Raw genomic sequence first — 288,358 nt, 5'->3', positions numbered from 1 at the left:
GAGCACAGGCCTCCTTTTTGACATTCCAGCAAGTAGTGGGCAGCTGCAACGTTTAGGCCCGTTTTTGCGCACTCCACTGTTGCTGCATGCGCAGCCAGCCCTGACATTGTGGACAAAGGGCGTTTGAGCCCCTGAGAGGCCAAGTTGGCCTGGGGACAGTCTTTCTGTGTTGTGCCCTCACCTAGGGTACATGGTTATTTTTACGTGGATACTTTTGCGCAATGTGCATTGCCTTTATGCTTATTTTTTCCTAACTGTGTCTCTGCATAGGAGACTGTTTTCCTAGTATAGGTTATGCTAGTGAGTTCATGGTTCCCTGCGTGATATAGGCCTAAGGTGTTTAGGATTGCGTAGGATGTACTTACCTTTTACCAGTGGTTACTGGTTGTGCGCTACATTTATTTTTTGTTCTACATGTCTACATTTACAATTGGTGATTTGTGCTAATTCTGACAGTGGTCCATTTGGCCCTGTCTTGTATAAATAGTCCCCTGTAAAGTCCGCCCAGTGCCAGTTGGCACAGTGTAAATTGTGTGAATATTATCTAATGTGTTTTGGTAAAATACAAAGGCTATTTTTATATATAACCTTGTGTGGAGTTTCTTTTGTGGTGGGCCTTGGGTGTTGTTGCTGAGTGTGCGCGCAAACGCTTTACACATTGCCTCCGGAATAAGCCTGACTGCTCGTGCCAAGCTACCAAGAGGGTGAGCAGGGGTTATCTTTGGCGTGTAACTCCCCAGCCCTGACTTAGAGTGGTGGTTTCTGCCTGGCTTTGGCGCAAGCCCTAGCCAACCAGAAATTCCATTTCTAACAATAGGTAAGAGAATATTGTGAAAATGTACATTCTCCATAACATTATGGTATGTGTGAGGATATTCCACACTTTGGCAGTCCACTGGTGTATGTTTTGGAAACACCGGTAGGCCATAGAAAATCTACAAACTTTTACTGCAGTACACCTGGATTTTTCATGAATATGGAAACACTTGTGAATCTACCACATTTATTTCCAAGCGCTCAAGAAACACTGGATCCCTCTGCAACCCCTTACACAAATTGTTTGCCAGTCCTCTGACTCATATATCTCTTCCTAATCCATCTGGCCCAAACAAGCACCACCTCCTTTGGCGTGTAACTCCCCAGCCCTGACTTAGAGTGGTGGTTTCTGCCTAGCCAACCAGAAATCCCATTTCTAACATTGGTGATCAGCGGTGGGATTAGGACTTGCGTTTGCGCAGTACCACAGCGACGACTGGCTACACTACAAAACTCTGCATTTTAGATAATCACGTGTTTGGGGATTATTGTTCTGAGGTTTAGTTTTTTAATTCTTCTCCTAAAAAGTGTCATTTTTGAATTGCGTACTCTTGCTTCAGCTCAGACACCTAGGTCCCTTGTGTTACACGTGTCCCTGAGCGTCCTGCCAAAATGGAGTCTGCTTTTAATTTCTGTGGTCTGTTTAGATACAGTATGTATGAGTTGGTTGACATTTGTGAGGAGAGAGACATAGCAGTGAGTATGTCAGACTCCCAGTCAAAACTTAGGGAGAACCTGATCCAATGGCAAAAGGATGAATGGGAACGTGAGCGCAGTGAGGAGGAGAGGGCCCGGGCCACACGCCAAGAGGGTGGTGGGTCTGAGGGGAGCCCTGAGGAGTCTGTAGAGGAGGAAGAAAGTGACAGGACAGGGACGCCGGTAGATAGTGAAGACCCCATAGATAGGGAGTCCCTTGCTGGGTCCAGTGTCAGGGGCAGCACCCCCTCCCTTTTCCTGTCCCCAGAGGAGTGGGTAGATAGGAGGGAAGAAAGGGAGCATCAGCTGGCTGTGGAGAAGCTCAGGTTAGAGCATGCCAAGGAGATGGCGCAGCTGGGCGTGGAGGAGAAAAAGTTTGAGACCGAGAGGGTCTTAGTGCAGGAGAGGATGGCGGAGGCTGAGAGGACCTTCGCCAGGGGGAAATTAGCTCTGGAGGGTAGATTATCCCCTGAGTGCCATTGTAGTTTTCTGGATTCCCCAGTGAGGGTGGGATCCAGTGGTGGTAGCAATATGGAGTCCAGTGCAGAAAGTCCCATTCCCAGTTCCCAGGGTATGATGCCTTGTTCCCAAGAGGAGGAGTACAGGTTGAATTTCAGGGGCAGTAGGAAGCTGTCTCACCAGGATTGGGGGGATTTTGTGGATAAATGTCATGATGCACTGGCTGATTGGGTGACGGTTAACACGGTAGAAGATTTGGACGGAATGTTCAATCTGGTTATCAAAGAGCAGATGTTCAGTTGTTGTTTTCCCGGGTTGTGCCAACACCTGTTGGAGTGTGGGTTCGCTAGTCCATGGAGACTTGCAGAAGAAGAAGACCGCTGGGAAAGTGCCCAAGGTTCTGATGAGGTATGGGAGAGTACTTCCAACAGTAGTGGCTCAGGTATCTTCCCGTCCAGTATTGGGGAAGAGGCTCAGAGTATCCCAGCTAGGTCCCAGAGTAGTGAGGGGGGTGTAGGGGTTCACAACCTATCTCAGTGGAGTAGGAGTGAGTGTGTGACTTCGAGTCCCCAGATGCCCGAAACCCAGCCTCAGAGCCTGGATGGTTTCTTCAGGGAACACCAGGCTGGGGGCCTAGGCTGTCCTGTTAGTCCATTTGAGGAGGATCACCTAGTGTATGGAGAACCTGGAGCATCTGTAAGTAGAGCTCCAGTGGTTCTGGTGTCTGGCAGTGCCGCTCCAGTAGGGAGGGTACAGAAGTCCAGCGAGAGGGGTGGCATGGGGCTGTGTTCCCCAGTGGAGGAGCCAGTGGGTCAGAGACCAGCCGGGAGGGCTGAGTCTCCTAAAGGTGACCATGGTGACCACACGTCTGTCCTGGGGGATCTTCGCGCACTGTCAGAGGGACAGGGGACGGGAGATCTGCGCCAGGCAGACTGTCAAGCAAGGGAGCTCTCTTGTGCCGGTCGTACTGCCCAGAGGAGTCCTGTGTGCCTGGAGCCTCGAAGGCTCCCCCAGAGAAGCGGGGAACTTCAAGAGAAGGCGGAGGGGGCACGAGGCACCTTGTCGGTGCTGCCCCCGCCGCATACCAGCCCCGTGCCGGCCGTCACCAGGGAGCGAGACACCACCGCGGGAGACCGGCGAGAGCACCCTGGAGCCCAGGTGAGGCGGCCTTTTGTACACAAAGTCCCCGTGTGGCTGGGGGCATTTCTTGGTGCCCTCAGTCTGTTGAGTGCCAGTGAAGGCACAGTGCTCGAGCGGCCCCGCCTGCCAGAGGGCCGCTCCATCGTTGGGGGCATTATTCTTTTAGAGCCCAGAGGGGCTCCACCGAAGGGGGCATTCTTAGTCTAGAGCCCAGAGAGGCTCCAACGTTGGGGGGACACATTATTTCCAGCGCCTAGGTGGCTCCAGTGCTGCGCAGTACTTTTTTCAGAGCCCCGTGTGGCTCCAACGCTGGGCATATTTGTTGAAAGGGCCATTGAGAGCCCAGGCCTCCTTTTTGAGATTCCAGCCTGCACAGCTGTCCAGAAAGTAGTGGGCAGCTGCAACGTTTAGGCCCGTTTTTGTGCACTCCACTGTTGCTGCATGCGCAGCCAGCCCTGACATTGTGGACAAAGGGCGTTTGAGCCCCTGAGAGGCTAAGTTGGCCTGGGGACAGTCTTTCTGTGTTGTGCCCTCACCTAGGGTACATGGTTATTTTTACGTGGGTACTTTTGCGCAATGTGCATTGCCTTCATGCTTATTTTTTCCTAACTGTGTCTCTGCGTAGGAGACTGTTTTCCTAGTATAGGTTATGCTAGTGAGTTCATGGTTCCCTGCGTGATATAGGCCTAAGGTGTTTAGGATTGCGTAGGGTGTACTTACATTTTACCAGTGGTTACTGGTTGTGCGCTACATTTATTATTTGTTCTACATGTCTACATTTACAATTGGTAATTTGTGCTAATTCTGACAGTGGTCCATGTGTCCCTGTCTTGTATAAATAGTCCCCTGTAAAGTCCGCCCAGTGCCAGTTGGCACAGTGTAAATTGTGTGAATATTATCTAATGTGTTTTGGTAAAATACAAAGGCTATTTTTATATATAACCTTGTGTGGAGTTTCTTTTATGGTGGGCCTTGGGTTTTGTTGCTGAGTGTGCGCGCAAACACTTTACACATTGCCTCCGGGATAAGCCTGACTGCTCGTGCCAAGCTACCAAGAGGGTGAGCAGGGGTTATCTTTGGCGTGTAACTCCCCAGCCCTGACTTAGAGTGGTGGTTTCTGCCTGGCTTTGGCGCAAGCCCTAGCCAACCAGAAATTCCATTTCTAACAATAGGTAAGAGAATATTGTGAAAATGTACATTCTCCATAACATTATGGTATGTGTGAGGATATTCCACACTTTGGCAGTCCACTGGTGTATGTTTTGGAAACACCGGTAGGCCATAGAAAATCTACAAACTTTTACTGCAGTACACCTGGATTTTTCATGAATATGGAAACACTTGTGAATCTACCACATTTATTTCCAAGCGCTCAAGAAACACTGGATCCCTCTGCAACCCCTTACACAAATTGTTTGCCAGTCCTCTGACTCATATATCTCTTCCTAATCCATCTGGCCCAAACAAGCACCACCTCTACTTTCCCTATGTATCCCCAGTTACACCTGTAGCCTTCTAGTTACCCACTCAGTAGATCAGCCACAATCGCTGGGCAGAGCATGTTGAGAGGCCATGCTTCAATGAGAATCCTTCTTCTGCTGCTCACTCCCAGGTGGGCTTGTCTAGAGCCCCCACACAAACTGGCACCCATTATCACGGCCTTTCAGGTGTTGTATGAGGGAAAAACGGTCAGCAAGGGGTCTCCTCTCACAATAATCCTGCGCAGTTAGGCAGTCGGGTCAGCCAGCTATTGTTGATTGCCACAGACGCTATTACCAGGGGATAATTGAGGACTGCCGTCCAAATTGCAGCAAGAATGAAGTCAAGAATTTCATCCATTCTCTAGGACTTTTGTTTAATTTGACCAACAGTGCCTGCAACTTTTGAATACAGTGAAGAACAAGCTGCACAAAACAGTGATGTAGCAACCCTCCTGAGCTCACTTACCCATATTGAAGGAAATCCTTTGAAGAATGGATGACAACACTTGTGGCAATACACGACCCACTGCATGCAGGCACCACTGCCTAACACGCCAGGCACTGTGGTCAACTCAGCTGCAGCCGCTTTGCAGGACATTGGTTCAAGAAAATGAAAAATATGCCACTGAGTGTAAAATTGCCAATTTATCTTTAATATCTTTCTGGAATATCCCCAGGGATTGGTGATGACTGGACTCCATTCTCTACCATATATTTGCATACGTGGCCTTTATCATATAACTTCACACAATTATAAGCATTACAATTTTTGTAATCGACAATTCACATAAAAAACTTTCTAATGTATATTGATTGTAGATCTTCATTATATTTCTAAGGGATAATATTAGTTTGCTCTAGAGTTTTGGTCCAATGATTAGTTTTCTATCCCTGTTAGCGTTGAAGTTTGATCAATTGTATCTTATCATCCATTTTAATGTCATGTTTTGCTAAAGTTATGTGACAAGTTGTGCTGACAATTCGCCAGAGAGTGTCTCTGCACATACTGAGAAGGAATACTGGACAGAGCCAAACTCGGGAGTGGAAAGGGAATGGGTTTCAGAGAGAAAAAGAGAGAGACACAGTATGCCCAGGTCTTCTTAACATGTCTCTCTTTGATGTTGCATCTCTGGTTGTAGCATAGGTTTGACGGAGACACTCCATTATTAGGAAAGACTACTAACTTCGAATCAGGAAATGTGCATGCAATGTTTTAGTACTAATAAAAAGTGCATAGTGATGACAATAATCCATAATACGCATGTATACTCAGCGGTTTCTGAAAGGTGGGCCACAGTGTACCTAGGCCAAGCAAGAGCCAAGCCAGTAAGCCCGATAAGTCCTAAACTGAGGAAACTCATTAAGACTCTTCTAAGCAGGGAAGGAGAATGGAAAAATACAGTAATACAACAAAGACACAACCAAATTCAGAGAGGAAGGGCGGCATAACAGGCAACAAGGTCAAAGTCCAAGTAACCATAGGAGAAAATACACCAAAGCCAAAATAAAATCCAGAGAGCAAGGTCAGAATGTCAGGCAAAGGAATCAGAATACAGAGGAGCTGTAAGGGGGAAAAGTAACAATGGGGCATATTAACAAGCCAGGCGATACAATTATCGCCGCTTTAGCAGCAGAAAACTGCCGCTAAAACGGCGATAATGGGCTTGATAATATGCTCTATGGAATTCCAATTGAAGCCCATGTTAGATGTCCGTCACATCTAACATGGGCAGAAAACTGCTGCTAAAACGGCGATAATGGGCTTGATAATATGCTCTTTGGAATTCCAATTGAAGCCCATGTTAGATGTCCTTCACATTTAACATGGGCTTCAATTGGAATTCCATAGAGCATATTATCAAGCCCATTATCGCCGTTTTAGCGGCAGAAAACTGCCGCTAAAGCGGCGATAATTCTATCGCCTGGCTTGTTAATATGCCCCTAAGTGTGTGGGGGGGGCAAGACATGGTCAACAATCTAGTGATAAATGGAGAGACACTGATATGTAATAGTTGCAAGGCATCTTTCTAAGGCCTTCATCCTGTTTGAATTATACTGCTTGCCTGTCGTGACCAAGGAGCCCTGCCCTTGACCTAAACTGAATTGCTATTCACTGTGTCCAAGACACCTACCACCCAAAATACACATCGCTCTTGTTCTTGTAGCTTTCCTTAATCCCCTAAAGCTTTATTGACATTTAATAGCGCTTGCAATAGTGTTTCAGAGTGGGAATCTGTAGGAAGCTTATTGAGTATATAATACTGTTTTCCAACTGACTTTGCAATCTCTCTAGATAGAGATGACTGAAGTGGTAGTGATTGACCACAAGGAATGCTCCTGACATTATAAAATTCTTTGATTTTAACCAGTAGTCCCACTTCTTCAGATTATGCTCAGGTTTACGTGCCAATTAAAAGTGCGTGATTTTCATTAAGGTTCTCTAACTTCTTAAAGTCCCGTCCTCCGAAATTGTTGCTTTGTTGTCAAGTACCTACATTCACCTAACGTGCATGACAAAGACAAAAATATATGAGTTCAATGGAAAATAGTTCTGACAATAAACAGTAAAAAAATTAAAAAAAATTGTGTTTCTGACAAGTAGTTTCCTCCTTCTCCCTTACCCGTCCCTCCTGGAAGAAATGTGAATTTCTATCTACAGTCTTGTAAAGAACTTTCCATTTGTGCACTTGTAGATAGTGTAAAGTTGCATATGCTGGTAGCCCTATGAGTTAGTGCAACTGCACTCTTTAGTTTTCTTCCCACCAAGGGGGAACTATGTTTCCATGTGAAAGAAAAACTTCCCCTCCATCCAACCAAATGTTGAGGGTTTTCCAAGTCTATTTTCACTCTGAAAAGGAATTTACTCAAGCCCTTGTCAGGGTTGTACTACAAAAACATTATAGATACAAAATCAACTACCAAAACAGTGTGACAGTAAGTATGTCCAGGGAGCTGTTAACTTGATGTGCTTAAACCCACATCAGTGTAACTCGGGAATTTATAGATCTTCAAACAGCATTGAATCATGCAACCTGGTGTGACGCAACATGTCAGCCATCTAGTAAGTATAGAAAATAATGCTTTCATACTTTCAAAAGCGATGCCACATTTCAAGGTGGCTGCTGCATTGTTTGATGCAAGGTGATGTGATGCAATGTAGTGACCATTTTGAAAGGATGTAATTCATACTTTCAAGATGGGCGCTACCTTGTGCCAAACCATGTTTCCTCACTCAATGGGAGGCCATAGTGAAATTATAAAAAAATAGATTTTAAAATAGCCAATCAACGCTATTGGGTTTGCTAATCTTGTTGCATTTTAAAAGCATCTGACATTGACAAAGCCAACTGCAGAGACAACAGGCTTAGCTAAGCGAGATGTATTTGCTTTACAAATTCTTGTTTTTAATGTTCTGTAATTGGATTCAGCGAGATTTTCTTTCTTCTAATATAGCAACACTGTTGTCTGGTTTGTTTATTTAAGCAATTATTTTCATTCTCATTATTTAGATGAATAACCCTTTGATGATAAATTTAGTAAATAAACCGTTTAATGAAAATGCAATAAATCTGAAGTAGTATGAAAGATGCATGCCTGAAATAAGATAACAAAGTAAGTTGGAACTTTTGCAGTGAGGCACTACTTATCATGTGAATTGGTTACACGTAGCATATATTTCTATTTCCACTTAACATATACATGAATAACGCTGCCCCTGAAAATCATTAGAAATCAATAGTTTTCGCAAAAAGTGACTTCCACCTATTTGTGCAACTGAAAAACTGCTCAACTTACAGACTGCATACTTTATCCATGGGTAGGTTAACATAATCCGGAGGCACTACCATTTATTTTTCATTGTTTTCTCGTTTTTTTAAGAATACACAAGGAGATTATGAACGGAGCGCTGAAACTTTGCAAATCAGTCTTGACCCTTTGCCTTATGGGAAAAAGTCCAGCCCGAACTGCCAAGCCAGGTCTTCCCTGAGCCGGAAACAAGCATCCTGGGACCGGTTTCTGGGTAACACCCTTCTTCAGCCAGGCTAGCTTGAAATCAGTGGCAAAGTGAGCAAGGGACCCACGTCTGGGCATACCCTGCCAACTCAGGGCGAACAAAGCAAACAAAAGGAGATGATGGATGGAGCACTGAAACTTTTCAGACACTCACCCCAGTCACAGATCTGGTTTGAATCTATCATCATTCTTTAGCTCCCTTCGTCATAGCTCACTTCGTCACCTCCATTCAGACCGAGCTATATGCAAATCAGTCTTGACCCTGTGCCTCATGGGAACAGTTCAGCCCGAACTGCCAAGCCAACACTGGGTCACGCCCTCACACTCCTTGCGATAGCTCAAATGCGACAGTTGACCCATGCACATGTCCACCGTTGTGTTTCAGTCTGTTGGTAAACAGTATGGTGCTTCTCATCCCACAGCCAGGAAGGGTTTTCCTGGCACACCTTGGAATGTAACCTCACTAAAGGTGTTTGTTTGTACTATTGTGTCCCTAAATCATGTTGTGACAAACAATTTTCTCCATGTTGTTTCCAGCCCTGAGGAAGTCAAGGGTTAACACCCCACTGACGAAACACGTGTTGGCTGGCTCATTACGATATACATCCTTAAAGGTTAACACCTCAAAGAAAGGACTTCTGTGTCATCATCCTTGACCAACGAATACTGTTTTATACTATCATTTACACTATTGCGTGTGCATAGGAACTGTTATATGTATTGAACCGGACCCTAGGGTCCCTCATAGAGGGTTTTGGGGTAATTTTACCTTACCTATAGCACTGCATATTACTGTGTTCTTCTGTGTTATTCCGCGCTACACGGCAAGTGCCAATTTTTCTTGTGATAAATAACACCCCCCTCTTGCAAGTCTCCCACTGGTATCTCAAGAAACACATTTATTCAAGGTGCGAGCGCCAGTAAATAAAATTCCGTGAGGGCTCGTGGTGCAAAATTTCAAGAAATGTTATACATTTCACAAAAAGCAAAATCCTGATTTTTTTTAATTTTGTCAGTTTAATTGAAAGTATGCTCAGTTCTATAATCTTAAAAGGATTTGTATGCTATTCACAGACAATTAAGCCACATTTGTTTCTTAATTGGTAGCCACTGGAGTTAAGAAAGGTGATGAGAGAAATATACTTTCCTGCTAAGATCCAAAATAAGCCATGCCACCATGTTCTGCAGAATTTGCAGTCTGTTAAGTAGGTATTGTAAAGTCTGACTTAGAGTGAGATCTGTGGTCCAGGTGGGATGTTATAGTTACCTGTAGTAATGCTTTAGGTCAAGGAATAGGAACCCCTTAATCCACCACAGTTAATGGAAAGGAAACCACAAGTACACTGAGAGGGTGATCTGTGTTGTGAGTAGGACCTTTTACCAATTGCTGTAGACCAAGCACCACTCATTCATATAAACATTTCATTGCTTCATTTGAGTCCTTGTCCTCAATCAAAGGTAGTTGCTTGCATAATGTAGAGAAAACGATTCTGTTAATGAGGAGGTAAACGAGTGTCTGTAACTACTGCCCCATTAGGTAGGTGGAGTGCAGCAAGCACAGGATGTGCCCCCTGGAAACTACAAGTGTGTAGTCTTGAATCTGACAGGATCGGAGATGAAAGAACCTGGGGGAGCAAAGTAATTTTTAATTAGTCATTGGAATAAAGGCTAATTTCCTTCAGGACGTTCTGAAAGATAAACCTGTGCTTACTTTTGAGGCTGAAGGCAATTATTTGCATCACACATGTTTTTTTACGCAAAGCCCTATTACTAACAATCTACTAACAATGTTAGATAGGACTTTGTTGCAAAAAATACCAACTCTTTTAGAAAGGCATTAAAACAAAGAAATGTTTTTATTTCTCCAAGCATTTCTGACTTTTGCAATGTACAACACATATCCAAATTGGGAAACATTTTAAAGTTTGTCATAGAATTTTGTACTGGAAGTGTATCCTACTAGTTCAATACCTATGCCAGACATCATGAAGACACCCTTCCACTATGATGCAAAGGTGTGTGCGTGGCGATATGGCAGCCTGATTGTGCTCCATTGCTATGGAAGAAAGCAGGAGCACCATATCTTAGTAGATAATGCACTGTGCTGCCCTTTCATGCAGCCCAAAAACTTTGATGGCGTTGCGTTGAGTGACAAGTTAGTAAGCTTACCCCTCGGTCCAAAATGTCAATATAAACTACTGCAGCTTAAGTGTCAGCAGTCTTGGATTAGTGTTGAACATAATTTGCTGTCATACTAGCTTTGTAAATGAATTAGGGGTGGGCGGAATTTGCGAAATTCACTTTCGCAAATTATCGCGAAAATGTTAAAAATCTCCACAAACACGTCGAAATATCGCGAAGATGCAGAAGTTTTTTTCCTGCCCGTTCACGGTATTTTCTGCTTGGTCGCGGCTCGCCAACCTACCCATGCGGTTGCTCACGGGCGCGGCCATCTTGTTTTCACTTGTCTCGCGGTGCATGATCGCGAGAAGAAAGACGTGATCGCGCGACGCATGACGTTACTGCGGGCGCGAACTGTCTCGAGACAGTGCAAATGGCTACCAACAATCCAACATCTCGTGGAGAACGCGACCGGATCGGGAAAACTTGTCGGCGAACGCGGGGATTCAGGTAAGGCGATCGCGCGCACGCGAGAATGTATTATTTTACAGCGCGAGCAATAAACAAATTATCGCTAAGCTGCAGAATACGGAAATTTTGACATTTTCGCGCTTTCCGCAGAACGTGAAAATTTCCACAAACGGAACGGAATTTTGCCCCGGGCCTAAAATAAATTCCTGAATGAGAAGAAGGAGGATATAGTTTGCAGTATAAAAAGCAATATTAGTTGTTGTAACAGAAGCTGTGGATGGTATTAAGAGCACCAACCTTGATGCTGGCTCTAAACTAAGAGGATCCAAGTTCAATAATTTTGCACACCTAAGTAATTTTAGGTGCCCCATAGGTTTTATTTGTACCTGTACTTGACAGATCACTCTTGTAAGGATTATGATCTGAACTATTTTGGGGGTGTAAATGCATCTTTCTACAACGAAAATCTCAAGATGAGCAAATGTTATTGGAAGTGTGGATCGATCATGAGAGGTGACAAAGGTTTTCCCAGCTCAGTGCCTTTGGAGGCCCATTGCAAGTGTAGGCAGCACGGACAAAGTTGTTGTCGAATACTTCCAATGCAGCTCACCCTTACTGCACATGTAATTAAAGTCACAGGATGAAGGCATGATTAGATTAGTTAGGGTGGGAAAGGACATGAACGCCTCCGCATTTTGCCGAATACAGAGAACAAGACATGTTTTTACATTTAGATTGAACAGGAGAAATAAAATAAAATGTGTACTTGTATTGTCAGTTTTTCACATTACGGGCAATGCACAGTATGAGGCTACTTCTTACAATGAAAATCGAGGAAATTGCAGAAAATGTGGTTTCAGGATACAAAATCCTGTCAGTTTTGTATATTCCGACAGAAAATACCAATAAGCACGTTTTGTGGTATTCCTCGAAATCTGCAGTAAAAATAGTTTACATGAAGAAGGTTAGAGGTGCCTCCAAGTTACTGCAAAGCCTTCAGTTACATTTACTGGGGCATATTCTCAAGGACACATCGGCGATTTAGCGGCACTTTTCCGCAACAAAAGTGGCGATAGATTTATCGCCCTAATCACAAGTCTGCGCTAACAGCTGACATCGTCAGTTTACCTGCCACAGCTGCCGCTAAAAACATCACCAAGGCTGACAGCGACAACTAACGCTAATCATATGCAGAGTAGGCGTTCCCGTCCAAAAACTCACGATAACACCACTTCGCGATATTCTTAACGACCAGCCAGATCGGCGATGCGAGCCAAAAACAGAGATTTAAGACCTCCTTTTTTCTGGTCTTAAGTAGGACGAAAACCTGCAGTAGAAAAGGAGTCCAGCCCAGAGCCACATGTGAAGACCAACAGGTGCCATGGAGCTACTTATCATGCAGCTTGGAGACTCAAGAGGGCCAAAACACCCACAGCCACAACCCCCAGGACCACCCCCGGATTACCACCGAGGCAGCTCAGAACAACACAGCAGACCTTTTACGTATTTCTCTGTGTCCGCCATATCCTGACCATAGGCCTACACACACGTGGCCGTCCACCTTCAACGGGCAAATTTACACCAGCGACGAGGTGGCTATGTCACACGCCACCCAAAGCACATCTCGTCATCGCCTGCAGGGGCGTGCCTGCTGGGGAGGCGCCCCTCACCCTGCCACGAGGCTGCCACCGTGACCGGTGGTGCATGCGCAATCCTGTGCACCTGCTGCACCCCAGCCCGCTGGTCCCCAGACCTGTCCGGCACCCAGCGGAGATTGCCCTCCCTTGTACACCCAGGCCTCACTGCTCATCTGCCACCACCAGCGTGTCTCCAAGAGGGCCCACTATGTGCCGGTACAATCTTCAAGCCCGAGGCCCGCGAGCAAGGCAGCCTCCTCAGCCGATCACTGGCTTCCACGAAACAGGCCCCCAGCGCACCCAGCTGCACCGCACCGCGTAGTTTTGTGTGTGCTGACTGCTCCCTTCGGCCTACACTGCTGTCCAGCAGGTCTCACACAAATCAAATCCAGTCCCGATCTCCAGGCCTACTGCATCATTGCAGGCTGCACACCCACCCAGCTCTTCAAGTGGGACTAACTCAGTGAACCACAAGTCACCGTTCAGCCTCCAGGCCACTGCATCATTGCAGGCAGCACACTCACTCAGCACTTCAAGTGGGACTAACTCAGTGCACCACAAGTCATCGTCAAGTAAGGCTACCCCACAAGTCCGCCTCCAGCAGCCAACAGCATGTCCTCGATAACGCCACTGGAACGTCTGGAGGCGTACTCCGCCGCAGCGGTGGCACACGTGTAGGCATGTGAGGAGTGTGAAGAAATGTCCTGGGGCTCTGGGCGTAGTTCAGCTCTGGGCTCTGGGCGTGGTTCAGTTCTGGGCTGGCCACAAAAGTAACTATGGTGTGTGTCTCTGTTGTAGTGTCAGCACCACCTGGACCTTAATCGACAATGTTGCAATGTAGCATGCACCCTGAGGGCGGGCTCGCCCAAATGGATAAATGAAGGAGCGCAAGACCGCTCTGGGTCTTGGCTTATACATGCCAACTGTTGTGTGTGTATCTTCATTACCGCAGCATAAACCAAAGGCCTAGCCTCAATCGCATACTTGCTTGATCACAGACATGATACATCTGTGTGAATTAGAATGTTTTAATCACATTTGGTGGCGTGTTGAAGCTGGACCAGTACATAGCCATGCAAACCTCACTTTACATTGTTGCCCCATGGCGGGCCAGCCAGAGTTCTTTTGGGATTGACAAGTTCATGGAAGAGGAAGAGTTTAGTCCACAGTCTGATTGCTGTGTCATTGGTAACCAAACCAAATATGGCAGTCCATGTCGAGGGCCAATGTGAGTATCACAGAGTGTATCGGGGGACAGTGGAAGGTGTTATTCAAGGGCATGGTGCAGAGGGCTGAACTAAGCTGAAACAGGCCATATGGCGGAGATGAATGCTACCTCTTCCTTCCTACCACAACGGCAGAATCATGCATCTCATCATCCTCTGATGTGTGATGTGCCTCACATGTGGGTGGTGGTGTTTCATCTGCAGCACTGTGTGGCACTGACACATCAGGGGGTGGAGGTGGAATGTCTGCTGCACTGTGTGGCATTGCCACATCAGGGGACGGAGGTGGATTCTCTGCCGCACTGGGAGGCACTGACACATGAGGGGGCGGAGATGTGGATGGAGAGGTAGCAGCAGTATTCATCGGCACCAGGCCTTGTGGCAGCAATGCCATGATGAGGATCTGCAGGGCATGGAAGATCCCAGCTACATGTCACTGGTGTGGAGCCGTGGCCGCCATTCTTTCCGCCTGCATCCGCTCCATGTACTCCATGATCCTCCGCATGTGTCCCAACTCCCGGGTGACATCGCTGGAGCCACTCTGACTAGACAGTTGTTCTTTTCTCAGAGTCATGACTCCAGCGATGTCAGCCATGGATTGTTGGAGAGCATGGAGCAGACTGTGGGTGTCTGTTATGGACTGTAAGTGGTCCCTGATGGGACCATGTATGGCATCTAGTTTGGCTGCCATGAGGTCAAATCCCACCCGCACCTGATCAGCCATCTCCTTCTGGCCATCTAACACACGGTGTTGGAATGCCATTTGTTGGTCGTGGGGGTCCTGGGAGACAGCCATGGTGGTGGGTGCTTCCTGCTGTGTGGTCTGTGCAGGGGGTGGGGTCTCCTCAATGCAGCTCGGCTGCCCTGCTCCTGGGGTTGGGGTGCTGAGGCTGTCCATGAGCTGTTGGAGGGCATCGGTGTCAATGGTGTGGAGGGTCTCTTCATCATCAGTGAAGAGATGTACGGTCTGCTCTGCAGGAGGTGTTGATTCTCCCTCTGCAATGTAAAAGGGAGGTGCAGTTTAACAGTGTGTTCCATGTATGTTTACGCATTGGACAAGTTTACAGACAGACTGCATGACAATGTACATTGTGACTGTTTGGGATGAGATGCCTATTTGATGCGGGACAGTAGACATTTCTACACCATCAGGGATGTGAGGTTGTACTTGTACATTATCATCTCAGTTTCCTGCTATGCCAAATGTGATTGGCCAATTTCTACACACAAGTGGCAGCAGTTGTGTCCTCTGTTCTGTTGTGAGAGTGTTGCAGTTTGTACCACATTGTTGTCAATGTTGGTGTGCTCTGATTCTTATGTGAGTGTGCTGCATTGTGAGAGAGTCGGCCCTGCAGCCCTGATTTTGCTGGCCCTTATCCCTTTTAGGCGGTGTGCCTTTCACTTTTGTGCTTATACAGTGCTGAGATGTTGCAGACTTGGGTAAATTGGGCTCTTGGTGGGAGTTGGGACTCTTGGGCATGGTTTGTCCGCAGATGTCTTGTTGACGTCAGTGGTTGTTTATATTCGTGGATGTGTTAGAATGTGACCTGCTCCTTTACGGATGTGGTCCACACTCAGCCACCTCAGTGGCGTGGTGTGCACCATGTCATGATAATTGGACTGCAGCCATGCTAATCGTCATGCAGTGTCACTTGTATTGTCAGTGTGGGTGATGGACCCGCAGCTTTGCTGGGTTCAGCACATATGCATGGGTTTGTTGTGAGATTAGTGATGTGTGGGGAGGGCCCCCTCTGGGCACATTGTCGACCGGGGCCTACTTGCTGTTTCTATATGTGCTGCAGAATGCCAAGGAGATCAGGGACATGATCCAGAGTCATTGTGGGTGTGCACAGTGCTATACTTAATTGTGCATGTGTGCCATTGTGTCCATCTCCCCCCGTCCGCCCAGTCCCTGGTCTTTACTCACCCTTTTGCTGTTGGGTCAGGTCATGTTGAGTAGTGTCCAGTCCCCCAACTCCTGCCACTGTCTCCCCACTGATCAATGTGGACACCATTTCCTCCATCTCATCCAGCTCCTGCTGTGGCGCTGGACTCCCACCTTCAGTCTGCATCGTGGCTTTCCGGTTGTTAGTGAGTTTCAGCTTGGTTTTGCGCTTCACATTATTCCAGCGCTTCTTGAGTCATCCACTTTCCTTCTCTTCACTCCGACTGCATTCACCTTGGCCAAGATGGACTGCCATATTGCATTTTTAGTTGCCATTGACACAGTGTAGGTGATGAACAGTTGTTGGTGGTGTTCTATCACCTCCGTATTCAGGATCTTGTTTTCCTGCGGACTGAATCGCAGGTTCCTCTTCTTCTTCTCCTTGCCCTTCTCCTTCCCCCGAGGTCCCTGGCTGGTCTTCCGGGGGGTTTGTGGGGTTCTGGTTGACCTCTGTAGTTGCTCCAGCTTCCTCCATCGTGCTTCTCAGTTCTTTGGGTTTTGTTTTGTTGGGGGGTTTTTGGCAGCTTTTATGGTAAATGTTTCCTCATGAAGTGGGAATAGCCAAGCCTGTCGCTAATTATCACTGATATTTTTACAGCTGTTGGACCCATCGCAACTTTTTTCACGTTTTGGTTACCTTTTTATTGGCGTCCCGGTAATTTTAACGCAGACATTTGACGCCTTATCGGAGAACTATCGCCTGTTGTTGGCGTGTTGAGAATACGCCGTTAACACGGCGTTAGTTTCCCGCGATGGACGGCATTATGTAAAATTGCGTTAGGCTAGGTTGGCGATGATTATCGCACGTTCTTGAGAATATCCCCACTGAGTCTTATGTATCCAAGAAATGGCTGCATTCAAGGTTACCACTTTGCTCTGTGTCATCAAGTTACTATGTTAACAGTGTTGGGATTTTAGGAAAGCTTCATGTATTGTGGGCTGCTTAGTTTTGGTAAAGTTTTATTTCAAATAATTGTTCTAAAACACCTTTCGGCACTGATTTGCAAAAGTGTAGCCCAGGACTGGGAACTTGGGGGTTTATTGCCTCTTGCACCGCCATTACCTCACATTTTCCCATATTAAAAGTGACGCACCTGCGCCCAATGGGCTTGTGTAAATATCTCTTTCGAAAATGACAATGCACTAGAGTTAACATTTAGACAACATAGCTGCTTGGTGGCTTGTTTCATTCAAAAAGATGTGCACATAATGTTTGATGATGAAGACTCTAGAATAAACCAGGGATTTTCAGTCCAGATAAAAATATTTTTTTAATTTTTTTATGTGATATGGCATAACCACTAGGTTGCGCCCTCTGACTGCTGCCTGCACTTGCATTATGGAGTCCATGTAGCTCTTGGGAAACATTACAAAGGAAATAGCGGCATCGGTTACATGGTATCACAGCTGATGGCTTTTGTCAAAAGCCGTGCTTTCTCTGGGGATGTTAATTTACAGTACTATGGAAGCGCATTCTTCTGTGTCTCCGGCCGTACATCCAATTAAAATGCAATAGGATGTAAAAAGGTTTCATCTGGTTCTGCCAGAAGCACAAAGTTCAACCTACAATTGTAGAAAGATGTACATGCTTCCTTAGAACTATCAATTATTTGATTATTCGATTAAACTAAAATGCAGAGCAGTCCTAAACATGCTCATAAAAAATCTCTTTCACTTGCTTTATAAACGTAAAGACAATTTTACATGAGAGCGCATTGTTTTCAAAGTGAGAGCAACTCATCCTAAAACAAGTAAGACCGTTCTTTGTATACAAACTCAAAGTTCATGTATATTGAGCAAAGTGGCACCAGGCACTGCATATTCAGGACTAGGAACAAAACCATCCACGAAAATATGGCCATTCCAAGTTTGGCGTCATGGTCAGGGATTCGGTTCTAGTACCTATCTGCTTTCTTGTATTTCTAGTTTTTAAAAATTGCAGATAAACCTTTTGGGGGGGTTACATTTTACAAAAGTGAAAATTGTTGGGTCTGCTATTGTGTTTGATCCTGCTGGTTTCACTATTTCGGTCCTATTCATTTTGTAAAATGCCCTACACACAAGACTGGGGCCTCATGCGGTCCCTGGTGCTTACCCGTTCATTATCTGCCCCCCACTCACCTTCACTCCCTGGTTAAAGGTGACTGTAGGAAAACATTTGGGGGTCGTGTTCACAGGGATTACAAGTGGAACTTTGAGCGTCAATTTAGAAGTGTGGAATTAACCACAGAATCAGTAATTTGGTGTCAAATTCTCTGGTAATCCTAAATTCCTCATTCCCCTCTATAATGTAAGTAAGAGATTTTGGCTGCTTTCAGCAGCTGGAGCCCCCAATTCAAATATACCAGGATTACAGTCTCACACTGGACCATGTAATTCCTAATGTGTAAAAAAAGTCTTTTTCAAGCCTCACTGGGAATTCCTACCTTGTAATCAGCCCCTCAAAGGAACATCATGATAGGTGCTGCATTAGGCTGCTTTACCGTACAAGCAAAATAAGCCAGAAGAGGATGCCAGATTTCACCAAATGCCTACCACAAAAAGGGCTGACCTCGATTCACAAGGAACCTGGTGTAACTGCATATGTACAAAATATATTGGTTCTTATGAAACAATTTACATTTACATTATCCTTTTTGTACGTTTCAGGCTAGTAAAAGTGGTGATCAGTAAACGACATACACACAGGAAAGAAATCAATTATATTGTTTGTTATAGGATATGGGACCACAGCATAAAACATTCAGTTAAATTGTGTTATTTACAAAGATTAGCAGCGCTATGAAAAAATTGTGACAGTACGGAGCTTTAGTAATCAGGAACGAAAGGGGTGTATCAGAAAATATAGTTCAGCACGCATGAAAGCTAAAAAATAGTCTGCTTGTTTAAAAAAATCTTTACGTCAAAGTGAAACCCCCATCTCACAAGTACATTACTTTTGAGGTCAGTTGGAGAGCCACAACATACAGTGCTTAATTTGTAAAATATGAAGTGCCAGGGCTCTAACCAGGAGGCCACTGCAGCTTGCACCACCCATGACCCCTGTCATCGCTGCCAAAACAACCACTAACCATCTCTCGACCATGTAAATGCGACAGTTCAGATTATTGTAGGTCCCCAAAGCTAAAGGAATGGCTGGGGAGGCAGGTATAAGTAATTTTTTTATGTATATTGTTTTCCTAAACAACTGTTAATCTGCGGCTCTGTAAATTCCATGAGCAGTGCCACTTTGTGGCAGACTGCCCTAAGTGTGGTGTTGACAATTAGGTCTCGGTGCCGAGCACCGGAAACCAATTAAGTGCTGGTGCTCAGCACCGGAAAGCTCCGGCTCAAATTAAGCACTGACAACATATAGACAGTCCAAATACAATAGTAGTCAGTCGATTAGATTCGATTAATAGCTTTATTCAGCACATTAAAAACAGCCATAAAAGTACAAACATACTATCATCAATTAAAAATATACAGACATGAACATACACAAATATGTGAAAACATTGGTTAATACAACCTCAACTCAAACCATCCTTCACCTAAGTTAATTTTGCCTTTTTAATAAGTGCATACAGATATAAAAATAAAAAAAATTACAGATAAAAAACACTTTAGTCTAAACAACCACATCTCAAACCATTCTTTCCCTGAGTTGTCTTGCCTTCGTGATGAAAAGTGCAGCATTTACGAACTGATTACAAGTTTGGCGGTCCATCGGACTGCCGAACCCATGGTGGAGGTGCGGTGGCATTTCGAGACTGCTGCACTAATGGTCCGACTGCCTTATCATAAGCAGGGCAGTCGGACCATTTTTAGAACGCCACAACCGCCATGGAACTTCGTTCCCTGGAGGTGGCACAGTAGTCTGGGGCGGCAATAAGCTTGGCAGTGCTGTGGTGGCACCGGCAAGCATATTCTGAGTTTCCCCACTGCCAGCCTTCTCATGGCAGTGAGCCGCTACAAAAAGGTTGGTGGTGGGGAAAAACATTGGAATGCATGCAGGGGGCATATGGTGTGCCCCCCTGTGTGCCTGCACACCACGTTCCGATTGGCATGGACTAAACAGTCTAGGCCATGCAGGAACTTGCTTTGGTGTTCCCATTGTGGTGCTTTTTTCAAAGGCACCGACGATGGAACGCCAAAGGACTGCCCACTAGACCAGGAGAAAACTAATCTGGCTGACTGCCGGTGATTGACTTTGGCCATGTGGAAGCGGGGCGGTGTTGTGCCGCCCCACACAGGCAAAGTCAAATCACGCCCTTAGACACATGGATGGGTTGTCAAGTGTATACAGGTAGCAAAGCGGAGAATTATAGTCTCTAATATTCTGTGCCAGGAAGATTGGATTAAGGCAGCATCTCCTCAAATGCATGTAGAAACCACAGAAAAGCATAAAGTGCTGAGTGCTTTGCTTAGTGCTCCCACTACAAAGGAAAGGCCTCATATCCAGAGGGTGTACCTTCATTACTGGGAATGCAACTAAATATTGTGCTGTGTCAGTACAAACTCTAGTCAATACCACACAATGCTGGATATTAGTCACAGAAGATATGTATTATTACAAGGACCTGTAGGGCGGATTACATATAATAAACAACAGTCTTCCTTAACTCAGCGTACATTCTATGATCCTGCCTATAATTAAGAAAGCACGTCTTGATAGAGCTTTTATCAAGGGTCAAGGATTTAAAGGGATCTTAAGAAACAAATATATTAAAAAACCCACTAAAGGATATGCCAATGTAAGAGAGCCACTGACTATTTAAAACATGGTCCAGAACGAGACAGTCAGAATTGACTCGTTTGCGGAAAAAGTTTCTGCTTTGGACCAGATAGAGTACCACCATTATAAGGGTTTTACAAGGAGCAGATCATCCAAAGATTGTAGACAAGATTCCCTGTATATGATCACTGATGAGCCTGAGTCAGACAGGCATAACAGCTGCTTAAAAAAGGATTCGCTTCTAGCTGGAGGGGGCAGATCGACGTATAGCCCCACAGACCTCCTTCATATGAAGTGGTGGACAATCGTCTAGCTTTAAATATGTCTGCCAACTTTTTACCAGGTAGGCAGCCCAACTTGTGTGAAAACCTAAAAATTCCCTAGGAATTCCTGGCCATCTTGGACCTAGCATTAGTGACCTGTTGAATCCATGCGCCATTCCATGCAAAAAGAATCCCTTAATAACAAAAGGAGTTAACTCTGACAATAGGTGAATCCCCAATAAAGAAAGATCTACATTTCTGCGGCTTCTTCCTGAAGAGCATGGTAAATGTGTATAGTTTATTAATGACCATTTTCTTGGAAGCCGTAAAATCCGCAAATGCCTCCATTAGTTTCTGGAGTTCATTTGGTGGCCTAGAGAGAAAAACAGCATCATCAGCATATAAAAACACAGGGACGTGCCTGCCAGCGACATTTGGTACATCAGCCTTCAGAGCTTTGAGAGCACCATCCACACCCTTAATCAAAAGCGAAACAGCAAGGGTGACAGAACACATCCCTGTCTAATTTCTCACTTCACTCCGAACAGGGTGAGAAGTCCCCATTCGTGCCAGACCCGATCTTTGAAGAAAGATCCTGTAGAGATGGGCCATAAAACAAATGATCTTCCCGGGGCACAGAGGGAGATCAAAGTGAACCAAAGGATAGAATAGTCAGTCTTTCAATCTCTGGTGTACATAATATGTGGGATCTTTATCTTTACCAGGATTGGGATAGTGGGTAGATACCATTCAGTTAGCACCCCTAGCTCTGCAAATAAATTACTTGGCGTAGATTCCATCCTAGAGTAAATCATCATTACTAAACCTTTTGGTAGTTTTCTTCACTCATAATTTTCATAGTGTGGCTAAAAGTGCCCTCTACTCAACTGGTTGTATGTCAGAATATCATGTACTGAAATGTCATCTGACATAACATTTGCCCTAAATATCTTTTACAAAAATATTGAATATTGGATGCAGATTTTTTTAATGTTACCTCCAATAAGATGATATTTTTGTAGGGAGTATTTATTTTATGCAGGTGTAATCTAGCGTAATCGCTGTCATTATACATTTCATATATGACGAGTAATGCCAGACATTATGCCAAGCCACGTAACTGAAAATTTGCTTGAGTAAAAATCCTATAACTTCTACTATAGGGACATGAAAGCAACAATAGAAGGCTTTATCAAACGCAAGCAGCTGCTGATTTCAATGTGGGGCACATACATTCATTTCAAATTTAATTTTTACTAATGGGGACCACTCAGGAAATATTTATTTAACTTGAAATGCTTTCTTTTTCCAGGAGAGGTGCCATGGAGAGGCTACAGTGCATACAGTATCCACTTCCTGCCCTTCCTTTTTGGTCATTTTGAATTTGAATTCAGGAGGGAAAGCAGAACCTATTGTTTGCGTGCAAGCTATACTGCATCATCCACCCTTGGAATTTGTACATTTTTTGGGGAAAAATCAAGAACGTTCAGTGAAGTACTTTGCAAAATGTTTGACGTTTGAGGGAGGGAAGTCACTACTATTGTTGTTCCTTTTTTGAATTTTTTTAAAGGTTTAGTTTGTTTGCAATCTAGCCTGGAGTTGGGACAAGCGGTGCAAGAAGGCGAATGTCAGTGTGGGATTAATGGATTAGCATCTACATTTCGTTGTAATTTTTGGATGGTGGAAGCTTGGGGTTATATATATTTCTTCCTTATTTTACATTTACTGTGACAGTGCAATGTTTGGAACCTCGTCCTCTGCAGGCTATTAATGTATTTTTTTTTTTCACATTCTCACTGATACTCTGATAGACATATATTTTGTAATTATTTTAGGGGCTTCTGAATGGCCTTGCATTCATATAAATTTAATTCTTGCACTTGCAAAAGGGTGGTCAATTGATGTAATGCTGAGGCCCAATAGTATAATATAAGATTTAGGACTGTCAAGCCACCTCGATCTCTCGTAAGGGTCATACATTTTAACTCCCTCCTTGATTTAGCATATACCCATTGATTTAGCATAGCATATACAATAGAAATTGTGCTAGCATTACATCTAGTTCCTTGACCTGTAATCAATCAATTGTTACTAGTGCTTTTCACCATTGACCGCAACGTTATCATTTTTTTGTAGTGAATTCCGCTGATTTGTTTTTACTTCTAAAATCCATAACTCTGGTTATACTCACCTGATTGTGTTCAGTTTGATGTCTAAATTTATATAAAAATCTGCTTTATTTTTATGAATTGGCGTTAGATTTCTTTTGATTAGTGTCAATTACTTATCGTCCATGTTGGTACTCTAAAATGTTTAACCTATGTTCCTCTAGCAAAGCCTGACTGCCCCGTGCTAACCCATTACAACAAACAATTGATGGACAGAATGCTGACAATGCAGACATTCTCCCCCAGTCAACAGATCTGGGTTAAATCCATCGTTTTTTTGCCCACTCCGCCACCCCAGTTTAGACATGGCCATATGCAAATCAGTCTTGACCCTGTGCCTCATGGGAACAGTCCAGCCCGAACTGCCAAGCCATGTCTTCCCTGGACCGGAATCAAGCATCCTAGGACCGGTTTCTGGCTATCAGCCGTCATCAGCCAGGATAGCTTGACTCCAGTGGCGTAGTGAGCACGGGTCCCACGTCTGGGAATACCCATCCCACTTAGGGCGAAAAGCGTTACAACAAACAATTGATGGACGGAATGCTGACAATGCAGACATTCTCCCCCAGTCAACAGATCTGGGTTAAATCCATCGTTCATTTGCCCACTACGCCACCCCAGTTTAGACATGGCCATATGCAAATCAGTCTTGACCCTGTGCCTCATGGGAACAGTCCAGCCCGAACTGCCAAGCCATGTCTTCCCTGGACCGGAATCAAGCATCCTAGGACCGGTTTCTGGCTATCAGCCGTCATCAGCCAGGATAGCTTGACTCCAGTGGCGTAGTGAGCACGGGTCCCACGTCTGGGAATACCCATCCCACTTAGGGCGAAAAGCGTTACAACAAACAATTGATGGACGGAATGCTGACAATGCAGACATTCTCCCCCAGTCAACAGATCTGGGTTAAATCCATCGTTCTTTTGCCCACTACGCCACCCCAGTTTAGACATGGCCATATGCAAATCAGTCTTGACCCTGTGCCTCATGGGAACAGTCCAGCCCGAACTGCCAAGCCATGTCTTCCCTGGACCGGAATCAAGCATCCTAGGACCGGTTTCTGGCTATCAGCCGTCATCAGCCAGGATAGCTTGACTCCAGTGGCGTAGTGAGCACGGGTCCCACGTCTGGGAATACCCATCCCACTTAGGGCGAAAAGCGTTACAACAAACAATTGATGGACGGAATGCTGACAATGCAGACATTCTCCCCCAGTCAACAGATCTGGGTTAAATCCATCGTTCTTTTGCCCACTACGCCACCCCAGTTTAGACATGGCCATATGCAAATCAGTCTTGACCCTGTGCCTCATGGGAACAGTCCAGCCCGAACTGCCAAGCCATGTCTTCCCTGGACCGGAATCAAGCATCCTAGGACCGGTTTCTGGCTATCAGCCGTCATCAGCCAGGATAGCTTGACTCCAGTGGCGTAGTGAGCACGGGTCCCACGTCTGGGAATACCCATCCCACTTAGGGCGAAAAGCGTTACAACAAACAATTGATGGACGGAATGCTGACAATGCAGACATTCTCCCCCAGTCAACAGATCTGGGTTAAATCCATCGTTCTTTTGCCCACTACGCCACCCCAGTTTAGCCATGGCCATATGCAAATCAGTCTTGACCCTGTGCCTCATGGGAACAGTCCAGCCCGAACTGCCAAGCCATGTCTTCCCTGGACCGGAATCAAGCATCCTAGGACCGGTTTCTGGCTATCAGCCGTCATCAGCCAGGATAGCTTGACTCCAGTGGCGTAGTGAGCACGGGTCCCACGTCTGGGAATACCCATCCCACTTAGGGCGAAAAGCGTTACAACACACAATTGATGGACGGAATGCTGACAATGCAGACATTCTCCCCCAGTCAACAGATCTGGGTTAAATCCATCGTTCTTTTGCCCACTACGCCACCCCAGTTTAGACATGGCCATATGCAAATCAGTCTTGACCCTGTGCCTCATGGGAACAGTCCAGCCCGAACTGCCAAGCCATGTCTTCCCTGGACCGGAATCAAGCATCCTAGGACCGGTTTCTGGCTATCAGCCGTCATCAGCCAGGATAGCTTGACTCCAGTGGCGTAGTGAGCACGGGTCCCACGTCTGGGAATACCCATCCCACTTAGGGCAAAAAGCGTTACAACAAACAATTGATGGACGGAATGCTGACAATGCAGACATTCTCCCCCAGTCAACAGATCTGGGTTAAATCCATCGTTCTTTTGCCCACTACGCCACCCCAGTTTAGACATATGCAAATCAGTCTTGACCCTGTGCCTCATAGCACTCATGTGATTAAGAACAAGTGTGTATGTGTTCTGTTGAATATCACCAGTATGATCCTCGTGGAGTCACCTGATCGGAGCATTGTCCAGTCCTGGTGGACCCCGCATAATACCAGACACATCCACGGTATCTCTCCAAAGGGAACAACACTGTGATGGTTTTACGGCAACAGTATGCCACCTTCTATTTTACAGCACAATACTACAACTTGTACCATGTGTCTACTTCTTGTCTCCTTGTTTCTATAGGTAATTCCTCTTAGGAACCAGCGGCACATATTAGACTTGTACTAACAAGACTATTAAATGTGCCATATGCAAATTGCGTACCTATAGTGCACTCACATCTTTGGGGGAAGTGACCTCATCGCATCCCACCCTGACAAAAGCCCAGGACCACTTTCAAGGCCACTATAGAGGCTGAAACATGTTGGTGTCTAGTTTTTATCTCCCATCCCACTCTACCAATAAAGGATACTTTAGGAGAGGGTGAGAAATTTTATCTTTAAAGTTACGCCCCATTACACCTTTTCATAATTGTTCCTTGAAATACGGATCAGCCCACCCCGACCTTTAGGAGTTGGGGTGTCCTTTGACATCACACACCAGGATGATTAATCTGGGCCTCAAGTCCCGATGAGAACAGAGAGCATACAAAAACTGTAATAGTGTGAACGTTGTGTATATGATCAGCTGTCCATGCGGCTTAAACTATGTAGGGATGACTCCTAGGAAAATAAAGATCTGCATCAGCGAACACAGGGGTATCATTTGATGCAAGAGGGCTATGACCAAACGTACGGCCCATTTTCTAGAAACCCATCACACAGACACTGACATGCAGTAGACAATCACAGAAAAAATTCACTTCACAATACAAGGCCCATAAAAACCTTCTTTTGAAAGAACAAAGCTGGGTGTACCGATTACAGACACATATCAGAGGTTTAAACAATGACATCCCTTGGAATCAGCTAAACCATCTCAACAGAAAATAATCAGGGGGCAAAAAGTAGTTATGATCAAAGCAGGCACACATTATGAATACGCTTAATTTATGGTGAGTTTTCCGGTATAATTTTTTCATTACCAGGGTGTCAAAGAAATCCTTTAAAGTAAACACATACCACCCACTAAGACTGCACGACAGCCAAGAATGATGATGTGTATCCTATGTGAATGGAGACACAATACCCACAACAATGACACGCACATGAGAGAAGCTTTCGTCTGTGATAGCTAGCCCCATGTTCTTTATTATAACATACACTTTTTCATTTTCCTGCAAGAAATACCCAAAAATCGTTTCTGCAGTCAAATATTAGTTTCAACACGACTAAACAGTCTGGACCATATAAATCAGTACACAGTACTTTGCTTTGCGCAGATAAACCGGCTATAGCTGAGCGAGGCATCTCCTGACGTTCAGAATCCCACACTTACGGTAGCTTCACTCGATACAAGCACGAACCTGAGATACAGCACGTGGCCCAACCTGGAGATACGTGGCTGGCCCAATGACGTGGAAGGTATAGTACCATGCCTACATGCCTCCCTGCGCATCTGCTTGACCAAACAAGAACCGGGAAGCTACACAGATGGATGAAAAAAGTGACGCACCTTCCGACATGTGAGCTGAACCCCCTACCGCATCTAATACAGGTGTGGCATTCATTGGGAGACGCAACCGTTTTCCAGCATCCGGAGTGTCGTGCGCATGAGATGGAAGAGTATTTACCTTCCATGGCCTCACTCACAGACAGGACAAGCAGGGGAGCAGAACACTAAGGGGTCCATTATGATGTAGGGCAGATCGCCAGCGCCCGCATGGCAGTGGTGATCTGCCCTACATCATACCCCGCTCGCTTCCCATTTCCCCCCTGCCATATTATGATGGCGGAGGGGACCGCGGCGGATGGCAAGACTGTCCGCCGCTTTTCCGTCCGGTCGACAGGTCGACCGGGCAGAAAAGGGTTGCATATGGTGGCGGTGTCTGCTAGACACTGCCACACATATTAGGATGCCAGCGGGAAGCAGCCTTTCCATGGCGGCAGAAAGGCATGCGGAATCCTGAGTTGGGGGCCCGTTGCAGGCCCCCTGGATGTTGGGGGGGGCACATGGGGGGTACCTATGGTACCGCCCTGCATTTGCATGGACGACGTGGCTGGCACCGCGCGGTGCCTGCCACGTTGTGCATGAAAATGCACGCAGTGCAGCCACAGCATTGGCCCCTTGGTAGGGTGTAGCAGGAATGGACCTTTGATGAAGTAAGTGGCATATCCTTTTTAACTGAGGCGGCTGTCACAAGAGCACACCTGATGTTAACTCTTAACTTTTTAACTCAAAAGCCCCCCTTTTTTCAAGAAAATCGGGCAATTTGTTTTCTTTACCTATAGTCTACCCTAGGGATCTGACGCCCAGTTAACGTGGGGTGAGTGCCTTTTACCACCCATGTTATTTTGCATTATAAGGGCTATCTGTATATGTATGATAAAGTATAACAATGCAAAATATGTAAGACAAGTGTGAATTAATCAATGCATGTGTGTTCAACCCATAGCACTTACGTGATTCAGAACAAGCGTGTATGTGTTCTGTTAAATGTCACTGGTATGATCCTTGTGGGGTCACCTGATCGGAGAACGGTCCAGTCCGGCTGGACCCCGTTTATAACCAGACACATTCACAGTATCTCTCCAAAGGGAACAACACTGTGATGGTTTTACAGCAACAGTATGCCGCTTCAATTTTACAGCAGAATACTACAACTTGCACCATGTGTCTGCTTCTTGCCTCCTTGTTTCTATAGGAAATTCCTCTTAGGAAACAGCAGCAAGTATTAGACTTGTACTAACAAGACTATTAAATGTGCCATATGCAAATCGCATACATAGAGTGCACTCACGTCTTTGGGGGTAGTGACCAGATCGCATCTCACCTTGACAAAGCCCAGGACCACTTTATAGGCCACTAGAGAGGGCTGAAACATGTTGGTGTCTGCTTTAGGGTCATTGGACCATCACATCCTAAATACCTTTCTATGGTGTGTTTTCCTTCCCTCTCACTCCACCAATAAAGGATACTTTAGCAGTGCCCCCATACACCTTTTAATAAGTGCTCCCTGAAACATGGTTGAGCTTACCCCGACCTTTCGGAGTTGGGGTGAGCCCAATAATGAAGCATGTCACTATTGGAGTGAGTGAGGGCTATATTAAGAGAATATTGTTTTCCCTTCCCACCCAAAATGATGGGTTGGTTATACATTGGACATAGGAACTTGCTGTGTCAGTTTCACTGAGGAGAGAACCACCATATACAAAATCAAATCCCCCCTTGTTCCCTTTACCTTTTGGCAAAAAAACGCTCTGTGTGTTTTTTTCAGACAGGACACCTATTTACTTGTGGATGTACATAATAGGGAGGATGTGTCCCTTCCTATCTCTGTTGTGAGGACCTCTCTACCCTTCCAGGGCCCTTGTGGGTCTTTAACTGTGTAATATAGAGCATTTGCCTTATCTCCAGCTTGTACTGATGAGGGCCTGCCTCGGTGATCATTTCGATTCTGGGTATGGTGCAGTTACTCCAACCCCAAAGCACAGGTCAGTGCGAATGTGGTGATGTCCCAACCCTTTACTATAGCATGTGGCACCAGACAGGGCTGTCCTTTGTCCCCCTCTTTTGGCCTTTACATTGAACCACTAGCTGAGTGAATATGCATTAACCCTCTGATATCAGGCAAAACCATGGGGGCAGGTAACATAAATTAGCCTTTTGACACTGGGTCACACAACCACACATAAAACTGCATGCCAGCCGATCTATCACACCCTTCAAGAAATGGCTCTTCACCCATAACAGATATAAGGATCTCCTCTCTGACATATACACCTTCCTTAATGCATCATCAGATACTACTAAATCCCCTGCTCAGTGGATATGGGAGCTTGAGTGCAAGTGCTCCTTCCAGTTGAAGGAATAGATGGACATACTACACCAAGCATGTTTGTCTCCCTGTTTGCGTCCTGTAAAGAAACATTCTTGAAAATTGGACAGTAGTGGTACTACACACCTGCAATCAATCAATCAGGACATTTGTAAAGCGCACTACTTACCCGTGAGGGTCTCAAGGTGCTGGGGGGGGTGCTGCTACTGCTCGAATAGCCAGGTCGTGAGGAGTCTTCTGAAGGATAGCAGGTCCTGGGTCTGCCGTAGGAGGATGGGGAAGGTGTTCCAGGTCTTGGCGGCGAGGTGGGAGAATGATCTGCTGCCGGAAGTCACTCTTCAGATGCGGGGGACTGTGGCGAGGGTGAGGTTGGCAGAGCGGAGCTGGCGGTTGGGGGTGTAGAAGCTGAGTCGTCTGTTGAGGTATGCTGGTCCGGTGTTGTGGAATGCCTTGTGTGCATGGGTGAGGAGCTTGAAGGTGATCCTCTTGATGACGGGGAGCCAGAGCAGGTCTCTCGGGGGGGGGGGGGGGGATGTGGCTGTGGCGAGGGATGTTGAGGATCAGGTGAGCAGAGGCATTTTGAATGCGCTGGAGTCGTTTCAGGAGTTTGTCCGAGGCTCCTGCGTAGAGAGCGTTTCCGTAGTCCAGCCTGCTGCTGACGAGGGCCTGGGTGACCGTTCTTCCTGTTACGGTGGGGATCCACCTGTAGATCTTGCGGAGCATGCGGAGGGTGTTGAAGCAGGAGGACGAGATGGCTTTGACCTGCTTTGTCATGGAGAGAGTAGAGTCGAGGATGAACCCCAGGTTGTGTGCATGGTCAGTGGGTGTTGGAGCTGTTCTCAGTGCGGTCGGCCACCAGGAGTCGTCCCAGGCCGAGGATGAGGACTTACGTCTTGTCCGAGTTTAGCTTCAGTTGGCTGTTCTTCATCCTTTCAGCGACGGCTTTCATTCCATAGTGGAGGTTGGTTTTGGTGGTGAGGGGGTCCTTGGTAAGGGAGAGGATCAGCTGCGTAGGAGATGATGTTGAGGTCATGCAGTCGGGCGACATGGGCGAGTGGTGCCATGTAGATGTTGAACAATGTTGGGCTGAGGGATGAGCCCTGGGGTACGCCGCAGATAATCTCGGTGACTACGGAGCAGAAGGGGGGTAGGCGGACGATCTGGGTTCTGCCGGAGAGGAAGGAGGTGGTCCAGTCCAGAGCCTTGTCTTGGATCCCAGCATCATGGAGGCGTGTGCATAGGGTGCGGTGGCAGACAGTGTTGAAGGCAGCTGACAGGTCCAGGAGGATGAGGGCCGTGGTTTCTCCATTGTCCAGTAGGGCCCTGATGTCATTGGTGGCGGCGATGAGGGCAGTTTCGGTGCTGTGGTTGCTGCAGAACCCGGACTGGGATGGGTCCAGGATGCTGTTCTCCTCGAGGCAGCGGGTCAGTTGTCTGTTGACGGTCTTCTCGATGACCTTCACCAGAAACAGGAGCAGGGAGATGGGCCAGAAGTTCGTGAGGTCCTTGGGGTCAGCCTTGGGTTTCTTGAGTAAGGCGTTGATTTCAGCATACTTCCAGCTCCCCGGGAAGGTCGCTGTCTCGAAGGAGATGTTGATTGCTTTCCGGAGATGGGGTGCGATGGTGGTACTGGCTTTGTTGAAGAAGTTGTGTGAGCATGGGTCTGACGGAGATCCGGAGTGGATGGAGTTCATGATTTTGATGGTGTCGTCGTCATTTATGTTGGTCCAGGCGAGCAGGGGGTCGGTGCAGATGGTGGCCGTGAGGACGGAGGTCTCGGTGGTTGTCGGCGGTCGTGACGTTGAAGCTGTCGTGGATGTCAGCGATCTTGCGATGGGAGAAGTTGGCTAGGGAGTCACACAGGTCTTGCGAAGGTGGGATGTCTTTGGTGTTGGAGCTGGGGTTGGAGAGTTCCTTCACGATGTTGAAGAGCTCTTTGCTGTTGTGTGCATTGTTGTCTAGGTGGTCTTTGAAGGAGGAACTTTTGGCGGATCTGATGAGGTGGTGGAGTCTGCGGGTGGCGTTCTTGTGGGCTGCGTAGCTGTCCGGTGTCTGTTCACGGTGCCATTTCTTCTCTAGCTTTCCGAAGGTTTGCTTGGAGGCCTGGAGGTCTTCAGTGAACCAGCTGCCTTTCTTGCTGGTGTGTCTGTTGGAGGGTTTCTTGAACGGGGTGAGGGTGTTGGCGCAGTCGTCGATCCATTGTCTGAGGTTGCGGGCGGCGGTGTCGGGGTTGGTGAGGTTGGCGGGTGGGCTCCGGGTGAGGGTGGTGGTTAGCTGGTCTTCGGTGACTTTGCTCCAGCAGCGGCGGGGGATCTGTTGGGTGCGGTGGTGTGTGGTAGGTTTCCGGAAGGTGAAGTGGATGCAGCGATGATCGGTTCAGTGGAGTTCGGTGGTGTGGTTGAAGGAGACACTGGTGGAGTAGATGGGGTCAAGCTTGTGACCGGCGGAGTGGGTGGTCGTTGTGACGATTTGCCTGAGTCCGAGGTTGGCGAGGTTGGCGATCAGGGTGGTGAAGTTGCGGTTGTTGTTGTTCTCGAGGTGGAAGTTCAGGTCCCCGAGAAGCATGTAGTCAGTGGAGGTGAGGGTGTGTGTACTGACAAAGTCGGCGATGGAGTCGCTGGACTGTGGTCAGGGTCCGGGGGTTCTGTAGACGAGGGTTCCTCTGAGGGTGGTGTTGGGATCGGTGTGGATCTGGAAGTGCAGGTGTTTGGAGGTGCTGAGGGTGTCGTCGGTGTTGGTCGAGACTCTGCGAGTGTTCATGTGGACGATGGCGATTCCTCCTCCTACTCCGTTGGAGCAGTCCCAGCGGATGATCTTGTAGCCATCCGGGATGGCTATGGCGATGTCGGGTGCCGAGGAGGCGTTCAGTCAGGTCTCCATCAGGAAGGTGACGGAGGGGTAGGTTGAGTCGAGTAGGTCCCAGAGTTCAACAGCGTGTTTGTGGGTGGAACGGGTGTTGAGAAGGATGCATCTGAGGTGGTTGGGTACTTTCCCGGTGGGTGGATTTGCCTATCAGATGCTGGTGAAGCTGCAGTTCCGGCAGGTGAAGGGTCCTTGCGTGCGTTTTGGGGCGGCCAGGAAGCAGGTGTGTGATCATCCAATGTTGAGTGCGTGAAGGGTGCTGTCATTGTAGCGGCGTCAGGTATCGTGGCATCACGGGGGCCAGGGGTTCTGGCACTAGGTATGGTCCAGGCGCGGACGGACGCAGACGGACTTGCCTTAGGTGCGCCAGCAGCACACCCCCTGCAAGCATCCGCTGCGCGGCCACGCAGTGGCCGCCATATAAGGGGAGGTGGGAGGGAGGAGCAGCTGGGAGGTGGGAGCGGGGTGGCAAATAGATGAGCAGGGGGGCGGGGCCGCAGGAGAGGCAGTGGCGGGAAAAACGAGCTGGCGAAAAACGGAGGCAAGGCAAAGTACAAAACAGAATTAAGGGGAACAGTTAAAGCACAGAATAGAATTAATGGGAACAGTTGGACAATAAACAGATACAGTAACAGTAAGAAAACAGATAACAGTTACCAGAAGTGCAAAAGTTACAGGAGAGGCATACGATGAGGGGGGGGCAGCGGCGAACTTACAGCAGCAGCGGACTGAGGCACGAGCACACAGGTGGCGCTGTGCGGCGTGGGGAGCAGCCTAACCTGTGAACAGGGTCATGGGTCGCTCCCCTCACCGCGCAGCGGCCGCCATATAAGGGGAGGTGGAAGGGAAGAGCAACTGGGAGGCGGAAGCGGGGCGACGAATGGACGAGCAGGGGGACGGGGCTGCAGGGGAGGCAGCGGTGGGAAAAACGAGCGGGCGAAAATCAGAGGCAAGGCAAGTACAGAACAGAATTAAGGGGAACAGTTAAAGTACAGAACTGAATTAAGGGGAACAGTTGGAAAATAAACAGATACAGTAACAGTAAGCAAAGCAGATAAGTTACCAGAAGAGCAAAAGTTAAAGGAGAGGCATAAGATGAGGGGGGGCAGTGGCGAACTTACAGCAGCAGCGGGCTGACACACAAGCACACGGGTGGCGCTGTGCGGCATGGGGAGCGGCCTAACCTGTGAACAGGGTCAAGGGTCGCTCCCCTCACCGCATAGCGGCCGCCCTATAAGGGGAGGTGGGAGGGAGGAGCAGCTGTGAGGCGGGAGTGGGCGGTGAATGGACAAGCAGGGGGGCGGGGCTGCAGGGGAGGCAGCAGCCGGGAAAAAATGATCATGCTACTTTTTTATAGTTACAACTTTCATCCTCAACTTTTGTTATTCATTCAGTATGAAATTCTTTTAAAATAGCATGGTTTTATAAGCTAAATTATAATTTATGCTTTTACATATATATATATATTTTGTTCTTCATTCTTATTTCGTGCCATTATCTTTTTTCTAATCTGGATTGACTCACAGTGTGCTTCAAAATATGTCATTAAGTGGGTTTGTAAATAGGGTTTTCTAAGTGGAGTCACACGTTCATCACTGTTAAATTTCCACTATCATGGGCACCCACCAGCCCTCTTCACCTGCAAAACTGGCAATAAGGCAACATCCAATTTCTGATTGCACAACATGGCTGACCCTCTTTGACTGCGCACAACTCTGTATGTGAGCTTCTTAGAAAAGAACAATACAGGGATTAATCTTTTGGACCCATGATAGAATCATCTGTCTTTTGCAGGAGATGCCCAGGACACAAACACTCAAATGCGATCTACCATTTTCCTAAATACTCTTATCCGAATACATGAAAACTTGCTGTGGACTACAGTTACCATAACAGATATCATAACAATCCTGGTACCAAGATCATATCTTGTAACCACAGGATCCTATTGGTAAAATGTGCTCAATTTAAATTATATCCTGCCTGTCATTTACCTTCCTTTGCTCCTAGAAACTCCAAGTAAATAAAATATATTGTTAGATGAGAAATTAAAGAGACACGGACTAATGAAAAAGGATGAGAAAATAATATTACCTTAGAGCCAGGAAGCTGAAGTCAACGCCAACAGTAGTGGAAAAAACTCTGAAGCTGTGAACAGAACTCCCAGCACTGGCAGTACACATCACCCCCCAAGTCCCTTTGTCCTCGTCCTATTCATTACAACATAAAATAAATATATCTCGCGGACAGAAAATAGAAAAAAAGGAACACCTGATTCCTTACCTCCCCACCCCCACTGGAAGTACAAAGACGTACTAACCCAGAATTCCTTTTGTTCTTTTTTCTGTCTGCTGACAGAATGGAACAAGGATGTGCTGGGTGCTGCTCCTGCTGGGTAGTCGAGGTTTACCCATGTCCTTCTTGGTTTGCCCATGGGTCTACTGGGCTTTCAACTGCAGTGTTAGTGGTTTCTCCTGGCCTGCTGGGCTTGAAGAGAGGCACAATGGTATTCGGACGCCCCTATGCGGCTGGGGAGCTGTAGCCACAGGGCCTTTCCAGGTTACAGGCACACATCTTCCTGGGGGCTAGGCCGGCAGCAAGACGCATTGCGGCAGCAGCTAGGGGATCTAGGATGCATGTCCCCAGTTATGCTGGCTGGATGGGAGACATGCTTTTGGCATTTTTTGCGGCCTGCTGCTATGGTGTGAACAGTCCTGAGAGCGCATGGTGATGGGTGCTTCTGGTTTGCTCTGCCTTGCTTCCAGCTGAAAACTTCAGGCGTGCAGGGAGGAATACAAGGGGAGCCCTTCACAGAGACTAGCACTTGCCACTTTACTTCCGGGGATTTTATTCCCCAGCTGTCTGCGCCCCAGGAGGCGCCCATCTTCTCTGTGCCAGGAGATGCATAAAGGTGGCTCCGGGCTCCCGCAGCATGGGAGCTCTTTACAGACACCAGCACTCATCACTTTACTTCCGGGGACTTCATCCACCAGCTGTACGGGTGCCAGGACGTGCTCATGCATCTTCTCTGCACCAGGAGGTGCATAAAGGCGGCTCCGGTGTCCCGCAGCATAATTTTTTTCTTTTCCGGGGAAGGTCTCCAATGTTGACTTTGACATTCTTTTGACTATTATTGTAAACCCATGTACTCTTTAGTGACACTTTAAATGTAGTATTGGGACCATAAGACTCTGTATGTATGTGGGATTTGAGAGGGCAGTTGTGTATTCACCTCTAAAACATTCCTACTAGGGTCCCGGGGTTGAATAGAGGTACTTAGGGGAACTCTGAGTGATGGGCAAAAGAAAAGGCCAGGACAGGGCTCAGGGTTTGGATTACTCTAAAAAAGGTCCTCTGGTGCCATTTGTCATGAAACAATGGACAGGATAGAGTCAAATTTGACTGAATGTCAGGAACTAGCTCACTCTAGCTTACCCAGCCCCTCTTCCCTACCAGGTAGTCCCACAAACACTGACACCAATACTGTAGCCTCGATGACCATCTCCCCCAAACCGCCACCAGCAAAAAAAACTGCAAAGCTAATACCACAGATGTTCAAAAAACATACTAAAGGGCGGAACAAGGGCCTGGTCAAAAGGCCTCTTGACTTGGAGCCTGTTCGAGCCCAGCCACCCCTCTATCATGTAACGAGACAAGGGATCCTCTCATTGCACCATGTCTCACAAGTTGAGTGTCATAATAGGTTTGATGTTCTTGCACATGGGGAAGCTGGGACGCATGGGGTTGGGTTAGACGATCCTGAGGAGATTTGTAAAATTCCTGCTAGTGAGATACATGCATTGAAAATATGAATTGAGTCACTGAGAGAAGAGGTTGGCGCTCTTAGAATGGATGTTGTTAGTTTAACTGAGAGAAGGTGGTCCAACAAGAGATTTTGTCAGCCCTCCAGTCTACGTCTATATTGGGAACAGAAGATGGGTGCACTGGACCCCGTAGCTTTGGAAATGTCAGACCACCACACAAAGCAGCCACTAGCAAGCTTTTACACCGACCCCCCAACCACACTAGAAACCACTGCCCAAATGAAACATCTAATTTAACAACAGGAAATCTACTAGTTGTTGGCCAAGCTAGGGTTGGGAGCAGGAGTATAGATAGAGGAGAGGTGACACTGGATGAAGGGTACGCTCCTAAGCTAGATCGTGGGGGGACATTGGAGAAGGGGGCATTGAGGGATGGTGTCTATACCAGATCCAGTGAACAGGGTAATCAAGCTGTGGTTTACCAAACAGAGGTTCCTAAAATCCCTTCGGCTGGGCATGAACATCAGGACTCATTAAAAAACAAGGTCATTCACTGGTTTAGGTCCACCCATCACTGTTATTCAATCATTTGAGATGATATCAAATCTGTAGAAAGGTTGTCACTTCCTGGGTTGCCACGGGATACGTTCAAAGTTAGATTCTTTGATAAGGACATGGTCACTGGATTACAGTTGATTGATTCCCGCACTATCCCTCCTGCGAACATGCTTATTTCCATTAGGTATAGACTCCCAGCAGGACTAGATTCTATGTTCCCCAGATCTGCCTTAGCAGGATCCTCTACATGTACCATGGGTAAATGGAGAGGGCAGAGATGACTACAGCCTGATGAACGGATGACCCTTGACGATAATATAGGGCCTCCAGGGCCGTTACCATAGTAGCCCTCACTAGATGCCCCACCCACTGCTGGTCTGGCACCCAGAATTGAGGCCTCCTGTTTGCCAACCACTGGAGCTAGCCAAATACCCCACTAATGATGTTGTGGAGATCCTGGGATCCCGTCATGAGCTGCTCTTCAATGAGATTAGGGACATGCTAAGCCATTCGTGCAAAGCTCAAAAAAAGGGGAGAATACGCACACACTTGAGGTCAGATTCCCGGGGTGCTTGGTATAACCAGGAGTGCAGGAACGTGAAGGGGGTGCTTGTACATACAGTAAAACTAAAACACAGCCTGAGGTAGCGGCTTGTAGAGATAAGTATAGGCAGGCCATGGCGACAGCAAAGAGGAAGTGGGAGGGTTCCTTGTGGTCCTCTTTACATAAGGCATTGTTAGACAAAGACTCCAAGATTTTTTGGAGCAAAGCAGCGTACTGGCTCAAGGGTAACAAGGTGGTCCTGGAATTTACAGTTCAGCCTGATGAGTGGGTAGCCCACTTTGGCTCCCTTTATGAATTAGGCACCATGGCAAGAGAGGATGTTAGCGAGAGGTGGGAGGATGTCCCTGGTGTGGTGGGTGATACTTTGATTTTATCTATAGAGGAAACACAAGCAGCAATTTCATCTGTGTCCCAGCCAATGCACCGGGCCCCGACAGAATTTCTAATGGTTTATATAGAGAGGACATAACTCTTTGTGGTTCCTATATAAACTGGGTGACTAACTCAATCACGTCTGATGCTGCCACACCCCCTTCATGGAAGATAGCAGAAATAGTGCCTATCTATAAAAACGGGACAGAGTCAAGCTGGCCAGCTATCGACCTATAAGCCTCATTGACTCTCTTCAGAAAAGTTTTTGCAACCAGATTTTAGGAAGATGCTGGAGTCCCGATTCTTGAGTGATTACCAAGCAGGCTTCCCTGCAAAAGTTAGTAAACTGGATCAGGCTTTTCGCCTTCTCTGCATTTATTGGAAGGAAGTAGTTGTCAAGGGAGGGAAGCTCTATGTGGCCTTCGTTGATTTACGGTCAGCGCTTGACCTTGTCCCCCGAGCTAGCCTTTGGAGAGTCTTCAAAGAGATGGGCTTGCCGGGAAATCTCTTAGATGTTTTAATTAGATTACACTCATTCAACACTGCAAAGGTCAGGTGGGAGGAGAACAACCAAGTTATGGAAAGTTTCCCAGTCCAACATGGAGTGAGACAGGAATGTGTGTTAGCTCCCACACGTTTTAATCTTTTTATTAACGGGGTGGTAGACTTTTTAGATAGAGATGGGTGTGATGCCCCTACAATCGGCATAGCAAGAGCACCAGCACTACTTTTCGCTGATGATACCCTCCTAAGTTCTAAATCCCTGCAGGGTTTACAACAACTTTTGAATGATTTTATAAGGTTCTGCGATGAGCAGGGCTTGGTGTTAAATGAGGCCAAAACTAAACATATGATTTTCAATAGAGGAATGACCAAATAGTCCAAAAGACCTGTGGTTGTTGATAGTAGTAAATTGGAGCAACTTGAAGTTTTTGACTACCTAGGCATTCATCTGGCTCCATCAATACATTGGGTTGCCCACATTGAGAAGATGAAAAAACAACTAATTCAACTGTCCCCTCATATTAGTAAGATTCATAGGAAAACGGTCTCCCGGCAAATTTCTCCAGCACTGCAAATCTATAATAGCAAGGTCCTAGGAGGGGAGCTCTATGGAGCAGAACTTTAGAGCACGGGCAAAATAACTTGTCTGTCTAGCATCGAAAATCGCTTTCTTAGATTGCTGGTAGACCGCCCCTGTAGTTCCCCTCTGACACTTCTTTATTTGGATCTTGCCCACAGACAGCTGGCCCACAAGCTGAACTTCAAACTACTTATGTTTTGGTACAGGCTGTTGAGCGTGGAAGAGCTTATATCCTATCGAGAGGCTTTGTCTGACCTTTTGATATTTACACAGGCAACCTCGATCTTGTGGTTTATTTCTCTGAGGGAATTACTGGGGAGGCTTGGGATGGAGACATTTTGGTTCAGCCAGGAAATTATGGCCTTAACCCCGAGAGCATAGCTAAAAGAGATGTTTTGTGAACTATCATCTGAAAAGGACTTGACAAAACCTGTGGGTAGTCTGACTCTTGATTTTCTTAAATTCAAAATTGTCCCCTGTTTTGAGGCTACCATTGACGAAATTGATCACCGCTTGGCATGCAAACTATTTTTAAAGTGACATCTTTCTTGCATGGTATGCTCCCACTTTTTGCTGAATTGCTGAATGTACTTTGACTGAGTGTGCCCTGGACTCCTGCCAATCAGGTGCCCAGGGTCTATGTTCCTTCCCTAAAACCTAAAACCCAAATTGGCAAACCCTGGCCACATGTCAGCTTCTGGTAAATGGTACCCTAAGTACCCAGGGCCTTATGACCAGGGAAGGCCTCTAAGGGCTGCAGCATTTATTGTGCCACCCTTAGAAGCCCTGTACCCTAACACAAACACACTGCCCTTGCAGGCTGAGTGTCTGGGTACAAGACAAAACAAAGAGTCGACATGGCAAACATCCCTGTGTGACATGCCCACAACCTACACTGCCCTGGCATACATAAGCCACCCCTCTAGCTGGGTGTCCTATGCCAGTGGTGTGGGCACAGGAGCCTGAGCCCTGTGCCCCTACAGTACCCAGGTCCATTCCTGGGCACAGTCAGTGCAGTGCTGCCATTTAAGAGTATATGGTGCTGGGAGCTCGTCAAACAGGAACTCCACAGCACCATAATGGCAACACTGAAGACTGAGAAGTTTGGTATCAAACTTCTCAGCACATTAAACCCGCACTGATGCCAGTGTGAGATTTAATGTACAAAGCACTACAGAGGGCATCTTAGAGATGCCCCCTGAAACCTAACCTACAATCCACGTCTTGTCTGAGAGGCTACCTAGGCTGCCACACAGCAGACATGTTGCTGGACCCCTGGGTGGAGAGCTCCCCGCTCTCCTGGGCCTTCAACAATGCACATCCTGGGCGAGGTGCTAGGTCTCCTCCCCCAGGATGGGCAGGGGAAGCTTCAAAGGCATGCCCCCTTTGTGAGCTTCTCCAGGCCACTTGCTGTACTCAGCAACTGGCACCCACCGGTTCTGACCCCCACTCTGGCGGGAAGACTGGCCGGAAACTCCAAGTAAGGACAGGGGATGTGCTAGCCCTGCCAACCCCACCCCTCAGGTGGGGGAGGCGAGGTGAAGCACATCTCTGGGCCGTCACCATCTTGAAAATGGGGAGCCCTACCCAATCAGCACTGGGCCACTGCCCCCCTCCCACAGGAGAGTGGCAGGATAGGGGGTGTGCCCACTTCAGGACAGGGACCCAGTGGTCCCTGCCCTTTACCTACCAGTAACGCCCCTAAATTTAGTATTTAGGGTCACCCTGAACCTTCCTTCCTCAGATTCCAGATTCTAAACTAGAGAAGAAGAACAAGAAGAAAGAAGACCTGCCGTACAGCTGCTAAGAAGAGGAAGACACCAACTGCTTTGGCCCCAGCCCTACTGGCCTGTTGACCCTCGAACCTGCTCCTGCTAAATCCTGGCACCTCCTGTGGCCAGCAACCTCACAAACCCCGGAGGATCTGGCTACCTTGTGACTCTGAGCACCTGGGACTCCCACAAGCAGTGGCTCTGTTCAAAGCAAGTTTCTAACCTCTGGCATCAGCCCGGAACCGCGAACCCTGCAAACTCTGCACCCGCCAAGCCCGGCCGGCGACTGTGACCCCGAATCCGGCACCCAAGGACCCACCTCAACGCTCCTGACGACGCACCACGATCAACAGATGGTAAGATTTCCCGCCATCAAAAGGCACCCCTGCACCCGGTGCCCTGTGGCCCCCTGTGCCTGACTCCTGGGTACCTACCTATCCTCCAACTACCCAACTTACCTCTCAAAGTGGTGGTGGCAACTGAAGAATCTTCGTCCCCGAGCTTGCAGCCTTTGTTCGTCCTTGAGCTTTCCCTTTGAAATCCCTTGAGCGCCCAAAGGCTCAAAAGCACCCTGCACCCAGCCGAGGTCGGCAGTGGGAGTAGCTGCCGGGCGGTGATGTGGGGAGGGGGAGGGGCAGGGTGGGGGTGTAGTAAACTATGGATTATGGAGGTTTTCAGGTAAGTAAACATATAAATTAATAAAACGAATTTCCCCTAATGCGATGCAGTGCACGCAACGAAATTCATTTTTATTCATTTATATGTTTACTTACCTGAAAACCTCCGTATACCATAGTTTACTACCCCCCACCCTGACCCTCCCCCTCCCCACGTCACCGCCCGGCAGCAACTCCCACTATCGAACGCGGCTGCCTGCACCCAGTCGCCCGAGTGGGCCTGGCACTGCAACCTCTACTCCTACCTACTTCCCCATTTTCCCTGAGCAAGTGACCAGGAGCCCAGCTCCCACAGCCGCATGGCCTGCTAGTCAGCAGCCACCAATCAAGGCCCCCCTGCCTCCCATAGGATAACATTGGGCCTAACTCACTCTGCACCCGGCTGCCCCTGTGCCGCTGAGGGTGTAACACTGAACTTACCTGACCCTGGGAGACCCCTGAGTCTGTGCCCAGGACCTTAACTCTGCCAGTCGAGTACTTACCCAAAAGCCGATAACTCACTTTTCTTCCATAGGGTAACATTGACTGGCTTTTTCTGAAATTTCTTCTAAGTGTGGAGTTTCTAAACTTTAAAATATTCACCTAAATCAACTGAGTAACAAAAACGGAAATACTCACCTGCTATTAGGAGAGATCCCAGTGCTGGATCTTGGTGCCCAGCACTGATTTTGCAAACTGCAAATATTCTTTAAAAATCGTTCCAACTGTGAAAACGCAATTACTTACCTGTTTTAGATAGATGCCCCAGTACAGAGCCTAGGAGCCCAGCACTGGATTACAAAAGTAACGAGAACATACTTTACCTGTAACTTGAATTTTCTCCCATAGGAAACCATTGGCTGTTTTTCTGTGAAATTTCTTCTGTCGATTTTGCAAAGTTATAAATATTCCCTAAAAATCGCCAGTGTAACTTAAATGCAGTTTCTCAACTGCTTACAGGTGGTACATTAGTGCTGGATCTAGGATCCAACACTGACCTAGAAAAAGCAACCATAACCCCACTTATCTGCTAAGTGAATTTCCTTCCATAGGATAACATTGGTAATTTGATTAGAAAAAGTTTCTAAATGTCAACTTTTAAAATAGCAAATCGTAACTACAACAAATTTACTCTCTTGTTTCCAAGAACTGTCCCAGGACTGAAACTAGTATCTAGTCCTGGAGTTAGAAAAGTAATCCTGAAAGTAATCAATTGCACATAAGTTAAAATTCCCATTGAGCTCAATGTATTATTGTGTTTGAAATTGTGTTGCCTATTGCAAAAAACTGTAACTATTATCTGCAAAAGTCAATTGCCTATTTCAAAGTATTTAACTAAAGCATCTCATTCTGAGAAAGTATATTTTGATACCTATTGTTGGTTCTAAAATAAAACAAACATATATTTTTTATATAAACCATTGGACTAGAGTTCAGTTCTTGAGTGTGTGAGACCATTTGCTGACTGAGTACAACAAATGCTTTACACTGTCCTCTGATACTGCCTTACTGCTCGACCAAGCTACCACTTTAGAGAGTAAGGTTATATCTAACTTTAACCTCTGCCAAACCTCCGGGGACTGTGGACTCTGTACACACTGTACCTATTTGGGAACAGTATATACAGAGCCACTTTCTCACAACTTACTTTTCTTTTGCCCACATTATAGATCCTTGAGAAAAAAAATTATACTTTTCGTTATGTAGACTGGCTGGCCCTGGCCCCTACCTTGAGGTGCTAAGAATCTTGTGCACTGATACATGTAGAGTAATGGTTTTTGGCCTTTCAAGATTCTGGTATGCACTGTGGATTAAGCGTGCCAAATGTATAGTATGAAGCACTGCACTTTCCTCCTTTTATATGTTGTTGTTCATCCTGCTTTTTAAATAATTTTATGGCTTTTAAGTCTTTTAAAATATTTATGTGGAAATGTCCTTTATTTACTTTTGATTTTACTCGGCCTGTGCTGTGTACTTTTTTAGATCTTTGTGATTGAAATAAAGTTATATGATGACAATGATGAATACGAAGCTGGAGCAGTGTGAGTCGCATGGGATCGTGGGGGTGGATTCCTGACACCTTCTTATGTTGGCACGGGGTGAGTACGGCATAGTGGTGGTGTGGCTACCCCTTGCTGTTGTGGGTTAGTTGTGGCTGTTCTTCTGGGGCAAGTGAAACCTGTGCAGTTCCTGGGCAGCACTATTCTGGATCATGGCGAAACATGCCAGGAAGAGGAGACATGTTGGCGAGTCTTCTTCGTCGGACATGGTTTCCTCTCCTTCTTCTCCTTCCCCATCCTGCTTGAATGTAGGAGGGATGGTGATGATGCCAGGCTGAAGTGTCTGATCAGGGAGACCTTGCTGGAGATGGGCAGTGGGAAGCCCAATGACTTGGTCCCTGTTTCGCTTTTCCCATTCCTCTAATTCAGAGGAGGAAGGGCTGGGTGTGGAGGAGCACAAAGGGAAATATGTTGACAGAGACATATTGCCAGATCTGTTGAAACATGTCAAGTCCAATATGGGCTTCCTGGTAGGAGGAGGTCCCGGGCACTTCGTTTCAGACACTGCTGCACCAGTTTCAATGTGCAGCCACTGTGGATTTTCCAGTGCACCCCTTCATCCATGAGGTGTTGAATAGGGAATGGAGGGACACTGATGAGATTATGCTTCCCAGGTTTATGGTCAAGTTGTTCCCTCTTCAAGACATGCCTAAAGATTTGCTCGATTGTATTCCAATCGATTCTTTTGTAGACAGTCTCGTTGGACAGAGTTCTCTAACTGAGAAAGCAGTGATTAAGGATGCAGTGGACAAAATGGTGGATGCTGCTCTGAGGAAAGTGTAATCAGGTTCTCATTTGACCTTATGTGCTGGCATTTATGAGACTTATGTAGCCCAATCCCTGATATAATGATGTCAAAGCCTTTTATAGATCACTGGATCACACTTCTGACTGTTCTGGTCTGCTGGAACATATCGAGCGCCAGGTTGAATTTCTGTTGGATGTCTCTTTTGATGTGGTAAGGGCCTCTGCTTTGTCCGGTGGGGCCTGTGTGCTGGCTCGCCATAATTTGGTCTTGGCAAAAGGTGTCACACTTGAGATTGCCCTTTCAGGGGAATGTGCTGTTTGGTGAAGTTGGAGGTTAAGCTGCAGAAGCTTTTTAGGGAGAAGAAACACTCCTCTTCTCTGAAGCAGGCCAATTTGGATAAGCGCTTTTCAAAGCCCAAGTCTCCCTTCCATCAGCCCTCTCTAAGGCAGTATCCCCATGGTCAGGGCAGATTTCCTTCTGTTAGAGGTCCGGACAAGAAGGACAAGTCTCCTCCGCTGAAGCCTTGCTCCTGACTATATGGGGGGGACAGGAATTTGTGGTTGGCAGACAAATTCAGCACTTTCTTCTGACTTGGGGAAAATCATCTTCAAATGCTTGGGTGCTGGACATTGTATGGCAAGACTACTTGATGGAGTTTGCTATGACCCCCTTCGGATTATGGGGTTCATCCGACTCTTTGGCCCTCCTCTCATGTGAAGAGGACTGCGTTGTCAGAGGGAATTTGCTCTCTGCTGCAGAAGGGTGCCATTCAGGAAGTCCCACTTCGGGAGAGGGCCAGGAGCTTTTACACAATAATATTCCTAGTGGCCAAGTCAATTAGCGGCTTTTGAATGCTGTTGGACTTGAAGGGACTGAAAATGTTTGTTGTCCCCCTTCCCTTCAAGATGGAGACTCTTGAGAGAGTGATCCCATTGGTGCTAAGGAATCATTTGATGTGTACTTTAGATCTGCAAGATGCATACTATCACATTCTAATCCATCCCCTCTGTCAGCAGTAGCTCAGATTCAGCGTTCACGGCACTCATTATCAGTTTTGTGTCCTGCCCTTTGGCCTTCCATCTGCCCCAAGGATTTTCACCAAGGTGGTGGCATCTTCAGGGAATCCACATCTATCCTTATCTGAATGACTGGCTGCTCCATGCTACAGCTTGGGAGCAGCTTCTTCTTAATCTGCAGATCATGGGTTCCTGCTGAACCTTTTGAAATGTCAGCTGATTCCTTCTCTGGGCATGACATTTATCAGGGTCAGATTTTGTACCAACCAGAACCAGGTGTTCCTGCCGGGTCCCCAGGGCTCTGTTCTTGAAGTGTCTGGTTGTGAGGGGGATGAGGGGTGTTTCTTTTCAGGCTCAGCTGTGGTTTCACCTTCTGGCTCTCATGGCAGCGGCAGTGCTCACTGTACCCTGGGCCTTCTTACATCTCCGGATTCTGTGGATATATCTGCTTGAGCATTGGAATCCAGTCTCTCGGGACCTCGACCAGCTGGTTAAGGTGACTCCAGCCATCATTCCAGATCTGCGCTGGTGGACTATCCTGAACAATCTTTCCAAGGAGGTGCCTTTACAGCCCAATCCTCCTGTGGTCCTTACCATAGATGCCAGTGCTTTAAGTTTGGGTGCGACAGTGGGGGACAGTTCTTTACAGGCTCACTGTCCCCTACAGGAGAGGAGGAGGTCCTCTAATTAGAGGGAGCTGATGGCCTTCTTCTGGGCAATCATGGGATTCCGTCTGCTTCTGTTGGGGCAGAATATTGTTGTCCGGGCGGACAACATGGTGACTGTATTGTATCTGAACCATCAGGGGGAATTTGTTCCCAGTCCTTGAATATTGTCGCTGTTCCACTGTACTGCTGGGGAGCGGGACATCTTCAGTCTCTAGTTGCTGTTCACATCTGGAGTGTGGACAATGCGTCAGTGAATGCTCTCAGTCAGCTCTTTACACCCTTGCAGGAGGTATCTCTCACTCGGTGGTATTTCGATAAGTGTGCAGAAAGTTTGGTGTCCCTCTACGGACCTTTCTGTGCTTTGGAAAAATGCTCAGCTGCCCTGATTTTGTGCTAGCTCTCATCAGGAGGGGGTAGAGAGCGAGGATGCTTCGACCCTTCCTTGGCCACCCTGCCTGTTGTATGTCATCCCATCTCTTGCTCTGTTTTCCACATTCCTTGCATGTCTGGTGGGGGAATCCAGGGAGGTGGTGGTGGTGGTTCCCTTGTGCTCTCAGAGGTCTTTGTTCCCCACTCTCAAGCTCCTGGGTGTTCAGTGTCCTTGGTTGATTCTCTGCTTTCCCTCTCCCCTGAAGTCAGCTCTTGTGTTGCCTCTCCCGAGGCTGCGGCTGTCGGTGTGGAAGTTGAGAGGGGGTGCAACGCATGGGTCTCCCCTGGCATTTAGCATTGACCATTCAGCAGTCCCGTAGGTCTTGTACTCTGAAATCCTATGGGTGGCACCGGGGTAATTTCCAACATTGGTGTGAGGCTCTCTTTTTGTCCCCTTTGTAGTGTTCCCTGACTTCTGTATTGTAGTTTCTTTGGGAAGATTTCGAAAAGAGGGTGGCTGTGTCTACCTCATTGGCCCAGTGGGCTGTGATTAAGGTATTTAGGTTGCCATGGGGTAATCTGTCTGATGTGGATGATTTGGTGTCCCATTTGCTTTGTCTCGCCCTTTGGTGGAGCCTCTGTTCCCTTTATGGGATTGGCCTGTGGTCTTGAAGGCGTTGATCGCGGTTCCTTTTGAGCCTTTTGAGTTGGTTGACATTAAAATTGTCACTTTGAAGGTTGTGTTTTTGGTGGCCATTACTTCTGCCAAGCGCCTTGGTGAATTGGGGGACTGCTTTGATGGTGCAGGAACCTTTTTTGTACGTCTCTGAGGATGGGGCTGTTTTGGAACTGTTGTAAGGATGCACTTTGAGTTCAAAATACTATGCTGATACTCACTTTAAACCTTTTCCCACCTTGCATGTGTGCTGTACAGTGCAGCACACATGCAAAGTCGAAAAAAACGAAAGACGAAATGAAAGCATTTCTCCATGATAGCGCCTGGTTGAAGTGGGCACTATTTTCTGACGCTAAAACTTGTCTACTTTCTTAAGTATATAAGGCTTAGCATCAGAAACCTTGGGTGGTTGCATGGGAATGCCCATGCACCACCCTTGGTTCGCCCCTCCGCGATTAGTAATGCAAAGCAGGGCTATGTACTTCTTTGCAGTATTTTAGAATGTTTTCCAACACTAAACAAGTTCAGCGCTGGAAAGTAAATTAGTAAAAAAAGATCTTTCGTCGCACTAAAACTTCGTAAATATACCCCTCTGTGTGCAAAATCTGCCTGCAGGGTCCTCCTAGCAGGCAGGTGTAATGCGCAAGCTATCCTGCTGAAAAGGTTTCTTTGAAGAGCATTGTCAGGGTCCTGCATTTGTAATTAACTTAATATAATTACCATTAAGTTAATTACGATGGCCGGTCCCAGGCTGTGCCGGGTGACAGAATAATTCTTCTTTCCTTGCATTCTTTAATTTAGAAATACTTTAAAGTAAGCAGGATGGATGAAACCATGTTGCATTACCATTTGTCTTAAAACCAGTCACCAAGATAATTATGTTTTTCTTTTATTGCTTGTAGTTTTCAAGATATTTGCCTGTTTAAGACTAGTTGGTATTTTCTCTAGGCTTTCCTTGAATGCCTTGCTGTAGGAAAATGCCTCCTTTGCTGCAAGATCACCTCCATATGTGGGACCTAGGTTGCGGGTTGGTTGACTGTGCACTGGGACTCTGCAAACTAGGCTATAGTTTATGTGCTTTGACCCTTAACACATGTTGAAACTGGCTATTCTTCTCAGTGACATAGTTAATGTACCTGTACATCCTAGGTATATGGTACAAAATGTGCTCAGGACCTGCAAGAGCAATAAAAACGATGGATCTAGCCCAGATCTTTGACTGGGGGTGAATGTTTGACAATGTTCAGCATTCCGTTCATCATATTTTTGCGTGACTGTAGATTACTATTGCCAAGATCTTACTTCCTGCTCCTGATATGAGCAGCTCACATGTACTAATCACATGACAAATGCTTCTGGCTCATTTAAGAAAAGGCTACATGAATTTAATGGCGATTTCATCTGATCTGGGAACATGGACTTGATGATTACCTTAATAATGTGGAAACCAGGAAGCATGGCAGTTCATGAATGTGTGCTTAACTAAGAAGCAATGAGCAACACAAGATGCCCGGGGGAGACATCAAAGGTCAAGCTGTCACCAATAGTGCTTGGCTTGCCAGGCCTTAAAGTGGTAGATTGTTTGATTGAGGTAGCCACAGGTTAAACGTGATTTTCTATATTGCAATGAATTAGAAGTGTCATGGAGTGTTACAAATGTAGGCATGTTGTGTCATTTGAAAGTAATAAAAGCAAAGGAATAGAAAAGCAACTAAATGCAGCTGTTACCACTGATATTAAATTACACCAAATGTTCTCTCACAAAAGCACTCCACATACATTTCTGTGCTTTTTATAAACCTTTATTTAGGTTTGCAAACATATTACAAGCACTATTTGAACACGTTAGTTTCATATTAGATGGATTCATAATGTGAATGCAAGATGTAAAATAATCTAGTTGATTTTGTTAGATTATCTCAGGAATAAACTGTACCCCCAGAACACTCAGTGCCATCCATTCATTAATCCACCTGCCACATTCCTTAATTAGGTAGCCTATTGGCACCCAGGATATCACAAACTCCACTAGAGTCCCATCAATCTGGGATTAGGTGAGACCCCCTCTAAACCACAAGATTCTCTTTGTAGTGAGGTAAGTACTGAGTTATCTTTGTAATTGCTTTCGAATGGAATGATGGAAAGTTTTTTTGTCAGTTGGAGGGCTGCTGTTAGAATTGATGGCTGCAGAGAGGAGCTTCTTAAAGCCCGCTGGGGTTTGGAAAATAAACAGCCGTTGTTCTGTGTTTGACGGAGTGAGTAATAACAACAGAGAAGAATGCATACTGAGGGAGAAACGTGCTCATCTATGAAATGAATACCATTCGCAACCACTTCACTCTTCTTTTGCATATGATAGTATACCCTCAAGTCTTGTGGCTCTCCAAATTATGCAGTAATACATGTCCTTTTTCTCTCCGAGGATAACCCCACCCCCCCCCTTCATCCTGAATAGTATCAATGTAGTTTAAAAAATATTCCTTCCATTCACGCCATCACATAAGGGGAGTGCCCAATACCGAAAAAGAAACCTTAGGAGAATTTAGATTGATATGATGAACAGTCAGTATATCTTTGAAGGTGGTAGGTGGACGTATAGAGTGTATATTAAAACGACTATTTTATAATGCAGTGTGAGGACAAATATATGCCAATGCACAGCACATTCAAATGTACACATGGGATGAATCAGTGATTACTTGCACTCTCTCAGCACAAAAAAGTGCTCTTTGGTCAGTACCTTTAAGGTTCTAATTATCATTTTTAAAGCCTGTTGAAGAGCTGTAGCACTTTGGAATGCTGACTCTTGCTGGGTAGTGAAGACCAACAGTAGCATGCGGTTACTTCATAGGCTCAAGTCCGTCATGTGTACTATGCACATCAATATGCTGGCTCTGATAGTGACGTGTGGATTGAAGGTCGGCGGTGGAGGAAGGGTGACTGAAGTGTTGGTCCAAAGTGTCACATGGAGTGCGAATGCCAACGCTCAAGTGCTGAGTGACTGTGGACAGCAGCAAGATCTCAGTAGAAAACAGATTAAAGTAAGGGCCTGATGTAGGCTTTTGCGGATGGAGTAAAGCCTGTGAGAGTCGCAGAGGTCTTTACGCAGGGCCGGCTTTAGGGCGTGCGAGCGGTGCCACTGCACCGGGTGCTGGCTTCCTGGGGGCGCCGCGTTTGAAAGTTTATTAAGCTTTTGAAGCACCTGCTGCAGCGTTTCTTTCCCCAGCAATTACCAGGTCTCACATAAATGTCAAGAAAACTCGTGTGATTAATTATCTTCCTGGACAGAGATCAGTGTTTTGTATAGTTGAGGTTTTGACTTCGGCGAAGTTAGTGCAGAGGATTAATGTGCCTTCTGCAAAGAACTTGTATCAAGTAGATTACAGAGTGAGTATGATGTAAACAGATCAGCAGGTTACTGCTTTCAAAAGAGACATCCTTTCGTTACTTGCAATTTATAACTTAAAGTCCTAATATACAACAGTGAGCTATTAACTTTCATCCCAGAACTGCATACACACTGCAAAGTATACATTATTCGAACATTGATTAATGTTGCTAAAAGGGTTAATTTGGCTAGAAATCGATTCTTATTATTAAAGAAAACTCCCAACTATGCTGTTTCTTTTTCGACTCTGCGTTTGTGCTTCTCCACACCAAGCACTCTTAAACTATACTGCCTACCAGTATGGGTGACATGTGACTCCTACACTTTCAGTCCTTTGGCTTAAGTAACATTTCCTATACACTGATTTACACTTGTATGATTGATTGTCTCTGTGTAATGTGTGTGTGATGGAAAGTGCTCGGACACCCTACACTGGTATGAGTGGCGCTATATAACTAATTCAATGCATCTGAGAGAGTGTGGTTATGGTGACTTGGTCACTGTTAAAGGGTGCTAGTGAGAGAATCCATGGTGGATGTGGTCATTGGGGGGGGGCGCCAACAAACATTGTCGCACAGGGCGCCACCAGCACTAAAGCCGGCCCTGTCTTTACGTCCACCACCCTGGCTTACTCCCCCAACCAAATTGAGAGTTTTCCGCTGACCCAGCGGTGAACTCTATGGATGTTTTAACAAACATCACATTGGTTCATATAACATCATTGAAAATGTGGTGTGCGTTCTTCATTGGCGATGGATGCTTGTGCCAACCTTTTGAAAGTTTGACATTTTCCCAAAAAGAAAAACTCTCCAAGTGTGAGTTTGTTGTTGAAAAATGTAATACCAATGGCCCCCTCACCACACAGAGTTTTATACCATGGTGTGGGGGTAACTTTTGTTCTTTTTACTGCCCTTTACTGCCATGTTTTACCTGGCAGTGATGGACAGCAAAGAATAGTAATCGACCACCCAGTCTAAACTGGGTCAATAGTCAGACAACTTACCTCCAACAACCCTTACTCGGTCAGGCCATTGAAGGAGTATGTCGGTGACAGCACTACAGCAATCTCCGTTGTCGACAGACTGTTGGCTCATCCAGGTCTATATTGGGGATGTGTAGAGAGATTTTTGTAGAGAAAAAACTCTGTTGCTGTTGCAAAGGTGTGTCCTCCTTGCCAAACTCTAAATCAGGCCCGAGGTCTAAAAACATAATAACACTACTCCTAAGCTTGTGTGCAATGCATGCACATTCCCAGGTGATCCTTTCTGCAATGCTTAAGAAAATGTTGATGTGACAATCTTGTAGCTAATTTCTTTATTCTGGCAGCTTTCTTGTCTAGGTTTGTCGGCTGTTTGCGAGAAGCTCCCCTCAACAACCACCCACTCTAACAGAAGTCCTCTGCCTGACTAAAATAACTTCCAACATTACACTATAGGAAAGCTTTATGTGGCCAAATTTGGACAATATAAATCAGCCAATCATATCTTCAAGGGTTTGAAGGTGCCACTAAAGCCCATGGACTCTACTGAGTGTAAGGATTACATTTATTAACCTCGTGAATATATATGTTTCTTTCTTTTAAAACTGCTCACTATAGAGCAACTATCCTAAGGAACGCTGGAATTAAGTGTGGCAATTAAACAGAGTTTAAAATAATATGGAGATGGAAATTTATGTAAATTATTTCTTGACAGTAATCAAAAAAAGAAGTGGAAGAATATATCTAGAAGGTGCCCCATTGGCACCTGTGCCCAGCTCTATTTGTCCTGGCCCCACACGCCCCAGCCATTGTGCCTCACCACCAAAGCTTTTAAGTGTGCACTAGCAACACAGAAAAACACAATTCTATACCTTGCCAAGAACAATAATTTGCCCATCTACCTTTCACTGCAAATCAGTTTTTGTTTGAGGCAATAGATAAGCCTACATTTTGGTTAAAATGCATAAATCCATACAAGTCAAATTTAATCCTTTTGACCAAACATGCTTATCAAACATGCATATCAAACACTTGTCCATGCACACACTCTTCAAACTTGCACTTTGCAGGTGGCCCCACGTCTAGAGATGCCACTGAACAGAAGCACTACAAAGCACACATTTATACAAGAAACTCCACAAAATATGAAAGCATATTTATGAGTCTAAAAATTAAAAAGTGTGTATATATTAGAAGAAGTTTGTTGAGAAAAACAATGACAAAACCATAGGTAGATGTGTGAGTAGCTGTGTGGGTGAGTTAGATGCTGTGTGAGTGGCTTTATTGGTAAGTGAGTGGGTGTGTCAGTGGCTATATGGGTAAGTACTGGGTGTGTGACTGGTTGTATGAGTGAGTGACTCAGTGTGTAAGTGGCTTTATGGGTGAGTGAGCCACTGTTTGAGTGGATGTTTGGTTAAGTGAGTTGGTGTGTTAGTGGCTATACTGGAGAGAAAGTGTCTGTGTGAAGGGCTTAATCAGAGAGTGAGCTGATGTGTGAGTGCCTGTATGGATGTGTGAATAGATATGTAAGTAGTGGTGTGGGTGTGTGAGTGAGTGTGTGAGTGTTTGTATTATTATTATTAATTAGCATTTGTTAAGCGCATGGCTACCCTTAGGCATCCCCCGCTATGTATGGGTGAGTGAGTTGCTGTGATGAAAGGCTGTATCGGTGAGTGAGTGGGTATGTGAGTGACTGTGTAGGAAAATAAGAGGGTGTGTGAGTATCTCTATGGTTGAGTGTGTGGCTATGTGAGTGGCTGTACGGGTGAGTGACTGGTTTTATGAGTGGTTGTATAGGTGAGGGAATGGTTATGTGAGTGGCTTTATAAGTGAGTGAGTGGTACGTGAGTGCCTCTGTAGAGGAGTGTGTGGCATGTGAGTACTGGTATCAGTCTGTGAATGGGTATGTGAGTGGTTATATGGGTGTGTGAGTGGGTTTTATGCGAGTGGAATCTGAGCCTAACTATAATGTCCCTGTAACCTTCTTTTTTTCATTGAATTTTTTAAGTTTTTAAAATTCTGTTTTCTAGCTTTAACATCCCTGTGACCTTTGTTTTTATCAGTGAATTTCAAAGGTTTTTCAAAACTTATTTGGTAGCTATAATGTCCTTGTAACCTTTGTTTTTTTTGAGTGAATTTCTATGTTTTTTTTAACTGGTAGTTGTGTTTGCAGAATGGCGGAGAAAGGGGATTAGCCTCTGATCTGCTCTCTAGAATCCAGCTGTAGGAACTTATTGGAGGTAACAGTAGGGCTTCTTGGCCCCCAATATCAGTCAGCATCCAAGACGACTTCATCTCCCAAACCGTATCATACTAGAAGGCACATTTGCTTTGAGTGATGGATAAAGGAGGCGTGGCTTTGAAGTCCTCACAGCAATCACCCTCTGTGGAACTTACAGGAGGTAAAAGGAGCGGTCGTTGGCCCCCAAGGACCTTTAGAAGCCAACGGGTCTTCATTCCATTTGCAGAGTGTTCGGGAAAGGGGCAGACCCTCAGCAACTTGCTAGTCATTTTTTTTAAATAATTTTTTCTTGTTTAGGAAGAGAAGTCATGTAGCCCCCCTTTCACTACGCTGTCTTGGCCCAAGGGACCCCATCCGCAAGTCCCAACCCTTTTTCAGTCAGTGAAACCACTGATGACATCTCAAATGACATCATCAACAGAACCAGTCAGACATCCACTCACTCCTCATAGAACCTTTCATACACCAACTCCCACTACTACACAACCACTCACACACCTATCCACAGACCCATACCAGTACTCACACAAGCAATCACTCATCCACCCTGCCAAGAGTCCTAGGGGGTCAAGATATTCCTACCCTGCCCCTTCTCTTCCTTTTAACATTTTTTATGAGAGTCAACAGAAGCCGAGTTCTTAAATGGCTTCCACCAATTCTGGTTGAAGTGTTGGCAGCCAATCAGAATTCAGCACAGGGGCTACAGGATCCTCAAAGTACCTGCGTCCCTATACGTACACATCTGAATTTCTATTAATAATTCCAAAACTACTGAACACATTTTTCATCAATAGGCTGTCTGGACCAACAGCTACCTTTCTGCCAAATTTGGTGTAATTCCATTCAGCAGTTCGGGCTGTAGTCGTGTCAAAAATTCCTGTGGGAATTAACATTGGAAATACACATTTGTTGACCTCTCCTTTTTCTCAGCCCCCACTTAACGAATCACCCAGAAACTTTCCATGCACATCAAAAATCACGGTGAGCTTTTTGGGGAAGATTTTATGAAGATTCATCAAATGTCATTAAAGAGATAGGCAAATCAAAACATGCTTTTCCTGTGGAAACATGGTCCTAACTATAACTTCCTACAGGCGACCACCAGTAGGTAATATAAATACACACACACATACATATATATGTATTTTATATACATACATATGGAGTTTATATTTACCTATACAAAATGTACCAGGCATATGCCTTTACCATGCATCATTTTACCATGAAAATGTAAGTATTTTACAGGTAACTATAAACCCTATATATATGAGGCTATACACTTTGTTTGTTGTTTCTTTGTAAAGTCATGCATAGTAAAGGCATATGTGTGCTAAAAGTTTTCGTGGCAAAGACATGCGTTGTAATGAACACATTGTAAATGCATGCATGGTAATGGCATGCTTGGATCCGTTGTATAACCAGAAAACTCTACCCCTTTTCCATGATTATGGTCATAAAGCTTTTTGAAGAACAAAAAAAATGTGAATAATGTAGACTGTGATTTTCTGCAGTTGTCCAAAGATATTGCAAAGCATGCAGTGAGATCATCTTTGCACAAAACAGTGCACTGTGGCAAGTTCTTTACTCTACTCATGTTGTGCCTCTGTGTGTGTGTGTGTGTGTGTGTGTGTGTGCGTGTGTGCATATATATATATATATATATATATTTATATTTATATAGATATATATATATATATATATATATATATATATATATATATATTATCTACTGGCGGTCGCCAGTAGATAGTTATAGTTAGGACCCTGTTTCCATAGGAAATCCGCAACATTCTATTTGGAATAACTTTGGCGCCGGTCGATGAATCCTCGCGAAATTTTCAAAATAGGTGGGGCGCTCCGCTCCGCTCCTACCCTGAAAGTCTCGGGGGGATTCGTCAAGCGGGGGCTGAGAAAAAAGGGGGGTCCCAAAACGCGTTTTTCCCATGCATTTTTCCATAGGACCTTTAGACACAGCTACAGCCCGAACGGCTGAACAGAGTTACTTGAAATTTGGCAGAGAGGTAGTCCTCAGGTCAAGGAAGTGCCTTTTGTAGGTCTGGTGTAAATCTGTTCAGTAGTTCCTGAGAAAATAGCATTTAAATCAATATATATATGTGGGCGGAGCCTAACCACACATCTCATCCTGAGATCTGATTGGCTGTAAGCACTTCATCCAAGAAGTGTTGGCAGCCATCTTGGGACCAATATACATGATAGCACCTCATTAAAAAGCATTGCAGTTAATAGAAGGTTTTAAGACTTTAGTTACATTATAAATCATTTGTTGATGGTACCATACTCATTTTAGGAATTGTGGTATGTTCTAAGGTGATTTCACCATGTGAAAAAGCCTTCTGCTGGGATATCATGATTGAGAGAAAAATATTTTCTCATGCTTTTACCACAGAGGTTTGGAAGGTGATCTATAAGCTAAACTGAGAGCTTATTTTCTGTAAATTCACATTATCTTTCTCAGTCATGTGAGAATGAAGTCTGACATTCTCAGTAAAACATGTACATCCAACAAGGGCAGAGACTGTCAGTTGATTCCTTTGTGTTCTACTGCAGCTTTCCAGAGTGTTCCAAAGAACTACTAGAGCGCTAACCGTCCTACTTATGATAAATGTATGGCACACCTGAAGCCATCTTGCTTGGATTAAAGTGGTAACTCTTAAAACATTTAATTTAAAAAGGAACAAAATGAGGGGGTTCATTTTTCCATAAAAAGTATGATTAGTGCTGCAGAAAGAAAAATTAGGGCACATTTTGAGTGACTTCTCAAATCCTCTTCTATTTCATTAAAAAATTCTGACATGCAGACTGAAACATGCACTTTCAATACCAGCAGCAGTTTTCCCTGGTGAGCAGTAGCTTTACTACAGTGATCTAATGAGCAAAAAGAGTGCTAACATTCTGATTTTATGGCAAATGTGTGACACATTTGAATGCCTTCTTGATGGAATCAAAGTAAAAAACTGAAAGTATTTCCTACTGAGGAGACTGCAGTAAATGAGGAAATTAGGAAACTTCATAACAAATAAGTCTCCCAAGATGGCCACCAGAGACAAAAGAGCCCAAATGTAGCCCAAATATCACCCAGATGTAGCCCAAGTATAGCCCAATGACAGAATGTCCAAGAATGTTCTTAAAAACAACTAGAGCACTTACTGTCTTCATTATGACAAAAGTATGGCACACCTGAAACCATCTTGATTGGAATAAACTGGTAACACTTAAAACATTTAATTTAAAAAGGAACACAATGAGGGGGTTCATTTTGCCATAGAAATTATGATTAATGCTGAAGAAAGAAAATGAGGGCACATTTTGAGTGACTTCTCAAATCCTCTTCTATTTCATTAAAAAATTCTGACATGCAGATTGAAACATGCACTTTTAATACCAGGAGCAGACTTCCATGGTGAACAGTAGTTTTACTACAGTGATCTAATGAGCAACTAGAGTGCTAACATTCAGAATTTATGGCAAATGTGTGACATATCTGAATACCTTCATGATGGAATCAAAGTAAAAAACTGAAAGCATTTCCGACTGAGGAGACTGCAGTACATGAGGAAATTAGGAAACTTCATAACAAATAAATCTCCCAAGATGGCCACCGGAGACAAAAGAGCCCAAATGTAGCCCAAAATCACCCAGATATAGCCCAAATATAGCCCAATGACAGAAGTGTGCAAAACACTTATTATTTTGTGTTTTTGCAGTGTTATATAGTGCAGACTTGTCAGGTATTGGAGTGCTTTACATGAGCATTGGTTACATCACACAAGAACAAATTCATTTTGGTTGTAGACATGGGGAGACTAAGTGATTTGACCAGAATCACAGAATGTCGAGCTGAAGCAGAAACTTCAACCTGGTTCCCCAGTTGCAAAGTCTGCAGTTCTGGAAGTAACACCACATCCTCTCCCCTAAGTGCAACATTTAATCAAGTTGTCAACTAGATAAAAAAACATAAAGATAACAAATAATTTAAAAGTGCTTTGTCGCTATTTGAAAACTCAGAAAATATGTCCTTATTTTAGTCTTTTAGAGCACTAACCATAATTTTGATGCCAATAAGACCCTCTCATATATGTAATTTCTAAAGGAATGCTCTAGGTATTACAGTTTTGATTACATCAAGATGATGTCAGGCGTTCCACACTTTTGTAATAAATATAGAATGTTAGCAATCTAGTTGTTCATTAGGATACTGTTGAGAGGCAGAGGCCAGGGGCACGGACTCTGAAAATTGAAGCCAGGTAGGAGGGTGCAAAGGCAACAATTTAACCACAGTGAGCAGGCAGGAAGGGCCGTGGAAGCACAACAGACTATGGAGGGCAGTGGAAAGGGGGGCAGGGGCAACAAACCAACAATACAGGACTTGCAAGAGAGGCTGTTGGAGGGAAGATCTATTACGGGTCAAGGAAGCTAGGGGCGGTCCCCCGAGCCCCGGGAGCCACCACAGAACTGAGCAGGAGAGTGAGTCAGGGACAAAAGGGGCACCTTAATTTGAGCCGGGGTGCCTAGGAACGCTTGCTCCAAAAATGAAGAAAACAGACATATGAGACATGGAATTGGAGGCAGAATACAATGGCAGTTTAATGAGAAGATGCAACTTCAAAGAAACCGCAGAATAGAGACATAAAGTACAAAATACAGAATCCAGATAATCACACAGCTGTCATGATATTCTCTGTATCTCAATTAATGGACTGACAGAGAGAGAGAGAAAACACATCTATAAATGCATCATGAGAAACAAGTTACACCAAGGAAAATGTTACCTAGGAACACTCACATTTACTCTTAGAGCAAGCATTCCTGCAATTACAATACAACATCTTTTAAATGCAAAAGTAAAGAGAACAATGGTTAAACATAACATGACATTTCATATAGGTAAAATAGAATAAGATACTTCAAGCAAAGCAGAGCAAGACATTTTAAGCAAAGGAAGACAAGAGCTCCCAGTTCTTGGGGAAAACCTGCACAGCCTGTTAACCTACATACAGACGGCGAGGTTGTCCGTTGATATCTGTGGGTGCTCCCTTTTTATATCATTTTGTGGGCTCCTTTGCACGCTACATCTACCTACGTATGCTACCCAAAAGCTTCGTCTGCAGATTTTACCAGACATTTCGTCATTTACCCACTTAATGCTGACAATGGACTGGGTGAAAAGGTCAGTCTCTCAGGCCAATCGCTTATCGTAAGTTCCATAGAGCAAGCAGAAAATAATGGGTATTGTACAGGAATTCAATATATTCATGTATAAAATCTCCTCAGTTCTCCTAACTTGATGCTCTGCGGTTGCCACTTCCTTAAAAGCGGGCAACCTGCCCAGGAAGCAAGTACCAGTCCAGGATGCAGCCTACTGTATGTCGACAGCTTCAGGGGGATGTTGAACTTTGATACCGAGCACGGAGCACTCGGGTAGGGTGGGGGCTACTAGTTTGGAGCAGAAGGCCTCGCAGACCTGCCTTCAGACTGCTATACACTAAAATTGCAGAGCTATGGTCAATTTAACAAAGAGGCCTACATATTGAACAGAAGGGCCTACACAGGGGTTTTATGCTGGCTGAGTGGTAAGGATGTCTCAGGATAATTATATAGCAACACAGGACCCGCTGGTCAATTTAATACGGCCTACAAATGCGGCTGGCAGGGCAAGGACAAGGGTCTCATACTTCAGGTGTGGACAGAACGGGCCAGGGGCCCCCTGTGATACAAAATCTACCCTCCTTCAAGGCTGTGGCAATGTAATAGACCATTGTGGGCAGAAGGAAGAGGCAATGGTAGTACAACCATACATGCCAACAGACCCGATTCAGCCAGGAAACGTCCAATGTTTTTAAGCTCAAATGGGCTTTATTTGATCTGTCTCCTGTCTACAATATCCTCTTTTTCAATGTAACTCAAAGGGGAAAATCAATACCCCAGTTTTTTTTCAAAATCTCCCTCTTACCAAGTTCAAAATGAGAGACATGGAGAGGTGCACCAAACTGACCCTGCAGGGCAGGCATCAGGGTTTGCAGCAGCACAATACACCACACAGGGCATGCAGGACGGGAGTGCAGCACAACAATCCATAGAAAGCAAGAGGGAGGGGACAGGACCATGCACATGGACAACAGAGAACAGAGGGGCAAGAGGCAATGGTAGCTAGCTGACCATAATGGACAGACAGGAGAGAAGGCTGCAGCATAACAGACCATAAAGGGCAGGAGGGACGGATCAGGGGCATTACAATGGAACAGACAAGCCAGGAGGGAGGGAGTAGGGGTCTGCACATGTAAACAGAGGGCTGGGGGCAAGGGGGCAGGGCAGGAGCAGCAAGATAGCCATGGAGGTCAGGCAGGATGGGCACTAGAAGCAAGACACAAGATGAAGAGCAACAGTGAGACTGTGATGGCATACACACAGACCATGGAGGGAAGGTGGGAGGGGGTCAGGGGCAGCTAACTGACCACACAGGGAAGGTGGGAGGGGCCATGGCAGCACAGAAGACCATGCATGGCAAGTGGGAGGGTTAGTGGCAGCACAATGGCTATGATGGGCAAGGAGGAAGGTGCAGGGGCATGCACAAAGGACGATGGAGGATAGAAGGGAGGGTTAGGACCTGTGCACAGACAAGAAAGTTCAGGGGAAGGGGCCTCACAACAGACCACATGGGGCAGGCAGGAGGAGCAGTTGCAGCACAACAGACCAGGGAGGGCAGAAGGGTGTGGCAGTACAATGGACCATGTAGGACAGGAGGAAGAGGATAGAGGCATGGCATGTGGACAGGCAGGGTGGAGGTGGCAGGGACAGGTTACAGTCATCTGACAATGCTAGGCAGGTGGGAGGGGAGTGGCAGCTCAACAGAACACTCAGAGTAGATAGGAGTGGCAGGTCCATGGGACATGGTGCGCAAAAAGGATGGAGCAGGGGCATGCACAAAGACATCGGAGGGCAGGGGGAAGGAGAATAGGGGCAGCAAGCTAAGCACAGAGTTTAAGCAGGAGGTCAATGATGGGGCATAGAATTGGGCAATGGAGGGCAGGAGGAGTGGACTGGTACATCATACTAAATTGAGGGCAGTGGCAGCACATCAGACCATGCATGGCAGGAGGGAGGAGGCTAGTCCATGGATTCACACAACAGAGGATAGGGAGGAGGGGGATGGGGCAGCAAGCTAACTGTTCAGAGAAGGCGGGTATTAGAAACGTTATTATTTTTAAAACATTTTGTCTGTGCAAACTACTTAAAATATGAACAAGTAGGCAGCATAATCTCACTTTTATTCAGGAAGAAGAAGACGTTAGTGACTGTGACTCCGGGCTCACTTGGCAAAAACACCCCCTGACCCTCCACCCCCTATCGCAAAATGTAATGCCCGTGAAAAGGGTAGGTGAACACAGTGTTATATAGAACATAGTCCTGAGAGCACGATTGAAAATGAAAACTAGATATAGTGTATGGTATAAACTATGCACCAAAAAGTGTGATATAAGATGAACCAGGCGTGAAATATAATATGCAATACATTGTGCGCAATGACAGATTCATTGGAGAGCGCGAGATAGCACAGGCACTAGCGCGTGCTATGCGATATGCGCCTTGGAGTGTAATATGCACAGGGCAGTGTTGTGTAACCTAACTAGTCTCTAAAGTTGTAATATAAAATATGTGCTGGGGAGTGTAACGTTGCACATGCACTGTGACAAAGATATGGATCCCAAATTGTAATATGTATGGCATAGCACTGTGCGTTATAACATAGGCATCGAGGAAGGCACGTTTGATGGGGCAATATAACCCGTGCGAAGACAAGTGTGGCATGACATATTCACGGGGTGGTGTTACAGTGCACATGGGCTAGAGAGTGTCATAGCATATGCACTAGCTAGTGGAATACAACACAGAGGTGTGTGGCACTCGGCAGGCAATGGTGGGTGTAACACAGCATTGGGCTCTGTCAGGAGCGCGCTGTGACTCGCAAGTGATGTTCGTCCCCTTTCCAGAGAGTAAAATAAAAAGTATTACACATCCGGCAGTGGATGTGTGTTTTATTAACCGTGAGGGGGGTTTCTTGCATAGTTTTGGTCGAATTTTTGTCGAATCCCCTTTGAATGGCTTGGTGTGCATGTGTATTAAATGTGCCCGTCAATAGCTACCCATGTTTGTATAAATAAACGACAAGGGTGTCTACCGGGATTAGGCACGGTAGAGCATCAGACATGTCAGAGCTTCACTAGTGGTGTAAATACATTCCACGTGGATTAATTGCATGCATAGTCGCCTTTTAATGAATATCACGCAAATCGTCATGGTGATAGGTACGTACGGTTTGTCCAGCATGTCCTAGGTGTGTCTATAAATATATATTTTTTTAAAATAATAAAAAACAGTGGCCGGCCCTGGGGATTGGGGTCAAAAAAATATAATTAGGAGACAGGCCCTGGGGGATGGGGTCATCAGGGCCAATAAATTAGAATAAGAAGGGGAAGCACACAGCCCCCCTTCTTAAAAAAATGCCTTTTGTAGGTCTGGTGTAAATCTGTTCAGTAGTTCCTGAGAAAATAGCATTTAAATCAATATATATATGTGGGCGGAGCCTAACCACACATCTCATCCTGAGATCTGATTGGCTGTAAGCACTTCATCCAAGAAGTGTTGGCAGCCATCTTGGGACCAATATACATGATAGCACCTCATTAAAAAGCATTGCAGTTAATAGAAGGTTTTAAGACTTTAGTTACATTATAAATCATTTGTTGATGGTACCATACTCATTTTAGGAATTGTGGTATGTTCTAAGGTGATTTCACCATGTGAAAAAGCCTTCTGCTGGGATATCATGATTGAGAGAAAAATATTTTCTCATGCTTTTACCACAGAGGTTTGGAAGGTGATCTATAAGCTAAACTGAGAGCTTATTTTCTGTAAATTCACATTATCTTTCTCAGTCATGTGAGAATGAAGTCTGACATTCTCAGTAAAACATGTACATCCAACAAGGGCAGAGACTGTCAGTTGATTCCTTTGTGTTCTACTGCAGCTTTCCAGAGTGTTCCAAAGAACTACTAGAGCGCTAACCGTCCTACTTATGATAAATGTATGGCACACCTGAAGCCATCTTGCTTGGATTAAAGTGGTAACTCTTAAAACATTTAATTTAAAAAGGAACAAAATGAGGGGGTTCATTTTTCCATAAAAAGTATGATTAGTGCTGCAGAAAGAAAAATTAGGGCACATTTTGAGTGACTTCTCAAATCCTCTTCTATTTCATTAAAAAATTCTGACATGCAGACTGAAACATGCACTTTCAATACCAGCAGCAGTTTTCCCTGGTGAGCAGTAGCTTTACTACAGTGATCTAATGAGCAAAAAGAGTGCTAACATTCTGATTTTATGGCAAATGTGTGACACATTTGAATGCCTTCTTGATGGAATCAAAGTAAAAAACTGAAAGTATTTCCTACTGAGGAGACTGCAGTAAATGAGGAAATTAGGAAACTTCATAACAAATAAGTCTCCCAAGATGGCCACCAGAGACAAAAGAGCCCAAATGTAGCCCAAATATCACCCAGATGTAGCCCAAGTATAGCCCAATGACAGAATGTCCAAGAATGTTCTTAAAAACAACTAGAGCACTTACTGTCTTCATTATGACAAAAGTATGGCACACCTGAAACCATCTTGATTGGAATAAACTGGTAACACTTAAAACATTTAATTTAAAAAGGAACACAATGAGGGGGTTCATTTTGCCATAGAAATTATGATTAATGCTGAAGAAAGAAAATGAGGGCACATTTTGAGTGACTTCTCAAATCCTCTTCTATTTCATTAAAAAATTCTGACATGCAGATTGAAACATGCACTTTTAATACCAGGAGCAGACTTCCATGGTGAACAGTAGTTTTACTACAGTGATCTAATGAGCAACTAGAGTGCTAACATTCAGAATTTATGGCAAATGTGTGACATATCTGAATACCTTCATGATGGAATCAAAGTAAAAAACTGAAAGCATTTCCGACTGAGGAGACTGCAGTACATGAGGAAATTAGGAAACTTCATAACAAATAAATCTCCCAAGATGGCCACCGGAGACAAAAGAGCCCAAATGTAGCCCAAAATCACCCAGATATAGCCCAAATATAGCCCAATGACAGAAGTGTGCAAAACACTTATTATTTTGTGTTTTTGCAGTGTTATATAGTGCAGACTTGTCAGGTATTGGAGTGCTTTACATGAGCATTGGTTACATCACACAAGAACAAATTCATTTTGGTTGTAGACATGGGGAGACTAAGTGATTTGACCAGAATCACAGAATGTCGAGCTGAAGCAGAAACTTCAACCTGGTTCCCCAGTTGCAAAGTCTGCAGTTCTGGAAGTAACACCACATCCTCTCCCCTAAGTGCAACATTTAATCAAGTTGTCAACTAGATAAAAAAACATAAAGATAACAAATAATTTAAAAGTGCTTTGTCGCTATTTGAAAACTCAGAAAATATGTCCTTATTTTAGTCTTTTAGAGCACTAACCATAATTTTGATGCCAATAAGACCCTCTCATATATGTAATTTCTAAAGGAATGCTCTAGGTATTACAGTTTTGATTACATCAAGATGATGTCAGGCGTTCCACACTTTTGTAATAAATATAGAATGTTAGCAATCTAGTTGTTCATTAGGATACTGTTGAGAGGCAGAGGCCAGGGGCACGGACTCTGAAAATTGAAGCCAGGTAGGAGGGTGCAAAGGCAACAATTTAACCACAGTGAGCAGGCAGGAAGGGCCGTGGAAGCACAACAGACTATGGAGGGCAGTGGAAAGGGGGGCAGGGGCAACAAACCAACAATACAGGACTTGCAAGAGAGGCTGTTGGAGGGAATATCTATTACGGGTCAAGGAAGCTAGGGGCGGTCCCCCGAGCCCCGGGAGCCACCACAGAACTGAGCAGGAGAGTGAGTCAGGGACAAAAGGGGCACCTTAATTTGAGCCGGGGTGCCTAGGAACGCTTGCTCCAAAAATGAAGAAAACAGACATATGAGACATGGAATTGGAGGCAGAATACAATGGCAGTTTAATGAGAAGATGCAACTTCAAAGAAACCGCAGAATAGAGACATAAAGTACAAAATACAGAATCCAGATAATCACACAGCTGTCATGATATTCTCTGTATCTCAATTAATGGACTGACAGAGAGAGAGAGAAAACACATCTATAAATGCATCATGAGAAACAAGTTACACCAAGGAAAATGTTACCTAGGAACACTCACATTTACTCTTAGAGCAAGCATTCCTGCAATTACAATACAACATCTTTTAAATGCAAAAGTAAAGAGAACAATGGTTAAACATAACATGACATTTCATATAGGTAAAATAGAATAAGATACTTCAAGCAAAGCAGAGCAAGACATTTTAAGCAAAGGAAGACAAGAGCTCCCAGTTCTTGGGGAAAACCTGCACAGCCTGTTAACCTACATACAGACGGCGAGGTTGTCCGTTGATATCTGTGGGTGCTCCCTTTTTATATCATTTTGTGGGCTCCTTTGCACGCTACATCTACCTACGTATGCTACCCAAAAGCTTCGTCTGCAGATTTTACCAGACATTTCGTCATTTACCCACTTAATGCTGACAATGGACTGGGTGAAAAGGTCAGTCTCTCAGGCCAATCGCTTATCGTAAGTTCCATAGAGCAAGCAGAAAATAATGGGTATTGTACAGGAATTCAATATATTCATGTATAAAATCTCCTCAGTTCTCCTAACTTGATGCTCTGCGGTTGCCACTTCCTTAAAAGCGGGCAACCTGCCCAGGAAGCAAGTACCAGTCCAGGATGCAGCCTACTGTATGTCGACAGCTTCAGGGGGATGTTGAACTTTGATACCGAGCACGGAGCACTCGGGTAGGGTGGGGGCTACTAGTTTGGAGCAGAAGGCCTCGCAGACCTGCCTTCAGACTGCTATACACTAAAATTGCAGAGCTATGGTCAATTTAACAAAGAGGCCTACATATTGAACAGAAGGGCCTACACAGGGGTTTTATGCTGGCTGAGTGGTAAGGATGTCTCAGGATAATTATATAGCAACACAGGACCCGCTGGTCAATTTAATACGGCCTACAAATGCGGCTGGCAGGGCAAGGACAAGGGTCTCATACTTCAGGTGTGGACAGAACGGGCCAGGGGCCCCCTGTGATACAAAATCTACCCTCCTTCAAGGCTGTGGCAATGTAATAGACCATTGTGGGCAGAAGGAAGAGGCAATGGTAGTACAACCATACATGCCAACAGACCCGATTCAGCCAGGAAACGTCCAATGTTTTTAAGCTCAAATGGGCTTTATTTGATCTGTCTCCTGTCTACAATATCCTCTTTTTCAATGTAACTCAAAGGGGAAAATCAATACCCCAGTTTTTTTTCAAAATCTCCCTCTTACCAAGTTCAAAATGAGAGACATGGAGAGGTGCACCAAACTGACCCTGCAGGGCAGGCATCAGGGTTTGCAGCAGCACAATACACCACACAGGGCATGCAGGACGGGAGTGCAGCACAACAATCCATAGAAAGCAAGAGGGAGGGGACAGGACCATGCACATGGACAACAGAGAACAGAGGGGCAAGAGGCAATGGTAGCTAGCTGACCATAATGGACAGACAGGAGAGAAGGCTGCAGCATAACAGACCATAAAGGGCAGGAGGGACGGATCAGGGGCATTACAATGGAACAGACAAGCCAGGAGGGAGGGAGTAGGGGTCTGCACATGTAAACAGAGGGCTGGGGGCAAGGGGGCAGGGCAGGAGCAGCAAGATAGCCATGGAGGTCAGGCAGGATGGGCACTAGAAGCAAGACACAAGATGAAGAGCAACAGTGAGACTGTGATGGCATACACACAGACCATGGAGGGAAGGTGGGAGGGGGTCAGGGGCAGCTAACTGACCACACAGGGAAGGTGGGAGGGGCCATGGCAGCACAGAAGACCATGCATGGCAAGTGGGAGGGTTAGTGGCAGCACAATGGCTATGATGGGCAAGGAGGAAGGTGCAGGGGCATGCACAAAGGACGATGGAGGATAGAAGGGAGGGTTAGGACCTGTGCACAGACAAGAAAGTTCAGGGGAAGGGGCCTCACAACAGACCACACGGGGCAGGCAGGAGGAGCAGTTGCAGCACAACAGACCAGGGAGGGCAGAAGGGTGTGGCAGTACAATGGACCATGTAGGACAGGAGGAAGAGGATAGAGGCATGGCATGTGGACAGGCAGGGTGGAGGTGGCAGGGACAGGTTACAGTCATCTGACAATGCTAGGCAGGTGGGAGGGGAGTGGCAGCTCAACAGAACACTCAGAGTAGATAGGAGTGGCAGGTCCATGGGACATGGTGCGCAAAAAGGATGGAGCAGGGGCATGCACAAAGACATCGGAGGGCAGGGGGAAGGAGAATAGGGGCAGCAAGCTAAGCACAGAGTTTAAGCAGGAGGTCAATGATGGGGCATAGAATTGGGCAATGGAGGGCAGGAGGAGTGGACTGGTACATCATACTAAATTGAGGGCAGTGGCAGCACATCAGACCATGCATGGCAGGAGGGAGGAGGCTAGTCCATGGATTCACACAACAGAGGATAGGGAGGAGGGGGATGGGGCAGCAAGCTAACTGTTCAGAGAAGGCGGGTATTAGAAACGTTATTATTTTTAAAACATTTTGTCTGTGCAAACTACTTAAAATATGAACAAGTAGGCAGCATAATCTCACTTTTATTCAGGAAGAAGAAGACGTTAGTGACTGTGACTCCGGGCTCACTTGGCAAAAACACCCCCTGACCCTCCACCCCCTATCGCAAAATGTAATGCCCGTGAAAAGGGTAGGTGAACACAGTGTTATATAGAACATAGTCCTGAGAGCACGATTGAAAATGAAAACTAGATATAGTGTATGGTATAAACTATGCACCAAAAAGTGTGATATAAGATGAACCAGGCGTGAAATATAATATGCAATACATTGTGCGCAATGACAGATTCATTGGAGAGCGCGAGATAGCACAGGCACTAGCGCGTGCTATGCGATATGCGCCTTGGAGTGTAATATGCACAGGGCAGTGTTGTGTAACCTAACTAGTCTCTAAAGTTGTAATATAAAATATGTGCTGGGGAGTGTAACGTTGCACATGCACTGTGACAAAGATATGGATCCCAAATTGTAATATGTATGGCATAGCACTGTGCGTTATAACATAGGCATCGAGGAAGGCACGTTTGATGGGGCAATATAACCCGTGCGAAGACAAGTGTGGCATGACATATTCACGGGGTGGTGTTACAGTGCACATGGGCTAGAGAGTGTCATAGCATATGCACTAGCTAGTGGAATACAACACAGAGGTGTGTGGCACTCGGCAGGCAATGGTGGGTGTAACACAGCATTGGGCTCTGTCAGGAGCGCGCTGTGACTCGCAAGTGATGTTCGTCCCCTTTCCAGAGAGTAAAATAAAAAGTATTACACATCCGGCAGTGGATGTGTGTTTTATTAACCGTGAGGGGGGTTTCTTGCATAGTTTTGGTCGAATTTTTGTCGAATCCCCTTTGAATGGCTTGGTGTGCATGTGTATTAAATGTGCCCGTCAATAGCTACCCATGTTTATATAAATAAACGACAAGGGTGTCTACCGGGATTAGGCACGGTAGAGCATCAGACATGTCAGAGCTTCACTAGTGGTGTAAATACATTCCACGTGGATTAATTGCATGCATAGTCGCCTTTTAATGAATATCACGCAAATCGTCATGGTGATAGGTACGTACGGTTTGTCCAGCATGTCCTAGGTGTGTCTATAAATATATATTTTTTTAAAATAATAAAAAACAGTGGCCGGCCCTGGGGATTGGGGTCAAAAAAATATAATTAGGAGACAGGCCCTGGGGGATGGGGTCATCAGGGCCAATAAATTAGAATAAGAAGGGGAAGCACACAGCCCCCCTTCTTAAAAAAATAAAATAAATAAAAGACTGGCATCGTGCCGGAGGCCATGCCCCCTCCGTGCAGCACTCTGCAAACGCGCCCCCAACAGGCATCTCCAGTATGCGCCAGGGAGCTGCGCTGCAGACAGGTGTTCTGAGGCCAAGCCCCTTTTTACACCTCTCTGCAACGCAGCTCTGTGGCGCTTACTGGAGGTACCTAGTGGTCTAGTGTGACCCTAGGGACCCTTAGGATTCAAGGGGACTTAATCTCTCAACTTAGAACAGCCACAGGGCGCATTTACACAGTGGTGAAGGGAGGGGACGGGGCCTGAGGTGACGTGTGCAAACACGCACCATGGCACGTTTTAAATTGGGGATATAATTTCCCTTCAATACTGAGGGCCCCTGGGGGCTAACTAGCCCACCAAGTGCTTCCAGTAAGCGCCACTGAGCTGCATTGCAGAGAGGTGGTCCAGGCTGTGCCACTTTTTACACCTCTCTGCAACGCAGCTCTGTGGCACTTACTGGAGGTACCTAGTGGGCTAGTTGGACCCTAGGGACCCTCAGGATTCAAATGAACTTAATCTCCCAACTAAAAACGGACACAGGGCGTGTTTACACAATGGTGAAAGGAGGGGACGGGGCCTGAGTTAACGTGTGCAAAAACACCCCGTGGCCTGTTTTAAGAGGTAGTTTTAATCCCCATGCCCTATTATATACTAGGGGCTTATAGAGGAGGTAAGGCTAATCACAGGGGGACCCCAACGCATAATGTTCCCTAGTGTATGTAGGTGTTTTCGCTGTATTCTAAGTGTCTTTTAACAGAGCACTGGCTCTAGGACTGGTTAGTCAGACTCAGTTACCACCAGTATCCGTCTGAAAAAGTTGAGGGTACAGGATGATTTTGCAACAAGGCTTCTTTCTGCTCTTCTTTTTGTTCTTTCTGCACGTTATCCTTCTTCCTGCACTTATCTTCGTATTTGAGGACTTCTGTTGCTTCTTTCTGCACTTCTTTTGTTTCTTTCTGTGCATTTTTTCTTCTTTCTTCACATGTCCTATCTCTGTAGGCATAGTTAGAAATTAGCATTTAAAAAACCTTTGAAATTAACAGAAAAAACCATAGGTTTCAGGCACGTTATAGTTAGGAATTAGCATTTAAAAAACCTCAGAAATTCACTGAAAAAACCATAGGTTTCAGGGGTGTTATAGTTAGCTGGACTTTTCACTTGTACAAAACCATTGAAATTCCCCCGTTATAGTTAGTTCAGCTAACTATAACTCGCGCGCCCGCAATGCACTGCTGATGACGTCACATATTACATCACTCATGACATGGTCAGTGACATCACTCATGACATCACTGATGACATCTCAAATGACATCACTGATGACATCACTGATGACATCATCCTTGTGATAGAGTGGCAGACCTCCTCTCACCCTAATATAACCTTTGATACACACATTCAAAAATAGAGACTAAAATTTTCAAAACAATGGACATACCAATACCAGTTACAACAACCTCTTCAGTAATTCTAAGATCCACATACACATCCACTCATTCACCAACAGTCCAATACAGTCACTCATACATGTACTCACTCATCATATGTACTCATACACCTATACATCCTGTTACACAATGCCACTCATCCATAGAGTTACTCACACACATAGTCACTCATGCTAATAAAGAATCAAACATACATTTACTTGCATATACAGTTATACACACACCACCACACTTACTTCTACGGAAACTTACACATACTTAGTCTTTTAAACAATCACTTATAGAAACACATACTTATTCATACAGGAACTCTTTCAATCTCTCACTCTCACATATACTCACATATATACACCAATAGTCACATATACTAGTTTAAAACATATGTAGTTACTCATAAAGACACTATTGAGACAGTCATTCACTCACTAACACACCCATACACACACTCATCCAACCATACAGTCCTGCACACATACTGTGTTCAACACATACAAACAGTGAGTCACTCATTCATGCACCTATGCACTACGTAATACCCCCCACCGAACCATGCAGACACTCAGACTGATACTCAAAAAACCAACTAATAACCTATATAGACACCCATGTAGCTACTCACCAACCCATGCAGCCACTTATACACAAAGTGAGAGACTGATACAGATATTTACATATTTAAACATTACTCACTAAGCCATGTATTCACTATGATACACTTAATCAGTCAGTTACACAATCAATTTTTCAAAAACAAATCATCCATTTAGACACTTATATACCCATTTATTCTTCCATCGACCTTGAGATATACATATATAAAACATATTTAATTTTCAGAATAACACACATTCACTGGATGATGTCATCAGTGATGTCATTTGAGATGTCATCAGTGATGTCATGAGTGATGTCACTGACCATGTCATGAGTGATGTAATATGTGACGTCATCAGCAGTGCATTGCGGGCGCGCGAGTTATAGTTAGCTGAACTAACTATAACGGGGGAATTTCAATGGTTTTGTACAAGTGAAAAGTCCAGCTAACTATAACACCCCTGAAACCTATGGTTTTTTCAGTGAATATATATATATATATATATATATATTAACTAAAAAACAAAAGTTACATGGATGTTATAGTTAGGTTCAGATTTAACACACACAAAACCATAGACAGTTAGCAGTTATAGTTATACGTGTCTGAAGAAACTATATCTCATGCCCAAAGGTAACTATAACTCATGCCCCTGCCATGCACGGTTTTCTCATTAATAATTTTAATGCAAATGTTGCAGAAATATTATCGATGATGTTATAGAAGATGACTGGAGTGATGTAATATGTGAGGTAATTAGCAGTGAATGGCGAGGGTGCGAGTTATAGTTATCTTAGGGCACAAGCTATAGTTTCTTCAGATAAGTATAACTATAACTGCTGAATTTCTATAGTTTTGTTTCTGTATAATCTGAACCTACGTAGAACATCTCATTAACCTTTGTTTTTTAGTGAATTTCTATGTTTAAAAAAAATTATATTTCCTAACTATAAGGTCCCAGTAACATTTGTATTTCAGTGATTTTTTAGGGCTTTTTTAATGTAAAGTATTATTTAACTACATACACCCATATACATAGATACATACATATTCCCACCGCTTCCGTACACAGCCTTTTGCAGGGAGGTTGACCGCAGGGCCTGGTTTGACTGTATGTATCAGTGACCATATGAGTGTGTGAGAGGATATGTGAGGGACTGTATGGGTGCGTGAGGGGGTGTATGGATGTGTGTGGTTAAGTGAGGATTTGAGTGGGTATGTAGGTGGCTGTGTAGGTCTCTGAGTGGTGTTTGAGTGGCTATATGGGTGTGCAAGTGGGTGTGTCAGTGGCTGTCAGGTCTGGGTGTGTGAGTGGTTTTGTGGATGCGTGAGTAGCTGCATGAGTGGCTGTTTGAGTAGCTGTGTGGGTCTGTGAGTGGGTGTGTGTGTGTTTGTGTATGTGAGTGGGTGTGTGAGTGGTTGTGTGGGTCTGTGAGTGGTTGTGTGGGTGTTTGAGTGGGTGTGTGAGTGGCTGTATGGTTCTGTGAATGGGTGTGTTAGGAGTTTTGTGGCTGTGTGAGTGGTTGTGTGGTGTTGTGAGTGGGTGCTTAGGTGTGTGTGTCTCTGAGTGGTGTGTGAGTGGCTGTATCGGTATGCAAGTGGGTGTGTCAGTGGCTGTCTAGTCTGTAAGTGGGTGTGTCAGTCGTTTTGTGGATGTGTGAGTAGCTGTGTGTATGAATGGGTATGTTTTATGTTTTTCCACTTTTTTCTACCCCTTTATCTCACTCATGCAGGCTTATTTTTCATTCCAATCTTACCCCTTTGTCACAGTTTTAATGAATTTCTTTGCTTCCTTCAGTGGTTTTGTGGATGTGTGAGTGGCTATTTGGGCCTGTCTGTGGGTGGGTGTGTGAGTGGTCGTGTGGGTGATTAAGTGGGTTTGTGAGTAGCTGTATGGGTCTGTGAGTGGGTCTGTGAGTGGTATTGTGGATGTGTTAGTGAATGTGTGGGTGTGTGGGTGTATGTGTGGTGGGATGGGTATGTGAGTGGGTGTGTCAGTGGTTGTGTGGGTCTGTGAGTGGGTAAGGAAGTAGCTTTGTGGATGTGTGAGTGGGTGTGTGAGTGGCTGTGTGGGTCTGTGAGAAGGTGTGTCTGGTTGCATGGATGTGTGAGTGAGTGTTTGGGCCTGTGAGTGGCTAAAGGGGGTGTGATGGGTAAGTAAGTGGCTATATGGGTCTTTGAGTGGGTGTATGAGTGGTTTTATGGATGTGTGAGTGGGTGTGTCAGTGGCTTTGTGGGTCTGTGAGTGGGTATCTGAGTGGTTATATGGGTGTGTGTGTCAGTGGTTATGTTGGTCTGTGAGTGGGTGTGTAAGTGGTCGTGTGGGTGTGTGAGTGGGTATGTGAGTGGTTGTGTGGTTCTGTGAGTGGCTTGCATTGAGTAGGCTATAACATTCGCTGCTCTAAAGTTCTTGACCATATTGAAAGGTGGATGTTCCTCCCTTTCTAGTGCTGCTGAAAAGCTGACTCAAGATATGAGGATTGATGAATCACGGGCCAAGAGGGTGTAGACGTGTTAAAAGAGTTCACTTGCCATGGGTTTAGGCGAGTATTTATCTTTGGTGTAGCAGGTGCAGCGGCACCAGATCCCCCAGACAGTGAAAGGTACAATGCAGCTCAGTTGTGGCTGTTTTTCCATTACAATTTGGTTGTAAGAGGCTCCTTACATAAAAGGCTACTGCACTCTTGCTACGACACTGCACGGGTTAAATTTGAAGTGTTTCATATAGGAGTGAGTGGTAACTTGGGGGACTGAACGAGACACAGAATGAATGATACAGCAGGCTTTACTGTTGGCAAATCTCTGTTTTCCACATCTATTTGTATTGTTTTTAACTTTTTAATGAAGGATGGGTAAAAGGCTAATTTGCAGCATGATTATGCATCTCTGCTGTAACATGATTGACTTGAACTGGATCTAATGGAATGGGAAATCTTCAGAAAATCATTATTACACACTTGAGCATTTGCATAGTATTTAAAGTACTCGTTCAGTTAACATATTTATTATCAGTGCCCTCTCGTTGTTTCCATTCATTGGCAACCATGGATTCAACCAGTTTTCTTTCATTCATCAAATAGGAAACGAGTGTAACGGTTTGTAAGCTTCTCCAATAAACACGCCTCTTTTGTCTGGCAGACGATTGGTATACATGTGTCATGGTGTGTGCTCAGCAGGATGAGGGTGCTAAAAAGTGTGTATAGATCACCACACCACAACATCAACTAGGTCTGCTGCTGGGTACTTGGCAGACCCCCTGATCACAGATTATAGGAGCAGGGTATATTTTATGACAACTGGCCACCTGTGCTGCAATTTGCTCATCATGGAACTTTAAACTTACACGTAAACACACCTATTATAGCAACAGGAGCACTTAGCACACTTTTCAGAATAAAATAATGCAGCATATTTATCAACACGCAACCACAACCTGGTAAACCAGTCCTACAAAATGCATGCAACACATACATTAGCCAAATTGAACAAGAAATGTAAAGATGGCCTTCCATGGCAAAGGAAGTCTTGTGGGTTAGTGATCAAGCTTTGGACCTAGAATCTCCACGCTCTAATTCCAGTGTCAGTTTGTGTGATCTTGGGTAAATCAAGTCATCCAACTGACCCCCAGCAGTATGCACTCACTCTGAGTAAAGCAACTGGACAGTTTTTGTGAACACTGAAAACTGGTCACAGTACAGTGGCATACCCCCACTGCTGCACTGTGCCCTGCGTGCCGAGATCTAATAATACATCCCAATAAAAGCAGTGAAGAGCTAGCAAGCACTGTTGCTGCATGCAGAGCAGCCACATTGTTTCCATTCACTGGTACCATTTCACTGGTACGTTCACCCAGAGAGGTACGTGCATTTAACACCAACTATACCTGCATCCCCCTTGATTTTCGGGGACACAACATTATGTACAGTGATGCAGTCTTGCTACACATGCGAGCAATGCCGACCTTGAAACATTGCAGTCTCCTCTGTCAAAATGCAAAGAGTATGGCCAAGTAATGCCCCATACTGCCCCCTCCCCAAATACATAAATTACACCCCCCCCCCCCCCGATCTGGCACTTGCTTTTTTTTGTCTGTTTTGCCATGGATCCGCAGATCCTCTGCCAAATTCCAGCAAAATTGAAAAAGGATTTTTGGCCCCCAGCTGGATCCCTGTGTGTCCCCATCACCAGGCCTAGGAGGTCAGGGTATCCCTACCCTGCCACCTTATATTTTTCAGCTTTTTTTACTTCTAACACTTCTTGGTTGAAATGTTGCCAGCCAATAAGGTCTCAGAATAAGATCTCCCAGAACTGAGGATTATTTGCGTCCCTAGATATACAAATACATTTTTTCTTTACTAATTCCAAAACTACTGAACGGATTTAAACCAAATCTCATAAAGGTCTCTTTATGAACCAAGAGCTACGTTTCTGACAAGTTTGATGTAATTCCTTCTAGCTGTTCGAGCTGTTGTCACGCCTAAAATCCCTATGGGACATTGCTGTGGGACCCCACCTTATTCTCGACCTCTCTTGACAGATCAACCTAAAACTTTCAAGACAGCAGCTGAAGTGATTGGCAAACTAGTTTTGAAAATTTCTTGAAGATTTGTAAAATGACACCAAAGTTATTAGCAAAACAATCGACACTTTTCCTATGGAAACTAGGTCCTAACTATAACTACTTACTGGTGTCAGCCAGTAGGTAATATGTAATTCACTGCATGTCACCTCAAACGCCATAACCTGCTAGGTTTGTGTCTGAATGTCAAGATTCTTTTCTTGTAAAATAAGTGCTTTACACTAATTAAAAATCAAACTCTAGCTAACTCAGCAACTGTAGGCCTCATGTTCCATTTTGTTTGTGACTTTTGCTGCCAATGTTCTGTATCTTGTGGACTAACTCGTAGTTTGGTGTGTCAGCAGAATAAAGATGTAAGTATTTTTACAGACAAGAAACCAACCTTCACAATAATATTAAAATGTTGAACTCTACATGTTCAAGGTTTCACCTAGCTATCTTAGCAGAATCACAGAAAATGTGGCAATGTCTGTTCTAGTACAGGTGGTGTCCACGAGAAACTCCATGTTGTAGAATTATGAGATCATTTCGAAATGTATTTTCCTGCAACTGTTTCACTCTAGTAAATTAGGATTGGCTTACTCTATGGCAACCATTGCCAACTGTATTGAATGTATGAAATACTTTGTTCAGAACCCTATATTGAAAGAATGAAATCCTTTGTTCAGAACCATATGAAAGTGTGCTTTTTTTTATGTGTTCGAGACCCCATTTTTTACTGACCATGCTGGATTGCGCTACCATTTTAAACTCTGTAATTTGCTGACATGAACTATACTCAGTTCTTTTATCCTGTATTCTAAATGATTTTTGCACTCTGATATATTGATGTACTAATTTGAGCAATATTGCCTGATTTCTGAATGGCTTATAGGGCCAGATGTACAACCCTTTCATTTAGCGCTTCTCAATTTGCAACACATTGCGAGTCTTAAATTGCGAGGCGCTAAATGAAATGTACAGCAGTGTGTTTATACTGTTATGCGATTCCCAATGGGGTTGCAAATTGCGAGGCTCATTAATATTAATGAGCCTCTCGCAATTTGTGAGCCTATTGTGAATGCCAGCCCTCCCAGGGATGGTGGTCTTCTGGGCTTAGCTAACCACCATGTCTGGGACTGCTTTGTAATAAAGCAGCTTTTTTTTTAAATGCAGCCCATTTTCCGTAAAGGAAAACGGGCTGGATTTAAAAAAGAAAAATGAAACATTTCAGTTTCATTTTTTTAAGGGCAGGCAGTGGTCTCTGGGACCACTGCCTGCTCTTAAAAAATATTTCCCACATACTCACAAAGGGGAAGTTGTCCCCTGGGGACCCCTTCCCCTTTGCGAGTGGTGTACTACCTACTTGAAGTAGGTGGTAAACTGCAAGTGTTTTGCGACCGCAAAACATTAGTACCTAGCATGTTTACTCATTATTAGGAAGGGATGCCCCTTCCTAATAGCAGGAGTCGCAAATGCTATTTTGCGAATCAGTGACTCGCAAAATAGCATTTGTACCTGCTATTACCCTTTTTTGCGGCCGCAAACGAAAGGATCTCCCGTTTCCGGCCGCAAAAAAGGGTCGTACATCTGGCCCATAATATGCAAATAAACGTTTAAGATTTAAACCTTCCCGGTCTGTCATTGTTGGTAAACCAAATGGGTTTGACATGTTTAAATTGAAATTGTCATTTTCAATATTAATTGAGAACAGGTCCAAAAGGAGCACCAAAATCCATTAAGGAGTTAACACTGCTTCTGGTCCATCAGTCCTGCAATAGACTGAGAGGGAGCTCAAACTCATGACTGAACACCTGCATTGCCTGCACCCATGTGCATATAGAAAGGTTCAAATATGCAAAGATTTAAAGCATCAGTGACATGTTAAGGCCTGGGAATCTGCACCAACACAGGCATGCTCAATATCTCAAAAACAAGCACGTTAGCATTGGTTAGCAGTGGTAGAGTTCTAAAGCCAACAAAAACGGGTTCACCAAATGAAAGCAGAGGAAGGCAGCAGAAAGAAGGTGACCTTTCAGAAAGCGCCAGGGCCAACCCACTCAAATCCATGAGCCTCATTTTTACGCAACTATTTGTGTTGACATTCTGATGTGCAGCACTCAATATATGATTACAATTAGACACAAATCCTGTCTGGTGTTTACACGAGGGTTAGTCCAAAGTTGTATGGCAATAATAATGCAATTTGATAAAAAACAGAATAATCCAGGCTGCCTCTGGTAACAGTATTTTTTTTTATTTTTTTTAATGAAAAGAATATTAAGCAGGACAACCATCTGTTGGGGTTAGCAAATGTTTACGCAGAAATAATATATTTTCATCTTAACTTTAATTTAGATAGTTACATATGTTGCTAATGTATTTCTTGTGAGCCCTTTCGTTTATCTTCCAGTGTTGAATACTGACTTTTCTATGTATCATTTACGAAGAAGGAATTCCTCAGCTTCAATGATAATATTTTCCAGTAAATCTCATGGGCTGGCTGCCTTCCCTGTTGTGGACTTGTGGCCTACTATGCTGGCTGGAAGTGATATGGCTTTAGTTAACTCGCTGTTAATTAAGATAATGGCTCCTTTGGAAGGAATTATTATTACATGTAGTTAATGGTCTACTACGGTGTAACAAATGCTGTTGACTATTGCACCCAAGAGAAATTATGTGAAGCAGTGATCTGATTTTACTTCTGAAAAAGGTGGCTCTGTCTGAGCAGGAAAGCAAAGGACCAACAAGGGAATCATGCAAAGATTTAAGACTCAATGCAAAATGCATTAGCAAAATTGCTTGTTTCCTTAGCCTCTCACTTGGTGGTCTGCAATGCACAGATCACTGGGTAAAGTAATATCCCAAGCCCAGACGAAAGGAAGCAGGTTTACATAAAGTCACTCTCATTTAATTGAAATAATTCTCAGTAGAACGACCGCTGGATTATGAGATTCTATTACCTTTAAATACCTATTATTAAATGAGGATTTTTTACTGACAGAATAAAGGTGGTGAAAACAACGAAATATTGAATTTGACAAATGTAAATAGAACAAACAAGTTAATTTTGTTAGTAACAATATTCCGGCAAAATCCAGTAGCATTTATATATTTAATAAAACACTTACATTGCGCACCTAACTAGAAAACAAACATACAAATTAAAGTGCATGAAAGACTTAAAAAATGAGAACCATAACGACAAGAATCCTAAATAACTAGAGCTTAAAACCTTTAGCATTCAGAGGATTTATCTGGTTTGAGGAGATTTCTGAAGGAGAGAAGGGACGGTAATTTCCTTTCATTCATTCCTTGCAAATTAAGACCAAGCAGCATATTTACAAGCCACTATCGCCACAGGAACATCACTTTTTTTAATGTTCCTGTGGCAATACGGGCCACGCCTTATTTAAAAAGCAAACACAAGGAGATGATGAACAGAGCGCTGAAACCTTTCAGACACTCACCCCCAGTAACAGATCTGGGTTGAATCCATCATCATTCTTTAGCTCACTTTGCCACCCCAGTTCAGACACAGCTATCTGCAAATCAGTCTTGACCCTGTGCCTCGTGGGAACAGTACAGACCGAACTGCAAAGCCATGTCTTCCCTGGACCAGAAACAAGCATCCTGGGACCGGTTCCGGGGTAACACCCCTCGTCAGCCAGGCTAACTTGAATCCAGTGGCAAAATGAGCAAGGGACCCACGTCTGGGCATACCCTGCCATCTTAAGGCGAACAAAGCAAACACAAGGAGATGATGGACGGAGCACTGAAACTTTTCAGACACTCACCCCCAGTCACAAATCTGGGTTGTATCCATCATCATTCTTTAGCTCACTTCACCACCCGAGTTCAGAGACAGCTATGTGCAAATCAGTCTTGACCCTGTGCTTTCTGGGAACAGTCCAGACCGAACTGCCAAGCCATGTCTTCCCTGGACCGGAAACAAGCATCCTGGAACCGGTTTCGGGGTAACACCTCTCATCAGCCAGGCTAGCTTTAATCGAGTGGCAAAGTGAGCAAGGGACCCACGTCTGGGCATACCATGCCAACTTAGGGCAAACAAAGCAAACAGAAGGAGATGGTGGACGGAGCGCTGATACTTTTCAGACACTCACCCCAGTCACAGATCTGGGTTGAATCCATCATCATTCTTCAGCTCACTTCGCCACCTCAGTTCAGACACAGCTATATGCAAATCAGTCTTGACCCTGTGCCTCCTGGGAACTGTCCAGACCGAACTGCCAAGCCATGTCTTCCCTGGACCGGAAACAAGCATCCTAGGACCGGTTTCGGGGTAACACCCCTCATCAGCCAGGCTAGCTTGAATCCAGTGGCAAATTGAGCAAGGGACCCACATCTGGCAGCATCAATCCACTTAACGTGGCTTAATGCCGCCCTGTAAAGAAGGCACCCTTTCACGCTACACTTAGCATGAAAGGGGCAGACAATCAGTTTTGCACTGGGCATTCCACCCCATACCCATTGCTCTTTGACGCTGCCCCATATTTACAAGTTATGAGGCAGGGCCAAAGAGAAGACCATGAAATACCTGGTCTTAAACAGGCAAAACGAGGAGAAATGTTTCATTTTTCCTTCTATTTTGCTCTTCCCATGTGTCCTGAATTCTGCAGCACACTTAAAAATAGCAAATTACCTGTAATGATTGTTTAGGTGCAGGATGGTGTCTCTTCCTGCACATAAACAATCCCCCCTGCAGTGCAGGCACCCTTGCAACATGGCGCAAGGGTGCCTGCGCTGGCACTAGGCTCCTTCTTTAGTGCTAGCGGAAGAGCAGGGGTGCACCGCATTTTCATAAATACAGTGCATCCCTGTATTTCAAAAGTGACAGAGCACGGTGTTAGCCTTCTTGGCTGAACGCCGCACTCCGCCACTTTGCTTTAACATATGCCCCCTCTAGTGCCATACGTACAAACGGTTTCTGCAGTTACAAATCCTCAGATTCAGTTACAAACACGATATGTGAAGCAAAAAACATTTTTTCTATGGACAAAGCCTAGTTTGTGATTCAGGAAAGTTTTGCCAAATTGCAAAATTGGTTTGGAATAATTACTAATTTGCAATTTTGAAGGGGCGTATTTTGAACATTACTTCGAACTGCAAATCAGTCACATATGTGTCAAAGGTTTGAGACCTTTTTGATTAGTTACCTGCTTCTAAGCTGGGATTGGAACTTTTTCATCAGTGGACAGCTTCCCCTTTAGGAATTGGGTTGGCAACACCATGGGGAGTATGCAGTGGTCCAGGGGACCACTTCCAACTCTCACTGATGATTTCAAAATGAAAAACCTTTTTTATTTTAAAACAGCCCATTTCCTTAAAGGAAATTGGAATGCTTTAAAAATGTTTTGCATTTTAAAATGCCATGACAGGGTAGATAGTCTGTTGTCCATTGGAAGTCATCTTCCCTCTCATTACAGTGAATCACAGGGGTCACTGATAGCACCTGCTTAATGAATATTAATCAGGCAGATCATTCTTTGACCCCTTGTGATTCCTTGTTTTACAAAATATTGGTACATAGGTCAGTTCTCAAAAGAGAAAAAGCAGGGGTCTTAAAAAGCTGGTGTGCAATTTATGACCACTTTTTGCAACCAGTATGTTTTTTGTAGATCTGGCAATATATATCTTATTTAGAATTGGGTAAGTGTGGGACATGTGCCAAAAAGTGTAAGATTATCTGACCGCCATATTTAGAGCGCATTGATTAGATTAGAACTCTAGAAACAACACAGTCACCTTTTGACAGATTTCTTTCATCCACCCAAATCTATATCAGGCTGTAAATCTGCCAGGTAAAGGGTATTTTTGGGATTTAAACTTCTTTGGTCAGAGAGCATATTTTACATGAAACCCTTGCTGTGATAGGAAATTAGTGGACGTTTTGCAATGTAGGTTGATGGGATTTATCTTGATCGAAGTGGTGATTAGTCTCACTACTGAGTAAAACACTGCTTTGAGAGATGTAATGGAGGTTTTGGGGATGTCTCTACCACTATTGCATTGCTAAAGTACATTCTGAAGGTAAGCTAGGAAATCATGATGTTGCTATGTGTCTAGGACTGAGGAGTAAGCTTTTCTCTTGTGAGAAGGATTGTCCAACCCCAAGACACCTATTATACTATAGCTGTTCATTAGTGCCATGTCCCCCGAAACATCCACTCTGTTGACTTTTGTTTTAGAGGGCAGTAATGGTCTACAATCTGTGATCCTCTCATTAGGACTTTTGCAAATGCACTCTTTAGGGTCCTCCATACCAAGAAGGTCCCCATGAGGTTGCAGTCTCCAAAAGCACACAATTATGTCCCTCTTAAATATTCAAATATACAGCAAAGTTTGTGCTGTCAGTATCTGCACTAGCACATTGTTCCCTTTGAGTGAGAATCCGTTGGTCGATCATGTGGGTTTTTGTATCAAGGGAATGCATGAACATTGGCCATGGCCTCACACTTCACATCAAATTCTTGCAGAGCATCTGGCCTTCAGTCATTTTTAGTTTTCATTTTTTTTTTATCGAGAGGTGGTCCAGATCATCGCTATGTCAATGTGGACAATGCATGCACAAGCACAAGCTCAAAAGGTGCACTCCTGTGCTCCAGAGACTCCGTCTCGGAATGCTTTATATAAGATGTTGCATGTTGTTCAGGTTCATTGAAACATTATTGTTCGACCTGGCCCTCTCTACAGGGTCACCCCAAACTTTTTCCCTTACCCCTCCTGTTTTGCTGAATTCGATTTTGTTTGATTTAGGACTTTGTGCAGTTTACCAATGCTAGCCAGTCGTAAAACTGACTTACATCCAATTGTTACATTTAATTTACGTATACATTCCGAGTAAAATCTTTCTAGTGCTACTAATGGGCCTGCAGCACTTATTGTGCCACCCACTGAAGTAGCCCCTGAAAACATGTCTCTGGTCTGCCATGGCAGCATGTATGTGCAGTTTTAATAAACCTTTTACTAGTCCTAAAACTTCCTTTTTCATACATATAGGTCACCCTTAGAGCAGACCCTAAACAGCCCAAAGCGCAGGGTGCACTGTATTTAAAAAATTGGACATTTATGTTTAAGTTTTACATGCACTAGTACTGAAACACTCACAAATTAAATTTTTTACCGATATGAAGCTTACCTCTCCCAATGTTGGGGTAACTTACTACATTTAATAAGTGAGCAGCTAAAACTGTCATTTTTGGTGTATGATAAATTGTAACTTAAAATTCTCTTTCATGGTAAAGTCAGATTTTAAGTCACAATTCTGAAAATGCCACTTTCACAAAGTTGGCATTTTCTTCTCCTATCCCTTTGGTGCCTGCAGCCTTTTTCCTGGGTCACATGCCTAGGTGTAGGTGGCAGCTGGCCTCCCAGACAGACACACAAAAGAGGGCCTGGATGATGGCAGAATGGACTGAATAAGGCAGGATGGGGAGGTGGAGTTGTGTACAACCCTACTTGCACTTCAAAGACACTGCCTCAGCTCATGCACAAAGACCTTCACATTAGCCTATTGTGACAGCAGGCAGACTGGGACAAAGACAGAGAAGTAATTAATAATAATACCTCTGTGGGGGAAACTCAAGAAGCTTCTCCCATTTCAAAGCTAGCATCAGGTAAAAATAAGACCCTGTGGCACACTCTGCAGATCACTTTTGGACCTAGGGAAGACTCAAGAAGGACTGCAGCCCTGATGCTGAAAGGACTGCTCTGCTGCAAGAAGAACTGCTCTACTTTCTGAGGAAGGAAGACTGGTCCTGCTTTCTGAACCCAGAATCACCAGAATGGCTCCAAAAGTCAGCTGACTGATCTTCTGTTCTGAGGTACAGGGACATAACAATCTCCAGAGACCTCCCCTGTAACTGTCCAGCTGCTCATACTCAACTGGACCTGCCTGTGCTCTGCTGCTGGCCTCTGCTGGAGTGAGTCCTGATCTCCAACCAGTATCCCCAGCTCCTAAGCCCTTGCTTGGCATCAGAGTGTACTTCTTAAGGCCCAACTGTGGATTTCCTCAGAACCGACACAGACCAATGAAACTTGACATAGGTCCTCACACTGCAGCCCTCACAGCTCCTCTTCAGAACCGACGCAGTGCAATGCAACTCGATGCAGAACCTCATATCACAGCCCTTGCAGCTCCTCGTTGGAACCGGCACAGTGTTATACAATGCTCCACATCCATGACACAAGGTAGAATTCTCTGTAGCATTGACCTGGTCCCTGTATTCGGCCTGCACTCTATCACTGTCAGGCTGAACTTGTGACTTTGTCCTGGTGTGATACGACCAGACAACCACAGTTTGTGCTTTGTGGGTTTAGGCACTACACTTACCGTAAAACTTTGAAATTGCAACTCTCCGATCGTGCTGATTGGATTGTTGACAAATTGGTGACAAAAAAAATATTATATTTCACTTTGTTTTTCTAAATTCTTGTGGGATTTGTTTTGTGTTGTGTTTCAACTTTATTGGTGTTTAAGTACTGCATAAATACTTTAAACATTGCTTGTAAGTTAAGCCTGACTGCTTTTCTGCCAAGCTAACAGAGGGTTAAGCACAAGTTGATATAGTGACTTTTTTGGTTCAACCTGACAAGGATTGTGGCTGTTGCCTGAGAAGAACTCACACTCCCCCTCAACTAACGACTCAATTTCTCATAATTATTATTCCTCAAATGGTGCAGTCACATAAAATACACCTTACACTCCACATAAGAAAACCTAAAATGACTTCTTGATCCTAGACTCATGCCAACATCATGGTTTCTCAGGCTTGATAGTTTGATGCCTAAATATCATTTACAAAAATGTTACCCTCTTGGTTGTAGATTTTCTATTATTGACCCCAATGTGGCAATTCTTTTTTACAGAATACTATGGACACAATATTTTTTTAGATTATGTTTAGGCCACATTGTTTTGGTATCCTACCTTAAATTGAACTAAGAAGAAGTTGAGAGAACTGGATAGCAGACTGGATACCTATACAAAATGTCTGCATTGATGGAAATCAGGAACAGGCAGAGAAGAAAAAGATAATGTGAAAGCAAGCTAACTTGATCACTTGAATGCTTGGCATCACCTTAGCTAAACCAATGGAATTTCAGACAGCTGATAGTTTTAGAACACAACACCTTCCAACTAAAAACAGACCTCGCCTTATCATAGCATGTTTTCCTCAACATCAACACATGAAGACGGTTCTACCCACAGCCAGGAAGAAAAACAGACTGTCAGGAATGGGCAAACCTACTCTTCCAATATATCTCAGTTGGTGTTAAAGAGAGGGAAACAGTTAAATTAAGCTAGTTTCCTTCGGCAAAGATTAGATGATTTTGTCACGGGTGTTAGCTCTGAGTCCAAAGAACAAAAATCACAACATTTTTCCCCATTCTCTCTTGGCGGCAGAATTGACCACACAAGTCATACACGCTATCTCTCCCACAATTCCTTTGGCAACCCCGGAAAGGTTTTGTAGAGATCCCCATAAAGCACAGATTTTCCTTACTCAGTGCTCATTACGTTTTCTCTGTAGACCAATCATATTTAAGTAAGATCAATCCAAGAGGTCCTTTTTACTGTCTTACCTGAGTGGAGATGCCGCCGCTTGGTCCATGCCGTTGGTTAAATACAATGACCCTATTCTCTACGATTTTGGAAAATTAAGGAAGAATTCCTTCGAATATTCGACCAAAGAACCATTTCCCAAACTACAGATAATGAGCTCTTGGATTTGAAGCAAGGAAATCAGGAGTTAGTAGCATACCTTGCTCAGTTTAACAAATTGATTGTGGAGACTCAACGGCCTGAAGAGAAGAGACAGCATTTTTTTTATAAAGGGTTAAAGGAGGAATTAAAAGATAGTTTATCTCAAATTCCTAAAAGACCCACCGACGTTTCAGAATGAACCCTTTCGATGCGCATGACGGAGCGGTTCCATCATGCGCATCGGTCGCGCTGTGCGGATGACGGAACCGCTCCGTCACGGCCCCGCCCACGCAACGAACCTTCAGCACGGCGCGGGGTTAATAGATTTGGTACTCCAGATTCATCAGCGTCAAAATGAACGAAGAAGTGAGCATCGCAAAGAAATTAAGTATACCCCACCTCACCTTGAACAAATCAAGACAGAATCAATAAAACCTGTTGAGTCCGCTGCAGGAGAAGACCCATGCGGATTGGTTCGGTGCGAGATCCTTTGACCAAGGAAGAGAGAGAGCAGAGAAGAAGTGGAAAGTTATGCATGTATTGTGGAAATACAGGGCATTTTGTCAAGGAATGTCCCAAGAAACCAAATACCCATTCATGGGTAAAAGACAGGCCCCACCAGTAGGAGAAGTTGCTCTGGTGGGTGCGTCCAACAAGTCGACTCCAGATTCACAGCTCGTTGCCAATACTCTGCAATCAGCTGCTCCTCATTTAATTATTTACAGTTTGATAAGATTTGGATCCACCGAAGTAGATGAGACCTCTGTCATGATCAATTCTGAGGAAACTGGAAATTTCTGTAATATAAAATTTGCTAAGTCCTTGGGAATTCAGTTCATACGGAAGGACAAACCTGAGCCGGTGCGAGCTGTAGATGGAACCAATCTGTCCTCGGGGCCAATCACCTATGATACAGAAGAAATGACTTTGATGGGCCAGGTCAGCACAGGAGTGTGCTGAAATTCTGTTTAATTGATGCCCCACAATTTCAGCTGATTTGGGGACTGAACACAATCCAAAGATTGATTGGGCCAGGAGATCGGTGGAGTTGAATTCTGAATATTACAAGGAGCATTGCTTTCATTTTAATGAATCTTGCTCACAACCGTCACAACCTTTGCTTTCATTCATCCACTGGTTATTCCCTGTTCTTCCTAAATTCTGGTAGATACCCAAACACTTCTGTGGGTAAAACTGAGAGTGAAGTACCAGCTGTAGAAGAGGTGGTGCAGGAGATGCAGAGAGTTTATCAAATAGCAACCCAAAATTTAGAGAAGGCTAAGGACTCTGATAAGAAACAGGCTGACAAGAAAAGGAGAAAGAATCCAGTATTTGAGTCAGGAGATAAGGTTTGGTTTTCTATTTGGAATATGCGACTAAAAGGGAATAATAAATTCCAGACTCGATTCGTGGGACCGTATATAGTGGACAAGATGGTGAATCCAGTTAGTGTTAAGCTCAAGCTTCATACTAATTTAAGGATTCATCCGGTGTTTCATGTGTCTTTGATCAAACAAAATCCAGTGGGTTTGAGGAAGGATTTGTCACCAGCTCCAATCCAGTGTCAATTAGGTGAAGAGTTTGAGGTAAAATGAATCATTGACTCTAAGTTTAAGAAGGGCAAGATTTTTTATCTAATTGACTGGAAAGGTTTTGCACCAGAAGGTCAATCTTTGGAACCGATTTCTAATGTTCATGCTCCGAGACTGATTCACGAATTTCATAAGACACATCCCAACAAGCCAAAAGGAGGAGGAGGAGGGGCTTTGGTGGGGGGTACTGTCAGGAATGGGCAAGCCTACTCTTCCAACATCTCTCAGTTGGTGTTAAAGAGAAGGAAACAGTTAAATTACCCATGGAATCGGCTTTGCCGATTCTCTTCTTACTGGACAGTGCAGTATTTGAATTCTGTTGAGTAATTACTCGCCCAAGATGGCGGCCACCATCTGATTCCTTTGTTATTGGGCGTTCTACTGTTTGGAAGGGATTAGAATTTTATATCATGTGCACGCGCCTCGCACGCTGCGCACTTCAACAGTCGTTTTCCGTGAGGAGGCAGTGTTTTTTGAACTGCTCTCTTCCGTGACAGGAATTGTCTTTCTGAGTTAAATTTCCCAAGAGTTTCCTGTCAGCATTTCCTAGAACGAGGTATGGAGGAATTGCTGGTTTCAGTTTCCAGTCGGTGAGTGAAGCTTGGAAGTTCGTTTTGTTCAACGCTTTGTGTTGTGCTTCATCCTTTTTTCGCTGACGGCTTCAGTAAGTACTCCAGCTCCAGTTATTTTGCTGAGTAGTGGAGATTATTCCTAGCGCATTCTTATTGCCATTTCTCTTTTTGAAACAAGATTAGCTATCCAGCACTTCAGAGACTACTGGTTGTATAAAGTTTTTGTCCAGTACAATTATTAAAATAGACTGTACAGATTTAAAGGCAGCTAATTCTTGGATATGAACATTGCTACTTCAGTCAGAACTTATTGAACTGTGAATTCTACTAAAGCAGCAGCGCATGGTAAATCTGCAGGAAGCATATCAGTCTGTTAAGATAAAGGTTGTCAGGCAGGCCCCACAAGGTTTGCTCATGCCTTTGCCTGTTGCCCCAGCCCCATGGCATACAGTCTCTATGGATTTCACTGCAGACCTTCCTTCCAGTCAGGGGTTTTCCACTATCTTGGTGATTGTAGATCATTTTACTAAGATGGCTCATTTTGTTCGTTTAAAATCCATCCCCATTTCTACCCAGCTAGCTGCCTTGTTTACCCAACACATCGTAAAATCACATGGAGTTCCCAAGGTGGTAATTTCAGATCAGGGCCCCCAATTTGTTTCACGGTTTTGGAGTGCCTTTTTTGCGGATTGGGAGTAGATTCTCATTTGTCCACCAGTTTCCACCCAGAGACGGATGGGCAAACCGAAAGGGTAAACCAAGAGTTGGAGCAATACTTGCAACTTTATCTGATGAATCCCGAGGGGGATTGGTCAGAGTTAATTTGGACTGCTGAATTTACGTACAATAACGCAGTTCATTCATTCACTGGTTATTCCCTGTTCTTCCTAAATTCTGGTAGACATCCAAACACTTCTGTGGGTAAAACTGAGAGTGAAGTACCAGCTGTAGAAGAGGTGGTGCAGGAGATGCAGAGAGTTTATCAAATAGCAACCCAAAATTTAGAGAAGGCTAAGGACTCTTATAAGAAACAGGCTGACAAGAAAAGGAGAAAGAATCCAGTATTTGAGTCAGGAGATAAGGTTTGGTTTTCTACTCGGAATATGCGACTAAAAGGGAATCAAAAATTCCAGACTTGATTCGTGGGACCGTATATAGTGGACAAGATGGTGAATCCAGTTAGTGTTAAGCTCAAGCTTCCTACTAATTTAAGGATTCATCCGGTGTTTCATGTGTCTTTGATCAAACGAAATCCAGTGGGTTTGAGGAAGGATTTGTCACCAGCTTCAATCCAGTGTCAATTAGGTGAAGAGTTTGAGGTAAAATGAATCATTGACTCTAAGTTTAAGAAGGGCAAGATTTTTAATCTAATTGACTGGAAAGGTTTTGGACCAGAAGGTCAATCTTTGGAACCGATTTCTAATGTTCATGCTCCGAGACTGATTCGCGAATTTCACAAGACACATCCCAACAAGCCAAAAGGAGGAGGAGGAGGGGCTTTGGTGGGGGGTACTGTCAGGAATGGGCAAGCCTACTCTTCCAACATCTCTCAGTTGGTGTTAAAGAGATGGAAACAGTTAAATTACCCATGGAATCGGCTTCGCCGATTCTCTTCTTACTGGACAGTGCAATATTTGAATTCTGTTTAGTAATTACTCGCCCAAGATGGCGGCCACCATCTGATTCCTTTGTTATTGGGTGTTCTAGTGTTTGGAAGGGATTAGAATTTGATATCATGCGCACGCGCCTCGCAAGCAGTGCACTTCAACTGTCGTTTTCCATGAGGAGGCAGTGTTTTTGAACTGCTCTCATCCGTGACAGGAATTGTCTTTCTGAGTTAAATTTCCCAAGAGTTTCCTGTCAGCATTTCCAAGAACGAGGTATGGAGGAATTGCTGGTTTCAGTTTCCAGACGGTGAGTGAAGCTTGGAAGTTGGTTTTGTTCAACGCTTTGTGTTGCGCTTCATCCTTTGTTCGCTGACGGCTTCAGTAAGTACTCCAGCTCCAGTTATTTTGCTGCGCTCAGACAGAGTAGTGGAGATTATCCCTAGCGCATTCTTATTGCCATTTCTCTTTTTGAAACAAGATTAGCTATCCAGCACTTCAGAGACTACTGGTTGTATAAAGTTTTTGTCCAGTACAATTATTAAAATAGACTGTACAGATTTAAAGGCAGCTAATTCTTGGATTTGAACATTGCTACTTCAATCAGAACTTATTGAACTGTGAATTCTACTAAAGCAGCAGCGCATGGTAAATCTGCAGGAAGCATATCAGCAAGCAGAGTCAATTCAATTCAGCTTAACATATTGTACGTAGGATTATATATATATATATATTCACTGAAAAAACCATAGGTTTCACCCATGTTATAGTTAGCTGGACATTTCACTCGTAAAAAACCAATGAAATTCCCCCGTTATAGATAGTTCAGCTAACTATAACTCGCGCACCCGCAATCCACTGCTGATGACGTCACATATTACATCACTCATGACATGGTCAGTGACATCACTCATGACATCTCAAATGACATCACTGATGTCATTTGAGATTGCGCGCATGGCAAGTCATGTGATCAAGAAACAACACTTTTCATTGGTTTATAGTTCCAGAAACTTCCTACACCACACCCACTCCCCTCATTATTACTTCTGATTCCCTGGGAGAAGGAGCTGAGCAGCTTTTCTAGTACTTCAGTACTTCAGAATGGCAGAGCAGCAATCATCTTCTGGGAGTGAGCAGGAGACCCTTGTGCCACAGAGACAGAGGACACAGAAAGACTCTTTCATATGGCAATATTTTACATTTCCACAGGGGCAGAAGAAAGTGAATGCTCCCAAAGTCACCTGCACTCTTTGTGATCGTGTCTTATCAGGAGGAGATCCTAAAAAGAAATACTCTTTTAGTATCTTCACTATGATCAGGCACGTTAGGGATGTACATCCTGTGGCTTATGCTCGAGCTGCTAGAGAAAACCCTCCAGCAGCTCAGCCGAGCACATCCGCAGCAGCTCAGCCGAGTACATCATCAGCAGCTCAGCCGAGCACTTCTTCTGCGGCGGCAGCTTCACCTTCTTCTGCTCCTCTGGATATACACCCTCTGTTTAAGAGGGTGCATATACGGTGCAATACGTGTAATGCTCTTGTTGCTTTGGGGGAGACCAGCATTCCCCTAAAAGAGATCAAGATACAGCAGCACACCTGCGGCACCCTATAATTTTTGCCATTGTTTTCTTCCTCTGTCCCTCAATAAACACAACGGCTCTTTTTAGAGCCACCTAACATCTAAACACTTTATTATATTTTTTTATTCTTTTTTTTTAGTTATTTTCCACGCCGTGCGCGCACCATGCGCGCACTGTACGCGCACTGTACGCGCACCCCGCGATTTTTTTATAAAAAATAAAATGTTTTTTTCACCCTTCATGGTCCTTCAGGGACCTCCTGTCAAAAGGTAGGGGGTCAGGAACTCTGTACCCTGCCCCCTTTTCACGTTCTCCACCTTTTTTTTAAATGGAAACACACATTTCTTTTTTTTGCATATTTTAACCCTTTCCAAATGATTTCTACCCCCAACATGACTTCTGCCTGCTAGCATAGCATTAGATCATGTAACACTTGTGTGTGCAGAGACGTCAAAAGTTCAGCACATAATGTTTCTAATCCAAAGAGCAAGAGTGCTTGACTTTTCAAACCTAACAGCAAATCCAAAATAATGTCCTGTGGGAACACATTTTTCTGAACCAATACAAAACATGCTTTTAAAAATATAAACATACAGCCTAGTTGTTAGTGTTGAATGGTCTGAAACAGCCAATGATTTCTTTTTATTAAAAAAAAGTATATAAGCCTCTCACTTTACAACTACCTTTCTTTTCATTTTCTCATTCTACTGAAAGACACCTTCAGAGTGCATCCAGGTCTCCTCCTCACTCCCTGAAATACACTGCTCTTCTACCATTTTCAATTAAAATTGATTGCTGCTCAGCTCCTTGTCCCAGGTAATAAGAAGAAATAGTGAGGGGAGTGGCTATGGTGTATGAAGATTCTGGAAGAGAAACTACTATGAACCAATGCTTCTGAGTGCATCCAGATGTCCTCCTCACTCCCTGAAGTAGAGTGCTCTTCTGCCAATTACAACTAAAATTGATACCTGTTCTGCTCCTTGTCCCACGAAATTAGAAGAAATAGTGAGGGGATTGGCAAGGCATTTATAGAGTAGACGGTGTACATTTCACAGATGAAGGGAACAGAGTCTTCCTCTTGATCTTTAGACTCTGCATCGATACTTACTTATAGGTACCAAAAAACACTCAATTAACACAATGGCTCTTTTTAGAGCCAACCAACATCCAAACACTTAAACTTTATTTTTAATTCTATTTTTTATACGATTTTTTTGTCGCATCTCTATGCTTCCCCGGCGCAGGCGTACAAACTGCAGCCATGTGCCGGCGCAGGCTCCCTTGCATCATGGTACAAGGATGCCTGCGTGGTGGGGAGATTGTTCTTGTGCAGGAAGGGACACCTTCCTGCACAAAAACAATCACAAAAACAACCACAAGAGGCTTTTTCCTCTTTCAATGCGTGCTGTAGAATGGAGGACGCACTAAAAGAGGAAAAAACGAGGAGAAATAAAAACATTTCTCCTCGCTCCTCAGAGAGAAGGGGAATGAGAAAAGCAGAGTGAGGAGAAGTGAAGAAAAGGGAGCATGAAAGTGAAGGGGTGAGAAATACAGATATTTCAAACTTACCTGACCAACAAAATAACTTAATTATCAATAAATGTTTTTTTTAAATTGCTCTAAAAAAGGATTACATTTCCTAAATTTTCTTTCTCGATCTGAAAAAAAAGAAAAAAAGTAGTAATATTTAACAATACATTTTAGAATACAGAACAATTATTTTCATATTTAACAAAGTAATGTTTTGCCCTCTTTTTGCTGTTTTCAGAATATATTGAATTTCACTGCAAATTGTGAAATCAATTGCATTCATCACTTAACAGCGGGCAAAAAAATTAAAAACCTGAAAGCCCTGAATCTCTCCTCAGTAAAACATACCTTGATAGAAATGTAACATATATATTAAAAATATCATCTAAGAACAATAACTATTTCCAATAAATAACGTCTGTAAATCTTGTTGCTTAAGCTCATACACCAAAATATTATCTGTCAAAGAAGTCCACAATAGAAATTTTTACCTTTCCATGAGGCCAAATTGTAATTTTTAAATTCTTTTTTGGTGAAATATCCAATGTTAATCCTATAAAATCGAAATAATGGTTTCTTCAGATGCTGCAATTTGTATCTAAAATGTTGGTTTTAGAAAAATTAAGTAGGAATTTGGTAATTCTGCAGGCAAAAGTTGCTTGAAAATCAATTGAGAATCATTACACAGTGTCCAGCCTTTTTCACATTTTAGATAAACTGTGTAATGACCAGAAGTGATAGAAAGTCCATCATGGAAAATTATTGCAACTGCAACAAAAGTTTTTCCTGATATTGATAATTGATTTCCTGTAAACTTCTTTATTAAAGTGTCCAATTTTGTTCCATCAGCTCTACAACGTTGCATCATTAAAATTACATACTGTCCATATTTTTTTAAAAATAACGTTGATAACATTTCTGATTTACATTGAGAACATTCCATGTTGTGATTTGCATCTTTAACTAATTTACTAAAAGTCACTGATTTACTCTCTGGTAATGTTAAATATATGAACCTTTCAGAATCAACATTAGAGCTGCATGTATTCAAACAGTTTTCACAACTATGTTCCCATTTATAAGAGAGACCAAACATATTTTCTATTTCTACCCCTTCATCTTCCAGTACCATAAGCATATACATTAAGAATTCCTGTGCATCTTGCTGGACATTTTGAGTAAACTGTGTACATCCTGAACATACATCTAAAAGATTTCTAACATCAGAAGCACTTTCTATTTTAGTTTTATCATTACTCAGCTTCTCGTAAAGAAAACTCAGCAGAGAACAGAATCTTTTTTCATGATTTAGTATTATCTGCTCTTGCAAACTTTCAAGAAAAAATACAACATTCAGTACTACATTAGCGTAGCAGTTGACACCAGAGCTATTTCCAAAATGACAACCAACAACCTATTCAACATTGTCCTTTTTCTTTTTGCTTGGAATCACATCACTCTCCTTTTGTTTTCTCTTCTGTACATCCTCATTACAGATATTCTCAATTCTCCTTTTCCGACAAACAACACGTTTTTCAAACACAGGATACTGACCTAAATGAGGAGCATAGCTTCTTCTTAATCTATTATATTCCTTTACACAGTTTGCATCAGCACTAACTGTTGACTCATCAAAGTCTATCATGAATAAACCAGATATTTTTTTCACGCGTGACAAAGCAACATATGCCATACCTTCTTTAAACACACTAGATCCAATGTTTACAAAAGCACTATCTACAGTTAATCCTTGAGATTTGTGAATAGTTACAGCATATGCTAGAGAAAACGGAAACTGCTTCCTACGTACATATAAGTCTTTCACAAGCAAGAAACGAACTGAACAACGACTAATGTCTTTAACCTCTTCAATCTGATCAAATTTTATTTTTAAAAATTCAATTCCATCTTTTTTCTGGTAATTAACAAAACCCACAACTTTACCCATAGCTCCATTCACTAAACCTTTTTCTACATCCAAATTACGTCTTAAAATTACTCGACAGTTCATACATACATAAAGATTCTTTTCTAAACCAGCTGTTTTTGATATGTTTTTCTCTAGAGAATCCAATTTAGTTGTCAATTTGCTTGTCAATATAATAGTTATTCCTTCATGTTGTAGTTTATCCACAGCTTCCAGTTTTACAATCTCTTCATTTTCCAATTTCAAAAGTTCTTGATTGAATATAGAGCATTCATGTAGTGTTGGCATTAAGCAGATTACAGTATTTTTTCCAGCAATTTTCTTGTATATTTTCTCTGGAACTATTTGTTCTGTTGGAAACAAATTACATAGCAATCGACTCTGTAAAGCTTTTCTTCCATGTTCTGTGAGTAGTCCAATTCTGATATCTTTGAGAATACTTGCATAATCATCATCATTTGCTTGCCACATATTGGTAATGAGTTCTTTGTACTCAAAGTATGTCCAAATATTCACATTACCTATACTTCCTAACGACTTTTTCGTGTCTTCATGTGTAAGAGTATGAAATACTGGTTGTCCTTTAACTGGTGTGAGCTGCAGTAGATCCCCAAAAACTATAACATGTTTTCCTTCAAATAGCACGTCATAGTTTGTCTTTAGAATTTGCTGCATTCTTAAATGCACAAAGGCAAGCATTAAGTTTGATACCATGCTTACCTCATCAATAATGAGAACTTTCATTTTTTTTAATACTCTTGAAACTTCAAAACATGCTTCTCCTGTTAGCTCGTGGTATTGTATTTTGTTCTCATGCTCTACTGGTAACATTAGCAAACGATGGAGGGTAATTCCTTTTATGTTATATGCTGCTAACCCAGTTGGAGCAGTAACAACACAAGACAAAGTTGAATCAGTTTTTTTCTGTAGGTAGCTTCTAATTACTTTAATCAAGAAACTTTTTCCAGTTCCAGCTTGTCCACTCATATACATTCTGATTGGTTCAAATGATGTGCATGAGCACTCTTTATTTTCATGTAGTAATCCATGATCAATTTGTTTTGTGACTTCCTCATAAATTTGTTGTTGTTCATCATTCAGTTGCTGTTCCAAATTTGGTAAGTTTATTAAATCTTCCTGAGCTTGATTCATAGCTGTTTCCACTTCAGTCATGGCTATTGCAGCTTCATTTTCTATGATTGGTTGTCCTAGGGGATCTTGACTGAGTGTCTCAGAACTTTGCCTGTCTTGAGAACTGTCTCTAGCTACTTCAGCTGCAATTGTTGCTTCTTGTTCAATTTCTTCATTTAACATTTGTACATAAGTTGTGAAAGTACTGCATTCTATGGTATCTTTGCATGCATTAAAGGAATCTTCATAGCTTTGAAAATGTCCAAGTAATTCATCCTCTGAGCGCCATGGTTTAAACAACTGTAAAAGTGCTAAGTGGTAAAATTCCTTCTTGTCAGTAGTGTCGCAACTCAGCTTTCTGTGATTAATCAAACTTCCTTTTGTTTGTTTTACCAAACATCCTTCCTCACCAATTACTTTATATTTTCCATTGTTGATGTCTTCTGTGGCATTCCGTTTATAAATGTAGTTCTGCATCACTTCATAGAGACACATGTTCTCAAGATGATGACTTCTCTTTGGGTAATATGTGTCCAAGATTTCCATAGATTTCAGTACCCGATTTCGCATTCCTGCAAGGCCTAAACGTACCCGAATTATTCTTCTGGATTTGGAGTACAGACTTGCAGATGATAACCTATCTGAGCATTCGTATGACCCAATTTCTCGATGCGATAACATCTTTAAACTGAAACTGTATAGCTTTTTACTGACAGTCTTCTTGTGAGAAATCTCTTCCCACATTTCTTTCAATTCCGTTTTCTCAGATTTAGTGATGTAAGATGTGACATACCGAGCAACAGCAATAGAATTGTCAGCTACATACTGAATATCCATGTTAGCATTCCACATGGATAAAATGACTGGGTTGTAGTCATTTATATATTTTGACTCTTCTTTTCTTCTTAGGTTGTAGGTATTCTTAGGCGATTTTCTTGTAATAGTATGTCGCTCAGCTGACATAAAACTGTTTACTCTTCCTTTTGAAAGAACAGGTCGTGGAAATCCAAATCGACATTTTGTGTAGAATTTATCTTTACTCTTGTACTTTTGTCGACAGTATTTTCCACACCGATGACTTTGGAAACGTAAAACTTGCTCTTTTAAATTTTTTTCTTCTGTGCTTTTAGGTATAGCACATGCTGCATATCCTTCAATGAAAGATACAACTGCATCATCAGAATCTGTTCCAAATTTTGGGGCATCCTTGATCCACAACAGCATATGAATATGAGGAGCACCTCTTGCTTGGTACTCTTTTCTCCAAAAGAAATCCACAACTTCTCCAAGAGGTGGATTTTTTTTATTGCAGATGAAGGACATCATAGCCTCAAATGTATGATTGAAATATCTGCAAACATTAACCAGATCCAATGAGCACAATTCTCCTGCTGTCTTGTATTGGATGTTTTCAATATTTGAATTTGCTTCTCGAAGAAAATCCAGTAAATCATCCCAAGCGTACTCTGCACAGCTTAGGGTAAGGAACCATGTAGGAGTTACTAAATTCCGTAACATACATTTCAATTCTCCATGGCGTCGGTACCAATATTCATTAGTCCCACGCTGACAAGCCATTAGATTAATCAATTGAGATTCCAAATGATCATCTCGCTGTTGCACTTTGTTCAGAAAATCCTTTGCAGACACATTATGTAGATGTACTCCAGTTTTCAAAATGTGATTTACTGCATAAGATAGTGCTGATAAGTCACTTTCAAATAAAAGATGGAACAAATAAGGAATACTTTGACGAAATCGTGGATCTTCTGGCTATAATCTTGTAGTCCGATACTCAGAAGCAGGAATCTGTACTGGACGTTCATCATATCGTCCACCTTTTCGTGTAGGAAACAGCTGGGGAAAACAACGAGCTTCCAAGCTCTCCTCCCATACACTCACAGGAGTTCCTTTTGCTTTTTTCATCTGAAAGAGATCAATAGTGTTTCCCATAACTTCTTTAGAATGAAGAGGATGTATGCTGAAATGTTCATAAATTTCTTCTTCTTTTGACTTATCCACTTTTTCAATTTGCCCAGTTGGTATTCCTGTGTCTGCTAGTAAATCTTCTTCATCTTCATCCATATAAATTGATTCATACCATTTATTATTTCTTTTCAAATATAAATTTGCTCTTTGTACTTTTCGTACATCCACCAGCTCCTGCCAAATTTTCTTATTCTTTGTAGGTACACCATTAACCAGAATAACTAATGGTTCACTTTCCAAACTATCTGCATCAATTGTTTCAATATTTTTTTTCAAATCTAATGGCAAATAGACAACTCTTCCTTTTAAACCTCTTTGTAAATCTCAAGGAGGTAATTTGCCTGTTTTGGGCTCCATACGAACTATAGTCTGAAACGGATGGACACATTGAATGAGTATAGACTCATACGTATTTAAATCACTAAGTTCTGCAGGAATATCAACCAATTCTAAATTATTATGTACAGCTCTAGCAGGCATTTTATTTTCTTCTAACTTGTTATAACAGTATTTACAAATACGCTGATCTTCACCCAAATCAAAACAATTTTCCAGAAATAAATATGTAGCAAAATCCTTCCACTTAGAATTATTTTCTTTTTCACTTTTTTTATAGAGATCAACATTCCTTGTTTGAGTTTTATAATGGCTTCTCCGGCAACAAATACAAGTAATATTTGCTCTTTCATTAGAGATGATAGTAAATTTTGTCATTTGATCTTCAAATGTTTTACTAACAGTGGGTTCTACATTCTCTTCCACATTTTCTTCAATAACTGTGTCATTTCCTGCACTTTCTTGCTCTGGACCAAAGTAACAAAACTCAATATCCTCACAAACCTTCTTCACATCTGTTACAGATCCACGGAGCAGAGCACTATTCAACTCATGTAACTTTAGTGCTGGACTTTTAGCAATATGCAATCTTCTCACAAACTTTCTCATTTCAGTATGATGAACTACCAGCATCCTAAAATGGTGAAAAACACTTTGACAAACTTTCCTAGAAAGACAAGCCAGAGAATGTCCTTGCAAACCAGTATTCTCTCTCACTCTGCACGGATCTATTTATTTATTTATTTATTTCGCGATTTTTATTGCGCAAACAAATACCCGAAGGTGTCTCGGCGCATGTGACAAAAAACGAGAGACCAGGCCGCAGGATTACTGATTGAACAGCCATGTCTTTAAGAGCCTACGAAAGCTTCTCAAATTGGGGACAGTTTTTATGGTGAGTGGCAAAAGGTTCTAGAGTTTAGGTGTGGCAACCAGGAAGCGCCTGTCTCCCCAGGTTGCCGTTCTGGTGCGAGGTAACGGAAGCAGGCAGGAGTTGGCGGATCTCAGCTGTCTCTTGGGGCTATACAACTGGAATGCTTCAATCAGAAACTTTGGACCGACGCCATGCACTGCCTTATAGGCAATGCAGAGGGCCTTGAATTTAATGCGGCCCTCTACTCTTAGCCAATGCAGGTGACGAATGGCTGGAGTAGTTGGCTGGCGGCGGGGGATGTCAAGAAGAATTCTTGCAGCAGCGTTTTGTATGGACTGCAACTTAGATAGAACGAGTTTCTGAGTATTAAGGAAGAGGGCGTTCCCATAATCGATTTTAGAAAACACTAGGGTAGAGACCAGGGTCTTCCCAGCTGAGGTGGGAAGGTAAGGCAGTATTTTCCTAATTTTCTTTAAAATAAAGAACGCAGATGACACAACCTTGTTGACATGAAGGTTGAATGATAGCTTGCTGTCAAAAATGACTCCCAGCTTTCTGGCCTTATCAACTGGGACAGGAGGAGAGCCCAGCTGGTCAGGCCACCAGGCAGAAGACCAAACCGGGGAGAGATTACCAAAGGTCATGACCTCGGTTTTGTCCGAGTTAAGCCTCAGACAGTTGGAGGACATCCAGGTACTGACAGCAAGCATGGCGCTTTGGAAATTAGCTGCCACCGCTGGGCCGTCCTTGTGTATTGCCAGAACCAGTTGGGTGTCATCTGCGTAGGATGTAAGTCGCAGCCCATGGGCCTTTATTACCCTCGCTAAGTCTGCTACATAGATATTAAATAGCGTTGGACTTAGCGAGGAGCCCTGTGGGACTCCACAGGGGAGTGCAGAGACAGGAGAATAGAAGTTACCCAACTTCACTGTCTGGGTACGGTAGGCAAGAAAAGATGAAATGAGATTTCTAGCCATACCGTTTATCCCCAGGGCTGTGACACGGTCGACCAGACTATCATGGTCGACCGTGTCAAAGGCTGCGGACAAATCCAGCAGAATCAGGACAGTCGCACCTCCCTGGTCCATAATGGCTCTAATCTCATCTGAAGCTTTTATTAAAGCGGTCTCAGTTCCATGACCTTTCCTAAAGCCAAACTGCGTTTCGTCGAGAAGTTGGTGAGTATCGATGAACTCTGAGAGTTGTTTATTCATCAGAGATTCGCATATTTTGGCAGGAAAGGGGAGACACGCTATTGGTCTATAGCTGGCCAGAGCTGTGGGGTCCAGGGAGGGTTTCTTCAGGAGAGGTTTGATCACGGCCTTCTTCCAAAGATCTGGATAGTGACCAGTTTGAAATGCGGTGTCACAGATTTTCATAAGTGGATAAGAGATCACCTCGCTAAGGTTAGCCATCACTGAAGGAGGGCAGGGGTCTAAGGGGGAGCCAGACTTGGTAGTAAGGATAAGTCTGCTGATTTGATCTTGCGTAATGGGAGCAAAGGAAGAGAAGGGATCATGATCGGTGGCAGGTTCTACACCACTGCAGACTCTGGATCTTGTCTCTGCGTTCCCTGCAAAGGATGAGTATATATCTGCTACCTTAGTGGTGAAAAAGCTGGACAGAGCATTACAGAGGGACTGAGAGGGTTCGACCCCAGGTCCCGTAGAGGGGTGGACAGAGTGGTGACCACTGAAAACAGCTCTCTAGCAGAGTTGCTGGCATTCTCGATTTGAGCCGAGAAAAATGCACTTTTTCGGGCAATGATAGCCTTTTTGTATATTGTCAGGGCGTCTTTGTAGGAATGCTTGGCTATGGGGCAGTAAAATTTCCTCCAGCGCCTTTCTAAGTTCCTGCAATGTTGTCTAAGCTCTTCGGTATACCAAACCGCCGAAGGGGATAATCTGTTAGGTCGCGTAAACTTCTCCGGCGCCACCTGATCAGCAGCATTCCGAATCCAGTCTTGGAAGTCGGAGGCTGAGAAGACAGGATTGGCTATCCTCGTAGGAAAGGATAGTGTCAGGATATCTGCCATCTGATGGATATCCGCATTTTTCCAAGCACGGGTCCCTAACCTAGTTCGTGGCCTGGAATGGGGAGGGTTAGTGTGCCGTGTATGGATCCCAAAGATAATGGCCCTGTGATCTGACCAGGTGAGAGGAAGAATATCCTGTACAAAGATGTCTGAGTTATTGGTAAACAGACCATCTAGTATGTGCCCCGCCTGGTGTGTAGTTCCCTTCACCAATTGTTGAAGTCCTAAGGTTAGGAGATCATTAGTGAGTTGAGTGGTTTCGTGGTTGCCCTGTTCTTCCAGAGGGAAGTTAAAATCTCCTAAGATCATGTATTCCGGCAAACTTATGATAAGATCATTAAAATCAGAGAGTGTGGCAAGGAAAGAATTTCGGGGCCCAGGAGGTCGGTATAGCAAAATCTAGTCTTTGAAGCACCTTAATCTTCTGTTTAACACTTTTTTTACTATATTCTCTTAGAAAGTCACGAAATTTATCAATAGATTCCTGTCGTACAGTACAAATACTACTACAATTCCAAGTGTACACTGGGGCTTTAGGACGTCTCCCCATAACCTCATCAGCTAACACTTCTTCCTCATTTCTTGGAACAATTTTCTCCTTTTCCATTACACAACCATCCTTAACTTCATATGCTCGACCATTGGTGTCAACGGCATGCAGCAAACTATTACTTTGAAGATAACTCTCTTTATTAAAAAATGGTTCAGTACTTGAACTATGCTTCCATTCTCCTAAGAACACTTTACAAAAGTTTTTTTTTCACTTCTCTTTTTCTTTTGCTTTTTGACTTCATTACATTCACTAATTTATCTAATGTACGGATCCTGTTCAAAATTAAAATGAATAGTTTCCTTTTTAATTCCAAAGCCTTTGCAACAATTGATTCAATATGTTTCTTTTCCTTATAAAATTTGGCTTTCTTCCTATATTTTTTCACATTCTTTAGCAAATTGAACATCACTCTTCTCTGAAACATTTTTCTACGAATGTTTTTAAAATCTATTTTTCTTTTTAAGTCATTATTTCTTACTTCTGTTTGTACATTAGCATTTAGTATATTCTGTCGATTGTCTTGTTGTTTTCTACTTGAAACACTATTTCCAGTGGATATATTTTTTACATTTTTTCTTTGCTTGAGGATATTTTAAAAAAAATCCCTAGTCTGCTTACCAGAAGGCTTTTTCTTTTTTCCAACATGAGGTTCTTCAACTAAATTTTGTTGTCCAGTTGTCTTCAAATATAGATGTTGTTGCTGTTCTTTTCTCTTTCTTGATTTTATAGGCATCTTTAATTTATTTCAGTCTTGTTCAGCAATACCTGAAAGAAACTAAAAAAAAAATACCTTTATGTAATTTATATATATTAGTATATTTTTTATGAGCTTTTCAAAACATATCATATGAGCTATCCCTTTCCTACGACTGCAAGTCTTACACAATCAAAGCTACACAAATTAAATCTCTGACAACAATTCTTGTATGCACACAGACTCATGGTGTGATTCTAGGCAGAAAACAATATTTGATTGGCAATTTCAAAGCACATTTACTACTGTGGTTTTGCAAGTGATAATTATTGTAACAGCCTGACACATTTTCCTTATAGTTTAGAGAGGCAGAAAAGAGCACATGTCCTAACAGCTACTTGAGAGCATGAGCATGTGGAACCTGGGTGAGTGATTAGACTAGAGCAAAGGAAATGAGCCTTGGTGATGTTGAATGTGGTAGCGTTACACACTACTATCTAAAATACCACACAGTGCTGAATACTTAGCATGGGAGTGCAGGAGAAGCAGCTGCCTGTGTGCTAAGAGCGTGCTTCTGGGGACTGTGTATTGTCAGGTGCAAGAGAGATCTGCATGGACGCTTGCAGAACTGCATTAAGACTGCAGAGATGTTTGTAAGACTACATGTGGGGTAAGGGTTAATTGGAGTTTTGAACATGTAGGATCTACCTCACCCATTGCAGGAGTGTAAGGAAAATTTACCCTGTTGTTTTCAAATGTGTTAGCATTTGCCTCTCTTTTGTGAAATATTGATTTGTGCTGAATGCTAGCCATCACAGTTCAAGAAAACAAGCTGCCCCTTTCCTACGAATGCAGAACCTGACCAACACAAATTAAATCTGTGACAACAATTCCTGTGTGCACACAGACTCATGGTGTGATTCTAGGCAGAAAACGATTTATTAATTGGCAATTTCAAAGCACGTTTACTTCTGTGGTTTTGCAAATGATAATTACTGTAACGGCCTGACACATTTTCCTTATAGTTTAGAGAGGCAGAAAAGACTCATGGTGTGATTCTAGGCAGAAAACAATATTCCTGGGTGATACCAGTACACCTTTACTTATGGTGAAGACATTCTCCATAATATCTGACAAGTTCAAGGCAGTTAAATATCTTCTAAAACATAAAATGTAAAACACAACTTTAAAACAAGAATCTCGTTTACATTTTTTATATCAAAATGCACCACATACATCCCCTCTCAAATTCATAACTCACCTTTAAAAGTAGTTAGTTGAGAAAGAAAGGTGGCACTCACACAGCAGATTATCAGAGCCAGAATCTCTGAACTGTACACCTCTCAGCAGAAAATCACAGTGCTTCCCACATTTTTTCAAAAGGAAACACACATTTCTATTGGTTGCAAATTTCAACCCTTTCCAAATGATCCCTACCCCCAACATGACTTCTGCCTCCTACCATAGCAACAGGTCATGGAACACTGGTGTGAGCAGAGAGGTCAGAAGTTCAGCACATAATGTTTCTAATCCAAAGAGCAAGAGTGCTTGACTTTTCAAACCTAACAGCATATCCAAAGTAATCTTCTGTGGGAACAGATTTTTCTGAACCAATACAAAACCTGCTTTTAAAAATTTAAACATACCGCCTAGTTTTTAGTGTAGAGTGGTTTGAAACAGCCAATGAGCTCTTTTTATTTAAAATAAGTATGTAAGCCTACATTTTACAACTATCTTTCTTTTCATATTGCCATTCTACTGAAAGACACCTTCTGAGTGCATCCAGATCTCCTTGAAAGATGTTCACAGTGTGGATTGTAGGTCATAGCTATGTCTTCTGGAGTGAAAAGTATGCAGAAAAAAGAGGTATTTTGAAAGACCTTGCTTTGCCAAATGTAGACATTAAATGGATTGGTCAGAGAGGGTTAAAGTGGCACCAATTAATGCCTTTGGTGAAATCTTTTCTACATCTCCCACAGCTTAACCTTATAATTGTGCACTGTGGTGGAAAGTGACCTAGGCACTTTAACTGGGGTAGGTCTGGAAATGCTTGTTAAGGACACCTTTGTGCAATTGATGTCACTTTTTCCACAAACTACCTTTGTATATTCTAATATATGCCAAAGGCAAAAGTGGAACTGCTCCAACCAATATTGTCCGCAGATTGACAAAGCAAGAAAGCACGTCAATAAGTCTGTTTCTGCTTTCCTCAGAGACTATGGTATGGGTTCTATATACCACAACAACTTGCGTTACAACATGCAAGGCATTTATAGAGGAGACGGTGTTCATTTCACAGATGAAGGCAACAGAGTCTTCCTCTTGAACTTTAGACTCTGCATCGGTACTTACTTGTAGGTACCAAAAAACACTCAATGAACACAACGGCTCTTTTTAGAGCCAACCAACATCTAAACACTTAAACGTGATTTTTTAATCTATTTTTTTAATGTTTTTTTTTGCCACCGTGCGCGCACCGTACGCGCACGGTGCGCGCACCCCGCGATATTTTTTTTAATTTTTTTTTTTTGAGACCTAAGAGGTCTTTCAAGGTCCCCCTGAGAAGGCCTGAGAAGGCCTAGGGGGTCAGGGACTCTCTACCCTGCCCCCTTTTCACGTTCTCCACTTGCGTTTTTAGCTCTCTTCTACCTCTAAAACTCAAAATGGCGGCTGGGGGTGCACGCTCCGTGCCCCCTTTTCATGTTCTCCAACTTTCTTTTTCCCTGTCACACACACGACACACAAAATGGCGGCTGACACTTCCTGATTTCGACCGATTCGAATGTTGACTGTCATGAATCCACCAATCAGAATTACGCTCGCGCACGTTAGGGTGCGCGCACCGTGCGCGTAACGTGCGCGGACGGTGCGCGGCTATAGATATGTATGTGCTTTAACTGCAATTTTCTCAGGAACTACTGAACAGATTGACTATATATATGCAAAAGGCACATCCCTGACCTGAGGACTACCTCTTGGCCAAATTTCAAGTAATTCTGTTCAGCCGTTCGGGCTGTACCTTCGTCTAAAGGTCCTATGGGAAAATGCATGGGGAAAACGCGTTTTGGGACCCCCCTTTTGTCTCGGCCCCCGCCTGACGAATCCCCCCGAGACTTTCAGGGTAGGAGCTGAGCGGAGCGCCCCATTAGTATTGAAAATTTCGCGAGGATTCGTCAACTGGCGCCAAAGTTATTCAAAATAGAATTTTGAGATTTCCTATGGAAACACGGTCCTAACTATAACTATCTACTGGCGACAGTAGATAATATATCTATATATCTATCTATCTAGCTATCTATATATATATATATATATATATATTCACTGAAAAAACCATAGGTTTCACACATGTTATAGTTAGCGGAAATTTTACTGATAAAAAACCAATGAAATTCCCCCGTTATAGTTAGTGCAGGCAACTATAACTCACGCGACCGCAATCCTCTGCTGATGCTAATACTGTATTTAGACACTTATTTACCCATGTCTTCTTCCATACATTTTTAGCTATACATATATTACAAATATTTTCTTTTCATAAAGACACATATGTCATCAGCAGAAGATTGCGGTCGCGTGAGTTATAGTTGCCTGCACTAACTATAACGGGGGAATTTCATTGGTTTTTTATCAGTAAAATTTCCGCTAACTATAACATGTGTGAAACCTATGGTTTTTTCAGTGAATTTGCAAGGTTTTTTAAATGCTAATTCCTAACTATAACGTGTGTGAAACCTATGGTTTTTTCAGTGAATTTGTACGGTTTTTTAAATGCTAAGTTACTTTACGCCATTCGTGGCGTGCGCGCCCACTTAACGCAGTTTGTTCCGTGCGCGCACGGTGCGCTTCGCGCACCGTGCGCGCACAGTGAGCACGCGGTGCGCTTTGCGCACCGCGCGCCCACTTTACGCAGTTAGTGCCGTGCACGCACGGTGGGAACGCGGTGCGCTACGCGCACCGCGTGCCCACGTTTCGCTAGATGGGCCATGTACGCACGATGCGCTTCGCGCACCGTGCGCACATGGAGGACATATGATGCACTTCGTTTTTAAAGGTAATATTTTAATTTTTCGCAGTAGTTATAAGCCATGCACAAATGGTGCCCTTCGGGCACCATTTGCACACGGGGTGGAGAGAGTGTGGATAATTTTTTTTTTTAATATTTTTTTTTTTAATCTTTTCGTTTTTTACTTGTGTGATAAGCCATGCACAATTGGTGACCTTCGGTCACCAATTGCACATGGGGTGGGGTTAGTGTGGATATTTTATTTTTTTTGATATTTTTTTAGCATACGCGTACGGTAAGCGTAATCGGCGAAATTAGCGAAAAAATAAAAATTCCGTTTTTGGCCTTGGGGGATCTTTGGGGACTCCCTGTACATGGCTATGTGTGTGGGAGCTGTCAAAACAGCCCCTTTAAATGTTTTTGTGCTTTGTTTGTTAATCATCTCTCTCAGTGCGAGAGAGAAAATGGCGGCCGCCGCTTCCTGGTTTCGGCCGATTCGAATGTTTACTAAGATCTAAGAGCCAATCATAATCGCGCTCGCGCACGCCACCGTACGCGTACGGTAAGCGTACCGTAAGCGCACCGTAAGCTTGCTCAGATATATATATTGATTTAAAGGCTATTTTCTCAGAATCTACTGAACAGATTTACACCAAACCTACAAAAGGCACTTCCTTGACCTGAGGACTACTTCTCTGCCAAATTTCTAGTAATTCTGTTCAGCCGTTCGGGCTGTAGCCCTGTCTAAAGGTCCTATGGAAAAATGCATGGGAAAAATGCGTTTTGGGACCCCCCTTTTATCTCAGCCCCCGCTTGACGAATCCCCCCGAGACTTTCAGGGTAGGAGCGGAGCGTAGCGCCCCACCTATTTTGAAAAATTCGCGAGGATTCGTCGACCGGTGCCAAAGTTATTCAAAATAGAATGTTGCGGATTTCCTATGGAAACGTGGTCCTAACTATAACTACCTACTGGCGACCGCCAGTAGGTAATGTATATATATATATGTATATATATATATATATATATATATATTATACTTACCATCTTATACATCAGTCGCTTGCTTCATCTGAAAGACAAAGAGGATAATAAATAGCAGAAATACTGTACTGTTTTATCTGCGCTTGCAGAGCAGAAAAGAGAGAGGCTAAGTCACTGCAGAAAGACAGGTAAAGGTTAGAAAGAATAGGCACAGTGTTAGCAAAGCTAGAGTTTGGCAGGAGGTAAAGGTTATTAATATGTTTATTTGTGTTTTCAAATGCTAATGCAGACTCTCATAGCCAGCTGTTGGAGGAGGAATTGCAGTGGAGTCTCTCGACTTACCCATTCCCCTTACCCCTCTTCACTGTTGTGAATTTGAATCATTCGCTGAAGTGGAGTTTGGGAGCTGGAAGAAGTTCTTCTGCTCTCGTGGAAGCTTACGAATTACAGGTGCGTGGTACTAGCGTTCTGACACAGACCATTTTTACTAGAAGTCAAACAGACACTTGAGAATTTCCCAGAACCATGTCACTTCTCATCCACAATGTTGCAACATTCACACAATCCTGCTGGAGAAACAAGATGCCAATCCCATGGTGTAGGCTTTATCAAGTTGTTGAAACACTGGTATAAGATAGAGATGAGTCTAGATCCCCTCCTTCAAAGGGGAAGTGTAACACCGATCAAGCATTTGAAACCCATTTGTGACTTTAGCAATTACACCCTGCCTTCCCATGATTTATCCACCCACTTGCCTAGCCAGACTGCTATTAACGATTAGTATACTATTACTGTTGTAAAGTGTCTATTGGGATACTGCTGTGTGACAGATGCTCTGCAAAATAAACCAGTGTTTATCTTCTTATAAGGGAAATATACCTATACCTCTATTATCTGTCACTTATATTGCCTTACTGGAACATCTCTTCCCTTTTGCTGTAATGCTGTTCTCAGATTTACCTGTTTGACCCACAGCCATATGCAACACTTTTATACCTGAAAAATAAATGTCTCCCTGATTTGATAATGCCTCATGTTTATAATTTAGATTCATCTGTGATACCTGGGATATCGGCCCCACCCTTACTGTAACCCTTAATCCTTCACACTCTCCATACCCATTTGCCACTCATTCAACTACCTTATATTAGGCCCCTACCAACCTGTGTCACCACCAGGCATATGTATCACTCTGATGTTTTCCAGTCTATTTTCATATTATATACTAAGAGAATAACTACCTCTATTCCTTCTGTCCCTAAGACACCATGACTTCAATTACACGCACTTGCAAACCCTGAATGTGATAGCATGGAATATGATATGTATGTCTCACTACAAAAAGAAGGAAAAGGTCCCTCATCATCGAAACAGCACGAGAACAGACAAAGTGCTAACACAGGAGACCCCGCTTGTAGAAAACTGAACTGAAAAAACGAAGGCAAGACCAGATGGGCTCAGTGGTTATTAGCAACTGTACTGTCACCGACAAGTAAACCCCTGCTTGCACGAATAAACATTCCAAAAATGTAGCATAACCATTCTTGTATGTAAATCCATGTCACAATGAATCCTTAGGATATGGACAGATTCTGAAGGATGTTGCACGTCCACAAAAGGATGCAGAGAAAGGGAGTATGTGGATAGTGAGAATAATACATGCACCCAACACAAACTAAATTGTCCAGGGATATTCACATAATTTGGCAAGGCTCACTTATTTAGAGTTGGAGATTGGAATCTGGCTCCACACCCTGGGCTGAACAGATCAGGCTTGCTGGAAATAAATGAGTATTCACAATGATAGGGCAACGAGCTGTGACCTTTCAGGAGCTCATGATCTAAACCTGACTGATAAGGATTACACTTTGCTGTTGTGCCCTTTATCACATATAGAGTATATTCTAATCCAGGACCCTCTCTAGTCTCATCTATATTAGAGTGTGCGATAACAGATCACTCATCATCATTTAACCTTATTCGATTTTTTGAAAATCACAAAAGTGTACAAATCAAACACGTTTCTTCTTAAATATTCATATAATTGCCTTCCCATATACAGAAGTTCATAATACAGTGTATAAAATCATCATAAAACTGACTAAAAAATAATCTTGAGAAAAATAACAGCATCATAAACTGTTGCAGGAGGTCCATGCTGGAGGGTGACCCAATGTCTAGAGCTAAAAACACCTGCCAAGAAATATGACATGTAAAAACAGACTTTGGCACACTTAGAAGCTGCAAGGATAAAAATGCAGCTCTAACCTGTCTAAAATCCAAGGGAGACAAAAGAGGCCTTATAAATGTATACCTAAGATAATTGAATCTAGGACAAATAAGAACAATATGTACTGTATCACAGACAGAAACCTTGTCACATGCACAAACCGGAAACAGATCACTCACTAGTGTAGTCATGTCTATGCCTAAGTTAGAAATTGGGATCTATGTTCCGCTGGCATATGCAGGCCACAAAGTACGGAACAAAATTCAGTTCTGGACATCAACTTTGACAAAGCAGCATCTACAAAGTTCAGACCTAAGTCTACCTTTTTACCAACAATGCCCCATGACAATATAGACACATTTCAAGACATTGTTTCTGAACAACCGTTAAAATATAAACAAAAAGCATGGCACAACAGATTGCTACCCATGACACACAATATGACTTTAGCACAGAAAAACACTATCACCAACCTAGCCACTGACGATACCATCATAGTCAGGCCAGCTGACAAGGGGGGGAATGTAGTCATTCTGACTAGAGAAATGTATATAACTGAAGCAGAACGTCAGTTAAACAATCCCCTTTTTTACTCCCTTACTAACAGGAATGAGTACACTAGAAGTGTGATGAATATATGGAACAATCTAACTGAATGAAGGACGGAGGTCTGCTAGAGTGGGAAGAATATTATTTCCTTAAGTAAGATTTCCCCAAATTGCCCGTACTGTATCTCCTTCCCAAGATCCACAAAGATCCTATAAATCCCCCCGGGCGACCCATTGTTTCCTCTAGAGGAAGCGCCCTAAAGAATGTATCAAGATACGTGGACCATTTTTTAAAAGATCAAGTGGTTCTCCTCCCCTCGTATGTGAGAGATACCAAGGACTTTCTCAATAAAATACAAGGAGTAGTCTGGGAGGAGGAGTGTTTACTCATAACAATGGATATTAGTTCACTGTGCACCATTATCAAACACGAAGCAGGGATAACAGCATGCCAGAAATATCTGTACAAACGCCCCATCAAATATCTGGAGCATACTGACATGATTATTGCCATGATCAGATTTTGTCTTAAAAACAATTTCTTCTTCTTCAATGGCAGTATCTATATCCAAACTCTTGGTACTGCCATGGGAACTTGTTTCGCGCCGAGCTTTGCGATCTTGTTTCTGGGCGCATGGGAAGAGGAGCTTAGAAAGGACGACAACTACAAGAAATATTTTGACCAAGTCGTACTATGGCTGAGGTATATCGATGACCTCTTCCTGATCTGGAGAGGCTTGATTGCCTCAGCCAAAGGATTTATCAAAAAACTGAATATAAATGACCGAAATCTAGTTTTGACGAGCAATATCATCCACAAGAGTGTAGATTTCCTTGACACCAAGGTTGAAATCGTCAACAATACCTTACAGACCGGACTATACAGGAAAGCAACTGCTGACAACAGCCTTTTACACGCCCTCAGCAGCCACCCTGACTGGCTCAAATGGAGTATCCCCTATGGGGAACTCCTTAGAGCAAGAAGTAACTGTAGCTCGGAAGAAGCCTTCTCCATGGAACAGAATATCATGCTCACTAGATTCTTGGAAAGAGGTTATCCGAGATGAGTACCGTGAAAAGCCACTAAGAAGGTCAAAAACATCAGCAGGGAGACCGCCCTTGATAATTCTACCAAGGACAATGTAGACAAAGGGGAGAAAACCACCAGGGTGATCATGACTTACAATGGTGAGTCGAAAGAAGTACAACGCATTCTAGCAAAAAATTGGAACATGTTGCGTAAGGATCCCATTATAGGTACCAACATCACACCTAGATCATTGATCACATACAGGAGGGGACGTAGCTTGAGGGACATCCTTGTACACAGCGACATCAAAAGGAAACCAGACAGAGGTATCAATTTTGCAAGGCTTCTTCCCCTGGGGCCACTGCAAGCCCTGCCACGTCAGCCACATGGGAAAGGAGTACCTTAACTCCAACAGCACCAGAATGACTCTAATACGACAGTTCCTCACATGCAGTTCCTCGTATGTGATCCATGCTTTAGAGTGTCCATGCAATCTCCGCTACATAGGCAGCACGACTCATATGGCCAAAAAACGTGTTTTGGAGCCCTTGAGGGCTATAACGAAGAAAGATTCCAATTACCCCCTTGCCAGACACTTTGAGAAATATCATTTCTCAGATAGCAACAAACTACAGTACTTCATCATTGAACAAATAGAAGTCAATAACAGGGGTGGGAACTGGGAACTCTTACTGAGAAAGCAGGAATCTAGATACATAATAGAGTTAGGAACACGTTACCCCAATGGCCACAATATGGAAAATGAAATAGCAGTACATTTGCACCAAGAGTAACGATGTTGTCAATGTACTGTAATGTAACTTCCATTGTATCTCTTGTCAATGTTTTCAGTGTATATTTGCTCAATGTTCTGCTTTTTATGCACACATTTTATCCTCTTTGTGGTATCTGGTTGAGTAGAATATGCTTCACAATTTATAACTAACCAATTCATCTTCATCTTCTTCTTTTAATTTCTCCAGAGGAGGGAAGGAATGGACAGGCTGGATGGAACTGATAGAACAAGTCCCTATCCTTTTCTTTGTGGCATCATTCTCTTTGAATGGCGACTGCCGCAGACAAGACTTTGCTTTATCATATTTCTTTAGTTTACATTGTATTTATTCACCTACACACTGTTACTAGTTTTTATTCCCATGCCTCTACACAAACCATGCAGATTGACCAGAACTCAACTCACCCACTAGGGGATTACCAGGAATTCATGTTATGGACTCAATTCACCCACTAGGGGCACAACAGGATTTGTTTGTTGTACCAGTCATTACTTCTCTTCCATCATGGGAGCAATATGTTGTGATTTGCACATGTTATTTTTTAACTACCACCAAGGATTTCAATGTATATTGCACATTTTAACCACACCATACAACAGTGGCTCCATGACACTTTGCCAATATGTACAGCTGGGCGGATGAAACGCGGATTTATGGACCCGATAACGGGAGGTATGGGTTATCTCCGGTCCTCCTTCAATTGTAGTTTTTTTACGTTCAATGTTAGTGGTTTTTTACCCTGAGCCCATTTGAACTCACTTTCTAAACCAACTACAATTGTACACATTTACTTGTGCCACCGTTGCAGACATTATATTTATCTTGCTCGCATGTTAGATCCGGCACCATTGTCGTTTACGATGTGTTCTGTACGTATCAACATATTTCAAAATGGCGCATACCGTAGCATTGAATTCCTATGTACTTACGAGCAACCATGTCTGTTGTCAGTCTTGTTTGTTTAACATTTAATGAGGCTGTCTGTATCGAGCACTTTGGTGTGATCAAGCCACAAGGCGAAACGTGTCACGATTGATTTGTGAATGGAATAAACCGACTTTTTCTTTCCTAAATCCTTTTCATTTGTCTCTGAGAGCGCGAGTGATTGCTTCTGGAATTTTACTTTGGATTATCGGCTGCTCCGCCGACTCTGGCGCCACCTCTCACGGGACTCCAGCTTCCAGCAGGAGCGGTTTGTGTATATATATGTGTGTGTGTGTGTGTGTGTGTGTGTATCTAATTTATGTATAGTTTACTAATTTTTCATAAGCACTTTATGTCACAGTTTTTCAGCAAAATGTCACTTTCTTTATGTTGTCCGCGTATGTGACAGCCATTTACAAATGTAATCATTATAAATAATACATACATTTTTCAAAAAACTGATCTTTCGTTTGTGGTGCTTTTGTGACTCTTATCTCTGTCTAAAATAATCACTAGATCATTGCTTGACATTTTGTGTCACTTGGGATAGATACATTTTACTATTAATTAAGTCTTGCTAAGCAAATTATTCACCCAACAGAACTTACTGTAGATTATATTGCTCATACCCATGTTCTGAGGGACACAGGGTTTACACCAATTATCTTTAGTGACATTTCAAATATGGCCACCATATTTCTCTTTTCCTAAGGAGAGCAAAGCCCCCTTGATTGCTACAGCTATCACCCCATTTGCATGATTGATGAAGACATTCAAATTTTAATGAATATTCTGACAAACAAGTTACACATATTAGGCTCATGTTTTGTTCTTGTATCACAGAGAAGGTTTGTACCTGGACATTCATCCCAAAACCACATAATGACGCTGCCACATCAAAGACTCCCGTGTCGAAGCCCTATCCCTTTCCACAGATGAGGAAAGTTATTTGACCATGCTATCTGTTTCAGACATTTCAAAGAATTGGCTCTGGCAAGGAATTAATTTCCAGAGTCTGCTGGATATATTCCCCAACTGCTTACATCAACTGTAATGGTTTTGTATACTATTCAATAAACATTAGTGAAGGTACATGCAAGTGATGCTAATATCTTCCCTCTTTTCCTGCTAGCACTAGAACCATTATCAGCGTCTATTCATTGCTCTGAGGACATTCATGGGATCTGCATCACACCTTGTTGGATGTATGACGTTACAACGCATGCTATTACAACGCATACCATTACAACGCATTTTTTACAACGCAAATACTACTACAACGCTTTACTTTACAACGAATACTTTTACAACGCAAAACCTATTAAAATACTTAAAAGTGCTGTTACAACGAAATCTATTACAACGCATACCATTACAACGCGAAAATTTTTTTTTTTTACTTAAAAGTACAATAAAATCTGGCACGGGATGCAGGGAAATTAGGGGTTTTAGGGTGGGGAAGTGTATTAAAATGTGGAGAAAAACTGTACGTAAATCTACTGAAATGCATTACCAAATTAATACTCGAGTATTAAAATTAATACTCGAGTATTAAAATTAATACTCAAAATCCCTCCTAAAATTCCGTTTTCACACATTTCAAACTTTTACACAAAGAACGAAAAAATTAACAACAGTTCATACACATTTTCATCATGATTACTTCTGAAAGTAAGTAAACAGAGTAAAACAGAAGACACATACACATAGGCGCCATTTTATCCATCTCACTTGTAAAACTTGTCCTACAACACTTTCTATGAAAACAATAGCAAAAGACATGTTCCAAAATGGATGCCAAAACGGAGCAAATGAATGAAAACAATACATTTTTAAATGCTTTTTAAATTATCATTTTCCACAGTAAAATAAAGTATAATAAAAAACACAACGAACGCAGTTTTTAAAAAAATTAATAGTGACACTGAAAAAAAATTATAAATACCAGGAAGACGCCATTTTGCAATCAGTTGATTATCAACTACCAGAGAGACCAGACGTCAAAACCTGACCCTCTGTCACCTCCACTGCGACCTCCTCTGAGAGAGCACTGAATTCGTTTGGAAAAGCATTATTAGTTTGCAACTACTAGTAAGTCACTAAAATATTTTAACACCTTGCTTTAGCGTAAAATATGTTTGCTTTCCATACAAAATATGTTTTTAAAATTTTTATATTAACTTTTAAAATGTACTGTTTCTAATTTGTTATCACTAAAAATATATACCAACTTAAAACAACTACTTTCTTTTCCAAAAACAGAAACTTGCTATTTTTCCAAAATCAACAAGTCGTGTACCTAATTTTGCATCACCTCAACGTAATCGACTCACCTTTACTATTGTGAAGGTAAATGTTATTTAATTGTAATTATTTTACTTTAAAAACATATTTTTAGCATTAGCAAAAGTGTTGAATGGTAAAGGGGATTATATTAATTTTTTACACATTCACACTACATCGTAAACGAAATTATGCGATGGTGCAGGGGTAACAATTAATAATATCACTTCAGTTAGGTACTGCATTTGAAAAAGCGTTTCATGTTACTGGGGTAACTATTACTATTGTAAGTCCCAGAATGTTCAGCAGTAGAGTAATTGAGTGATGGTGTAGGGGTATCCATTATTACTCTTATTTAATAATGCATTCAAACTGTATTATGTTTTGCTTTACCAATTGTTACTCATACTCATTTGTCAAATATCAGATTTACAATAAATTGTTTTTTTTGTTTTAACCAACGTTGGCTAAGTAACATTAATTTATAATTTTCTTTTTCATTTCCACAGTAAATCGGTTGCAACTTTGTGGATTAAATCAATTTAAAAAATAACTTAATCCTGCAGCCAGCAGTACCAAAAAGCCACGAAAACAATCAACAACAGAAAAAGGTATTTTAAATTTTCAGTGTTATAATTTCCACAATGTAATAGTCATTCCTTTTGCTATTGTTACTCCAGTAAAGTGCAGAAGTAGGGTAAGTGATGGATAGTGTAGGGGTACAATTTACTATTCTAACTCCAGGAAGGTGCAGCAGTAGGGAAAGTGTTGGATGGTGTAGGGGTATATTTTTCTATTCTAACTCCAGGAAGGTTCAGTAGTTGGGAAAGTGTTATGTACTATTAGTTATATTCAATGTCATAATTTTTAAAAGTTATTCAAAATTTGCATTTGTCAACAACGTTAAGTTATTTTATTTTCTCTTTGATTTTTTCCAGACAATTGTTTGTATCTTTGCTGTACGATTCAGTCCATCACATAAGTGACAACTCCAGCCAACAGGCCAATTCCACTTCAGAAGCCTCACCAAGGAAAGCAATTCCAAAAAAACAAGGTATTTTTATACAGCATTGTATTTAAACCATCAATATGTTAGACAAACCATTTAATTGTTTTTGTTAATATAATCCCAAAATATATAACATAAGAGTTGCAGTTGGAAGAATTTTTTTTTCTAACTCCAGGTTGGTGCAGCAGTAGGGAAAGTGTTGGATGGTGTAGGGGTATAATTTACTATTCTAACTACAGGAAGGTGCACAGTAGGGAAAGTGTTGGATGGTGTAGGGGTATAATTTACTATTCTAACTCCAGGAAGGTGCAGCAGTAGGGAAAGTGTTGGATGGTGTAGGGGTGCAACTTACTATCCTAACTCCAGGAAGGTGGTGCAGTAGGGAAAGTGTTTGATGTTGTAGAGGTGCAATTTACTATTCCAACTCCAGGAAGGTGCAGCAGTAGGGAAAGTGTTGGATGGTGTAGGGGTGCAATTTAATATTCCAACTCCAGGAAGGTGCAGCAGTAGGGAAAGTGTTGGATGGTGTAGGGGGGCAACTTACTATCCTAACTCCAGGAAGGTGGTGTAGTAGGGAAAGTGTTGGATGGTGTAGGGGTATAATTTACTATTCCAACTCCAGGAAGGTGCAGCAGTAGGGAAAGTGTTGGATGGTGTAGGGGTGCAATTTACTATTCCAACTCCAGGAAGGTGCAGCAGTAGGGAAAGTGTTGGATGGTGTTAGGGTGCAATTTACTATTCTTACTCCAGGAAGGTGCTGCAGTAGGGAAAGTGTTGGATGGTGTAGGGGTACCATTTACTATTCCAACTCCAGGAAGGTGCAGCAGTAGGGAAAGTGTTGAATGGTGTAGGGGTGCAATTTACTATTCCAAATCCAGGAAGGTGCAACAGTAGGGAAAGTGTTGGATGGTGTAGGGGTCCAATTTACTATTCTAACTCCAGGAAGGTGCAGCAGTAGGGAAAGTGTTGGATGGTGTAGGGGTCAAATTTTCTATTCTAACTCCAGGAAGGTGCAGCAGTAGGGAAAGTGTCATGTACTATTAGTTATCTTGAATATCATATTTTCAAAAAGTTATTTAAAATTTGCATTTGTCAACAACGTTCAGTTTTCTCATTTTCTCCTTTTTTCCCTTTTCCAGACAATTGTTTTTGTTGTACGATTCCGTCCAACACATAAGTGTCAACTCCAGCCAGCAGGCCAATTCCACTTCAGAAGCCTCACCAAGGAAACCAATTCCAAAAAAACAAGGTATTTTTAAACAGCATTGTATTTAAACCATCAATTTGTTAGACAAACCATTTACTTATTAATGTTAAAATAATCCCAAAATGTAAAACATAAGGGTTTCAGTTGGAAGAAGTTTTTTTTCTAACTTCAGGAAGGTGCAGCAGTAGGGAAATTGTTGGATGGTGTAGAGGTACAATTTACTATTCTAACTCTTGGTAGGTGCAGCAGTAGGGAAAGTGTTGGATGGTGTAGGGGTCAAATTTACTATTCTAACTCCAGGAAGGTGCAGCAGTAGGAAAAGTGTTGGATGGTGTAGGGGTCAAATTTACTATTCTAACTCCAGGAAGGTGCAGCAGTAGGGAAAGTGCTGGATGGTGTAGGGGTACCATTTACTATTCTAACTCCAGGAAGATGCTGCAGTAGGGAAAGTGTTGGATGGTGTAGGGGTACAATTTACTATTCTAACTCCAGGAAGGTGCAGCAGTAGGGAAAGTGTTGGATGGTGTAGGGGTCCAATTTACTATTCTAACTCCAGGAAGGTGCAGCAGTAGGGAAAGTGTTGGATGGTGTAGGGGTGCAATTTACTATTCCAACTCCAGGAAGGTGCAGCAGTAGGGAAAGTGTTGGATGGTGTAGGGGTGCAACTTACTATCCTAACTCCAGGAAGGTGGTGTAGTAGGGAAAGTGTTGGATGGTGTAGGGGTGCAATTTACTATTCCAACTCCAGGAAGGTGCAGCAGTAGGGAAAGTGTTGGATGGTGTAGGGGTGCAATTTACTATTCCAACTCCAGGAAGGTGCAGCATTAGGGAAAGTGTTGGATGGTGTAGGGGTACAATTTACTATTCTAACTCCAGGAAGGTGCAGCAGTAGGGAAAGTGTTGGATGGTGTAGGGGTGCAATTTACTATTCCAAATCCAGGAAGGTGCAGCAGTAGGGAAAGTGTTGGATGGTGTAGGGGTGCAATTTACTATTCCAACTCCAGGAAGGTGCAGCATTAGGGAAAGTGTTGGATGGTGTAGGGGTACAATTTACTATTTTAACTCCAGGAAGGTGCAGCAGTAGGGAAAGTGTTGGATGGTGTTGGGGTATAATTTACTATTCTTACTCCAGGAAGGTGCAATTTGAGGTATAGCATTTACTTTTTCATCCTAATTTGTTTTTCTTCTCTTCTCTTTTCAGATAATGTCTAGTCTTGAAGCTGCGAAGTACATTAAATCCAGGAAGGGAAACAATTTATTAAACCATGGAGGATACATATATAGTAAGGAAAGAATAAGTTTAACTAGAAATCATTGGAGGTGTGTGCAATACTACACTACCCATTGCAGTGGCAGAGCGGTTACTCTTGATAATTTAGTTGTGAAAACAACAGAACATAACCACTCTGCCTCTGCAATGGAGGTAGAAATAAGAGAAACAGTTAACGAAATGAAAGCTATTGCAAGCACCTCCAATGATTCTACAGGATCCATTTTAAGAGAGGTTGCACAGCATGTCCCCAGTCATGTTGCTAGTAACATGCCTATAATTCCTAATTTGAGAAGAATTATTCAAAGACAAAAGCAGGCAAGTAACATTCAATTATCTACACCACATTCTTTCTCTGACATTAGAATTCCACATGATCTTTCTATTTCTTTTTCTGATGAACCTTTCCTTCTGCATGACAACGAAAACCCTCAGAAACGAATTCTCATTTTTAGTACCCCACGTAACCTTGCAAAGTTAGAAAGTAGTGAAATTTGGATGATGGATGGGACGTTTAAAAGTACACCCCATCCTTTCACTCAAATTTACACTATACATGCCAAAATTAACAATAGTGTAATCCCCTTAGTATATAGTTTGCTACCTGATAAGACTTCTGCAACATACACTGAACTTTTATCAGTGATTAAAAGTAAAACATCTCAAAGTCCTAGGAAAATAATTATTGATTTTGAATTGAGCATGATCAATGTGATCAATAAAACGTACACGGATACCCAAATTCAGGGATGTTTTTTTCATTTTTCCCAGGCATTTTGGCGTAAATTACAGAAAACATCCCTAGTTGCAGAATATTCTCGTGATAGCAAACTACAATTTGAACTTAAAAAATTAACAGCACTTTGTTTTGTTGCTCCCGATAGTGTGGACGAGTACTACACTGCAATTATAGAATCTGTTTATTATACAAGTAACGAAGAAAAATTGGCACCCATTCTAAATTATTTCGAGGACACATGGATTGGGCACCTAAGCAGATCGGGTCGCAGGAGGAAGCCACGATTCCATGTGGAGTGGTGGAACTGCTACACGAGTTGTTTAGAGGGAGAAGCAAAAACAAACAATGCCATTGAGGGATGGCATAACTCCTTCAACCACACAATTGGCAAACCTCATCCAAACTTCTACTCTTTCTTGGAAACTTTGAAGAAGGAGCAAAGTTTTCAAGAAATGAGAATAGCCCAAACACTTGCAGGTAGTCTAAACCCACGAGTAACTGTCAAAACAAAGGAAATGTCTGAGAGACTATTGGCTATTGTACAACAATTTTCGTTGTGTGTGGCTATAGACTACCTGGAAAATCTTTCTGACATTCTTTCTTTCTAAAATTAGTTTTGTACTTACTTTCTTGCTTTGCTTCAAATTTAAATATTTTTAAATTACAATTGGCATAAAATGTTTTTTCTAAAAAATTTTTCAAACTTACAAGTCGGGTCCTTTTTTTTTATTTTTTCAAATCTTCATTTATAGCAAAACTACCAATGTGATCAAATCTACTGTTCCATAGTATTGGACCAATTTTTCAACAACCAAACGCCATTAGTTTAATTACAGAAAACTTCTTTATTAATTACCGGCCTAAAAATTCACCAAAAAACAAACTAATCAAAATTGTACATGTCAAGCCATTATCCAAAATGCACATTGCTGCATAAACACCAATTTATATTCAATCATTTTTTTCCAAAATTTACGAATACGCTATTATTTTTCTCTTAGAAATGAAGATCAAAATCTCTATTTTTAGTTCCGAAGTTAAGAAATAAACTTTGTGAACAGTAACTTTAAATAATTTTACAGTTACATACATTTTTGAAATGAACCAATTCCTTTGCGTGACCCGACATAGGCATACATTAATGACATAAATGTGGACATGATTTAAAACATTTACAACATCAATTAGTTTTTCCGCAACCTCTCCTTATTCTTTTCTTACTATATATGTATCACTATTAAAGGTTTAATCTATAATTAAAAGTGAAAATGTTTCCTACCTGGACGCAGAACAGCTTCCTGCTGCTTCCTCCTCCGATGCTCTTCAAAATGGCGAATTACGTCGACGCTCACGCCATTACGTCATCGCGCGCTTCAATGTTTATAACGGACTACTTTATTTAACTAATCTGTAAATAAATGTTTATAAATGTAATTAAATTATTTCTATGTTTTCTAAAAAATGTACATTATGTTCCAAAAATCAATAAAAATTTGGTATATTTTTTAAGTTTGTTTCAATAAAGAAATATTTTATAAACATTATTTGTTTACTGTTTTTATTTTTAAAAATTGTAATTTAATCATGTAAAATGTTATTTTTTAAATGTAAATTTACTAAATGTGTTCCTTACCTCGACTCTATTTTCTTTTTCCTTCCAAACTTGCACATTCTTCTCTTTCTGATCCTTCTTTTCTTGTTCCGCGGGTTGTATATTCTGAAGCTGCCAAAATAAATGAAGGACAAATTAGCTCATAGACTTCAATGCAAAAGCTTGGGAACTTTTTTTAAAGTAAGTTCTATTTTCTTTGCTCTATTTTCTTTTGGTTTAATTATTTTTTAAATACATTTCTAATTAATCTTTTAATATTATAAATATTTTTATTTTTTTATCTTTTTATTTTTTTTAACATTTCTCTAATTTTATATTATAATACTCCAAAAGTACTCTTACTTTTTTTAATTTTTTTTTTACAATCATTACACTTTATATAAGAAGGTTAAAAATACTCAAGTATTAATCTTTCATAATACTAATATTAAAATATTTTTTTATTGATATTAATTTTTAATAAATGCTCTAGTATTAATAATTTATAATGATTCTAATTTTTAGTTTTATAACATATTAAATTAAAATTAAAATTACTCAAGTATTAATTTCTCATAATACAATTCGTTTATTAATAAAATTATATTTATTTAAATTAACTTAAAAATACTCTTTGATTTTTTAAAAATACTCAAGTATGAATCTTTCATAATACTTATTTTTAAATAAATGTTTATATATATTTTTTAATAATGCTCTAGTATAAATAATTTATAATAATTATATTTTTAAATTATTAACATATTATAATAAAATAAAAAATACTCAAGTATTAATTTCTCATAAGACAAATCATTTATTATTAAATTTATATTTATTTAATTTAACTTAAACAATACTCTTTAAAATTAGAAAAATACTCAAGTATTAATCTTATATTTATTTAATTTAACTTAAAAAATACTCTTTGAAATTAGGAAAATACTCAAGTATTAATCGTTTGTTAAACTACTCACATTTTTTAATTTTTCTAAATTAAAAAATAAATTATACTCAATATTTACTCTATCATATTTAACAAATATAGTATTTATTTTAAATTATACAATATTTTTTACATTTTTTACAAAACTCAATATTCTAAAAAAAAAAAGCGTTGTAATAGTATATGCATTGTAAAAGTACTTACCATATAACAGCATGCGTTGTAAATGCATGCGTTGTAAATGCATGCGTTGTAAAGGCTTTTGCAATGTATGCGTTGTAATGGTATATGCGTTGTAAAAGTACTTACCATATAACAGCATGCGTTGTAAATGCATGCGTTGTAAAAGCTTTTGCGTTGTAAAAAATGCGTTGTAATAGCATAGCGTTGTAAAAGTTGCGTTGTAAAGGTTGTTTCCCCACCTTGTTCAATAAAGCTATTTCTCTTTTCTGACATAGTGTTTTTATTAGCCGAGTTAAGATTATCTATAACAGCTCTCTCTTTGAGACACTCATTTTCACAATTTACAGGAAGTTAAATAACCTGGAGAACATGCAAATCTTTGCCCATGTTCCATAACCCAACTAGAGCTTGTATATGTGTGTACAATAGGAAGGGGATGCCCATGGGTCTCAAATACTTAGGTATATACATCAATACAGTATAACTACAATTGAGGAAAACACATTTAACTCTCTGATATTCAGGACTTAGAATGATTTTATACAATGGTCCCATCCCCAATTGTACATATTCGGTAGGGAGCAAAAAGTAACAAAGTGTGGCAATGTCAATCAGTCTTGCTTGTGTGTAAAAGTAAGGAGTGGTTTGGTAAAAAAGTGGTGAAAAAAGCAACGGGTCATCTACAAGACAGATCTATTTAAATTAACAGTCACCTGTGGCTTGACCACTGGCTGTTGGCACTACCATATTACCAAAGTACTCCTTACCTTTACACACATGTGAGACAGATTGGCTTTGCCAGTGTTTGTTTTATAATAGTAACACATTTGTGTTAGGTAGCTTTTACTGGTTGCAGAGAACGTGGATGGAAATACTTTGCTGGTATAGGTAATAAAAACTACCTATGATGAATGTCTTTCACTATTACAATTCTTGCCCATTTCCCATCCTTATTTTGGTGTTCTAGTTAAATATTGGCACACCTTTTGTAAGGATACCAGTCATAAGTGCTGATCACTAGCAAAACAATGTTCATTTTCTTCTACCCAAGACAAGCTAGAACAATTACACATTGGCTGCCAGCCTTTTGAAAATTCTTGCTTTGTTTTGTAATATGTTTTTGCAAACCTTTATTGTTTGAGAAGTCGCCAGGCTGGTTTAAAAAACACACATTGCCATAGTAGTAACTGGCACTAAAGGAAACTAGTTTATGTGTTTATGTACTCTTTTGAAAGGGAAGCAAGCCGTAATTCATAGTGAAGTCACTCAATGGCTGAAGTGGGATGACATATTGCCCCTAGATGCATGCTGGAGTAGGTGGGAGAACATTGTGATGACTAATGGACAACATCTGGTTGACATCCCGATAGGTAAATATTTTATACACATATTTTTGTCAAATAGAAAAAGATTTTGACTAATACAGACTTTAAAAAAACAATTGGTCTGGCATTGGCTGCCAGCCTTTGAGAAAGAAAGAAAGAAAGAAAGAAAGAAAGAAAGAAAGAAAGAAAGAAAGAAAGAAAGAAAGAAAGAAAAAAAGAAAGAAAGAAAAAAAGAAAGAAAGGAAGAAAGAAAGAAAGAAAGAAAGAAAGAAAGAAAGAAAGAAAGAAAGAAAGAAAGAAAGGAAGAAAGGAAGAATGCAAAAAGGAAACATGCATTTAATTTTAAGTAAATCTTATGCTTAGGCCGTATAGTTATAAAATGGAAATAAATGGCTGCATTTTACCTGTGTGCCCTAGATGCTCGGTAGCTGAGGAGGAGTTTTACAAGCAGCACAATCCATTATGTGTACATGCAAAGGGTATAGGAAGTTTGCTCACGCTGTGAAAGACTGGACCTCCCCCTTCTTTTGAAATTCTATACATAGCAAGCTTGACCCAAAGGTATTGGAGCGGTTTATATGAATACCAAATATATTAAGCAAGGTCAGATTCAGCAGACCACAGCAGGTGCTTTACGTTTACTCAATACCATGGTGTGTGTATTTTTTTTTCAGTCACCCTACTTTTTACTCAGAGGTACAGGGTTTAAGATGCAGGGGCAAAGTACATTTGTTAATGCTATTTATGATTAATTTCCACAAATGCAAAGTCCTAATTGTTTGTTAAAAAAACTAGGTAGTCCTGCACCCTTCCAGAACCGTGTTTGCACACAGATGGTCACACATGGGTGCAGAAGTGGTGCACCAACGTTACGCTCCTGTGAGCAGGTGCTTGCTTGTTCTCTGCATGTGTTGCAGAACAGACATAAAAAAGCTGTAGTTTGAATGTTACGCCGTCCTTTTTAATATATTAGAGCATTTTTAAAACTATCCACACAGCACTTTATAAATAAACTCCTAGAGACGTGGTCAATCCTACACGTTGGGATTTAACTGCGTTACACCCGTGCACTTCAAGTGGTGCACTGTAGAACCAGGGAGCAGCAGTTCAAGCACCGCCCGGCTTCCCATCTTTAGGCTTTGCAGTTTTAGGCAAGTCACCATACAAGCACTGTGCATTAGCACATACTTTATAAACGCCAGCGCCCCCGCAGTGTAAGCATGCTCTCCTTAATGCAAGCCTTGTGTCCATCAGTAATGCAATTGGTGCTCAAGTAAAAGCACTATGATACCTTTAGGTCAAGTTTGCGGTAGTCAAAAGTGGAAAAAAAAACTACCTCTAGCACATCCGTTCTTACTCTGTGATGCTACATGCCTTTGGATTCCTGTACTGCTCAACTGCACCCGGCTCCATGGCAGACATGGTTTGTTGCAGGGCAGACACAGAGCATGTAGCCGTTGTCCTGTGGCTGCACCGCGGAGTAACAGTGCAGGGGCAGGAAGGCAGGCAGTCTGTAGGGCTCTGCCATGGCAGTGTAGTCCTCGCTGCAGGCCAGGCACAGGGATTGCTGTTGGCGGGTGGTGGTGAGGAGGTGCCGGTTTTGTGTGCCAGCTAGGAAACACGGATCTTCGTCTGGCAGGGGCCGGCAAAGCGCTGGGGCCCCGCAGCCCTTGTACATGTAGGCCAACCCATCGGCAGGCAGAATGTGGCTGGGGTAGTCCGGTGTCACACTGCAAAAGGGGCTGGATCCACACTTCTCAGAGATGAAGCGCTGCCGTCACTGGGGGAGCCAGACACGGTGCTGCTGGATGACAGGCTGGCAGCAATGGCAGCGGCAGGGGGAGAGCCATGGCACGCTATGGCAATAAATAAAAAATAACAAAGTAATGCACTGTGTTGTTGGGGGAAGCTGGGGAGTGCAAGCAGTGCCGTGTGCTGTAGCAGTGAGACCATTGAAACCATTAACAGTGCAGTGCTCATGACGAGCGCCGTGCTGATTATGTATGCAAGTGGGGCTTTAAAAAGAAAGTTCTCCTTGGACACACATTAACCTCAAGAGCGCACAAAAACTGTAGTTAAGCGGTGCTGCTTCCGGAATAAATGGAAGTGATGCATTGGATCTTCAGCCAATAGTAAGCCCTCAAAAGAAAAGCAATGCCAGTGTTTACGAATGGCAAGCCGCAGGAGAAATTCCCTGGCAATAGGCGGAGTTTCACCCCTGATGCAGATTACTTGATGTCTCGGAGAGACAGCGCATGTGCGCTGCCTAGGTGAGACCTAAAAAGGGAGGAAGGAAATATAGAAGGGAAGGCAAGAAAAAAAAAGAAAGTAAGAAAGAAAAAAGAAAAGAAAAGAAGGAAGAAAGAAGGACAGACAGAAAGAATGACAGACACTGGGTTGCAAAGATAGAGCACCCCCATATGCTTATATTCAGAGTTCATGTGAACTCCTGGTATGGTGTGAAAAAACAACTGTCAAAAAAACAAATGTTACTTCAAAAGGAATTTACAACATCACTGGAGGGAGCCCTGAACTGATAAAATAGGAATGTGCCTAGTGCTCTCATCTGGTAGTAAGTGTCCTGCTATCACATTAGAATTACAAACAAAGGCAATGCTAAAGTAGTAATAAAGTAAAAAGAAAAACACTTTGACACTGAAGGGAACTTTCTTGTGTGTGGATGTGCTCTTTGTGAACAGACAGTCAAAGTGAAGATACCCAGTGGATGAAGTAGGATGACTCATTGCCCCATGCTGTATGCTGTAGTGGGTGGATGTAAAATGTGAATAACAGAAGTACAGACCATTGGATTATGAGAGGTGCCATTCATGTAAGTATGTTATGCATATCATTTTAATAAAATCAAAAGGTCTTGGCTAGCGCAAGACCCATAAATGTACAGATGTACGGAAATAATAGTTTTCTAAATGCTGTTCATCATTACATTTATTTCAAACGTTACTGGAGAAAAGGCAGGAAGGGCAGCAGGGGGCCACAGTGCCTGGTACCATACCTTAAAATAACACTCTAAAAAAATCCTTCCTCCCCCAGATGATGAAAGGACAGAAACGTTCCCTGTGCGAAACCCACCTGCAAGCTGCTGTTTCCATCGCCCCCCCTCCCGCCGCCGCAGTAGTCTACCCAGCGGCCGCCGAGTGGAGGGAGAGGGAGACTACACCTCCCAGCCTGCTCTGCACCACTGTTCCCGCGCCCGGAGGCGCCATAAATAACCGACAGGCTCGGTGGAGCGGGCGCTGTGTTCCCCTGGGCGAAACCCACCTGCAAGCTGCTGTTTCCATCGCCCCCCCTTCCCGCCGCAGCAGTAGTCCACCCAGCGGACGCCGAGTGGAGGGAGAGGGAGACTACACCTCCCAGCCTGCTCTGCACCGCTGTTCCCGCGCCCGGAGGCGCCATAAATAACCGACAAGCTCGGTGGAGCGGGCGCTGTGTTCCCCTGGGCGAAACCCACCTGCAAGCTGCTGTTTCCATCGCCCCCCCTCCCGCCACCGCAGTAGTCCACCCAGGGCCGCCGAGTGGAGGGAGAGGGAGACTACACCTCCGAGCCTGCTCTGCACCGCTGTTCCCGCACCCGGAGGTACCATAAATAACCGACAGGCTCGGTGGAGCGGGCGGTGTGTTCCCCTGGGCGAAACCCACCTGCAAGCTGCTGTTTCCATCGCCCACCCCTCCCGCCGCCGCAGTAGTCCACCCAGCGGCCGCCGAGTGGAGGGAGAGGGAGACTACACCTCCCAGCCTGCTCTGCACCACTGTTCCCGCGCCCGGAGGCGCCATAAATAACCGCCAGGCTCCGCGTCGCGGGATCGCGCGCAGGTCGTGCCGGGCTAAGCCCGGGCAAAGGGCGGGCCGTCTGTGGCCATCAGGGGCCGGAGGTGGCCGGGTCGGGCAACCCCCCTTTCGTCCCACTCATCATTGACCATGTACACGGCCCCCCGTCTAGAGGAGTTTATATGCGTGACCAAAGGTACTTTAATTTTTTTTAGGGACTATCATTGACATTCTACTTTAGCTCTGTGCTTGTAATATTGTTCTTGATTTGACACTTCCCTACTTTTACCCTACCCCCCTCACTAGTATCCTTTGCGATGCGCAAGAGAAAATTACCTGATGTTAATGGAGGGACTACAACTTGCAGTGGTGGGGTAGCCAAAAGGAAAAAGGCTAAAAGGACTTTGAAAAAATCGCCATCTGCCACCACATTGGATCGTATAGACACATCGGTTAATGACTGCGAACTTATCTTAGAAAATGCTTCTCCCCACTTACCTGCAAGTAATATGTCCATGATCAAAAGCCATGCTGGCACTGTTACTATTCCGCAAATGTTTTGCAAAGCTCCCCTCCATCAATCAGCTGTCGAGTTCGAGGACCGGCCGAGCGATATGAGTAACCCATTAGCAATTTTAGACGCACCATCTCTTACTCCTTCTGTTGTGAATCCTGTCCCCCTTGACGCCATTGTTATTGTTTGTAACAACCGCTATGTGGCACTGGTTGATAACCCTGATATGTTTGTACCAACTAACCTACCGACAGGCCCAGAAAAACAAAATAGGGCCTCAAAGGATAAAGAAAGGGAAATTCAAGAGAAATTTGATGGGGGGGCAATTGGTGTGGGGCAAATCGCCGACAGCATTGATTTATTAAAGCAAGAAATCACCGGGTTGAGGAAAGTAGTTTTGGAGTTGATGTCTATTGTTAAACAAAAACATCTTCCCCCTCTGAACGCTTACATTGATAATTCCCTTCCCCACCTAATATCTAAACCGACTCAAATAATTCATTCAAGCCTTGAAAGCAATAAGGCCTCTCCTGCCGCTTTATTTTTTCGCGGCAGGAATGACCTCAATCCTTCGTTTAGAGCTGGGGCTACTCCTGGCAATTTTCCAACGAAGCCTCAAGTGGCTTCCACCTCTCATAATAATCCTAGGCTGACTAATCCATCTCACAGAGCTTCTGTCTCCCCTTTAACCCAATTGCAGCATAAAACACAAACTTTTCAAGCTAATGATAACCCTACGGTTTTTATGGTTCGCGTCCCCAAGGCAAATGGGCGTGAGGACGAGGAATCATTAAAAAACAAGGTTACCCACTGGATTCGCCATACTAGGGGTTGCCGGTCTTTAATAAGAGAAGACATAATTAGAGCCCATAGACGACGATCGGCTGATAACAACACAGATACCATTGAGCTCACCCTGGCCAGCTATCCAGTGGCAGAGGGACTTTTAGCACTTGAATTCAGATCTAGGCCTGGGCGAAAATTTCGTTCCGTTCGCGGAAATTGCGATAATTTGACATTTTCGCGTTCCGCGGAAAGCGCAAAAATGTCAAAATTTCCGCATTCCGCAGCTTAGCGATAATTTGGTTCTTGCTCGCTCTGTAAAATAATACATTCTCGCGCACGCGCAATCGCCTTACCTGAATCCCTGCGTTCGCCGACAAGTTTTCTTGATCCGGTCGCGTTCTCCATGAGATGTTGTATTGTTTTTAGCCATTTGCGCTGTCTCGCGACAGTTCGCGCCCGCAGTGACATCATGCGTCGCGCGATCACGTCTTTCTTCTCGCGATCATGCACCGCGAGACAACTGAAAACAAGATGGCCGTGCCCGCGAGCAACCACATGGGTAAGTTGGCGAGCCGCAACCATGCAGAAATTCTCGCGAACATGCGGGGAAAAAAACGTTCGCATCTTCGCGATATTTCCGCGTGTTTGCGATAATTTTTAACATTTTCGCGATAATTTGCGAAAGTGGATTTCGCAAATTCCGCCCACCCCTATTCAGATCATCCTCCCCAGACTCATCCTCTATACAATTCAGGCGCTTCCCCCTTACCCTTCCAGAAATAACTAGGATAAGGGGTGGGATACCAGATCCAACGAAAGCTGACAAATCCATTCTTGATAACATTGACTGACTAACACCTGTCATTAATTCATCTAAAAAACCGTCTACACCTACCAGTGGCTCTCCTAGTGCTACTGCAGAATCGACTCATTGCCCACCTGTTAACATTGTCCCTCTTAACCATGGTGACTCAGAGATCGAATCCCCACCATTTGACTTGCCTACTCTATTGCTCCATCCACCAAACAACAAATTTAAAATAATTTCATGGAATATTGCTGGTCTTAGAGGTAAACTTTCTCTCCCAGATTGGGACCAATACATTGACCTTCACGACATATGTATCTTCCAAGAGACCTGGAACCTGGTTCCATTGCACAAATCTGGCTATACTTGTTTTTGTGCCCCAGCTATATCCACTGGGCGAGGGCGTCCCTCAGGAGGACTTATAATATGGGTGAATATTGCACTCACTTGTAGGGCTCTCAAGCTTTCTATTATATCACCAGACGTGATTCATCTATCCTTGAGAGGGTCAAAAGGGCACGTTATTGAGCTTTTTAATGTTTACATCCGCGGTACCCATGGCGGCTGCAAGTCGCCGACTATCTCAACTTTGGGGGACGCTCTTTCCTCTTGTCCATCTGATTCACTCATTCTGGTAGCAGGTGACTTGAATTGCACCTACGAACCCCTGGCCTCTGAAGCCTTATTGGAGATAGAGGTTGAGGATGCACAATGGGGCAAAGCCACCTTTGTCAATACCCCCAATCAAGAAATAGACCCAAATGGCAATCCAATTGAATGTGCTGGAGCAGAGTTTTCATTTAGAAAATTCAGGGGCTTTTGAAGCTCTAGTATGTCTATGCGTTTATTAATTATTAATAAATAACAAATTAATTATTTGTCTTGTGCAAGTGTGTTTTTATTAATCAATTCGTTTGTCTTAACATAAGAGAAAGTTACACGAGGGTTAGCATGCATGTGCTGTTTCTGTTTTCTAAAAAATAACGTGCAAGTTTTCATGTTTAAACGTTGCTGTGTGCTGTTTATTTTTAGCACAAAACGCTGTCTGAATTAATGCTTTTTTATGTTGCAAAAGCTAGATAAATGCATACACATAAGGGCATTAGTGGGGTTAACACTGTTTAATCATTATGCTGTAGTAACGTTTATTTTGTCTCTTTAATTAAAGATGGTCTATTGTGACCCATGGAGGCCTGTATTAAGATGGCTGTATTTTGAAGCCTGGCCTTGAGTGAATATGTGAAAGACGTGACGAGGGAGACCCCTGCTGGAAATGGTCTTGAAGTTGACTGACCATGGTCCTTCTATGAAACTTTCCATGAGGACAGCAGCAGTTTTTGGGAGTTCTCCAAGAGAAGTGAAAGTGTCCTTGGCAATCTCGAAAGACAAAGGAGCCTTAGAGGAAAACTCTGAACTGTGGCTCGATGGCCGAGGAGAAGCCGGATTAAATGTGATACATGTTTTATTTTCTTGGTTCCTGTTCCGTAGTCTTCGCTATGTGTATTTTTCCTGAGCGGAGGTTCACAAATGTTGCAATGTTGCATCCTTTCCTTCTCGCTCTGCTCAGTGATTCAGTGTATTTTGCAAACTTAATGTGAGTTTCCATTGTAATTTTTACTATAAAAATTGTTAGCCTAGGGAGGGTTTTGCCACTTGCCATTTTACTTTTGCCGCGTGAGATTGCGTTGCTGAGGATCGATGCTGAGGACTTCGTCTTGAGAGACTTTACCGAGAGACTTGTCCTGACCCGTTCTGACACTTAGTTAGAATAGGTAACTATGAGAAATGATTTATTCTGATTGATTTTACTTTGACTAATTTTAGATAAAGCAATATAATTTTAAACATGGTGTTGAATTTTCTTTCTTGTCAATTATTGGGTTTATATTTCTGATCATTATTGTAAATGTTGTGTAGATTATGTTATTGATTAGGACAGTCACTAAACCAGATCTGATCGACCTGATATTGATGCAGGGTGTTTAGGTGTTTCCTTCCCACAGGTTTATTGCTGGTAGAGTATTTGAGCGTGTGTTAGTGAAATGGGCCCTAGCGTATGATGAATGTATGTGCGTGCAACTGTATGATTACTCTATCCGTGGTAGTGGGCATATTTTAGATACCCTGATCTCTATGAATTTCCTGGTAGCAGAGGATGGTTTCGATTCATCGTCAGCTGGGTTACCAACCCAGCACGCTTCCGCTACGCCACTCTGCTACTAGATGGTTGTCTTGATCTGATAAGATTGCTTGTACATTGGCTTATTGATTATTGATTTTATTTTGTCAATATTGGTATATGTACTAATATTATATGTTAAAGTCGTCACGTTGAGTTATATGTAGTGCTTCTGGAACTTGGAAGCTGTTGTAGCAGTTCCGTATTAGGGCAGAGGGAAGTATATGCTGCTCTCGGGAAAGACGGGATTGTAAGGAATAACGTGTGACAATTGAAGTTGCGCGTTCACATTGTTTGGGTTCGGAATCAGTGACATTGCCGTATGTTACTATTAGAATATATTTCTGGTATATAAGGAGGGTGTATTGTAGTGAAGGTTATCTGTGAAACTCTAGTCTTAAGTCCCAGGGATCCGTAAGGATTTCCGTTAAAGCTTATCGCGGGAGGAGTAATAGGTATTCTCTGAGCTTGTTTGAGGAACTGGGCGAAGTTGCTTAGTTAATGTATGTTATAATTCTGTAGTGGGACAGATTGTGCGCTGCTTCCCGAGAACAGGATTCTGTGTGCATGTACTATATTTCCTTCGTATGAATGTGCGTGAAAGTTTGTACATTTAGTTGATTGTAAGACTCTTTGAACAAGTCCTAGAGGAAACAGTTAATGAATGTATGTTAGTAGGGCAGAGTAGAAGAAGTGCTACTGTGTCAATGAAAGGTTTCCTATGAAAATAAACTCTCTTTTACTATTCTGTGTTTAGCGAAGCAGACAATGGAGATGTTTTTATGTTGTAACTAATAGATTTTGTAGAAATCTTGACACGAAGTCTACTGAGAGATTTTGTAAAGGAGGGGTAGACGAGTGACAGAAGACAGGAGACAAGCGACTGCAGCGACTGTTGACATCAGAAAGACCGCGCTCTGATTGGGTGGTAGATCAGAATAGGGTTCGCGCTAGGATTGGTGCGTTAGTGTGAGTCGCGCAGGGATTGGAAGAGCTGTTTAGTGACGTAGACGCTCCAGGATTGGTGCGTTAGTGTGAGTCGCGCTGCTATTGGTTGAAAAGCTCGTATTGTATATTTATAATACGGAGAGAGTAGAGAGTTTGGTAAGCGCTAAAATGTATTATCAAGAGGAGAAAAAGAAAAAAACATTCTTTGGGAAAGTTAAAAGGTGGTTTACCAAGGATAAAGAGGTTAAAACGAGAGAGGGTGAGTTGCTACCTCCAGCGAAAACACCTGCATCCTTCATGGTTACGAAATATGGATTACATACCTGTATATGGTTGCAGAATTGGGTTAGGTATACTAAAGAAGATGGTGTTTTAGCATTTCCAGAACATGGTTCATTTAATTTGGCCGTGTTGAGAAATTTACGGGAAAAGATGGTACGTCTGGACCCGAAGCCAAGACCTACGCAGTTCGAGGCTTTAGTGGAATGGGAAGAGGAAGTTCATGAGCGAGAAAAACAAAGATCTGGAGGGTATTACAGGAATATGTTTGGGAGGAGACATGATCGTGAAACACATCATGATCGGATGAAAAGATGGCGAGATGTTAATATGTCAGAGGGATTATATCCTATGAGGACAATTGAAGAAGGAGCAGTCGGAGTTAATGAGTATGATGATGAGGTCTTAAATGACATGATTTACAAGAGACCACCTCCATATAGACCAGAACCAGATGAGAGTACACCAGTTGTTTCTCCGATAAGAGATACAGTCTGTATTATTGAGAAAGAAATAGTGACACCTGAATCAAGAAGTAGTAGTTCTTTCAGGGAGAGAGAGAATCGAAGTAGTGAGGAAAATGCCAGAAAGTTAGCAAAAACGACAACAGAACTGACTGAGAAAATTAGGGAGTTAACGAAGAATCTGGAAGCTGTTACGGTGCCTGTAACAATAGGTCCAGTTATGCCTGTGTTTGACAAACAGAGAGCAGGTGAGAATGGACTAGTGATTCCATATGTTGGGAATAATCTGACAAATTCAGTTGGTCCTTCAGGAGATTCAGATAAAAGAGCAGAAAGAAGTGACCTGAGACAAACAAGACATGACACATGTAGTGAACTATTGGATACTAGTGAACCTGGTTGTTCAGGGATGCCAATTTTAGAACCGCAGAAAAGAGTGGTTCCAGTGAGAAAAACTGCTGAAATAACAGTTGATGATTTGAATGATTGGATGAAGGTTCTTCAGAAAAAGGATAAGGATTCACAAGTTATTGATGTGGCTAGGTTACGTATAGAATTAGAAGAGCTTGTGACAGGAACAGTTCCAGTAGAAATCCTGAAGAGTCATCATGATGGTGAGCTGTTGTTTATGTGTAAAAGTGTTACCTGGAGAGCAAGGAATACACATGACAGGCTAAGAGCAATAGCAAATGAACAAGGAGTTGACATTGATAAAGTGAAAGCTTTACAGAGAACTTACAGGATGGATTTTACAGAGAAGGACATTGAAAATTTGAATGCTTCTGGTAGAACAGGACAGATTAAAGAAATGGTGGCATTACTGCGAAGATGGGGTGATGTTGAAAAGTGGAAGGATAGGTGGTATAAGAAAAGAGAGGAATCTGTAGATAGAACAACTTATTCGGCATTTCCAGTGAGAGAAAAGGAGAAACCAGTGGATAATTATCCTATGAGAGAAATACCTGGAGGAGGATATGTACATGTTCCATGGACCAGACAGGATATTTTATCATTTACGAATGATTTCCCTCGATTGAGAGAAAAGCCCGTCGAGTGGTATAGGCAGGTAGATAGGTTTGTGAAATTGTCAAAAGTGCTGTGGGTTGACCTGAATAGTCTGTTTGATATAATAGTTCCAGCAGACTTGTGGACTGAGTGTAAAATAGTTGTGAGTTGGCCTACTGAGGAATATCCAAGAGATCCAAGAACAGGGGCACCAGATCCAGAAGTAATGAGGAAGTATGATCAGGTGATGGTATACCTGAAGAGTAAAGTTCCTCCAAAAGAGACAGACTGGGTTAAGATAGATCGAACACAACAGGAAGCAAAAGAATCAGTTCATGCTTTTTACGAGAGGCTGATACTGGCATTTAAACAATTCAGTGGAGATGAACACCTGGGTGACAAAGATTTGAGTCACTTTGTATACAGATTTGTATATGGTTTAAGACCTGAAATTGGTGAGAGAATTCGTGAGCACACAGTGGATTGGCAGAGTAAAAAAGTAGATGAGATTCTGAGACATGCAAAATACTTCAGTGATGAAATTGAAGCAAAACAAAGAAAGCTGAAAGAGAAAGCAATGTGGGCACAAGTGAAAGTTGCGGAGAGACAGGAAGCACAGTTAGTGGAACAGGCGAATAATTCAGGAAATAATGCAGGAAATAGACCCAGATATGCAGGAAAAGGGAAAGGAAGTCTTGAGGAAGCGAAGAAAAAGTTCCCTTGTCACAACTGTGGCCAGCTGGGACATTGGAGATCTGAATGTCCTAATCCACCATTAGTGAGTAATGAGGGTAAACCTTTAAATCAACAGGTGCAGAACCAGAATGAAGGAAATAACCAACAGCAACAACAGAAAGTTGTGAGACAGCAGAGTCAAGAGCCAAAACCGCCCTTGCCGCAGAATAGAGGGGTACAAAAGTATAATCAGGACTCAGGATTCTACAATGTTGAGCAGGTAAACAAACCAAGACGTTCTAACAAAGTACAGCAGTACTTGTTAAAGAGTGAAGGGAGTGAGTCTGAGGGTGATTATTGACGGTGCCGAAGAGAGGGGGAAGAGTGCATACTTGGTGCAACTCTAGAAATAGACCAGGCAGGACCATTTGTGGATGGGAAAATAAATGAAGAGAGTGTTACTTTTTTAGTAGACACAGGTGCGACAAGATCAACTGTCAGGTCAACAGATGTTAGAAATCTTCCTCTCTCGGATGAAGCAATCCAAGTAGTTGGTGTAGCCAATACACAAATCAGAACACGTCTTACTGAACCAGTAAGAGTACAGATAGGGAAATTTTCAGACATGCACAGATTTATTGTCTGTGATACGAGTCCAGTGAACCTGTTAGGTAGGGACTTATTGTGTAAGATGAACTGCACAATTTTTTGTACACCAGATGGAATAGCTTTTGAGACACCAGATGATGATGTTTTCTACCGAATGACTCTAGAGAATAGAGAAAGTGAGTTAATTGGTGCATTTGCTGTGTTTAATCCGGAGGATTTGCCTCAAGAGCTGAGAGACACAGTGAAAAGAGCAGTTTGGGATTTTACTGGAGAGGATGTGGGATTGATGAATAATGTAGATCCAGTGAAAATTGCAGTGAAAGAGGGAATAACATATCCTAACATTCCTCAGTACAAAATGACACCAGAAATAATTGAAGGGATAACTCCTATAATTGAGAAAATGATTCAGCAAGGAGTTCTAAGAGAACTACTGAGAAGTCCGTGTAATTCACCGATAATGGGACTGAAAAAGCCCAATGGCAAATTTAGGATCGTGCAAGATCTGAGAAAAGTTAATCAAATTGTGGTGGCATGTTGTCCTATTGTGCCAAATCCATCAGTGATTCTGTATCAAATTCCACATGATGCTGAGTGGTATACAGTGATTGATTTGTGTCATGCGTTCTTTTCAATTCCATTGCATCATGACAGCCAGCCGATTTTTGCATTTAGGTTTGGCCAGCGTATCTTAGCATGGTGTCGAATCCCACAGGGGTATACGGAGAGTCCTTCGATATTCAATCAGTTATTGAAGAAATCGTTGGAGAGTTTGATTATGCCTGAAAACTCAGTGTTAGTGCAGTACATTGATGACCTATTGGTGGCATCAAAGACACGTGAAGCTTGTGAAGTGGATACCATAGCTTTACTGAATCATCTGGCAGATGGAGGGTTAAAGGTATCTCCAGCCAAATTGCAATTTTGCAAGAAAGAGGTTCATTATCTTGGACACAATATTGAAAAAGGTCTGAGAAAAGTGACTACTGACAGGATCAGAATAATTAGAGAAATGAAAGCTCCAAAGACCCAGAGAGAAGTGAGAATGTTCCTGGGTATGGTGGGATATTGTCGTCAGTGGATAATTAATTTTTCTCTGATAGCAAAGCCACTGATTAAATTGACAAAAAGTGAAATGACAGATCCATTAGATCTGGATGCAGAACAATTGGCAGCATTTGAAGAGCTTAAAAATAAAATGTGTGAGGCTCCAGCTTTGGGTATGCCTGACTATGAGAAAGAATTTGAGCTGTACTGCAGTGAGAGAAATGGATGTGCACTTTCAGTGTTAATCCAGAAACATGGACAATTGAGAAGGCCTATTGCGTACTTCTCATCAACACTTGACCCTGTAGCTGTGGGTTTACCAGGTTGTCTGAAATCTGTGGCTGCAACATGCAGAAGTCTGGAACAAAGTGAGGGAATCATAATGGGATATCCTGTAAGGGTATTCGTACCTCACAATGTGGCAATTCTTTTGACAAGAAGCAGAACTCAGTACATGTCACATAGTCGGTTGACTAAGTACGAAAAAGTGATACTGGGTGCATCAAATGTGACTCTCGAGAGATGTGTGAATGTGAATCCAGCGACACTCTTGCCGGATATTGAAAATGTGGGTATAAAAATGGAAGATGATCATGACTGTTTGGATGTGCTTGAGTACTGTACGAAACCAAGACCAGACATAAGGGATATTCCCTTACCTGAGAATGACCATGTGTTGTTTGTGGATGGATCTTGTTTGAGGAATGATGATGGTGTGCTATGTGCAGCATATGCGGTGTGCAAAGTTTCAGAGGTCATGGAAGCATCACCATTGAAAGGAGTGAAATCTGCGCAAGTTGCTGAATTAATAGCATTGACAAAAGCTTGTGAGATTGGGAAAGATTTGAGGACGACTGTGTTGACTGATAGTCAGTATGGATTTGGAGTGGTGCATGATTTTGGCCAACTTTGGCTACAAAGAGGTTTCTTGACATCGAGTGGAACTCCAATAAAGAATGCTGAAATGATTGGTAAGTTGCTTGAGGCGATACAGCTGCCTAAGGAGTTAGCAGTTGTAAAGTGTGCTGCCCATGGTCAGGGGGAGGATTTTATAACGATTGGAAACAGGTACGCCAATGATGTTGCGCAGTACTGTGCCAAGACCAATCAGTCCATTAACAGGGAAAGAGAAAGGGAAATGTCTTTTCTTTCTGTGATGTTTCCTAATGTCCTAGAGACCTGGGATGAAGTGAAGCAGTTACAAGATGAGGCAGGAGATGAAGAGAAACAAGATTGGATTAAGGCAGGATGTGCTCCAAGAGAAACAGACCATGTTTGGGTCTACAGAGATGGCAGACCAGTGATGCCTAACTCTATCTTGTCGTCAATGGCAAGGATGTATCATGGCCAGGGACATTTGGGGAGAGACGCGATGATTAGGTCGTTTAAACAAACCTGGTACAATGCAAAGTTCAGGACAATTGCAGAGAGCATCTGTCAGAGGTGTTTAGTTTGTCAGCAATTTAACACTGGGAAAAAGACAGTGGTGAGTCTGGGAACAATAGGCAGAGAAGGAGGTCCTTTTACAAGAATGCAGATTGATTTCATTGAGATGCCCCAAGTGAACAGACTAAGGTATGTTCTAGTGGTAGTCTGTTTGTTTTCAAGGTGGGTGGAAGCTTACCCGACTAGAAGAAATGATGGATTAACAGTGGCAAAATTACTGTTGAGGGAGTTGATTCCTAGGTACGGGTTTCCGGTTACAGTTGAGTCTGATAGAGGTAGACACTTTCAAAATGAGCTCATGGGTTTGATTTGTGAAGCATTGAAAATACAGCAGAAGCTACATTGTGCATACCGACCAGAGGCTTCTGGTGTGGTTGAGCAGATTAATGGCACGATTAAGAATAGGATTGGAAAGATGTGCTTAGCCACTGGCATGAAATGGCCAGATGTTTTGCCTCTAGTTCTGATGACAATGAGATCTACTCCAGATAGAACTACAGGTTTGAGCCCGCATGAGATAATCATGGGACGTGCTATGCGCCATGCATTCGTGCCTGTCAATAAGTTGGTGACAATAACTGATGACATGATTTTGGATTACTGTAAAGGCCTGGCTGACGCAGTTCATTCTGTGTTTCACCAGGTTGGAGAAGAAGCTACCACACTTGAGAAGAAGCAAGCCCATGATCTGAGTCCAGGAGACTGGGTGAGGATTAAGGTACACAGAAGAAGAAATTGCTTGATTCCAAGGTGGGGAAGGCCGAGACAAGTTATTCTGACTACGACGACTGCAGTAAAGTGTGCTGGAGTGAAGCACTGGGTACATGCAAGTCATACTCTGAGAGTTCCAAACCCAAAAGAAGGGACTGGTAAAGAGTATTTTGAAGAGTCAGATTCCAGTGATGATGAAGATACAGAATCAGTGGGGAAAGAAGTAAGAAGAGCTTCGAATGAACCATTGCGAGTATCAGAGAAGAGATCAGATTCTGTAAGAGAGCCTGAGGTTTCAAACAGCAGTGAAGGAAAAAGAAAAGAAAAGAGAAATCACACAGAGACTACTCCTGAATCAGAAGAGGAGGAGATTGAAGAACCACTTGAGATTATACTTGAAGAAGTAGGGTCAGAAGAAGATAGAGAGGGACAGATTGCGGAAGACCCCCGAGGAGGTGTAGGGAACATTCATGAGGAGCTAGGTGAAGGGACAAGTAGACAGCAAGAAGATTGCGTGTCGGAGACCCGAGGAGGGACAGGAGTAGGGAAGTCTCAAACAGTGGTGAAAAAATCTGTGGAGAAGAAGAAAGCTGCTGGAAAACGGAAACAAGAGGCACTTGAAACAGATGATGAGGATGAACAAACAGAGGGTCGAGTTCTGAGAAAGAGAACTTGGATTGGAGAAAGGAGTAATAAAGAAATAAAGCCGAAAAAGGTGTTAAGAGGAGATCGTTGGCCTAACAACAGAGTTAAGAGGCTGAGATACAGAGTAATAAGAGCAAATACATCGAAAGCTGAACAAGTGAATGAAGTTTCGAGTCAAAGTTCAAAAGCTGAAGGAGAAGAATCAAAGGAGTCAAATGAACCAGTGGAAATAAAAAGAGTAAGAAGACCCAACCAAAAGTACAGATCACCGGAATGGTCTTATGTGGCACTGTCTGAAGGAGGAAAAGAAGAAACAGTGACTAAAGATAATCCGGAAGTGGTCTTGAGAGAAGTGGTTGAGGAAGATACTGGTGAAATTCTGAAAGTACTCTTGACTGACATTGGAGAAGAGTCGAGTACTGAGGATCTTGACGTTGGAGATCTGATACAATTTGATGTTGAAGAAATTGAAGTAAAGGATGACAAGTATCCAAACTGAGTGAAAGAAGGATTCACTTGGATCAAGTGAACGAAGAGATCATTTGGATAAACTGAAAGCTGAAGAATTGCTGAAGAATTGAAGAAGTTCAAACAGTAGTGGAGTAATAGAGGCTAAACTAAAATGGCTAACATAGAGGATAATAGAAATAGATGTGCCTTCCTTAAGAGGTGGTGTAGAATGTGCTGCTGTTGTACTGGATTATTAATGCTTCTATGGGGTGTTTTAATTTTATTAGTTACTTTTAGAGTAGAGTTTGGAATGAATATAGAAAATGTGACTAATGTAGAGAAGAATTCACAAAAAGTAGTTCCAATTAGAAGTAGTAGTTACATACACAAAGATAGGTCAATTAATAATTTTTCTAGTAATGTTTTTTCTAAACTGTTATATGAATATGTGAAGAAAATGGAAGTAAGGGATTGCTACGTCTGTATGCAATTACCTGCATCTGTCTCAGAGGGTGTTACTTATCACCATTTACCAGCTACATATGGTATTTCCTGTAGTATTATAAGTAGTGTTTTTTATTTGTTAGGGAAAGTAGATTATAAGATGTCTAACAGAGATAGTATTTTTGGGCACTTGCCAATGAACAAAGAGCTGAATCCAGCTAAAGAAGCTAACACTTTTGGTGAGATTTTTATTGAAGAAAAAGGATTAACATTAGATTACATTTTTAAGAATAATTTAACTTGCAGTTTGAAAGAAGAGGAGAAAGCTTTCCTGGATATGGTAGAAGAAAGGAGAGTGAACATGCATGAGAAAGGGGGGAAATATGAAGTGAGTGAGACAATTTGGGACATTGAGATGGGAAAAGAGTTGAGAAATGGGGCTAGTCCAACTTTAGCTCTAGATGCACCGCAGAAGGGTAAACTTTGCATTACCAGAAGGAAATCCCAATATGATACATATTTTGTGGGAACTAGTGAGTGCCATGATACATACTTCATTGCGACAGGTTGGGGTTTCAGAGGTGGAGAAGATACAATTTTTCCAGGAGTGTACTATGTTTGTGGGAACAAGGCTTATTACAAGTTGCCGGACCATTGGTATGGCACGTGTTATGTGGGCCTGGTTTTTCCTAAGATTTTTCATACAGATAAAATAAGAGATGTAGAAGATATTAACTTATTAACACGTTTTAAGAGAGAAACTTGGTCTGAAATTGTGGGTGATATTTTTGGGGTTTTGATTCCAGCAGTGGGAATTTCTTTAAATGCTTATGGAATTCGGAAACTGTCCACAGTGGTTGATCGCTTATCGACAAATACCGCAGGAGGGTTTCTTTTGGTGAATACGGAATTAAGTGCCGTACGTGCCATGTCTATGCAAAATCGACTTGCCCTTGATATTCTATTGGCCAAGGAGGGTGGAGTCTGTGGAATATTGAAAGTTCAACATTGTTGCACTTACATTCCTGACGAAAGTAAAGACCTAAAGGTCTATATCAGAAATATTACTGATTTGCATGAAGAATTAGTACCACTTGAAGCTGGGAGTTTGTGGACTAAAATAGCTAATAAGATGATAGCTGTTAAGGATTTTATTGCAAAAATAGGTAGTACAATTATAGGTAGAATATTATTTCCCTTGTCTTGTATAATTGTGGCTTTATTAATAATAAGATTGGTGTGTGTGTGTTGTAAAAACAGGGGAGGGAAAAAGAAATTGAAGAAGGAAAAGAAAAATAAGAAGTTGAAAAGAGAACCTCAAGAAATTGAACTGGAAGAATTGAGGGAGAGTGTTTACTTAGAGACAAAGAGAGATGATGAAAGAGTGACTGGTGTTTAATGTTGTGTAAGGGGAAAAGACATTTCTGATTTCTCCTAAAATGGGACTAAATTTTCACTAATTTTTTTTTGGGGTTTATTTGGTGATAAAATCACCAAAGGTGGGATTGCTGGAGCAGAGTTTTCATTTAGAAAATTCAGGGGCTTTTGAAGCTCTAGTATGTCTATGCGTTTATTAATTATTAATAAATAACAAATTAATTATTTGTCTTGTGCAAGTGTGTTTTTATTAATCAATTCGTTTGTCTTAACATAAGAGAAAGTTACACGAGGGTTAGCATGCGTGTGCTGTTTCTGTTTTCTAAAAAATAACGTGCAAGTTTTCATGTTTAAACGTTGCTGTGTGCTGTTTATTTTGAGCACAAAACGCTGTCTGAATTAATGCTTTTTTATGTTGCAAAAGCTAGATAAATGCATACACATAAGGGCATTAGTGGGGTTAACACTGTTTAATCATTATGCTGTAGTAACGTTTATTTTGTCTCTTTAATTAAAGATGGTCTATTGTGGCCTATGGAGGCCTGTATTAAGATGGCTGTATTTTGAAGCCTGGCCTTGAGTGAATATGTGAAAGACGTGACGAGGGAGACCCCTGCTGGAAATGGTCTTGAAGTTGACTGACCATGGTCCTTCTATGAAACTTTCCATGAGGACAGCAGCAGTTTTTGGGAGTTCTCCAAGAGATGTGAAAGTGTCCTTGGCAATCTCGAAAGACAAAGGAGCCTTAGAGGAAAACTCTGAACTGTGGCTCGATGGCCGAGGAGAAGCCGGATTAAATGTGATACATGTTTTATTTTCTTGGTTCCTGTTCCGTAGTCTTCGCTATGTGTATTTTTCCTGAGCGGAGGTTCACAAATGTTGCAATGTTGCATCCTTTCCTTCTCACTCTGCTCAGTGATTCAGTGTATTTTGCAAACTTAATGTGAGTTTCCATTGTAATTTTTACTATAAAAATTGTTAGCCTAGGGAGGGTTTTGCCACTTGCCATTTTACTTTTGCCGCGTGAGATTGCGTTGCTGAGGATCGATGCTGAGGACTTCGTCTTGAGAGACTTTACCGAGAGACTTGTCCTGACCCGTTCTGACACTTAGTTAGAATAGGTAACTATGAGAAATGATTTATTCTGATTGATTTTACTTTGACTAATTTTAGATAAAGCAATATAATTTTAAACATGGTGTTGAATTTTCTTTCTTGTCAATTATTGGGTTTATATTTCTGATCATTATTGTAAATGTTGTGTAGATTATGTTATTGATTAGGACAGTAACTAAACCAGATCTGATCGACCTGATATTGATGCAGGGTGTTTAGGTGTTTCCTTCCCACAGGTTTATTGCTGGTAGAGTATTTGAGCGTGTGTTAGTGAAATGGGCCCTAGCGTATGATGAATGTATGTGCGTGCAACTGTATGATTACTCTATCCGTGGTAGTGGGCATATTTTAGATACCCTGATCTCTATCAAATGCACTAACACTGGAACATGGCTTGAGAGCCGCTAAGGGCCATCTGACATTCAAGGTGCTACTACTTTCAATAGAGTGTCCAGTCCCACTCGAATTGATTATATCCTGATCGACCGCAGACTATGGCCAAATGCAGTGGATTTGGTCATAACCCCCACTGTCGATAGTGATCATAACCCCATTTAGCACTATTTATAATTATGAATAGTGACGTTCTTAATACTATGTACCATTATTTTAATTACAAAAAAGTACAAAATATTCACGTAGGCAGACAGGCTTTTAGATCTACTTTCATTAATTTCAAAGAAACTCAGCATATATGTTGCCATGTGAGAAGAAATGTTATAGTAGTTCAGGAGCGTGTTGATTTGTTACATGAAAAGGGGTCGATGCACTTCTGAATACTGTAAATTGTGTCCTGATTTCGTTCAAGCACATGTTGACATTATGAAATCGCAACCAAGCCATACAGTTAAAAAACATAAAGCTCTGCTCATTTATTTCGGATATTACTTAAGGAAGGCAGGCAAAGAAATTTGATATTTTTCACTACACATAAAAATCGGCACTACATTCTAAATAAGCTTTGGCAATGACAGTTGATCTGGCTTTAAAGGAATGTTCTGTGGTTATGTGAAGTATTTAGAGCAAATATCATGGGAATAGCTATGTATTTGTGGTGAAGCACAAACTGTAGAATAATATTGGTGAATGTTAAAAGTCAGCTGACAATTGCACTGTCAAACCAGACCTAGAAATCCATGTAGGTTAATGACTGCCCTCTTCTAGACTAGTGGCAGAAAAAAACACTATACATTATTTAGTTATCTAAGACATTTTATTAACATTCCAATGACGTGTCCAACCCTGAAAGTTCAAGCTTAGGGAACTGGATAAATAAACAAAATCATCACAGATGCATAGAGGGCAAGCATTTTTTTGTGGAAGCACATAACTTCTGTCCAATCAAAACCTGTACCCTTGGCTCCCAACATGTGGGTTTGGCCAGAGCCCTTCTTTAGTGATGCTCACATAATTGTCTAGCAACAGCTGCACTGTCAAGCCAGACTATGACTATTTAATTCATATCTATAATATTGTCACATATTTTCTTTTTGCTATAAAGCAAACGGTGACCTAACGTAAGGCCTCTGTAACAGTAAACTCGTATTTGTAGGCAAACAGTAAAACAAGAACCCTGTTGAAACAAAATGTACAGCTTTGCCTAAATTCATATTTTTTGTCTTTCATTACTACATTGGTTTCCATTTTTACTGTACTCAATGTAATATTAATATTTATTATATAGCATTTTATAGAGCACATGGTTACTCCAATTCGGAGTGTCCTCTCGCTGAGTCGTGAAAACCGAGAGGGTGACCAAGACTACCCCTATGGTTGGTTTAGACTTCTCCTAAAAAGACACGTTTTTAGGTGTTTTCGAAAGGACACTTCTAAAGGCTCTAGTCAGAGAGGCAAAGGAAGTAGGTTCCACTGTTTGGCTGACTGGAACCTAAAAGAGCTACCACCAAGGCGTTTGCTCTTGAACGCTGGCCAGTCCTGTTCCAGCTGATCTTAAGCAGCACATGGCTTTAAAATATGTCCTCTCCTCTATGGGGAGCCAGTGAAGTATGTCGAGAGCCCGCCCTGTAGGGGCACTTTTAGGAATATTCATCAGCATACATGCTGCTGCCTTTTGCACTCCCTGAAGCATTTGGATGCTCCTGTTAGAGGCCACTAAATAAAGGACGTTACCATAGTCCAGTCTTAATACCACAAGGGCCTGGATTGACGTTCCTTTTGCCGAATCCGAAATGAGCCCTAAGATCTTCCTAATCAAATCAAAATCAAAATCAAAAATAACTTTATTTGGTTATTATGCTGAAGATAACCATAAAAGTACAGTTTAAAACACATTTATAATATATATTAAAAAATGATAAAAAGAAGAGGTCAACCCTCATTAAAATAATTAATAAAATTTCATACATGAATTGATTTCCGTGATTTAAATTTTTTTTTTTTAAAGCGGAAACAGATGCAACAGTAAATATATTGTCTAATTTCTGAATGGCCAGAAATGCCGGGCGACATTGCCTAAGTTCCATACTCTTTAATATTGGTACTATCCATCTTCTCCTCGGTATTGAGTAGAACTTGCAGAAAAACAAAATGTGTATGTCTGATTGACTAGACATATCATCGCATGGACATTTATAAAGTTGTCTTGTCCAGTCATTCCTCTTGGGGAAACTTAGAAATCTAAATAAAATATTTAACCTAACCTTTCAAAGTCCTTCATATATATCTTAACATACGGTTGGGTGTTAAAAGTAGTCATTATTAGATGATGGGCCACCACGGTAGTTTTTGTCATCTCACATATAGTTCTACGATCACTCAGGTATGTCATACAAAGATTTTTAAGCTCTTTCCTTGAGACTTTACACATCAATAGATGATCGCTAAAATACTCCTGGTGGTCAATTTGTATAAGAAACATCTTTACATAGTTCAGCCACTTAATCTTACTAGCATTATTAATATTCATTGCATCCTTCAAAATGGAACGATTAAAAGCACACTCTTCAGTAGTCCATACCCTGTGCCACAGCAGAACCGGTTGTACCTTAATCACATCTTCTAGATACGACTGTCCGAGTTCAGCGTGACATATAAATGTGGAGACACTATCCAGAACTGATAAGAGATATCTCAGGAAACAATTTTCTGCAACCTGTAATGATTTCACATTCGTATATCCCCATATCTCTGCGCCATAGGTCGCAATAGCTACACAGGTGGCTCTATATACACACAGAAGTTCCCCAATCGGTCTTCTGCCCATTTTTCGACTAAAATTAGTCAATGCCATTAAGGATTTACAAAACAGGAATCTTCTTGTTTTTACCGCATTTGTCCAAGTACCAGTCTGGTCGAACAAAATTCCTAAATAGGGAAATGTAGGTGTAAAATCAAGGGGTTTAGAGTTAATAAACATTACCTTTTTCTTTTTATTAGCCCCGGGGCCAGAATTCATGCAAAACGTCTTCGTACAATTGATTCCCAAATCCAGACTTGTCATGAATTGGGAGAAGGATGTTACGATCCTCTGCATGGCAACGGGCGTCAGGGCCATCAATACCGCGTCATCCGCGTATAGGAGTGCAGGAACAGATCTATTAGTTACCTTAGGCATGTCCCTGCAATCCCTCAGCAAGGTTCTTTCTAAATCATTAATATAAATTGTAAACAGGAATGGGGCAAGGACACATCCTTGCCACACTCCTCTTGCAATACCAAAAGCCCTTGTACAATCCCCATTCTTTCCAAATCTGACTTTAGCCCTTTCTCCAGAATAAAGCTCCCTAAGAAAAGAAATTATATTTTCAACCACCCCTAAATTTTCCATAAGTAGCCATAATTTAGTATGGGTAACACAATCGAAAGCTGACGTTAAGTCAACAAAAGTTAAAAATAAGCGACCTCCCTTGGCTCTGGTATATTTTTCTAGGAGAATGTGTAAATTGAGGCCCTGGTCAATAGTACCAAGACCCTTCCGGAAACCGTATTGCAGATCACTAATAATTTGATGTTCGTCCGCCCAAGATTGTAATCTATTTAAAATCACTCGTCCAATGATCTTAATTGTTGAGTCTAATAATGAAATGGGGCGATAGCACGAGCAGTTTGTTCTATCCCCCTTTTTAAATATAGGTACAATAGTAGACTCATACCATGATTCTAACAGTCCACTCGTGCAGCATGCATTAGCCACTTGCGTAAGGAGTGGACCCCATAACACCACATTGTTTTTGAACAGATCAACCGGCACCCCATCCGGGCCCGGTGCCTTTCCACCCATGCTGGTTTTAATGCCCATGTTGATTTCATTCAAGGTGATATCCAAATCCACTCTCTTAAAACTACGTGGAGGCTCGGGATCTGTTACATTCTCTAATGTTAACTGCTCTAGTGCGGGCAAAACACTATATAGATCTGAGTAATGTGATACCCATTCATTCTCCGTTATGGCTATCTCTATTGTTGCTTTTGTTTTATCATTAAGAAAAGGAGCATTAACCGCTTTCCAAAAAGCTGCAGTATCTCTTTTCAGTGAGGTCTCACACAAGGAATTCCATGCCTCTTTTTTCATCTTGTCTCTTCTTTTCTTAAGTGTCTTCTTATAATTTTTTCTCAAATCCCTTATTAAAATCTGGTCTTTTTCAGGGGCATTTAAAGCATGTTTCAGGTTAGAATAAGCCTTAGTGCATGCTGTATCAAACCAGCCAACTGAGTCTTCTCTATGTTTATTAGTTTCTATCCACAAACTTTTCTTGATGTAAGAGGCAATAACTGCAAAAATTTTGATAATTTCAGAATTATTTGAGTTTTCATCCAGGCAAGCCTAGATACTGACTTCACATTTCTTAACTAAACTAAAAAGAAACTCATCTGGTATCACCTTAGTCAATTTTAGGGAATACCCATTTTGTCTATTCAAGGCAATATTATTTATAGACTGCCTACATGTTCTATTTCTGACATGATCATAATTGGGAATTCAAATTTCAACACTTAGAGGGAAATGACCGCTTAAAGCGATATCAAGAGTATTAAAATTCCTAACTTGTTTTGCATATCTAGAAGATATAATTATAAAATCAATTATTGAAGAAGCGCCTCTACCATTAAATGTAGGACAGAAAGAGGTCTCTGGTGGACAGAGTCTATTAGCATAGCCCATATCACAGGAAAACATTATTTCATTCATTAGATCACCATATACAGTGTGCTCAAAATGTGATAAGCTAATCTCACTGTCCAACATTATACCGCATGACCCTAGCTCCCATCTTTTACATAATGAACAATTAAAATCCCCTCCCCAAATAACAAGGACTTCTTTATTTTTCCAGCCTAATAAACTTTTAATATCTGTATTCAATGCTCTTAATATGTCTTCAATTGCCTCAGATGGGACATTATTATAAAAATGTATGATAACCAAACAAAGTACTTTATCTACATGTATCCTGACCGTATGATAGTATCTAGTGTTATGAACTATTTCTATTTTTTCAATTTTGAGGGAATTGGATATATAAGTACAGAGTCCCCCTTTTGCCCTTCCAGATCTGGAGCCTATCGCTGATGTGTGTATAGTCTTAAAACCACAAAAATGGCGAGCCTCTTCCGCCCAAGTTTCTTGTAGACTTAAAATGTCATACCCATTTACAAAAACAGGCCACAATTGATTGGACACCTTCGCTTTTAACCCGGCCACGTTCCAAAACATGATCGTCCATTTACTCTCTTTGATGGCACTATCTACCTGACTATTACATCTAAGGGCGTCACTAGATCTGATATTATTTTCAGTGTGGATATTAGCTGCAAAACTGTTATCCCCCAATTCCCTGCTAGCTGCTGGATCTGATGTCCGGGTTCTGACACAGGGATCAAGCTGAAAACAACTAGGTCCGTCTATAAGTTGGCCATTATGTACAGATGTATTCTGTGAGTTAGAGGTATCATTAACCATAACATTCCCTGTACTCAGTCAATCCACTCCTTCAAGCCCATAGAGCCTGTCGAAGTGATTAAAGGTTGGGATGTTGAATTGATTATTGTGCAACATCATTGAGTCCCCTCGCTGTGCCTCAAAAGAATACAAATTTGATTTACGGGTGGTAGGAGGAGGATAAAAATAACTTAAGTTAAAGGTCTGTATATTACTTGGCCCCCTTCGGTGGTGCCCATCACAAATAAATTCAACTGCCCGTTTTTCTCTAAAATTAATAATAATACAGTCACCAGCTAAATCCTTTGGTCTGTGTCCCACCCAACCTACTCTACAGACAAACAAAATTTCACTATAAGTGTAGGAAGGGAGGGGTCTATTATTATTTACCCAAAAAATAACCTTATTTTTTAATTCGGTATATGTTTCTATACTGCCTTTATCCAATTCGGGAACCCCGACCATCATAACAACATATGGAGAGGAATCCGGGGGTAAATCAATTTGTGTAAAGGAGCTCTTGGTTTTTACATTATTCGTTGTTTCATTTGCCGTACTTAATGATTTTTGGGCCAATCCCGTTTCCCTTGGTTCCTGTTCCTGCCCCCCTCCCGCTTGTTGTCTCCCTCTTCCTTGCGTCACTGCATCACTGTAGGTACATATACCAGCTTGCCTATTCCCACACAATGATACAGAAGGTGTATTGGGTAGAATTGGAATGGGCGCCCGGGGATAATAATTAAGGGATCACATATTATGTTATTATCCCCTGAACTCGGGTTGGGTAGAGGACTTAATGAGTTGTTCCATCTTTTCCATAAATCCCAATTCAAATCCGGGCAGAGAACAGTCTGCAGGCACCGTCGGCAAGTCCCTTAATAAAGGATTATTTGTCGAGGGGAGAGCAGTATTTAATAAAAATGGAAACTCACAATCCACATTTTTAGTTGATCTCGATGTTTTTGTTTTCGTCAGACAATTTCCTTTCTGTGAGCCCCCTCCTCTGTCTATCATGTTTCTCTACTAAACCTCTCTCTCTCACTGCCTACTTTCATCTCTAACTGTTTCTCTACCCTGTGTAATTTTAAGAATGTTTGTAGACCCAAGCATGACATATTTTAACTTTTTTGTCTGACCATGTTAAAGTTTAACATAACATTTAGTATTGTTTGGCATCATACAGGTTTGAATTAGCAGATTAAAGTAATAACATTTACATATGTTCTGTACAGAGGCACCCAAATATGTATTGCCCAGAGCACCCAAAATACTTAAGATGACACTGGTTAATGGCTTTCATAATACAAAAGGAAAAAAAAATCAGGAATGGGAGCAAAGGCACCAAACCAAAGGTGATAGAAAGTGTGAACAGCCAATACATCAAGGAAGAAAGAAACACAATAAATAGAAACAAAAAAAGATGAAGTAGGAGGAAGGCCAACAGAGGAGACGCACTTGCACTAGTTCATCTTTAAACACCATTAAGATGTAAGCCTCAAACCACAGAATAACAAAGCAAAATCAGTTAAGTTTTTCATCTAAGCCAGAGGATGTAAGAAACTGAAATAAATCATAAGTGAACCAGCTTAGCCAGGAACAAATAGAAAAAAGCGAAAAACAAACTTAAACAAGGACACGCGGCCAGGACCGGTTTTAGCACTGGTGGCTCCCAGTGCAACAGTCTTGTTTGGTACCCACCTTGACATACTTTACAATGAATACTCCCACCACCACTCTCCAGCGATGCACCTCATCTCTCCATAGCCTCTTGCTAACATGCATTTCAGTTTTTTTATAGCGCTACTTATCGTTCACTACATTTAGCTCTGTGATCTGCATTGGATAAGTTCTTTGCATAAGGCATAGTAACCCTCCATGCTACTTTATGATAAGTCAAAACTGCCACTAGGCATAATTGCAATCTCTCATGAGTAGGAACATAAATCACCAGAGCTATCTTGACAATTTTATTGTTGCCTGAAAATTGCACAAGTAAGTTCACACACTTTTAAACCAATGGTTATTTTTAAACACAGCACCCCCCCACCAAAGTAAGTACTAGGTGCGGCTGCACCGGTTGCACCACCCTAAAGCTGGCCCTGCTCGCAGTGGCAAGCTACTCATGGAATATAGGCCAGTGTATGAAGGTTGAGCTACCCACCGAGTGCTGAGAGACATCCACCTTGGAGAAAGGGTGCTATGCAGTTTCTTATTTTAGCATCCATACACAGTGTAGGTGTTTGACATATTACTGAAGAAAGTAAGGATGGATTTGTGAAGAACTCTGGATAAACATATAGCATGCAATACCTCTGCATGTGGGTGTTGCATACCAAGAGTCGTTTCAAATTGCATCAAACTTTCTGACGTTTTTTTCAACTGTTCAAAATGGGTTGGCTACATTATATGGACACATGACAGCCACTAAGGGGCGAGGCCTACCACCATTCTGTAAGGGAGGGAGAAAAGGGGCAGAACCTAGAGCTTACAACTGATAATGGCTATAGGAATGAGTGCGAATGAAGAGTGGTGAACGTAGAGGGAAAAAGGGTGGGGTGTAGCACCTGGAATGAAGAGTAGCACACAGCTGTGAGAACGGGGAGAGAACAGGAACGTGGCTTAGCACCAAGCACTGGGAATGAAGAACATCAAATGGCTGTTTAAATAAAACAAAAAGAAAAGGGGATGGGGCCTAGCACCGTCAATGGCCTTTTGAGAAGAGGGGTGGGACAGCAGTGATGGCAGGGAAGAGATAGGGGGTGCCCATCGAGTGCCAAACAACTGGTGACATTATAAAAAAAATACATAGTTCCATGACATCAGCAGTGGAAGACTACACCATAGCCAAGGTACAAAGGCTCAGCATAGGAACTAACACAGAATAGGGGGGAAAGCCAGCAATACAATGCAGAGAACTGAGATTGACAGGAAAGCCATCTAATCATGAGCACGGATTAGCTCTGTGATGTATTGTATACAATACTGTCTGTGACAGACACCTTCATTTTTCTGTATCAAGACGTCAAAATGCACAAATCCTCTAGATATAATGATGTATTTGGAATGTTGCTATGTTGCTATTCTGAGTCTGTAAACACTGTCAACGCAGGCACTGAGTCACATTTGACATTAGACCTATAAACAAATCCCAGATGGATCCTACAACATAGCACATTACATTGCAATTACCTGTATTGCTGGCAACAAAATACATATCGCCGAGGGTACATTTTGAATGAGATATCCTTCAACGTCCAGCATCTGTTTTCCCAGTATTTGTGCATAACGTGACAAATACGTCTATAGTCAAACTATTTTGTACATATGGGAGACAGCATATAGAAAGATTAGAATTCATAAACTTCTGCTTTTGAAAGGGAAACTTAGAGTTTAAGCGCCACTACTTTGGAACACATGGTCAACAAAAATGGACCTCTCTATTAGATTACTTATTACATCACGCCATGCTTAAACATTGTACATGCTACACATTGTCTGCAATGTAGCTATTACAGAGCAATGGCAATACACCCTGTTACCTGAGCGGTTGCCTAGGCCCATCTCCTAGAGCTTTAATGATGTCTCCCAATGTTGCAATAACTAATGGTTTGCGGTAATGATCCAGGGATGCTCTCTGATGTATGTGGTAGGACTGTGGAGGAAAGGCCTTTTTCCAACCCCTCTAAGATTCCCTCCAGACAAGAATATAGCAGATTATCATTAGAATACTTCCCTGAAGAGTGGTCCCCATTACTGTTACACCAAGACAGATATGTCAGGTAGGCTTTTATATTTCAAGATATTACATTACTTGTACTGGTCTCCCCAGAGGCTACATGGAGCAGGTTCACTTGGCCATTCAAAATAAATGTTGGAGGTGCTCTCAAGAGGGCTATAACCTGTTATATACTTTGTGGAATTACCCAAGCTTGCAAAGGTACTGCACACATTTGGAAAGAATTGACTCACGCACAGTAGATGGAACATTTCCGAAGCAGCAGACTCAGCATTTACTACATGACCTGGCTGATATTTTCGGACTGCTTCCATATATCAATATTTTGCCATCAAATGGCGATCAAAAAGGCATTGAAAAGCCTTGCCTTCACCATAGTTTAAGAGAGAATGATACTTGACTCACAGTAAATTTCGCTCTGAGTATTATTCCAGTTCTTATTCTATTCTTGATTTCTACATCACCATACGAATACATTCTGTTTGTTGTCATGGTTCCTGGTCCACACAGGTTCACTGACGCTTACCTCTAAGCTCTCCCTGACCTTACTCAACACTCCATTCTTGGTTTCTCTGTTTCTCATCTAGTGTCTTCTGCTTTCTCCAGTCTTTACCTCTCCAAGTGCCAGTGCAGCCTTCACTCTTGAGGTGGAGCTCTGATACCCAGCAGCGGGCTAGTTCCCTTCACTTGGCTCTCTCCCGGCACCTGTCATCCTCACTTCAGCTATCAGTTATTTTTCTCATATGAACTCAGTGCTCAAAGTTTACACAACCTTTTTAATACTGAAGCTGCTTAATGCACTGCTCCTAATTTCTGTGTGCTCTTCTTGTTCACTGTTTCTTGATTTACTTTATCCTTGATTTATAGTATTGCTTTTCCATCCATGCCCCTATGCTAGTACGTTCTAACTGCCTTGTATTCCAGAATTCCTTCATTGATTTGCATACTTCCAGTCTTGTTGTTTTGTGCCTTGCAGATACTTTGCCCTGTGTTCAACTTGCATATTACCTATGCTTGCTCTTTATATCTTCCCTCCCTTGATTTATATTGTATGTTTGGTTTATCAGTTATTAGTTAATCTTCTCTGTCTGTATTGTGTCCTACTTTCCCCATTCCAGATTACTTAGATTCCAGTCATGTTTTTCCTGAGCCCTGTTTCTGTATTATTCTTTTTTCTCCAGCTTCTGCTTCTCATAACCCAGTCCTTCTTTTTAGGCCCTATTTCTGAATTCTGTTCCTCTTCCTCCATTCCAATAGTCCTCTCTTATGTGTGTGTTCCAATCATATTCATTATTACCAGACGGTGCCAGTGAGTTGTGAGGTTTGGTGCCTCATGCATTTAGATTTAATTATCGCCTTTCTTCTATAACAGTTTTTTTTTTTTTTTAGCTATTTTATTTTTAGAGTTTTCTATAGCGCGAACAAGACCCAGAATAGGGTATCAGATTGCTTTACAAACAGGCAAAGAACGTATCAAAACATATCTTATCAACTGTGTCAAACATTTTTAACAGGTTTAGGCAGATGGAAAAGTAAGAGTAATACTTTTAGAAAACAGAGCAGATAGAGCATCAAAACATTTTTAAACAAGTTTCAGCAGGTAGCAGAAATGGTAATAGAGATGGTTTGTACAGAGCAGTAGGAACACGTTCTAGTACGCATAAGTCCATGAGGCGTAGGTGTCCTTGAGAGGAGTTGTGGAGACAAGTTTGAGGTAGTGGACTGGTACAGTGCCTTGTAGGTCAGTGAAAAGGCTGGTGAGCTAGTAGGGCACAATATTGTCAGGCATGTGCGCAGTTAAGGGAGGAATTTGCTCATCAGGAAAGATTGTGTTTCCCTTTTCAATAGTGGTATAGATAAGATTTGTCTGATGCACGGAGGGAGAGATTCCAAATTCTTGGTGCCGCTCCGGAGAGTGCTTTGTCGGCAGTATATTTCTTACTGAAGCGAGAGGGTTTCAGGAGTAAATTGTCAGAGTGTCTGTTTCCTCCAGATAAAGTGAGTTTCCGGGATAGGGATTGGGGCGTGTTATGGTGGATAGCTTTGTGAGTAATGCAGGCCATCTTTAAGTAGATTCTGGCCTCGTAGGGTAGCCAGTTGAGTGCTTTGAGGTGTGGAGATATATGGTCAAATTTCCTAGATCCTGTTAAGAGTCTTGCTACTGCGTTGGCAGGTGTCTCTCAATACCTTGTGAGAATAACAGTTCTTTACCTTTTTGCCACTGAGCAAGCAAATTATCGTTTACAGTAGTTTATCTATTGTTCTTCTATTTAGTAATTTCCTATTGTTTTCCCAATGCACCAGTATTTGAAGAGTAGTTTACATAACATGTGCAAGTTTGCCACTGTGAATAGATCATATACATGATATACATGATAATGATCAAAAAGTGATCAGATGTATGTGTATGAATGTATCTGGAGTTTGTATCATACAGAACAAACTCATAATTTAAAAGGTTAACACAGACCAGATCCTCTATTTCTACTGGAACCTCATCGTGAGATTAACTATTATTACTGGGTCACAGACATAGCTCATCCATCTATTATTATCCCCCCTCATCTTTAAGTCCCTACTTGCCAAGATCATTGACACATATTCCTTTTTAGATGTTGTATGCTCGCCTCTTCCATGCCAGAACAACAAGAAAATATACCCACTTTATCATCCTGCATGGCTGCCTAGACAGTCCAGATACCCTTTTCTTTTTCTTCAGTGAACATTGCACGGACTACAAAGAATCATTTCTTGTATTGTCGGTTGGATCTACTTCTCTCCACCATATCCAGGAGTTCCTAAATCTTAGCTAATCTCAAACCCTGCTTTGGAAGTCAACGTTGCAGATTTAACTATCAGTGTTTCCTACACAGCTTGGAATACATGAGGAGAGAATAGCTGCTATTATTTTATTTGGTTTAATATTAACAGTTGTGGCATACCCATGAGGTATTATGTCATGTTAAATGTGCTGTACCCTTAAGGCCAGATTTATCAATAGTTCACGCAATGGAGCAAGCAACCTGCTGTGCTTCATGAAAGGGAAAGGTCAGGAATGCATCATATTTAGCCATATGTGGTGTATACCTCTTCTCTGCCTGCAATATCACACAATCTGCTGCCAAGTGCCAATGCAGGCACCCTTGCATCATGATGCAAGAGTGCCTGTGTTGCCGGCAGGATTGTTTTTGAGCAGGAAGGAACACCTTCTTGCACAACAACAAATCTATGAGGAGTTTTCCTGTTTCTAAGTCTGCTGTATAATGCAGCGTACTTAAAAAGAAGAAACAACGAGGAGAAAAAAAGGTATTTCTCCTCCTTGCACCTGACATAGCATTTAGACATATTCCCAGGTTTACTCATGCTTCACTCATGGAAAACAAGAACCCAGGGCAGAGTAACACAAGGCAGTGAATTGCATTAGTCCAGATTTATCAAGCAATGCAGGGTCATGCAGGATGGCTCTGCATTGCTTTGTAGATCTAACTTAGGGATTGTATTGCCCTTGCGACACCCTGCATAATGCAAGGGCAACACAATCGATAAATCTGCTCCCGTTTTTTTTCCTAATTACCAATACAAATGTATTGCAAATGGAAGCAATGAAGATCTGTAGATTTGCAAATCGCTCTTAGGTTTTTCAACTGATCTGTTTCTAGTCCCTTGCTGCCATGTTGTTTGTATAAATTTGTGGAACACCTTTAACCGATAGCCAGATTATGCCAGCCTACCTGCCTGCAGAGGACTCCACAACCCAGGGGGAACCGTGGCCGGAACCGCGTCATCATCGCACCAGCCGGTGCATAAAATCTGCCTTCAGCTCCCGCTGAGCGGGAGCGTTTGACCTGCATTTTTTTTCGACCCCGCCTGCCTGGCTACAGAGAACTCCACAGCCCAGGGGGAACTGCGGCCGGAGCCGTGTCATCATCGTGCCATCCGGTGCATAAAGCTGCCTTCAGCTCCCGCTCCATGGACATGAGAATAATGTTATTAATGCAGACTTGGGAGGAACAGTCATGGCAAGTTTAAATGAGGAAGTTGTAAACCTAACCCACTTAGAGCACTTGGCACCCTGCACGCAAGAGCACAATTACCCAAACATTGAACCTTATGGATCTTCCTATCCCATATCAGACAGCCTAGTCAGACACAATCAGAGAGATTTTAAAATAGTTTCCTGGAATATAGCAGGTTTATCTGCCAAATTCCAAAATGAAGATTGGCTAGTTTATATTAGGAAATTCCAAGTCATCTGTTTACAAGAAACATGGAAAGTAGAGAGTAGCACTTTCCACCTCGAGGGTTACAAAACCTATTTTGTACCAGCATGCAAGGCAGTATCAGGGAGATCAAGGGGAGGATTGATTATATATGTCGATCTTAAATTACAGGGCAGATGGTTTGATTTAGGTTGGAACTCAGACTTCATGTTGGGGCTTAGGTTTTATAACAAGGGCCACAAGTTAATTTTGATTAAATTTTATAATGCAATCTTACCCGGCCAGAGTACTGCAAGAGTGGATAAGCTAGAGAGTAGGCTCGCTCGCATACAGGGGCAAGGGGCGTTGATGCCTCATTTGGTTTTAGCTGGCAATTTCAACAGTCATCTGTGTCCAAATCTGAAAACTGATGGGGGGATTGGTCATTGTGTACTCTCGAAGAGGGCCCGCATTAGGAACATACAAAGGAAGGAAGGGTGCTATGTAAGTTACTAAACACCCATGCCCTCATACACACCATGGATCTGGCCGAAGTTGGGAAGGACAAAATGGTACACCCCACATTTAAAGGCAGAGGAAGTGTTTCTTTTATTGATTTCATCTTTGTTTCCAAAACAAACCTGGGTCACAGGGTTAAAATTATGACTGAGTATCTTCAGTGACCATAATCCCCTAGTGATGTCCCTTGTGCAGTGAAATCCCTGCAAGTACCCACCTAGAGTGGGGGGGTGGCATGTGCCACAGACCAAGGCAGGAGGTTGAGATGGTCACAGGGTAATGGCGAAGCTTTTTATAGAGCTTTAGTGAAAGATGGTGAACAGCTCATCGCGGACTGTTTAGACCCAAATGTGGAGGGGGTTGAACTAGTCAGGGCATTCAAGGGTGTTGCTCATTTAATTGATGGTCTGCTTAGGACCACAACACACAAAGCTAGATCGAATGACCCAAGGTGGCTCGACCAACAGTGCTCCGTGCCCTGAGAGAGCTGAAAGTTGCCCTAAGATCCTCCCCAAGAGATAAGAGCAGGGTGACCCTTTTCAGGATAAATTATAAATTGGCAGTAAAAGGCAGTAAATCCAAATTACAACAGCAGGCTTGGGAGGACCTAAGGGAAGCAATAGAGCTAAAGGACACAACTGCCAATTGGAAAGTTATAAATGATTCTTGCTTCCAAGAGGCAAACAAACCCAGGGTAGCCAATAACATACTGCCGGAGTTATGGCATGAGCATTTTTATGGGCTCTATAATCACTGCTTGGCTGAGGCCCAGTCGGAGGATGACGGGGGGAACAGACCTTGAACCCGATAATTTTTTCTCTGTGCGAGATCAAGGCAGGGATTGAAGGTATGACCCTGACGGGATCCCACCTGATCTTTTTTTGAGCAAAGTAGATCTTTGGGCACCAATCCTGACCAGAGTCATTAACGCTGCAGTAGACATAGGTATGCCCCCTTCCTGGTCCACAGCCACGATAGTTCCTATTTTTAAAAAAGGAAACAAGGATAGCCCACTTTGTTACTGCCCCATTTCCTTAATTGACGTGTCAGCAAAAGTTTTAAGACGGGTTGTCCTCAGCCGGTTAATGGATTAATGGACTGGGCTGAGGATCAGCACATCATAACTGACACCCAATATGGCTTTAGGCCAGGAAGGTCAACCACCGATCAATGTCTTAACTTATATTTACTGGTAGCCAAGTACACTATTGCTAGCCAAGAAACCGTGTACCTGGCATTCATGGACTTAACGGTGGCTTTTGACCGAGCTAATCGTAGGAAATTATGGGCAATCATGGGTGGCCTTGGCGTGGACCCCAGGCTTATTAACATTTTAAAAGCTTTGCACCAGAACACTACCGCCACAGTTAGATACAACCAGGAGGGAAGTACCACCGACCCTTTCCCATGCTTAAGCGTGGCCCCTTTTTTGTTTACTTTGTACATAAATAGTTTGGATCAGGCACTTAGCACTTTAAAGGTTGATACACCGATGATTGGTTCAAGAGGGATCCCTGTCCTACTCTATGCAGATGATGCAGTTCTCCTTGCCCGTACACCCAAAGGGCTTCAGGGTCTGATAGACGGCTTTGTTTTTTTTATGGAGAACTTAGATCTGTCCCCCAATCTATCCAAGTTGTGTATTATGGAAGTGGGCAAAAATCCAAGCAAAAAGTATGATTACATGATTGGTTCTCACCGCTTGGGAAAGTTGCACTCTTTCTCGTACCTGGGGATTTTATTTGATGGACGTCTAAATTTTAAAAATCTTTTAGAAGAGAAATGCCGTACGTTAGCTAGTTGCTCTGGGTTGATTATGAATTTTGCATGAAGACTAGACCGTGGGTCACCGGAGCAAATTCTGAGACTATACAGCTCTATGTATTGTGCCAAAGTTCTCTATGGAAGCGAGGTATGGGGATTCATTGATGCGCAGCATTTACAAATAGAGGAAAATAAGTATCTTTGGCGCTTACTTAAAGTGCCTCAGAGTACTCCTTCCCACATTATCCACAAAGAACCTGGCGCCAGTTATATCAGGGAAAGGCTGGAAGTCAAACCCTTTAGTCTGCTGGGCCAAAATCTGGGCAAATACGGAGGCCACATTTAGCAGACAGATCATAGTAGATTGCCTCGCCCGCGACCGGGGGTTGAACATTCCATGGCTCAAGTATGTGAAGGAAACTGTAGAAGGTATAGGATGTGCAGATTTTTTTAACAATCCTACAAAAATATCTATGGAGGATAAGGCCCTGGTTAAGGACCGGTTCCTCAAGCATGTCATAATACTCAGGGAAGATAGGGAGCTGATTAAGCCGACAGTAAGAGAATATCTTCTGACCAAAACACGCGTGGGTATTGAGCCTTACTTATCTTAATTTCACAATGCCCACAACAGATTTTTAATGACACGGTTTAGGCTTAATCTTTTGCACCATATATTAGTTGATCCGCCAGGATTTACCTCGTCTATAGAGTTAAAGGGTCCGTGTGGCTGCGACCGTCGGTCTCCACAGGACACCCTTCACTTTGTTTTATTATGTCCTTTTTATTCACAACCTAGGAGTCTCTTTTTAAAAAGTATTTTAAAGAATGCTAGATTTAAACATGCAAGGGTGGCCCTGTTATTTTTAATATTGTCCACAGACGCATTAACCCTGTTCTGTACTGTACATTTTTTAAGGGTAGCCATTAGGCTCAGAACAACAAGGGGTATCAGGTGAACATATGAGGCCCGTGATGTTAGTCCTTTAATGGCCCTAAGAATGAATTTGATAAGGGGAGGGGTTCTTAATCGTGGACAAACTGAATATGTACTTTTTTAAGCTGTTGAACCGCCTTGTTTTTATATCATGATGTGTTTTATCTGTACTTTTGTGGTATTTTTTCATACCGAATAAAGTATTATGATTGATTGATTGATTGGGTAAATCAAAGGCTGCAGGGTATGACTGGCAAATTTTTTGTAAATATATACTTTTTGTAATGTTTTATGACTTAACTCTATATTCACTTTTTGTATGCATCAAAATGTTATGGAAGCATTTGAATAACATCTTATGACTGAAACATCTCTACTAGGCATTTGCTACCTGCACAACATTCCCCACTGTGCACACTCACTTAGCGAAGCCAACATATGCCATATAGGGCCTGATTATGGGTTTATGTGTATTTATCTCACCTGGTAAATAACTATATTAAGGGGTTGGAAAGTTATCAGGTGCGATAAATAACACCAACTATGAGTTATTGGGGAATGTCATATGAATGTTGGTGTTTTAGGAACCAAAATGTGCATGATATGGTAAATATAGTATGTTTTTCCCTCATTAAATTAACACATTAAACAGAAGTCCTAATGTATCCGTCCATGTAGACCAACACCACTGCCCACACCGTATGCAAAACATTATACACAAAATAGACAAAACACACAATATTAATCTACTGGTGCACAAGTATACCTTCCTGTCACACAGCTCATAACAGCGCTCGAACGTGAGAAAACACACACACAACTACTCCTGCACACATTAAACAGAAACTCTAATGTGCATTGAACACATTCTTACTGGTCAATAAAGTTACTGTGGCGCTGTGGCACTGTGGCACTCCTAAGTACCCAGATCCCTTATGACTGAGACCAAATGTCAAATGCCAAGCGATGTGCACACCAAACCATCTAGACTGTTTTCTGTAATTGAATCATTGACAGTATGTTTGGCGGGTATCCTAATTTCAAGGCCACTGGAAATGCAGAAAGCATGCTGCTTTAATGTATCTAACTTAACACAACACAACACACATCTTTATTGGTCTCTCTCTGGCCAGTAAGGCTCTATTGAAGTTACTCAGGACCCAAGTCATGCCAAGAAGCAAGATAATACGGAATGCCAAGAATTACTCGCGTTGTAACAGACCTAATAATGCTTGTTTGGTCTGTTCATATTTGACATACCATAGACCTTTATTCCTCTGACTTGTATGAAAAGGGGCTTCTGATCTTCAACACCTGGCTATGAGATGCACAGAGCAGGGAGAAAAAAGAAGATAAAAGGAACAGTGGGCCCGATTTACAGAACTAATTTAAGACAAAATCCTAAACTTACTACCATTTACTCATTGTGGTCAAGTCAAGTCAAGGAAGCTTAATTTGGCTGCTTTTTTAAAACAGGCATAAAAGAACATAAATATAAAAAAAACATTTTCACTCATAATATATTCACAGCGATATAACAATAAAAAAAACTCAATTGATATTATACAAGATACACCAACTACAACTCAGTAATTATACAACATTTCCTGTATTGAAGCACCTTCTTTAAAAACATAGCTATTCTCCACGCTACATGCTCTTTTTCCAGTAGCTGGAGTATAAACATAGCGGGGAGACACTGCCTAAGCCCCTGATTTAGAAAAAAAGGAATAATCCAAACTTTCCTTGGCTCAGCATAATATTGACAAAACAGGACTAAGTGGATGGTAGATTGTTCTGCGATATTGTCGCAAGGACAAGGTAACAGATCATGGGACCAGTCGTTCATTTTCGGTAAAGACACTAAGCTGTGTACAATTCCCAGTCTAAACCTAGTTAAGAGAAATCTGTTGAATGTCCCGGGTACAAAGGATAGGTAAGGATCCATCCCCAAAGTTGTTCGTAACAACTGATGTTGCCTTACACTAATTTTGGAAATTTCTCCTGCCATTCTGATCGAATCCTGTAGGTGGAAACCCCCTTTAAAAAAAAATCTTTCTAGGGATCTCCAACATGGAGATCGGGTTTGAGAAATATTCTGGATGACCCAGGTCATTCATGAGATCATAAACAAAACGAATCCAAGGGATCGTTGGAGCCCCCTCCAATCTCAAAGTATCTTTCAGGATCTCTCTATTTAACTTGGTCTGATCTTTACACCAAACTCTGTGCCACAAGAGTATTGGCTCCAAATTTATAAGATCTATAATGTAATGGAGGCCCAGCTCCTCGTGACAAACATACGAGGAGGTACTCGGGGAACAGAAAGAATGTACCTGAGAAAAGTGTTTCAACCGTTTGTGGTGGGGTATCGTTTGCGAACCCCCAGACCCCTGCCCCATAAGTTGCCATAGTGACACATTTAGCCTTATATATTTGCAGGAGTTCTCTGGGAGGTTTCCTACCTAGCTTTTTTGCAAAGTTTGTCAGGGCTGCTGTTGATCTGGTGAGAGCCATTTTTTTGAAGCAATAGTTTGCGCCGAGAGATAATACTGATTAAATAGTACTCCCAGGTAGGAAGAATTTCTAGTAGTTTCTAACTTTTCACCGTCTACAAACATTTCCCGCGTCCGCTGAGTCCCTTGTCTACATCTCATGACAAACGTCTTTGAGATGTTAGTGTTTAAGCCTAAATCCTTCATAAAGTCCTCAAACTCATCCAAAGCTCTCTGGAGGCTGTTTTGAGTATGTGCCATTAACACAGCATCATCCACGTAAAGAAGTGCGGGTATAAATCGCCCTCCAGCTTGGGGAAAATCTTTACTCATTGTGGTATTCACAGAAGGCACTTACTCATTTTGGTATTCACAGAAGGCACTTACTCATTTATGAGTAAGTGCCTTCTGTGAATACCATAATGGTAGTAAGTTTAGGATTTTGTCTTAAGTTAGTTCTGTGAATCGGGCCCACTGTTACAATGTTACTGACTGACACACATAATACTGTTTGGACAACCAATGTAGAGGTATACCATATTCCCGGGTAAAATGATAGTTATCAGAGGAATTAGTCTGGGAAGGATTTACCTGGATTATATTTGCATAAATTAAGTTACAGTGATGAGACATTGACATATTACAGGAACATGCTTAATTGTGAAATTACCCAAACACTTTAACACAACCCTACATTGCCATCGGTTATTCCTGTACCACAAGTTGATCATGTTCAGGCGATGCAGGAGGAAGGGCTCGGGTTTAAGTGATTCCAAGCCTGACAAGCGCCAGACAGAGTGGTTTCAGCGGTTGCAACTGGGAGCTACTCCTTGCCACAAATGCATTTACCTATGGGCACCTAGGCAGGACATGGAGGAAGCTGCATGCAAATCCTTAATCAGATTAATCACATGAAAATGCACCGATAGCCAAGCTACCGAAAATCAGCTTATCCCAGAGGAACAGCAATTGTGGCAGAAATGTATTACATGTTAAGAAAGCAGACTAGGAGAACACGTTGTACCTTCAGGTCCTTGACAATAAAAAACACCCAAACTCAAGGGTAGCAACTGTCATGGTACCACAGGCCTTTTTCTTTTGCCAGTATATATGATAATAAAAGGTTACTTTTCATGACTTGAATAGGTGCAATTAAGTTTGGTAAGTCTCATTACACATTATACAACAGACTGCTCATTATAAAAGGTCATTTTAAGTCATGAAAAAGAGATATTTAGGAAATAAAATGTATTCTATCTGAATTCCTTTGATAATCTCACTGGGCCAGTCAAAGCAGGATTGGGTGAAGCTAAAACAAGCATTGGCATAGCCAATAGGTGTCACCTATGCAACAGCTATTGTCTTTGCTAATGTGTTTTAGACAAGTTATACACCAGCGTGGCTGCTGTTCAGCATGGCTAAAAGTCTGTGGCATAGAGGAGTGTGGTGAGTGGAGTGGCATAGAGTGATGTGGTGTAGAGTGAATTGGATGGTTTACAGTGGAATGGCATAGGGCGTAGAAGAGTGGAGTGACATAGAGTGGAATGTTGTTGAGTGTTGTAGAGTAGCATAGAGTATTGTAGAGTGGTGTGCCATAGAGTGGAGTGTCACATAGTACAGTGGAGTGTTGTGGACTAGAGTGAAGTGCCGTGGATTAGAGTGGAGTGCTGTGGATTAGAGCAGAGTGTTGTGGATTAGAGCGGAGTGATGTAGAGTGGTGTAGAGTGGAGGGGCATAGAGTGGAGGGGCGGAGGGGTGAAAAATGGTGGGTCATAGAGTGGAGTAGAGTTTCCAAGCATAGAGCGTAGTAAAGTGTCATAGAGTGAAGTGTTGTAGAGTGGGGTAAAGTGTTGTAGAGTGGAGTAGAGTGTCATACAGTGTAGTGACTTAGAGTGGAATTCAGGAGAGTGTGGTAGGGTGGAGTGGCATTGAGTGTAATGTCATATAATGGAGGGCCATAGAGTGAAGGGTAATTGAGTGGAGGGTGGTAGAGTGTCGTGGAGTGAAGTAGAATGGTGTAGAGTGAAGTAGAGTGTTGTAGAGTGGTGCTGAGTAGTGTTGTAGAGTAGAGTAGAGTGTCACAGAATGGAGTGGCATAGTGGAGGAGCACAGAGTGGAGGGGGACAGAGAGTAGAGGCATGGAGTGGAGTGTTGTAGAGTGACATGGAGTATAACGGTGCAAAGTGGCATGGAGTGGAGTGACATTTGTGACATTTGTGAAGGGGCACAAAGTAGCATAGCACAAAGTGCAGTAAAGAGTAACAGAATGGAGTAAAGTGTTGAAGGATGGAGTAAGGTGTCTTAGAGTGAAGTGTAGTGGAGAGCCATAGAGTGGAGTGGAGTGCCACAGTGTGGATGTAGTGGAGTGGTGAAGATTGGAGTAAAGTGGCAAAGGGTGTCCTAGAGGGCCCTAGATGGAGGGTCATAGATTGGAGAAGAGTGTCATAGAGCAGGGTGGAGTAGAGTGGAGGGGCATAGAGTAGAGTGGCATAGAGTGGAGGGGTGTGAAGTGAAGGGTCATAGAGTGGAGTAGAGTGGAGTGGTGTAGTGTAGAGTGGAGTAAAGTGTCATAGAGTAGAGTGGAGTGGTGTAGAGCGGAGTAAAGTGGCATACATCTGAGTGGCATAGAGTATTGTACAGTGAAGTGGCATACAGTGGAGTGTCACAGAGTGGAGTGCTGTAGAGTGAACTGTTATAGAGTGGGGTGTTGTAGAGTGGAGCGGCATAGAGTGGATCGGCATAGAGTGTACCGACATAGAGTGAAGTGTAGAATGCAATAGAGTGAAATGGTATAGTGTGGAGTGGTGTAGAATGAAGTGGTGTAGACTGGAGTGGCATAGAGTGTAGTAGAGTGCTATAGAGTGGAATGGAGTAGAGAATCACAGAATGAAGTGTTGTAGAGTGGAGTGGAATGTCATAGATTGGCCGAGAGTGAAGTGCAACTGAGTGGCGTAGGCTGTCATAGAGTGGTATAGAGTGGAGTACAGTGGGGTGGTGTAGACAGTCGTAGAGTGGAGTGACATAGAGTGGCGTGGCATAGATTAGTGTAGAGTTAGAGTGGTATAGAGCAGCATAGTGGGGAGTAGAGTAGAGTGACATAGAGTAAAGTTGAGTGTTGCAGAATTAAGTGACGTAGAGTGTCATGGAGTGGCATAGAGTGGAGCCGCATAGCGGAGAGGGGAGTAAAGTGTCATAGTGTGTCGTGGATTGTTGTGTTGTAGAGTGGAGTACAGTGTCAAGGAGTGGATTATGCATGGTGTGATGGAACATTACCATTACAGACAACACATTTTCAGTTGAAATGGTCATTACATTCACACAGACACACAGTTGTATTGATAAAACTATACAGCTCACAAATGATAATGTGTGGAAATGGCATCACCACATGTACTTTTTTGCTTTGATCGTATTAAAATATTTGTTTCCAGCACACTTCAAGATTTAAAAAACAATTGCTTCATTTGTGCATTCCTAATTCTGAAATTATCTGACAGTCAATTTACAGATATTTACATTTTGGTGTGTGCTAGAAAAAATCACATTCCACAGCCTAATCTCACATGGCACCCAGCAGAATTATGCAAACACAAGGAGATGATGGACGGCACGCTGAAACTTTTCAGACACTCCCCCCCCAGTCACAGATCTGGGTTGAATCCATCATCATTCTTTAGCTCACTTCACCACCTCAATTCAGACCCAGCTATGCCTTAATCTCCCTTTTTTATACATATGTCACCCCCAAGGTCCGCCTTAGGTAGCCTGTAGGGCAAAGTGCTTCGTAATTAAAAGGTTAGACATTTACTTGTAGTGAAACTCTCCGAAATGTCTTTCTGTGAGGCCTACCCATCCCACTGGATAACGGTGGAGATTCTTTATTATATTTAATATGCTGTAATTCCAAATTGAGAGGAGGTAGATATATATCATGTTTGGTACAGATGAAATTGTAATGATAAACACTCTTTAATGATAAAGTTTGATTTTTCATAACAATTTGAAAAATTGGTCTTTTAGAAAAGTTGTTTTTTTCCTGCCATCAGACCTTTGTGCCTGCATCCTGTCTTTGGTCACATGATGGGTGTAGTTTACAGTTAGACTCCCAGGTAGTCACACAACTATTAGTTTAGCAGAATTGTCACATAAATCCTTTTACTTTGAAGTCAGAGAAAGGAAAGTAAACATCAAGCGTCCTCGGAAGACAGCCTGACATTTGACCTGTGTCTTTGAATGCACAGCAAATGTGACAAGATAAGAACTGAATTTAAAGGTCTGTTTACAGAAAGAGAGCACTCATGTGCACTTTTGTGGAGGAATACCAGGCACCCTGGTAAACGGGCTATGCTCTATGGGATGGACTAAGTCAAGCTGAACAGCCTACAATAAATACAGGCAGCAAGTACAAAGCAAGCAAATGTGACTTATAAACCACAAAGCCAATGATGAGCAATGGGCAGAATGCATTCCCAGGGAAGCTCATCAAATGTCATTGGCTGTCTGGTAGCCTTCAACATAAAAAGTGTCATTTCAAATTGGTCTGTGCTAAATACCTCATTCCAAAGGCAGGGCAACCTATGGGAATATCAGTATCATCGTATAACTTAATATTAAAACAAATGGTCATCGGAATCCATATTTACAAGCACAGACTTACCATATGGGTTTGGGGCAGAGCATATTCTGTTTATTTATTAAGGAATTTGTAGAGCGCACAGCTACCCCCAACGGAGGTGTCCCGGCGCTGAGGTAGACTGAAGCAGAGAGACGAGAAGAGAAAGCTAGGTGCTGGTAAAAAACCAAGTTTTCAGGGCATGTCGAAAAGTGAGTTCTGATGGATGGAGAGTCGCAAGTTATTCCAAAGTTTAGAGGTTCTGACCGCAAAGGCTCTGCCACCCGTCCTGGCCTTGCAAAAATGGAGGATGGCAAGGAGACACTGGTGGTTAGAACGCAGGGTCCGGTTGTGATGGTAGTGTTGGAGTCTAACTCTCAGATAGGCCGGGCCTAGTTCCCAGAATGCTCTAAATGCCAGGGTAAGGGCCTTGAATTCAATGCGCTTGACAACAGGTAACCAGTGCAGGATCCACAGGTGGGGGTGAGGGAGTGGCGGAAAGGTATTTTACAGATTAATCTGGCAGCAGCGTTCTGAATTATCTGCAGACGCCGAGTCAGATAGACTGGAGCACCCAGATAAAGACTGTTCGCGTAGTCCAGGTGGGAAGTGATTAGAGCATGGACAACTGTGCGTCTACATTCCAGGGGAACGAAGTGTAGGAGTTCGCAACGTACAAAGCTTCCCAAAGAAAGAGGTGGGGACTTGCCTGATTTGGGTTTTTCAGGAGAGTTTGTTGTCGAACCTAAAACCGAGATTTCTTGCCACTCAACAGGCTCGGGAAGAGGATTCATCTCCTGTGGCCACCAGAGCACAGGTGGGGGGCAGAAATCTTTGTTTAAATAAAAGTACCTCGGTTTTGTCCGAGTTAAGCTTGAGACAATTCAAAGGCATCCATGCTGAGATGTCACTCAGGCAATTCCTAAAGTTGGAGAAGGCAGCTTCCAAGTGCTCCTCGAAGGAGAACACCAGTTGGGTGTCATCAGTGTAGGAGACCACTCTCACCCCACACGATTCCAAACGCGCCATGAGAGTTGAAAGGTAGGCGTTGAAGAGGAGAGGGCTCAAGGCCTAGCCCTGAGGAACCCCGCAGAGCAAGGGCTTCTCGTCTGAGGTGAAAGGACGGAGAAAGACTTGTTGAGACCGGTTCCCCAGAAAGGACCGGATCCAGTACAAAACCGTGCCCTGAATACCCATGCCTCTTAACATATCCAAAAGAATGGGGTGGGCAACCATGTCAAAGGCCGTAGACAGATCGAGTAGCACAAGCATAGCTGCTTTGCTCAAATCGATGCTCTCGCAAATTCTCTCGGATACTTCAAGGAGGGCAGTCTCAGTGCTGTAGCCAGCCCTAAAACCAGATTGGGGGTCATGAAAATGCTTACTAGATTCCAGATGGTAGAAGAGATGCTCCTGGACTATTTGTTCGAGAACTTTTGCAGATGCTGATAGCAGGGAAATGGGTCCAATTTTTTTTTAAAGCAGCAAGATCAGCATCTGTTTTTTTGAGGATCGGCAGAAGGTAAGACTGTTTCCATACAGCCGGGAAAATCCCTGAGCTCAACGAGGAATTCCAAATCTGATTCAGTGGGGTATTAATACTGGGTGCCAGGAGTTTAAAAAAGTGAGCCGGGCATGGATCGCCGGCTGAACCTGATTTACTAGTTAAGAGTTTTTGCAGTGAAGCATCCAGAGAGAGAGGGCGCAAAGTGCTCATTACATCTAAGTTCTTCCAGCCTCCATGTATATGGATCTACAGGCTTTAAACTCTATCCATCACTGGAATGTGGGCCTGTGGGGAACTGGGGCATTTTTTGGTGGATAGGAATGAAAAACCCTGACAATGACCCAGACCCCAAATAATCATCAATAAACGCAGACGTTCCAGAACTGCCACTGTGCGCTGGAGAAAGAAAGTTTAATATGATCTGCTTTTTCCCCTACAAAATGCCAGAATATTATGAAGTTCATGTTAATCTTGAAATTAATTAAGCTGTGTTCAAACTTCATGCTACAATCTAAACAGCTTTTACAAAGCATCACTGCTTCTCCAGATTAGGGCACCTTTGTGGCACCTTCAAACAAGTTGACTCTCTGATCATCATGCTACCCTCTCCTACATCCTCTTTTACTTTTAGACAATTAATATGGTGAAGACAGATTGACACCACTTTCTTTAATACCAGCTATTGACTGGTTTACCATTTGCTGTTGTGGTTGAGGGGGCTAGGACGAATGGATGTGTTTAGGAGGAGGAACTACACATATTTCCATCTACAAGCCATACGATTAACACTTCATTTTTAAAGATTGCATATGGTAATGTGAAGTAGCGGTATAACAAGACCTATGAATGAGGTTTACTACATATGGAGAGAATGTCTCTTCTGAAATCCTTCACATTCTACCACAACAGCAGCCTGCATAGTAAGTCAATCAGACAAAAGCAGGATCTCTGTGGTTGGTGGTACTCTGAAGAACACTAAACCCCTGTATGTGGATGTGGCGTTTGGCACATGAAAAGTGCTTAAAACCTCGCAAAATGAAATTACTGTAAATGTAGATTTAGCTTCTATACCACTAGTATCATAATTCCTATGGGATTCCCTTTAAAGCATTTTAGAGTAGTGAAGTTTGGCTTGCCTATTCCTGGTCATTTTGATTTACTGAGTTTTTCCACCCTATTGCGCTCTCTCCTGATTGGGGAATTCCTTGTCATGTCATTGACCACTCTCTCTGCATCCAGCTCTTTCACTTTGCGTGGCTGTCCTTTGCCAGGAGCCCAAATCTTATAACAGAGGGTGAGTGGTGATAAGAGACATCACTTAGACTTTGCTCTTGTAATATCACAATGGAGTCTGATTTTTCTAGGTGACAAAACATGGTAATGGTAAATGTACGTGTGGATTAAATATATTTCCCCGGCTGATTTGGAAGCAGATTGTAAAGCTCAATGTGTGAAGTGTTTGGCAAAGGATGGTCATTTGCATGTTTACACTGCTGAGGTTAAAGGCGGATAGGTTGTGGGTGTCTTTCTGAGGTGTCTTCCGGGCCTGAGCCTGTTGACCCTGGAAAGAGTCTAGGGACAGACAGTATGCTCTTCGTGGCTCACATTTCTCTCCTTGGCTCTCCTTTATGGCTAATCAAAATTCATTATTCCACAGATTTCTGAAATCTCACCCTCGCTGGTAGTTGTGCCTTCATCACCTCTGGTTTGTCGTCTAGACTCTCACCTGTGGTGTCAGTGAATTTACTTTTGTTGTGCTGTCACTATTTGTGGTAGCATAGACCACAGACCCTCTACTGATGGATCTCTAAATATCCTTGGATTTCAATTTTACCACTTCTGTGTTGATCCCTTATTCCCTTTCCTGAGGTGTCTGAGGTAATATGTGTACCCTCTTTCCTCTGAGTTCAATTATATTCCACAGACCCACTGATGTGTCATCTATGTGATTCCTTGAAACCAGCATCTATCCCTACCTAATATGATGATATAAGGGTGAAGGTTTTAATGTGAGGTGGGCATTAGCCCATACCCTCCCTGATTTATGACTTGACACATTTGTTTGACTCACGTGTCTAGAATCTGTCTTTGTAATCCTACAAGCCAGCGTGTGACCTTGGACATCTGACTGCCATTCTATTATTTCCAAAGAGCTTTCACTATGGCAACAAACATGCCTGTAGGAAATACTGGATGCTCCTAGGCAGATACTTTTGATCATATTTAATGAATGTCTTTATCCAGCACATGCCCATGTGTTGCCCTCTTGTAATGCATTGGTGGACCCAATGGAGCATTTCCTTTGGCTAGCTTTAAACAGGACACTCCTCAGGGTCGTTCCTCTCTTGTTCCTGAGAGGATCTTAGAGGGCATAATATCTAGCACATGATGTTTATTTATTTGCTGTTTTATTTACAGTTATTTGCAATTTTGCGGTGAGTGAAACCCATACCAATAACAGAGTGCTTTACATATACAGTGATTGACAGTGCCCAGTTTAAGAAACAGATAATAAATGGAACAATGATAAGTAATATAGATTAATAAAAAAATGCGGGAGGAAAATGAGTTCATTGGGAATCTAAGAGTCAACAACTAGTATGTGGGGTTAAAGGAAACATATTTATTAGGAGTCCCATTTATTTGATGTTGAATTTTTGCAGGCTCAGATAGTAGGTCATAAGGCACAGGTCTCCATATTATAAAATCTCCCACGGTAAAATCTCCTTTAGATATTTTTCTCATTCTGACAAACCTGGAGGTGTCTCTGTACCAACAGGACTAAGACTCTTTTGTGAATACACTCCCTGAGAGTGTTGTTTTTCTTAAGCAGAAGGAAAGTACTAACAAACTTTGGGAGCACTAACTGAGAAGGAGTGATTCAGATTAAATTATTTTTTGAAGGGTGGTGTTTCAAGGTGCAGTGAGCTAGTGCTTCGGTGTATCAAGAATCCATCTGAGATGGAAGTTTATGACCTAGGTAGTTTGCTAAATCTCCATACAAGGCCTTGTGTACTATCAAGGCCTACATGAATAAACCTCTGGCTTCTAATAGCATCCAGCTTGAAGGGATCAAAATTAGTGCAACATGATCAAATCTTCTGGAACTAGATAACACACAAGATACATCACTAAGGACTGCTCTTATTGGCCACAATGGTTCTGGGTATGCCAGTCAGTAGATCATTTCCTTTGACTAGTCTTGAAATTACTAATGAGTGTGCTGTTTGTTGAAGTCTTCCATTGGAGTTAGGGGCTTGAATCTGTAGAGAAATGCGATTTAGTGTTGGGCATCATTTGCTAAAGCGTTCTTATTAAGAGTGAAGCTCAGTGATCTTGTGGATCCAATTGCTAGTTTCCAATCTAGTATATTTTACTGCATCAGGTCAGACCTATATAGCCATAAAACTCTGTTGAGGTGAAATGCTAACTAATTCAGTTTTGCTGGGATTTAGTTTGAGATGATATACAGTCATCTAAGAATGGAACTCCCTGAGGGTATTCGAAGGAGCCATAATGATTCTCCAGGGATGATACTATCATGTACAGTTGCTTGATGTCACCGTAAAGTGGAAAAGAGAGTGTCGCTCTAATCAAGGGAGCGGTAAGGGGCTTGATATGGTAAGTTGAAGAATCAGGCCTTATTTTCAAGGCATGGGGCTGTAAAGACTGTTTGACAGATTTATTTTCTCTGAGAGGTTTACAAGATATGTTTCAAACCATGTCAGGACAATACAACCTAGTCCCATCCTTTCTTCTAGAGTGTTGTTTTTAGCAGGGAAGCATGGATGACTGAGTTGATTGCTGCTTACAATTCAAGACACACAAGAAGGCATTATTAACTTGTATCTAAGAGGTACAACACATCATCAATTATGTGTAACATTGCCATTTCTGCGCTGCATCCTTCTGTAAAGCTGGTGGTCACTTAGCAAGTTGATTTCTTCTACGAGGTCTTTTAGCTATTTAATGACACAGTTTTCCATAACTTTTGCCATGAAGGAGAGGTTTGAGATGGGTCAAATTTGCGAATGTCTCCAAGATCCAAGTTGTTTTTTGGAGAAGAGGAGTAACCTGTTAAATATTCAGTTAGTCAGAGACTATCCTTGATTTAGAAAGGAGTAAACATATTTACAGATAGGGAGCGAGAGTGAGACTAATGTCTTTCCCAATGTTTGCTGGAATAGGGTAAGCAAAATGGTTTGAAGGGTTGAACTCACCTATTATGTTTATCAAGTTCCTTTCAGTTAGCTTCTTGAATGATCATTTTAAATTATCAAGATTTCGTTGGGAGAATTCTCTATTGTGGCGATGAGTGAAAGTATTTTTGTGTCTAAGAACTTGGAGAAATGTCTTTTATGTTCAATAAAACAGCTTGATCAGCCAGATGATTACTTAATGTTTTGACAATGTCAATGAATTTTCTGTTGTGTCTGATCTGGGATCAGAAAAAGGTTTCCTTGACTTTGAATTTGTGTTTTTGTACTTTTTGTATTTGCTGTGTATAATTTTAGAGACTACTTGGTGGGGTTTTACCACCATTGTCATTCAGTCATTATAGGGGATTTTTCGATCTTTGAATAGTTCTTTAGAAAACCATTTTTTAGGCTTAGTCTGTTCTTTTTAGCTTTAAAGGTTCATCAACCACCTCTGTCAGTGCTATGTAAAAGTGACCATGTTTGAGTTTGGATCCAGTTTGGCTAGAGTATAGCTTTTTCATATGAGGAGAGCTTGGTTCTAATTTAAAGTTAAGCACATGGGATACTCTGTCTCAAATGTGGGAGATGTCCCCTCCGCTATATTAGCAATGTATTATAGCCCTTTGGCACATGAAATACAGTTCACAGGATATCTGTCGCATTTTGACACAGTATCTAGGAGAGACCCTTTGTCTTTTAAGATGAACCTGTTCATGTTTTTAAAGTCTCTTACCCAGATCTTTTGTTTATGCTCTACTGCATGACAATATATTAGACAACCAGAAGAATTAGCAGTTAGTCCGACCATTCAAATGGAATGGGAGGTTCACACTGGGCTAGACCTTTATAAAGTTTATAAGTTCATGTACTGAACTTTTCTAATGCCTTGGAGTGGAACAAGATTGCTCAAGGTCATTGTTAAGCAGAAAAAGTGTTCCACAAACACAGGATTGTCCCCTCGTGGGTGAGATGGTATAGAAAGTTGTGTCTTATTCTCAAGGTTTTTATTTTTGGAATCACCGGTAGATGGAGGGTTGATTTATTTTTATGTTTAGCGGATATGTGATTATTTTTTGCACCACCACCTAGTGTACTTTCACAGTTTAGGTGAGAGTTCACATAGACCATGTTAGACTTGGCATCTTTGGCGTAGTTTCCCCTGACGTTTTGCCACTACCGCCTGTATTTTTGATGCTGTGCTGGATTTCATTTTTTGCTGGCTTGGATGCTTTGGGCACTTTGCCACTGTTGATCAGTGTCAAAGTGCAAGTGCTCCCTGTGTAAATTGTTTTTAGAATTGGTTTTCCTTTATTGGCATATTTGATTTACTGGTAAACCCCACGAAAGTGTGCCAGGGTCTGTAAATCAAATGCTACTAGAGGGCCACCCACAGGAGTATCCCTAAAAAGGTAGCTTAGACCTACCACTACAGTGTCTGTGTGCAGTTTGTTAACTACCATGTCAACCTGCAATTTGCACCCACTTGCCAAGCCCTAACCTCCCCATTTCTTACATGTAAGGCACCCCATGATAGGCTCAAGGTACCCCCATGGGCAGGGCGCAATGTATATAAAAGGTAGGACATGTACTGGTGTGTGTGACATATCCTGATATTGAATACTGCCAATTTTTTTGTTTTTCACTGTTGAAAGGCTATCTGTCCCATAGGATAGAATGGGAAATACTTTGTAACATCTTACAAGTATTACTTCCCATTGGGACAAGATAGAGAAATAAAGTTTAGGCTCTCTGAAGTCAGAAGTTAATAACACATCTTTTAGTAAAGATAGTTTTTAAATTATGTGTTTGAAAATGCCACTTTTAGGAAGTAGTCATTTTCTTGTTTAACCATTCTCTGGAGGTTGGGAGCTGGAAGAAAGCTAAAGAACTGAAGAAATCCACGCATCGCTCTTCTTCCCAATGCAGCACCGCCATGCGAGAAGAATATCCACACATCGCTGTGCTGCTGCTGAACTGATGCAGCACCTGTTGCAGCTGCAAGAACTGACACATCGTGGGGGTCACGGCTGAGGAAACCGATGCAGCGCCACTTGACGCTGCTGCATCGATCGTTGACGCATCCTGAATTTCCACGCATCGCACCTGTGTGGCAAGTTTTCCCGACGCATCACCCGCAGACCAGAATTGTCCTGGAGTCGATGCATCACTTCCCCCTACAGACCGGATTTGACGTACCACTTCTCCTGCGTGCAGCAGAACTGTTGAATCGCCTCCCCAAGGTCTAAGGAACTAACACATCTCTTTGTTTCTCTCTCCACAGCTGTTTGGCCTTGTGAAGTTTGACGCATCTACTGGTACTTTGTGAAAAATCCCTCATCCATGGTTTTCTATGGACCAAGTTGTTTGAAACGTTTGAAAAGTCATATTCTTATTACATATATGCTGGATTTTTGGCATTTTGGTCTTGTTTAGTTTAGATAAAGATACTTTATTTTTCTAAACTGGTGAGGTGTCCATTTGTGTGTGTGTTTTGAGTGCAAATACTTTACACAATGCCTGTCTGCTCGTGCCAAGCTACCCAGGGGGTGAGCAGGGGTTAGCTAAAGTGTGTATCCCCTTTACCCTGACTAGAAGCCAGGGTCCCTATTTGGACAAAGGTGCCTCCCTCTGCCAACTAGAGACCCTCATTTCTAACAGACCAGAAGAATGAGGAGGACCAGAATAGGTTGAGCAGAACATGTTACCTGATAGGCATTAAAGTCTAGATGTTCATGTCTGTCACATCTGCAATTTCAAATCTTTGGTTGGCCTTTGACCAGCATTTGTGTTGTAAGTGTTTGAAAGATGAATCTTAGAAAATAAAGGTCTCAAGTATTTACTATTATGTGTCTCCTCTCCACAATTACATCTTTCTCTGTTGCCTGCTTGACAGAGTAAAATCTCTATGATATCAAAATTCTAAGGCAGGATGCACAGCTTCACTGAAAGAATACACCAACTGGGAAAGCAGATAGAGGTTACCAGAGGGGAATACCAACTTGGTAAATTATTCATTATATAGTAAACAAGCTGAAATATAATGTACATTAATACACCGGTAAACATTCTAACATTACAATACATCTTCCCCTGATAAATGTAAAAAGGATAGTTCTGAAACCTAAGGTAACTACATGGAACTATTTTTTATGAGATAGTTGGCATGCCATTTTGGTGTACTCCTATGTCATTGGGGTTACTGGTGGATGGGTCATTGTGGGAGCTATGTGAGGTGATAGTATCATTGGAAATGTTGTTGCGCAGTGGAGTGTATTTGGCTAACCTGTCCGTGCTTCAATTCTGGCCATTGTCCACTATCGTTACGCTCTGTTTGATGTCAATGATCTGCATGTGTTCAAACAACTTGGAGTCACTATTGTTTCTACCAGTTGGTTTCTTAATGTATACCCAGTCTCCCACATTTTTGTGGTTTGGTGCCATGTTTGAGGTTGTAGTAGTTTTTGTACTTTGCTTGGTGTGAGGTGATTTTGTTTCTCACATCCAAAAGGGTGTATTTTAGCCTTTCTCCTCCCACTATCAATTTAGGAAATAATTTGGTGCTAGGTTTTCTTCTTTTACGATATGAAAAAGGTGATATCCCGGTGACTTGATTGGGAGTATGCCCAAAGCATTTCTTGTATGGCTATTTCCACCTGGAGGTGATTGGCACAGGCGAGCTGGATACACTATTTGACCATCCTATTTACTCTTTCAACCAGGCCATTGGTCCTCGGACAGTAGAGTGCACTCTTAAGGTGTGTGATGGATAATCTTGTGTAGAAGTCTGTCATAGTTTTAGAGGTGAATTGCACCCCGTTATCCGTGACTATGGTGGATAGAATGTCTTCTGTGAATGTCTCTCAGAACCTTATAAGGGTTTCTTTAGTGATTTAATTCACCATCCTCGTGACTACCTAATAGGATGGTTAATTGACTAAAACAAATGCAAAACATTTCATTACACCTTTCCAGTGTATATAGCCAATGACGTCCAGTGCCAGTTTTTCCCAGGGTTTATCTGGGATGGAAAATGGAGACAAAGCATTGCAGGCTGTTTCAGATTTGTCACTAATTCCACAAATGGTAAAAAAAAATCTTTTGATTCCACCATGAAATGCATGCTGGGAAACCAATAGTGTTCCCTAAGTCTTGATTTGGTCAAACTCGTCCCAAGATGGACTTCATGCACCAGGTCTACTACTTTGGGCCCGATTCCGATCTCGCTCGGAAGGGCTCTGAACGCGATCCACCTGGAAAAAGTCCAAGCCGTACACGTGCTTTCCGAACGACATGTACAGCTGTACGAGCGATCAAGTATGATGCGATAATCGTGTTATCGCTGACAGAATCGTATCCGGGACTGAACCGCTCCGTACGTCTCATCCGTAGCCAAACCGTGCTGTGCAATGGAGCCAATTTCCGACCGAGCAAGTACGAAGCACAATTTGGACAGCTGAATCGAGTCGAAGACTCCGACACGTAAAAAAACTCTGAGAAGTGGACTTCAGGGGTCCGTAGAGCGCCCCCTTCACCCGTAGCCTTACAAGTCGGTCACAGGGAGGGACACATGCATGTATGGTGCTGGTGGCACCAACGCATCCCCTCAACAGGGTGTGCCCTTTTCCACAACGTACCTTTTTCATCAATGGCACCATATGCACACGACGTACAACAGGCTCCCATTGACTTCAATGGGGCTCCGAGCAACCCGAGTTCGTCAGTGCATACTCGCATCATACTCGGGCGCTCGGAGTACCGGAGCACGAGTTGGTCGGAAAGCCCTCCGTATCCGAGCCGTACGGAGGGTTTTCCAAGCGGGATCAGAATCGGGCCCTTTGGTCCTACTGCCTGCAGAGGATATTATTGTATCATTTCTTAATATTAAGTTCTGACTGAAGTTGATCTCATGTTGAACTTCCTAATACTTTTTAATTTCCTCATTCTCTTCACTGCAAGACTCTGGCCAACCCTGCAGCGTATATGTCTTAGGTTGACTCAATGACTCGTCTTTGACAGAACACTCCTCCCACTCCCTGGTAGTTATGGCAGAGGAGTTCATTTCAAGTATGGGATACTTCAGAGTTTCATATTGTTTCATCTTATTTAAAGGGGCCCTAGACAGTAAGGCAGCTGTGGTATTTTGATTGCCTGGTACATATTCCATTTTACAACAAAAGCACTCTAAGACCAATACCCATCTAGCTATGTGTGGGGTACTGTTGAAGGATCCTTTAGAGCTGAACATATATGCGAGTGGTTTATGGTCTGTGCGAATACTAAATTTAAGGTCCCACAAACATCATTTAAAATGCTTTATAGCCCAGAAGCATGGAATGGCTTCTCTTTCCACCACAGAGTACTTCATTTCTGATTTTGTGAGGGTACGCAAGGCTAAAACCACAATCCTCTCCTTGCCAGAAATTATTTGTGATAACGTGGCACCTAGTCCTTTGTTGCTAGCAACTGTATTCAGTATGGTCTTTCAATCCAGGATCGAAACTACACAAGTACGGGGCAGAAAATATGGCCTCTTTTAGTTTTCCAAAAGAGGATTGGTGTTCATCTAACCCTTTGTATTGTATGTGATTCTTTAAAAGATCCCTGAGGTTGCTTGTTAAGTCCGCAAAACTCTTGACATATTTCGCCACACACTCTGAAAGACCTAAGAATAAATTAAGTTCTTCTTTTGTATGAAGAGCTGGGCCTTCCTTAATAGCTTCAAGTAGGCATATATTCAAAGTTTGAACCCATCTTTTGAAAGGGTGTGCCAAAGGTATTCTACTGCACTAACCCGATTTGACATTTGTCTTTCTTCAATGTAAGTCCTGCATCTTTGAGTTTTATGAGTACCCTTCTTAATGTTGTGCTCTTCATCTTTAGCACCATAGTTTATGGCATTGTCCTGAAAATCAAGAGTTTTAAGTACCCGTCAAATATCTGTTGCATCATCTTTTGAAAGACTGAGGGTGTTGATGTCAGTCCAAACAGCATTCTGCGGAACATTACTGTGCCCAAAGGAGTAGTAAATGCTTTTAACCATCTAGATTCAGGTGTATTTTTACCTGGTGGAATGCCATGGAGAGGCCCAAGACACTAAACGCAGGTAGCTTCCCCCATAGTGCCTAGCATCTCAGGTATGCAGGGTAATGGGTGTCTCTGAATCCATATGTTGTTATTGAGATCACATAAATTGGCACATAACCTGAAGCCATCCCCATGTGATTGTGACGACCACCAGGGTTACTGAATCACAGCAGTCTACGGGTTGTGTGATATCCAAATTCTTTAATTTTATGAGTTTCTTCTTTAAAGGTCCCCAAATAAGATGTGGTATTGGTCTAGTTTTATGCACCACAGGTGTGACGTTAGCTTTCATTTGAATGTTTTGCTGGAAATCTCTTATTTTGTCTGTGAAAATCTCACTGAATTCTAATTTGTCTATGAAAATATCAAGGAAGTTATTGCATATTTGCTCACTTGTGAAAGATTGGCATATGGTTAAGTCTTGCTCAGGGTTATTGGGGGTCTAGCTTGATCCCGAACTCATTTTGATCTTGCCATCCAAGGAGGTTGCAACCTTTTTCCACTATGTACACCTTTCCTACAGTAGAACGGTCTTTGAATGTGATGCGAGTTTTGACCATCCCTTTAAGAAAATTGGGATCTTTTGCATTCCTGGTTGATGATATATCAGCTATGAGTACGTTTTCTCCATTACTCTTTTGTATAACTTCAAAATCAGAAAGGTTGCTTAATGTAAATGGGGAGCATGAATCTGCAAACATTTTCATGGGAATTCCATCTAGGTACACATTACATTTAGGGTATTTGACCTGGTTAATGGAGTTAACTACTTTGGGTTTTTCTACTGACATATTATTTTCACTTTCTTTACTACTTTTGGCAATGTTTTTGCATACTCTAGCTAAGCGGCCTCTCTTATTTTCTGTAAGGAGCAGACCTGGCCTGGCAATTAGAGTTATTAGCTAAATGGTTGCTAATACCACAGTGATTACATTTGAGCTTGTTGTTTTCTGAATCAAGATTTTGACAGATACCTTTGGAGTTTTAACTTTACACACTGTATTTTCAGATTCTTGGTTTGTACTTCCCGAAATGTTTTCAGGTACATTAGGTGTCTTTATTTCTGCTCAATGGATTTATATATCTCAATGGCTTCTTGAAGGTCGAGTTGTTTTTGTAATAACTTCTCTTGTATGTTTGTATTATTAGTGCATCACAGTAGCTGGTCTCTTATAAGAGAGTCGGTCAATTCCCCAAATTCTCATCGCTTGCTCAACCCCCTGAGTACAGCTACATTGTTGGTCACAATTTCTTGGTTGCCGTGAACACAGCTGAAGAATTTGTGGCATTCAAGTACTATATTGAGCTTGTCTCCAAAATGAATTACTAGTTTTAATAAAGTGATCTTGTACTCGTCGTCTTCTTCCTCATCATCCTCATGTTCATTAGGTGGTAACTCTGGATCTGATAATGTTTCAAAACATTTCCTGTGCCCAAGTTATGTAGTAATATGTGTTGCTTTCTTATAAGGCTACACTTTTCACCACTGATTGCTATAAGATAGGACTCAAAGATCTTCACCCACTCCATCCAAGGTACACTAGATTTCCCTAATTCATTTATAAACGTTGCAGGCTGTGACATGCTTGCAGCTACCATTGTGGAGCAAAGATAAGTGATAATAACAGAAATAGTCTTGAATTATGACAAAACAACTAAGAGGAGATAGGGGATACATGGTGTACCCCCAGCTATGACAACTACAGTAAAGTGTACTTAAATAACGTTAAAAGTGATCATGGAAACATAACCAGCTTGGTAAAATGCAGTAGTAATATTGTCATATCAACAATAGCAAAAAGCATTAAATGTAGGTGATAACAATACAGTGCCCCATAGGACATGTATTTCACTATAAATACTGAGGTACAGTACTGAGGTGATCCAAAATGCTGAGAAAACGGTGACTGTTACTGTTATGGAAGTTCACGCAATATAGTTGTGACCCCTTCTGAGAAATGTGCCCTATGAGCAAGACATGGTGTAGCCTGTGCCTGTAGGAATCCATTGGAAAGATAGCCCGAGACGTTGGATGTCAAGAAATGTTTGAGGAGAGTGTATCACAGTAGGTTGACACGCCGTTCAGCTACAGGTTTACAGGAAAAATGGGAGTTGTGGTGTGCGTATCACTGAAGAGCAAACACACTTAAAAGAGCTGATCAGCAAAAAGCGAGGATGGTACTAGAATGGTGAATTCAAGAAACTGAGGAGTCTATAATGTGCATATCACCGTAGGGCAAGGAGCCCTTATATTCCACAAGGCAAAACCTCTGTGTTCCTATCACTGTGACAGGACCATCATCATCTGGCAGAAACATAAGTTGTGCGAGTCACCGTTGAGGAAACAATTGCAGATATATGGAGGAGCGAGGTGTGCGTATCACAACAAGGTAAAATGCCTTGATATAGCTGATCCCCGAGGGCTAGGTAATGTGGCTTCAAGAAAAGAAAAGCAGCGGCATGCAGGTAAGCTGCAAACGTAAAATTTGGTGTGCGTGTCTCCAAAAAGGGCACACATTCTCCAGGGAAATGCCAGAGTGGTGTGCATATCACCGAAGATAAACAGGGAAGGCGCACCTAAGACATGCCTCAAGGTGTGCGAATCACCGCTGGAAACTGGATGACATGCCTCCAAGGCATGTACAGGGGTGGACTCCAGATGTGGGCTGTCCAGAAGGAAGAACCCGGCTGACGGAAGATGCCACAGGAGGTTTGTGGCAGCCAAACTGCACAGGAGGCGCTGCACCAGGAGCCACGATTCCAGGGGAGATAAATGCAAAGACCAGGCAAGGCACCACACCAAAGTGAAGTGTTTTTCTAGAAGGTTTCCAAGAAAGATATGGCTGTAATCAGAAGAACAGGATGCAGGCAGAGCACACTTCAGGTCCCTACAGTGCTGGAGGGATGATATACCCAGGTGGAGGGCAATGATTACAGGCAGCGCCAAGCCATGGTGGAAACAGATCTTTCCTGAAGGTATAAGGCTCTGACCAGGAGAACCGGGTGCAGGCAGAGTGCGCTACAGGTCTGACAGGTGCCAGAAAGATCCTTAAAAGCTGGATGGAAACAGAGGTAGTGAAGGATAGCTGACTCCTGGCAATGCGCTGTACAGTAAGTTGTAACGGGGGCTCTGTGCATTGAATGAGGATTTGTGATTAAATGTTTTATTTTTTAAATGAGGCACTCAAAGTAAGTCCCTTAGAGGCTATGAACCTCAGAGTAAGTCTTTGTCCATTTTAGGAGCTCTAAATTAATATACAAATAGATCAGTTCCTCAATTGTTCACTCAGTTAGCATTTGAGGTGATCTTAGGTGGATTTGTTCATAGATGTAGGAGGGACATTCAGTTTGAGTTTAGTAATCTTCCTGTTCAAGCATGAACATGAGATTAAGCAGGATTTCAGTATGGTGATAAGCAATAAGCGGTGGCTCGTCCGCAATGGCGTAGGAGCATCACCCCACTGCCTGGCTTAGTGCCAGCAAATGTTAAATCAAATGATGTTCTTGCATTGTTTTATTTTGCATTTGCTTGCTCTTAGCCAGCGCTGTAGGGAGGGGTGGGTCTAGGCATGGGAGGGGGGAGGAGGAGTGCTCCTTGCACTCCACTCCATAAGTGCACACTTAGGTTTTCTCCATCCCAGCTGCATTGAGAAGCCAGGCTGGAGAAACCCCCACAGACTCCCTAATCCGAGCAGGGAATCTTTTCTGCCTGCTCAGGCCAATCCTCATGCTGCTCTGCAGCACGGGGATTGGAATGGAGTCTGTACCAGGGACTGCTGGTACCCAAGAAGAAGAGGAGAGGTGGCGCAACACTGGAGGTGGCCGGCGGCTGAAGGCAAGTTTTTTTAATTTAAATCTATTCTTTCTAACCACCCCCTCCCACGAAACCCTCCCCTTGCTCCCCCTCTCGCCCACCACCCTTTATATGTGTCGGCCACCACTGAAAACAAGCCTAATTTCCTCCTAGAGATCTAGGCCCTTTTCATTGTCCTTGAATTGCCCAAGGCAACACAAGGACAACACATATGCATCAGTAGGGTTTTCAAAGGCTCTCATGGGGCAATTTGTGCCACCCCATGTGACTGTGTAAAGAGATGTAAAGCAAACACAAGGAGATGATGGATGGAGCACTGAGGCTTTTCAGACACTCACCCACAGTCACAGATCTGGGTTCAATCCATCATCGTTTTTTAGCTCACTTCGCCACCTCAGTTCAGACCCAGCCACATGCAAATCAGAATTGACCCTGATCCTTATGGGAACAGTCCAGCCCGAACTGCCAAGCCAGGTCTTTCCTGGACTGGAAACAAGCATCCTAGGACCGGTTTCGGGGTAACAACCGTCATCAGCCAGGCTAGCTTGAATCCAGTGGCAAAGTGAGCAAGGGACCCACGTCTGGGCATACCCTGCCAACCTAGGGTGAACAAAGCAAACACAAGGAGATGATGGACGGATGTCAGGGTTCTCCACCACGAAGAAACTGCAACACAAAGAAACTGTTCTACTCAAACCACTTAAGGACTCCCAGAGAAGGAAACATTTGTTGAACAATATGTGCCACACGTTGTGGTATTTGACATAGCCAATAGCCTAAATGATACACACTGTCATGCTGTGAAGACAAACAGGCTGTGGTATTGGAATGACACCTTCATGCTACAATAGGTTGAGGACCTTTGCATGCCCGATGTCAAACTGATGCACTGAAAAAGGCATAATGTTCGGTTAAAACAAAGTCACTTTTGTCTCTGACCACGTCCTTTTTTAGTTGTAGGTCATTCCGCAAAAGAAGATGTCGGCCGCCGTGCTGGTATAAAAACGGCCGCGCCCTTCTCTCGAACGCAGATTATTCCTGTCATTGGCTTGGAGCAGAGGTTCCCGTTCCTTTGTTGAGCACGTACGAGTGGTGCATGTTTCCAGTGCATACAATTGCAGTCAGGAGTTGCGAGGCCAGATTGGAAAGAGTTTCCTGCCATTTCAGAGTGGGACTGAACAGGTAGTATTCTTTGTTCATTCCCGTGTTTCCTTACTTCGAGACCGGCGTTGAACAGGTAGGACAGTTATGTCACTAAGGGAAACATGTATTTGGACATAATCTCGGCTGAGTATGGTTTAAAGGCATTGTCAGGACATAAGTAAAGACTGAGGAAAAGAGGAAAAGTAAAGGCATTGCTCTCTTGAATCTTTGATAATTATACGTGAACAGTATCAGTATATAATCATTTGGAGAATTTTAGGAGTTTGGATTATTCAGAACTATCCTGAACAGAAGCTTAGACTATATCATTTTCATTTTGTATTTTGCAGTAATTGCAATTAGTACTTTCCTGAACAATATTGAGAACTCATTGGAGTTTTATTCGAATAAGTCACAGACATAACAATCAAAGACTATTTATTTTTGGATCAGGGAGTTTTTTGTGGCTCAAGCATTTCTTTTACAGGTCTCCTTCCCTGCAGTACCCTCCCTAATTTCCCTTCCCCTCATCTGTCTATTCTGATACTCTGAGTACATTCTATTAGAGTCCGTGTTGCCAGAAGGTAGCCCTCTTGAGGGTACTGCTCCTAAGGAACATTGTGGATCGTGACAGAGAATAATCCGCCCACGAATTGCGTTCCTCCCGGGCAGTACCGCCAAGATGGCTATAATGGATGATCTGTGTAGGATGCTCAGCGACATGCAAAAAGAATTAGCTCCTACCCGCTTAGAAACAGCAGCATTATCTAACAAAGTAGCACAATTACAGAATACTGGAACTACCACAACACCTTCCACACCTGTAGTATCACAAGCAGCAATCCCAACTATTTCAGTAACATTACCCCCAGTTGTACCATCAGCTTCCCCAGAGCGATTTGCAGCTGATCTAGGAAAATTTCAAACATTTCTAACGCAAATACAACTTCATTTCATGGTTAGACCAAATGCCTTCCCGGATGCTCAATCGCCTTTTTAATTTCATATTTGAATGGCGATGCAGCAATGTGGGCAGTTCCCTTTGTAAACGCTGATGATCCTTTATTATATAACTGGAGAAATATCAAAACTGAATTTGAACAAGTATTTGACAGGCGAACTATCACTGGGTCAGCTGATAGAGAGGTACTTGAACTGCGTCAAGGAAACAAAGCCCTAGTTCATTATTTAACACAATTTAATAGACTTATAGCTGAGACAAATTGGCCTGAGGATAAGAGGGCATCAATATTCTACCAGGGATTAAAGGATGATTTAAAAGAGGCCTTAGCCTCTATAGATCCTCAACCACAGGGTTGTGAAGATCTTATAGCCCTCACATTACATTTGCATCATCGTTTGGCTGAGCAGCGTGGTCACAAAAGAAAAACAGAGTTTCGTACTTTTAGTAAAACTCGAGACCGGAATTCCTTTGTAATTCAAGCCCAAACAGAACCTATGGAAATAGGTGGGTTATGAAAACCTCTTACTTCCGAGGATAAAGAAGCAAGACGAAAAAACAATTTATGCCTATACTGTGGCAAAAAGGGCCATTTCGTAAGAGACTGTTTAGCAAAACCAAAAACATTTGGAAATACAAATGCATCTGACTTCATCCCAAAAAAGGGAAACTGAGTGACTCGAGGAATAAGCAGGAGACTTCCTTGAGTATGACTTTTTCAACTCCTGAACAATCAGTAGCCAATACTCTTCAAACAGCTGTTCCTCATTTATCCTTACATGTTCTCTTTCAAGTCGCCAATGCAACTGAACAAGTAGTCGTTCTGGTAGACTCAGGTGCGACTGGTAACTTTATTGATGCCGCTTTTGGTGCTCATCTAAAAATACCAATTAAAGTAAAAGAAAGACCAGAGACAGTCAGAGCTGTAAATGGTACCTTAATAACCTCAGGACCAATAACTCATATAACAAAAACAATCAAAATGACTTATTAAGATCAAGAACAAACACATGTAGAATTAATATGTTTTGACATAATAGCTGCCCCTCACAGAGTTATTTTGGGTACGCCATGGCTAACTACTCATAATCCGACTATCGATTGGGTTAACAGGAGTATTTCTTTTAACTCAGAAAAATGCAAATGCAAGTGTATGGCACAGAATCATGTACATAAAGAAGCATCATCTCATTTTATTGCTAAAGCAAAAGCAGCTTAAGGAACAAGTGATGAGCAATATGTTATTTACCACATAATCGCTACTGCGGCAAAACAAGATACTATTTTACATCAACAATATGAATCATTCCAAGATGTATTCAGTGAAATCAGTGCAGAGCAACTACCACCACATCGCTCATATGATTGTGAAATTGAACTAATCAAGGGAGCAAAAATTCCTTGTGGCAGAATGTATGCCTTGACAGAACAGGAAAATATAATTTTTTGTGATATTTAGACAAATATCTAAAAAATGGTGTTATAAGATCCTCCAAGTCCCCAGCCGCTTCACCACTCTTTTTCATCCCTAAGGCTAATGGTGAATTGCGTTCCTGTATTGATTATGGAGCCTTAAATGCCAACACAGTGAAAGTACTCCTCGATCAGGTCCGTTCAGCTACCATTTATACCAAATTAGACTTGAGAGGTGCCTATCACCTGGTGAGAATCAGTTCAGGAAATGAATGGAAAATTGCTTTTATGACTCGTTATGGAGTATTCGAATATTGAGTAATGCTGTTCGGCCTTTGCAGCACTCCAATTTTTCGTTAAGGATGTTCTACACAAATTTTTAGATAGATTCATCATTGTCTACATTAACAATATTTCAGTATATTACTGATCTGACGTTGAACATGGACAACATGTAAGAGCAGTTTTAGACACTTTACAACATCATGGATTATATTGTAAATTATCAAAGTGCGAATTCCATGTTTTAACAGTGGAATTTTTAGGCTTTTTTCTTTCACCCCAAGGAATAACCATGGCAACTCGCAAAGTACAATCCATTCAAGACTGGCCAACACCAACCTCAGTTAAAGATATTCAGCGTTTCCTGGGATTTGCTAATTTTTATAGACATTTCATTAATCATTTTTCTCTGAAAGCAGCTTCTCTCACTTGTTTATTACAAAAAGGAGTGCAATTTCTTTGGGATAAAACTACTGAACATGCTTTCCAAATAATAAAAGAAGCATTCATGTCAGCACCAGTGTTAAAACATCCAGATGTTACTAAACCCTCTATTGTAGAAGCTGATGCTTCAGAGTAAGCAATTGGTGCAGTTCTATCGCAAAAAGATCCAGATACAAGATTATTACATCCTGTAGCAGATCTGTCCAAAAAGTTATTGCCTGCAGAAATAATTATACTATAGCTGAAAAGGAACTTTTAGCCATTAGTTTAGCCTTTAAAGAATGGCGTCATTATCTATTAAATGCTAAATTTTCAGTAACAGTTTAGAATGACCATAGAAATCTGCAGTTCTTACGATGTGCCAGAGCCTTAACACCTTGCCAATTAAGGTGGACATTATTTTTTGCTGAATTTGATTTCACTATAATGTATCGACCAGGTAGTGATAACATCAAGGCTGACACCTTATCACGATATAAGGAAGAAACTTCTTCTTTAGTCGAAACGTCTCCTCCACCTATAATACCAACATCTCGGATTATAGGAGCTACCATTTCTACTCAATTTTTAGACAACATTAGACAACAAATGCCTATGAATCGATTAGTGGAATGGCAACAATGAGATAAACAACGATCTATACTTGAAGCATTGCCTTTTCAAGGCAACCTATTGTATGTTCCTACTAAGAAGTTACAAAGACAAGCACTGAAATGATGTCATGAACATCCTTTGGCAGGACATCCGGGTCGATTGAAAACTCTGGATTTAGTGAGTAGAAACTTCTGGTGGCCAAGAATGTGAGATATGTGCTAGAACAAAGTCTGACCATTCAAAACAGAAAGGATTACTGATTTCTTTACCAACTCCACTGAAGATTTGGGAAGATATTTCCATTGATTTATCTACCTAAAGATCAAGGGAAGAATACAATTTTAGTTGTTGTAGATCGACTCTCTAAAAAGGGTGTTACCTCGAAACCGGTCCCTGGATGCTTGCTTCCGGTACAGGGAAGACCTGGCTTGGCAGTTCGGGCTGAACTGTTCCCATGAGGCACAGGGTCAAGACTGATTTACATATAGCTGGGTCTGAACTTAGGTGGCGAAGTGAGCTAAAGAATGATGATGGATTTAACCCAGATCTAAGACTGGGGGTGAGTGTCTGAAAAGTTTCAGCACTCCGTCCATCATCTCCTTCTGTTTGCTAAAGAGATGTAAAGCCAGACAGCAGTTTGCAGCCCATTTTATTACATTTCATACTGGTAAGCATTCCATGGGTGGAGCATGGGTGTTCCTGTATATCCATCCATGAAATGTTATGCAATCCCAGATTTACTAAAGGCAGTAAACTTGGGATTGTGCCTAAAACCTGTTCCCACCACATAGAGGCATAAAAAGGAGAATTATATTAATTTCTCCTTGTTACTTCATATTTCAATGCATGAATTATTCTGCAACACACATAGAAAGAGGAAATTGGCTCAAAGGATTATTTTTTGTGCAGAAAGGTATTCCTTTCTGCACAAAAACAATCCTTTGTGTAATACAGACACCCTTGTGCCATGGTGCAACAGCGTCTGCTTTGGCACTAGGCAGCACACAGTGGGCCAATGATAGGACATATTCGAAGTGCGCAGTATCTTAGTAGATATGGCACATTCCTGGCCGCTCTGTTTCATGCAGGGCAGCGCAGCAACTTTGCTTTCTGTCCATTGTTACGTCAAATATTAGTAAATATGACACCAGTATCTGGTGTAACAAGTGTAGCAAATGGGATGGTTGGAGGCACTGCATTCTAGTGTTTGGTGTGCAATCAATTCTTAACCACTCCTCTGTCGCTCCTCGATGGATTCAATCGATCATTTATATTGGCTGCCTGTAACAAGAGACCTTGGTGGGGCACTCCTTAGTAGCCTTAAAGTACTTTGTTATGGCTGCATTTGTGCAATGCGTTCTTCTGGATTTGTCCTCTTGCTCCAGCATAGACTCAGGTAATTTACCAAGGAGAGGTGCCTAAAGTGTGTATCTACGAGTGACTCACATTTCGCTCTGAGGAGTATGGGGCAACATATAGAACATCTGCAATGACTGCCTGTAATCCGTGCATGCTCTGCGGTGTGCCTCCACCATCTCGCAGATGGATTCCCTAGAGACCCAGTCAGTCAGGCACAACAATTAATTAATCTATATTGCATATATTATGTGCCTAACACCTCTCACTCTATCACATCTCGAAGTGCAATGAACTTATACACAGTAAAATCATCACCCAGGTCACTCGCACGAAATCAAACCCTTCTCACACAGGCCACACAGAAATCCACGCCCCCCACCCCCAAACACACAGTGTAGCATGCAATCCGTACTGTTACCCAATTTGGTGCCTCGTCAGAGATGTAAATGCAACTAAAATTCAATACTTTGCCATGTTTGCTACCCTGAAGCCTCTTTCTGGATAAGCAACTACATATATGCAATACAATGCCCACGCATGTCCATACTATGTGCAAATACCATTAAAAGAAATTGTTTGCCTTTTATAATCGCGACAGCAAACCAAATAGCGATTGTTGACGGCGCCTGAAAGAGAGGCCACAGCTTAAGAGTTAAAAAAAACATGAAGCAGGCTAGAAAAGACCTGCATTTCAAAAGATAGGCTCCATTGCCGTGTTCCTTCAGTAGGAAAAAAATCACCAATCATTTCTAAGAAATATTCATTGGATAAAAGGCCATTATCACAACCGATGAAAGATATGACAACTCAATGATAAACAGCCAGATCATAACTGTCACACTGGGTGAAAAATAAAAGGCAATAAAGCCTCCCTCAGGAACTGAACAGAATTGGCGCCTGTGACACGTAGTGTGAGATGTAGGAGGGCAGGAGCTAGATAACAGAGTAAGTCTCCCCGGCCTGCAGCGACAATGTAAAGACAAGCATTGTTCTGGAATCACCGCCCCTGTATATTACTCCACAACGGAGGACTCCATCTCTAAAATGCCAGCACTTTGAATTAATTAGTTGTGTTATCTGTTTTGAAAGACCTAATTTACTTATCACTGCCTTGGAAGGTGGCGCGCATTCCCGGCTCCTAACGATTTTCCCGCCATCACTTGGAATTGATTGGCTGCTTCAGGTGGCTTCCTGCTCTAGGGCAGTAATTACACCTTGGTGTGAATCCCAAAAGGAAGGGGTTTTTAAAGCCAAAAATAGATACTACATTAAGGTGTTTGTAGAAACAATTTGTAAAGTTTAGTGTGCGCGCACTGGGGGTTGCTCTCATGTATAGACAGGAGAAATAGATTTGTTGTGTACAGAGGGACTTTTTTAAACCGTTATAAAGACTCAAAATGTATAGGAACAAAATGTAGCACAGGGTGAGTTTGTGTTTTCATAATTGTTGTTTAAAACGGCCATAAAAGAGTATGCACAGACAAGAGGGAGACGCGCATAGGAAGAAATGACAGAATATGCAATCGCAAAGCCTGTGGGCATCAGTTCCCAAATGCCAAGCTGTCGGCTTTGCAAATGCTTGTTTTCAAACTGCATGATTGCAGGAAAATGGATTTCAAGATGGCCTTTGATGCACGTGCATGCATTATGACATGTGCATCATGACACATGCTCATGATTGCGTTATAATGCAGGCGGCCATTTTTAGCTTCAGATCCAACATGGTGAACAGTCATGTTAGACTGCTAGAGGAAAAGTGACGCTAAATCAATGCAGGCACAGTGCAAAACTGTGTCAGAGTGATCCAGAAGCATTTTCCAAAATCCGGGCCCTGGTAAAAGATTTAGGGCCATATGTAGGAAGCCAAATTGCGATCGCAAATGCTGAAATTCTCCGAATTTCAGCGTTTGCGATCGCAATTTGGGCAGTGTGCTATGTAGCACACAAAAACCCACACGCAACATAAGGAATTGCAAAATTTGTGATTCCTTATTTTGCTAATGCATTTAAGGAATCCCAAATTGCGATTCCTTAAATGCAATGTAGGAAGCACCCAAGTTGTGCGATTTTGGCTTAAGGAGTCGCATATTACCACCAACTTCAGGTTGGTGGTAATTTGCGATTTCTTTGAAAAATGCACTTTTTTGCATTTTTCAAAGTGCCATGTGGCGCACATACATGCCCTTAGCGCATGTATGTGCGCCACATGTGCACACATGTTTATTTCAGGGGTGCAAAAGGGTGTCCTATTGACACCCTTGCAACCTTGAAATTGCATTCTCAATTTGCGATTCTCTAATTGAGAATCGCAAATTGAGAATGTCTTCCTATTCATTCCTATGGGCCTTCTAGCCCATAGGAATGAATGGCAAGGTATTCCTTATTTGCGAATCTCAATTTGGGATTCGCAAATAAGGAATAGGTGGGAATCGCAAAATATTTTGCGAATCCTACCTACATTGCGTTTTGCAATTCTCTAATTGCGATTCCCTAAAAATTGCAATTAGAGAATCGCAAAACACGTTTTACCTACATATGGCTCCAAGTCATTTAAAAAAAAAAAAAAAATGGGGAGGGGCTGGTAGTGAAGAGAGAGATCACGGAGGATAGTGGTGATGGTAAGCGGGAGGGGGGTGGGGGGGCACATGCTCTCGAATGGACTGCTTAAAGCAAAATCGAACTTGAGCCTTCCTAAGCATGCTGTGGAACGATTCAACCTGTCCATTCAGAACACTGTGAGACCTAAATGTCCTTAGACGGAAAAACACAAGAATACAGAGAAAAGCCATTGAATCAAGAGGAAACAACTGAGATAAACCCACTCTATAATTATTTGAAACCAGCTTAGAAAGTGGTAAATGATTGCCTGCCATGAAGCAATAAAGGAATGTACTCTGCTTGGTTGTAAATGTAGCACCATCTGCTGAGAACAATATAGTCTGTGTCACTGGAATTATGCAGTGGGGAAGGGCAACATTATGCAGCAAGAAAAGGAAAATTATGCAGCATAACGCAGCACATTTTGTTATAATATTACTTCATTATTTTGTCACTTTCAGATATGTTAACATTGTCTGGGCATTGGTTGCACCTCATTAGTACCAGTTTAACACACCAACTTAGCAGTAAGCAACAAAAATGCAATGTAACTAGTCATCCTTTGCAAATGGCCTTCCACTGCGAGCCAATGCGTTTCGTTGCATTCTTAGTAACTTCTGAACCGTTTGAGCTAGAAACATTTTTTTGTTGTTAAAATCTGCGGTTATGTGGCAGATGGATTATGTGGCAAATTATGCAAATAAATATTTATGCGAAAATCGCTGTGGCCACACAAAAGCATAATTCCAGTGGCCCTAAATATAGTAAACAACATACTATGTTTAAAGCAACATAACAATAGAAAGCATAATCAACAGAACACTCAAAAACTCAAAACGTGTATGGAACACAACCAAAAAAGTGAAACCTAACATCACTTAGCAATGATGCAATACAGAATTCAACACATCACCACCAGAACAAAATTCCACATAACAAATATGAATATTTTTGTTACACATTACCGCCTCCAAAATCTGATTTTTCAGTTTGCACCATGCAACCACTTACCTCCATGGACATGTAATAATGACATCTAATAATGACAGACAAATATGGTTTACCAACGGTCTCTGCTTCAGTTTTAGGGCTCACTGTTTTCCTAAATCGTTGAAAAGCTGGGTGTTACATTCTTCCCTCATTCCTCATTTCCCTTTTTGTCATATCCTTTCTCCCTTGATTTCCCTGTCTGGAACATGGAACGCTGTACCTGCGTTGTACCATGTTCCAGAGTTGACAGTTACCCTTTTATCCTGATGTACTAAGACGTACTGTGCCTCTGGCTATTGAAGTTTTGAATAAATGCCTGGAACTTACTCGTTTCCTGGAAATCATTACTTTACAAATGGCGACGAGTTACTGAAGACCACATCAGCTACGTTTCCAGACAAGGCACAGGTGCTGTGATGTCTTCTTCCGGACCCAGGTTTGGTTCAGATAATTCAGGATCTTTATGAATGTCCTGTGTATTGCTGACTTTCTGCTGGTGCTGCTTGGCGAAATCCCGAAGAGGTCCGAGTTTCCAGTCATCAATTTTCTACATTATTCGCATTTGGTGAGCCTGACCTGCGCACGAGCGTCATTCGCCCAGTTGCTTAGATACGGGCTTTGACACTGAACACCTGATCGACATGCACCGAAGCAATACGTACCACGTCTAATAACGTATTCTCATTGGTTGCGCCTTTCGTTATCACGCCGGCAGCCGTCCTGGTAAAGGTTTAACACTATAAACCTTCAACGGTAGGATTTTCTAACGGAGACTCACTATTCTGGTTAATGTTACCTCATCAAACCTTCAACGATAAAGAGTTCAGGCGGCGATGTTGTATTTTAAGTAATTTGCAGCCTGTACATACTTCAAGTGGCATTTTGGTAATCTCTTCTTCACTTTCCTGTGATGTACAAGGTAAAACTTCAGTGATCTTCGTGTTTTTAGACAGCAGACTCTCTACTTGTGCTACGCCAGCTGTTACATTCAGTATTATTATTGGATTCAAGTCATATTTATTAATACTGCCTGTTTCAACTATCGGTGCACGCGGTGATGTGCACACCTGACTAAATTATTTCTACTCGACAGATTGAAAAAGCTGGTTTTACTCACTGACAGGCACACCATTAGTTTTACATTTTAATATACCATACTGTGACTTATTAATTTTTTGTGTTTACACAATTGCATGTCTCCAGTTATGTGCTAATAGTCTCTTATATTTCTCTGAGCCAACATTTAACAACATCGTAAACATGCAATTTGACCCACCTTCTAAATTCTTACAATTGAAAGGAGAACCACCTATCCCTTGGACAAGATGGAAGGAGGAGTTTTTCACTTTCCTAAAGGCCATCGATGGAGAACGCATGTCAGCTGAAAGGAAGAAAAATATTTTTCTCCACTCTCTAGGTTCCAAAGGACAATTAGGACAATTAGTTTACAGAACCCTTCCTCCTGTCAGGTCTGGTGGTGATTACAATGTATATGATGAAACTGTTTTGCGTATAGAAGGTAGATTTAAACCTACGACCAGTGTGACACTTAATAGGTTTACATTTTATACTAGGGCTCAGGATGAAAATGAAAGTTTTGACGAATTTCTCACCGCTCTCTGTGCGTTGTCCTTACATTGCAACTTTGGTTTGATGACTGATGAGATTATCAGGGATCATATCATCGTGCATGTTAAAAGTAAAACGGTTCAAGAACAACTATGGATATTAGGTGATCCCAATTTGGAGACGGCAATTAGTACAGCCAAAGCTTTAGAACAATCTGATAAATGGATCAAGTCTCTTGACAAACAAACTAAATCCATTACTCCTGATGAGGTCAATATTTTCAACCCTAGTACTTCAAAAGGGTATTCCAACTACAAAGGAGAGAATAAATCCAAACAGTTCTATTGTTATAGATGCGGTAATCTAGACCACATAGCCTCATTTCCACAATGTCCCGCTATAGGCAAAGAGTGTAACAAATGTGGACGTTCGGGACATTTCTCAAAAAGCGTAAAAATGTGTCTAAGTCTAAACTAGATTCTAAAAAATTCTCATCTTCATCTTCCAATGTAGGAAGAGGAAAAGCTTCTTATGTTTCTTGTGATATTTCTGCTAATGATCACTCTTGTGGAGATTTAGAGTCTGAGGTTGTGGTTTCGATTCGAGATTCCTTTGCTGTATCCGAGGCATACAAAATTTGTTCTCCAAAATGCATTGTACACATCAAGGGAAAAGGATTGGAGCTCATGGCAGACTCAGGATCTCCTTGGACCATTATTACCAAGGAGTATTGTTTACAATGCCTGGGAAAACTTGTTGATATCAATTTGCTGTGTGAACCTGACATTGTTGGTTTCAATTTTGATGGTTCTAAAATTGACTTTATAGGTTTCAAAGAAGTACCTATTGAGTTTAAAGATAATTCCGCCACCATCAAATTATATGTGGCATTCAAAGGTGTCAATGTGTTAGGCTGGCGGGACCAAGCCAGGTTAGGCATTCTGTTGAATCCCAGGAACAAAGAACCCATTTCAATACTTGCTTTATCTCCATCTAGTACAAAGCTTACAGATTTATTCCCTCATGACTTTTCTGATAATTTGGGGAAACCTAGAGGTTTCAGTCACAGAATCAAAGTCAAGGTAGGTTCAGTCCCTGTAAAACAAAAGTTAAGAGGAGTTCCTATTAGCATTAGAGCGGACTTAAAGAACATGTTGGATGCCATGGTTTAGGATGAAATTATTGAGGAAATTGAGTCATCTGAGTGGGTTTCTCCCATTGTTTTAGCCCTTAAACCTGATAAAAGTATTAGGTTATGTGTTGATTTAAGGGCATTGAATACTAATTTGGTTACTGATTGTCAACCTCTCCCTAACATTAATGAAATGGTATGCATGTTAGATGGTGCTTGTATTTTTTCCACTCTTGACCTTCGGTCAGCCTATCATCAGATTGAACATACGGATGATTCGAAACACTACACTGCCTTTATAACACCCCATGGTCTTTTCCAATTTAAAAGGATGCCTTTCGGCCTAGCTTCGGCCGCATCTGTATTTCAAAGGGCTATGTATCACATTTTCAAAGATGTGAGCACATTTGTTAAGTGCTTCCAAGATGATATACTTATCTTTTCTAAAAATGAGGATGAACACACTCATCACCTTAAAGAAGTTTGTTCCAGGTTAGGAGAATGTGGATTAATACTCAAGGCTGGCAAATGCCAATTTTTTGTAAATCTGTAGAGTATATAGGCCATACTCTTTCTGGTGAGGGTGTGGTACCTAAGAAGGCTTTGGTGGATGCTATTGTCAATGCACCAGCTCCTGAAAATAAGGAAACACTTATCTCTTTTGCAGGCTTATGTGAGTACTATAGTAAATTCATACAGAACTTTGCCACCAAGATGGAACCCCTCAGAGAATTGACGAGAAAATCTTCTGAGTTTATCTTGACAGATAAACAAGATGCAGCCTTTAAACAGATCAAAGAGGAGATTATAAATGCTCCTACCCTTAAATCTTTTTGTCTCAATAAGAAGTGTATTATTACAGTGGATGCCAGTCTTTATGGACTTGGAGGAGTTCTTAGCCAATGTTCTGGTAAAGATGAATGGTGTGCGGCCTTTGCATCAAGGACTCTCTCTGAGATTGAAAGGAGATATGCTGTAATTGAAAGGGAGTTGTTGGCATGTATCTGGGCCATCGAACATTTTCGTAACTATGTGTGGGGAAGTAGATTCATACTTAGAACTGATCGTAAGCCCCTAGTTAGTATATTATCTCCAGGGGGAGGTTGGAATTCTACTGCTCGTATAGCTTGACTCACATCTCGTCTACAGGAATATGACTTTGAAGTAGTATACGTCCCAGGCAGGAACAATGTCGCTGCTGACTTTCTTTCAAGGTTGCCCTGCAATGACGTGTCTGTTTCTTCTATTGAACAAGATGTAGATGTGATTGCTACTATAAAAGATTTTGTTTCTCAGTAATTCGTGAATTTATCTGAAAATGACTGGACAATGGAAATGAATAGTGATGCTTTATGTCATCAGATTTCTGAGTGTGTGAAAAATGGATGGCCCAAAGAAAGATATGCTTCTGCCGACCTTGCTCCTTTTTGTCGTGTGTTTACTGAGATAGAAGAAAGTGGAGGTTTGCTTTTCAAGGGAGGTAAGATTATTCCACCTGTCTCCATGCAGAACAAGATTTGTCAATAACTCATCAAGAACATTTAGGTATGTCCTCTATGAAACGGCTTATCAGAGCCAATTTTTGGTGGCCTGGCCTTGACAAGATGGTAGATAGGACTGTTAGAGAGTGTCCAGAATGCATAAGCAGTGATAAAGTGCTTCGTGTTTCCTCTGCCCCTCTTAAAGCTATATCTTGGATTGATTATCCTTGCCAAAAGTGGCTTTTGATGTTTCTGGTCCCTTTAAACATCTGTCCTTGAATGCTCGTTTTGCTTTAGTCATAGTGGACTACCACTCTAAGTGGCCAGAAGTTAAGTTTGTGGCTAATGCTTCGTCTCAAGTAATGATCACTTTTTTCAAAGAAGTTTTTGCACGTGAGGGGTCCCCTGAGACTATTGTAACTGATAATGGGATACAGCTCACGTCCCAAGAAATGGAGGATTTTTTAAATGTGTGCAATATCAAACATTTGACCACATCATTATATGAACCAAGGGAAAATGGCCAAGTGGAACGCTTTAATTGTGTCCTTAAGGATGGCATTCAATCAGCTAGCATGTCCAGTGAACCTTGGATGGATATTGTGAGAAAGAAGTTGTGGATGTATCGCATCCCTCATAACCAAAATGGATGGTATCAGTTCCTTAAATAGAGGGGAAACAATACAGCAGATAGATGAGCTGTAAGTGGTAAGGGATATCTCTGAAGGGTAAGTGAGTGTGCAAAGAGGAGAGAGGGTACTCCTATGTGTGGTACGTGGTGCCCTCACACACCCTTGCAAGTGTATAGCATCATCATTGGGCAAAAAGCTCCTCATGGGGGTGGCGCTGCAGTCCCTCATGGGCCCTATTCAAGGGCTCGCTGGTGGAGATCTTTTTAGGAGTTGCCGCATTTGTGTATGAGGGTATGTGGGTTGAGAGGTGATAGTGAGTGCAAGATAAAATGACCCTGGAGGGCCTAAACAATTTATTGGGAGGTCCCCTGGTTCAGAGTAAAAGAGTCACGGGGATGGAGACGCACATTAGTGCCACATTGAGAGGGGAAACCGAACAAATAAGATCCCGCTACTCTCAACCCGTGTAGTGTGTATCTAAAGTGTATTAAAAGGGGTCGACATGTTTCGCGCTGTGAGGTGGTCCCTAGTGGATCCTAGAGCGCTTCATCAGGACCATACAGAAAACTGAGACTCTGGGAATCAGGGAAAGACACCCTATATTCCCATATATAACCTTCTTGTTGGTTTGGCTTGACAAGTACTGTCTTGGGACACGTTCTTATACATGAGTCCTTTCCATAGCCTAAATGGAGACATAACAGGGGAGGAGGGAAAGAGAAAAAGAGAGAAGGATAGTAACATATCAAAAATATGATACTGTCACAAAAAGTGGGCTAGAATGCGCACATATATGTGCCCAGGTGCCAAGTGCACGTGATATCTTATAGAGAAAACATGCACATACAACTCTGGTCATGCGTCACAATACATGTACTACAGTTGGACACATGAGAATGCTGGAGGGAGCAAGTATATTCATCACTTGTTACAGTGTCACAGTCGGCATGGAAGATATGGGAACCAGGGGGTGTCTAGAAAAGGAAAGTTAGGTGGGTGCTGGTAGTCAGCACTACCTGTATAGTACAACACCCAAGTGCCGAACCGTTGCCGGATGTAAAGATGGCGTGTGCTGTCAAAAGCCTTGTTTATTCCAAACAATTCGAGCGTTAACAAAGATGGAGTATGCTAGGCACAGAGGTGCTGGTGCAACTGTGACTTGCTGCTACAAAAGTAACCTTGCCTTCCCTGGAGGAGGTGGGGTGAAGGGTCCACGTGAAGTGCTAAAAGCGGTGAGGCTGTGTAACGGATGACCATGCGTGTGTACTTTGGTGGGAGGATGCATAAAGGAAAGTGCGGTACACTCTCTACCATACATTACACACATCAATATAAAAAAAATATACTAAATATAAATGTGTATGCCTACCCTCCCCGAAACGAAGATGGGCTCCGTCAGCAGTACCGCGGGGTGAGGCTAAACACATGAAGAGGTAAAAAGAGTAAGCGGTACCGCATAACGATGGATCCAACCTTAAAATTCTAGGCAGCGGCGGGCTCAGTGTACTTACTAGTCGTCCTTCCTCACGAAAACGGGGAAACTACCCGTCCTCCGGTACCGCCGGTGATACTGCGGGAGCCGAGCTAGCGGGATATGTACCGCTGCTGGTCGCATCGCGGGGTGTGGGTGAGTCCGTCATCCTGCTGCGTCGGGGGATAATGCGATAAACCCTGGAGGAACGGGGGCAGCCATCTTACAATGGTGAATAAGAGTAGGAGGGCAATATGAACCTCACTATCGACGACAAAGAATACCTGAGGAAGGGGGGAGGTTATCCACAAATATAGCACCAGGTGGAAGGAAAATAATGTTACTCATGGTGAGTAGGACGTAAAGCCCTGATAATATATGGCGATGAATTAGCGAGGTATCAGCTGAAAATCTACGTTACTATTCAAGGTGAACTATGGGACAAGTTCTAGAGTGGACCCCTATGGTGGTTAAATTCACTGTTCTACTGTGCCAAAAAAGGGGGAATCATGACAGTGATCCCTATCGTCAGAGTAAAAAATTGGTATATCTCCTGAACACAAAAGTGGGACCACTACAATCGCGTAGGTATGTTCCTGGCCGCCAAAATAGGTCTGTAGTGGCAGGGTTCAAGTGTGCCCATAATGGCCCCGGTGACTGTGCAAAGAATAGCTAAAGAATGCCTCACAGTATCACCATAAGACACCCTTCACACAGATATATAGAACCGGACAGGTAGATAACCCTCTTGTTTGTCATGGAGTCAACTGCTGGGCTGTATAGGTAGTTAGATGGTTAACGCTAAACCATATAATAGTCCCATGTGCAGTGTATGACATATGGGAGATGGGTAGAGTCCTAAGAGGCCCTCCATGGTGTTGGTTCAGTGAGAAAGATCGACCCAGGGTATCTCTTCATTGAGTCCCCCTTTGTTACTTCTAAGTTTAAACACCCAACATTGTTCCTGTCTAAACAATGTAGACGCTGTCCAGTGGGGATTGGATTCGATGACAGTCCATCGTAGGCTTTCTGGGGGATGTTTTTTCTCCAGAAAATGGCTTTGCAACCTAGTTGCTGCTCCTCTGCATCGGATAGTGCTCTTATGTTCCCCAATACGAACCTTGACCGATCTAACTGTCATGCCTATGTATTGGGAACCATAGGGACATGTCATCAGATAAACGCAGTTTTTAGTGTTGCAATTAGTGTGGCGTGTTTGCTGCCAGGGTCTGGGTAGTCCCAGGTCAAGTTCCTTTGTGATGCTCGTCTGAGGACATGCTGCACATGAACCACATGGATAGTGGCCTACTACCGGTGGTAGAGTCCATAGAGTAGGTTGTTTCCGGATTATGTTTTTCGGGCGTGTGTGTATCAACATATCTCTCAGATTCTGTGTTCTTTTGAAAGCAAAAAGAGGTATAGGGCCTGGTTGGAAATCCCCTGTCTCGAGGATTCTCCAGTGTTTCTTAATGATTTTCTGAATCCTGTTTGAGTTGGGAGTAAAGGATGTGACACAGGTCAGTATGTCTGTTGCAGTTTTTTCTCTGATTTCTAGTAAAGCTTCTCTATGGTTGTTCCTGGCTCGTTTTCGAGCCTGTCTCACGATTCTTTGGGGATAATCTCTCTTGATCAGATTCTCAGTCAGAGTGTCTGCCTCTTTTTCATATTCTGTGATGGTATTGTAGTTCCGCCGGAGGCGGAGGAACTGGCCCACTGGTAAATTGTTTTTTAAGGACTTAGGATGGTGACTGTGAAACATGAGGAGGCTATTCCTGTCTGTTGCCTTTTTATAGTTCGTGGTCATGAGAGACCCATCTTTTAGAGAAATCAAAAGGTCTAGGGAGGGGATGGACTCAGATGACATAGTGCCTACAAATTTCAGGAATGGGTTTTTGGTGTTGATCCATCTGAAGAAAGAGCGGCATGTCTCTTCATCCCCTTTCCAAAAGATGATGATATCGTTGATGTAACGTCGCCATAGTAAGATATTGTTGGTATATGGATTGGTATCTGATAAGATGTATTCCTCTTCAAAGTTGGCCATATAAAGACAGGCCAGACTCGGCGCAAAGGTACTCCCCATGCTGGTGCCCTGTACTTGGTGGTAGAGCTTATTCTCAAAGGCAAAGTAATTCTCTTTTAGTGCTATCGTTGCGCAGTCACATATGAAAGTGACAGGTGTCGCAGAAGGCCATGGATTCACGTTGCGGAGAGCCTGATCTAAGACTGCAAGGGTGGCATCTTGGGGAATGTTGGTGTAAAGCGCCTACACGTCTAAAGTGACCAAAAGGGTTATGGACTCTGGTTCCCCAAATTGTTCAATGAGGTTCAACACTTCTGTGGTGTCTCTGAGGTACGTTGGGGTCTTAGTAACCAAGGGGCGCAGGAACACATTGCAAAATTTGCTAAGAGGTTCTAGTAAAGATTCAATTCCGGACACGATGGGCCTTCCAGGGGGAGGGATAACACCCTTGTGAATCTTAGGTAAACAGTAAAAGTACGGAGTCCGAGGGTCTCTGTTCGTGAGGAATAAGGCTTCCTCCTTATTAATCCACCCTTCTGCTTCTGCTTCAAAAGCCAAATTCTGTATCATTGTGGAGAGACGTTTGGTAGGGTCTTCTTCTATGGGTTCGTAGTACCTGGTGTTAGATAGTTGTCGTAGGCATTCACCGTCATATGTATTCTTGTCCTGTATGACAATGGCACCGCCCTTGTCTGCGGGTTTAAGAATGATGGTCTCATCTTCTGTCAAGTTTTTCCGAAGTAGTCTTTCATCTTTGGAGAGATTGTTGAAGGGGTGACTGGTGGTGATATTATCCACCTCTTTTAGGATGGCTTGTTCAAATGTCAACACCTCATTAGGAGTCATAGCTGTAGTGGGGGTGAATCTACTTTTGTTCTTCAAGCCAGAACCCACAGACGGTACCTCGGGTTTGTCTTGGAAGAATGCTTTCAGGCGGACTTTCTGGAAAAATTGGTGGAGTTCTTGATGTAGAGTGACATTGTCTTCCGTTGGCGTAGGGACAAATCCAAGGCCTTTTTCCAAAAGTCTGTTCTCACCTTCAGTCAATGGTCTAGAGGATAGGTTAACCACTAAGGTCTTGCTATCTTGCTCCGTAGGACCATTTGTTCCGGGTCCTGCCAGTGGACGTTCTTGGTTCCTCCTCTTCTTTTGCCTCTTCCTCTGCCCCTCCCTCTGTTGAAAAAAGGGGGGTTCTGAAACTGTTGGTAGTTTGGTATCGGGTTTTGTCCCACCGGTCCATTCCACATAGGTTGGGGACCCATCCATGGTCCTTGATACATCGGTGTTTGGAAGGGGTGGGTGGGAAAACCATGAAATAGAGGCGTGGAGGTGGTTGATGCCTATACCCCCCTCTTGGTCTTTGTTGTCTGTTATCATAGTTTGATTCACTGCCCGTAGAGTCTGATCTTCCGGAATTATGACTACTTGCATCAATGTTGGGAAAAACATAATCATCTTTGATATACGGATATATTTTTTCTTTATCAAACCGTCTGACATCTTTTTGTAACTGGTTGATCTTTTGTTTGGTAAGGTATTCTTTATGATCATTCATTTCTAGATTGATTTCTGAAAGTTTTGATTTGAATGCTGTGATAGAAATGCCAGTCTTCAGTCTGTTCTCGGATAGGTTGATTTGAATGAGTAGGTCATCCGATAGACGCTTTGCTGTGTTAATGATGAGCACCAGCCAGTCGCAAGTACATTTCCAGGATATTCTTGACCATTCGTGACGGAACGTCAAATCTTCCAAGAATATCCTGGGGGCCAGGTTTATCAGAAGTCCGTTTGGAGCGATGTTTGCTCTGAGATATTCCGTCATAATGGTTCTGTGTAATGCTGTTTTTATCTGTAATTTCCTCAGTGTTTGGAGCGACCGCCAGTCGTCATTCCCCTTTGCCAGTCGGTATACTGCCATCTTCTGCTAGTAATGAAGGTGCCCTCAAGATCTTGGCTACCATATCATCATCAAAACTCAGACCGGGGTTGTCCATTGTATAAGGATAGTGTGCGGTTGATGATCACTTTTGTGAAGGTGGCCCAGAAGTTGTAGACCAAGTGTACACAGTGACAAAGGGGAAGGGATGGAAACAAAGAAAGAGAATAGAGGATACAGTTGTTCCACGGCAAACAGCCGTACTAAATATCAACTAAAATATGAGAGGGGGGACAAGGAGCTTGTTAGAAATAGGTCCTGAACCAATGCTCCTAAAAGTAGTACATAACCAAAATGGATGGTATCAGTTCCTTAAAGGGAGGTGAAACAATACAGCAGATAAATGAGCTGTACCAGCACCCACCTAACTTTCCTTTTCTAGACACCCCCTGGTTCCCATATCTTCCATGCCGACTGTGACACTGTAACAAGTGATGAATGTACTTGCTCCCTCCAGCATTCTCATGTGTCCAACTGTAGTACATGTATTGTGACGCATGACCAGAGGTGTATTTGCATGTTTTTTCTATGAGATATCACGTGCACTTGGCACCTGGGCACATATATGTGCGCATTCTAGCCCACTTTTTGTGACAGTACCATATTTTTCATATGTTACTATCCTTCTTTCTTTTTCTCTTTCCCTCCTCCCCTGTTATGTCTCTGTTTAGGCTATGGAAAGGACTCACGTATAAGAACTTGTCCCAAGACAGTACTTGTCAAGCCAAACCAACAAGAAGGTTATATATGGGAATATAGGGTGTCTTTCCCTGATTCCCAGAGTCTCAGTTTTCTGTATGGTCCTGATGAAGCACTCTAGGATCCACTAGGGACCACCTCACAGCGCGAAACATGTCGACCCCTTTCAATACACTTTAGATACACACAACACGGGTTGAGAGTAGCGGGATCTTATTTGTTCGGTTTCCCCTCTCAATGTGGCACTAATGTGCGTCTCCATCCCCGTGACTCTTTCACTCTGAACCAGGGGACCTCCCAATAAATTGTTTAGGCCCTCCTGGGTCATTTTATCTTGCACTCACTATCACCTCCCAACCCACATACCCTCATACACAAATGCGGCAACTCCTTAAAAGATCTCCGCCAGAGAGCCCTTGAATAGGGCCTGTGAGGGACTGCAGCGCCACCCCCATGAGGAGCTTTTTGCCCAATGATGACGCTATACACTCGCAAGGGTGTGTGAGGGCACCACGTACCACACATAGGAGTACCCTCTCTCCTCTTTGCACAATCACTTACCCTTCGGAGATATCCCTTGCCACTTACAGCTCATCTATCTGCTGTATTGTTTCCCCTCCCTTTAAGGAACTGATACCATCCATTTTGGTTATGTAATACTTTTAGGAGCATTGGTTCAGGACCTATTTCTAACAAGCTCCTTGTCCCCCCCTCTCATATTTTAGTTGGTATCGCATCACTCCACATTCAGTAACTGGTGTAAGTCCTTTTAGACTATTGAAGGGAAGAGAACCTTCCTCAGATATTTGTACATGGTGGATAAAAAAAGTTAATAAAACCAATGACAATGTTGATATCAATCTTGTTGCCAAATGTGTCGAAAATAAACAAGACAAAATGGAAATGTTGTTCAACTCTAAAATGAAGGTTAAAATTCCTGACTTTGTGGTAGGAGAATGGGTCAGGATCAAGAAGCCTGGTTTTTTGGCTAAGGGTTATTGCAAATTCTACCATCCCATTAAGATTGTGAAAGTTTGCAAGAACAGCCCAGGATGGTAGGGTTTGGAATGGAAGAAGAGTTGCAAAATGTAAAACTTTGCATGATGGTAAACCTCCTCTGTTACATGAACCTACTAATATTTCTGATGATGTTTCTCATTCTACACAGTCAAAATAGCATCTAGAGTTAAGAGTAATATTCAGCCAAAAAAATTACCTGATTACCCGGAAGGTATTTGACTTAATTCTTTTTTTATTTTTGCTTTTTGATAGGGATGAGATGTGTTACATTCTTCCCTCATTCCTCATTTCCCTTTTTGTCATATCCTTTCTCCCTTGATTTCCCTGTCTGGAACATGGAACGCTGTACCTGCGTTGTACAACTTATGTTCCAGAGTTGACAGTTACCTTTTTATCCTGATGTACTAAGACGTACTGTGCCTCTGGCTATTGAAGTTTTTAATAAATGCCTGGAACTTGCTCGTTTCCTGGAAATCATAACTTTACACTGGGGCATCAATAGTTTACTGTATTAGAAAGTGGTAAATATTAAATTGTTGCTTGTGATAGGAAATATAAATCCAGTGCTACTTTTGATTGGAAATCTACAAGCAGTAGTTGATTTATCGAAAGTAAACAGTAGAATGAAATAAAATAAACAAAATAAAATAGAGAAAACAAAATAGCAAGATAATTCAAACATAGCACTGCACGATACACCAAAACAATGAAAACAGAATGCAATACAACAACCACAGTAACCCACAACAACATGTAATAACGCAGCATAAAAAATAGAGGCACAAAATCACATCATCATCACAAAATTTGCCACACAACAACCTTGTCACACAGTACTATTTCCATACTACGATGTTGAAAGGTGTTTGCATTATGCATTGACTTACATTTAAGTACATGGAACATTGCCAGTCAAACATGTCTTCTGTGACCCAGCCTCTAGAGTTTCCTGAACTCTGGTACAAAACTGATTCACCAGAAATCTCAAAATATTTCAAATGTGGAGTGAGGAATAAATCTGAAAAGTTACTAACATGTTTAAGCAATTTGTCAACGAGAAAAAAAGTGATTGCTGAGCAGCTGCCAAACTGTGTGCAGCAGACAGCGCTATTTAATGTTACTCTCAGGGCACAATTAAAGAGAAGGGCTTTTGTGAACAACAATGTCTCAGCTCACATTCTGTGCAATAAGTGTATTCCAACTACCATAATACTGATATCCAAATCTGAATTAACATTATTGATCTGATGTAAGCTGTATTGAGAGGATGGCAACATGGGAGATAGTGGATTCCTATTTATTCTCAGCTCACTCACTGTACAGAAATATTTGTCATTCTTTGACAGGTTGGAAAATGACTGACTGCCAATACAAGATGAGCATTCTCAGCAGCAGCAACAATAACACTGTACTACCAATGATGAATCCCTTCCACACGGAAATAACCACAGCTTCAGCTGCAGAGGATGCATGTCACAGCCTCTGCTATATAGTGCCCCAACTTATAAACACAGAATCCCTCATTACTTGTTGTGCAGTGTAGATTTACAACATTTTTGTTATTTAAACCTCCTCGAAACAACTTAAAGGGAGCAGTATTGTTGTTTTTGAATGACGTCCAGTAGTCCAGGGTAGATTATGTAAGATTTTTTATTTAAGTAGATGTCATGAAGAGCCCTACCAGGAGGACCCTTCCTGCGGCTCAGCCTATTCTCCAACTGACTCTCTCACATCCAATATTCCACAGCATCACCACACCAACATTCCACAACCCCAGTCACACTGGCTGAGGAGCAGGTATAACATATCTCTCTTCTTTGCCAATGCCAGAATAACAATAGCAAGTACTCCATGGATGACCACCAAATAACGAGAGGAGAGGAAAGTAAATGTGCATACGAAAGCTAGAAAAACATTAGAGACTCTTGCATCCATGTTTATGCAATAGCAAGCAAGACAACAAAGGTGTGTGGAAATCTCAGGTGGAAAATATTGCCCCCATGCTGCAGAACTGAGTAAGCAACATCTCACCAAATTACATATAGGGATGGTACACTCAGGGGCGTAACACAGGCCCCCGCAGCCCCCGCGTGCAGGGGTCCCCAAGCTCCAGGGGGCCCCCTCAGCACAGCACTCTTGCTGGAGACCTCTTGATTGAGCTCGGAGGGGGCCCCTTTACGTTTCTTGTAGGGAGGCCCCCTCAATTTCTGTTACGCCAGTGGGTACACACCTGTAAAAACATGCATGTAAAATATTAAATTTAAAACACCATACAGGCTGACCTCAGAAAATACAAGAAATAGAGATGTACAAGTAAAACAAAATACATGCAAGTAACCTTTTGAGTGAAAACATATTACCATGTTAACTGACGGTAAACTAGATGCAATCAACACTCATATGCCAATAAGGATAGAGAAAACAATAAAACAAACATGCCTCACTCATCTTCTCCTTTTCAATCAACAAAAACATACACTCCACCACACCAAAACTCCTCTAACAAATCCCTAATGCCACAAACATGCAAGCTGACCGGGCTGACATAAAAGACAGCACACAGGGAATCAATCACCGGAGGCACAGTAGAGAACCACGCATAGAGAAAGAAAAATGTGGGGAAAGGTGGAACACCTTGGCTTAAGTTCTGCCCTTCACCCTTAACCCCTTAGGCAGGGTGGAACCCCTTGTCTGAAAACTGCCCTTCACCCCTAACCCATAGTAAGGGTGAAACAAAAAAACTACAAACACAATTATTTGGCTTAACCCCTTCCCTTCACCTTACCCTGCAGGAAGCATGGAACACTAAAAAACGTTGATTACACGTCAGTTACTTGAACGCTGCCCTTCCCCTTACCCCGTAGGAAAGGTGGAACACTCAAAAACTTCAATGCTATCCCATTATGCCATAATCATTTAGTGACCAGGAGATGTTTCATTAACATCTTCAATCCAATCATGGCACATCCACTACACTTCTGCTTGTATGTCTTTAGGGAGTGAGACCAAAAGTAGCAATTAGGAGACCTACATGAAGTTCACTTTTTCAGGAGCAAATTAACCGAAAAAGGTGCAGCTACGCTTGGCCAAAGGACATCAACTATCCCTATTCCAACTACAGAAAATTGCAAAGTAATGTCTTGACGAATCAGAAGACCTTGCTGATACATTAGCACTCTAAATTTTAAATTATTCATTGTTGACAGTGGGTCATAATACCTAAATGTTGAGGCATAAATATCAATCGAATAACCTCAATTTTGGAGTAGACATGGCAAAGCAAAGCATTTGCTCACAAAATTGAACAAATTTGAGAACCATGGCCCTCTGTGAAGGTGGGCAATGCATCAAAACTTAATACAGGAAAGGTTTATCCTTCCACACCCTTTGCTGTTGTTTATTTCCAGGCACATTTTTCCTGGAATATCCTGTAAAAACATTGCTTGGACCAATCTTGCAGCAGGGATAAGGTCGGGATTGAATTTTCAGCTCCTGATGAGTGCTGCACCTAGCCCTGCATTAGCATTGTACAAATATTGGCTACTACAGCTACAATTTGGGCTCCCTACTTTTCGAAATCCTGTCATTAAGACTTCAGAAGAAGAGAGAATAGAACTGCTGAGTAATGATTATCCAATTGCTGATGCTCACAGTCACGATCCATAGTTGATCATCAGGAGGACATTTTTTCTGTTAATGTGCTGATCCAATACATCTGCATCCTCTTTATTTTAGTTCACAAGCTTTACAGTTCACAATGATTAAGAAGTACAAAAAAATATGCAAAGGTGTGAGTCAGTTGGCCTTGTAACTTTGCATACTCCTTGATTAGAGATGCATTGAAAAGAGATTAACCAGAAAATTTAAGGCAGTTTTTCAGTGATGGCAGTGTCAAGTTTCTATTATTTCAATCAATGATGTTCATATATGGACAATATTGTATGTATGTAGCTACAGCTGACCATATTTCGCTATGGTGATCTATGATGTGCACTTTAAGAAATTGTGTTATTAGTTGCGAAGTATGTGAGTCATTCACAAGTCATATGTTTGCAATTGTCTTTTTACTGGGAACCAAGTACCCCATTGTAGCACTTTACTCTCTCAGAGTATCGAAGCATAGCAGTCCAAGGACTACTCAGCGTAGGTGGTGTAGGCTAATAACCCCAGCCTGCTGGTAAGCAACAACAACAGTCAATAACTCATTGTCCAGTCAGTTCTTTTTTCTTTATAAAATGAAAAGTACTTTTATGACACAGCCAATACTACAAACTATTCAACAGTTTACAAATATGTACAGCAGATAGGTAGAAATATCTGTGGTGACACCTTCATAGCACTTTAAACCCTATATAGGTCCTGAACCCTACAACTCCACACATATACTAGATGCAGCATCACAATTTTAGAAGGTGTGATTAGAAGTATGGCAGGCCTACTAGCTTTGTCAGTGCGTCACCACATTAGTAAGAGCAGCTGCTTGTTATAGGCAACACTGCATAGCTATTTAAATCAGTGTCAAATGTACCAATATTCATAAGAATTCATTGGAAAACATTGATTTGTCACCAGCAATATTCTCAATATTCTCAATAAAACACTGGTATTCAAAAGAGGGGTCCATGAGTGTTTCTTTAACTTTAATTAGACCACTACTATACTCATGGGACCAACCACTAGGAAGCATTGTCCTACCAAGCCCGTGTGCAAAAGTACAGGCTTATGGTGAGCTTTGAAATAGGTAAAAACCTCTTCTTGAAGCATAACTCTAAAACCCCAGGAGACTTATATTGAGTTTCAAAAAACAACCTGGGGGGATTGCTGCACCTACAGCAGCCCATCAAACACTCTTCATTAATCATTAGTGGTGTCCCTGCCCTTCTTTGGGTATACTACAAGGCAAAGTATGCACATTAGAAGGGCACTTCTAGGTCCATATGGGATGCTTCATTGCCAGAGCTGTGAATACCTAATGAGAGTCTTGCTGGCTCCTTGTATTCTTTGCATGGCCTCACATCACACTTCTTTTTAGTTGACAGGTTATCCACATTGGAGGCCTCCAATGCCCCATGGCCACTGCTGGCTCCTTGTGCACGTGGTCTGACCAGTATGGAATCTGGAAAAAAAATTCTGCTCTACTCTGGCATAGGGAGCATTTGTTATGGCTCCTGCCCAAGACATAGAGGTGCGAATTCCTCTGCTCATGCTGGCAATGGACAGAGAGATAGATGCAGGAGTGTCCTGCACTCATAGACTCGGGCACGGGGGAGACAACTCCTGAAGCCATGCACTCACTTCAATCCCAGGGAATGATGTCCCCAGGACACTATACTTGTGTGCAAGCTACAAGAGAGTTGAGTGCCCTGAAGCATAAATAAGCACAGGGAGGGGGCCGCACTCACACTTCCAACCCTGGAGTATTTGAGAAAATTCAGCAGAGCGCTTATCTCCCCATGAGCCAGCATTGACAGGCCTGTTTCTCCAGTTCAATATGGAGTTTGATGATCTTGGTCTCATTGCACTCCTGCCGACCAGTCCTACCACAAGGGTGCTTTTGCAAGGATATGGGTTTTCCTGCTCACTGTGCATTGGACCTGTCAGCCTTAGGGTGGTCTCCCCTATATTTTTGCCCTTTCTGCCTCCCACTTGACTGCACATTTTTGTTGGACTTAGGACACTGGGCACCTTACCACTGCTAATCAGTGCTAAGGTGCAGGTGCTCTCCCCTAAAAACATGGTGACACTGGCATACCTGCCACAGACCCTGCTACCACAGTGAGGCCTACCCCATCATCGGCTAACATTGGGAACCCCCCTATAGGATAACTTCTGAATGAGACATAGGAAGTATGTAGTGTTTGGTATGGTTGGAATCGTAGCGGGGAACCCTTTCTAGTGATATGTGGAGTTTGGGCACTACTACTTTACAAATCCCACTTTTAGAAAGAGTACATTTTCCTGCCTACACTTAGTTTGTGCACTGCAGACTCCTCCCTCCCATCTGCATGCTGATAACCTTCCTGGGCTGTGAGGAGGAAGTGGTGATTCACACCTTTACACATGAATAGGCTGGGCCCGGCTGCCCCATAATAGACCTAACGACCCTGCCTTTGTCGCGGTAGACAGCTAGGAGCCAGGTCAGGGAAGGCAGGGAACACCCCAGAACCCCCTAGACCCTTCCAAAAGCTTCTGCCCCCTTCTAGTGACTAGACACCCAGGGTATAAAAGGGAGCGTCCTGGCCACACATACTTATTACACTACTGGACCAGGAAGAATCTCTGCGGGAGTGAAGACTGCTGCGCCAGGAGGATTGCCACACTGCAAAGGCTGACTGCTCCTAGGAACTGCTGCCCCAACTTGCTGTGCTGCCCTACTGCCTGCTGATCTTGCCCTGCCAGGGAGACTGCAAATAACATCCCCAGAGTGTCTCCACAATGTTTCTAAGAACTGCCTTTTGGGGACAACAAAGTTTTTAAGGACTTGCTGCTGCAACGCTGTCCCTGCACTCAGCATCGCTGGCCCTGTGATCTTTAACAACTGCCTCTGCAGCGCGCGGTGTGTAAGTCTGATTTATTCGTCACCCATGAAGTCACCGCCGCAGGCCCGAGAGGAGCGCGTAGTTGAGTGTGTTATTCAGAGTGCTTCAAAAATCACCGCCCGGGGGATCGCCTCTGCTTGTGACTGTGTGGGAACTGTGAGGGCACGGCGTGCTATCACAACCGCGGGCCCGAGCGAAAAGCGCATCAAATCACCCCTGAAATCACCGCCACTGGCCCGGGAGCCTTGGGAACCCTGTGCGTGTAAGCGCTGATGTCAGGGAGGAGCCGCACTGGGATTGGCGCCAGTGCAGGGTCCGTCCCGAAGTGAGGCCATGCCGAGAACTGAGAGAGGAACTCCACACCGGTGCCTGATTCGCCCCAACCTCAGGTAGCCACTTAGTGTGTGCGCTAAGCTGCTGGCTGCATGGCTGCCTTGGGCGGGGTGCGGGCTGGAGACCGTGTGGGCTGTGGTGTAAAAATCGGGGACTGCCTTAATTGACTTGGCTAACGGGCCACCGGGGACTGTGCTGAATTACCAACGGACTGCCTCCCTTCATTAGCAGGCCGGCTTGGGACGGTGTCCAGTCAGTCGCAGGCCCGCAGAAGACTGTTGGGGCATTTACTTTATTTGCGGGCTGATCATCATAATACAGCACTGACTGGAACTGTGGGTGCATACCTTCCGTGAACAGGGCTGATTGACTCTGCACATAAGATTGCGGGCCGGGGACTCGTGGGGTTTACTCGGCAATTGGCCCCCGTTCTTGGATCTAAGCATTACCGTGTTGTCGCTAGTGTGAACCCAGACAGTTTTCAGCACTGTTTTGCCTTGAATGTAAAATACTGTTCCTCCAAAGTGACTAGTGCTCCTAATACTGCAACAGTGCAGCAACCTACCGCGACTGAAGTACTGTCTTACCTTAGGGCTTTCCACCTGTAGGAATACCGCCTTCTTCAGGTTACCCTTGCAACAGCCAATCTCAAAAGATATTTCTTCTGAGAATCTTCAAGTGTGTATAATGGACTGTTGACGCTTTCATCTTGCATAATTTTTAGATAAAGATACTTTTATTTTTGTATAAAATCAGTGTAGTGTCCTTTTTGTGGGTGGTTCACTGTGTTACTATAGGTGTGTGTGTGTTGCACGATTAGTTTACACATTGCCTCCTGCATTTAGCCTACTTGCGGTGGTCTCTACTTGGACTAGGGTGCATACCCCAGCCAACTAGAGACCCCGGTTCTAACACTGGTGATCAGTGGTGGAATAAAACTTGTGCTTGTGTAACACCCTACGGTGAATCAGTGTCCGCCACAATCCCACACCTGATGCAACTTAAACTTTTTTTCTTTCTCTGACTGGAGAATTTTTGTCTATCCTCTCCAATTGACATTTTTGGTTTTTCCAAAATTCTCCCTAACTGGTGATTGTGAGCAGCTGTTTTTCAAAGTCCTTTTTACGTAAGTCCCATTGGTTTTCTATGTGAACGTCTGAGGTCCTACCTAGCAAGATGGAATTCGAGCTGGCCAACCTCGAAGCTTACACAGTGGCGCAGCTCAAGGATTTCTGCCAGGAGAAAGGGGTGTTCTTCAAGCGAAGCGCCAAGAAGGCAGAGCTTCAAAAAACCTTGAGAGCATGGGCACTGGCCCACCCAGAAGGAGAAGAGGATGACGAGGGATCAGAGCACGACGCCACAGGAGATCTTGACCCACTGCCCACAGTGGAAAATGGCAATTTGTTACCAGGTACAAGAGTACCTTCCAGGGCAGGCAGTAGTTGTTTTACAGCAAGGATAATCATAACAAAGAAAGAGTGTGCCTTTATTTTTAAGTGGATCAGAACAGTAGAATCCAATAGGTTCTTAATAAAGCCCTCACTCACCAACCTAGTTGGTGACATGCTTCATCATAGGGCCCCACCAGGAGAGGCCGAATGCCACCCTGGTGTAATTCAACACCAGAATTACTGCGGAGCTGGTAGTTTGTGTTCAGTGAATAGTGAAAGTGATTATTAAAAATGTCTTGATTGTGTCAAAAAATAAATGTTATTAGAAGCCAATCAGACATGGATAAAAACAAAGTGTAGGACATTAAAGCTGAATAAATTGTTCAGCAGAGTCCACTAAAATGTGGTCAACATGTTTCTGCCTATGTGTTGTAATTAAACAGGCATTCGTCAGGACCAGAAGGAGCGTGTAAAACTCAGCGGTATGGGCCCACCCTAACCAGAGGTTATGAATGTGAAAAATTAGAAAAAGAAATAGATCTGGTATCCCTCGTGTTGAGAGGAACCGAGTTTATTCTGGATGAAAATGACATACGCAGACAAACATAGAAAGAGAGACAAACATATAATAGTTAGGCATGGTTATATAGGTTTGTCATAGTTGGACGTACAGATACTGGTGCTCTATGCTGTGCACTTAGATGGTAACACTGACCATACGTGCTACTGTGAGGAAATAAGTGCACTCAATACGATAAATTAATCTCTATCAAGTGGGAATGACTAACAAATAAATAAATATATAGTATGCCCATCACAGTCTCTATCAGTAAGCAAGAACCTGTGCGGTAAAACACTATGCGTAAAAACTTGAACACAGTGTTGCTGGGCACGCAATATTCACAATGTAAAGTAAAAATGAAGTATCTCAAATGTGGTGTAATCACTAACTACATCATGGGTCTCGAGAGGGTGGTGGTAGCAACAATGGCCACCCTGGGGATAATAGAGATAGAGAAGGAGAAAGTGATCAGTCAAATCAGTAGGGCAAAAAAAAAAACCCTTATCTCGTTCTGCGGTCAGAAAGGAGCCTGTCCTCAGAGGAATTGGAGGACAGGAGAGAGGAGAGACAGTTTAGTTTAGAGCTCGCCAAGTTGGAGAGAGAGCATGAGAAAGAAAGGATGCACGATTACTTTACACATTGCCTTCTGAGGTTCCGTGGGAATCGTAATGACACTTTTTGGGTGTGTTCAAATATGGACGAGTCTGGTATCTATGAACCGCAAATGACGAGTTTAGTGGGTGTACGCGTTTTCGCTACGCTACTATGTACGGTTCGTCTCATTCCTGGGTATGTCCATCCGAGCCCTCGGGTTCCATTTTAGATGCGGCATCCATTTTGTTTCTTGCCCTCAAGTAGCCAGCGAACGGACCTTGTCCGCTTCGTGACCCTGGGATTCCCAAGCTTTCGTGGAGGACACGTGTTCCTTTGAAGGTGTCTTTATGATGAGGGGGATGACACGGCAAAGGCAGATGGCCCCGCTCGAGGCTCATCTTGCCGTGCTAGTCTATTGTTTCAGTCATGCATGCATTAGGCACGAGTCCCTTGATCCTGCAATCAAGTTTCCGATATTGCTCTCTACACTCTTTTCCAATCTGTTGTGCATCCTTGTTTTTCCTTTGCATCTGTTTCTGTCCCTTCTCCTAATTCGTTTACAGTCGGAATGGAATGTGCTTAATGTGGGGATAATGTGCTTTTACAGTTGGGAACCAGTAATGCTGCTGTAATTCTGTTCCGGGCTTCTGAAACATGATTGCGACCCTTTTTGAAGTTTATTGTGGGAACTGAGTTGTAACCTTTTGTTCGCCATGTTGTGCAATGACAGAAATGTGTATAAAAGGAGCGATCCACTTTTGCAAATCGAAGCAGTCTCTCAGAACCTACACGTTGTGTACTTCTTGCGATTTCTGTATCCCTGCAGTAAATAAACGCTGATCTTTGACGCCGCAGGAAGTGTCCCGTGTCTCTGTGTTTTGTACGCCGGAACAGGTAACCCACGAAGGTTTCAGGTGTTGTCCCCTGGCACCGCTGGGCCTCAGAATAGCCCAGTCCTTCAGTTGGCGCCCAATGTCGGGCGACATCAGTGGTACCGGTCCAAAGCCCGACGATCGTGAGGAACTTCGTGTGAAATCTCCGAGGGAAGGTGCACCCCGCTTCATCGATCCAGTTGTCGAAATAAGTGGCCCGAAGACTTTTCCCGCGAAGATTCCCGCCTCCTGACGGCTGCGACGGACTGATGCCCTGACTGTCGACCTGTTTTGGCGCCTGGCGTAGTCCTTTGTACGGCGAGACGATAGACGGGCCTTCCTGGTGACGCCATTGCTCTTTCAGTTAAGTATATGTGGGTCGCTCCCAGAGTTCATGGTTTTGTAGTTCCTTTTTGGGACGGTTACTTTGTTGTTTGCATGGTTCCATTGTATTTGTGGTTCTTAGTTGTTGGTTCTTAGTTGTTGGGTTTTATTTGACGATTGCAATTGCCAAAAACCGAGGGTCTTGCAATTTTTTTTTTGCAAGTACATCGTAATTCGATAGCCCTTGAAGTTTGTAAACTCGGTTATTGTGCTCGATGCCTGGCCGTAGTACTTTGTTTGGTTTCCTTAAATGTTGCAGCACGGATTCCCGACTGGAGGATTCATGTCCGATAGCTCCAGTTGGAACTCCAATTTATGAGCTCTATAGTCGCCATGGAGTAGGTCCTATTGTATATAATGAATACTGGATTCGTTACACTAAAAATGATGGTGTTCTTAGTTGGCCATCACATGGTAGTTTCGAAACTGCAATATTAGATAATCTTGAAGCTAAATTGTTTAAAAAGAAGGCTAGGCCGGCCATGTTTGATTCCTTTCGGTTATGGCGCAAAGAGGCCAAGCAGAAAGAAATCAAACAGATTAAGAAAAATAAGAGAGAAGGTGTTATTACGGTGATGCGAAATGCAGAACAGTGTCAGCGAGACAAAGACGAGAAGGAGCAGGAAGTTTGTGCTAGACTTCATCATATGGCGGTGGATACATTTTATCCGGTTTTACCGTCTAGTCCTGATAAGACGGGAGAAGAAGTGGTAGAAGATCCCATATTGTCTTATCTATTGAAATCACCACCTCCCTCTGCTCCAGATATTGTGGGTCCTGTGATTCCTCTTGTTCCTCAACCTGCTGTTCTGGCGGCTGCTGGTCAGCCTGTCGTTCCTCCTGTTCTTCCGAATCCTCTTGTGCCGCAAATTGTTCATCCTCCTTTACCCGCTTTTTTTCCTACTGCTCCTTTGCCAGTATCTCATCAGCCCAATCTTACTACTACTCCTGTTACCCCGACTACCGCTACTGTTTCCACGTTAACTCCCAATGTCGTTGCTCCTGTGCTTCCTTCTTCTTCCCCTTCTGTTCGTAGTCGTATATTTAATGCTGTTGCTACTCTCTATTCTCCGTTTTTTGGACCGGTACTCGGGTCAGATCTTTCTGATGTTGCTCAGAGGCGCAGTCAAATTCCTGATGGTAGGGAACGTGAGTCGTTAGTGAAAATGGCGCGTAAATGGATTAGGCATCCTGCGAAGTACGCTTCGCGTATAGTTTTTGAGACATTTTCTCAGTTTAATGAGCCCACACAAAGATTCGTGTTCGAGGAAATGTGTAAATACTTGAGAGAAGAGTGGGATAATGAGGAGGTAGATAATGTACCGCCCGAGATCACTGAGCTTCAGAATCAATTTTCGACTGGTATGATTGTGGGTGGTAATGTCCGACGTGCTTTAGAGCGTCTGTTATCTTTTCGATCTACGGTACAACCTCGAGCATTGTTTAAGGACGAAACTGAGGAGTGGATGGCACAACCTGGTCAGTATCCTATGCGGGAAGTTCCCCCAGTATGGATGCCAGGTGATCCTGCTGCTAATCCTGTTGTTCCACCACATTTTCAGAGAGTTTGGATACACCTCCCGTGGAAGCGATCGGAAGTTTTGCAGGTAAAGCAAACCTTGCCTGACCCCCGCAAAAATCCTGCAGGTTATTATAAGGAGTTGTCCCAATTAGTGGATGCTACTGTCATGAACCTTGCCGATATTGATATGTTGTTTGGTAATGTAGTACCTCAACCGATTTGGGCGAAAATCCGTCAAGAGAATCACGCAGCTGAGTTAGGCGGTGATTGGGCTGCTCTTCGGCGGCTGACGGACGGCAAGTTGGTGGGGCTAAACCTGAACAGCTCATTGAGAATCTGCCCCAGAGGATAATTACACTTATGAAGACACTTATGCCAGCCATACGCGTTAATTGGGACAAATTGTCTGCGTGCAAACAAAAGAAGGGCGAGAGTGTCTCCGATTTCTTTACGAGATTTGAGGAGGCATTTATCGATCATAGTGGTCAGGATATGAGCTCTGAGGGAGGTCAGCGGTTGTTCGTTGATAAATTTGTATCGAATTTGTTGCCTGAACTAAGCAACAAGTTGAAGAATTCTGAAAGTTTGTGGGCCGTTTCTACCACTGCTCAGATATTAGCCACGGCCCAATACTACGAAAATCGGGAGAAAGAAGAAAGCGAACGCGCAGATAAGAAAACGAAGGATCTTAAAACAAAGGTCTTATTGCAGCAAGCGTATCCTCCGCGCTCGAATCAAAATGACTCGCAACAGCCAAATCGATTGCAATCACAGTTTTCTAGATTGCAGTCGCGTACTGACTCCTCTACACCTCGCTTTGTGTTGGGGTATAATCAATGCGCATATTGTAGGGGTGAGGGCCATTTGAAGTTTAATTGTCCAGTTTTGCGTGACCGGAACAATGGTGTTTCGGCTCGAGGAGGTCGTAGTGGTCCTCAACAAGCGTCACGTGGTAGAGGTCGCGGTGTTACTCAGAATCAGAATGAGCATTTTGCCACTTCACCAGACTCGCAAAATTGCTTTGATCGGCGCGATCCATCGTCTGGTAGATCTGCACAGTATCATGTGGACGACTATTATGTCGAGCATGATGTTGATGGGGACGGTAATTACTAGGACAGCCGTAGACAAAGAAAGGGAGTAGTATCAGTTCCGGTTGATCAGAGAGGGCCTTATGTCGCAGTTGCCACATTGGGCGTAGTTGAGCCTTTTCTGTTGGACACTGGTGCAGCGAAAAGTTCCATCATGCATTCGAAACTCCCTGGCGCGCCTTTGTCTGGCTTAACGAATGTTTCCGTTGGATTCTCTGGCGCCCCCGTTAGCAATCCAGTTTCTAGCCCTTTGCCCCTTACAATTGGGTCTCGTGAGTTAGAAGCTCCTTTGATTTTGACTCCTGGTTGTGGTGAGAATCTTTTGGGCTTGGATTTGTTGAAGCGGTTATATGCGACTTTATACTGCTCTCCTGCGGGAGTGGAGCTTACGTTGGGTCAGAGAGTGATCTCTCCTATGTATTTGTCGACTGATAAGCTCCCACCGGATTTGAGTTCTCTTCCTGAGTCTTTGTGGGCGACAGGTCCCAATGATGTGGGCCTGCTGGATATACCACCTTATGTTGTTCAATTGAAATCCAACGTGCTACTGCCCCGCATTCCCCAGTATCGTATCTCTCTTGATGGGGAGCGAGCACTATTAGCGATCATTTACGATTTGATCGATAAAGATGTCATCGAGGAAACACGGGGTAACGTGTGTAATAGTCCTGTGTTACCTATTTTGAAACGAACTGATCCATCCAAGCCTCCTGTGTATCGTTTTGTTATTGATTTAAGGGAGGTGAATAAAATTGTTGTTCCACAGTTTCCCGTGGTGCCTGACATTACGGCTTTGCTGACTCTGATTCCAGCTTCTGCCTCATGGTTCTCGGTAATCGATCTGAAGAATGCGTTCTTTAGCATTCCGATTGCTGAGGAAAGCAGAGATTTATTCGGTTTCTCATTAGGTGGTCGTAGCTTCAGGTTCAAACGCACACCTCAGGGCTACTGTGAGAGTCCATCGATCTACAGCCAAGCTCTTAAGAGTCAACTTGATGCGTTTGTGTTGCCGGCTGGTGCGGCTTTGATTCAGTACGTTGATGATCTGTTGGTAGCTGCTGACACTGAACAGATTTGTAGAACTGCTACAGTGTCACTGTTACAGCATCTATGTGACTTACATCACAAAGTGTCACCTTCTAAACTACAATATTGTTGTCAAGAAGTAACCTATCTAGGTCACTTATTGTCAAAGGCGGGAAGAAGGTTGACCCCTGAAAGAATTGCAGCAATTGCTCGAATGACTGTGCCAACAACTCAGAGAGATGTGCGTGCCTTTCTAGGTATCACGTCATACTGCAGGCAGTGGATTCCGAACTTTTCACTGTTAGCGAAGCCATTGATAGCTCTCACGTGCAAAGATGTTTCGACTCCTTTGCCATGGACGGAAGAATGTCAGAAAAGTTTTTCTGAACTACGTGATGCGTTGTGTTCGGCTCCTGTGTTAGGTACTCCTGATTACAGTAAGCCATTTACACTATACGTTCACGAGAGAGAAGGTTGTGCATTGAGTGTTTGAACGCAACAATTCGGTGGTAAGCAGCGTCCATGTGCGTATTTTTCCTCGACTTTAGACCCGGTAGCTAGAGCGTTGCCAAGTTGCTTGAGGGCGACAGCGGCAGCTGCGGTGTCTATTCGACAATCCGCAGGTCTGGTCATGGATAATATGCTCATAGTGATGGTTCCCCATGCAGTTGACACTCTCCTGAATCGGTCAAAAACTCAACATCTGACGAGTGCAAGGTTGTCCGGGTATGAGTTGACACTTTTGGCAAGTCATATACAGATTAAGCGTTGTAATGTACTGAATCCGGCGACATTGTTGCCGACTAATATGGAATCAGATGATGTACCACCACATGATTGTTATTTACGAACTGAGGAAGAAACGAAGGGTCGTGTGGACCTGAAAAACACTCCGTTGACAGATCCCGATGGCACTTTGTATGTTGATGGTTCATGTTTTAAGTTGCCGAATGGTGATGTGACGACTGCGTATGCTGTAGTGACGTTGAGCACTGTTGTGGAAACCGCGTGATTGAGTCAGAATTCAGCGCAAGCGGCAGAATTGATTGCGCTGACAAGAGCGTGTGTTTTGTCTAAGGGAAAGCGAGTGAATGTGTTTACCGATAGTCAGTATGCATTCGGTGTTGCACATAGTTTTGGTCGATTGTGGAGAGAAAGAGGATTTATGACATCGCATGGTACGAAGATCCAACACGGGCAGCTCGTGAATGATCTTTTGGATGCACTTACATTGCCTAAACAGGTAGCGATCGTTAAATGTAGTGCGCATCGAAAGGTTACGGATGATGTCGGTCGTGGTAATGCATTTGCGGATGAGATTGCTAAGGAAACTGCTAAGAATCTTGCAACCCGAATGTATGTTACGAGTTCAGTGAGGTGGCCGACGGAGACTGGTATGTGTGAAGACACTGTTGAGAGTGTGAAAGCAATTCAGAATGAGGCCACTGAAACTGAACGGACCAAGTGGAAAGAAAGCACGGGAAAGTTGGACATGCATGGATGTTGGGTTGACTTGTCGGAACGTCAGAGGTGGATGTTACCGGATGCGTATGTATTAGCCGTTGTGACTATGGCTCATGGTTTGTCACACATTAGTGCGAAAGGTATATGCAAGTTATTGTCCCCTGTATGGAAGAACAATGGTATTGCTAAATGTGCTGAGAGGGTGGTTAAGAATTGTCTGGTGTGTTTGATGCATAATCCTGGCAAGGGCACCCCCACTCCACCCGGTCATTTTGCTCCTCCTGCCTGTCCCTTTGAGGTTATCCAGCTGGACTTCATTCATATGGAGAGATGCAATAATCTGAAGTACGTTTTAGTTGTGGTTTGTGCGTTCTCCAGATGGATCGAGGCCTATCCTCTTAAGGATAATACTGCCCTGTCCACAGCGAAAGTCCTACTGAAGGAATACTTTCCTCGGTATGGAATGCCACGGATTGTGTGGTCAGATAACGGAAGTGAGTTTGTGGGTAGCGTGATGCAGAGTGTGTGTAAGGGCCTTGGAATTCGACAAAAATTCCATAGCGCCAATCATCCCCAGGCAGCGGGTTTGGTTGAAGGGTACAATGGTACTCCGAAGCTGAAACTTGCGAAGATACAAGCTACGACTGGTTTATCATGGCCTGATGCCTTGCCTCTGGCTCTCTTATCAACCAGGGCGACTGTGCACTCTCGAGTAGGGCTCAGCCCATATGAGATTGTGTTTGGCCGCCCTGCGAACATTTGGGGAGTCCCGAGACCTAAGGCCTTTGATAGTCTTGAGTATCCAATGCTAATTGATTATCTTCATGATCTGACTGCTAAACTGAGGTTAATTCATCAACAGGTCTTTGAAGCTTTACCGGCACGGACAGAGGGTCCTGGACATCAGCTCCAAGCGGGTGACTGGGTTGTTACCCGCAATTTTGGCAGAAAACATAACTTGGAGCCGAGATTTGTGGGACCCTTCCAAGTGTTGTTGGCTACAAGGACTGCAGTTCGGTTGGAAGGCAGAAAGAACTGGGTACACGCCACCCATACCAAGAAGGTTCCGATCCCTTCACCAGCAGACAGTTGGGTGAGAACTGGTATTGCGGCAACGGAAACCGAGACCCCTCTATGCTTTGTGCCGTTTAGTGATGCTCAACCTGTAGGAGACAATTCATTGCAGCCAGACACATCTGTTGAGTCGTCAGTTTTGGAGAACTCAAGGTCTGAATTGACATCTGATCGACTGAACACTGTTTCACCAGCTGAACAATTATTTGAAGAACAGACTCGACCTGGAAGAAATCGATATTTTCTTCGTCCACGTAACAAAGACTAATAAAAAAAATTCTTATATTCTCCTTTACTGTTGCCACGAACATTAAGAACAATTACATCCTTTTCCGATTTTTTGAGTTCCTTTTTATGTGTGCTTTTTACAGCTAAGAGATTTTTTATTAAGCTGAGTGTTTAGGAAAACCTATCATCCGGGTTAACCGTAGGGCCGTGCGGGTACTCCCTTCTGTTTAGCAGGTTTCTGACACTAGATCGGTTACTTTTTATCGACTCCTGGGAATTGATAATCGCTACTCAGAACGAAGTGAGTCAAGCACGTCACGGACGGTTTTTAGAGGATGGCATTCTCTAAGCTGTTGGAAGTAGAAAGGATGTCGGCGCAAAGATCAAAATTGCATAAGGTTGAACGAACAAAATGTTTTTTGTTTCAGGTATTCCTGTTGTTTTTGACTGTATCTATGCTATTGGTGGGTGGAGTGTATTTTGGAATACAGTCGTTATTGCCTTCCATTTCACCTACTCTTTCTCCTAAACTAAGTACTATCACCACTGTTTCTCCACATTCTTTTCATCCTCTGCCCCAACATGAGCAGGTTAGACGTGCGGAATTCATGAATAACTCCTTTGTTCAACTCCTACATCAGCATCAGTTGGTGATGAATACTACCAATTGTTGGGTGTGTGGGTTAATGCCACATACCATGGATAGGGGTATTCCGTATCTGGTTCTCCCTTATAGCTCCCAAGGGTCAGCTCGAGCATTCCAGACTATGTTCCGTAGTGCACTAGATTCCTACCCCAGTCGAGAGCCACGCTCTGCAAACTTCGGTCCTGGTCCGTACCACAAGCCTTTGGCGATAGCGATTGCTGATCTAGATAGAGATATTTTTGATGCATCGCTTATTCCAGATGAAGAGGTGCAAGCCTATAAGGACCTGAGTGAGGCTGAGTATAGTATGTCAGTGGGTGATAGACAGCTTAAGAGCTCGTCTCCAATATGGATCGTACCCCACCTCGGTAATTTCTGCTTGAAAGGTCTTGGTCGAAATCCGATGAGCGCAACTTGGGAAGAGTGCTTGTACTGAGATGTATGTGCTACCGACGCTCTCCTCCCCTGTTTTCTTGACTGCCAAGGGTACCTATTTTGTATGTTATGAACGTGCATATACATGGTTGCTCCGTGACTTCTCGGGTACCTGTTATATTGCGAATCTTTTGCCACCGACTTTTACAGTTGCCTCAGACTATCACAAAACTAGAATTGTGAGAGGCGTTATTAGCAAAGAGGACACTGCCGGTCAAGAAGCAGGAGACTTCTTTAAGGGTTTCTTGCCGTTTTGGGGACCTATGGTTAATAGTAGAAACCTGAGACAGTTGACCCGTGTGGTAGAGTCGACTGCTAACATAACTGCGAGTGCTCTTGGTAATTTAACAGCAGAACTTCAGTCGGATAGACTTATGACGTTACAGAACCGTATGGTTCTAGACGTTGTTCTTGCAGATAGAGGTGGTGTGTGCAAAGTGATCCATTCGAGCTGTTGCATTTTCATCCCTGACAATGCTCCAACTGTTTACCAAGCCATCTCGAAGTTGCATAAGATCTCCGAGTCCATACACGTGGACGAAGGTGGTTGGACACTTCTAGGATGGTTTTGGGGCTTGGTATCAACTTGGGGTTGGAAGATTCTGATGATCGTAGGGGTTGTTGTAACGTTTCTGTTCATGTGTTGTCTTTGTGTGCAGTGTGGTCCTGCCTTATGTGGCCTCTGTGCTACAACGTGTATAAGACGGCCATCTGTTACCAAGGAGACATTGATGGATAGAATGATGTTCCAGCAACAGCTGAACGATTTGATGAATATCGAAATCGATTCTGATCTCGACTAGTGCTTGCCTACATGAGGGCAAAAGGAGCGTCTGAGGTTCCGTGGGAATCGTAATGACACTTTTTGGGTGTGTTCGAATATGGACGAGTCTGGTATCTACGAACCGCAAATGACGAGTTTAGTGGGTGTACGCGTTTTTGCTACGCTACTATGTACGGTTCGTCTCATTCCTGGGTATATCCATCCGAGCCCTCGGGTTCCATTTTAGATGCGGCATCCATTTTGTTTCTTGCCCTCAAGTAGCCAGCGAACGGACCTTGTCCGCTTCGTGACCCTGGGATTCCCAAGCTTTCGTGGAGGACACGTGTTCCTTTGAAGGTGTCTTTATGATGAGGGGGATGACACGGCAAAGGCAGATGGCCCCGCTCGAGGCTCATCTTGCCGTGCTAGTCTATTTTTTCAGTCATGCATGCATTAGGCACGAGTCCCTTGATCCTGCAATCAAGTTTCCGATATTGCTCTCTACACTCTTTTCCAATCTGTTGTGCATCCTTGTTTTTCCTTTGCATCTGTTTCTGTCCCTTCTCCTAATTCGTTTACAGTCGGAATGGAATGTGCTTAATGTGGGGATAATGTGCTTTTACAGTTGGGAACCAGCAATGCTGCTGTAATTCTGTTCCGGGCTTCTGAAACATGATTGCGACCCTTTTTGAAGTTTATTGTGGGAACTGAGTTGTAACCTTTTGTTCGCCATGTTGTGCAATGACAGAAATGTGTATAAAAGGAGCGATCCACTTTTGCAAATCGAAGCAGTCTCTCAGAACCTACACGTTGTGTACTTCTTGCGATTTCTGTATCCCTGCAGTAAATAAACGCTGATCTTTGACGCCGCAGGAAGTGTCCCGTGTCTCTGTGTTTTGTACGCCGGAACAGGTAACCCACAAAGGTTTCAGGTGTTGTCCCCTGGCACCGCTGGGCCTTAGAATAGCCCAGTCCTTCACTTCTGCGTTTAGCCTACTTGCTCTGCGCCAAGCTACCCTGTCAGAAGTGGTGGTCCCTACTTGGACTAGGGTGCATACCCCTGCCAACTAGAGACCCCGGTTATAACACTGTGCCATACCTGTCTTCAGCCTGCGCTCATGATGCTCTCTTCTACTTGGGGGGGGGGCATCTTCAACAGCCAGCAAGCAGTGCACCGTACCAGCTGCATCCCATAAACCCCATGGCCTTTTGGCCATGTTGCAGGGCACCTGTGTGCCAGCAGTCAATGGCCAGTCCTTAAAAGGTCCAGGGGAATCATTCAGGATCCATTCACCCAACTTTTCCTACGGTGGCAGAAGGGAGCCAGTGCCACTGGTCCTTGAGAGACCCATTCTCGTCTTGGGATCAGCTGCAGTCAAAATCTCAAAGCCCATCATAGCATGGCATCAGGTGTCTTCTCCTTTCAAACATAAAGAGGGTGGGAGCACACTACCTCATATCCCAGCACTCAGTTCGCTGCAATGCATCATGGTAAATGCAGTGCATGATAAAACTCACTCCAGTGACAGTCTTTAGTTTGTCATCCTTATTGGTGCAGCCACTGTTGTGTATCATTTGACATGTGTTTCAGAAAAGTTGTCCTTCAGTAAAAAGCAACACATTCTTTTGGGGTCCTGGAAATGTTGCCCAAAGTCTTCTCAGGTTTACGCCTTAAAGTCAGATGCCACACTAAGTTAGGAACACACAGACATTCAGAACACAGCCTGAACATTACAGACAGTGATCCTTCGCTCCTTGTGACAGACATTTGGACATGTACCCAGTGGCACCGGATTGTGCCCACATAGGGTCGAGGCCCACATGCTCTTCTTATTAAACACCTTGATTTATGGCCCCGTGACTAGGCCCACATTTTTTGTCACCAAAGGAATGCATAAATCAGTTTAAGGCGCTTCATGTAATGTTGAAAATGACAACCTAAATTAATGTGCTTTGAGACAGTCTTCAGAGCCCGACTCTGTTGCTTGATATCCTGGCCACTGCGTTTAATTAAACAACTGTCTGTTTGCCAAAAGCCTCTTGTGTTTCATTTATTCAAAGGTACATTGATAATCGAGCAACAAGACTATTCGGAAAACAGAGACTTTCAAAAGAAAACATACTCATTCAATGAACATTTTAATAGACTGTGTGACAATTGTTTTGTTTTATGTTTAATAAACAATGTTTAATGTTGATTTGCAACTTGTAAAGAATGCTTAAATATTTTATAACAAATTGTATGGATAGAATGTACCACTGTTTGTATACCTTGTAAATATGCTGATAACCTGAATTGTGTTTCATAAGATGAAAGACTGCGAACAAAAGGTGAGCAGTGAAAGAAATCCAGATAACCCTAGAGATTAGGTATGGTAGGGAAATTCAATGATAATAGCTCAGGAGGACCAACTAAAACACATTGAAGCGGGAAGTGGGAACATAAAGCTCGAGCAGAGTTTTGGGGGGAGAATGAAGTGTCTTAGGGGCTATTTCTTACCGCAACAACAATAACAAACATGTCCTCTTCCCCTTTCAGAATGCACAAGAGATACTGTGGAGCGACTGTGGGACTGAACCAAGACACACCAGTGTGACTGTACAAGATGTGGTTCAGAACAGGAGCTTTTACTTACTCTTTCCCTCTCTCATCCAATTTCCCCGTTCTCATTATAGGCTCTTGCTGCTTACTATGTGTAAACACTTTTGGGGGGAGCATTACTTCAGAGAGGGTGTTGGCAGCCTAACATCCCTGCATCCCACTTAGCTTCCACAGGATCAGGCGTCGGGAGAGGTTAGTGCTACAGACACTTAGGGCCCGATTGCGATCTCGTTGGGAAAGCCCTACGGCCGACTCAGTCCCGTAGAGCTTTCCGAACGACTCATGCTCCTGGTCTCCGAGCGCCCAAGTACAAAGCAAGTACGTGCTGACAGACTCGGGTTGCTTGGTGCCCTATTGATGGCAATGGGAGCCTGATGTACTTTGCGTACATAGGCTCCCATACAGAAAAAAGGTATGTTGCCGAAAAGGGCGGCCCCTGTCGCCGGGACGCTTCGGTGCCATCCGCACCATGCATGCATGTGTTGGGGAGGCCCTTGGGTCCCCCCTGTGATCGACTCGTAAGGCTATGGGTGAAGGGGGGCCCACACGGCTCCCGAAGTCTGCTTCCCAAAGCTTTTTCGAGTCGGAGGCTCCAATCCGATCCGGCTGCTCGACACGCGCATCGTACTTGGCTGCTTGGAAATTGGGCCAATTGCGATGTACGAGTCGGCCATGTTGTAGTAGTCCGGAGGGCTGCGCTGACAGATAGAAGTCGCTTGGAGTGTGAGGCGATATTCACATCGTACTTGTTCGCTCGTATGGTGGGATGAGCCGTTCGGAAATCACACGCGCGACCCGGACTTGCTCCTGAAGGGTGCTGTCAGGAGCCCTTCCAAGCGAGATTGGAATCGGGCCCTTAGTCTAACAATTTCTATGGGCACAAATAAAAGTAAATCATAAACAAATTACAACATTCTATAATACAAATGCAGAATTACATTAAACCAAGTTTAGTGTTATTAAACTTGGTTTAATTACCGCGGTTAAACTCTGTTGGGAATCTTTGTGAGAAAACTGAAACATAATTCTTATTCTCATCCTGGTCAACTTAAAATAGGCCTTACAATGATATAATAGCAATGAAATCTACGCTAATAACATACATGGAGAATGGTACAGGAAATAGAGAACACCCCTTAGTACAATGAACCAAACTGTTTCCTGTACAACAGCAACAGGTAACTTGATTTTTAAAGAAATCCCTGAGATATGGCATTCAAATACATCCTTAAACTATGAGATCACATTCAGAAAACAAACTACTCTAAAGCAGCAAACAATATGCAAAAAAGTAATAATGCTGTAAAATAAAAATAATGTAAATGTGGCAGCAAAGAAAGCAAAAAATGATAGAACTGGGGAGGTATGAGGAGCATGACTGCTATGTTAAGCTCTCACTGAGAGCCAGTAGACTGATTCTTAATTTGGTTATTCACTGCTATGTTGTACAAGTAATTGGGAACAAAAGTAATTTCCCAATGTTGATACACTATAAAGAATTTCCAGTCTACACAAATAGAGCTCTCAAAGAGACCATATGTGCAGTGCTGCATCTCTGTTTTAATTGAAAGCAGTGAGCACAGCTTTGTGTGGGGAGGTACTGTATAGAGGAGGGTGGTTTTTTGTAGGCCTGGGCGGTAAATTCCGTTCTGCTTGCGGAATTTGGCGAATTTGGGCAATTCCGCGTTCCGCGGAGAACGCGGAATTGGCAAAAAGTCCACGATCCTCAGCGTCACGGAATTTTCCACTTCTTTGCGCTTTCAAAATGTGTGTTCGTGCGTGCAGGAGTGACTTACAGGGATCCCTGTGTTTGCCGACGAGTTTTCTTTTCCGTTCGCGTGTGCCACGAGATTTTGATAGCCGGGCGCGAGATCCCGCAAGAGTGTGCGATCGCGAACACGTCATTCCGACGCTCCCGGGTCCGCAGACAGGAAACACGCATCGCAAGCGGACGGGACAAGTGAAAGAAGATGGCCGCGCCAATTGGCGACCGCATTGGCAAGTTCACAAGATATTTTCCCCCAAGCACGCAAACAGCGTTCGCAAACAGGAAAAACACACCGCGAACGGGCGGAACAAGCAATTCTGCATCTTCGTGGAACTCTGCGTGCTCGCACAGATTTTTTACCATTTTGCAGAGCTTCGCGTAGCATGACTACACAAATTCCGCCCACCCCTAGTTTTGAGTAGAAGGAGACAAGGACTATTTTTTATATATTTGGCCATAGGAGGAGATAGATTCAACAGAGTGTGGCATGAGTGGGTGAAAGAATAGCATTCTTTTCAGCTTAGAGTTAAAGGGCAACGGCAGAAGGTGATGGACATTAGTGGCACTTTACTAGGTATTATTTTTTGCAAGGAAGAGTGGATGGCAAATGCAGAGAGTGGTGTGGTTGGGTAGCAGGACACGTTCTTTGTTTCTTTAATATTTGGGGGAGAGGTGGGCAAACCTGAGGGTGGTGGGACAGTGTTGAACTTGGCCCTCTCCGCAGGGTCACCCCCAAACGTTTTACCTTTAACCGTCTAAATTTATTAATTCATTTTTGTTGGCCATAGGCTAAACTGCTAACCAGTGCTAAAGTGCTTTTACTCCCTACCCTAAACAAGTTTTGATTGACATACACCCAACTGGCATATTTAATTTACCTATAAGTCCCTGGTAGAGTGTTATAACATATACCCAAGGCCTGTACATTAAATAGAGTATCACTTTAAAACATGTCCCAGGCCTGCCATATAGACTTGGCATTTTAAACCCCTGCAAAGCAAACACAAGGAGATGATGGATGGAGAGCTGAAACTTTTCTGACACTCACCCCAGTCATAGATCTGGGTTGAGTCCATCATCGTTCTTTAGCTTACTTCACCACCCTAGTTCAGACCCAGCTTTCTGCAAATAAGTCTTGACCCTTTGCCTCATGGGTGCAGTCCAGCCTGAACTGCCAAGTCTTCCCTCGGCCAGAAACAAGAATCCTGGGACTGGTTTTGGGGTAACACCCCTCATCAGCCAGGCTAGCTTGAATCCAGAGGCAAATCTGAACTCAGCCCCACTTACACCTCAATAGCTGGTGCTCTGCCTCCACTTGAAGGGCCTAACAGCCCTATATTGTCACTCCTGCCAGCTTGGAGCCAGGGGAGTCAGGACATTCCATGCACTTCAAAGATACTTGCCAGAATCTTCTCTCACCTTCCAGAATAAGGGCACCAGGCTATAAAAATAGAACCTTTAGACCCACTCTTCAGCTCACTACTGGACCTGCGGAAGGACTCTCAGAGGACTGCCTGCTGCTTTCACTTGATGTGCGCTCTTTCAGACTGCTGCGGTATCTGGAAGAATTGATTTGCTGCATGGAGCCTGCCTTGGACCCTCAGAGGCACTGCTTTGAGCCCTGCATCTACACCTGCTCCCAGAACTATCAGAAGTTACTCCAAGGGCTAGTTTGCTAGCATCCTGTTCAGATCCACAGGGACATACCAGGCTGTCACCATCTTGAACAAGCACCTGGACCCAGCCTAAGTGAGTCCTAAATCCCAAAGAGGTGCCCTGCCAGTCCTGGACCCTTGGTTGTGGTGCTAAAGGTACCCAGATTGCCATTTTTCAAAAATTGAGTACTTTGACAAAATTTGGCCAAAAAGTGCTCAGAGAACCACGAGGAGACCCGGAAAAACCTGCTCACCTATCTGTCCGAGGTGCATCGCCAGTCAGGTTGACTTTGTGACTCCTCCCACTATGTTCCCCGTGGCAACAAATCCGTTTCAGCAGTCCTTCGCCAAAGGGGTATCGAAATTGTGGAAGTGTCTTCGTTTACTGCCTTCTGTCTCATCCCACTGGAGGTTTATGACTTCCATTGTTGTGTCTAAGTCCAAATGTAGAAATCTTTACCGCAGTTTCGAACCAAGGCCATAAATGACGACACTCCCTCCTTGGACACTTCCTGCAGACTTACTCCACTGAACTTTATCTTCTCAGACATTTTTCTTCTGATTTTTTTAAAGTCTGAAGATAAGCGCTGAATGGGCCCAATCCACTTCTTGTATCTGAACCCTGTTCCATAGCAGTCAGCCTTAACATTTGACTTTGACCGAGTCTTGTCCAACTAGATTTTAGCAGTTATTTTGAACATTAAACTTTGAAAAATCATAACTCTGTTTCTACTGATTGAGTTCTTGTCCTTTTGTGGTCAAATAATGTATAAAAATTTACTCTACTTTTCTAAATTTAATTGGGATTTTTTCTTGTGTTGTAGTTTTACTTTATTAGTGTTTGCGTGCTGCATAAATACTTTACACTTTGCCTCTAATTTAATCCTGAATGTTTTTTGTGCCAAGTTACCCCGGGTTAAGCACAGGGTAATTTAGTTACTTTTTGTGATTCACCCTGCAAGGGATTGTGGCTATTGTTTGACCAGGGATCACCTCTCTGTCAAACTACAACCCAATTTTTCACAAGCAGGATGACAGGACACTAGTTGAGGAGGTGGGAGTATATGGTATGTGTCAAGCCTATCAGGGCATTGTCACGCTAACAAACTACAAGATGGAAAAGTAAGGATCCTACAGTTATCTTGAGTGGTCCAAAGTACAGACAGTGTTAGGAGATGTGTGAAAGGGTGTGAGGTTTGTCAGTTGTTTCTGCATTCTACTGGAAGGGATATCCGTTCTGGGAAAAAAAGCTCTCTGGTCATTGACTCGGTAGACTGCAATCTCATTTTATGCAACACAAGAAAGTCCAAACTGACCATTCTGCCATTTTTGGGAATGTGCTATCTCAACTGAGTGTTCAGCCACTGCCAGTATGGTCGCTAGCCATCTTCACTTGGTATATGTGATATCCAGTAGATCTGTCATATATTGCAGAATGTGCAAATGTGCTAAGGTTGGTAAAGGTACCTCTGTGGTGTACAGAGCACAGCCCAAACATCCAAGCAGTAGCAACCCAGGTTGGGGGCAGAGCCACATAATATGTATAACATGTAGTACATCACAGCTTTATTAATACCCAAGTCATCATATAATTGCTGATCAGGGAAAATGACAGGGCCCAGGCTCCTGTTTGTGATCCTATTCTGCAGCGTATGCAGTGCAGTAATTGTATATATTGCTACCTGTATGAGGGATCTAACTCACATTTTACATGCAGTGAATCACAATACCTTTATCTCCCGTCTGCAAAGGTGCTGGTCTGCACAGGTGATACCCTTAGATGGCGATCTGACCAAATGTACCAGGTTGCTACTTAAACCAAAGCCAGAACTATGCCTCAGGGGCACATCGGTTTGTAAATTATGGTCTTTCTCTAAACATTTGGGTACATTTCCTGAAGAGCAATATAGCCTTTATAACAGGGTTGTCCCTGGTTGACAAAGAGGGACAGGGGCCTTAGGTGAAAAACATTCCTGGAAAATTATATCATGCATCACGTTCTAGGTGCACTCAAAGAGGAGGATAATCTCCAGTTTGAGGAAGCACACAAACAATGGTAAGAGATTGTACACTAATTGCACGTGTGCATATGGGGTGTCTAGTCACTCTTATGAGGAAATGACTGAGAACGCCAAAATAAATGAAATCACAGCATGAGAGCATATTATTTTTGATCAGAAATGATGGGATATTTCTTATCCCGTGTCTGCTCTCTTCATAGTTCTGGAAGAGAAGCCTGCTCCCTCCATTATTTTAGGAAGGAAGCCTTATCTTCTTTCTCTGCTCCTTTCGTATCTAGGGAGAGTGCCTCACACAGATTGACTTCTGCCTGCTTCAGGGGGTGGACCGGTGACCATAAACCTCTGTGTGGATCAGCTGAGAAAATCACCTACCTGCAATTCATGTACCAGGGAACGTATGATTTTGCACTACCAGGTACCCAGTACCTCAGACAAGATTTTAAAGTCTACCATAATTATGGATATGGTACCATAATTACTACATTCTAATTGGAAATTAATTTCCTTTGGATTGAGCAAAATGATGGCTTTGTTAGACAACTATTGTAGTGAGCCTGTAGACTTCACCTCGCTAAATGCTGTATACAGCATGGGAACCAAATGTTACTTGCCAGTTTTACAGAATTTGCTCAGGATCTTGACCTCCGCAGGAGCTTTGCATGTGTGAAGGGACACTATTGCATCAAGTATACCCTCATATCCTCAGGAGACATCCTACCTTCAATGATTTTTCTACTCCCCAGGGATGGAACAGTGCTTTAACCCAGGAGGCCATTTACTGAAGTCATTGGAGTTATACATGGATTAAAAAAATTCAAAAAAGCACCAAAGATTTTAATTGGGTGTGTTAACAGCCTGCAAAAAGGATCATGTGTGACTCACTTTAGAGCAAAGCAAAAGCTATTAGTCTCCCTTCTGATGGAGCAAAGTTTCGCATCAAAAGAAACTTGCTTGTATGCAATCCTCTCGAATAACCTGTAATACTATAATCAACCTGTCCGTGAATACTAATTTCGCACCACATTTTACATAATCATATCTAGGGGAAGCTTTTCTACGTGCTGTCTTAATAAGTAACCCGAGTGTCCTAAAATAGCCGCTAAAACGCGGGAATTCTTCTACCCATGCGTCTACTACATCTACGTAGTATGACGTTTTCTGTCGCTTGGGGGTAAAACTTTGCAGCTGCGCAGTAGGTTCTAAAATGGCCACTTTAAGGTAAAGCACTAACGCGCATGCTGAGCTGAAACTAACCCATGCAAGTTCTACTAAGGTATTAATGCAAAAGATTTATTAAGTAAATGGGGTTAGAATAGAAGTAAGTGGTATACAGTGAATTCATTTAAGTTTGTATTCTAATGTGCTCTTCTTTGACTTTATTAATAGTTCCCATTTGGGCCATGGAGGGTGACCGCGTCTCTGTTTCCATGTGACTTCTACACATGCGCAGAATGTCTACTTGCTCTGAACAAGTGAACTAACTTGATTGACTGCCAAACTCAAGCCCAGCAAGGACATGGGAATCCAACTTTTGACCCTACAAGAGGAAGGAGAAGCAACATTGTAAATTAGACTTACCGATCCACATATGAAATATCTGTGGGAATAAAGCTTGTGGGTATTAAAATTAAGGGGCGGGGAATTAGACAATAGACACATCCTGAATACCACACGTTTTGGCCAACATTCTTTGGGATTACTTTCCCTTTAACAAACCTTTTGTCTTAGTTTTCTCCTGCTTTTTCTTCCTTTTATTTTTAATTGTTCATTGGAGATTTGAGCATGTCAATCCGTTGTATGTGATGTTAAATTTGTCGTGTATGTTTCTCATTATTATGAAATGTAAATAGTGTTGTTTGGTCCATTGAAATGTGTTGTTTCTGTAATTCTCTTTATGTAAAGATTTTTCAAAGTAAATAATAAAATGATCAACTATATTAAATAATTGCCATACAAATAAAAAAAGATTTTCCAAGTAATATGGTTTCAATCACAATGAGTGGCACAAGTGATTGTTTGAATTGAATGATCTAATAGTATCAGTATTGGCATTTCTTCGTGTTTTGAGCATATATTTGGCCTAGCCGTGCTGATTAAGGGCAAGAACCCTTTATTGATTGTACTAATCCCTGTGTGTCATCACCAAGATGACACACAGAGATGAGCAGAAAAAAGAGTATCTAAGAGGCAAAGTGTGTTAATGGGTATAAGTGAGTTAATGGGTATCCAAAGGTGAGAAATGAGGAAGGATTGGGTGGAGGAGAAGAGTAAAGAAAAGGAAAAGAGATACGCCTTCACTCACCCAATCCCACAAGGCCCAGTACTCTGAGCAACTTCTTCTGGAAGGTGGCAACAGTTAGTGACTTCATCTAGAACAGAGGATAGCAAACACCCATGAATTGTGTTTGCACTTACTCGGTGATCAGAAAATCTTCAATGTAACTGTAACAAAGAGTGAACAGAAAACGTATAGCTGACAACCATGAGTCAATCGAGATCGGTGGGGATAATGCAGCTTTCCTGGCAGACTGATAGCGTCACAGCATTGGGGCCTATAAACAGGTATGCCACGGAACAAGTGCAATATATGTGCCTACTTGTAAGAATTCAGAACTAACACAGAATTCACTCTCAACACTGGAACCTTCAACATGTACATCTCTCAGGCAGTAGTCATCTGGAAGTGATGGCCATGGTGCTCCTTTTGAGACTTTTATTTTTAAATCAACAGCACACTGTCACCTCAGCGTTGCCAGAGAAGCAGGCCGATAGTAATTTGTGGCGTGCCAGTGAACGAGTTGTAGGGGGTTCACTAGTGGGCTTAAATGGTTCAACAATGACATACCAGACATGGAATAATTAGGTCTAAAATTGTCTTTCATTTTGTTAGATTTTATGTTTTTGCCTGTCTGTTTTTCTCACTTAAATCTGCACTCCTTCTCTCCCCCAGACCCAAGATGGACATATGATGGCCGCTAGTTTCTTCACTTCACTTCACCAGTACTTCTCCAGCTCAATAAAACCAGGCAAGTATTTGGTAAAGGTTGTGACAGAAAAAGGAAAACAAAACAATGAAGGCGCACAATGTGGTTTCTGGTTCTGTTAATACATTTGCCTATGCTAATTCCTTGTGTTCCATCTGTCGAACATTATTCGTTTACCCACTTTTTACACCTTTCTGTATCTCTTCAATGTTTTTTTCAATTCTTTTTTGTACACCAATTTTTCCTAAAAGACTAACTCCCTATAATGTGTTCCTCCCAAGCTACCTCTCTATGTACTTCTTAGCATTCTTTTTTTCTCTGTGGGCATAAGAGCCATCAAGACAGCCTCTCAGCTTTTCATGATCTTCTCCCCCAAGTGTCGCTGGGTAAGATTTCTTACCCACTGGTGCAAAGACTCTGTTCAATTGAATTAGGCCCTAAGAAGTCCTCACATTGAGGGCAACCACCCACTGTGCACCAAAACTATCGCCGACCACAGATAAGAGGTGAACGTGGAAATGCAGTAGAGTAAATCATGCATTTGCATCCACATTGAAATAAATCTGTGATATGGAGCAGGTTTTAAATCCTTGCCACTCAGTGTGAACGGATTGACCATCACAACCTTCAACTCTAAAGACCTATTAGACTCCACTCAATGAGACCGTGTAACAAGAAGGAAAGAGAAGCTGTGTGGATTCCAGTCTATCACGGGACCTCTTTTGGGACTATAAGTATTTGCTGGTGACCTTTGTTTGATAGCCGGGTAGTGCGTGATACCTGGGTAGTGTGTGTTACTTACCCTTAGTAGCATCTGTTTTGAAAGGTAAATAAATTATAATCTAGGTTGATACACATTGAAGAACACCTTCAGCAACGAATTATTATATGTGTACATATACTTTGTGCATAAAATATTGGCTGTTGTTTATTCACGTAAGATATTCTGTGAAGCGGATAGTTTTACCTCTTCCTCTCAAAAACTAATTTTGAATATTTCCACTTCAGGAGCTCTCAGTGTGAGGATCACACCAGTTCAGTTTTACTCTTCCATGGGCTCCAGGTGCAGTCTAATTCATGGCTGTGACATAGGTGATGATATACTGAAGGCAGTTATTGCTTGTGGGCCCCGTTCACTTACTTTGGCAGGGTGTGACATAGTCTGATGAGCATAGCCAGCAACACTGGTATGCGTTGGTGGGGTGAGACGCTGAGGTAAAGTGATCTCTGCAGAGAATCCACTTCCGCCATCAGTCTGATGCCACTTCGATAGTAGCTGACAAATTGTGATATTTCCTCAGAGACACCCGGGAGGATCACCCTGAATTCCCCCACAGCTCTGAGAACTTTAGAAGAGACCTGCTGTCACATGGACCGAGGGGACATTGACATCTTTTCTAAGTTAGCATAAACATGCTGCGGACTGTGCACTGCTTTGCACATGTTACTACACAAGCTTGTTTTTAACAACCTCTCTTGCAACTTTCACACAAGAACATTCAGTTATTTTTCATGTACCGCGAGTTCCTGCGATTTAGTCTGAACATTGTGTGCAAGGTCGAGCAACAATGCCCCTTTTTATTCTGTTCTGGTCAGGCCCTAGCACCTAGACAAAACTTTCAGATACAGCTATTGTTTGGGAATACGTACTTCGGTCTAATTGGGATACACAGATAGGTAGCTAACACTTGGAGAGGGACCTTTCTAGGGAGAAGAGCATAATGGCACCTGTGATGTAGATCTATCATCCATAGTCTGATGTATGGGGTCTGCAGAGAACACCCAGAGATGATCTAATATATAACCATCTTGCATATGTACATGGGGAGAGAGGTTAGGCTACCCTATCGTATATAATGACAGCACCTTTTATGATTTAAGTACTAATTGCTACGCTGACCGTATTTGTGATATGCATTTTTCTGCTTGTTTTGACACATATACTGCTTAATAGAGCACGTTAGTTCATGTCTTTTGTTGTGGACGAATACAAGAGTGGGAGCGAAAGAGAGTGTCTTGCAACCCCGATTCATGAAAGAGTCAGAGTGTTGTGTTATGGGGTGCCTCATCACTTGGGTCTTCGGGGGTGAATAAAAGAGCAATTGAGGCACTATAGCTAGTCGGTCCAGGGCTTATGGGTGCAAAGGTGGGATGAGGACTCAGTCCCTACCTTCCGCGGTCCTATAATCCTACGCAGAGTTCTGTGTTTGTGCAGAATCCCTGCAACTCTGACCTTTCCAACACACTCAAGCTCCACTGCTGTGGTATGCAGTTGTTTCATATGAGGCATGTTATTGAATACTTTCTCAAATAAAATATGCATTAGCCATGTTTGATTTCCAAACAATATTTAGTACAATGCAAATGAAAGGGTTGCTTAACAGGTGAAAACCGTAAAAGACCAATGGTAGTGACCAAAGCATGATACATTGAAAGAGTAACATTCTGATGACAATAATCTTTGGTCCTCATTGATTTGTGTGGTGTTAAATCTGGTATTTTTCATATCTGATAATGTCTTTACCCCAGGGTGAGGTATTCATCGGTATAAGTAAATATATTGGGGCGAATTTACTATTCTTTTATGTAGCACACTGCAGCAGCTCCATATGCTGCACTGCGTGAAAAGGAGAGAGGAGGAGAGCTCCAAATTTACTAAAATAAGGCACTCTCCTCCCCTCTTCCGTGCATCAGCGGCAAAATCAGCTGCCGTGTACCACAGCAGACATCACTGTGCCATCTTGCAAGGGTGTCTCTGTGAGTCTAGCATAGGTTTTGTACTGTCCGGGAACCCTTCCAGTACAAAATAGTATGCTTAGACTAACGGGCCCGAGGTTTGAAGCGCCTTATCATCAATGTGGTGAGGTTACACCGACATATTAATTTTAAATTTTCAACCACAAGGGCTGCTATGCATAAAGGTTTGCGCTTCTTGCAGTTCATTGCAGTCCATCATAAACCTGAGGCTATGCGTTTCTACAATTCCTGACACCGCGCAACTTTGCTAATTAGGCTTTCTTTGTAATTTTTCTTCTTTGTTTAAATAATTTTCTCTATAGTTGACACTGGCCTTTTATATTTGTTTCAGTCACAGGTTACTGATCAACCGTGGCATCTAGAAAATAGTCATCCATTCACACTAACTCTGAGTAAGTTCTTTTGAACAAATACCTTGTTTTCTATTCTCCTCTAATTGCTAGTTTGAATATAGATCCTAGCTTCTTCGGCTCTGTCTCCCCCTTTTCCCACAGGAGCCTAACAGCCCAGATCTTCTATCCTTCAGCCTCAAGCCATCTCGCTGCCCCCTATTGGTAATTTGACCCTTTAAGGTACACTTAGATTAATTCTACCTTCAACACCATCACATTTACACCATTCTATTGTCCATAGGCGCCTCACATTACCCCTCACTTTGGTCCTGATGAAGACCCCGCCCTCAAGGCGCAAAGTTTCCTGTTTCATATAGGGGTTGAAACGTCGACAATAACTGTTTCAATTGTCAAACATAGATGACAGAAATTCTATATCTGCATCTAAATAATTATGTTATGATTTGTTATACATGTGCGTGCCATACATTTGGCTGGATAGGTTGTAAATATGGACTGTTGATGTATATATGCGCACTACCTTCCTGTGTCACACTACTTTTCACAAATCCTTCCCATGCACTATCCACTCCCCCTTGCTGTGCACCTTTATACTCAAATATGCCCACTGTTTAATAGAATTGTGCCCTATGATTTGATTTAATCCTACTATGTGATGAAATAAAATCACAACCATTGTTGGCATAATTGAATGGTGGTGTCTTATACTTTTGTGAGATAACAAAGAGCTTTTCTTGTGTTTCTAAGTCATGCGAAAGTTTCCCACTGTGACATTTATTTCTGTACCACGATTTATCCGGGTCCAGTGGTCCGTTGGGTTACCCCATTGTTATATAACTCTTAGACAAACGTGAAGCCTTTTCCTACTTTGTATGTGTGCTGTGCAGTGCAGCACACATGCAAAGTCGGAACTGGAAGGAGAAATAAAAGCATTTCTCATTCCTTGCACCTACCTTAAAAGGGCGCAGTTTTCTCATGCTAAACCCTGTTTACTTTGTTTAGCAAATTGGGTTTAGCGTGAGAAACCTTGGGTGGTTGCATGGAATCGCATATGCTCCACCCATGGTACACCCCCATGGTGCTAAGTAATGCAAAGCAGCGTTATGCACTGTTTTGCATTACTTTCCCGTGATATCCAGCGCTAAACAAGATTAGCACTGGAAAGTAATCAATAAAAAAAGATATTGCCCTGATTTGCGTCACTCTTGTAACACAACAACGGCATAAAATCTTAGTGAATCTCCTCTGACTGTTGTACATTTACAACTTGGAAATGAGGCATAATGTGCAAATTCTGTGTTTAACAAACCAAATTCCACGTTTTGCTTTTTAGGGTGTTTTCAGCTGATAAAATTCAGCAGGTTTAATTTGCCCAAATGTATCAGGCGAAAATGACAAATCTCTGACAGCTACATATTACCAATCATAATTCTGATCCTGTGCAATCTTCTGTTTTTGCAAGGGTGCTAATTTAGCCATGAACTTGTTTTAAGGTGCTAAGCATTAAGAGGGTTGTATGAGCATCACTATCATTACTGATTTCTCTGACATTTAATAGAAACAAATTGAGTTTATATATTAATTGTTTAACACTACCCAATTATTTCATAGTGATTGAATATGCTATTTCAGGTCTGTGACAATTTCAATTCTGATGATTACTCCAGGACTGTCTCACGACCAATGGATTTACAGATTGATGCTTTTTTGTTGCATGCTATTTTCGATCAAATAACCTTGCCTACTTTTCAGACTTTTCAGACTCTGTCTAATGGAGATAATTTATTCTGGGCATGCACTGTCCTATCTTTTGCACTGAGCATCCATCGATGATGTGAGCGGATTACACATAATTGTCAAACTGACATTGAAATAATGTCACCCTTATCAGAGTAAGATAGCTTAACTATTATGAAAATAAAAAAAAAATGCAATATGAAATATATGAAATAGTACACTGATGAGGCCTCTATTTCGAGTTTGTAATTGTTTTGTTAGTTGTCACATATGATAAATATTGACAGCCTGGGTTTCGTTAGTTATCAGATGTAATAAATGGCAGGAATAATAAGTTTGCCCCCAAAATAGGGCATAACATGAGGATTTTGGTGGTTACAGTAGCAAGAACTGCAAGTCCCAGTAATTACTGTGTCTTGCACCCAATACAAGCTAGCAGTTTTGAACTGTTAGATTTTTTCAGAAATTTTCATAATTTCAACACCATGCAAACAGTTATTTGCAAGAGTTTGAGGAATTCACAAGGTACTCAAAACTCAGGTCATTGTTGTTACTTCAACTGTGAAAGAAGTGTTTAATCTATGGCCTCCATCTCCCCGTGCTGGAGGTGCTAATTATCACACCTTAAAATCCTACATCATGGGATCGGAATTTACCTGGTGTGATAGTTACTGCCTATGCGTAGTTAAGACCTTCAAGGGCATAATTCCGATTTCTGGATATGAAATTCATTGCATCTGGTTAAATGTAATATCCCTGTGTATCAGGCCTGTTTCACCCCTTAAATTCCGTTGCATTTGACATTTAAAAATCTAACAGAGGCTGCAGCAATATTACACAAAACAATGTGAAGCACATTCATGACAAATATAGTCACAATAAAACCGTAATGCCAAAACACATTCAACAACACAGGTTGCATATTGGAAAATGCCATAGGAAGATGCAAGACATTGTCGACCAAACAATGACACCACGGGCAGCTATATCATTGTCGTGTCTATATTGAAAGCATGATTCCATGAAATGATCTCAAATTCAGAAAATAGAAACACAGGACAGTCCAATTTACAAATGGTAAGATAGCTGGTCCAAACCTGTTCTAGAAGTAGCAAAGGCTGTGCTCCCTCTGAACACCATACAACATTTGGGCAATAGGGGAGCACCACAGAACACGTGCTCACTTTGGGGCATATTATCAAGGTCCGGCGATAAATATCGCAAAGCGAGCTTAGCTCTTGCATATTTATCGCCGGCTATCTCTGGAATTTATCGCCCGGTTTGCGCGTTATTAACAACGCGCATCGCCGAGGCGATAAAAATTCCAGAGATAGTGTGGATATCGCCGTTTTCCATGGTGGAAAACTGCGATATCCTAGATGATAGGGCCTGTGGTCTTAGCCACAAAATCCAGCCCCCATGTTAAGTATGCCTTAGTCAGGAATTTAACAGACGTTAAATTCCTGCGTTAAGGCATACTTAACGCGATTTTAGAAATCGCTACCCTCCCTTGTTAATATCGCGAAGCTGCCTTCGCAATATTTTCCCAAGGGAGTCTTGTCAGGCACGCCTCCTTTGCATCTCATTAGCGATGCGATCGGAGGCGTGCTGGTAACGGGCGCTAAGTCAGCAAGACACGCGATAGCGTGTCTTTGCTGATAAGGCGATGAAAGTATCGCCGCTTTTTGCCTGAAAACGGATGCAAAAGCGGCGATAATTTCATATCGCCGCCTTGTTAATATTCCCCGAAATTGTGTGGAAAAGGCTGCTTGAAGACAAGTGCACATCACAACTTAAAAACCCTAGACCTTTGCCTTACAAAACTAAAATTCACTATACAATAAGTCACCTACAGTCACTTACCCACCTCCCCTAAGGATCCTGCCCCTCCTTACATCTTTATCTTACAAGTGTGTAACTCTTACCCTGGTATTGATCTATTAAATGTTAACTCCCTGAACACTTTAAGCGGCATCTATTAACATCCAACTATCTAAATATCCTAAATGTTGACATCTAACTTCTTGATTCATCCAGGTGTAACTTTATTGCCACCCCCCATTGACCTGCTTTACCTATGTTCACAACAATAATCTTAATGTATAACCATGACAACTTAACTGCCAACCACCACTCAGAAAAGACCTGCAGCCCCATACTTTTCTGACCCCCCGGACCGTGTCACATTCAATGTTCTCTCTTCCACTTGCTACAGCTGAAAAATGTAAAATTGGTATAACTTAATCCGGCAGCGATACAAGAGAACCCCGCCCCCCCCCTAAAAAATCTGCGGAATCGAATTTCAAGTCAGGGTGCTCCACTCGCCCAAAGCCTTTGTCCCTACAAAAAAACAGCACGTCCCTATTAGTTTTCCTTCTGGTCTTATCAGTGGCAGAGGGCTTTGTTGCCCCCCTCCAATGTCTCCAGCCAAAGGAATGCATCCACAGGAAGAAACTTCCGTGGCATTGCTGCTTTATTTCCACTACATCCTCCTTCATTTCTTTTAGCAACGCTAGCCCCTTGCACACCAGCATGTCATTTTCCCCCATGTGAATCACTAACACTTCTGGACATCTGTGCCTTTTCAACAGCGTATTTAAGCATTGCAGCAACTCTTGCCATCTCATACCACTTTTCCCATTCCAGGAAACTTTAAACAGCATTCGTCGAACCCGAAGTTAGTACCTTGACCTTATTGAAGTTTGTGCCTTTCTGCCCACTTAATAAAATAATGTACTACGATCCAAACAGGCAGTACAACTGCCTCCAGATCAGCAACTGCATAAGAAAAGAACAACAGATGTGAGATACAACTGGAATGTCCCATACTATCAGCCACCCCCTTTCTCCAACTGCACATATCGAGAAAGGTACTCCAAAGACCACCACCCCAGCTGCATGATCTTACCTCTGCCCGAGCCTCTCTGTGCCGCCTCCATGGCCATGCTGATTCAAAATTAATGGGTACAATAGTCCCCAGGTGCTTCTCCCAGTCTCTCCAATGCCTTACGCAGAGCCCACAAAAGTTGAAAATAAGTCACCTGCGTCCCATTGGCAGGAGTACAAAATGCTTCCTGCGTGACCCCTCTAATTGGCCTCAGTTTTGTTCCCAACTTACTGCGACATATGCAAAAGAAACAATTGATGGATGGAATGCTGGACAATGCAAACATTCACCCCCAGTCATAAAGATCTGGTTTTAATCCATCATTCTTTTGCTCACCACACCACCCCAGTTTGGACCCAGCAATATGCAAATCAGTCTTGACCCTGTTCCTTATGGGAACAGTCCAGCCCGAACTGCCAAGCCAGGTCCTCCCTTTAATGTAAAAAAGCATCCTGGGACTGGTTTCAGAGCCTCACCCTTCATCAGCCAGGCTAGCTTGAATTCAGTGGTGTATTGAGCAGGGGACCCACATCTGGACATACCCTTCCCACTTAAGGCAACATATGCAAAATAAACAATTGATGGACGAAATGCTGGACAATGCAAACATTTACCCCCAGTCACAAAGATCTGGGTTAAATCCATCCTTCTTTTGCTCACCACAACACCCCAGTTTGGACCCAGTCATATGCAAATCAGTCTTGACCCTGTTCCTTCTGGAGACAGCCCAGCCCGACCTGCCAAACCAGGTTCTCTCTGGACCGGAAACAAGTATCCTGGGACCGGTTTCAGAGCATCACCCTTCATCAGCAAGGCTAGCTTGAATCCAGTGTTGTAGTGAGCATGGGATCCACGTCTGGGCATACCCTTCCCACTTAGGGTGACATATGCAAAAGAAACAATTGATGGACGGAATGCTGGACAATGCAAATATTCACCCCAGTCACAAAGATCTGGGTTTAATCCATCATTCTTTTGCTCACCACACGACGCACAGCCCCGAAACTGGAAATGCCTTTAAAATCACAATCTTCCCTTTTCTTCGTTGATCCATCTTTGATTGATGAAGGTGCAACTCTATATTGCCCCTTGCACCCCCTACGTACAGCCAGTTCAACCTAGGAGCCCCTTTCCTCCCCAGCAATGCAGACAGCAGGAAAAAATCCCACAAAAACATCCAAGACATCAGCGTTGAAAACAAAATTGTCTCCCCCATCGCATAGCATATTGTTGTAAAGGTCCCCAAAACTTTGCCGAAAAGTTGCAAAGACAAAAACCTCCTCACTTGTGGTCTACAATACCCTTTCCCGTGCCCAGCCTTCTAATATTCTACTTCCCAACTCCCTAGCCAATGGTGCATAGCCCCAGAGGAGCTTGCCCTTAAATACAATCCCCACCAGCTTCCCTGCTATTATGACTCTCAATAAACCCCTGTCAATCAACACCAGAATAAACTGCGCTGCCTCCTATTCCCTGCTCCAAACCTCAGATCTCCGCCCGGCACCTTAGGATAGGAGCTCCTGCCAAGCCTGCGCACATGACTTCCTGGTGGATTCCACCAAAGATCCTACCAACAACTGAAGCATCTTTTCTTGCCTATGGTTCACATTACCAAAGGCATAGGTGTCTTGACCTTGTCTGTCTCCATGGCCCATTGAACCTCCCCCACTGTGAATGAGACAGAGCATCTGCAATATCATTGTCCATGCCTGGCACATGTGGGGCCTTGAACGAAACATTGTGTCCCTCAAACCCATCACGAACACTCTCAGAAGTTTGAGCACATGCACCTCCCTTGCTGACTGCCTGTTACCAATATGCTTAACTGTCATATTGTCAATTCTGAAAGAATTCTCTTGAGCGCCAACTCCAGACCCCACAGCATCACTGCTACCATGAGGGGAAAGAATTCTAGAAACACAATGCTCTGGCCTCCATGTTTCCAACCTGCGGGCCACTCCTCTGCACACCACCTGCCCTGCCAGTACAAAATAAATCCAAAGCCTGCCACTGCATCGGAATATATCTGTACGTTCCTGCTTGCAATCTTTTAGGGCCATCATTGAAATGCCATTAAAATCATCCAAAAACCTGCACCACATACGTAGGCCCTCCGTTGCCCCCACGGACTATCACATGTGGTGATGAGGCAGCAGCCGCCCAGCTAGGGACATGCTCAGCTGCCTACAAAAAGTCTTCCTTGCCCTCACTACTCTACATGTAAGACTCAAGTGGCCTAGCAGGACCTGAACCTCCATGACTTGGGCTTTGCTAACATAGCCTTCAGCCGCAGTTGCATATGTATTTTCTTGTCCATCGGGAGGTGCATCTCCGTGGACAATGAGTCCACTTCGATACCTAAGAGCTTAACCAAGCCCATTGCCTGTTGATAGAGATTGGTGTTGAGTTCCCAATTTGGTCTCAGGGTCCCATGCGAGGGGCGCAAGGAACCCTTCACCGTAGTGCACCCAGGCATAACCCCCATATTTGATCTGAACACTTCTGATCACATCCATATATTTGAACAGTAGCACACACATTTCTGGGTATTTCTCGCAATATATACTTGCAAAAATTAGAAAGGCTGCTATTCAAGTTTTCAATTGTCGTTGGCACCTTAGGCTATTACGACAACTCTTATTCCTCCTCCTTTGAACCTTCTACAGACTAGGTTCCCTATTGAGGAGCTTCAACAGCTCAACATACTTCTCCTTCCATATCTTTTAGTTAGGGCCAACATCAAGTGGGCACCCAAGGGTTTTGTCACTCCCATATACGGTAACTTAATCTAAAGCTACTTACTATCCTTATTGCCTGTGACTTGCAATCCCGTCTTGTCCTGTCCCTCCTCCCGTCTCCTTTGTCCTGCAGAGTGAACTGCTCACCCTTAGTCCCTTCTCCAGATGTCCCTGCCATTTGTGGCTTGTTGTAGCAGTCCCACACTGGCATCTGGCTGGCTAAACTAGATCCTGTCTTCTTGTCTCTTCTTCTCTTCTCCTCAGGTCCCATGAGCTGCATAAAGATCTCCTTAGTCCGCCGGTCTGCTGAAGTGATTAGCCTTTGCCCACAGTTCCTCCAACCTTGCGCAGTGGCGAACATGCTAGAACCTCGACCCGTGCGCTCAGGGAAGAAAATCTATCCACCTGCCGCTGTGAGCAGGCAGATGGCTTCTTTCACACTCATGTCGTCCGTGTTAAAAGAGCAGTTCTCTAACACTAAACTCGCTTAAGTTATGAAAAGCACAAAAAACACTGACCATGCAATTTACGATTCCTTAAAAGCAATGCTGGAAGCAAAAAAATATTGAGTAATTTGCAAATTCCTAGAAAAATGCAAGTTTTTGCATTTTTCTAGGTGCCATGTGGCGTACATACATGCCCTTAGGGCATGTATGTGCACCACATGTGCACACATGCATATTTCAAGGGTGCGACAGGGTGTCCTTGTGGCCCCCTTGAAATTGCATGTGCAATTTCGAGTACCTATTGGGTACTCGCAAATTGAGCATGCAATTCCCGTTCATTCCTATGGGCCTCTAGGCCCATTGAAATGAATGGGGAGCCATTCCTTATTTCTAACTCGCAATTTGCGAGTCACAAATAAGGAATGCATAGGAATCGCAATTTTTTTTTCAAATAATTCTTTTTATTAGTAAACAAAATCAGCATCTTATACAGTTTACATCATATTTGGGAGACAGTATACAAAATTATACAAGTGTACATGCTTACATAGGACAAATACACAGTAAAGAATACCAAACGCTTAGGGAGATGTGGGTAGGTCGCCATCATGTACTGGCGTCGGCGGTGCGCATATGTCTCCCCTATATACATTCCATGGTCCCCAGACCTTGTTCCACTTCCCGGGACATCCTCTGGCTATGTAGACTGACTTTTCTCTGAACATACACCAATCTAGATCTTCCCTCCATTTTCCTATCCTGGGTGGCTGCTGCGCTCCCCAGTTCTGGGAAATATTCCTTTTTGCGATCATTACCACTAATGTTACCCACTGCTTAGTGTACGAGGTGAGGTCTGTCGGTTCCCATATGTGTAATAAGCATCTCTGCGCCTCCGGACGCAGCTCAACCGTGAGGATATCACTTAGTGTACGGTGTATGGCAGTCCAGATGAGAAGACATAGGATGTGAATAAAGGTAACCTCTACCCCACATCCACGTCTACACTCCCCACTTACCGCTCTACCCATGTGCACCAATCTAGGCCCAGTTATGTATACCCTATGGAGAATTTTAAGTTGCACCAAGCGCAGTCGTGCTTGAATCGCCACTTCCATTGGGGAGGAAACCGCATCTTGCCATTCCTCATCGTCCAGCTCAAGGCCAACCCCTTCCCATTTGCCTTTGAGTGCTTGGAGAGGGTCCTCCATGTTGTTAATTAGCTTCTTATAGATCAGTGAAATGGCTTTTTCAGGTATATGGCCGTCAAGTATTCTATCCTCTAAGGGAGAAGAAGTTGGCAGAGCAGAGTTTGAAGTATGGTGGGTTCGGAGGGCATGCCGGACTTGGAGATATCTGTAGCGTTCCGAGACTATACTGCTTCGAAAGGGAGATGAGTGGGATGACCTCCTCCCTGACCCAGAGGTCTCGGATGTGGGAAATACCAATTAGGTCCCATTTATCGAAGCCCTTGATTTGCCACAAATTCTCAAGTTTTTGGGAGTTCCACAAAGGGGTTGCCAGTGTAAGTCTATTTTTCCACCCCAAACATTTGTTTACTATATGCCAAACCTGAACTGCGTGAGCGGTTGGTCTGGTTAAACGATATATGCCAGGTTTGGAGTAGAGTGCTCTGCCATAATCTCCCCCAGGAAGGAGCCATCTGTCCATGGCGCACCCAAGGATCGCCAATGCCTCCATAAGTTTCATGATTAATGGCGGCCAAGTGAGCTGAACAGAAATATTTTTTGATTTCCGGGAGGCTAATGCCTCCATCGTACCAATTCAGAGTGAGCTTGGTTAACGCAATCAGGGGTTTGCCATCCCACAATAGGTCCCTCTGAAGGCCCTCTATTTCCTTAAAATATGATGCAGGGACTGGGTCCATCGAGTTCTGTAGGGCGTAGAGAAAACAGGGCAGGGACATCATCCTAAAAAGAGCAGCCCTGCCCAACATGGAGAGTGGCCAAAATTTCCAGGTCTTTATATCCTTTTTCAGCCTTTGCATGGGGGTAAGATATTGCAAATGAAGCGGCTCATGGGACTCAGTGAGATGTAGATGCCCAAAAATTGAAAGCCATCAGATGCTATCTGAAGTGAGCAGTTCCTTGGAAGGACAGGGGGCTCTCCCTGTAGGGCATAGAGAACAGATTTTGTCCAATTTACCGTGAAACCGGAATACCTACCAAACACTGCTAAGACACCAAATAAACATATCAAAGAGGTCCTCGGTGACGTCAAGTATAATAGGATATCATCCGTATACAGGGATATCTTATCCTCCCAATCCATTGACCAACACATTCCGTGGATCACTGGATCTCTACGGATCCACGTTGCTAGGGGTTCAGGGGCTAAAGCAAATAAGAGCGGGGACAAAGGACACCCCTGCCGCGTGTTCCTATTCATTTAAAACGTCCTTGAAGTGCGATTATTCACCACTACCTGAGCCATTGGCTCTGAATATAATAGCCTGACCCAGCTCACAAAGCTCGGTCCAAAGCCCATTTTGGCAAGCACCGCAAAGAGATATGGCCACTCCACCTTGTGAAACCCCATGGTGGCGTTCAAGGAGACCAACACTGCCGGTTTTTGGATAGTTGCATCTCTGCCCAAAATGCCATGCACCCTGCGTAGATTCAACGCTGCATTACGATGCGGCATAAAACCGCATTGATCTGGATATACTAGACTATTTATCACTTTAACGAGCCGGATCGCCAACAACTTTGCGAGAATCTTAGGTTCTACGTTAAGTAAGGTTATTGGTCTATATGAGGTGCAGCTAGTTTTGGGTTTCCCTTCCTTGTGAATGACTATTATGTTGGCTGTTCTTTGGTCTATGGGGAGTGCACCTTTTTAACGACTGTCCTCAAACATCGAGCGGAGATATGGGGCTATTTTATCCAGTCAGAGCTTGTAGAGTTAGATTGGCAGGCCATTGGGTCCTGAGGCTTTCCCGGACTTAATCGCCCATATCGCCTGGGCTACCTCTTCATTCGAGAACTCGGACTCAAGGTATTCCCTGTTTTCATCTGACAGTTCAGGGAGTGAGATGTCGTGAATCAGTGAGCAATTCTCTTCCAATGAGTATTTCCCTTCTGTACTGTATATCGTTTGATAATGAGCAGCAAATTGGTCGGCGGTGTTCTGCGGATCTGTGATAATCCCAACCCCCTCTACATGGAGTTTAGGCACCAGGCGACTAGCCCACTCCCTCTTATCCAACCATGTGATTAGTTTCTCTGCCTTCTAACCGTGTTTATAGATTCTGTTTTGAGTTTCCCTTCCCTGAGCCTTGGCCCTATCTGTCGCTTTGGCCTTGAATTAATCTTGTTTTAATTGCAAGAGATGTAACTTCTCGGAAGTTACCGCCATCTCTAACTCGTTCTCCAGTCTCAGTACTTCGTCTTCTATCTGTGTCAACTCTTTTCATTTTTCTTTTTTCTTTCCTGCTATCAAAGAGAGCCTGTCCCCGAATCACCATTTTGTAGGCTTCCCACAGCGTCTGAGCGGACTCCACTTTACCCTCATTATCTATGAAATAGTGATCTGTTTCATGGATTATTTTCTTCCGGGTGCTTGGGTCTCGGAGGTACCATGGGTTAATGGGAGTGATCCTGCCTGCCCCCTTCTGGCCCAGAACAGTGTGTGTCCAGATCGGCGAATGGTCAGAAATACCTCTACCAAGATGCCGTATTTCTTGAATGTCAAGTGCCAATACAGCCGGTATTAGTATATAGTCGATCCACGGGAGACTGCTATGGGCGCCCGATAGAAAGGTAGATTGTGTCCTGTTCGGGTTATGCATTCTCTACCCATCCACCAACCCCATGGCCTCAAGAAAGTCAGACAGCCACTGATGTGCAGGTCTAATGTCACGCGGAGGGTGGCGATCCAACACTCCAGACACCACTGCATTAAAATCTCCTCACAACAGGAGGGGGCCTTCCGGGAAGGACAATAAGATTGTACTCAGGTCTTTAAATGTCTCACTCTGGAGGCCATGGGGAACATACACCAACACAAACATGACAACTCTAGCCTACCAGAGTCCCGAAATACCTATGTATCTGACCATACCTATTATCTGACCATGTGGACTGCAGTGTAAATGGAAACAAGTTCTTTAGTGCTATGCCCACTCCCCGTGACCCTGACGTAAATCCGGCGTGCACTACTAATTTATATCCTCCCCTGTTCTTAGCCTTACACATGTTACCAACTAGGTGTGTTTCCTGTAAGAAGATGACGTCTGGGGCCTGCCTCTTGCTGTATTGGAGTACCATGCTACGTTTAATTTTATCCCCAAGCCCATTGACATTCCAACTAAGGATCTTAATCCCTGTATTTCACTGTGTACCCATTTGGACTCCTATTATCATACTGATCCTTTTCTGCTTTACATCCTGACAGTGTCGATAAAACAATTACAATCCACAACTGAACATTTTCAAAACTAAACAACCCTTCCCAACCTCCCCCCTCCCTGCACCCCTGCCCTCCGGGCTTCAAACTGCCCATGTTCAAACTTGCAGAGTGCCTGTCACTCCCACACGTTAACTAAATGAAGTAAAGTAGGGTGCGTGGTGCCCCCCCTTTTACTGAGCTTGCCATTATACATATCCCCAAATACAGATCAACGATGAGCATGAATTATAAATGACTCCTCCCCTCTGCAAACGATTGTTACCGCCGCTATGCGGGCCACCAGGTCTCACTAATGCCCAATAGTCTCACCAACCAGCCTCCATGTCCATTACATCCGTTGGCCCATGAACCCCCTTACTCCATACATTACCCCTGGACGGTTGTGTCTCTGCCGTCAGCAGGTTTCCAACCAGTCTGCTGCTGCTTCCGCTTGATCAAAGAACCAGGCCCTACCATCGGCCTCCACTCGGAGACTGGCCGGGAAGAGCATACCGTACTTGTACCCTTTGTCGCGCAGTGTCTTCTTTATCCCAAGGAAGGAGCACCCTTGTCTCTGGACCATCTGGGTAAAATCCGGAAAGAAAGCGATTTCTGCGTTATCATATCGGAGCGGAGGGCCCGCTCTGGCATGTTGGAGTATGACATCTCGATCTCTGAAGTTTAGGACCCTGGCAAAGTCAGGGCGCGGAGGGGCTCCCGGCTTCGGACGATTCCCAGGAACTCTATGAGCTCTTTCAATGACGATAAACTTTCCGAGTCTCTTTGGTTGCAAATGCTTAAGGATGAGGTCTTCCACAAAAGGATCCGCAGCCTGTCCCTCTGATTTTTCTGGGACCCACAGAATACGCACATTATTACGTCGTAGTCACCCTTCGTAATCGTCCATCTTGGTTTCGGCATATTTCCGGAAGGTTTGTAGTTCTTTAATATCTGTTTGCAGCGGGGAGGTGTCCTCCACTAGACTCGCAGTTGTGAGTTCCAGCTGTTTGACTTTCTCACTATTTTTGTTCTGGTCTGCTCTGAGCAGGTTGACTTCCACTGTTATGGCATCCATCTTATGCTCCAGCGACATCTTAATCCCCGCGATCGCCTCCAGCACGTCTTTGAGCGTTGGTTCCAGGTCCGATTCAGGTTGTGCTCCCCCACCTTTACCTGTGGGTGAGGGATCAGGCAGTGATTTTTGGGGAGGGTGTAGCGGTTGTACTGGCTTGCTGCTTCTTGACGATGCCATCCTGTCGCGGGCTTCTACTTCGGGTGCACCAGTGTGGGAGAGTGAACTACTGAAGGAATCGCAATTTTATTTGCGAAACCTACATACATCCTTAAAGGAAAACGGGATGCATTTTTAAAAAAGATTACGTTTTTGTTTGTGTTTTTAAGGGCAGGCAGTAGTCCCTGGGACCATGGGACCACTGTCTACCCTTAAAAAATGTTTTCCCCTGCATTTGCAAAGGTTACCAGTGGTAAAGTGCACAGATTCCTCAGGCTAACTAGAAGGACTTCAGCAAAAATAGGAGAGGTGAAGGCAAAAAGTTTGCGGGTGGCCATGCAGAGAATGCCAGCTCCAACACTAGAAAACACTCCTTGGTTTGTTTTTTTTCCTGAAAAAATATCATTCAAATAAGGGAAGATCCCAAACTTCTTAAATTAGAGGGATGAATGGCGCTCATGCCTTGATAACCATGATGAATTTATGTGAAGCCAAGGTACGCCTGAGGGGCATATTACACGGAATGCTAGAACAAAGCAAGTGGCAATGGTGCACTGAAATAAGGTGAGTAGGCCATACAAAAATGTGCTGTCAGGCATTTTTTGGACTGCACATTATAATGTCTCTGGTAAGCTCTTGATACTAATCTCTGCACTTCTATCAGCATAAAGCTCACATTTCTGTACAACTCCCTCACGAGGCCCAAAATGTATCAGGGTGCCACAGAAAGAAACTACAAACTACTTGAGAGGATGAACTGAAGAAGGATCTTCCCAACAATCTTCACACATTTTCTAAGAAGCACAAGCTGCTTGATCCTCATATTCTGGTTGTCCTTGCACCATAACTAGTGGAGGTTTGATGGGAGTAGATTAAAGGCTTGGGAACATATGGCTTCAGTTGAACTTTCCAAGTGTGAGGCAACTTCAACTGAATTGTTATAGGATAGAACTAATGGGATAACACAAATGGACCAAACATCTTGGTCAAAATTAGACTGGGGATTTAGGGACAGGATGAAAATGAGAAAACAGACAGACTTTCCTTCAGTAGCAAAAAAGCAGAATTTGTCAGCCTATGTCTTCCTTTGGAGTTTAATATGGCGTAAGCGTTCAGAAACATGTTGCCTATTCAATATGTTTATTTATTTATACAATTATTTTATTTAAGCATTTACTTGTATATTTTTCGAGGACCAAGGAAGGTTTATAGGAGCTTCACATAAAATAGCGAACTCATGGCAAGGGACACATCAAGATGAGAAAAGGTGAGATAAACAATCACGTATTTATGACACTAGAGTTTATAATTGACAAAGCTTGATGAGGGGTTTCATGCGTTATAACTCAGCCTAACACGAGTAGATAAACTAGACAATAAAATGTATTGAAAGTCAAACACTTTATGAGGTAAGAGTAGCATTGAGCCATTTTGAACCTATATGTTTTGGGCTAAAAGTGAGTGGAAGAGTGAGTTTTCAGAAATTGATTGATAGATTGTTCTATCTAGACCACGGTCAGACGGACGATACTTTGGGCACGACTTCATATGATATAGCGATCTCCTCTTAATTAAAGAGCACCCTTTGTAATATAAAGAAGATCCTGGCTCTCTCTCCCTTTCTCCCGTGTGTTCCACCCAGTTCACAGGATTGCAGAAATACACAAATCTGTCTGAACAGATTCCTCCACCCCCTCATATTCCTCCTGTTAGTCCTGGGTCTCCCAAAATAGAATCCAGAATCTTTCAACTAATCAATTAATTAAACTTTATTCGACTTTAATAATAGCCTTAAAAGTATACATTAAAACAAAATGATCATTCAAGTTAAAGTCACAATAGAATAACATACAACTTCATTATCATGGATAAATTAATCAATAAAAACAATATAGAAACATCAAAAAGCACCGGGTCTCATAACATCTAATTCTAGTAATTAGTGAGCATTTGATGAATTTGATCACAGCAAAACACATAATGGCTACCAAGTTTCTGTAAAAACAGAAAAACTTTCTATTAGGTCTAATCTTGATCCTATGTTATTTTCTAAACAGAAAGCATCATCGATGAGTAGTGAAAAGCGTGCAGAATAAAATAAAGTGCATTGTACTCTGTCTAGACCTGTTATCACAGGGGCATGTGGAAAGAGTTGTAAACCATGACCCTTAATCGTGAAAGGCCAGCAAAAAATTTAAAAGATTGAAATGCGGCCTCGTAAGTAGAAGTCTGTCCCATTCATTTGAAATGAGTTTAAAGTAAGCTTTTGGAGCAGGACTTACTATTGTATTCTGAATGGGTCTAACTAGCTACCGGGTGAATAATTCCTCCATGTGTGCCTTATGGCGCCATTTATAATGCCAGTCTTTTACCAGACAAAGTGCAAAGTGGAAAGAATTTGTAGGGTTTTTATGCAGTTCAGGGGCTCCCAGGTCACAAAAGGTTTTCTTAACGTATGTCAGCCAGGGAATATTAGAAACACTGTCCAGAGCGATGCAGTCCAATAGCACAGCTCTGGTAAAATGGGCAGCTTGATTTCTCCAAATTCTTACCCACAGTAGCAAAGGTTGCAGTTTGATATAGCCCTCCACAAAACCAAGGCCCATCTCAGCATGACAAAGAATGGTGGGTGAAGTTTGTGGAACAGCTAAGAGTCTGTGTAAAAATGTGCTTTTGATCTTTTGTATGGGCCTGATATCTATATACCCACACATACCATCTGCAAACGTACATACAGATAGACGTTTGCTTTTGAAGATATGTACTATTTCCTTCACAGGTTCGTGCCCTAACATTTTAGCAAAATGAAAGATGGAGTCAGCTGCACTTTGGAATTGAAGGGCTATTGTTTTTTTTCAAAACAAATTTTACTTAATTTCTACAAGCTGGTTGTCCAGTGGACTACATCTTTACTTACAGGTATATACACATAGGGGCATATTATCAAGGACGGCGTTAAAATTATTGCCGCTTTAAGCGGCAGTTTCCTGCTGCTAAAAGCGGCGATAATGGGCTTGATAATATGCTGCAGAGAATTCCAATCGAATCCCATGTTCTGGTGTGAACATGTAGGGATAATTTGGATTTCCATAGCGCAAATATGTCTTATTTAGCGAGGGTGAGGCCGAGCCATAGGAGATGACGTTTATATCTGGTACCACCAATCCCATTCGTTATATGAAGCATTGTGAGTCTAGGGGATATGGGAAGTTCCCACAGAAGGATTTCCATTAAACATGCAAGTACACCGGGCCAGAGCCTTTCTAAGGCTATGCATGACCAAACTGTGTGTAGGAATGTACCCTCGCCGTTCTGGCATCATAAGCATACCGAGGAGTCAATCAGACTATATAATCTATGGCGTGTATAGTATGCCCTATGGAGGTACTTAAATTGAATGAGTCATAGGAGTGAGGAGATGGCAGCTCCACAGGAGGACTCCAGAGCCTCGGTCCAATCATCTGTGTCTAGGGGGCCTATATCTGTTTGCCAAGTATCTTTTAGTGTCTCGAGTGATGTGGCGCTATACGTAATGAGGGATTGGAAGATTTTGGATATCCTATGTTTACCTAGGTCACCCATTAGGAGTTTGCCCTCTAGTGGATTGAATTCTGGGAGTGACTCCAACTGGTCTATGTGAGGTGTAATAGCGTGATAGAGCTGTAAGTACTTATAATATAATTGGGAGTTGTGCATGGAAAATTCGTCTTTTACGTCCTGGAATGATTTGAGTACTGTGCCGTGCATGACATCCCCAATGGTAGAAATTCCTTTATTGTCCTTTCCGCGAAAGCCCTGGGGCTCTGCCAGCTGGGGTAATAGTTTGTTTTGCCATAACAGTGTTTTGCGGGTGATGTGCCCCCACCAACCTATTCTTCATAGAGATTGCTGCCAGGAAAGAATTACTACTCTGTTGGCAGGTGGCAAGGAGTGGAGATTCGATCTGCTGTACAGATGGGATGTAAGGGCCGGGACATTCATTATCCAGCGTTCCACTGCATATGCTGGATCTTCATCCATATTGCCAGTCATTTAGAACCTGGAGGTGTGAGGCCGCATAGTAGGCCTGTATATCTGCGGCCGCAATCCCATCACATACGTTGACTGGAAGCAGGTACGAAGTGTGACCCTGGATGCGCTCGCCCCCATAGGAAATGCCCCAACATAGCGTTGATGTGTTGAAACCAGGATGATGGAATTGGATGTGGGTGGTTCTGCAAATGCTAAAGTAATTGTGGCAGACATACCATCTACAATATCTGCAGAATCCTAAGGCCAGTTTAATGTGGACCTGTAAGGAAAAATAGTATATCATCTGCGTAAAGTGCTATATGATCTGAGATAGCCACTGTCCATTCAAATCCCCTGATCAGAGCACCTTTCCGGACCCATTTGGCTAAAGGCTCAATTGCCAGTGCAAAAAGGAGGGGTGCGGGGGTATCCCTGCCACGTCCCGCGCCCAATGGGGAAAGGAGCCGAGATACTGTTTGCGACTCGATACGAGCTTGGTATATTCTATGATCTGTGGGCCAAAGTTATAATGTGTTAAAAGTGCGAATAAGTAGGTCCAGCTAATGGAATCTAAGGCTTTATCCATATCCGCCAATAATAGGGCAGCAGGTCTGCCTAGGCGGCCTACTGCTGCTTTTGCATTGTGAACTCTTCTAATGTTATGGCGGGTGGAGCAGTGAGGCATAAAACCCGCTTGATATAGGTGAACTGTGTCTGTCATGTGTGGTATTAGTCTATTCACAAGTATTTTGGTGAGTATTTTCACTTCAGTATTTAGAAGGGACATAGGGTGGTAGGCGGTGTGGTGTTCAGGTGGCCTACCAGGCTTGGGAAACACCACTATTTCGGTGTGTCGCCAGTCTGGTGGCAACCGTGCCGGTTTCATCGTTTTGTGAATTGTGTTGAGGAGATGGAAACCTAATTGGGCTATAAACGCCTTGTAGAATTTGTTGGGGTAGCCATTTGGTTTAGGGGCCCAGCCCGGCCCATCTGCAACTCTGATATAGCTGTTGTTAATTCTTCTGATGTAATGGGCGTATTTAAGAATTTCTGTGCATCATCTGATATGGCATGTGGTGGGATATCGTCAAGGATGTTGTCTATTAACGAAATGTGTATGACTTTTGGTCTATAGAGTTCCCCATTAAAGTGTGCAAAGCTACTTGCAATTTTTGTTGAGTCTGTAAAGGTTGCTCCTTGTGCATTGCAGACAGGGGGAGATGAGTTGGTCACAGCCTGTCTACATAGGCGATAAAGTAACTTGCCATATTTGTCTCCCCACTGACAGATTCTGCTCTGGGATGTCAACCATGTGCGTCAGGCCTTGTCCATTAGCTTGTTCTGATACTGTTATGTTATGTTATGTTATCTTTAATTTATACATCGCGCAGCTACTCGAAAGTGTCCCTGCGCTAGCTACGGAAAAGAGAAAGCAGAAAGGCACACCAATCACACTAAAAAAGCAAAGTTTTTAATTTTCTTTTAAACAAAAGAGGGTCCTGGGTAGCCCAAAGCGCTACAAGCAACTGATTCCAGGCTAAGCCCGCTTTACGAACAAAGTTCCCACCCAGTCTTTGGCGATTAAACCTGGGGGTCTGGACCAAAAGCTGAGCAGACGAACGCAGCTGTCTCCCTGGTGTGTAAAAGGCAAACCTCTTACGCAGATAAATGGGACCCAGACAATAAAGGGCCCGATGGCAATGGATAGCATTTTGAATTTCAAACGAGATTCGACTGGGAGCCAGTGCAATGAGCGCAGATGAGTACGAACACTAAACCTAGGACATAAGCCCAGGAGAAGCCTGGCCGCCGAATTTTGAACAACTTGCAGTTTCTTAACTAAAAATCCCGGGCTGCCAACCAAAAGGGCATTGGCATAGTCCAAACGGGAAAGAATAAGGGCACGAACCACAGTTTCTTTAGCCTTACCACGTAGAAAAGGAAGAAACTTCCGCAAGGTTTTGAGAATACCAAAACAAGCACCGGCCAGCTTCTTTACTTGAGTTGCAAAATTCAAGTTCTCCCCGAACCAGACGCCAAGATTTTTTACCGCGCCTTTACCAGTGGTAGGACGAGGGAAACCCAGAGGCCAAAACCTATCTCTAATCCCAGAAGAAAAGGAGCCATAGAAGAGAACTTCAGATTTGCCTTCATTGCATTTCAATTGGGCATTTGCCAGCCAATGAAAGACTGACGACAGACAATGTTGCACAGCCATAACCGAGTCATCATCCTTACTCCAACAAAATAAGAGCTGAGTATCGTCAGCATAGGCCATCACTCTCGCTCCCAATGACTCCGCGAGATAAACCAGCGGAGTCATATAGATGTTAAATAACAAGGGGCTAAGGGATGAATCCTCTGGCACACCCGTAGTCATTTGCAGTTGCACGGAGGCGCATGGGGGAGCCAGACCTGCTGTGACCTACCCTCCAAAAAAGACCTGAGCCACTGCAAGGCAGAACCAGCGATGCCAATTTCAGAGAGACGATCCAGGAGCAAAGAATGGGGCACGGTGTTGAAAGCAGCTGAGAGATCTAACATCACCAAGGCCGCTTTCCCACCGGTATCCAAACAGTCACGGATCGCCTCTGTCACCTCAAGCAGGGCTAACTTTGTGCTTTGAGAAGCACAGACACCGGATTGGGCCGGGTGAAGCAAACCAGAGCTCTCAATAAAGTTAGTAAGTTGGGCCGTAACCACTCTCTGGCACACTTTCGCCAGGCTAGGCAAGAGTGAGATAGGGCGATAATTCTCAGGAAGAAGAGGGTCAAGAGATGTCTTCTTAAGGAGGGGAAGAATCAGCGCCTGCTTCCATGCAACCGGAGCATGCACCTCAAGCAGCGATTTATTAATCATATGATTAACTTCTAAGTTGATGGGGTCTGCCACATCAGACAGCAGTCTGGCAGCGCATGGATCTTTAGGCAATCCCGACTTTAAAGCCCTAAGAATCTTAAAATAGCCAGGGAGATCAATCGGACTAAATGCAGAAAAGGAGGGAGCCAGATTTTCCCTTGACCTCACCACCATGGCACCATCAATCTTCTCCGGGAAAGTCAGAAACGTCTCTGGGATGCTAACTATTTTATCCCTAAAAAAGTAAGCCAGGGAGTTGCACCAGGTCTCCGAGGAAGGTGTCACTACCACTTGGGCAGTAGGCGTCAAGAAATTCTGTACAATGGCAAAAATTTCTTTTGAGTTGTTATTGGCCCTCTCAATGCGGTCAGAATAGTACCGCCCTTTGGCCTCGCCGATGGCCGTATAGTAAAATTTTTGTTTGGTTCTAAGGGCACATTTAGCAATGGCACAATATCCACTGGAGCGCCAAGCTCTCTCCAGTAATTTACACTCATGTTTTAAAATCCTCAGCTCAGGGGTAAACCAAGGCTTAGAGGGGGACTCTCTCCTCATCTTTCGTTGACGTGGAACAGACAAAATCTCAATCGAACTTGTGAGCCAGTCGGCAAACTGGGACACATTATCCTCCAGGTCCCCCTGAAAGTAGGGGCGGGAGGCTGCCAGAGAGCTACTAAGCCACCCAGGGTCCACTTTCCTAATAACTGGAGGACGATAACGGTTAGCAGTGCGACAGGGATGTTTAATGTCCCAAGAAAAAAATAAGGGAAAATGATCTGGCCAAGCAACTGGCCTTTGCTTCACCACTAAAATAGGAAAATTGGAGCAGATGATATCCAAGGTATGCCCGCCCAAATGGGTGGGATCCATAACCCATTGGGAAAGGTTAGCCAGATTAAGGAGATCCAGAAACACCGCAGAATCAGTCAGCTCCGTGTGATCAAGATGGAGATTAATGTCGCCAAGAAGCACATACTTCGAGAAACGCAGAGCACGCTTGGCCAGAGCATCCCTACAGACAGGTCTCCAGGAAAGCCCTGGCTGAACCAGGTGGTCGATAAATCAGGGAACCCCCCAAAGTGAAATGGGCCGATAATTGCAATTGGAAGTTCAAAACCTCACAGTCTCCCCAAAGAGTGCATGATTCACTGAGAAGGGACCAGCAATCCCTGTACAAAATGGCCAGGCCCCCGCCTCTACCAACAGGGCGGTCCAGCCGAAAGATTTTAAAGCCAACTGGGGTTGACAAGGCCACGATCGGATTACACAAGGCATCAAGCCAAGTCTCGGTAATGAACAAAAGGTCTAGGCCATTATCTGTAATCAGATCCGCCAAATCCACATAGTGCTTTTTTAACGATCAAGCATTAATGAGGCAGGCACTAATGATCCCAGGGTTAACTAAATCAGCGGGCCTATCCATCGACAGAGGCTCCGGTGTTAACAGGAAACCACAGACTCCACAAATATAGTTCGTCATAGAGCCTCCCCACTTACCACTATGTGACGGGCAGGGACTGGGTCTAAGCGATTTCAAAAAATCGCCGGAACTGTGGATAACGTTTGTAGCCCCAGAGTTTAGACCAGCAGATTGGCTCGCCCTGCGCACTGACTTAGCGCTGATGGGCGCAGACGGGCTTGCCTTGGGCGCGCCTTCGGCACGCCACCGGCGCGCCTGCTGCGCGTTCGTCCAGACACCATTTAAATAGGGAGTGGCTAAGGCCGGCATGCAGCGTGCAACAACTGGGACGCTGACCGTGAGCCCCGCGGGTCCCGTCCAAGATGGCGGCTGTCCCTCCAAGCCTCCCACGAAAGCGCAAGAGAGGCAAGAATGTCCGCCCTATTTGTTTAATGCCTAAAAGAGTCTCGCAAAGGAGATTCCCTACTTGTTTTAAAAAAAGATTCAAGGCACTGCAATTTCAAATAAAATAACACAATTTCCCCCCAATAAAATGCTTTTCAAATAAACAGATGAGCCAAAACAAATTGCTTCTTTTCCAAGCCGTTGTTGGGTACGCCGTAATTTTCTCCGAGTTGTGTGTGCTTCGCCCTCCTGACCCCCCCTTCTAACATTATTATGTGAGTTTCTAAGTGTGCGAGTTTACACATCGGGAGATTGCATTCTGCTATCTATCAAGTGTATGGTGGATTTCATGGCCTCCCATAGTCCTTCCAAGAGGAGACTGATTCTGAGTTGAGGGTGAAATATTATGCTACTGCTTTATGGATGTGGGACATATTTCTGGTTTTGCATGTGCCAGGGGGAAAGTCTTCACTGGAATGACGTCAATGTGGGCCTACTGAGAGTAATATCACAATTGGGGAATGATCGGAAAACCCCCGGGGCAGAATTGAGGCCTCCACTACTCTTTGGAGATGATTCTCTGGAATAAATATATAGTTGAGCTTGGATAGGGTATCATGTACTGCAGAAACGAATGTATAAACGCTGTCATTGGGTGAAGCATTCTTCAAGTATCCACCCAACTGACCATGTTCATGAGGGAATTAAGTTTTGACTCCCTTGGCCTCTCCATGACCCTTGGGGGCCACCCCTGATCGACGGATACATTCATCACATCATTCCAGTCACCGCCCATGATTGCGAGACACTCCGGGAGCAGTCCTCATATATCCACCAAGCAATCAAAAAAGGTTTGAGAACATGTGGGGGTGGGCTAGATACTACCAATTACAATATGTTCTCCATAATAGTACCTCGGATGATAATATATCTCCCATGTGGATCGACTCAATGGTATTAAAGTATGAATGGGATTCAACAGTGTATTAAAATGGCCACCCCCCCTAGAGCCCCGTGAAAACGCAGCATGAAATTCTTGGTCATAACCATATAGGGCTACGCAGGGTGTCTTGGTGCCCATAAAATGTGTCTCTTGCAATAACAGTATGTGAGCACTAGACCGTTTTGCCTAACAGAGTATCGCACCCCGCTTGATTTTATCCAGCAGACCCCTTACATTCCAACTCATGATTCGAAGTTGATCCTGTGAGGCCTCATCTGTTTGTGATGACATTGACATGTGGTGAGCGGTTTTATGAGTGCAATCGCTTGTTGGGGCATCTATCTAGCATATCAGGGTCTAAGCATTGGGTTAAAACAATAAACCACAAACTACACCTCCCACTCATACCTCAGAACGATTGAAGCATCTTTTATGGATGGGAAACCATATCGGCCCCATCGGGGTTTGATAGTGTATCCATCCAATGGATCCCCGAACACCCCAGAGCCATAGTGGCAACTTAAAATAAATGAAACAGGTTCTGGTGTCCTAGCCTGCTATTAAATAGCAGTTGACTGCACTACATCCTAGTGTTAGTACTTCAGTTCAGTTCCCTTGGTCAATGTTTGAGTTCATTTATGCTGCGTCAAGGCTGCTGAGATGTTTCCTTGTTTATCATCCCGGATCTTGGAGCACCATGTAGAGCTGGACCAGTGTTGCTTCTTGCCCTTCTGCTGTGTTCACATGCAATGGGATTCTCCGGATGACGAATCTGAGTCGCGGCGAGGTGGGGTGTGTGGCTTAGTGTGTATCTGTTCATCTGCCTAGATAAAAACAGCTTCTGGTGTGTTGAAAAACAGGGTACGAGAGTTGTATACAAATTGCCTTAACTGCTTGGAAAGATTGTCACTCCTGAACGACCATTCTTGCATACGCTGAGAAGATCATGATTCTATGTGAGTCATAGAAGAGGTCCCCTTTCATCCTCACATGTTTAAGGACAAGGTTGCGGTCGTGGTAGTTTAAAATGCATGCAATTATGGGTCGTGGCCGTGCCCCCAGTGGCTGGCGCAGGGCTCTATGTGTGCGTTCTACGATGAAGCAGGGGTAGAGGGCATCTGCTGGCATCCATAAGGTGAGCCATTCCAAAATGAATTTTTGGGTGTCTTTGCCTTCACAGTGTTAGGTGAAGCCCACCAGGTGGAGGTTGCTTCTGTGGGCCCACCCATCCGCGTCCTCCACCCGTATTGCTAGGCCCTTGGTTAGTTTCTATAGGGAGGAAACTTTGGTCTGCAGTACAGAGACAAAGTCTTCTGCTCCTGAGACCCTAGTCTCCGCCTCTGTCAGGAACTTGAGCGCTCCCGGGGGTCAGCAGCGACACCTTCGAGCCAAATGCGCTGATATTGGTCTCTAATGCCACTCTTGTTTGGGTAATCGCTGCTAGTAGTGCTGCATTATCTGGTGGAGCATTGGAGCCCCCCTACGCATCTGTAGCCTTGGCCCCAGCCCCTGTGTATCGGTCATTAGTATCTTGTTTGGTAGATGACACCCCCCACCCCTATTGTGTGCCCTCACTCCATTGCATCCATGCCCTGATGGATAATACTCAGATGGAGGAGGTAAATCGTGGACCTGCTCTTTGGTGGGCCAGGAGGAAAGTCACGGTGTGGCCCCAGACCCAGTCCCGGCACACTCCTGGTAACAAGCGGGTGTTCCTGTCTCTCTGAGGCCCCCACATATGGCCACGATGGTTCTTCACTCAGCGTCCCTCTCACCTCCAATCCGCGACCGCAGCTGTTCTCAGGTCTCTAGCCTCCCGGCCCGACACCGCCGTCACCCAGCTTGCCCATAACTTGCGGCCGCGCCCAGGCCGCAGATCACAGGTGCTGTCTTCCCGGCTTGCACATGACTCTCAACCACGCCCAGACCGCCGTTCACAGGCACTATCTCCGCTGATGTATTGGGCTCCAGGTCACCGTCGCAGCACCACATGAAGCACCGATGGTCACACCTTCTTTGTTTCAGCACCTGCGGTCACAATTTGTGATGTTTTTAACAGTAACTGACTCAGTTTCAGCCTGATTTTGTGTTGTTATGGGGGAGCAGGTCTAGAGTGCTTCCGCCATGTTAGACCACTTGCCCACACCCAGAAGGGCTATTGTTTCTTTTAAAAATCCAATCAAGTGCTGCATCCAACAGGATACCCAGATAGGTAAAACTTTGAACTTTGGCCACCTCCTCACCAGACAGAGTGAATTTTCTAGAGGTAGAACACTAGGTCTGCATTTCATTATAAGTGACTTGAAGAGGTTTGTTTTTAGCCCAAGGTCATTCATAAAGATACAAAAAGCATCTAGAAGTGTTTTCAACCCATTGTCAGGACTTTCTAATAACACCACGTCATCCATGTATAATAATACAGTGATGAAGCGAGAGCCTATCTTGGGCAGTTCGTTGCCCCTTGAGCAGAACATTTTTTCCAGACCATTTATATAAAGTAGAAAAAGGAAAGGGCCAATCACGCAGCTCTGGGGTACCCCGACTGTGAATTTTATTTTGGGTGAAAAGTCACCTCTGATATTGTTTTGTATCTTTGCAGAGGTTTGCCAGTGTAACCAATGGAGGAAGTCTACCAGAGCATTGTCTGTTCCCATGCCTTCCATAATGTCCCAGAGCTTGAGATGTTGCCGAGTATCAAAAGCACATGTTAGATCCATAAATGCCAGGTGCATACAAGAAACAAACCATGGGTGGTACATCTTTCTCCGTTCAAGCAGCCAAACTATCGAATTCATTAACCCCAAACATAAGAGCCACGGATAACAATCTTGTCTTCAGAAGACTACTCAAGAATTTGCTATTTTCTAAATGACCACCATTACACTAAAACACAAACGTGCAGCATATTCATCTGCTCGTAAACATGTATAATTTGATTATATACATGTAATTAGATATGTGCATTTCTTTGTTCAAATATGTTGGACATTCGGTCTTTAGTTGGCAGAGGTTTGCATCCTGTCCAGGCAGGAACCACAATCCTAGTCAGGGTAAGTAAGATACACACTAAATGTTAGCCTGTGTACACCCTTGGGTAGCATGGCACAGAGCAATCAGGCTAAACTTAAGAGGCAATGTGCAAAGTAGTTGAGTAAAACACAATACAGTAACACAATGAAAACACCAAACCGGGTTAGAAAAATGGATATTATTTTTATAACTTAAACAAGACAAAAATCCCAATCTGTACAATGCGAGATATGAATGTTTAGATATTAAATGTAAAAATAATTCTTAGAAGCAATAAGCACCTATGGGGTTATCTGGTCGCTCTGTACCAGGGCATAGTCAAGAGTGCAGGTCGACTGTGATGGTGAGAGGGCTGGATACAGGAGCTGTGCAAGCCTGCTGAACAAAGTACCTTGATCCTGGTCACAACAGCGAGATGCGGGGTGCAGACGAGCGATGCGTCAATGTCGATCTCTCAGTCGAAGTGATGCATCGATTTTCTTCATGCAATGGTGGCGATGCAGTGGTTCTGAAGACAATAAGCCAAGAGGTGATGGTTCCATAGACGATACGCTGGTTTCTCCATGCAGTCTAGAGGATGAGTTGATCTTCCCACACTGCAGCGGTGGCGATTCTGAAGCAGGGTTCCGTATGCAATGCACTGATTCTGCTTCAGCAACAGGGTTGATGCACCAGTTTTCCGACATGAATACTGGCTATTCCTAGATTTCCCCAGACCAAGTATCTGGGTTCTCTTTGAATGGACTAGGCACACGAGCAGGCCAGAGACTTTAAAAGCCCTGAGTCTCAGCAACGGTAGGCAAGCCAACAAGCCCTTGAAAATCACTTTGGGTTCTAGGCAGAGTCCAGCTCCACCACAGCAGGGTCAGAGAGCAGCAGGAAGGCATGGCAGAAAAGCAGTTCCTCCAGAGCAGCAGTCCAGCAGAGTAACAGTCCTTGTAGCAGCACTACAGTTCTTCTGACAGAAGTTCTTTACAGGTCCAGAAGTGTCTGATTTAGTGGGGTCAGAGACGCAGTGCTTATAGCCAGTTGTGTCTTTGAAGTGGGTGTGACTTTTAAGAAGGGCGTTTGAAATGCACAAAGGTCCTTTCTTCCTAGCCCTGGGTCCAGACTCACTACAGGAAGGTAATCAACCCTTTTAATGGGGACAGGACACTGCCTATTCAGGTGTAAGTGTCAGCTCCTCCCCGCCCCGGATGAGCCATCAGGATGGAAATGGGCACTCAGATACACATAACCTTCATTTGTGTGTGGCTGTCTAGAGTGAATACACAAAGTCAAGCTGTCACCCGGTCCCACTCCAGATAGGCTGGAGGCACACAGAGCTTTAAGCACAGAAAAATGCAGACTTTTTAAAAGGTTTTGAAGCAAAGGTGTTTGGCCCTACAGCGGTCAGGAAGGACCTATTAAACTTTATATACACACAAGAACCTGACTGTTCATTCAGTACAGCTGTTTAATCATTAAACAGACTAAGACCTTTATCTGATTCAATTGGTCTTTCTTAATATAATTACTTTTTTGGGAATACCATTTTGTAACTTATTCAGACATTGTTGAGACATGTCTTTCAAAAAGACACACTAAATCAAAAGATTAACATATATACATACTGTGTTCAACATAAAACATGTATTAAGTGCAAAATACAAACCAAATTAAATCGTAAACCAGGCAATAAAGTTTTTTAACCTCAACATCCAATTGAGTAACAATTTAAACACAATTTATCAGGAAAACTACAGTGGCTGTTGAATGCTGGGTACTCATTTAATCATCTAGCGGACATAAATCATTTAATGTACAATGCTCAACCTAGACAGGTATCATTCATAAATTGTATTATCCCAGTAGGAGTAAACAGCGACGCTTGATACTGGATAAAATCTGTTTTGTGAATCTGTGAAGTCAAGTCTTCTTTATGAGTCAAAGAGTACATTAATAATTTTGCTGTTTGTGCGTACCAGGATCCACCATGCGAGGGGAATGAGTGAACATCGAAACATGCGAGCGCATTAGAACAAAGTGGCACTCAACTTAGACCGCGGCAACATTGAATCAACGAAGTTCTTTTCAAAACAGTCACGGCGCGCTGCTTCTTTTGCCAATTCTAATTTCTTGGCAGTAAATGCACCATTTTTTAAAGACGACACTAAGGCGAGGATTGAGATTGCCATTGGTGAGGATGAATGGGTGAGCTACTTTGAGTCCCTTTATAGCCCTGCTGACCCTTTGAGTGAACCGATAAAGCAAGATTCACCCAATATACCCACAAAATTTAAGAGCCTGAACCTCACTTTCACACTGAGTGAGGTGTTGAAGGGCATTAGCTTGAGCCAGGGGGGTAAGGCACCGGGTCCAGATGAGATACCGGTAGATGTTTTTAAAGATAATCTAACACTATGGGCACCCCTATTAACTAGATTTTTGAATGCTGCTTGTAAACTTGGTCTTCCTAATACCTGGTATGAATCAATAATAGTACCTATCTTTAAAAAGGGCGATAGGGCAAGCTGTAAATGTTATCGCCCTATATCCCTACTCGATTCTACTATTAAAATTGTGGGTAGGGTTATCCTTGATAGGTTGCAGGTATGGGCAGACGAGCATAAGATTATCAGCGACCTGCAATATGGGTTTAGGGAAGGGGTAGGGACTGTAGACCAAGGACTCAATTTATCCATTCTATTGGAAAAATATACTAAGGCTAAGGGTGGGAAAATGTTTTTAACTTTTGTGGACTTAACTTCCCCCTTCGACTGTGTTACACACAGTAAACTATGGTTAATTTTAATACGATTGGGAGTTGAGGACAATATTATTTGTTTCCTAAGGGAGTTGTATAATGGGGCCAGGGCTACAATTAGATATGGTCTAAAAGGAGAATGTACCAGAATGTTTAATATTGCGAGGGGAGTAAGACAAGGATGTGTCCTTGCCCTGTTTTAATTTACAATTTATATCAATGAGCTCGAGGATACCTTGCTGAGGGACTGCATAGATATGCCTTCGGCATCACAACGCCACATTCCGGCATTAATTTACGCTGATGATGCCGTTTTGATGGCAAGGACCCCTGTTGCAATGCAAACAATGATTACTTCCTTCTCCACTTTTATGACTAGTCTGACCCTGAAAGTGAACTTCACTAAAACTTTTTCCATGATTTGTGGCACTAAAACTAAACAGAGGAAAAAAGTTATGTTCATAGATTCTAAGGCACTAGAACATATTTCTACCTTCCCTTATTTAGGAATCATGTTTGAATGCTCAGGTCAGTGGAATGCTGCAGTTAAGGGGAGAAATATGCAATTCACTAAGTCCATAATGGCCCTTAAACTTTTTAGTAAAAAGATGGGTAAGAAACCATTGAATGAGCTATTGCGCATTTATAAATCTAGTTGTGTGGCCGTGGCAACTTATGGCGCGGGAATTTGGGGCTATTCAAACGTAACCAGTCTACAGTTGACAGAGAATAGCTTTTTGAAATCTCTTTTAACTACGCCAGAGAGCACATCCACTTATAATATCCATGCTGAACTCGGAATGTTATATATTGAGGACCTTATTAGAATTCAGCCTGTCCTCCTGTGGTATAGGGTTTGGACTATAAATGAGTGCCACTTGAATCGCCTTATATTGAGGGATGCCCTAAACTTGGAGAATGTGCACCAAATGAAATGGCTGAGGTACATTAAAAGCTTCTGTGGCCATATTAACCATCCGGAATTTTATGATGATCCTGAGTCTGTGGTGACGATCTCTAGGAAGAAACTGAAAAGGTTATGTATTATGTACCTAGAGGAGTTAAGAGAACGTACGGAACTGACAAAAAAAACAGTGATGTCCCATCAACTGACTTTAATTTCGCAGGATATTCAACCATATTTAACCCTGCGGTTGACGGAACATGAAAAGTTCCTGTTGATACATTTTAGACTTGGGTTTCTTTTTAGGTCTGTGAGTTTTCCTGTTAAAAATGATTGGTCAGCTGGAATTATTAAATGCCCCTGTGACAACATATCCTCCCAATCGGATATCCATATTTTATTCTTTTGTAAATATTACGTTATCCCCAGGGAAAGGTGGATTAAGCCAATTACAAAATATATGAATCTTAGACAATGCCGACCTGCCTTTTTGATTATACGAAAACTTGAGGATATATTTACGGTAGCCTCGGTCTCTGTATTTCTTAGAAATGTTTTTCATTTAAGAAAATCGATATTGTTTTAAATGTTTTTAGAGCCCATGTGTTTTTAACACTTATTTTATTCCATCATTATTTACTTGAAATTATCTGAAATGTGAAAAATGAAATGTGAAATGTGAAATGTGATATAATATGTTTTTATGTACTTTTATGGTTATCATTGTTTTATAACCGAATAAAGTCTTAATGAATGAATGAGTCAAAGAGTACATTAATAATTTTGCTGTTTGTGCGTACCAGGATCCACCATGCGAGGGGAATGAGTGAACATCGAAACATGCGGGCGCATTAGAACAAAGTGGCACTCAACTTAGACCGCGGCAACATTGAATCAACGAAGTTCTTTTCAAAACAGTCACGGCGCGCTGCTTCTTTTGCCAATTCTAATTTCTTGACCAGAAAAATCTTGAATAACTTTAACCAGTTTTGATGGAAGAGAAACTTAATGACTATATGAATCCAGTTCGAGAGGCACATTAGAAAGAGATGTGGCTGGCTGTTACTTCCATCTGTTTCGAATTCAAAAATAATTTCTTACACAGAACACAATGTCTGAATAAGCTACAAAACGGTATTCCCAAAAAAGTAATTAAGTTACGAAAGACCAATTGAATCAGATAAAGGTCATAGTTCCAGATGTATCAATATTGGATTTTGAGTTTCCATATTAGCGAATTTTACCGATTCGCTATTATGGAATCGCAAAATGCATTGTAAGCAGGTTTCGCAATAATAATTGCGATTCCTACATATTCCTTATTTGCGACTCGCAAATTGCAAGTTGCAAATAAGGAATGGCTTCCCATTCATTCCTCTGGGCCTAGAGGCCCAGAGAAATGAATGGGAATTGCATGCCAAATTGTGAGTACCCAATAGGTACTCGCAAATTGCGCATGCAATTTAAAGGGTGCAAGGCTGCCAAATGGACACCCTGTTGCACCCCTGGAATGTGCATGTGTTCACATGTGCTGCACATACATGCCCTAAAGGCATGTATGTACGCCACATGGCACCTTAGAAAATGCAAAAAAAGTGCATTTTTCAAGGAATTCGCATATTACCACCAATTTGAAGTTGGTGGTAATTTGCGATTCCTTAAAGGCAGGTCGCACATTTTTGGCTTCATGCATTTCATTTAAGGAAACGCAATTTGCGATTCCTTAAATGCATTCGCAAAATAGGGAATTGCAATTTTTGCGATTCCATATTTTGCCAATGCCTTTTGGGATGATACATCCCAAAAGGCTTTTTTCCGTTCGCAAACGGGCCGATTATGTGAAACGGCCTGTTTGTGAATGGGAAAAACGCTTGATACATCTGGCCCTTAGTCTGTTTAATGATTATAAACAGCAGTACTGAATGAACGGTCAGGTTCTTGTGTGTTTATACAACTTTATAAAAGTAGCATTTCTAAAATAGTAATGTTAAATCGAACTGTACCACTATCGATGATTTATCTTTACCATTCCAATGATATGAAATATGACAGACCTACTCCTTCTCAATCAGTAAACGCAGCTTAAAAGTATAATAGAAATTCCCAATCTAAGAGGAATAGGCGTCACAATAGTGAAAAACACATTTAGGTGTTTTTTACTACCAGAACATCCACAACTTAAAAGTACATGTCCGACCTTTTACATACAGAGCACCCTGCCCTGTCGGCTACCCAGGCCGTACCTTAGGGGTGACTATTGTGTAATAATAGGGAAGTTTAAGGGTTGGCATGAGGTGTTAGATGCCAAGTCGACATAGCAGTAAAATTGCACACACAGGCAGTGGCAGCCCTGAGACATGGTTAAGGGGCTACTTAAGCGGGTGGCACAAGCAGTGCTCCAGTCTTACTAGTAGCATTTAATTTACAGGCCCTGGGCACATGTAGTGCACTTTACTAGGGACTTCTAAGCAAACTAAATATGCCAAATGGGTATGAATCAATGCTACTATGTGGTTAAAGAAGAGAGCACATGACCATATGACCCGATGGCAAACATCATCAGATCCCACGGTCTCACTTTGATTTCCTATGCAGAAAACACCCAATGCATTCTCTCACTCACTGACAACCCCACTACCACCAGAACCAAATTCAATAGAAGCATGATAAACGTCGCTGACTGAATGAAGAACAACTGCCTGCAGCTGAACACAGACAAGATGGAAGTACGGATCTTTGGCAACAGCAGCAACACATGGAACCACTCTTGGTGCCCTGCACCCTCTCCCTCCAAACATGCCAGAAACCTCTGAATCATCATTGACAACAAGCTCACCACAAAATCACTGATCAACGCTGTCTCCTTTGCCTGCTTCCTCACTCGATGCATCTTACAGAAGCTTTTCAAGTGGCTACCCTTACACATGGGATACTCCATGATACAAGCCCTCATCACCAGCCGACTGGACTACGGCAATACCCCCTACGTAGGAATTACTGCACACCTTCTACAGAGACTTCAGACCATACTGAACGGTGAATTCAGACTCATCCTGGGCCTTCCTCTACGAACCAACATCACACCCCATGTCAGGAAACTCCATACAGAAGAGATGCCAATTCAAACTGCTATCACCACACACCAAGGACTCGCCTACATTAACCACCGCCTGGTCTAACCAATCATCAAGAAGACTATGCTCTTCCTCCCTTGCACTTGCCCATACTCCCTGCATCTACCGAAGCAGAAATGGAGGATACTCCTTCTCCCATATTGTAGCAAAGATCTAGAACAGCCTCCCCATTCACCTTCAGAACATTGCCTCACTTCCGGAATTCCGAATGGCCCTCAAGACCTGCTGTTCGAATAAGCCTCCAAGGCCTGCAAGCACCTGGATACCCTATTTGTGTGATTGGCCGCACTTTATAAATCTTGATTGATTGATTGATTGATTGACTGATTGATTTATTCATTTCCATGCACTTTAGCAATGGTTGGCAGTGGTAGAGTACTCGGAGTCTTAAAGCCAACAAAAACAAATTACAAAATAGAGGAGGAGGAAGGGAAAAACTTGGAGGACACCCTTCAGAAAAGGCCACTTTCCAACAAAATATATATACTAATTATGGTTTAAAATTATGTAGATAATCTTCAGATCAGCTTAACAAATGTAGATATTGCTTGTGATTAACAAAAAGTATATATATACTTTGGACAAAATAGTTAACATGGCTGTCCCGCCGTGTGGGAGAGCACTATCTTTGATACGAAGAGGCTGAGGCTGGTAACTGATGCCGACCGGACAGCAAAGCGAACTCACACTACAAAATGGGATGCCCCGACATTTGATGTCCTACTAAGGAAGACACATGCACAGATTTTAAATTTCGGCGCTTGGAGCCCACTATGATTATCAATGTATCTCCTGGGACCAAATGTCCCAGCATGCAGCTTTGCGCGTACTACACACTGCGTGCACAAAAGGAGACGTCACAGGTGCTGAAAATTACTGCAATTAGCCCCTGATGAGAGGCGGATGGCCTCAAAAGGCGTAGGGCTTACCAACTTTGCATCGTGATGGCGAGGCAATGAGGGGGCAATCGAGTGCCTCCTGGAAGCTGGGACATTTGGACAAAATATATATATACACATATAAATAAATAAATATGTCTCCCACAACTTTGCTCCTACTCAGACCACAGACCATTGGAATGTGGTACATATGCCGGTGAAACACCCAGCCCATAAATCATCGAAACAAAATCCACAAGGGATATCACGTACTCTCAATACGCAAAGGAATAGTCAAGTTCAGGATTTATTAAGCTTCTCCGTAACGCGTTTCGGCTGTCAAGCAGCCTTGCTCATACTGAGAAAGTCGACCACCCATAGTGCAATAAGTACGGTGTTCAAACAGAAAGAAAGGACCACAACATATATTTAACATCATAGCAAATGTGTCTGCCATTTTGGAAGGTCCACAACGCATTGTAATGCTCGCAAATATACATACATCATTGGTAAACTTAACAAAAATCGCTTCGTAATGGAAAAAGGAAATGTTTGTATACCATTTACGTATTGAATATAAAGAAAATACTTTACAGGTAATCCTTACACTTCCAATGTATGACAATGGACATCACGAAAAGAATTGTTATTGTTAAATACAATAAATAATAATATTGCACGCATTGAGCATCGTCTCAAGGCAAAGTCTCTGGCCGAACTAAATGTCTCATAGATAGATACCTGTGTTATTATGTGTCAGCCCTAAGAACAATAAAGTTGTCATTGTTGTCAAGATACGTCATACAGCCCCTAAGCAGTTGTCTAACAGGCAAGTGTAATATCATAATTTTGACAAAAATACTGCTGTAATCGCACACCACAGGCTCAAACAGATTATGTTACATAGTTTATCGTCATACAGATCAATCGAAAGGTATGTACCTGCACAGAGATAAGTGCAATGGCCATACTGGTGGTCGTAGACAACTGTCCTCGTATACACAAGTGTCATCTCAGATACAAGGGTAATACAGTTCCTAATAGAAGGGAGGACTAGCAGGGTATAAAGTACAATCATGGCCACAAGAGCCCTACCATAAATACATACTTAAACATTATTTTATGCTTAACATGTATATAGTTCACTGCATAGTTTTAATGCAAGTTACTTGATTAGATACTTATGGGTCTCTGTTTATTTTATTTTCTATCACGACATAAATATGATCATAACTATTGTATCTGTAAGTGCTTCACTACTGAAATAATGAGGAAACAAAATAAAATAAATAGAAAAAAAATAAAATAATGCAAATACACAAATAAGTTAGCTTTTAGGTACAGAAAAACCTGAAAGGCTGAATTTCTAACAATCTATCCATACTTGCACATATTGAACTTTACACAATACAATTTTATATCTCTTTATTATTTTCCTTACACATGTATACCCTTTCTATGCAGTTATGTATCTATATATTTATTTATTTACTACTACTATAGAAAAAAAAGGAAAAGAAAGTCTTCAACTCCTTCCAATGATCTACTGAATGCCACACCCTATACTCTCTCAATATAAGTTCTACTTCCACTCTGACTTTCCCAAACCTCATTCTACTATTATGATCTCCCTAAGACCCTTTCCCGACTCTTCCCTCTTCTATTCCTCCTTGAAACACTCCAAGCCTCATTGTATTACTATGATCTCTCATATAACCCTTTCAGGACTCTTCCCTTCTGTATCCCTCTTTTGACTCATCCCAAACCACATCTAACTGATAAGATGTCCCAAATAACACTATTTAAATTCTTCCCTCCTCTGTCCTTCCTTTATCATATTTCAATCAAACTAACAGACTCACATGTCCACCAATCAAATTAACATCTTATATTTCCCCATACTAACCCACCACTAATTCTTTCAGAAGTGGAGTAGCGTGTTACTTGCTGAAAAGCACTTCACCGCCTCGTCAGGTGTAGTAAGCGCTATATAAATACAACTACAGCTATAACAGTGGCATGCGTTTGATTTTCCAGGACTCTCCTACATATTCTCTGTACCCCTGCTTCCTCATGTTTTTCAAAATCTGTTAGTGGGTCAGGGCAAAATTGAAAGTTTTATGTTTCTGCAGTTTTTCACTGGTATTGACTTGTGAAGAGCTATACTCTCAAGAGCCTAGGTCAGGCAATCATGTTGGACTTCAAGGTAGATGGGCCAGGCTCCAGCTGCTGATGAGCAAGAGAAAGTAGCAATCTCAAGGGCTGTAAACCGAACAAATGAAACCATCAAGAAATTACCCACTACAATTTGGACATTAGGATGTGCCTATAGAGGACTACTATTGGCTAGGGTGCACCACCATGAGCATAGAACCAATGGCATCTAATTTTACCAGAAGGGGACAGAGATATTTGAAAAAACAGCACCTTTACTAAACCTGAAGCTGTTGCTATGAGGGTGAGAGGCACAAATCCCGTCTGGATTTGCCATTTTACCTTTGGGGAGCCTGTGGGCCTTTGCATCCCCTGGAGCACTGGAGCGAGAGCAAAATAGCATCTGGAACACCTGTGCTGTGATGAGATGCCCTGGAGAGAGAGAAAGCTTCCCACTTTCATGTTTAGAAGAGGAAATGTAGGGGTGTGTCTGCTTTGCTGCTTATCTGCAACAGTAGAGTGCCAGACCAGCGGGCAAACATGACAAACCAGGTGGCTCAGGGCCTTGCTACATGATATTTCTCCCAAGTGTGCAGCAGCTCAAGGTAACTCAAGAGGACCAGGGCACCCTCTCAGGGAAATAAATTCTGCAGTGCCTGCAACAAAAATAAAAACAAGGAAAGGAAAGGAAAGAATGAAAGAGACAACCGTCAAGGGACTATGCCATTATTAAAGGCAACACTGTAGGTGAGAGAAGCACTAGTCTCTGGGGAGACCTCAGAATTTTCCAAAAAGATAAGGGCACTAAAAAGGAGCAGTGCAGTCCCCCACCAATAGCCCCACCAGTTTAATAAGCGGCACCCAATGTCTCCCAGTGTGTTAAATCAGTGAAAAATTGAGCCTTGGTGGAAGTTGTTTCCTGGTCTCAACTTGTCGAGTGCCCTGGCAGTGTGTACAGCCTATTGAATAAAGAGTCTTGAGAGGTTGTTAGGCGTCCTGGTTTCATAGCATAAATATGTGCTTTTAAGTAATGTTCTTTCTCTGGTAGGTTTTATGCATTATTGAAGGTGTTTCAAAGCTAGTTACCAGTTTAAACTTTATTTCGGTCATAGACCATTAAAAACACAGATGAAAAATATAAATACAGTACATAGGCCCAGGTAAAAAAACACAGTTAATCATGAAATGCAACATTTTAAGAATAATATTGTGGGCTCACTTAGGTGACAGCAAAACAAAATACCATAAATCTTTAAACCATAATATAAAATAATAATTAAAAATGTGCACATATACTGCATTTAAAACAATGTGCATGCCACAGGAATGATTCAATTAAGTATACTTATGTGATAAAACATTGATCTCAGTTCTCAAATGTAGCACGCAATAGCTTTGCGCCGGATCGGGAAAACACTCTCTAAAAACTTGGCAACCTAAAACATGAGGGTGAGAGAGGTGCTGACACTGCAAAATCTAAGGGCAACCCTGCACTGGTGCACTCCTATTAAACGTAGAAGGGGGACTATCCAATGTTTGCGCTGCTTCAAGTGAAAGGGGTGCTCCCACCTAACCTTCCTCCAATTATTACTAATAGTTAAGTCACCTTTAGACTGTATTTGATTTTTGGCCATATTACCAGGAGTACTCCGAAGGGAGAGAGCCAGTGTAAAATGACTACTTTCAAAATGGGCCAGAACTTCCATGTCAAGTATGCTATCTCAAAATTTAACATCTATAAGAGTGTAGTCAATGTGGCTTTCGTATGTACTCTTTCTGAATGTTGGTTTCCTCTCTAGGTCGGACTTCGTTCTGGCATTACAGGCTCTCAGGAGACAGCATACAATAAGGTCCAGCATCTGCAGAGCAACCTTAGAAAGAGTTTGTAGGTTAGGGCCTTGCAGCTGGGGTATACCCCAAAACAAGTCCTCATTGCAAACAACTTCCTGCAGTAGAGGTGAGGGTTCAAAAGATGTATTAACATACCCACCTACTATTACAATGGTCGCCTCTCTGGTTTTGGAGAGGTTGTCTCTTTAAGGGGTGCAAAAACGGGGATTCAGCTATCTAGGCAAACTCCTGCTACAAACATTATGGAGCACCAGATGAACTTTAATCCCTACTAAAACGTCAAAGCCCAATAAATCAGATGAATCAAGAGATAGCTACTTTATATATTGTCGCCCATAGTAATCTTTAGCCTTATAGCTAGGCCACCCGAAGGTCTTCCAGTCTGGGATTTACAAGCTGGAACGTGGAAGGACATGAAGCCGTGCCTATACGTGGGGATGATTTCCCAGGTTTCTTGATATCACACTGGTCGATGAATGCCCCCAATCTTCCTGAATGAGCTTTCTCCCAAGCCCAGATATGTTCCATGAGACCACAATAAAAGTATTGGACAAGCTGGGCAGGGGACAAGCCTGAGGTTCTTGGGAAGTGATTATCGGTTCACTAGAAGGAAGACCCAGGGTAATATCACTAGTGGCTGGCAGAATGCCAGGGGTAGTGGGCAATGTTGGTGAAGAGTAGGAAAAACAAGAAAGTGTTGTCAAAATCCAGAAAGCATCTCTGCTATCTAAAGGACCCTCAGGGACGCAGGTCACTGCCTGCAAGGTTAATTCAGAGTATATACCATCCTCGCTGTTTTCATGCCCATATGAAGCATGGAATTGGTCTATGTTAGACCTGGAACCATTGGCGTGGGTCTCCCTTCCATTTTTCGCTGTTGTCTCCTCTGTTTTTGCTGGTAATAGATGCTCTGGGCGCTGTGCCACTGCCATTCAGTGCCACAGCGTGAATGCACCCTGTGTAAATATGACATGTGAATTGGTATACCTATGATTGGCTTATTTGGTTTGCCTGTTAGTCCCTAGTAGCGTGGCCTGTGTGTGCCCAGGGCTGGTAAACCAAAATGCTGCTGGTGGGCCTGCAGTGCTGGTTTGCGCCACCCACAGAAGCAGCTTGTAAAGTGTGTCTCAGACCTGCCACTGCAGAGTCTGTGTGCAGTCCAGAACTGCCATCTTGGCTGTGAAGTGCACCCACTTCCCAGCCCCTGAACCTTCCCTTAGCATCATGTGAGTCACCCCTATGGTAGGGTGCATTGTATGTGGAAGGTAGGACATGCTCTGATGTGTATAGAATGTCCTGGTAGTGAATTACACCCCATTTCGTTTTTCACTACTGTAAGGCTACCTGTTCTCCATAGGCCAGAATGGGAGGTTTAACTATTACATTCAATAGTCCTAACTAAAGGGTCCCTACTTGGACAGTGGCCAGCCATTGCCAACTAGAGACCCCCTAGTCTAACAGTCTATGACTGCATGAGCACCCTTCCCCACTTGACGTCAATCTACATCTGCCAAATCTGAGAGTGGATGGAACTTTTTGGAGACAGGGACAGAGAACCACACTGGTCCACCTTTCCAATCATTCGGCTAGCAACACCCTACCCTCTGCCAAAAGGTAGGAAGTATGAGGTGTTTACAAAAGAAACCAAGAGGGACAATACTGATATGTGACCCAGCCCCTACACCTTGGTCCCTTGCTCCGCGATAAATCAAGCTCTAGACAAGGAATTGCTCTGCAATAAATCAAGCGCTAGACAAGGAAAGAACTCTTGCAATTTACCACAATGCAACCCCCCCTTATGCGTTTTGCCGAAGGACCGATCCACACAACCATACGTACAAATAAAATCCCCTTAGACTCAATGATATCAATGTTGGTGTTAGAGGAAAACCAGTGACAAACTTCATTTTTCAGTTCAAGAGTTGTTTCTTCTCTGGGAGATTTTAGGGGCAGCACATCATTTAAAATGACAACATGCCCCCGGGAGGTAGAAGAAACATTTGCGGATCACCTGGAGACAGTGTATACCTCTAGGATTGAATCCACCCCTGAGGATTCTCGTCAGCTCCTGGAAGAAATGACTCTGCCCACGCTCTCCAAATCTGATAGAGCAGCCCTAGATGCGGATATAATGGCAGAAGAAATCTGCAAAGCTATATTTACCATTAACTCTGGGAAAGCCATGGGACCTAATGGGATCCCCATTGAATTCCTTAAGGGGATGTGTTATAATGTGTTGTACTTTTCTTTCCCCTATTTTCTTGATGTTATGATGACATCTACGTGTTCTAGAACTTCACCATTACTCTGTCTGAGGCTTCGAATTGAAGGTGGCTCAACCTGAGGCAGTTGGGTGGATGAGCTGTTGTATACCACTTTCTTAATAAATCTTTAAGAAGAAACTTATCATCTCATCTGTTCATTCAGAAGATTGCACTTTTTAACAGGATGGCCCTTTAAATAGCTCCTCACCTGAAAAATATGTTTGATGAAAGTCGGGAGAGAGGTCTTCTTCTTTTAGATCAAAGACTGGTCTCGATAGTGGTCCTCCGCAAACCGAGTAAACCAGCGACCGACTGTAGCTCCTATAGACCTATCTCACTGATCAGTGCGGAGGCCAAGGTCTTGGCCAAACTTCTCGCGGCCCGGTTACTTACAGTCCTCCCCTCCTTGGTCCATGAAGATCAATCGGGCTTTGTACCAGGTCGGAATGCCGCCCTGAATATTCGCCGTGACCACAATGTTTTGGGGAGACAGCCCTATCTGTAAGAAGATGCGGTGATGTTGTCTTTAGACGCTACCATGGCATTCAACTCAATTAATTGGCCCTATCTTTTTGAAATATTGGCGAGGTTTGGATTTGGCCTCAGATTTCGACAATTGGTGGTACTGCTATACACAGATTTGTTGGGACAGGTCAGAGTGAACAATCACACGTCACGCACATTCGCTCTACAGATAGGGACCAGGCAAGGTTGTCCCGTGTCCACCTTACTGTTTGCGTTGACTCTTGAACTGCTGGCCCACTGGATAATTTGTGATGCCTCTATAAGGGGACTGCGATGGAGCGAAGACAAAGAGGACAAAATCTCGCTATATGCCGATGACATCCTTGTATATTTAGCCTCCCCCGAGACTACATTAACAGTTTGCTTAACGTCACTACCTACTTTGGTAAATGTGCAAGTTATTCCATTAATTGGTCCAAATCAGTATTGTACGTATTGCATGGCCCCCCACCCCGTCTGCCCCGCAGTTACACAATAAAACTGGCCTCTGATGGCTTCAAATATCTGGGCATTTTTATCACACCCGATCCCAAATTGTTCTATGAGCACAATATTTTGGGCCCTCTTCAGCTACTACAAGAAGATGTTAAGCACTGGAGGTCGCTGCCCCTGTCCCTCCTAGGCAGGGCTGCCTTATTTAAAATGCTAGCGCTCCCTAGATTTTTATATGTACTTCAAAACTGTCCTTTCCCTATAGCAGACACTTATTTCAACACACTAGAAGGGGAACTCCGCATCTTGCTCTGGGATGGGAGGGTGCCTCGTATCGCTCCTCGAAAACGTACAAAGGGGTGGTACGACGGGGTAATTGCTCTTCCAGATTTACGTCTCTACTACTGGGCCTCACAGCTAGTGGCCATTAACCAATGGCTTTACGGATCACCTACTAATCCGGCAATTCACTTAAAACACTACCAGACGGGTCGAGAGGGATATTTGGGTACGCTTTACAGCAAGGCCCGAAAAAAATGCTACTTAGGGCCGATGGCACAAACTGTAGACATATGGCACAAAGCCAATAAATGCCTGGGGTGGGCAGACAAACTCACTAAAGCCACGCCATTGTGGTCGTCTCAGAAGTTGGGCTCACTTTGCTTCCACACAGGGTTCGACAAGTGGGACACTATTGGCATCACTAATCTAGGGGATTTGGTCAGCAGGGGAAATCTTCTCACCTTTCAAGACTTACAACAGAAATATGCTCTCACGCAAGGAGAAGTCTTCCGATACCTGCAGATCCGACATGCTATTGGTGCAGATCGGAGCTTCCGAATCCCCTCTACTTCCACGGACGGAGTGATCTCACAGTCACACATGCACACACACATTACACGCTGGTGGGGCCCATTACACCAACATTCATCCTACCACTCTTATCCGTGCCATGTATAAGGGGAAAACACTTTCTGATAACCTAACCAATCTGCATGTACTCTGAGGTCGATGCGACCAACTAGTTGCTTATAAATCTAGCAAAACATTTCACACAATATGCAAATAAATTCAATAATCATGACAAGAAATAACCACCCGACACAGAGATTCAAACAGAATGTTCGTTTATCTAAAATTGTAGGAAAAGCCAATTAAATGCAAATTCATTTCTCTCATATTTACCTATTCTGTCTAAATGTCAAATCCTAAGTCAGAACCGGTCCTCAGTAGAAGAAACAGAGTTTCCTGCAGTCATGTAGAGTCACCGTCCTCTCCGTCAGCATAGAGAACTCGGATCATCAGTTTGGGAAGAAGTGGCACTAGACCTCTCTAGTATACTAATATTTATACTAAAATTTACATTCTGTAAAGTTACAATTCATTGTTCAGAACGGATGAATGGCGGAAATAATATCATCTTGGTACATTTGCGATACTGTGCGAGATTTTCTCACACTTAGAGTGTCCCAAATAATGAATAGAAAAATTGAATGTACATGACTAATTCGATACATCTACGGATGTTTTTTTTTTTGGGATCAACAGTTCATAAGTTCAGTTTTCACTTTTGCAACAAACTTCATGTTCAGGGGCTCTTGGCAACCATCCCGGATTTATCATCATGATCATGGCTTTTCAGTTTTGTCGAGTGGGCAAGGTCACAGGCAGCGCGAAGCTTTCTTGCAAAAGTTTCCATCAACTCAAATGCAGGCTGCGGGTGGTAGCCATTTTCTGGTAGGCCACATTGGCCAACTTAAATTAAATAAGACATAAAACAGATTTACTGCACGGAAATGATTAAACAGTGTTATTCCCCTGCTAATACCCTTATGTGTATGTTTTTATCTAGCCATTTGCAACATCAAAAGCCATTAATGCATATTAATTATAAGCGCAAACACGATAACATTACATAAGCAACATCGATTTCTGTCAGTTTGCTCACCAACTTAGTTCACTTATTATTATAGCCATGCAATAGCATTCCCACGTGTACTTCTCTTGTTAATAAGGTTGGTTAGACATGACTTTGACATATTTAAGTAATTAATAATTAATCAATAGTACTTTTAATTATAACATGCGAAAATGAAACAGGTATTTGGTTTTAAAATAAAAACCCTGCTCCATCAATCCCCCCTTTGGTGATATCTTATCACCACAAAAATCAAAACCCCAAAAAAATTTAATTTCCCCTTTTGGAAGAATTCAAAATATCTTCTTGTTCATTCTTTCAAAACCTTGTTTCCCTCTCATCCTCCTTCTTAGTTTCTATATACATGCTTTCTCTTAGCTCTTCTAATTCTATTTCTTGTGGATCTCTTTCTGGTTTATTTTGTCTCTTTTTAACATTCTCTTTTATGATTTTCTTTTTATTTCTTCTATATCTACAACACATACACCCTAATCTAATGATCAATAATGCAACAATTACACAGGTTAATGGAAATAATATCTTACCAAAAATAGTACTACCTATTTTAGCTATAAAATTCTTAATAGCAATCATCTTATTAGCCATTCTAGTCCAGATACTTTCAGCTTCCAGTGGTACTAATTCTTCATGCAAATCAGTAATATTTTTGATATAAACTTTTAGATCTTTGCTTTCGTCAGGAATGTAAGTGCCGCAATGTTGAACTTTCAGCATTCCACAGACTCCACCCTCTTTTCCAAAAGAATGTCAAGGGCAAGTCGATTTTGCATTGCCATAGCACGCAAAGCAACCATTTCTGTATTAACCAAAAGAAAGCCTCCAGCGGTGCTTGTTGACAAGCGATCCACCACTGTTGACAACTTCCAAATGCCAAATGCATTCAAAGAAATTCCCACTGCTGGAATTAAAGCTCCAAAAATATCTCCTACAATTTCTGTCCATGTTTCTCTTCTATAGCGTGTTAATGGATTAGTTTGTTCAACATTTTCTACTCTATCCATGTGAAAAATCTTTGGAAAGACCAGGCCAACATAACATGTACCAAACCAATGGTCAGGCAAACGGTAATAAGCCTTGTTCCCACAAATATAATACACTCCCGGAAAAACTGGATCTTCTCCTCCTCTAAATCCCTATCCGGTTGCAATAAAGTATGTATCATGGCACTCACTAGTCCCTATAAAATAATAATCATATTGGGATCTCTTCCTGGTAATGCACAGTTTGCCTTTCTGTGGGGCATCTATAGCCATAGTTGGACTGGCTCCATTTTTCAACTCCTTTTCTTTCTCAATATCCCACATTGTGTCACTCATTTTATGCCCTTCTGCTTTCTTGTGCATGTTCAACCTTCTTCTCTCAACCATGTCTAGAAAATTCTTCTCTTCTCCTTTCAAACTGCAAGTTAAATTGTTTCTAAAAACATATTCTAATGTTAATTCTTTGGTTTCTAAAAAAAATCTCACCTAAAGTGTTAGCTTCTTTTGCAGGATTCAGTGCTTTATTCATAGGCAACTGCCCAAGAATATTATCTACATTAGACATATTATAATCTAATTTCCCTAACTGATAAAATATACTAATCAGCACACTACAGGAAATTCCATACGTAGCCGGAAGATGATGATAAGTCACTCCTTCCGAAACAGAGGCAGGTAATTGCATGCAAACGTAGCAATCCCTTACTTCCATTGTCTTTACGTACTCATACAACAATTTAGAAAAAACATTGCTAGAAAAATCATTAATCGACCTATCTTTATGTGTATGTACATTGCTAGTTCTAGTCGGTACTATTTTCTGTGAACTTTTCCCTATATTAGTTCTGTTCTCAGTATGACCTTCTAAAGTGTCTCTAGTGACTCTAAATGAAATCAATAGAGCAAGCACGCTCCAAAGCAGCATTAATAAACCTGTACAGCAGCAGCACATCTTGCACCATCTTTTCAGAAAAATACATCTACTTTTATTATTCTCAGTGTTAGCCATTTGGTTAATTCGACCGTGTCTTTTGACTTAGCCTCTTCTACTCCTCTACTGAACTTAAGGGCAGCAAGTACCCACCAGATTATTACAATCTATTAATTTTAGTATTGCTTTTTCTTCTCTTCTCCAAGTGATTTTCCTTGGATTTACTCAATTTGGATTTTCATCACTTTTCACTGCTTCTTCATCATCATCAAACTGTATCAGGTCCTGAACATCCGTTTCTTCTCCAATGTCGGACAAGATAACTCTCAGGATTTCCACAGCTTCTTCTTCGGCAACCTCTTTCAGTAAAGCCTCCTCTGGACTTGTTCAGGCAGTGCCACATACGTCCATTCCGGTGACTTATACCTCTGGTTTGGTTTTCTTATTCTTTTAGTTCTCTCAGGTATTTTTGTTTCTTCTTCTCTGGTTGGATTTTGACTTGACACTTCGTTCACTTGTTCAGCTTTCGAAGAGTTAACTTGTGTCAGTCTATACCTCAGTCTCTTTATCTTATTTGGCCAAAGATCTCCTTTAGCATTTTTCTTTTGTTTTCCTTCTTTATTGTTTCTTTCTCCAAGCCAAGTTCTCTTTCTCAGAACTCGTCCTCCATGTATCTCATTGTCACTTTCATCAGACTCTGTTTCAGTTACCTCTTGTTCATCAACAGCTTTCTTTTCTCCAACAACTTCTTTTTCTCCAACAGTCTCTTTTCCCACCAATTGAGATTTCCCTACTTCTGTCCCTCCTCGGGTCTCCGACATGCAATCTTCTTGCTGTCTACTTGTCCCTTCACCTAGCTTGTTGTTGATGTTCCCTACACCTCCTCGGGGTTTTTCCGCAATCTGTCCCTCTCTGTCTTTGTCTGTCCCTTCTTCTTCAATATTTATCTCAGGTGGAACTTGTCCAATTTCCTCATTTGATTCAGGTGTCACTTCTGTTGTAAGGTTCTTTTCTTTTCTTTCTTTCTTTTTGTGTTGAACACTGTCAGTTAGAACCTCAGGCACTTCTTCAGAATCTGAACATGCCTCTGCAGTTTGCCCTGTTCTTTTCAGAACCTCTTCTGATGGGATGAAAATTTCCCTTGACTCACTTTCCCCACTTTCAGGATTCTTTTTTCTTCTTACTGTCTCACTGTCTGCATCATCACTGGAATCAGATCCTTCAAAGTATTCTTTTCCAGTGCCTTCTCTTGGAATTGGAACTCTCAGTGTGTGACTTGCATGTATCCAATTTTTCACTCCAGCACACTTCACAGCAGTCGTTGTGGTCAAGATGACTTGTCTTGGCCTCCCCCACCTTGGAACCAGGCAATTCCTTCTTCTGTGGACTTTTATCCTTACCCAGTCCCCTGGGCTCAGATCATGGGCTGGTTTCTTTTCAAGTGTGGTGGCATCTTCTCCAACCTCGTGAAACACAGAATGAACTGCGTCAGCCAGGCCCTTACAGTAATCCAAAATCATATCATCAGTTAGTGTCATCAACTTGTTGACTGGTACAAATGCATGTCTCATTGCACGTCCCATGATAATTTCATGTGGACTCAAACCTGTAGTTCTATCTGGAGTAGACCTAATGGTCATCAGGACTAGAGGCAAGACATCGGGTCATTTCATTCCTGTGGCTAAGCACATTTTGCCAATTCTATTTTTGATGGTACCATTCATTTGTTCAACCACACCAGAAGCTTCTGGTCGGTAAGCACAATGTAGCTTCTGCTGTACACTCAAGGCTTCACAAATTAGACTCATGATCTCATTATAAAAATGTCCTCCTCTGTCTGATTCAATGGTTACTGGGAACCCGTACCTTGGGATGAATTCTCTTAACAGTAATTTGGCCACTGTTATCCCATCATTTCTTCTTGTTGGATATGCTTCCACCCACCTAGAGAATAAACAGACTACCATCAGGACATATCTCAATCTGTTGACTGGGGGCATTTCAATGAAGTCTATCTGCATTCTTGTGAAGGGTCCTCCCTCCCGCCCTATTGTTCCTAGGCTTACCACTGTTTTCTTTCCAGGATTGAATTGCTGACATATCACACATCTCTGACAGAGACTTTCTGCTATCAGCCTGAACTTTGGACTGTACCAGGTTTGCTTAAAGGCTCTTATCATAGCATCCCTTCCCAGGTGTCCTTGGCCATGATACATCCTTGCCATTGTTGATAGCATGCTATTTGGCATGACTGGTCTTCCATCCCTATAGACCCAAACATGATCCTTTTCTCTAGGTGCACAACCTGCTTTCATCCAATCTCTCATTTCCTCATCTCCTGCCTCATCCTGCAGTTGTTTTACTTCCTCCCATGCTCCCACCTCATTAGTAAACATTAAGGAACAAGAAGACATTTCTCTCTCTTTACTCCTGTTAATGGAATGATTGTTTCTTGCACAGTATTGTGCTATGTCATTAGCAAATTTATTTCCCACAGTAACAAAATCATCACCCTGACCATGAGCAGCACATTTTACAACTGCTAGTTCTTTTGGCAGCTGTATCGCCTCTAGCAATTTTCCAACCACTTCAGCATTCTTTATGTGAGTTCCACTTGAGGTCAGGAAACCTCTTTGTAGCCATAACTGGCCGAAGTCATGGACAACTCCGAAGCCATACTGGCTATCAGTCATCACAGTCACTCTCACACTCCTCCCAATCTTGCATGCTTTTGTCAGTGCCACCAATTCTGCCACCTGAGCGGATTTAACTCCTTTCAAGGGTGATGCTTCCACAACTTCCGAGACTTTACACACAGCATATGCAGCACTCAGCACTCCTTCATCTGTTCTCAGACAAGATCCATCCACAAACAACACATGATCACTTTCAGGCAGTGGCAGATCTCTTATGTCTGGTCTTGGTTTTGTACAATAATCAAGCACATCCAGGCAGTCATGATCAACTTAATTTCTCACTCCCACACATTCAGCATCAGGCAACAGTGTCGCTGGATTCACATTCACACATCTCTCCAGGCTTACATTGGTTGCACCAAGAATGACTTTCTCATATTTAGTCAGACGACTATGAGACATGAACTGTGTCCGGCTCCTTGTCAAAAGGATTGCCACATCATGAGGTACGAATACCCGTAAAGGATATCCCATTATGATTCCTTCACTTTGTTCCAGACTTTTGCAGGTAGCAGCTACTGCTTTCAGGCAACCTGGTAAACCCACAGCTACTGGGTCAAGAGTTGCTGAGAAATAGGCAATTGGCCTCCTCAGACGTCCATGTTTCTGGATTAACACTGAAAGTGCCCCTCCATTTCTCTCACTACAATACAGCTCAAATTCCTTTTCATAATCAGGCATTCCCAGGGCAGGAGCTTCACATAGTCTGTCTTTTAACTCTCTGAATGCAGCCATTTCTTCTGGGTTTAGTTCTAATGGGTCTTTCACCTCACTTTTGGTCAATTTAATCAATGGTTTGGCAATCAGGGAAAAGTTACTTATCCACTGACGACAGTAACCCACACTTCCCAGGAACATTCTCACCTCTCTTTGTGTCATTGGGGCTCTCATTCCTCTAATGATTTTGATCTTGTCAATGGTCACTTTTCTCAAGCCTTTCTCAATATTATGTCCCAGATACTGGACTTCTTTCTTGCAGAATTGCAATTTGGCTGGAGATACTTTTAATCCTCCATCTGCCAAGTGATTCAGTAATGCAATGGTGTCTACTTCACAAGCTTCACGTGTTTTTGATGCCACAAGTAGGTCATCAATATACTGGACCAAGACTGAATTTTCAGGCATTGTCAGACTTTCCAGAGATTTCTTTAGCAATTGATTAAATATTGAAGGGCTCTCTGTATACCCCTGTGGAATTCGGCACCATGCCAAAATCCGCTCTCCAAATCTAAAAGAAAATATTGGCTGGCTGTCATGATGCAAGGGAATTGAAAAGAAAGCATGACATAAATCAATTACAGTATACCATTCTGCGTCATGGGGAATCTGATACAAAATCACTGATGGATTTGGCACAATGGGACAACATGACACAACAATCTTGTTAATTTTCTCAAATCCTGTACTATTCTGAACTTTGCATTAGGTTTCTTCAGTCCCATTATTGGTGAATTACATGGGCTGCTCAATATTTCTCTTAACACCCCCTGCTGAATCATCTTCTCAATTATGGGTGTTATTCCTTCAATTATTTCAGGTGCCAGTCTGTATTGCGGTATGTTTGGGTAAACCACTCCCTCTTTTACAGTAATCTTTACTGGATCTACATTTCTCATCAGAGTACATCTTCTCCAGTAAAATCCCAAACTGCTGCTTTCACTGTTTGTTTCAATTCTGGGGGTAATGCATTTGGGTTAAATACAGCATATGTCCCCAAAGCCTCACATTCCCTGTTATCCATCGTCATTCTGTATAGGACATCCTCATCTGGTGTTTCAAAGGTTATTCCATCTGGAGTACAGAAAATAGTGCAATTCATCTTGCACAGCAGGTCCCTGCCTAGCAAGTTCACGGGACTAGTGTCACACACCACAAATCGGTGCATGTCTGAAAATTTCCCTATTCTAACTCTTACTGGTTCAGTAAGTAGAGTTTTAATCTGTGTGTTGGACACACCAACTACTTGGATTGCTTCGTCCGAGAGAGGAAGATTCTTTATATTAGCTGACCTGACAGTCGATCTTGTGGCACCCGTGTCAACTAGAAAAGTAACACTTTCACCATTAATTTTCCCATCTACAAAAGGTCCTGCCTGGTCTATTTCTAGAGTTGCGCCAAGTACGCACTCCTCCTCCTCTCTTCGGCACCGTCAGAAGTCTCCCTCGGAGTCGCTTCCCTCATTTTTCAGCCAGTACTGAGAAACAGCGCTTGCGCGTTTTTGCTTGATTACCTGCTCTTCATCGTAGAACCACGATTCTTGGCTGTACTTCTGGGATCCTTTTCTCTGCGGCAAGGGTGGTTTTGGCACCTGATTCTGCTGTTTAGCAGCCTTCTGCTGTGGCTGATGCTGACCACACCCTTCACTCTGCACCTGTGAATTCAATGATGGATTGTCATCATTAGTAGACGGTGGATTCTTACACTCGAATTTCCAGTGCCCTAATTTTCCACAGTTGTGGCATGGGAACTTTTTCTTTGCTTCTTCAATATTTCCTTTCCCTTTGCCTGAACTAAACCTAGGTTTATTTCCTGGGTTATTTGCTTGTTCAACCAACTGTGCTTCCTGTCTTTCTGCAACTTTCACCTGTGCCCACATTGCCTTTTCTTTTAACTTCCTCTGCTTTGCCTCAATCTCATCACTGAAGTATTTTGCATGTCTCAGAATCTCATCAATCTTCTTGCTCTGCCAGTCTACGGTATGCTGCCTTATCATTTCACTGATTTCCGGCCGCAAACCATACACAAATCTATATACAAAATGGCTCAGGTCCTTGTCACCCAGATGTTCATCTCCACTGAACTGTTTGAAAGCTAAGATTAGTCTTTCATAATATGCATGTACTGATTCCTTCAGTTCTTGATGTGTTCGATCTATTTTAACCCAATCTGTTTCCTTGGGGGTACCTTATTTTTCAAGAAGGCCATAACCTGCTCATATTTCTTCATTACCTCCGGATCTGGAGCTCCTGTCTTTGGATCTCTTGGGTATTCCTTAGTGGGCCAGTCTATGACTATTTTACATTCTGCCCACAGGTCTGCTGGTACAATTATATCAAACAGACTATTCAGGTCAATCCACAGCATTTTTGACAATTTCACAAATCTGTCGACCTGTCTATACCACTCGACGGGCTTCTCCCTTAGTCGAGGGAAATCATTTGTGAAGGATAAAATATCCTGTCTGGTCCATGGAACATGTACATACCCACCTCCTGGAATCTCCCTCATGGGGTAAGCTGTTACTGCCTTTTCTTTTTCTTTCAGAGGGAATGTTGAGTAAGTTCTATCTGTCCCATCCTCTCGCTTTCGGTACCATCTGTCTTTCCATCTTTCTACATCTCCCCATTTCTTCAGCAAAGCAATCATTTCCTTAATCTGTCCTGTTCGGCCTGCATTGTTCAGATTCTCAATGTCCTTATCTGTAAAATCCACTCGGTAAGGCTTTTGTAAAGCTTTTACCTTGTCCATGTCAATCCCCAATTCACTGGCTATTCCTTTCAACCTGTCATGTATGTTCTTTGCTCTCCATGTGATACTTTTACACAGGAAGAGGATCTCCCCTTCGTGATAATTTTTCAGTGTTTCTGTAGGGAGTGTTCCTACAATCATCTCTTCCATTTCCATACGTAGCCTAGCTACATCAATTCCCTGTGATCTTTTTCTTTCTTCTGCAAAGCCTTCAGCCAATCATTCAAATCTTCAGCAGTTATTCCCACAGATTTTCTGCACCCCCTGGTTCTGTCATTCTTTGTGTTTCTAAGATCGATCCTCTGTTCCCTTCCACACATCCAGAATTCAAACTTGAGTTAGTCTGCACACTCAATTCTCCTCCACATATGGTATGTCCCCACTGATTTTCTTCTGTTCTCCACTGGGTTTCTCCTGCTCTCATTTCTGCCTGCTCCGGAGGAACAATCAATCTATTGCCCACATACGGTACCGTCAAACCACTTTCGCCCGTCCTCTGCTTGTCAAAAATCGGCATAACCGGGCCTATTGTCACAGGCACTGTAACTGCCTCAAGATTTTTAGTCAGCTCTCTGATTTTCTCTGTCAGTTCAAAGGTAGTTCTTGCTAGTTCTCTGGTCTTTTCATCCTCAAGTTCATTTTCCCTTTCTATCTCTCTTTCTCTCTCTCTCTCTCTTTCTCTCTCTCTCTCTCTTTCTCTCTCTCTTTCTCTCTCTCTTTCTCTCTCTCTAGCTTTCTCTTTCTCTCTATCTCTCTCTCTTTCTCTTTCCGCCAGAGAACAACTGCTTTTCAACCCAGGAGTGGTACCCTCTGTCTTAATAATCCGCAGGGTGTCTCTCATCGGGGTCACTGCTGTTCTTACCTCTGGTTCTCATCTATACGGGGGTGGTCTTTTATAGAGCATGTCCTCTAAGACATCATCATCAGACTCATTTGCCCCATATCTCCTGGGTTCTATATTATGTTCTTTCTCGGTACACTTTCTCCCCTCTGACTCCTCTGCTGTTCTTACAGGATATAGTCCCTCGGTCATACTGGCATCACGCCACCTTCTCATCCGATCATGATGGGTTTCGCGATCATATTTTCGCCCAAACATGTACCTGTAACTACCCCCACCTCTCTGTTTTTCTCGTTCATGCATTTCATCTTCCCATTCAGTCAATGCCTCAAACTGCGTCGGCCTAGGCCGAGGCTCTAAGCTCATCATCTGCTCCCGTAAGTTCCTCAGTATGGCCAGATTAAATGAGCCATGTTCCGGGAACGCTAACACTCCATCATCTTTGGTATACTTCACCCAGTTATCTAAACAAATACAGGTATGATACCCATACTTTGCAACCATGAAGGATGCTGGGGTTCTTATCGGAGGAAGTAACTGTCCTTCCCTAGTTACAATATCTTTATCCTTGTCGAACCAGGTCTTAACCTTACTAAACAAGGATTTCTTTTTCTTTTCCTCAGCGTGGTAATACATTTTCTTATTTCCT

This window comes from Triturus cristatus, chromosome 4_1, assembly GCF_964204655.1.
Source record: "Triturus cristatus chromosome 4_1, aTriCri1.1, whole genome shotgun sequence".
NCBI lineage: Eukaryota > Metazoa > Chordata > Amphibia > Caudata > Salamandridae > Triturus > Triturus cristatus.
Note: the sequence above shows the minus strand (reverse complement) of the source record.